Source organism: Saccopteryx leptura, chromosome 3 (genome assembly GCF_036850995.1).
Source record: "Saccopteryx leptura isolate mSacLep1 chromosome 3, mSacLep1_pri_phased_curated, whole genome shotgun sequence".
In the NCBI taxonomy this organism is placed as follows: domain Eukaryota; kingdom Metazoa; phylum Chordata; class Mammalia; order Chiroptera; family Emballonuridae; genus Saccopteryx; species Saccopteryx leptura.
The window spans coordinates 25,775,751-26,027,005 of NC_089505.1; the positions used below are offsets into that span (position 1 = coordinate 25,775,751).

The following is a 251,255-nucleotide window of genomic DNA, read 5'->3' on the forward strand; positions in this document are numbered from 1 at the left end:
AAAGGACCACATGCAATCACAAAGTATGCATCAAATAGTCTGTTTCCCAATCGTGAGTTCTCCAGATCAAATAAGAAACTAAAAACAGTGGGATTGTGTGTATGATTTACTCTGGAGTGGCATTTTGGAAAAAACAACTTTATCCAGAACGATTGTAACTAATTCTTGGTAGCTTTGAAAAATAAGAATGACCTTCATCTATGTTTAAACTATACTGATTGAAACCCCAGATTTTCCATCAGCTAATAATTACAAGCACAACTGCCATCTGCTACATTATATGTACAAATATTAAAACTTAATAAGTTTGTATTGCAATAAAATGCAACATCTTAAGTTAATGTATTTACATAAAGAAATGCTAGTTGCCTTCCCATCTCAAAATTGGATGAGCAAAAATGTGTCTAATGTAATGCAAGTATTCACACTATATATAATAATAGGATTTCCACTTTGAGTCTCATTATTAAAAGATAGAGTTTAAGAGATACTCATAAGCTAAAATGCACCCAGAGGACACAACTGAAAGACGTACCATGAGAATTATGGTAGGAAAAAAAAAAACCTGTAAATATCAGTGTGGTGGACCACTGTCGTTTTTACCTACCCAACACCCATTCTTCATTCTGACACCATTAGTCTAATTTTTGTTTGAATCAAGTCTTTCCTAACTCTAAACATATGTCTCTTTGATAGAGCCTCACCCTAAACTCCAGGAATGATTCAGAGCCAGAATTGACTTGGGGTATAGGTAGATGATCCCATTATGAACAATGAAGTTCAGCCCAGGGATTTTGCCAGAACTATTAGTAAAATAACAACATCCAGCTGGGCTCTAAGATATAAATTGACAGCCCCAGATGTAAACAGCTACCATGTGTAAAAAAATCTGCCAGGAATAAAGCTGGCACAAAGAAAAGTCCAACCACATAACAATAATTGAACCTGTATAGGGACTTTTCCAATTATATCAACTTCCCTGGTTTTGCTTGCGTTGTTTGAATGACTTTCTGTTACTTCCACTCTAAAGACACCTGACCCAAAATGTTAGCCTAGAGAAGACCTACCACTATTTCTTTAAATTAAAGCTCCTTGTATGTACTTATGTGAACAGTCTTGTTTTGTGTTGCTGTATTGCATGGGATGGACAGATCTAATAGAAAGGCAGATTTGGGAGTCCTATAAGAAAGTTTCTCTGGCAGTCAAAACTGTCTAACAATGAATAAAGTTGGCACCCTTTTATCAGAAGCATTAATATGCATAGTATGGATCTGTGAGGGTTGATGAGGAAATTAGCCCACATTGGTCAGAGGGAGAATGAAATGTCCAAGTAGATTTTGGTCCTAATTCTCAGACTCTGTGATTTCCTCTCACACTGGAAATTTCTCTATTGTCATTCTCCACTCCATACACTTCAGACATAACTCTCCTTTAATAGTGAGACTCAAAATGGAAATCCCACTATTATGGATAGCATGAATACCTGCATTATATTAAACAGAGGTATGGTCATCCCATTTCAAGAAAGGAAGGGAAGGCAACCAGTATTTCTTTATAATTAATTACACATAGGTTCCTTATCTATGTTAATTCATGTAATCCTAACAGCCTTGCAAAGTATTTATTATTTATCCCTATTTTATGATATTTTATGACTGATGAAACTACTCAGAGGGGACTCCCCACAATTAAATGCTGTTTCTACCACATCCTCCATCTCTCCCTTGTTCTTTTTCTTTGCAGTTATTATGCAAAGTGCAGTGAGTGTAATAAGAGTTGTATTTGTATAAAATATTACAAACTGAGTACTTACTAAGACAGAACACTTACAGAGCAAGAAGGGCTCCCTGCCCAGACCACTCCAAGTAGGAAAATTACAGGCTTAAGAACTATTGCTAGCATTCATAATTTGGCATGATTTATTTATTTTATTATTTAGCAGGGACAGAGTGGGAGAAATATTCATTGTTACACAATCCTTGGAAGGCCCGTGGCATTTTATCAGGACGCGGGCCTGGGACTGGAATAAGCAGCAAGAACAAAAAGGAGGAGAGGCCATAAAACCGGCAAGCAGAGGGGAAGAAAGAGCTCCTCCATGGGCAAGAGTGGTGGCGGTGGGCGGAGGTGAGGGGGTGGGTCTGATCAAGAGAAGGCGGCGGCAGATGCTAGGCGGGCCCTTTCATTGTGACAGAATGTAATTAGGCATTGTGCGTGGGAATCACAAAGAAAGCGGAATGTCAGAGGATTGGGCATATGATGAAATGTTCCCCCATGAATATGCATCTATTTAAGGGCCCTCACATAGTGTTTTAGTTTTTTTTGTGTGTGTGTGTTTTTTTTAGTTAGGTTGTTGTTTGTTTGTTTTTTAGTTTGGAGGCCATACGTGGAGATTTTCTAATGTTCAAGGACTAAAGCCGACCGGAGCGGGGGCGTCTGGGAATCAGGAGCCAGCTCTGCGTCCGAAGGCTGGCCACACTTGCAGCCCTCCGCAGCAGTCGGAGACCAGCAGCCGGAGCCGGTCGGAGACGGCTGAGTTCCTTCCTGCCCGCTCGCGGGCGCGCACACACTCCATATTTGGTCACCCCTGCTTCAAGTCTGGGAGCTGGCCCGGAAGGGGTCCCCACACCCTGTCCCCTGCAGGCCATCACACTATCACCTCCCGCACTGGAGCAGAGTCGGGGAACGCGGGGCTCGACCCCCTGCTGCGGGACAGCACGGCGGACTCCGAGACGACCTGTCCGGGAAGGGCCGCGTCCCGGAAGCCTTTGTCTCCACACCTCCAGCGCCGCCCGCGCCCTGTGCGCCCAAACCCGACAAGGAAGACGGGCCCGCTCGGGGCTCCGCAAGCCCCTGTGTCTCCTCGCTCCACCCCACCCCACCCCACGTACAATCGGGAGAGTACAGAGCCGCACCCACCACCCGCGCCGCAAAACCCGCTGCCCTGAGACCTTCCGATTCCCCAGTGGGTGCTTCTCCCGCAGCCCTTCGCCCCCACCCCCCGCTCTGCAGAACTGGCTCCTGACCCCGCCAAGTGCAAAGCCGACACGTTGCACTGCGGGGAAAACCCGCACACTGCGGCTGGCTGTCCGCCCCCGGCCGGCAGAGCGTCACGTGGGCTTAGTGCGGAAGTCTGCAGGAGAGGTGGGGACGTGGGGCGCGCCCACCCGGCCCTCTGCACAGTCTCAGCCCGATTGGACTGGCACCGTCCACGCGCCTCAGCCCCCTCCCGGTCCTGGCTCTCCACCTGCAGCCCACGGTTCACCATGCTGCTTGGCCTCCACCGGATCCACCGGTCGATCCCTTACACCTGGCCACGTCTCCCCAGGGGGACTCACTCACCTCTCCGCCTCCTTTTCTTTCCCAATGAAAAACTGGTGCAGCCTCAGCCCCGGCAAGTTACCTTATTCAACGCACTGGGGAGGAAGAGGCCGAGGAAGGAAGTGACTAAGGCAGAGAGAAAGGCTGGTGTGCAGGAGGAGGAGGAGGAGGAGGAAGAGGACGGGGGAGGGCGGTGGAAAGAGTTTCTGCGCTCAGGAAGGGGGCCGCCCACACTCCCAGGGACAAGCCTATGAGGAAGAAACTAGGGAGAGACGACTCCGATAAGGGGACAGATTCCAGCCAGGTGGGAAACGGACCCAGATCTTCGATTACCGCCACCTTTCCTCCATGCAACCCCGAGCCAATGGTCTTCAACCCTCGGCGTCTGATCGTTTGCGTGATTTTCTGCCAAGATCTTTCTCATTAACAGAAGAAATAAAACGCCCCCAATGTGCTGAATTCCGAGATCTAGAGAAACATTACTTTGGTTCTGTAAGCCAGGAGCTGGAGCCTCCAGAAAACTACAGAATAATAGAATGGTCTAATTTGCAAAACAAAACTCATTTTCAAAACCAATTTGTTGGCTCGGTCAAGGCACATACAACAAGCGGTCAATGAACAAATAGTGTAACAACTACGAGTTGATACTTCTCATTCCTCCCACCTCCCTCTCTCTGTAAAATTAATAAAATCTTAAAAAAAAAAAAAAAAGAAAGAAAGAAAAAGAAAACCAATTTGTTCTACCACAAAGAAATTTTACTTAGACAAAGCTGGTTCTTGGTTCTGGGTCAATAGAGGTTTCTTCCTTTCTTCGCTCACTATTTCCTACATTTAACAGCATAACGCGATCAACTTATTCATACATTTCAGTCACTGTTGTTTTCATCTCTATGTGTGTTGTATGCTTGCTGTACCTGGAGTCCCTTCAGAAAGGAAACCAAGGCTCTGCTGAAAGAAGTGACCCAAACCATTCCTAGGGCAGAGGTTGTACAAACCACCACCCAGAAAGCGCCCCTGCCAAATGAATGATTGGATTAAGAGTAATCACGTGACCCTAGAGCACACAGTCCATAAATTGGCTGTCATCCTCAGAGGTGGCCTGGAACAAACAGTTCTCACCCAACAGTGTCTCTGGTAATTCTTTTAAAATACTTTGTTTTATACATATGCTGCGCTAAACATAACATAAACTTCATGTTAATCAATAAGGAAGTTATTTTTAATGAAAGAAATACATAGTATAAATTTTGCCAACTAATATTTTTCATACCCTTTCAGTTTTCATACAGACTTTTGCCACCTTTTCTTGATCTTGTAGGAATATTAGTCCCATGTAACTAAACAATGTGGAATTTTAACCTAAAAAGCAAAAAACAAAATTTGTTAAACAGTTTAGTATTTATTAACTATCAAGCATGTGCCAGTCCTAGAGAGTACAAATTAGCTTACAACATTATCTTTGTCAAAAAAGAAGTTTCAGTAATGTGCATATAAAATATTAAGACAATCTTTATCCATTTATTTAATTGCATAGTATAATCATTGTCCATTGTGATAGATACAACAAAATTTTCTAGTAGCCACATTAAAAAAGAAATATGTAAAATTGATTTTAATAATATATTTGATTTATCCTATACTATATCCAAAATACTGTTGTTATAACCTGTGATGACTATTTAAAAATTATTACCGAGATATCATACATTCTTAGTTTTGTACTAAGTCATTGAAGTCTATTGTGTATTTTATACTTACAACACATTTCAGGTGCTCAAGATCCTTATAAGATTTGTGGTTATTGTATTGGTCAGCATAGATACGAACAATTCCAAAATAAAGCATGACTTATATACTAATAATTTTACTTAAGATATTACATGTTCCTGGAATAAGAAAATTTATTCCCTATTTAAAGCTTTATAAAAAATTGAAGTATTCATTTAAAATATATATAATTGTCTCTATTGCATTTCATAGAAAAAAGTCTTTGTAAAGGATCAGTGGTGTTAGAAATTAGGATAGCAGTTATCCTTCTCAGGTGGTAAGGAGTTTGCAACTGAGAAGGCACATGAGGATCCTTACGGGGTGCTGATGATGTTCTGTTTTTTGATCAATGTATTGGTTAAACAGATGTTTTGTTTTGAGAATTCCTTAAGCTGCATTTTTAATTAATTTTATTGGGGTGACATTGGTTAATTAATATTATGCTTCACGTATACAATTCTATTATGTTATCATCTGCATATTGCATTGTGTGCTAATACCCCGTAGTCTAGTCTCCCTCCATCACCATGTATTTGACCTCCCCTTTACCCTCTTTATTTTGTCTCATGCCATTTTCCCTCTGGTAACCACCCTCCTCTTGCATGTGTTTATGAATTTGTTTTTTTTTTGTTCATTTGTTGTTTAAGCTGGACACTTAAGATAAATATTATTTTTCCTGTGGCTATGTTCTATTTTAATAAAACTTTTTTTTAAAATAAAGAATAGAACATCTTGACCAAGCAACGCTTATCTCTGAAACCAGAGAATTATTCAACAACATTAGGAAATTTAATAATCCCTTGTGGATAACAGTCTCTAATTTTTTTATCTTATTTCTTAAAATGAGATTTCTCATTTGGATCTGACTATCATCATCTTGTGCTTATATTAATGGTGACAATGATGGTAATAATAATGATGATTGCATATCTTGGACATTAATTCTTGATCCAGTTGTAGTACTGTGTGATTGCTTTGGGTGAAACAAGGAAATGAAAGTAGAATTTATGCTCTCAAGAAATAATGGGGGCCCTGGCCGGCTGGCTCAGCGGTAGAGCGTCGGCCTGGCATGCGGGGGACCCGGGTTCGATTCCCGGCCAGGGCACATAGGAGAAGCGCCCATTTGCTTCTCCACGCCCCCCTCCTTCCTCTCTGTCTCTCTCTTCCCCTCCCGCAGCCAAGGCTCCATTGGAGCAAAGATGGCCCGGGCGCTGGGGATGGCTCCTTGGCCTCTGCCCCAGGCGCTAGAGTGGCTCTGGTCGCGGCAGAGCGACACCCCGGAGGGGCAGAGCATCGCCCCCTGGTGGGCAGAGCATCGCCCCTGGTGGGCATGCCGGGTGGATCCCGGTTGGGCGCATGCGGGAGTCTGTCTGACTGTCTCTCCCCGTTTCCAGCTTCAGAAAAATACAAAAAAAAAAAAAAAAAGAAAAAGAAAAAGAAATAATAGGCCCTAGCCAACTGGCTCAGTGGTAGAGCATCAACCCAGAGTGTGGATGTCCCAGGTTCTATTCCCAGTCAGGGTACACAGGAAAAATGCCCATCTGTTTCTCCCACCCCCCCACCCCCCCCACACACACTTCTCTCTCTCTCTCTTCTCCCGCAGCCATGGCTCGGTGGTTCAAGGGAGTTACCTTAGGTGCTGAGGATGGCTCTGTGGCTTCTGCCTCAGGCTCTAAAAAAATTGGTTTGGTTGCTGAGCAATGGAGCAAGACCCCAAATGGGCAGAGCATCACCCCTTAGTGATAAAAAATAAAAAAGAAAGAAGTAATGGTAAAAAGACTATATACCACGAGCAAGTGGGATTTATTCCAGTAATGCAAAGTTGGTTTAACAAATGAAAATTAATCAATGTAATACAGAATAAAGGGGAAATCCACATGTACATCTCAGTAGATGCAGAAAAGCATCTGAAAAAATGCAATACCTTTTCATGACAAAAATACTCAAGAAACTAGGAATAAAAAGGAAATCCTTCAACCGAATAAAAAGCAACTATAACAAAACTCATAGCTAACATCATATTTAATGGTGAAAGACTGAAAGCATTTTCCCTAAGATCAGCAACAAAACGCGAATGTCTGCTAAAAATCCATAGAAAAGCTATCTGAGCCAATACACCAGTTCAGCAAGGTTACAGGACATAATCTCAATGTATAAAAATCAATTTTATTTCTATATGTTAGCAATGAACCAGATGAAAATTAACAAGTTAAGTCTGTTTACAATAACATGCAAAGAATGAAGTACCTAGGAATGTGTTAAACTAAAAAAATGCAAGACTTATACATTTGTATGAAATATTGTTGAAAGAAAATGGTTTTCTAAAAAGCTAAATAAATAGAAAGACATCCTGTGTTAACAGCTTGGTAAAATTAATATTTTGAAGATGGCAATACTCCCCCCCAATGAGCTACAGATTTAATACAATACTTGTCTAAATTCTAACTTTTTTTGACAAACTGATCTTAAACTTCACATGAAAAATGGAAGGTAACCAGAATAACTAAAACAGTCTTGAAAAAGAAAAACAAAGTCAGAGGACTCACATTCCTTGATTTTAAAGCTACAGTAAGCGGAATTGGCATGAGAATAAATATATAGAAAACATGATAGAATTGATAGTCCAGTAATAAATCCATTTATGATCAATTGATTTCTGAAAAGGGCACCAAAACCATCCAATGGGGAAAGAATACTATTTTCAACAAATAGTGCTGGGACACCAGATATTCATAAGGAAAATAATTAATTGGACCCCTATCTCACACCATATACAAAACTTAAAATAGATCAAAGACAAAAATGTAAGAGCAAAAACTTATAAAATACTTAGAAGACACACATGTAAATATTCTTGATCTTGAATTAGACAACGTTTTCTTTTTTTTAATTTTTTTTAATAAAGATCTTATTTATTCATTATAGAGAGGGGGGAGAGAGAGAGAGAGAGAAGAGGGGAGGAGCAGAAAGCATCAACTCCCATATGTGCCTTGACCAGGCAAGCCCAGGGTTTTGAACCAGCAACCTCAGCGTTTCCAGGTTGACACTTTATCCACTGCGCCACCACAGGTCAGGCAGATAACATTTTCTTAGCTATGATTCCAAAAGTATAAGCAACCCTCCCCCCCAAAAGATAAATGGATTTCATCAAATTTAAAATGTCTGTGCTTCAAAGGACACTATCGATATATTTTAGACAACCACAGAATGGAAGAAAAATATTGCAAATCATGTATCTGATAAAGATCTCATATCCAGAATATGCAGAAAACTTTTATGACTCAATAATAAAAAGACATCTGACCAGGCAGTGGTACAGTGGATAGAGCGTCGGACTGGGATGCCGAGGACCCAGGTTCGAGACCCCGAGGTCGCCAGCTTGAGTGCGGGCTCATCTGGTTTGGGCAGGACTCACCGGCTTGGACCCAAGGTCGCTGGCTCAAGCAGGGGATTACTCGGTCTGCTGAAGGCCCGCAGTCAAGGTACATATGAGAGAGCAATCAATAAACAACTAAGGTGTCGCAATGCGCAAGGAAGAGCTGACGATTGATGCTTCTCATATCTCTTCGTTCCTGTCTGTCTGTCCCTGTCTATCCCTATCTCTGTCTCTGTAAAAAATAATAATAAATAAATAATAATAATAAAAAGACAATTAACCCAATTTAAAAGTGGGCAAAAAAATTGAATAGACATTTTTACAAAGAGATATACAAGCGACCAATAAGTACATGAAAAGATGTTCATTTGTCACCAGAGAAATGCAAAAAACATAGTAAGATACCACTTTACACACTAGGATAGCCATAATTAAAAAAAAATAAGAGGAAGGTTCTGGCCATTCAGCTCAGTGGATAGCGCATTGGTTGGTGTGTGGACATGCTGGTTTTGATTTTTGGTCAGGGAACACTTGAAAAGCTACCATCTGCTTCTCTTCTCTCCTTCTCCCCCTTCTGTCCCTCTTCCCCTCTCCCTCTCTCGCGCCAGTGTCTCGATTGGGTCCAGAGTTGCCCCCCCTGCCCCCTCCCCAGGGAGCTGAGGACAACTCGGCTGAGGCAAGCATAGGCCCCAGAAGGGGTTGCCAGGTGGATCCGGGTTGGGGCGCATGCAGAAATCTGTCTCCCTATCTCCCCTCTTTTCACCTAAAAAAAAAAAAAGAAAGCAAAATAAGTGTTGGTGAGGATTTGAAAAAAGTCAAACCTTCATACATTGCCCATGGAAATAGATAATGCTGCAGCCTTTGTAGAAAATAATTCGGCAGTTTCTCAAAAAGTTAAACATATATCTTACGTTTTGATCCCACAATTTGACTCCTAGTTGTATATGAGGAATTACATGTTCAGAGTAGGTATATCTACAGCAAATGATTCCTGGTTGCTAAGAGACTAAGGGCAGGAGGGACTAGAATTAATGGGCATGAGGTTCCTTTTTTGGTGATGAAAAATATTCCGGATTTTGATAGTGGTAAAGTGTGCACAATCTTGTGATATACTAAAATCCACTTAATTGTGCACATAAATGAGTTTTATGGTATGTGAATTACATGTCAATTTACATGTTTTTGAAGAAAAAACAATGAAAAGATAAGATTAATGGCAATTAACAATTAAAGAACAAACCAGAGAACAAACAAAAACGATGGCTGAAAAAGAATACTGTGGAATAAAGGGTTAATCTGACTCTTTGGGAAGGTGCTGAATTGTTTCTCAGCCTTTTGGTTAAGATCAAGTGTAGGAAGGTGCTGCATTTCCCCATTGCTCCTTCCTTCCTTCCTTCCTTCCTTCCTTCCTTCCTTCCTTCCTTCCTTCCTTCCTTCCTTCCTCCCTCCCTCCCTCCCTCCCTCCCTCCCTCCCTTTCTTCCTTCCTTCCTTCCTTCCTTCCACAAATATTTATTGAAAATCACATGCCAAGCCCCATATATCTCTATAGAATGGTCAAAGAGAACAACCTTTCCATGTGGAAGCGAATTCTTTGTCAACTGAAGAATGGGGCTCCTGTAAGCTGCCTTAATAGATAATAGATATCACCATTATTTCTAGAATTTACAGTAAGATATTGTCTTATTTTTCTTTCCTTTATATACTTTTTAAATATTTTTTTCTCTTCTCTAACCCCCAAATTAGAAACAACGTCCTCAGCAAAACTCAGGTATTAAGTCATCACTCACAAAACAACCTGCTTTCTTCTCTCTTTCCCTCCTTCTCTCCCTTCGCCACCTCTTCACCTGGTTTCACCACAACACAGATAACTTCAGGTTGCACAGGGCTTTGGTTTTCCTTGGCACAGTCTCTAGTGCCCACCCTACTTGTTCAATGCACCATTGTTCAAGCAAATCTTAGCCTTTCAGGATCTCAGTTCCAGAGTCTTAAAAGAGAGAAACTAATTGACTCATTTTGGACTGACCCAGTTCAGATGCCCCAGTTAAATCCTCTATGTTCGCCCTGGCCGGTTGGCTCAGTGGTGGAGCGTTGGCCTGGCGTGCGGGAGTCCGGGGTTCGATTCCCCTCCCGCAGCCAAGGCTCCATTGGAGCAAAGTTTGCCCGGGCGCTGAGGATGGCTCTGTTGCCTCTGCCTCAGGCACTAGAATGGCTCTGATTGCGGCAGAGCGAAGCCCCAGATGGGCAGAGCATCGCCCCCTGGTGGGCATGCCAGGTGGATCCTGGTCGGGCGCATGCGGGAGTCTGACTGCCTCACCGTTTCCAACCTCAGAAAAACACACACACACACACACACACACACACACACACACACACATCCTCTATGTTCAATAAATAAGGCTACTCTTTCTAAAACTATAAATGAGATCGTTTCTCTATAAATAAGGTATGAGAGAGGAATCACACCAAAATATATCCACCATAAATAATAGCAACTCTACAAATCTGCCTTTTCACTAAATAGCTATTAGACCAGAACAGATATTTTCATTTACATTGAAATTAATTGAAATGAGATAATATTAAAAATTCATATTTTCATTTATAGTACCCTCATTTCAAGTACTCAATGGCTACTGTTTTCAATAGCACAGAACAGTCATACTTTCTCAGAAAGTTCTATTAGATAAAGCTGTTATAGATGGTTTAAAAAAAAGAAGAAAGCAAGAAAAGCAATCAACAAAATTTGGAAAAGTGCTAAGACCCTTAATTTGAAAACCACTGTTTACTTTTTGCAATTATTCTCCCACTTTTAACCCACCAATGAAAAATTTTATAAATCATCTATGTTCTAGGCTTTCTATTTTTCTGACAAGAAATCTAAATTCTTACCCCAAAATGGTTACTCAGAAAGTAAAACCTGGGACAGTCCCAGTCAATTTAGGACAACTGATCACCTGACCCATATTTCATCCTTCTCTTTTGTAGATTTGTTTCTTTGGTTTTCACTTCTTCCACTTTCTTTTTCCTGAGTGTTTGTTGTAGCTCCAGTAGAGAGGTACATTATCTTTTATTGAGCATGGGCCAAATGGTCAGTGTTGCCAGCTGAGAGTTCAAATTTCTAGAGCTTTGAACTCAATCACAGGAGAGTAAATGCTCTGTGAAAAGGGCAGTCAGACAGGCAGCTGTGTGATGACAGTGAAGTCAGGTGTCTAGGCACAGGCCCTAGAAATACAATGTCTAGTCCAGATGTCCAGGGTGTTGTCTGAAGAGTTATAGAGGCCTGGAGTATAAGGGGTTAATGCTACAAAGCATAACAATGAGTTAATCTGGCTACCCATTAGAATCACTTGCCAACCTTTGAAAGACAGTGCCCAGAACCCACCAAAATTAATTAAATCATAATCTCTGGGACATCTGTGTTTTAAGGTCCCAAAGTAATTCTAATTTTCAGCTGAGGTTGAGGACCAATGATCTATACTTGCCTGTGAAGCCAGCAGCCAGGGCAAGCTTAGACAGCAGTTATGCTGAGAAATTCCAAGGGACTTCTGCTGGCTTTCAGCTATAATAGTTCACTGATGTTTTTTCAGTCCACAGAACATAAAGGGTCTGTCCTGGTCTGTGCCCAGGCCCCCTCACTCGTGGTATTTCCAGGATGAGCAGAGGACAGTCTGATGCCTAAACAAGGTAGGGACTCATTATAAGATTTGAGGGATGACCAGGAAAGTTTCATTCTCCCGAGATAGCTTTTCTACCACCATAATTTATACCTGGAATTTAAATTATTACAGATTGTTTTAAAACAGTCTCAAATTCAAATGCCTTTAGAGACAGGCAAATAACATAAAAACAGCTATGGGAATGTGCACCCAAAGTTGCTAGATCTTACCATTTTTCAAGAAAAAAATCTGGATTTTTAAAAAATATAAAGTTCCCATTTTTTAAAAAATGAGGCAATTCATTGAAATGCTTTTAAAAGATCTTCCAAGCAAAATGAAAATTGTCTACAGATTTAAAAACTCCCTTCTCAAAATGCAAATGTCCCTAGGAGTAGTGACATAGTTTCCTTTCTGTTTTGTCCCTGTTAGAATACTTTCTCTTTCTACAATTCCGGTAAATCCTCCAGTTTATTCACAGTTCCTTCCCACAATCCTAATGCCTTTTTTTTTCTTTTTCTTTTTTTTTTTTTTTTGAGCTTCTGCTTTCTCTTTTTCTCAACAAATTTCTTCACTTCACATTAGCTGCTTCTAACCCTCACCATCCACTCTGTATTGCACTGCTTGTAATCTGGTTTGCACCTTCACCTAATTTTTTTTTTTTTTTCTGAAGCTGGAAACGGAGAGACAGTCAGACAGACTCCCGCATGCGCCCGACCAGGATCCACCCGGCACGCCCACCAGGGGGCGATGCTCTGCCCACCAGGGGGCGACGCTCTGCCCCTCCGGGGCGTCGCTCTGCCGAGACCAGAGCCACTCTAGCGCCTGGGGCAGAGGCCAAGGAGCCATCCCCAGCGCCCAGGCCATCTTTGCTCCAATGGAGCCTTGGCTGCGGGAGGGGAAGAGAGACAGAGAGGAAGGAGAGGGGGAGGGGTGGAGAAGCAGATGGGCGCTTCTCCTGTGTGCCCTGGCCGGGAATCGAACCCGTGTCCCCTGCACACCAGGCCGATGCTCTACTGCTGAGCCAACCGGCCAGGGCCGACCTTCACCTAATTTTACTAGCTATTCTCTCTAGTCTAAGATCACTGATGACTCCCAACTGGCCAACACAGTGGTCTGTTCCCAGTTCTGTTGTCCTACAGCTCTCCGTAGCACTTGCCGTTGTCACCTCTCCCCTCACTAATGACCATTACCCAGGAAGGTAGAGTGAGTGCCTCCAGGCTGCTGGAGTTGAGGGAGACAGGAACCCTCAGAGAGGTCTGTGGCAGCAGGAGGCAGGGGATGCAGGGGATGCAGGACAAGCACCGGCTCTTGGAAGGAAGTGGTGTTCTATGACTGAATTAAAAAGGACAGCTGAAGCAGTTCACAGTTGGGGGTCTGATCTGGAAGGTTCCAGACCTGAGACGGGGGTGGGGGTGGGGGGAATGGTACAAGGTGGTGTGCTTAGCATACTGAAATCACTAAATAAACATTTACAGAACAGAATTGATCTCCACTCGTCCCCTCCTTATACCCTGGACCAGATACAGGAGCAGAAACGGAGATTTCGCTGCTGGGTCCAGGCTGGGGATGGAGGGGAAGAACAGAGCCAGAAGCCAGGGCCCAGGCAGGGAAAACTGCGGCTCAGATCCCCAGCCTGCACACGCTCAAGCTCTCAGGAAGCAGTCAGTGAACACCGCCGCACGGTGGGCAGCAGCTCCTTTGGCGGGGACTCTCAGAGAAGCTGGGGTCAGGCAGCCTCAATTTCCTTTTATCAGCTGTGGGCGAGGAGCCGGACGAGCGGAAAACGCTTGCGTGCATACACAGCAAGGCTGGGAAGGGACAGAACAATACATGAGCTCAGCTCCTTTCCTGGATCAAAGGATGGATAAGAGCTACCTTGAGGCTCCTCCTGTTTGTCATCTATTCCTTCTCTAACTCCTTTTCCTGTCCGGAGGCTCTGAACAGAAGAAATCCTGCCGCTCCTAACTACTTGCTTTCCCTCCGGCCTGCCCCTGCACTGTTTCTCTCCATGGTGTTCTCAGATTCTCAGGCCCACCCAGCCTCCCCGGGTCAGTCTCTAAGGCGGAGAGGTTGTTAAAAAGAAAGCTTGATTCCTAACCACTAGACCACCAGGGAACTTGAAAGCTTGATTCCTTAGGGAAACAGAGACAGCATTACACCCAAGCCTAAGACGCCCTGCCGCATGCACGCCGTCCTTCATGCACCAGGGCAAGTTTTTGAAAGTACAGCTTTAATCACATTACTCTCTGGCTCAAAACCCTTAGTACCCTCTCATGGTCTTTTAAACCAAACACTATACATATTTCACCATGTTTTTAAAAACCCACACAGTGGTAGGAACCAGCCGGTTCACACAGGTTCGGCAGAACCGATACCTAATTTTTTGTTGAGTTCGGTGAACCGGTTGTTAAAATGGCACTTGTCATCAGTGTTTTCTCTAATGTGGAAACCACAAATTTCTATTCCTTACTCAATTTTTAAGGTTCATCTGCGCACCGTGTATTCTAAGCGCCTGAACTAATTAATGTTCACTCTGTCCATAGGTGAAAAATATTGCAAGTGAGGATGCCAATCAAGAAGCAACATGGAAATACCTTAAGTAACAGTTTCATTGTTTTTTGTTAGGTATTTCATATTTTTTCATTAATATTTTAAAACTCTTTCTTATAACATAATCTAGTTTTGTGTATCCCTTTTATTGTTCTTATTTAAGTATTAAGTGCATGAAATAATAAACTACCTTTTGGTATATCATTTTTATACTTAAAGCGGTCATTAGGGCAGAGAACCGGTTGTTAAATTATTTGCATAATTTAGCTTCTACCATGTGGCCCCTACTACTCTCCAGAGTCCTGACCACCCAAAACCATCTGTGAAAAACCATGAGTCAGTCAAACTGAACTATATCCTGTTCCTGCATCTGGTCCACAGTGTAGTATGGGAAATCAGTTCTGTTCTGTACATGTTTACTTAGCACTTTCTGTGTGCTAGGCATACAACCTGTTCCTTCTTCTCATCCAGGCCTCGAACCACCCACTAACTCCCCATCTTCTTACCTTTGTTCTGAATGTTCCTTCTGCCTGATGAGTCCTCCCTTCCCACCATATCTTTGCCTCCTGAAATGTAAGGCCCAACTCAAATGCCAGCTCTTGCACAAAACTCCATGTGTTATGTACATTTAGGGCAGAGATGAGCCAGGCACCCTGGCTGGCTACAGTTCTGACTATATGTGTCTTTGACAGACTTCAGTTTTCTAATCTAAAAGCTAAGATACTAAACCCTACTTTCAGGGTTGTTGAAATAAGTGAATACAATGGTATCTCTTTCTTAAAGTATCCTTCCTCATTGCAAAAGGATTTGAAGGGAAATGAACAATGTAAGAAGCATGCCAGCTCTGTTTCTCTTCCTTCATTCCACCCCTCTCTGTCCCTTGTGTGCCATAACCCCCTCTTGAGAGTCCTCCAGCACTTTGGACATCTTTGAGGACAGTTATCTCATGCCACCTTATGAAATGCAAATATCACCATCATCTTTGAAATGTAATAAAATCAAGGTTATCCTGTAGGTAGTCTAATGCTCTTCCTCACATGTTTGCAAATTCTCTAGAAGTACGTTCTCCTGCTTTCCTCTGGCTCTGAGCTCCCTAATATCACATTTCAAAGATATTCAACCATTTCCATCCAAAATAGACATGAAGAGCTTTATTTCTTTAATTCAGCCCCCCCCCCCCACACACACACATCAACCCCTTCTTCACCCCCCCCCCCCAAATTCTAACTTTCAATGTTTGAGGACTGCCAGGTTTTACCAATGTTTAAAGGATGAAGACCAGTAACATTAAAGCAAGGCAAGCAATTTAGGATGAAATACAAGATATCCTGTTTACAGTCCCTTCACTGCCCTGCCTCTGGACTTGCTCACTGGCTCCTGTCCCCCAGCTCCAGCCTCCCACCTGCTGTGGGGCACTGTCCTTCTGTCTCCTTGTCTGTTCTCCAAGGTCCTGCTGCTCAGGCTCCAGAACCTCTGGTTCCCTCCTTTATTATGCAGAGTAGTTTAGCTTTCTAGTCCAAACTCCAGTCTCACTAATGTGCTCTGCTGAAAAACACCTTCACTGACCCCTGACCATCTTGTAAGACCTAGAAGAGGCTTTTTAATTTTGCCCCTTTCCTTTCCTTTCCTTTCCTTTCCTTTCCTTTCCTTTCCTTTCCTTTCCTTTCCTTTCCTTTCCTTTCCTTTCTTTCCCTTCCCTTCCCTTCCCTTCCCCTCCCCCTCTCCCCTCTCCTCCCCTTCCTTCTCCTCCCCTTCCCTGCTCTCCCCTCCCCACCCTTCCCTACTTCTTTCTTTCTTTCTTTCTTTCTTTCTTTCTTTCTTTCTTTCTTTCTTTCTTTCTTTCCTCCTCTCTACGATTAATTTCTGTCAGTGAAAGTAAGCCTATAGCAAATTCTTTTCATGTGAATTATGACAACCATCTAAGGAGACAAAAATTGCTATGCTCTATTGTTTTAAATAACACATTTAGTTAAATTTTTTTTTGGAACTTGCTCCATAGTCATTTCCTCTTAGTAGACTATAAAGTTCTTGAGGGTGGGCAGTGTCTCATTCATTTTTCTCCTTTGCAATGCCTGGCATCAAGCCTGGCAGGGAGTGGGTGCTCAACAATGGACTGTTGAGTGGACTTGAGGGTTGACTATCTAACCTTTTGACTCCTCTCAGGGCTATTCAAAATGAAAGATTAGATGTGTAAGCCAAATAGCTTAAACATTGTAGACTTAATATCTTTTTCAGTTTCACTCAAATTTAAACAAGTTTCTAGGAAAGAGGTAATATAATTTCTGATGTATTGAGTATGTATTATTACCAGCATTTATATTCCATTTCCACAGTCTTTTTATTGTGAGATTAATGTCTCACATTTCTGCCCTCAGTATCAATGCCTCTTGATCATATTCAATTAAAATAAGCCACTAAAATATTTAAAAATTAGTTTAATACATTTTAATGGGATAAAATGCAAAGTAATCACAATGAAAGTTTCATTGATATTGTAATTTACAACATGATATGAATTTTACATATTATTAAATGCATGTAAAATTCTTCATAACAGCTGCCTTATAGCTGTCAGTGATTAGTAAATATTCAAACATCAGACACATTTATTAACTCTTCCTGAGAGAAATTTCAGAGAAAGATAGCAGAATTATGGTCTGATGTTTTGTCAACATAAATGTAGAAAATATATCTGCAGGAGTAAGCCTTTAAAGTCTAACAGTTGTTCTACATATTTAACTAAGGGATGAAACAACAAAAATATGTGAGGAAGTCACATATACCACATTTGCATATTCCTTGTTCTTAGCAGTGTTGAATGAAGTGTTTGGGATGTTCTAAATAAGCCATAAGAATTCTCTGATGAATAGAGATTTTTTTTAGGACTGGTTGCAATCAATTCATTGATTTCTTAGGAACTCAGAACATGGTCTTATTGTCACACATTTTCTTGAAATAGCTGAATACTTCATTGGGCTTATACAGTCCAGTAGAGTTTGACAAGTCACTCAAACATTTTGATTTCAATTTAAAAGTTCAAACATCCAGATGTTTCTAGATGGGTTTCTTTTTTGAGTAGTTAGGTGGTTTCAGGAAGCTCACCCAGGTATGGCATATTAGAAGACTTTCCAATATTAACCAAGTATATAGAGTATTTTCTTTGAAACATCAATAGTATTATACAATAACAACAGTAACTATATAAAAGTTAGATTAGTTTTGTCCACTGAGGGGCATCCACAATTTATTATACTTGCAAAATCAGATTGATTTTTCACACAGTGGTAAGTGGTTTTAATAGTCACAGAATTAAAGACAAAACAACTTGGATTATCCTAGAGGTTATCTAGTACTCACATATTAATAGGAATTCGAAGTTTATAAAAGAAAAGAAAGATAATGACTAGGTATGCTATACTAATACACGAGTTTAATACTATTATTTTGTCAGTTCATTTATATTTATCATTGATGATTATAACCAATACAAAATTTATTAAACAAATATTTGTTGAATAGCTACTGTGAACTTGATAGGTGACTCCTTTAACAGGGATTTTGGGTCTGATATCCAGGCTGTGGGAGAACCATTTACTCTGATGAGGACTCTACAAGATGATGCTTCAGCTGAGACTGTATAAGTCTCTTATCAAACTTTCCCTGTCCAGTACTTTGCAGTGACCTTCAGTTTGTAGTTGTTAAGTGATTGTTCTGTCCTCCATCAGTAGGGAACCTCTGATAGCTAGCTAAATCCAGGCTCATTTTCAAATCAATTAGGAGTATAGAGGTCTTAGTATACATGAGATAGGCAGCCATTAGTGTAGAAAAATTGAGATTAAAAAGGCCTACTACTAGTAATAATGGTTGCCATATTATGTTTCAACACACCTAGTTGCACTGCCGCAAGCAAAGGGTTGGAATTTGACCATATTGAGTAAGCTACTTTGTTCTCAATTAAGTATCAGTAATGTCCTAGGATGGTTCCTGCTTTTCGTTACTGTTCTTCTGTTTTATAATGGTCATATATATATATATATATATATATATATATATATATATATATATATATATAGTTAAGTATGTTTATGAGTAATTAAAAATGACTTGTAGTTGACTACATCATTGTTAGTTTAGCATGTGTCATATTTGCATGAGTTTTAATTCGGACGCATAAATTTCTAATAAGCCATTGCCAAATGACATGTTCTGAAAACACCCCACATTCACTGTATGGTAACATTTAACTTATTGTATGCTTCAGTGAATCTATACTATTTAAATAACTTTCATCATACTAAGTTAAGAAAATTAGCTTACCGTGTTCTTATATAATTTATGGATTATTGTTTTAGGATACGTAAATTGTGTATGTATGTCTTGATTCCATTAATAAAGTCAGTTCAATGTTTCAAGCTAGAAATTTACTGTAACTTTTTATAATCTCTTCAGTGATTTGTTATCAAAACATTCTTTTTTCTCCACCGGAAGAAGTGGGTCCAGTGAAGCTGGCATCCTCATCCAACACTGGTGAGAACACATAAGTATACACTTGGTGCCTGACAGGCTATGGACAGAATCCCAGCTCTCTTATTTCAAGTGTGTGCTTGGGCTCAATCTCCCTAACACCCAGATGCTTCACATATAAAATAGGAATAATAACACTGTCTTTATAAGGTGATTGTAAGGCTTACCTAGTCCAAAACAATCATTCAATGAGTAGTAATCATTATTATGATATACAATGTAATTAAACAATGGAGCGTGTTCTTCCAGGCCTTGGGAGGCATCTTGTCTAGGGTGAAGCCAGGCAGTCTCTTCTGGAATTAGTAGGTAGGATGTGTGTGTTGCAGTATAGTTTCAAAATAAGAAAGTGGGTGCCATGTCCCTTTTGCTGACTTGCATTTTGTAAGGCCCCAAGAAGCTGAAGGAAATTGCCATTCTGTCTGATCTTGCACAGATATGTAACCCGATTTTCTATTTAGTCATGTAAAATTTAGTCTGTAATATAACCTGGTGTGTGTGCATAGGCTCCCTCTGAGCCTCCTTCCCATCATCAGCTGGATGAGGTATCTCAGGACTTGCAAGTGGGTCCCTTTCAAACCAATCAGGTGCTCAAGAAGACGAGTAAAGGTGTGTCTGAAAGGCACAAGTCTGACTTCTCATTGTTACTTGGCACATCAGCTTATCCAGGGCCTGGTTTTCTACGTTTAGAGTAGAATACAAAATATTTTTCCTCTGAAATTGCCAGAAATCTAGGATAGGTCAGGAAACTATCAATAATTTGTGTGGTCACTCTAAGGAACTTGACAGGTAAGCTTAATTGGAAATAAGGCAGTGCTATCGATAACCTGGATTTTGTCCCAAGGCTCTGGGACAAGGTCTGAATCTCCCCCTTCTATTTGGTGAGGGGAAAGGAGAACCTAGCCTGATTAAGAGACTCGCCAAGAGGCAGTGATTAGACTGTGCTCTCTGTAGGACAGGAGACACCGAAGCTTGTAAGAGCAGGAAAAGCCAAAATTGTGCCAGATAGCCAAATTCCAAAAGGCCAAAAGTAACAGGAGCATAAATTGGGAGTCTAATATCAAGGTCAAGTTCAGTGAAAAGGCAGATAGTATAAGAAAAGGCAGAATCAGATATGGTAGAGGGGTACATAAAGGGAAAGAAAGGAATAGTGTTTCTGACCAATTTTTAGAGTCTCAGTTGATACTTATCGTCTACATCTAATGGCTTGCTATGAGGACTGAAGTGGTATTGGTAGCAAATGGGCACGGGGGTGAGCAGAGCTCAAGCAGCCTGAGGGAACCAAACGAGCGACAGGGAAGTCACTTATTATTTCAGCCCAGGCTGCTTTTAAACTTCTTTGATTCAGCTCCTAATCAAGTATGGAGAAACCTCTCCGCCCATCCAACTAACAGTGGGACCCATGCCCTTCTCTCTTGGATGTGTAAATATTCCAGATCATTGAAACAGTGAGGGGACTCCACCTGGGTGATCTCATAGGGAGTAAACCTGTCGGAGCTTTGCTGTGCTGGGTGTAGACAAAGAAATGGCTGGCTTCATCCCTGTGTCTAGGCAGGCAAGATGAAGTTGGAGGCTCTGAAACTTGTGACTATCGGGACCTGAAACAGTGACCCTCTTGGTGACCTTTTCTATTTTTTTTTTTTAAGATTTTATTTTATTTTAGAGAAGGAGGGTGAGGGGGGAGCAGGAAGCATCAACTCCCACATGTGCCTTGACCAGGCAAGCCCTGGGCTTTGAACTGGCGACCTCATCATTGTAGGTCAACGCTTTTATCCACTGCGTCACCACAGGTCAGGCCTTGGTGCCCTTTTCTGAGGTCTACTCACTCACCTGCTTTTCTGGAGCAATGGCCCAAAGCCTTCTAGGCTGCTTCTCTAAGGAGCGACGCCCAGGCTCCCGTGGGGCCGTCTGGTAAGCCCCTCTCTTCGGAAAATCCCTCTTTCGCTAATTCTTGTTTTCCTCTGAAGCCCTGTCTCCCTTCATGTTGCCACCTTCTCCTGTGGCATTTTCACAACAGACTTTAATCATTTAGAAATCATCTTGTTAATTAGAAACTGAAAATTTAGCTCTCCTTAAGAACAAGAAGAGCTTAACTCCAAATCCTCCCTGGAAGAGAGGTGAAATGTTTGCAATCCTTTTTTTTTTTTTTTGTGCAGACAAGCAAGGGAAAACAAAGCTTGCATAGTAAGCAGTCTGAAAGTTCACAAGCTACTGCAAAATGTTCACATAAAAGGGGATCAAAGGCCATTAAAGGAGAACCAGACATCCTCAAACCAGGAGCAAAGCCAAGCTGGGACTCAGAGGAGCGCGATGGGGGTGGGGAGGTGCACAGTTATAAAGTATAACCCAGAACACAAAGAAATTAAGCGGTATATATTTGTCTCCTCCTCCTCCACAAGGTTATAAAGGCATCAATGACAGTGATCATGTTACTCAACTTTCTGCTCTCAGCATCTAGTACAGTTGTTAACACATCATAAATGCTTAATAAATGCTTACTTGAAATGAACTAAATTCACCACATGGTTTTCATGACAGGTTATAGTCATGTGCAAAGCCCCCAGGATGTCATACAGGCCCCACACCTATCAGATAACTCTTTTTTTTTTTTTTTCCTGAAGCTAGAAACGGGGAGAGACAGTCAGACAGACTCCCGCATGCGCCCGACCGGGATCCACCCGGCACGCCCACCAGGGGGCGACGCTCTGCCCACCAGGGGGCGATGCTCTGTTGCGACCAGAGCCACTCTGGCGCCTGGGGCAGAGGCCAAGGAGCCATCCCCAGCGCCCGGGCCATCTCTGCTCCAATGGAGCCTCGCTGCAGGATGGGAAGAGAGAGACAGAGAAGAAGGAGAGGGGGAGGGGTGGAGAAGCAGATGGGCGCCTCTCCTCTGTGCCCTGGCCGGGAATCGAACCCGGGACTTCTGCACGCCAGGCCGACGCTCTACCACTGAGCCAACCGGCCAGGGCCTCAGATAACTCTTGAATCTTTAGAGCAGCAATTGTCAACCAGTGTGCTACAAGGGGCCCACTGATATGCTGCAAGACTCTTTAAAACATGCAGTACCTGACTATTTAGTTAGAGACATTGATCTCTTTTGCCTGAGATTGTCAATTCAAAAAAAAAAAAAAAAAAAAAATGACAGGTTGCCTGACCTGAGGTGGCACAGTGGATAAAGCGTTGACCTGGAACGCTGAGGCTGACAGTTAGAAACCCCAGGCTTGCCCGGTCAATGCACATATAAGAGTTGATGCTTCCTGCTCCTCTCCTTCCCCCCTCTTATCTCTTTCTTCTCTCTAAAATGAATTTATTTTAAAAATTGAAATAAATAAATAAACATTTTAAAATGACAAGAGCCAACACAATAGCCATCTAGTGGGAATGAATCCAAAATGATACCTACTTTTTTGATCAGATCAGCAAAAAATGTATTTTGGGGTGTGTGTGGGAATTTTAGTAATTATGTGTGCCACAGGATGAACAAAGATGAAAAATTACTGCTTTAAAGAATTAAAGATATATTGAAACATTTAAACGAATGCATATCCGTGAATGTCCTCGACTAAGAGAAGGACAAATATAAAGAGAATAGGCAAAAGAGTACCTGGTGGTAAAACAGGAGCTAAATGGTGACACTCCCATTCCAAAGCTCGTCTGTTAAACAATTCCTCTCACTCTGGGTGGTCTTAATAGAGCAGGCATGAAAACATCAAGGAACAGTCTTATTTCCCAAAAACTTCTCAAGATGATGAAGGCAACAGAGGAGAAATTACAAAGGAGAGATGGTCCAGCGGAGGCTGGGATCTGGGCCGGCAGAGAACGGGTATCGCTCTCAGCTGAGGCTCAGCCTGGCCGACACGACGGTTCGTATTGTGGGAGTGCTGTTGCTGTTGATTCTAACTTACTGTGCTAAGGACACTAAACATACGTTTCCACCATTTCAAATTTTCAGGGATACAGTACAGCATTCTTAAGTATATTGTATGGCAGGTGACTGGAACTTACTCATTTTGGGTAATTTTCTTGTACCTTTCCCTCCTTTTCTTCCCCCCTGCCTTTCATTTTCTCTTGCCTTCAACATCACTTCTGTTTTCATTTTCCATTTCCCCATCTTCAAGGACCTAATCTGAAGTGTCATCACTTTCATCTTGTTAACTGTCACTGGTCCTGTTCTATCTGCCGAAGTATTGATGATCATCACACAGTTCTCTCTTGAAGGAACAGTCAACAAGTAAAGATTAAGTTGACCTTGCTTCTTACCACTCCAGGTCTGCGAGGGGCAACTTTTCTATATATTCTAGGAGTATTTTGTTTCTCTCTTAGACCGTGTAACACACGGCATTTGTTTACTCACAGTGAATGCCATCCTCACTTGCTTCTTACCCCTTTAAAGGCAAGAAATGTTTTCTTCAAATCCTCAGACTTAGTATGGTGCCTGACTATTATTAAATAATAAGTATTTAATAATTTATGAATGAAGGGAGGGAAGCGAGAGATGATGGGAGAAAAGAGAAAAAGGAAGGAGAAGGAAAGAAGATAGTGAATTCTACTCATAAAAGAAAAGAAAATATGATACTAAATTTGTGGCAACCAATTATTCATAGCTACTCTTAAAACAAAATCACTCACTACTTACTCCTCAAGCCTGGTCACTTGAAATGACCTGGGTAATTAGGGAGCATGTATTAAGTTAACTTCACGTGCAAGAGATGTTCCAGTCTGCAGATTGAGGTAGAAAATTAAAGCAACCATTTGTTTCTTAAGGGTCCTATATTCTACAAGTACAATCATCAACAACAAATACCAAGTCAGACTAACCAATAAACAATTAACTTCATTTTGTTTACCAGGCAACTTCAGGGAAACTTATGGTTTTGACTCCATAGCTGCATTTCTCTTCCTTTCTTATTTCTCGTTGTACCTATAATGGTTATTTTAATGACTATGTTTTTCATAAATAGCCCTTTAAAAATTATTCTCTTCGAGTGACTTAACTGGTTTATTGAGTTACTCCGGTAAAATAATTTTCTGTCTTTAAATCAAAATATTGTTCCAAGAAGCCTGGGTATTGTGGATCCTGGGACCACTGAGACTGAATCTGAGTGTGCTTATCGACTTCTTGTTGAACTGACCTTCATGAGCCTCTCTATCATATGCTCCCGAAAGTAACATGCAGTAAATTGTATAGTTCTTAGCTGAAATAACTGACCTTGGTTATTTGCTTCTAACCAAATAGTACATTTTCACAATGTACTATTGCTTCTAACCAAATAGTACATTTTCACAATGAAATTTATTTTTAAATTAAAGAGAGTGTAAATTTATTTTTAAATAATTTAAGAAAGTAGTTAAACTTATCTTCTACCTTGAAGCTTAATTGTGGTTTATTGTTAAAATAGTTACATAAGGCACATTAAAGAATATTGATGTCACCTGACCTGTGGTGGCACAGTGGATAAAGTGTCAACCTGGAATGCTTAGGTCACCAGTTTGAAACCCTGGGCTTGCCCAGTCAAGGCACATATGGGAGTTGATGCTTCCTGCTCCTCCTCCCTTTCACCCTCTCTCTCTCTTTTCTCTCTAAAAATGAATAAATAAAATCTAAAAAAATATATATTGATGTCAGTTTTTAAATCTCAATGCAATCGATCCATTGCTGAGAATAAAAGTCATTCAATAAGAAAAAGAAAATCTGAATATACTAATAATCTAGGAAGAAACTGATAAAGTTGATAAAAAAGAACCACCACCCAATTATAGCAAATGATTTTATAGATGAATTATCCCCACAGTAAATAAGAAAAGGCAATCCAGTTACTCTGGAGACTTAAATATAATATATATAATCTTAATAGGGAAGTAGCAAAATGACAATGCCAACAACAAAAAGATGTGACACTGATTGACAGATAAACCCAATTTTAAACTTTTAAAAAATTTTTTTAATTTATTTTATACAGAGACAGAGAGAGAGTCAGAGTGAGGGATAGACAGGGACAGACAGACAGGAACGGAGAGATGAGAAGCATCAATCATTAGGTTTTCGACACCCTAGTTGTTCATTGATTGCTTTCTCATAAGTGCCCTGACCACGGGCCTTCAGCAGACCGAGCAACCCCTTGCTTGAGCCAGCGACCTTGGGTCCAAGCTGGTGAACCCCTGCTCAAACCAGATGAGCCCACACTCAAACTGGCGACCTCCAGGTCTTGAACCTGGGTCTTCCGCATCCCAGTCCGACGCTCTATCCACTGCGCCACCACCTGGTCAGGCAATAAACCCAATTTTAAAGTAAATCTATGTTTAGCTGTATTCATTTCTTTACCAGTTACAGGATATATGGGGTTTTTTGTTGTTGTTGTTGTTGTTTTGGGTTTTTTTTTCTGAAGCTGGAAACGGGGATAGACAGTCAGACAGACTCCCGCATGCGCCCCACCGGGATCCACCTGACACGCCCACCAGGGGGCGATGCTCTGCCCCTCTGGGGCGTCGCTCTGTCGCGACCAGAGCCACTCCAGCGCCTGGGGCAGAGGCCAAGGAGCCATCCCCAGCGCCCGGGCCATCTTTGCTCCAATGGAGCCTTGGCTGTGGGAGGGGAAGAGAGAGCCAGAGAGGAAGGAGAGGGGGAGGGGCGGAGAAGCAGATGGGCGCCTCTCCTGTGTGCCCTGGCCGGGAATCGAACCCGGGACTACTGCACGCCAGGCGGATGCTCTACCACTGAACCAACCGGCCAGGGCCAGGATATATGGTTTTAAAAGACAAGCATTTTTGCTGGGTGGATCCCAGTAGGGCACATGTGGGAGTCTCTCCCTGCCTCCCAGCTTCTCACTTCAGAAAAATATAAAATTAAATTAAATTAAATTAAAGACAAGTCATTTTACATGGTTTATTCATTATAATGGAAACCAGTAGACACTTCCATTAGGAGGTGGAATATAATTCTCCTCTCATTAAACCTGGTCTGGCCTTCATAATTCACCTATAATCTGTAGAATGCATTGAAATGATGCTGCTTAATTTCTCGATCTTTTGGAATTCTTGCTCTTCAGACGCTCCCTTTTAAAATCCAACCACCGTGCTGTAAAAAGCCTGAGCAAGTGGAGATGCCATAGGGTGCTGCAGGAGATCACCCAGATGAGCGCCCAGCTGACAGCCAGCATCAATGGCTCCCCACATGAGTGAGTGATCTCAGACATGCAGCCCAGTCGAACCTTCTAGATGATGCACAAAAATAAAGATATTGTAAAAGATAACTCCCTAGTTATCTTCCCAAATCCTTAGCCCACAAAATCATGTTTTGTGCCATGCAATTTGGGGATAATATGTTACGCAGCCATAGATAATCAAACCACCTGCATAAACCAAAGTCTCAATTCTTAGGAGCAACCCCCATCCTCACCCCTGCCAGTTTGCATATGGACCAGTGGAACTAATAACAGAAGGACAGTCACCAAATGCAGAATTAATGCTTAGAGGTTAAAGGCTACAGGGGACTTTGTAATGCCAGCCTGATGCTCTTAAAGGGCAGACTGCACCAGCTAACTCTAAGGATTCCTCGTCCTAGACAAGGGGACCACATCATACCAGCCACCTTGCCATGAAACCAGAGTACAGCACAAAGACTCCTGTAGATTTGAGCCCCTTCTCTCTGATAGTTAAGAAATCAAACAAGCAATTTATATCTCCCACCCCAGAAACCTCTCCATGAAATCTGGGAGGAGATCACAAAAAAAGAGGAAGAAATATGAAAGCCTGAGTATTTACGTGAGAGACTGAATTACGTAAATGATTACACTTTAACAGAAAGATCCTAAGATAAGGTCATTGACAAAATAAGGTCAACCCCATACTTCTACTGAGGAAGATTATATTCATTAGAGAAAATTAAAAAGCCACTTATGGTGTTTAAAATGTTTGACCCTACTACTTATGTACCTGTATTATAATAATTATTTTTTTAAAAGAGATAAGTTGCCTGACCAGGTGGTGGTGCAGTGAATAGAGCATCAGCCCAGGACACAGAGGACTCAGGTTCCAAACCCCGAGGTCACCAGCTTGAGTGCGGGATCATAGACATGACCCGATGATGACTGACTTGAGCCCAAAGTTTGCTAGCCCACGGTCACTGGCTCAGCTGCAGCCCTCCAGTCAAGGCACATATGAGAAAGAAATCAATGAACAACTAAGGAGCTGCAAGGAAGAATTGATGCTTCTCATCTCTTTCCTTTCCTGTCTGTCTGTCCCTCTCTCTGTCTCTCTCACTAAAAAAAGAGAGAGAGAGAGAGAGATAAATTGAATTAGATAAGCACTAAATCCCTACTAGTTATTACATTTGTTGAATGTACCCAAATCACTAGACACCGATCCACAGAGTTCACAGTATAGTTACAATTAAAACAATTATTTATATCTCAAAGGATATTCTCCCTGGTTGTTTGAACTGTTTGAATAACAAACAAGAACAAATGTAAACAATCTAAATTTTAATTGATCATGCTCATCATCGATAATAGCTGCCAGTTGTTAAGCAATTAAATAGCAATCTTTTCCATTCATTATTCATTTTCTCTTGTTCTTGCAGTGGCCAAATAAAGTACCCATTTTACAGAAGAGGGAACTTGTCCAAGATTGCCCAGCTAGTACTTTACAGAATTAGGCTTCAAACCCAAGTGTATTTAACCTCAAACTACAGATATTTTGTTTCCATTACAAAGGAATACCTTCTTTTCCTATAGCCGGTAAGATTGATTTATATTCGTTTTTACTTTACACAAATTTAGTTTTTAAGATTGCACAGAGATAACTTCTTAGTGTCCTTGGAAAGTGATATATTGATAACAGCAAAGTATGCCATAGGACTAAAATGGGGAAAATACTTCACAAAGCAGAAAATTTCTAGCTCTTAAGCACCATGGAAACTTATGGAACCCATGACACTGTAAAATATTTTATGGCATGGCGATGGGGAGATAACAGATAGTAACATAAATTGTAGAAGTAGAACAGATAACTTTGTATTATTTTTGTTAAATGAATTGTTTAATAAGGGGAAGTGTTTGTAGATGACTCGTCTAAGTGCAGTTTTTGCTTTAGAATACACTACTGATGGCAAGCAACAGGCTTTAGCATTTTCTACAACCACCTCTGCACGATTTGTTACAATGAAGAATTTGACTTTTCCCATGTTAAACATTCAGAATACTAAAAGCACACTAAATTAAAAATGTTTACAAAGAAAAGTTGGAGAAAAAACTGACTTGCATAGTGTAAGTAATAAATATCTGTTGGTTTGATTTGTTTTATTTGGAGAAAAGCTTTTCATTTTAGTTACTCTCTCCTGAGAATTGTATTTATATAAAGAGTTGACTTATTTTTGCTGTGCCAACAATTTTGTTTAGATTTCTATGCCTTTGCTCCCAATGAAACTCTTGTTGTCTTATGAGATCTTAAAATTACCTAGCATTTTTTACCTTATTATTAAACCATTGAGTTATAATTTCAACATCCACAAAAATAATTTTATGATTTTCTTTGAGTTAGGTAATGAAAATGGCTCCCATTGGTAATGTATTATACAGATTGCCTCATATGGTTTTTGGAGGATATACGGAGGGCAAAAGTAGGTTAATAGTTGTTCATGTGGAACATAATACAATAATTAATAAATAATAATATAAGAATAAACTGTTTCAGGTACTCACAACTCTAAACTTATTTTTGCCGGCCCCTATATATTTTTTAAGTTAATCTATTACATCATTTACAATCACTCCAAAGAGGAAAAGAAAAAAGATTCATATTAAGTTGCATGTTTAAAAGTTACTAAGAAAGTAGGTCTTAAAACGTTCTCATCACAAGAAAAGAGATTTGTAACTATGTATGTTGATAAATGTTAACTAGATTTACTCTGGTGATCATTTTGCTATTTACACAAATATCAAATCATTATGTTGTACACCTGCAACTAATGTAATGTTATGTCAATTATGTCTCAACAAAACAGAATGTTTTCAAATAAAAAGGAACAATTCCTTAACAAGTACAATCAGTAATTGAGTGAAAAAGACCTGCTACAAAAGATATTACAAAGAAATAGAAATGCAATATCAAATAAATGGTGAATTATATATCAAAAGATATATATACAAATATATACATAAATATATGGTAATAATAGTAATATATGTGATGCATCCATTTATTTGATATAATATGTAGTAATGTATATATAATATATAATGTAATATGTGTACATGTGTATGTCTATATGTATATAAATGTGTGTCTATGTATGTACAGTATATATATTTTATCCCTTTATTTGATATTGTATGCCTAGCCTTTGGTGTGTATCTTAAACAAATAATGCCAGAAGAATATTCACCAAAATATCAATAAAAGTTTCTATGGATGGCAGGATTCAAGATAATTATTTATTTATTTATTTATTTATTTGAGTTATTTTTTGTTTTTACAATGAGTGTGTATATTTTTTACAAAAATAATATATTCCCCCCAAATTAAAGGAAAACCTCAAATTTTGATTACAGATAAGAACCTATACTACATTCCTAACTTTACAAGAAGCACATGTAGAATACACAGTGTACCCAACGTGTGGATACCACGATGCTTTTTCTAACTCTAAGTCTTGTTCCATGAATTCCATAGCTAATTCGCCAGCAACTTTTCTTAGCAGTTTGCCATTATTATGTCTTCCCAAGACATCATTCTTGGTTTTCATAAAACAGAAGTCATCTTTTTGTTTTCATAACAAATTTGTTTACTTAATATTTAATCCAATTATAACAATTACAACAATAAGTACAACAGGTTGGTAAGCATTAACTAACTCAAGCTAATAGGAGCAGAAGTGAGTGGGTGGCTTAGGTCAGGTTCCCAAGAAAACACACTGAAGTGATGTAGGTACAGGAAGTTCCCTGGTAACTGTTGTCAGGAACAACACCTATACGGAAGTGAAGGAAGCCCATAATTGGGCAGAGGGAGAATTATGATACAGTAACAACAGTTTCCAACCAACCCCTGGAAGAGCTCTGGAGCTAAAATGACTCTAAACAATTGTCCCAAAACAATGCAAGGACCTTTATGCTCCTACAGCTCTGGCTAGTCATCGGATGTGGCTGTCCCTAGGGCAGGGATGTAACCCTGGGTTAGGCAATGTCCTTCTCCCAAGGGCAATGCCTGCAGAGAGAATCAGCTGTGAGCTCCTGGCATTTCAACACTCCTAACAGTAAAACAATGGGTACCTCAATCCTAGAGGGTGGGATGGGTCATTTGGGTAGTATACCACAGTCCACACTCACATCACTCAGATCTGCTTGCTTCAAATATTTACTCTAGACAGAGACAATTGCCTCAGGATTCTGGGGGGTCTCATTTCCTGGAGAAGGTTAATGGGGTGAACTGCGAGTTGCGGCTCACTCCAAGACCACATCTGATGGCTGTGCTGCTCCAGGTGGCTTACTCTGTGGAGCAGCTGAGACCCTGGTCCCTGAGTGGTCTGAGTCCCTCGTCACCATGTCTTAGACCAGGGGGTCAGGAATGTATGGCTCGTGAGCCAGATGTGGCTCTTTTGATGGCTGCATCTGGCTCACAGACAAATATTTAATTAAAAAAATAATGTTAAAAATATAAAACATTCTCATGTATTACAATCCATTCATTTCCTACCGCTCATGTTCATGGTTGCGGGTGGCTGGAGCCAATCACAGCTGTCCTCTGGGACAACACCAAATTTTTATTGGATAATGCGTAATGTACACAGATTGTTATATGGCTCTCATGGAATTACATTTTAAAATATGTGGTGTTCATGGCTCTCACAGCCAAAAAGGGTTCCTGACCCCTGTCTTAGACTGTGGCACTTAACACTTGTCCATTTGCCATAGAAACTGAACAGGGAAGAAGCAGGAAACCTCACAGTTGAGCAACTGGATGGGAAACATTTCCTGCCTTAACTGTGTAAAATAAGTACCATTTCCTCTTGATGTGTAGGTTCGGTATTCTTCAGTACAAGTATGGTGATTCTTTTTTCCCTACTAATCCATTGGTATGAGGAGCCTTGTGACTGGACATTTGCAGCTTAAACTTGTTTTCTTTAAAATTTTTACTTATTTATTTTAGTGAAAGAAAGAGAGAGAGGAACATTGGTCTGTTCCTGTATGTGTCCCAACCACGGTTGAACTGGCAACCTCTGTGCTTCAGGATGAAGCTCTAACCAACCAAGCTATCCAGTCAGGACTGTAGCTCAAATTTTAAGGGGACTAATAACAAGCTGTCTAGTGGAAGCACTTCACCATGAGAACCAGGACCTCCAGATGCTTAAAACCTACAACTGCAAGGATAAGAAGTACAAACTCCCCCAAGTGAGTCGCTGAGGGCAAAGGCAAGGGGAGCCAGTTTTTATTTCAGCCTTTGGTTCCCTGTTCCATATACTCTACCTACAAGGGACACAGTAGCATACAGGGTTGATCATTTAAGATGCATTCTGCATCCTGCAATGTGGATTCCCTTATTCACAAAATATCATCTCTAAGCTGACAGACACAACAGCTGCACCTTCAAAAGATTATTCTGTACTCTGAGGTCAGCAGCTTCCAGATGATGTGATCCGTGAGCGGTCTGGTAAATCCCGTGGTCTTGTATCCACTGCTGACTTCTATTGCTGCAAAGTGGGTCTCTTGGTTTGAAGTGATGTTATGCAGATTCCAGGCTGGTGATAAAAATGCTCTTAGATCCTTAGATACTGGTGCTGGCTGTGGCCCTGTGGAAAGGAAAGCAAACTTATGTCCAGAATGTGTTTGTTTCCAGTCAAGATAAATCAACTTGTTACCATTGATCTCCTTGAAGAGTGACGCTGCATCAGAAACTGAATTTGCTGTTGAGCTGACACCAAGCTGAGCTGAGCTGAACTCAGTTGTTGCCGGTAGGTTGGCCATTTGGCCTTAGTAGGTGGAAACTCACACTGTAAGGCCCATGTACACCTTCCATTGCTGTCACAATAGCTATTCAGTTCCTGAGCCAATGTGCCAAGCCTTGAGGTGGCTGATAGCAGAGGCCGCTTCACATCAACTGGCCAAGTCATATTGTCTACTTGGTTATCTCATGCTTCCTCCATAACGGATGCTTTCTGGTGGATGTGAACATGCAATATAAAGATATTCACACTTCATGTGCTGTCGGAAGCCAATCAACGACTGCTGGTTGACAAAGTCACAGCAGAGAAAAGGCACAACGATACTTCCCCCTTTGACCTTTTGAATTAATTTGGCCTTTTATCCCCCCCTTTTCTGGGTGTATGTGCTATCATTTATGGCACAGGGATAATAGAACCATGCTTTCCCTGTAGATTGGTAGTAATTTCTTTGGAAATGAGACAGAGAGTGTGAGTTCCACAGAAAAGCCTGTTAGCCCCTTTGCCTGGGCTCATAGAAATAAGAGGCTGGCTATGATATCCCTTGAAAAGGGTTAAGTTTGTAGGAGAATTCTTTCTTATTAATAATGTTAGAAAAAATAGATTGTAACTTATGAATAGGTAGGAAACAGTAACTATACATAGAAGCACCTTTCAGCCTTCATTTAATTCATTGCTTTCCCTCCCTAGCCTTTTCATGTGGTAGAGTAGAGACACTTTCCTTTCTTCTTGCATACTTGACCTGCAGGTGGTGGAACACTCTGAGAAAAATAAAGTTAGAACTTAACTAGTGTATAAATATAGTAGATAAATAAAATTTGACTAGACAATAGGACATTAGGTAAGGTAGAGTTATTAATCAGTACTGACCTTTTAGAAGCTTGTGCCAATATTGTTATTGCTATTCAAGTTATTGTATAACTGTACTCAGAATGACTTACCACCTGATTTATAGCTTATAGAAATGAATTAACTGTTACCTAGAAATATGTAACCATAGTGAAACAAAAACAATTATTAATCAATGTATTCGGAATACCATGTGGTTGTAACTTAGTGTGTGTGTATCAAAATAAAGCTAGACCAGCCCTTGGCAGAGATGCCTAGCAGTGAATGCTAAAGAAAAAAGAATTTGGCTCTCTACTCGATTCGTACCGATGCCATCTCTTCCTGTGGGACCCCTGGATTCCCCCCAGGGCTGGACCCTGGCAATGTGCCTTCTCATAGGTTCAATCCCATGCTTTCCTCTAGACTTCTTCCTCCTTGACCTTCCAAACTGCCTCCTCCCAACCAACAACCTGCCCTACCAACACAACCATTTGTCATTCCCCATGGGCTTAATGTCTATCCTTATCTTGGGCCACCTCTCTTATACAAATTGAATGACCAGGCGCACTAACTGTAACTCTATCCAATGGATTTCTCCTCCTTAATGTCTTTTAGGGTTACCCCTAAATTGGACTTAATCTACATTTTAGCAGATCTGTAGAAGATATTGCTAAATAACTGAAAAAGGCAAGCCATGATCTGTAGAAAATACTTGCAAATCATGCATCTCACTAGGGTTTGTATCACAAATGCATAAAGAATTTTCAGAATTCAACAATAAGAAAATAAACATCGCAATAAAAACTGGGAGAAATTTTGAATAGACACTTCACCCAAGAATATATTCTGATGGCAAATATACCCATGAAAAGATGCTCAATAGTATTTACCATTGGGGAAATACAAGTTAAAATCACAGTGAGATACCACTACACGTCCATGACAACGATGTTAGAATGGTTTGAGAGGGAAAGAGAAACTAAAATTTTATACATTACTTGCGGAAATGCAAAATGGTTCAGCCATTTCAGAAAGCGGTTTAGCAATTTCTTTTAAGCTAAACATTACTTACCATATTACTCAATAATTTCACTCCTAGATATTCACCCAAGGAAAAAAAATGAAGACTTAAATTTGCACAAAAAACATGCACACACATTTTTACAGTATCCTATTGATGATCACGGGCTTCCTCCTTGCCAAATTGCAAACCCAAACATCCTTCAGGTAGTGAATGGAAGAGCAAACTGTAATCATCCGTACAAAAGAATACCACTCGGCAATAAAAAACTGAACCGCTGTACAAGCAAGAACATAGAAGAATCTGAAATGCATTATGCCATGTGAAAAGGATTCAGAAGATTTCATGCCATATGATTTTATTTATTATTATTTTTTTTGTATTTTTCTGAAGCTGGAAACGGGGAGAGACAGTCAGACAGACTCCCGCATGCGCCCCACCGGGATCCACCCGGCACGCCCACCAGGGGCAACGCTCTGCCCACCAGGGGGCGATGCTCCGCCCCTCCGGGGGGGGGGGGGTCACTCTGTCGCGACCAGAGCCACTCTATTGCCTGAGGCAGAGGCCAAGGAGCCATCCCCAGCGCCCGGGCCATCCTTGCTCCAATGGAGCCTTGGCTGCAGGAGGGGAAGAGAGAGACAGAGAGGAAGGAGGGGGGGGGGGTGGAGAAGCAAATGGGCGCTTCTCCTATGTGCCCTGGCCGGGAATCGAACCCGGATCCCCCGCACGCCAGGCCGACGCTCCACCGCTGAGCCAACCGGCCAGGGCCCATATGATTTTATTAATATGACATTTGGAAAAGGTGAAAGTATAGAAATAGAAAAAAAGTGGTTACCAAGGTTGAGAGTAGAGAGCAGGCTTAGTCAGCACAAAGGGGCAGCATAATGGAATTTGGAGGCCACACAAGGGTTCCCCATCTTGCTCTTGGTGGTGGCTACATGGCTGTTTAGGTTTATCAAAACTCATAAAAGAATATACATTTTTATATACACTTTATATACAGAAACAATACATTTTACTGTATGTAGTTTATTTTAAAAACTTAAAGCTTTTCAATTAAAAAACAGTTGATATTTGCTGGCAGGAACCAACTATTTGATCTTTACCTGAAACCAACATCTTTAAATGTGTAGCTATATAATATAGACCATCTGTTTTAAAATAGCTTTCTCATGATGTCACTTTTTAAAATTGATATGTCTAGAAATGTAAAGGAAAGAAAATAGAGTTGACCTCAAAGAGCCCATGTGTTAAATCATTTCTTTCCCTTCAACCCTGGAAATATAAATTTAAGTGACAGACATAGAGAAAAATCTCTTGCACTTGTGAAGCTGTCAAATCCTGCAGCACCAAGCCCACCCAGTATCCAGCTAAGGGCCAAGTTCTCCCCTTCATAGAAGCCTCCCTGGATTTTTGAGATTCTGCCCCCACCGCCGGGGGTGTTTGTCTGGAAGGGCTTCTGCACAGACACAGGACTCCTCCTTGGCCCTGGGGGTGGGTCAGTGTGGCTGAGGCAGTGGTTGCTGGCTGTCGGGCCCATCAGGTTGCTTCTTAGTAAGCCCTTACTTAGAGGAGGGGGTCTGACTTGTTTTTCTTTCGAACATGTGGTATTTTTGTCTTCAGTGTGGCCTTGGTCAACAGCAGAACTCCTATTCTATGTCCTATTCCATTAGGAAAGCCTCACAGAGCATTAGAACCACAGGAAGAGTCCCCCTCAACATCCTGTAACATCCATGTGGCCAATTCAGTGTTAGTATTTGGCAGGAGGTGGGGGGGGGGGAGGATAGTGCATGAAGGAATCCGGGGTGCTGCAGAGCGTCCTTGGCATGGCTGACAATAAGGTCCCTGAAGTGATTGATCCCTGAGAAGAAGATCATGCAATTTGTTTATACAGGCGCAGATGCTCAAAGTGTATTTTTTTTTTTTTTTTTTTTTTTGTATTTTTCTGAAGCTGGAAACGGGGCGAGACAGCCAGACAAACTCCCGCATGCACCCGACCGGGATCCACTCAGCACGCCCACCAGGGGCGACAGGTCTGCCCACCAGGGGACGATGCTCTGCCCATCCTGGGCGTCGCTATGTTGCGACCAGAGCCACTCCAGCACCTGGGGCAGAGGCCAAGGAGCCATCCCCAGTGCCCGGGCCATCTTTGCTCCAATGGAGCCTCGCTGCAGGAGGGGAAGAGAGAGACAGAGAGGAAGGACAGGGGGAGGGGTGGAGAAGCAGATGGGCGCCTCTCCTGTGTGCCCTGGCCGGGAATCGAACCCGGGACCTCTGCACGCCAGGCCGACGCTCTACCACTGAGCCAACCGGCCAGGGCCAAAGTGTATTTTTGAATACATGAATTATGTGTTCGGATAGAAAGCAGAGAATCTGAAGATCATGCTGGACAGGCTTATTCGAGGAATGGGAGGTGAGAATAAAAGGATAGCACACAATGAACTGAGACGGAAATTTCAGAGTCCGGGAACTTGGAGGTGAAGCAATCCAGTAATTATTTTAGGTTCCTACAGAGGAGTGGAGCTGGAGGTTGTTGGAGTTAAGGGAGCCAAGCTAGTAGATTATGGCATCGACTGGCTCATTACATCATTTGTTCACTTATTTATTCAACAACTTCTAGATTAGTAACGTGCGACATTCTAGGCCTTGGAGCTATGGCAATGAACAAATGTTTTCTGGTAAATGCAGAGATGGTAGCTGGACAGACTTAATGAATGAGAAGGAAAGGCACCACAAGGAAGTGATTCTGGAGTTGAGATTGTCTGGATTTTGAATCCCAGATCCAGACACTTAATAACAATGTGACTTATACATTACTCATCCCATTTGTGCCTCAGTTTCCTTATCTGTCAAATAAAAATATTATATTAATAGTGCCTACTTCATAGGGTTGTTGTGATTAATGTGGTAATTAGTGTCAAGTTTTAGAACAATGCCTGAAACATAGAGAGAACTCCATAATTATTAGCTGTTAAAAATATACATGATGTATATATAGTCTAATGTCAGGTAGTAAAAAATGCTATAAAAAAAAGAATTCGGATAAGGGGCTGGAGTGCGGTGGTAGGGCTGTTTTAGATCAGGTGGCAAAGGAAGGTCCTCTGGGGAGGTGCTGTGTGAACAGGGACCTGAATGGTGTGAGAGAACGAGCCGTGCAAAGACCCGTGGGAAGAGAATTTTAGGTGGCAGGAAGAAAGACCCTGGGGCAGGAAAGACCTTCGATGCTTAGGAAAGGGGGTGGAGAACACTATGCCGAAGACAATGCGAGCCAGTCCTTACTGGCTCCTCCCATTTATACCTTTGGAAGACAAGCTACCTGGGGGGCTCTGTTCACCTCTGGCAGGTGCCCTGTTAGGGGTATGTGACAGGTGTCTGGAGCAAATTGAAAATTTTAGAGATAGGGAAATTTGGATTTAGTGGCATGTTATATTTGTATCTGTATAAAATGCTACTATTCAAGTTAAAAAATATTTACAGCTCCAAAGTCCCTCATCTTTTTAAACAAAGATAATACAGTGCCTATGATAGTGTGTGTATATATTAATATCCTATGAAAGCCTGAAGAAAATGAATAAATATTGATACCAAATGGCATATAAAGACTATAAATAACTTCATGTGAGCTAAGATGTTTGCCACTAAATGAGGCACCTCCCTGCCAAAGAGTTACCAAAAAGCTTTGGGTTTACAATGCTTTTTTTTTTTTTTTTTTTTTTTTTTTAATGAGAGTGAAAGAGAGAAGGAGAAGGAGACAGGCAGAGAGATGAGAAGCATCAACTGGTAGTTGCATCACTTTAGTTGTCCATGGATTGTTTCTCACACGTGCCTAGATGGTAGAAGGTGGGGAAGGGAGTTCCAACTGAGCCAGTGACCCCTTGCTCAAGCCAGCGACTTTGGGCTTCAAGTCAGCAGCCATGGGATCATGTCTATGATCCCACGCTCAAGCCAGCAACCCGGTGCTCAAGCTGGTGAGCTGCAATCAAGCCTGAGGCCACAGGGTTTCAAACCTGGAACCTCAGCGTCCCAGCCACCATTTAGGTAACAGTGCCTTTTTAAATTTTGGAATTTCAGATAAAAAATTGTGGACCTGTAATAATTAGCAAGATCAACACTCTAGGGAGCAACATGTAGAAGACAAAATAAAAACCCAAACTGGATAATCCGTATAATTCTGTTTTTGAAACACTTCATATTTGTTATGTATAAACTCTTGTTAAGATCTTCTACTTGAGATACCTTTAAGAATCCCCTCTGTCAGATAGGTGCAGATAGAATAGTGCAGCGCCTTGACTTTCACAAAGGGAGAGATTAAAGGGTTGATGGTATAAACTTACAGCACTAAATTCCTGGTGACCAGAACGACCTTGTACAAAGAAGAAAACTTGCCAATTTTCCCTCTAGTCAGCAAATTTTGTTTCTCCGGTAAACACGGCTTAAAACAAGAGTGGGAGTTAAGTCTCAGTGTTAATGTCTATATAAGGAGAGTTCCCAAAGGGACTGGGTGTGCAAAGCCATTCAGAGGACACAGAAATGCTGGATTTATTCTCGGAAACTTCTGACATCAAAAAAGTATGAAGGGATACAATAATAACCCGAACAGTGTTCCCTCTCAACCAAGTATGTAGTCAACGTTTGGTGACAGAAGCTTCAAAACCATATAAACTGCAATCCATATCTCTACGGTCTCTTGATCTTATGAATGGAGCCGCACGCTCCTCCCCGCTTGTCCTGGCTTCCCTGGGGTCCCAGCTCGTCCAGCGGAGGGCTGGCTGCTCGGCCCTCCGCCGCAGAGCTCCGGCCACCAGGGGGCGCTGCGGCCCCCTCTCCCGGGAGCGGCCGAGGAAGCCCGGTGGGTGTTTCTCTCTCCCTCTCGCGCTCTCTCCTCCCGGCCTCACATCCGGGTCTGGAGCGCGGCCGCTGTCAGTGTTGGTGCGGGCGCGTCGGGGGCCGGGCCGGGGCGCAGTAAATGGCGGCGGAGGGAGGCGGAGCGGCGGCCGTGCTCAGCCCAGGGACCCCGAAACTTTAGAGTCGAAGCCCCACAACTTTCCGGGAAGTGCTGCCGCTCCGGGGGCGTGGACAGAAGGGGAAGGCGAGGCGGAGAGTCTAGGGGGAAAGCGGCGCGGAGTCGGGGAGACTCGAACCCGCGGCGGGGGCGGTGGCGGAGTCCGCCCGTGCCTCGCGCCGCCGCGGCCCCCGCCTCCTTCCCCGCGGCTCGGCCGGAGCCGCGCGGCGCGCCGAGCCCGGACCGCGCGGGGCCTCGCAGGCGGCGGCGCGCCGAGCCGGGCCGGGCCGGGCCGGGCCCCCTCCTCGCGACCTCCGGGCCCTGTTGCTCGCGCTCGCCCCTCGCGCGGGAGGCCGGGGCCGGGGCTCCGGAGCCTCGGGGGCGCGCGCGGCCCCCGCCGTCCCGCGGTCGTGGGGCCGGGCCCCGGCTGTTGCATGCGGGGTGGGGCGGCCGCGAGCCCGAGGCGAAGATGGAAGGCTTAACGCTGAGCGACGCGGAGCAGAAATACTACTCGGATCTCTTCTCCTACTGCGACATCGAGAGCACCAAGAAGGTGGCGGCCAACGGGCGGGTGCTGGAGCTGTTCCGGGCCGCACAGCTGCACAACGACGTGGTCGTGCAGGTGAGGTCGCCGCCCTCGTCTCCCGCCGCGTCCCGGGTCTCTCCCCGGCCGGCCGCTCGGGCCTCCTCGCGCCCGCCTCGGCGGGGTGGGAGTGGGCGCCGCTCCCCGAGGCCGGCGGCGGGCAGGTTCCCCGCTCCGCCGCCCTCGGCCGGGGCCGCAGGTGCCCCGGCGCCCGCACTCGCGCTGCGGCCGCGGGGGAGGGGGTCGCTCGTGGAGGACAAAAGTCCTGCGGAGGGAGATCCAGTGGGGGCGGGGGCTGTTGATATCTCTGAAGAGCCCCGACCTGTCTGTCTCTCACGGCTGCCCTTCAGAATCTGTAATTTTCAACACTGGAAGAGAACTTCAGCTGAAGGATCTTGGATTGTTACCTTGTCTCTGAATCCTAGTCCTGGTATATACATAGCTTTTCGACTCTCCTGCAGGGTAGTCAGGTCATCAGTATAGATAGGTAAAATGATTCTTAATTCTTGCATTAATCGAGCAGACGCGATGAAATGAGTTTTATAGATTTAGAAATCAAAGAAGTAGTTTTTCTAAGGAAGCTGAATTCTTAGGAACATTAAAAAATTTGAACTTCCAGCTAGTAGTTCGCAAGAAGACCTGAAAAGTGCTTATAGTTACCTACAGAACATATGGCTGATATAAACGGGATCGGTTTTCGATTGGCATTCGATAACATTTGGTGAAACTTGTGAGTTTGAGTTAGGAGATAAAAGTATTGAGCAGACATACATATTTGCCTCAAACTGTAGCAGTAGAGAAGCAAGCAGAGTTTTTAGGCTTTCTCTATCACATCCGTTTTTAGAAGAAAAGGCTTCTTAGAAGTTCTTATCTAATGTATGTGGTGGGCATTAATGATTAATAGCTGCTAGTAAGAGTCTGTCTGAATAGTATATCGGGAACAGGTTTTAAGCTTTCATTTTTTGTGATGGTTGAAGCTAGTTTTCTAGATCTCCAAAACTTCAAGCCGAATGCATAGTTAGGATGCAGTGTTCTGCAGAGAGAACCATTGGTTTTGAGGCCTGGGTCTTTGACCTACACTGCTGACACTTAACACTATGACTTTGGGCCAGACACCCTCTCTCTTCAAGCCTAAATGTGTTGTCCATAGAAGGAGAGTCAAGTTCTTTGTAACAAAGATGCTGGGAAGTATAAATCCAGACAGGCCTCTGTTTTAGAAGTTACCTGTGCAGTAATTATGACTGAGTTGAATGAGTTCTATCTTTTTGCATAATCTTGTATGTTTAATATTGCCTTTTAAAAAATCTTGGGAGGAAAAGTTAATGTTGCTGGATAGGAAAAAGTGTTTTGGGCTTTGCCTGCCACAATCTTTGTCGCATAGTCTTCATTGTTTGTTTGTTGTTGTTTTTTACAACCCTTTATAAAGGTAAAAACCATTCTTATTAGCTCAGGGGCATACAAAACAGGCCCTGTAGTTTGCTGACCCTGCTAAAAACTAGTGGTGGTAGTGTGGGTTTGTACTGTCTTCATAGGGCTTTTGGTCTGGTCAGAACACGGTATTTTTGTAGAAATAATAAAACATGCTTTCAGGTCATTTCAGAACTAAAATTAAGGAGAAGCCTTCCATATTCTATTTTGGTTAATGTCTTTGGGTTTGGGGGAGCTGAAATAAACCATCTCACTTTTTTTAAGACTTTAAATGTACTATTTAGCCTAAACAAATTAGTATTAATTAAACTTTGCTTGAAATAGGCTTAATTCATTCCACTTATTTTTATGTTTGCTTAATTTTATTAACATTGAAAATGAAATTTTCATTGCCTTTTTGTATAAAGAGCTTAAATAGCATAAAATTTAAGGATTTATTTACAAGTTGGAAGCTGTAGGAACTCCTTAAAGCAGAACTCTTACAGTAATACAGTATATACTAAATAGTGTTCTGGGTATCTTGAAGGCAGTTTACTTAAAAATGGGCTTAAGACATAAAATGTGAGACAAAGGGGAGGGAATGTGGGTTAAATTTGCATAAGGGAGTTTGAGATTCTTTGAAAATATAGCAGGCTTTCGAATGGGAAATTTTGGGGGCAACTCACATGTATTGTTGAGTTAACTACCTGGCACTGGGCTAGGCATTGCACAGCCTCAGAAGGGGAAGAAGCTCTCGGGGACCTTGTAAATTACAGGAGTGCACATGTGTAACATAAGGGAAAGGATTAGTTCAGATGGACTTGAAATTAGTGCGGAGGGAGGGCAATGGGCTTAGAGCAGTGGTCCCCAGCCCCCGGGCCGCGGACCAGTACCGGTCTGTGGGCCATTTGGTACCGGTCCACAGAGAAAGACTAAATAACTTACATTATTTTCATTTTATTTATATTTAAGTCTGAACGATGACCAGATTCGCTCTGTTACATCCATCTAAGACTCAGTCTTGACGCTTGTCTCGGTCACGTGATGCATTTATCTGTCCCACCCTAAAGGCCGGTTCATGAAAATATTTTCTGACATTAAACCAGTCTGTGGCCCAAAAAAGGTTGGGGACCACTGGCTTAGAGGACTTCCAGGCAGAAAACATGATAGAAGGTGGAGAGTGTAGTAGCCTTTCCAAGGTTGTGCTGAAGCTAGAGTATGGTCTTGGGGTAAGGGAACATTAGACTATATTAGGAAAGGCTCTAAAAAAAAAACCAGGCGGACAATTTCATATTGCAGTGGGCAGTGAGGATTCATTGATAGTTTCTGACTTTGAGTGAGGAAGAGAGCAGTCTGGGGAAGGAGGCTCGTACAGGGGTCTGCCATGGATGCTAGGCGATGGGCATCCAGACCAGGGTGCCAGCAGCAGGATAGAAGAGGGGGGGCTGGATGAACAAACGGGGCTGTGTTATTGAAGGGCTGCTGGGTAGTCACTGTGAGGTGCTTTGTAGGATAATGTTTAATTGAGGCTAGATTATCAAAGCTGGGTGGAGAGCTTTGAACTAATTGTGAAGGTAGCAGGGAGTTGGAGATACAGGAGAAGTGAGTGACTCATAAAAGCAGTTCTTTAGGAAGTCTAGGAGATAAGGGTGGGGGGGCAGGGAGGTAAAGGGAAGAACCAGACTGAGACAAGTTTTGGTATTGATTCTCTAAGTGCTGCATGTAGGAAGTGGTGAGGGACCAGGGCATGGTACTCAAATGTTGGGGGCGGGGGGAGGGGGAGGAGGCAGGGGTGAGGGCAATTATTTGTCCTCCAGGGGGCATTTGGCACTGTCTGAAGACACTGAAAACATTTTTAGTTGTCATAACTCGGGAGAGGGAGCAGTGTTACTGGCACCTGGTGGATGAGGGTGAGAGATGCTGCTCAATATCCTACAGTGCACAGGGCAACCCCCACTGCAGAGAATTACTGGCCCAATGTTAATAGTGCTGAGGCTGAGAAATTCTCACCTGGACTCGTGGTGTGACAGAGGGTCAGAAAAGGAGGCTAGAGATACAGTCGAGATTATGAAGGTAGACTTGTGATAGTTAGATGAGGGAAAAAGAAGACAAGGATTGTTCTCTCTTGGTCCCCATTCACAATTAGAGAAGGGGCTGGAAAAGGGCCTGGTTTTTGAAGAGAGAAGGGTAAGTTTGATTTCAGGCATTCTGAGATGGCAATGCAAATCTCCAGGGGATAGTTGGAAGCAAGTGGAAGTTTGTCCACCTGAGTGTTGGTTCTTACAGTGAAGTTCAGGTGTTTGGGGTCTTGTTCCTTTATTACTTAAGTGCCTTGGGGGCAGGGGACAGATAGCTTCGCACACTGTTGGCATGCTTCTACACATCAGGGCTTTGATTGATGTAGTAGTTTTCAGCGTTTGTTTGTAAAAGTCATGAGGAGGCTGAGTCATCTGGGAGAATGAGTCTAGGGACAAAGAACAGAGAGCCCAGAACGGAAGGAGGAAGGAGCTGGCATTTATTGAGTGCTTATTATGTTCCTTTCACCGGGCAAATAATTTTCATGGAGGAATTCATTTGGTCCTTGCAACAGCTCTAAAATGGATATTACTTTTGTTTATTAACTAGGAACTTGATAGGCAGAGAAATGAAATGACTTGTTAGTGAATAGAGTTTCTCTTCCTTATCATTATCCCTTGCCACCTCAGCTTTTTCTTACTTTCACAGTTCATGTGATTGTTTTGCCCATAGTTCTTAAGAAGAATGGATATTTTAAATTATTTGATTTTGAGTTATATATGGATTTTCTCCTTTATGTAGGAGTCTTGAAACAACCACTAAAGAAAACTAGGAAGATTCTTATAGTTGGCATCCTAGGCACACAGACATACAATTTTACATTATTACAACCCTCGAACATCGTAAGATATGTTCATTAATTACACTTACTTTGGGATAGCAGAGTAAAAGCTGTTCTGAATTTAAGGGTTTGATTTTGGAGGCAGCGTGGTAATACACAAAGTGAATAGCTAATTCTTTATAGAACTGTGCTCCACACCAGAAAGGAGAAGGACTAGGGGGAGAAAAATCTGTCTCATAGGATTTAATTGTAAGGAATTTTGCTGTCTGCTGTGCAAGAAATTATTCAGTGGCTTAAAAACCATTTTTTTCTTCCAGAAGTAATTTATTTTATTAAAGATTAGGGAAGATACGAAAATTACCACACTAATAAGTATGTTTTCTTAGCTTTTACTTAAAACTTCTATGTTGGAAGTGTTCTAAAACTTTATACAAACTTTGAATGCATAATAACTTGATGGGAGTTTCTACTACTGTTTCTTTATTGAACTTTATAAGCAATGTACCCTATTAATGAGACTGAAAAAAATCTTTTAAATCACTGTTGAGCATTATCTTGGCAGAATAGTTGAAGAACATGTTAATTTAATGGGGGAAAGTGACAACAATGAAACAAACCGTTTTGTCTTTCTCTTAACATTTGTTCAATTATAAGAACTCATTGATAGGATTAAAATAACCTCATTATGCACTGAAAATTATAACTTAATACAAATAAATGTCAGGTTTGCTATCCTAGAGTAGTGATTATTTTAATTTGTAATTTCTTGATTCACTAAAATAATTATGAGAAACTACAAAAATCTTGCCTTTAATTAGACACTTATAAACACTTGAAAACATACACTGTATGTAAAAAAGTCACACTTAATGGTTTTCTGTACTGTTATATTTACTTTAAAAATTTCTCTCATATCCTATTGTGCTAGTATTGTGTTTTTTTTCACCCTTAACCTATAACCCACAGTTAGAGTCTTAGTACTTTGGGAATTCATGCTGAGCATTTGGTGGAGCTATGAGAGAGCATGAGAGGTTGGTGTAAAGAACACTAAACATGGACGGTAAGTTCCAGTCCTGTCCTTAGCTAGCTTTGTGGCTGTGAACAGATCTTTTAATGTCTGGGTGTTAGTCTCACTACCTGAAGTGATTGGATTGGATTTTCAAACAAGGGTGTCATAGTGTCTGGAATGGCCACTTTAACCACACCACAAGAAAGTAGCACACAGACTTGAAATTGTTTGCTTTATGATTTTGACACTGGAGTTGATTTCTTTTATATTCTTGGGGAGATTTGAAGAGGAGAATCTCAAAGGGTTTTAAAGTTCATGGTGCTTTAGTTCTTCAAGGTATGTAGATGGCCACTGAGAATTTTAAATGGGTGGTAAGTCTTGATAGTTTTGATGTTTTCCTTCATATGTGTTTCATTTTCTGTAGTCTTCCTATGATAGATGCACTTTCATTTGTCTTTTTCCTCCTTTACTTCTGTAAGAAATTTATGTCTGATGGCTTGCATGCCTATAAGCATGACATAAAAATCAGGATGTAATAAATTTGGCACAGAAACCTTTTTTAAGTTCATAGCATATACCAAAGTTTATTGGTATTTGATCAATTATTGGACTAGGCTTTTAAAAAATATGACATCTCTTCTTCATTTTGTTTCAAGAATTGACTATCCTATATGTTGAATTTGAGTCTATCTTATTAAGTGGTAAAACCAGAGTTTATTAGATTATGTGTTTCCTTCTGATCTCTTTTAGGTGTGGACTCCTTTGAGGTTCTAGCACACACACTGGACAGCTGCTTAGAAAACATAATTACACCAAATCTGCGTGTAGTTAGAGGTTGCCAGCCTTCCCCTAACCTAGTCGAGCTCATCCCATAGACCGCCGCAGTAAGAAAGAAGGAAGGAAGAAGAGGTGGAGCTGGGGCATGCTGAAGGAACAAATGCCTTTCTTAAATTTTTGGATATTTTCAATAAATACTTTTTCCATAGTTACTATTTATATTGACGGTATATACACAATGGTGGAAAATCAGAACTCTTGCTTGCCTCCATAAATTATAACTTGTGCTATTGTAAAAAAGGAAGAGAACTGTGTCTAGTTAATAGAGAATGCTGAGAGACTATGGGGACCTGCTGGGGTATAAGGAAAGGCCTCTGAGGAGACGTGGACATGGAGTAAGGGAGAGAGGACAAGATGTTTCACATACAGGGAGCAGCATGTGCAGGGCCTGGTGCTCTGAAAAGTTGACTGTGTTTGAGGAAATAAAGAGCTGGAGGATTATGAGCAAGAGACGAGAATGGCTACAGGGCCTATCCACAGTGATAAGGAGGTTGGATTATAAAAGACTAAAAGATTTTGCTCAGCAGGTAGCATCATCTGAATTACATATTTTTAAAGCTTACTCCGCTATATAGAGAAGGGAATCCCGGGGCAAGCAGAAGTTGATTGTCCATGGCCATGCAGTAGTGCAGGTAGGGGACAGTGACTTACAGTAGTGAGGTGGCAGTGGAGGGGCTATATTTGAGGTATATTTAGGCGGTAGAAATAGGAGAGCACAGTAATGGGTTGGGTGTGGAACTTAAGGGAGAGGGAAGAACTCGGGAATGTTGCTGGAAGTTGCCATAATTGAATGGCTGGGAAAGAAATGGACTTTTTGAATTTTATGTTTGTTTTATTTTGTTGGAGGGATAATGGTGAACTCAAGAATTTCCTTTTGCCTGACCAGATGGTGGCGCAGTGGATAGAACATTGGACTGGGCTGCAGAGGACCCAGGTTCGGAACCCCAAGGTTGCCGGCTTGAATGCGGGATCATCTGGTTTGAGCAAGGCTCACCAGCTTGAGCTCAAGCTGGCTTGGGCAAGGGGTCACTTGGTCTGCTGTAGCCACCGCCTAGTCAAGGCACATATGAGAAAGCAATCAGTGAACAGCTAAGGTGCTACAACAAAGAATTGATGCTTCTCATTTCTCTTCCTTCCTATCTGTCCCTATCTGTCCCTCTCTCTGTCTCTCTCTGTTTCTGTCACAAAAACAAAAAAAAGAGTTCCCTTTTGTCAATCTTGAGTTCTCAGAAGTCTGTGAGATTGTCAAGTATAGGCCCTGTCACATAGGCTCAGTGAATCTTGTGGAACTCATATTTGTCTTGGAGATGTCAATTTGAAGATCACTAGTATGTTAGTGATATTTAAAGCCATGAAAATAGGTGAAATCTCTGAGGAAGAGGCTATAGAAAATAAAGGATTGACTAGAAATAGAACCTTGAGGAATGCTGCACATTTTTAAATTGGGTAAACTGGAAGGCCACTAGGAAGGAGGCTTAAGAAGGACAACTAGAGTGTAATTATAGGGAAATTGGAATGTATACTGGATCATGTCATGGATACCAAGAAAGGCAAGTACTGTTGAGTCTGGCTAAGAGGTGGTTGAGAAGATATGGGCAGAAATACAATTATTGGATTTTGCATCCAGAGGTCATCAGTAATTAAGATGTGCCAGGTTCAGGGACTGGGAAAGATGGAAGCCAGACTTAAGTGACCAGCTCGAGCTGGGGCGGGCGGGGGGGGGGGGGGGATACATGATGGCCCAGGACTAGAAATTTGGCGTACAGATAGCTTTTTTTTTTTTTTTTTTTTTTTACAAAGACAGAGAGTCAGAGAGAGGTATAGATAGGGACAAACAGGAACGGAGAGAGGTGAGAAGCATCAATCATCAGTTTTTTGTTGCGACACCTTAGTTCATTGACTGCTTTCTCATATGTGCCTTGACCGTGGGGCTACAGTAGACCGAGTAACCCCTTGCTCGAGCCAGCGACCTTGGGTCCAAGCTGGCGAGCTTTTTGTTCAAGCCAGATGAGCCCGTGCTCAAACTGGCAACCTCCGGGCCTCAAACCTGGGTCCTCCGCATCCCAGTCTGACGCTCTATCCACTGCTCCACCGCCTGGTCAGGCCAGATAGCTTTTTAAAGAAGTTTGCCTATGAAAGGAAACAGATAAGGGGTAGAAGCTATCAGTATCCAAGGATATAAAGGAAGTCTTTGCTGAGTATAGGAAATACCACATCATAATTATAGTTGTTAGGATTAATGAAGAAGGAAGATAAGAAAAGTCCTTTAGAAAACAAGAAAGGTCAGGATCCTGACTGCAAAGAGGGTCAGGTGTTTGGTAGGAAATGGATCGTCCTCAATTTTAAAAAGAGGGAAAAAGTAAGAGCATTATAGGTAGGTACAAATATATATAATAGATTTGGTGGAAAGAAATTAGGATATTCTAGCCTAATGGCTTTTACTTTTTCTGCAAACTGAGGCAAGATTAACAGTTCAGTAGTAAAAAATAATCTGAATATGAAAATAAAAAATATTCACAGTAGCATCAAAAGGAATAAAATATTTAGTAATAAATTTAACAAGAAGCAGCAAGATGTTTATACTAAAAACATTGCTGAGAGAAATAAAGGAGGTTCAAATAAATGGAGAGACAGTCTGTGTTTATATGTTGGAAGATTGAATGTTGTTCAAATTAGAGTTCTCCCCAAATTGATCTGCAGATTCAACACAATCCCTGTCAGAATCCCTGTAGACTTTTTTAAAGAAATTGTCAAGCCGATCCTAAACTCTATAAGGAAATATAAAGGACCTAGATAGCCAAAACAATTTTGGAAACAAATGAAATAGAAGACTTATTTTAATTTTAATGCTTTTTTTAAGGTTTTATTTATTTATTTTAGAGAGGAGAGAGAGAGAGAGAGAGAAGGGAAGAGCAGGAAGCATCAAGTCCCATATGTGCCTTGACTGGGCAAGCCCAGGGTTTCAAACTGGCTACTTCAGTGCTCCAGGTTGATGCTTTATCTACTGTGCCTCCACAGGTCAGGCTACCCTAGCTAATTTGAAAACTTAACTATAATCTAAAGTAATCAGGATGTGTGTTTGGTATGAGGATAAGCATGTCGATCAGTGGAACAGAATTGAGACTCAAGAAATGAACTGTTACATTTATGATCATTTTGTTTTTGAAAAAAGTGCCAGGACAGTTCATTTGAGAAAGGATAGTCTTTCCACAAACGGTGCTGAGATAATTAGATATTTGTATGCTTAAACAAGTGAACTTACACACATTATTGTATATTCTTCACAACAAACACAAAAATTATTTCAAAACAGATCACATACCTAATTGTAAAACCTAAAACTATAAAAATTCTAAATGATAACATAGAAGAAAATCTCTGACTTGTGTTAGGCAGAATTCTTAACTGTGACACCAAAGGCATGAATCATAAAAGAAAAACTGAAAAAGGACTTAATTAAAAATTTAAAAAACCTTTAAATATCAAAGGATACTTAAGAATAATAGAAAAGGATAAACTATAGACTAGCAGAAAATACTTGCATAAAATTAAATTAAAAACATAATTAAGGTCTTTAATCTAGAATGTATAAAGAAATCTTCCAACTTAATTATAAAGAAAAATTCAATTAAAAATGGGCTAAAGACTTTAGTAGATATTTCACCAAAGGAGATAATATAAATGGCCAATAAGCATATGAAAAGATGTTCAATATTCATCATTAAGGAAATGTAAGTTATACCACAATGATGTGCTGTCATACACTTACTCTAGTGCAGGGGTCAGTAACCTTTCTGGCTGAGAGAGCCATGAATGCCACATATTTTAAAATGTAATTCCGTGAGAGCCATACAATGACCCATGTACCTTACGCATTATCCAGTAAAAATTTGGTGTTGTCCCGGAGGACAGCTGTGATTGGCTCCAGCCACCCGCAACCATGAACATGAGCGGTAGGAAATGAATGGATTGTAATACATGAGAATGTTTTATATTTTTAATGTTATTATTTTTTTTTAATTAAAGATTTGACTGTGAGCCAGATGCAGCCATCAAAAGAGCCACATCTGGCTCGCGAGCCATAGGTTCGCAGACCCCTGCTCTAGTGGCTATGATTAAGAAGACTGATACGACATAGTATTCTTACTGTGAAGAAACTGGAATCCTTATATACTGCTCTTGGAAATAAAAATGGTACTACCATTTTGGAATATGGTTTGACTGTTTCTTTAAAAGTTAAACATATACTTACCCTATGAACCAGCAATTACACTCTTAGAAATCTACCTAAGAGAAATGAAAACAGACACTCAAAGTAAAGTGTAAATGTCTATTAGCAGCATTGTTCACAGTAGTCAGAAATTGAAAAGTAATCAAAATGTCCATTATATGGTGGATGGTTAAACAATATGGTATGTCCACACAGTGGAATACTGTGATAAACAAAGGTGAATATCAAAAAGCTAAGTGACAGAAGCCAGACACAAAAGAGGACAGTTTGTGTGGTTGCTCTCATGAGTTTCTTTTCTGTACTGAGATATTTACAATACATTTTTTATAGTCGTTTGGTTTCCTTCATAATTTTTCCCTAGGTATAATATTTATCAGAATTATCTGAATCATCAGGAAACATCTCTTTATGATTGTATTGTGTCTTATAGAATTTGAAAGGTATTTGAAATAATAATTCAAAAACTATAAAATACCATTCGTGTTTTGTTTTGTTTTCATTTGCTTTCCTACTTCTTCCTTAAATTTTTCCATGATCTCAACCATATAGCTCTCCTGTAACCTTTCCACACTGTTGTGAATGTTTGCACTTGTATATATCTTATATTTTTAGCCTCCTGTTCAGGTGAATATATTTTTCTTGATAGGTAGCAGGCAGCTCGAATTCAAGTGTTAGCTTATCCTTGTTTGTTTCCCTCAGATCGCTCTGTTCATGATAGGCACCCGGAACATATTGGACTGGTGGATTTGGCACTTCAGGGCTTCCCTTCTCCTCAGTCCGTTCATCATTCCTAGCCTAGCCTCTTCGTTTTATCACACCACTTAAAAATTTCAAACACCAGTGAGTGAGCCAGTTGAACAATATGGAACCTCTGAGACCAGATTGTGTAGATCTTTCAGTTAGACTGTGAATCTGTTAACGAATATTTTTGACATTGTTCAGGTAACTCTAGTCACTAGTGAGCATGCATATTATTTACTTTTCTTTAAGATACTGTACCTTAATGGCTATTCTTTTAATCCTTTTTAAGATATCATGGTTCACTTTAGTAGTAAACTCACGAGTTTCTCTGCCTTTCAGAAGTATAATTTCCAGTTCTTGAACTTGACAATGAACAGGTAGTAGTAGACAATGAATTTAAATAAGGACACACATCAGTGGTTTCTCATTTATTTTGGTTGACTCTTTTGGAGGGAAAGCATAGCCTTCTCATAAAATACATGACCATAGGGAAAGCATATCAAATCTGAGTGATCATGTCTACCCAGCTTTAAAAATTATCTACCAACTCACCCTCACATCTCGCAGTCATGTTTCTTATTATTCTCCTACATGAACTCTGTGTTCCAACCTGGCAAATCTGTTTTCTGTTTCTCACAGTTCCTTGCTCTTTATCAGTTTTTCAGGTTACTTTTTTCATCCGCAGTACTCTCCCCCAACTTCTGTGCTTCCATCCTCCACCCTTTTCAACATGTGACTCAGCTTTTATAGGCTTCGGAAATTTAATTTGAACAACCTCACCTCACATTGACTTTGATCTGCCCATCTTTTTGCATATATTTTGCACTGTATATTGCTTTTTGTTCATTTATGTCATTGCTTAGCTGCTTTTCCAGTATATTTACATCTCAACAATATTTTAAGCAAGCTGTGAATAAAATTTAGGTTTTCTTTCATGACCTCCTGATGTCTAGAGCAGCAAAAGCGCATAGTAGATGTTTAGAAAACAGTGAACATTTTTGGGCCAGCCACCTGCTTAGCCCTGCTTTTGCTTTGCATTTATAAATGTGGTTAGGATGATGAATTAGGGCAATTCTGGGCTCCTCATCCAAGGAAGCAGAAGTGGGAGTGGTGAAGCTTGCAGCCTTGGATGTTCCACTGGTAGAATTTTGGGTCCTCTCTCCCCACCCCAGGCATTCTGGGCTTGAGAAGTAGACAAAGTGGCGGCAAGAACAGGAACAAGTAGCATTCTGAGCTGCTTTGCTGACCAACATTGTCAGTTCCCCCTCCTTCTCTTTCAGAACGTTTCTCCCCTATTATTTTATAGCAGAGTAATTGTAAGTTTAAAAGGAAACAAAACTAGGAATTTATTGGTGACTAAAGAAATAAGTCATGGTAGAATCTGGATAGGTATCATGGCAGTGTAGCGTTATACATTCTTTTATAAAACAATGAACAACTGTCGACTTCCAGCGTACCTGGCTGAAAGTGGAAGACCACAAACCCACGCAGTGATGTGGGCGCTGGGCACACTCACGGTGGCATCACAGGGCTAGCACATTCCCTAGCACAGCCCATTGATGCTTGTGCCGTGTCAGAATTACAGCTTATACTACTTGTCATGGTCCATAGAAATCTCACAGTAATAGTGAAAACTACAGATGTTAAACCTTTGAAAGCTAAGAGTCTACTATATTTTGTGCCTGCCTTTAGAAAGCTGAGGGTTTAATAACAGAGGAAGGGAGTTTATGGTTAGATTTTCTCTTAGTATCCATATTTTTGAACTCCTAGAGATAGAAGTCTTTTATTTCCCTAGTCACATTCGTGCCAATTCTCCAAGACTTGATTCTAGATCAAATGCAAATTTAGTGTTTCCACTTGCACCTAACAAATGGCAAAAAACAGAATTGTCAGTTACTAATTGTATTGTATAATGGTTATTTTCTGCAGTGTTTCTTTTTGCTTCCTTCCTGTGCTGTTCTTTTGACCCTGCCTATCCATTTGTTGTCTTCCTATTTTTCTTCTTCCTTTTATTGCCAAATAACAAATGACCCAGATACCTTCTCTGTTGCCTGTACCCTCCCTAAGCGCAAAAAATTAATCTTTTTTATTCCTCTTACCCCCACATCCTTTGGGGGGGGGAAAAAGAGATTTTCAAAATTCATTTTTATCCTAGTCACAAATACAATAACCTTTTCTTATCTTAGGTCTTATTCGGTTACCACCTCCCTTGCAGTTGACACTGAAGTACTTGGTAGATATCATCTCTTGTTTTTGTTCACTATGACGCTAGATTATTATGGTTTATGTCTTCAGTATCCCGTCTTCCCACTCTTGCTCTTGTTCAGGTCAGCTTTGACTCCTTTCTTTATATCCAGCCTACAAAGTCCTTCAGATTTTTTTTGAAAGATCTCAGTAAATCATCCTTTTCTGTCCTTTGCATTACTTATCCAGGCTCTGACCACCTTGTTGCTAAATTACTGTAGTAGCCTCCTAAATCTTAACTAGCTTTTCTTAATTGCTAAGGAACTAATTGGATTTCTTTTTTTTTTCTTTCTTTCTTTTTTACCCCTTCTTTTTCCAGGTGAGAGGAGGGGAGAGATAGAGAGATAGACCAAGCACCCAACACCCCCCACCCCAATCTGAGGACCTGCTCACACCTAGCTATTTTTAGCGCCTGAGGCTGAGGCTCCACGGAGTCATCCTCAGTGCCCAGGGCTGATGGCTCTCAAACCAACTGAGCTGTGACTGCAGGAGAAGAAGAAAGAGAGGGAAGGTGGAGGAGGAGGGGTGGAGAAGCAAATGGTCACTTCTTCCATGTGCCCTGATCTGGAATCAAATTAGGGACATCCACATGCTAGGCCAATGCTCTACTGCTAAGCCAGCTGGCCAGGGCCGAACTAATTAAATTTCTAAAAACTTATATACCGCTTTCCAGAAATGCTCAGCAAATACTAGCCTGGCGTTTAAAGCCCTCACCATCTAGTTCTGTCCAATTTACTACTACTACACTGTTTTGCTCTGTTGGTGCTAGCCCCAACCCCCAATATTCCATTTTGTTTTGACTTACTAAAAACTTGTCTGTTTTTTAAGGTTTATATCAAGCTTTATTTTCCCTTCCCTCATAAATATTTCCAACCCGTGGTAACCTCTCTTTAACTCTTACTGTAACAAGTACTAATTATATAGTATCAGTTATGGGGCCAGGCATTGAGCAATTTTAGACATGTTTAATTTTAAACTTAGAGAATAGGTATTTCTGGTTTACAGCTGAAAAATCTGGGCTCCAGGAGCTATGTGTTTGACATGAGCTAGGGTTCAAATCCAGCTCCATCTGATGGCAAAATATGTGTTCGGTCAAGACCCCAACCGTTTTAATGTTTTAAGATTACAGCATTATATCATAGCTTATTTCAGTTGTATGTTTTGTTTACAGCTAGGTTAGAAGTTCTTGAGAACATCTAGAGAACATTTTGATGAGGGTTTCCTGTAATGCTACTGATTGTAATAACCACTCTGCTTCCTTTTTGTATTAGAGCAGCCTCAGAAATGTGAGTACAAGAAAGACTGCAGACATGGCTGCACAGTTGAATTAAAGGGAGGCAGTAGAGCAGCCTTCTGATTTGTTTTCCAAGGTGAAGGGGATACGAACCCACAAGATGTGAAAGCTCACAGAAAGAAAGCTGTTGTTCCCTTTTCATTTGGTTTTCAAATCTGATTAGGGAGATTTGAATACTTGTAAATTTTAAGTTTGGTACTTACAAGTTTTTAACACCTTTCCAACACAGGTTACTCTTTTAATAAAGAATATGTAGGCCTTGATGTAGTCACAAGCATATTTTGTAGACAGTGATATTTGGCTGAAATTAAATAAGTTTTGTTTTTCTTGGATTTATTAGTTTTTATCTTTTTATTTCAACTGATACTATTTTCCATTTATATTGTGATACAAATTCCTTTTAAAATTTATTAACTTTTTTTTTAAGAGAAACAGGAAGGGAGAGAGAGAAATGGAGAGAGAGGGAGGGAGGAGAGAGATGAGAAATATCAACTTGTATGTAGTTCTGTTACTTTAGTTGTTCATTGATTGCTTCTCATATGTTCCTTAACCCGGGGACTCAAGCTGAGCCAGTGACCCTTAGCTCAAGCCAGTGACCTTGGGCTCAAGCCACTGACCTTAGGATCATGTTGATGAGCCCTCACTCAAACCAACACTTCAGGGTTTTGAGCCTGGGTCCTCAGCATCCCAGGTCAGTGCTCTATCCATTGCACCACCATTGGTCAGCTAATTTATTCACATTATTATTATTATCTTTTTATTAATTGAGAGCGGAGGCAGAGAGACAGACTCTTGCATGCACCCCAACTGGGATCTATCTGGCAAGTTCCCTATGGGGCACTGCTCTGCCCATCTGGGGCATTGCTTTGTTGCTCCGCAACTGAGCTATTTTTAGCACCTGTGCAGGAGGCCATGGAGCTGGCCTCAGTGCCTGGGCCAGCTCACTCGAGCTAACTGAGCCATGGCTGGGGATGGGGGGAGAGAAAGGGGAGAGGGGTAGAGAAGCAGATGGTTGCTTCTCCTGTGTGCCCTGACTGGGAATTGAATGGGGGACATCCACATGTCAGGCTGATGCTCTACTACTGAACCAACTTAACTTTTTAAAAAGTCTTGATCTAAAGAAGAAATATTAAGAACCTAGTAGCACAAATGTCCCATGGGCATGGTAGAATTTCTGAAGGTGATATGCCAGTGTCTGAAGTTTGGAAAACACTGGCGTGATGGAAAAAACCAGGCTTTGGAGTTTCACAAAGCTGGCCTCAGATTTTGGCCCTGCTGATTTAATCTATGACCTTGAGCAAGAACTTTCTCTTTGCCTCAATAGTATTTTGATTTGTGAAATGAATGTAACAATGCCTGCTTTTTAGGGTTGTTTGAGGATTGTCTTAAATAAGTACTAGTATACCACTCTAGAAATGGTAGTTTTTCATCATCATCCATTTTGTTTGTTTGTTTCCTCACTTTAAAGATGCAGTTTAGTTCGTAGGATTTCTTACCTTCATGCAAGTACTTAACTGCATTGGGCATTATTAGTTTCTTTGGGCATTAGTATTTTTCGTCTGCATATTGGTAATAATGTAGCACCAGCCTCATAAGAATGTTTTGAGGACTGAATTAATTCATAAAGTACTGGAATATTCCCTGATCCTTGCAGTAGTGCTATATAGCTATTAGCCATATATATATATGCGCTAAAATGTTGGTTATAAAACAAATATAGTAAGCCAAAGTATTTCCCTATTTTTTCAATAACTGAATTGGTACCCTTCCTACAAAGGGGAATATTGGCCCTAAGACAGTAACAAACTAGAGTACAGAAATTTTTTTTATTAAATATTAATACAAAACCATGATAAAACACTCACAGAATAAACATACTGTACTGATACTTGAATTTCACACCAGATTATGTTCTTTTGGAGTTAGATTTATAGGACAAGGTTTAACAAATTATTATTTCCACTTAAATTCTCAACAATTTAACTTTATGTTTTTGTTCATTTTAGTTCATATTTAAATATACATCTATGTCTTTTTTAAAGAGCACATATTTAATAGTATATGTCTGGTATATTGGCAGAAATAGTTTTGTTTTGTTTTGTTTTCCAGAAATAGTTTTTTGAGGGTAGTTTGTTATAATTATATAATTACATGTATCATGTAATAGACTTAATATGAAATTTGCATTCAGACAAATAATATTTGCACTAGAAACGATTTTCAAGATGGAATCCAACCTTTTCATTTTATCTAGGAAACTTGAGATAGCTGAGATACCTATACTTACATAGCAATGAGTTACCAAAACTTGATTCCGTGGTCTACCCACCAAAAACTAACAACTCTTTATTTTTGTTATAACATAGAACCCTTTTATTATATGAATTTACCCCTGGGAAAGTTGGATCATTTATAAAATTAAATCGTTGCTAAAAGCATGGGTTCGATCCATGTTCTGTTACTTGCTGTATATCTTTGAGCAAACTTACCAGTGTGAAACAGTACCTACATCGTAGGGTTGTTAGTATGATTAAATTAGTTAATATGTTACTGAGCTGGACAGTACCTGGCACTGTTTATGTTACCCATTATCACCATTGTCATCATCCTCACCCTGTAATAACCTGAAATAGCCCATAGCATAGATTAAATCATTATTGTAATAACAGTGGGATGAATATATTTCTCTTTGTCACAAATAATAGAAATTTCCCAGGCAAAGGTTTGCTGTCTCCTGACCACTGGTAAAGAGTATGTACCAGAAATTATAGCCCTGGTGTTTATACCTGTTCAGTCTGATTCTACTCACTGACTGCAGACACTTCACAGCGCCACTCTGTCTAGGTGTTTAGGAAAAATCCTGGGCTCCGAAGTCCTCCCACTAAAGGAGCAATAGTGGTTACATAGTGCAGTAGGTAAAACCACATTCTGGAGTCCTCAGCTTCCTCATTTACTTTGACCATGGGTAGGTTACTTGACTTCTCCATGCTTTAGTTTTCTCATCTGTAAAAGTGGGATAAAGGTCCCCATCATGCAAAAAAATTTGGTGTTATAAAGACTGAATGAGCTAATTTAAAAGTGCTTAGAATGATGTCTGGCCCACAGTGTTTAAATGTTTAACTTCTATTATTACTATTTTTAAAATTTTTGATTAAGTAGCAGTTTCTGAGGCTCTAGAATAGTCAGTCAGCCCTCCAAATAAGAACTAGTTGGATTACTAGTGTTGGATTACTAGTAACTGGTTCCTGAAAAATAGTACTCCTTAATCAATTAATATTTAATATGCCATATTGTAAGAGAACAGTGTAAATGTTGGCCTTTCATTTTACCTTATACATCTTATTGGTTTAATGGAATCAGTTACCATTGGGTGGTTTTAGAAGGACACTTAGAAGTCTAAGTTTGCTTGAGACAATACCAGCATATACCTTTTGTCCAGGCAATCTATAAATAGTGCTCTCTTTCACTCTTGCAAATGTCTTGGGTTGGATGTTAATTTTTATGGTCACCCTAAGTATAGTTTACTGGCCAGATTTATTTTACTAGACTATTCCCATGCTCCTGTATGTTTTTAAGACAAGTACTGCTATTTTAAGCTTACATTTTAGATCATTTGTGGTATTTTTGCAATCACTTTCACATTTTTATTGTTTTTCTCCTTACCTTTTAATTTATTTTTCATGTTTTTTTTTAGTTTTTTATTAATATAGATAATATAAAAAATTATTTTAATTGGAGATTTAGGACTTGAGCTACCAATAAATTTTATAGGCAGTCATATTATTTTTCATATCAGAGTTCTTATTTTGAATCCTTACATTTTGAGGCTATCAGAAGTGTTTTATTTGTTTAGATAACTAATGACATTTTATAGGCAGTAAAGTATTTATTGGTCTCTATGTATTACTCTTATCATAGTAGACTGTCAGTAGGAGTTTATATTGCCCAAAGTAAGTAAAATTTATAGTTAAAGAATTAAGAGTCAGATATTGCTAAGAGGAATATCTTTGATCACCTATACTGTCCAGAAATTCAAATCAAGAACTTAATAAACTTAAAATATACCTCAATCCTCTTTTGTGTTTATTATTTAATTGAACACATTTCTTATAGGTCCTTTCTTTAGCAGTTAGAATAAAATCTGCCTGTTAAATATTATGAAGCTTCTAGTTCCTACAGCAGTAATTTATATTGTTACTAGCTGTACCTGGCCACGCGTTGCTGTGGCTCAATCTGGTTAAATGGAAAAGAAAGAAAAGAGAAAGTGCACGTTTCTAATAAATTTAATTTCACAATGCTTGTGGGTATACAATATTTTTTGTTGTTCTATTATCTGTGCAGATACAGAGATTGTCTGGTTTGCCAACTCTAGAACACACAACATATAAATTGTCCATGTGAGAAGCAATTCTTGTCTAGATCTAAACTGCACAATTCTAAAGATTGGTCCTGAGCTTTGTTGATGGTGATTGCAAACACCAATTGAATTGGGAACTGCAATCTCTTAAATTGAAATGGCATATCCGTTGGAATCATAGGAATGCGAGGAATGAGGACATCTTCACCTTTGAAAGGTCCTGTCAAGATCGTTGCTTCTACAACGTTGCTCATTAATTTTTGTACTGCAAGCCGCATGTCGTTGCAAAGCTTTGGCTGGTTGATATTTCGCAACATGATAATTGGCACGCTGATTTTCAATTGCAATACGTGCGGTGGCATCCCTGGCAGATCGAATGAATTCAAAAATTCTGTTGGATAATTAACCGCTTCATCTGCTTCCATAACAGTGTCAACGGACTTGTATGTGACTGCCTCGCTTTGAATGTTAGACTGAATAATATTGTTAAGTTCGTAGACATCTTTGTTTTTGGCTACAAGAATAGCTCGTTTACTCAGGCATTCGTGATTCTTCTAATTGGTTTGAATATTGGAAAATACTTTTTCAACCATTTCTTCTTTTGACATCACTAAATTGCAGAAGTTAAGAGGCAACAAAATTCGTCCTGAGGTCAGATCAACCGGCACCTTTCCTTTCTCAATTTCCAGCAGTAGATGTGAGAATATCTCAGCTGATCGATCATTTTGCAGCTGGACACGCATATTTGTAGTTAATTTTAAGGTCTTTACGTGTCACCACAAAGTAGAGTATTTCAGGCAAGCATTTATTTCATCCGCTGGTGTTGATCGAGGAATTACAGGTACTGTTTGCCTGAAATCTCCTGCAAGCAATATTAGTGCGTTCCCAAGTGGTCTGGTGTTTCCATGCAAATCTTGCAATGATCGATCAAGAGCCTCGAGCAACTTTTTGTGCGCCATAGTGCATTCATCCCAAACAGTAAGTTTGCATTTCTGCAATTCTTTTTCCCATGCTGGATGCTTTGGAAATGTAGCACGTGGGAGTGTCAATGAATTGCACGTTCAATGGCAATTTCAAAGTGGAAAGAGCAATTCTTCCACCTGGTAGCAATGTCACAGCTATTCTGGACGACGCAAGAGCTAAGGCTATGTCATTTTGGGATCGAATTGCTGCTAGAATCAATCTAATTAGGAACGTTTTACCAGTTCCTCTTGGCGCATCTAAGAAGATTTCTCCAACCTGTTATTGACAGTTTGCATTATTTGATTGTAAATGCCTTTTTGCTCAAGCATTAGCTTAGGAATATTTGATTGCACATACGACAAAAGGTCACCCGCATTGAATCATAATTTTGTTCACGATGCAATTCTACATTGAACGAAGCAGCAGCAGATCAATTCGGTGATGGCATTCCCAATTGATTGAGAACTTTGTTCGCGATTTCTAAGCAAAATCTTCAATCATTAGCAATGCTTCATTGTAGATTTCTGCTATGATATCCATGTTCATATTTGAATTTTCCTTGTGTATTCAACGGAAAGTATCTTCAGCCATGTGCGATTTGTATTTCTCCCATAACATTGAAATGGAATCGTAAAAATATTTAGTATAGCGTGTTGCTTTTATATCCAACAGATGGTGCTCTTTTTCAAAAAAAAGCATGTTTTTACCTGTTACAGGTGTGACACCTATATAATAGTAGGTATATAAAAACAAAAACGTGTTTATTTGAATGAAACGTGTCAAAATTTCAAAGCAATCAGTGAAGATCTTTCAGAGATTTAAGATTTTGAACAAATATTTACATTTTTATTTACATTTTATTTAGATAATATGTTCATCTGATAAATTTCTATGATATTAGTAGGGGGAAAATAATATATATATGTGGACTTCTGAAAATTACTGTATTGAAAAAATATACTTCTTACAGTGTTTGTAGTGTAGAAAGGAGATTAATACTTATCCAGTGCTTACCTAATATTTCAGTGCTTGATATAGATAGTAAAGTCTCAAGAAAAGTCTACTATTGCTATTTTGTTATAGTAGTTAAGACAGATTTTATACATTTCTTGTATTAAAGGTGGTCTGCAAATTGTGTCCCATTTGTCAGCATAACAGTGTAACATTTCTTATTTCATGTAAGGATACTGTTGAGAAAGTCTTGGAGAACCCAACCTTAACTGAGAATAGGACATTGGTTTATGTGTGAAATGGAGGTTATACATGAAGGTATGAGTAAAGGGAAGAAAAGAACCAAGATAATGTCCACTTATTACATAAGAGTTAAGATAAAAGTATAGCTGGAGAAAGCAAAAGAAGCAATGTGATCTTGAGTAGCAGGCTTAAAATAAAAAATCTTTTCATTGTGCAGGCCAAGCAATAAGCATGAAAGGTTTTGGATAAGAAAGTATTAATAGTGAAAGTGAGTTATTTGCTGTAACTCACTTGTGTTATTTGTGTCTCTGAGGGTTGGTGAGATTTGTATTTCACTTTAGACCTGAGTTTAGTAAGGAAATTTGACAGTGGAGTTGGTCACTAAGCGCTAGCTAAAGTCATTTAGGAATGCAAACAAGCTTCATGAATGCAGTAATGGATATTAGTTACCTACTTGTTTGTTGAACCTAAGTATTTAAATTAGATTGTTTTTGTAACAAAGAAAAACATTAGAGGTTAGTGTGTCCACATAGCTTGTGTTGCAGGCAGTGTTTAAAAAAAAATTAAGTCATGTTGAAATGAGTGGGCTTTGATGTATGCCCCTATCTTCTTTGCTGTTGACTTTTCTTCTTGACCTTTTCTCCTTGCCACAATGTATTGCACTGGTGCACACGATATGTATGGATCATATATAATCTAAACTACCTGGATAAAGCAAACATTGTTTATTATTAGAAAATATTTTTTTAATTTTTTAAAACTTATTTATTTATTTTAGAGAAAAGAGAGAGAGAAGGGGGGAGGAGCAGGAAGGATCAACTCCCATATGTACCTTAACCAGGCAAGCCCAGGGTTTTGAACCGGTAACCTCAGCGTTCCAGGTTGACGCTTGATCCACTGCACCACCACAGGTCAGGCAAAAATATTTCACTTGAAGGGTAAACATGATCATTCTAAATAAAGATTTAATTCAAATGAACACTAACAGAATGAATTTGATAAGTCAGGAGGGTGTGAGCATTATCTGGGAGCTATTCAGCACTGAGTGACTACCTCAGTGGTTCTTAAAGTGTGCACGCTGGTGTGCCTAGAAGATTTCCAGGTGCGTCCTATGGTATTTCAGAGAAATATGTGCCTTTTTGGGACCAAAAAACCAACAGGGTTTTTGGAGTTTAGAGTTTTGGGGAACAGAGGTGTGAAGAATTGGCTGTAAGCTGACAGTCTGCCCAACCCCCCAATTCACTTGCCTGATTAGGTTGCAAAAGGCTGTTAAGCTGTGGTGCTGGATTGTTTACCCCCATGTTCCCCAGAAAGACTGGAGGCAAGTCTCTTCTATCCTTTGTTTGGTGTAAAGTTAAGATGATATGTATGGCAGGGGTTTTGGATTGATGATTAAACATAAGGAATTGTCTCTTGAAGCCTTTTGGATTTCTACAATATAAAAGAATACAATGTGGCAATATCTAAAAATGCTTTGAACATTTTACCACAATTTTAACATACTATTTATGTGAATTAGGATTTTCTACCCTCAACACAATTAAGAGTAAAAAGAGAGGAATTCTTCAATGTATTGATGAGGAAATGAGAGTTTGCCTTTCAAGTATATGCCTAAACATTGAAGAAATCGCTAGGACACATCAGGCTCACGTTTCTCATAAACGCAAGAATGAAAAAACTTAAGACATTTGTGCTGAGACCTGCTGAATTTACTAAATCTTAGTAAGAATGTATGTGTGTGTGTGTGTGTGTGTGTGTGTGTATACACACACATAAAAAGATAACCTTTTTTGTTTTTTTATTTTTTAACCCCTCCTTTTTATGAATTCTAAAAAGCATAACAAAAATTATAACATAAAAATGTTTTTTAATGTCAGAATAAGTTTAATTTTGCCATATTAATTTTGTTTAATTACCATAAAAGCATGCTTGGACTTTATATATATTTTTTAATATTTGACTTAATTATTATAACATATTTCTCAGAAATTTGTATATAGTGCACCTGCAATTATTTGTAGGATTTTAAATGCACCCCAACTTTAAAAAGTTTGAGAACCACTGGCCTACCTTGCGCAAAGTAAGGTAGCAGGTCTTGCAGGGGATTCTAGTATGACTAGGTCATAGTCACTGTCCCCCAGAAGCTTAGTGGAGGGACAGGGGGCAGAGTATAGGGAGTCTGTGTTTGGTTAACATATTTACACAGTTAACTCAAGTAACTTAAATGGTAAAACCCGGAGCACTAGTACAAAGAGACAAAACGTTATTTGCTTATGGACTGAGAAGGATAGGAAAGGAACGGGAGGCTCTTATGGTGGGTTGTGAATGAAGAGTATGATTTTAATAGGCAGACATAAGTTAGAGTAATAATCTGGTGAGAGAGAAAAGCGAAAGTATGGAGATAGGAGAGCTCAGGTCTAGATTACTCAAAGTAAGAAAAGGAAAGAAGTTTGGGGCTATATTAATAGAGAGTCCTGAATGTTAGAAGGTTGTTCTTCCCTAGCTGGATAACTCGGTTGGTTAGAGCAATGGTCCCCAACCCCCGGGCTGCGAACCGGGACCGGTCCGCAGAGAAAGAATAAATAACTTACATTATTTCCGTTTTATTTATATTTAAGTCTGAACAATGTTTTATTTTTAAAAAATGACCAGATTCCCTCTGTTACATCCATCTAAGACTCACTCTTGACACTTGTCTCAGTCACGTGATACATTTATCCGTCCCATCCTAAAGGCCGGTCCATGAAAATATTTTCTGACATTAAACTGGTCCGTGGCCCAAAAAAGGTTGGGGACCACTGGGTTAGAGCATTGTCCCAATACACAAAGGTTGTGGGTTCATTCCCCAGTCAGGACACACACCAGAACAGATTAATGTTTCTGTCTTTTTCTTTCTCTCTCAAATCAATAAATAAATTAAAAAATTTTTGTTCTTGAAAATATAAATATTTGGAGCTATGCTTTAGGATTGTCAATCTGGTAGTCTGTGTATAGGAGTGGATAGAGACTGCAACAAAGTTGATTCAAAAATATTTCATTCATTCATCCAGCCAACCAACATTGATACTCTGCATCAGAAGTTTTTTGTTTGTTTGTTTGTGTTTTTTTTAGACAGAGTTATAGAGATAGGAAGGGAGAGAGAGAGAAAGAAGCATCAACTCTGTAGTTGCTTTCACTTTAGTTGTACATTGAGCTTCTTGTACGTGCCTTGACCAGGGCTGTGCCAGTGTCCCCTTGTTCAAGCCAGTGACCTTGGGCTTTTCATGCCAGCAACCTTTGGGCTCAAGCTAATAAGCACTGGGATCACGCGGACAATCCCTGGCTCAGGCCATTGACCACACGTTGATGAGCCCACACTGAGAGCCTGTGACCTCAGGGTTTTGAACCAGCGACCTCAGTGTTCCAGATTGATACTTTATCCACTGAACCACCACTGGTCAGGCCCATCAGAAGGTATTTTGATGCTAGGAATATGAGGTCTTCCCTGTTCTCTGGAGTCTCATTCTTTTGATAAATGATTATAATAAATAAGTAAATAGTAGGGTGGCTCAAAGAAAGCCTCCGAGATCATGACACTTGAGCTGAGACTTGAATGACGGAATAAGCCAGCCAAGCAAAGATCTAGGCTAGGGGAAAACATGCTGAGTATCTAGCAAGTGCAAATTTCCTGAAACAGGAGCAGTACTAACCTTCTGTAGGAAAAGAGATGTGTTTCGATTCTAGTATTATATATACTGTGGGAATGTGTATGTAAAGACTGTACCTGACACATCAGTGAAGGATGAGATCATGCATTTTCTTTGAATTAATTTCTTAGGTTCCTCTTCAGTTGTCTTGGTACCTTGAGTCACTTCTCCAGAAAACAAGATCTTATAAACCATTATATAATGATTCATTGATGGTCAGAGAATAGTCTTTCTGTGCATCCAGAATTTCATACAGCTGAAATACTCTAGAACCACTGTGTGAACAGAACAGGTTAATATATAATAATACCTGTATATATGATTGTGTTTCATGAAACTCAGCCTCACCTGTTTCCACCCTGCTTGCTAGAGGACCTGAAGGAACATCATGGCAGTTTTTCCCACTTACTATTTTATTGCTATTTTTCTGACATTAGCTATAGAACACCCTCTGGGACAATGTGTAGATAGGTGTTCCAAGTGTTGTTTTAGTTGGTCTGCTTATTTTTAAAACATTATTTTAAGTCCATGCTAGCATTTAAAAATGAGAACATAGCATAGAAAAGTCCAGATTTCCAGTTTTAGAAAAATATGAGGATGGCATTATTTGGCAGATGGTCTATAGCAGCAATTAGCTGGAGCTGAATAGCAGCTGCTCCCTTCACACCTGCTCTCCTTAGTTCACTACATTCCCCCACCTGGCCAGTTCACTGACTTACGGTAGTTACTTGCACCTGTACACGTGTTTTCAGTGGCTGCTCTAGGGCAGGGGATATGTAGCAGTAGCATCAAAGCAAGCAGTCCTCCTACCACTGTTCTCTATTTCACTCTGTGGAAGAAAAGGTGTGCTCTGTAATAAATAGCATTTCTCAGAGTTTGGCCTACACACCGTTGGTCCAAGGTCAGAATTATTTTTTATAATAGTAATAAGAAACCATTAGCCTTCCTCCCCCTGTATTGACATTTGCATGGGGACTGCAACAGCAGTGTGGGTAAAACTACTGGTTCCTTAGCATAAAGCAATGCAGTGTCACCAAACTACTGATACTATATCTTTACTGCCATGCAGTAAAGAAACCAGTTTCACTTAAGAATTCTGTGTGGAGAAAAAAAATTTATCAAATATTAACCCTTGAGCATATGACTTTAATATTTTGTGTGACGAAGTATGCATAAAGCACTTCTGCGTATTGAACTGTGATGATTGTCTTAAGGAAAAATACTTTATTGTTTGAGTTGTGAGCTGTCCTGTCCATTTTTTAAAAAATGGAACACTTTTTCTTGAAGACACAGCTTGCTTAGGTATTGGACAGATAGTTTCTTGAAAATGAAGAGAGTGTGCTTCTCACTTAAAGGAAAACAAGTGTTATTTGTTACGGATGATAAAAGTCAAGCTTTTTGACAAAAGTTAGGATTTTTGGAATACTTTTATTTGCACCCTGGGTCTTGAGTCCCCAGTATTTAATGACTTTTCTGATGCGATCAGTGGTGATATTAACAATGTGATTTGTAAATATTTTACAAGTGAAATGCTTCAACATTTGGAAGATCTGCATACCATATTTTTCGCTCCATAAGATGAACCTGACCATAAGACACACGTAGGGTTTTAAGGAGGAAAATAAGAAAAAAAATATTCTTAATCAAATGGTGTGTTAAAATATTTAATAAAATATACCACAATAATATTTCAACAATGTAAATTCAACATCAGTATTAACAGCCATTAGCACTGTTATTAACAAATGAGAAGAGACTTTAATGTTCAAATACTCTTCTAGTTGTCCGGGAACCCGCAGCAACTAAAAAAATGAACATTCGTTCCATAAGGTGCACAGGCATTTTCCTCTCCACTTTTGGGGAAAAAAAGTGCATCTTACGGAGTGAAAAATACGGTAAGTCAGTGAACCAGTAGTTTACAAATGACCAGTGCAGTGTGCAGTTCACCAGATACCAGTGGCTTTTAATGTAAGAGCATGCAAGAAAGTTCCTGATGCGGCTTCAGATTTCATATTGCATCTAACCAATAAGCAACTATCACTTGTTAAGTTTTATTGTAGTATCAAAAAATATCAGATTATTTAGAAAGGCTATTTAAATAGTCCTGTTTTCCAGAACATGTCTGTGTGAAGTGGGAGTGTCTGCTTACACTTTAAACAGAACAACATATCCCAATAAATCAAAAACAAATATATATGAAGACCTTCTCCTAAGCTTAATTTTCATTAAGGAGATTGGCGATATATAAAATAATACACTCTTTTCACTCATATTTTTTAATTTTGTAAAATAATATTCCACAAAATTTTGTTACATGTAATAGGAGTCTTGTTATTTTTAAAAATTATTTATTTTTTAAAATTACAGTTGCCATGCAATATTGTTAGTTTCAAGTATATAATATAATGATTAGACATTTGTATAACTTACAAAATGATCACCCCAATAAACCTAGTACCCATCCGACACCATACATAACTATTACAATATTATTTACTGTTACCCTGTCCTATGCTATACTTTGCATCCCTGTGACTATTCTATAATTACCAGTTTATACTTCTTTAATCCCTTCACCCTTTTTACATATCCCACCAACCCCTCTCCCGTCTGGCAACCATCAAAAGGTTCTCTGTATCTATGAGTTTGTTTCTGTTTTGTTTGTTCATTTATTTTGTTTTTTAGATTCCACACATAAATGAAATCATATGGCATTTATCTTTGACTTACTTCACTTGGCACAGTACCTCTAAGTCCATCCATGTTGTTGCAGATGGCAAGATTTCATTCTTTCTTTATGGCTTGAATCATATTTCATTGTATATATTCTCCACCCCTTTATCCGTTTATCTGTTGATGGACGCTTAGTTGCTTCCCTATCGTGGCTATTGTAAATAATGCTTCAGTGAACATGGGCCTGCATATGTCTTTTCAAATTTGAGTCTTGGTTTTCTTGGGTGAATACCCAGAAGTGGAATTAGTGGGTCCTTCTTTGTTTCTTGTTCTGTCCTTTGTTTTAAAATCTTATTTTGTCTGGCATAAGTATTTCTACCCCAGCTTGTTGTTGTTCCCATTTTTATGAATTGTCTTTGTCCATCCCTTAGTACTTTCACTCTGTGTGTCTTTCGATCTGAAGTTAGTCTCTTGTAGACAGCAGCACATGTAAGGGTCTTACCCATTCACCTGTTGCATGTCTTTTGATTTGAGCATTTAATCCACTTAAATTTAAAGTAATTGTTGATACATATGTAGTTATTGCCATTTTATTCATATTTTGTCCTATTTTCTTCTTAAAGAAGTTCCTTTAACATTTCTTTAAATACTAGTTTATTGGTGGTGAAATCCTTTATCTTTTTCTTCTCTGGGAAGATTTTTATCTTTCCTTCAATTGTAAATGATAGCTTTGTTCGAGAGAATAATCTTAGTTGTAGGTCTTTGATTTTTGTTACTTTAAATATTTCATGCCAGTCCCTTCTGTTGAGCAATGAGCTGACCATCTAATGCAGGGGTCGGGAACCTATGGCTCACGAGCCAGATGCGGCTCTTTTGATGGCTGCATCTGGCTCACAGACAAATCTTTAATAAAAACTAAATAATAACATTAAAAATATAAAACATTCTCATGTATTACAATCCATTCATTTCTTACCACTCATGTTCATGGTTGGGGTGGCTGGAGCCAATCACAGCTGTCCTCCAGGACAACACCAAATTTTTATTGGATAATGTGTCACGTACACGGGTCATTGTGAGGTCAGGAAGTAAACTTCCCTCCTTTTAATCAAATAGTCAGCTAGCTAATTGCAGAAACCCTTTTGATGAAGAAGATGGCTAAAAGAAAAAAAGATGAGGAGTATCGTACTTTTCAGTAGGAATGGACAGAGGAATTTGCCTTTGTGGAGAGAGCAGGTTCTGCAGTCTGTTTAATATGCAATGATAAAATTGCATCGATGAAACGGTTAAATATAAAGCGGCACTTCAACATACGCCATACTACATTTGCATCGAAATATCCAGCAAGGGACAGCAGGAAGAAAGCATGTCAAGAGCTACTGTGCAGAGTGCAAGCTAGTCAGCAGCAACTCCGTGTTTGGACCCAACAAGGTGACTGGAATTCAGCTAGCTTTGCTGGTGCTTTAGCAATTGTGAGAAACGGAAAGCCATTCACTGATGGAGAGTATGCCAAAACATTCATGCTTGATGTTGCCAATGAACTTTTTGATGACTTTTCAGATAAAGGCAAGATAATCAAATGGAAAAAAGACATGCCTCTGTCGGCAAGAACTGTTCACGATCGTACCATCATGATGGCAGATCCAATTGAGGCAACACAAGTGAAGGACATGAATGCAGCACCATTCTTTTCTCTCCCTTTGGATGAGTCAACAGATGTAAGCCATTTATCCCAGTTCAGTGTGATTTCAAGGTTTGCTGTTGGTGACACACTATGTGAGAAAAGTCTTGCTGTTTTGCCTATGAAAGAGACAACAAGAGGGGAGGATTTATTCAAGTCTTTCACTGAGTTCGCTAAAGAAAAAAATCTCCCTATGGATGAGCTTATTTCAGTGCATACTGATGGTGCTCTGTGCATGGTGGGGAAAAACAGAGGATTCGTAGCGCTTCATGAACATGAAAAGAGACACATCCTAAGTTTTCACTGCATCCTACATCAGGAGGTGCTTTGTGCTCAGATGTGTGGTGAGCAGCTTGGTGAGGTGATGTCACTGGTCATTCAGGTGGTCAACTTTATTGTTGCCCGAGCTTTAAATGATCGCCAGTTTAAAACACTGCTGAATGAAGTTGGGAATAATTATCATGGTCTGCTTCTGCACAGCAATGTGCATTGGTTGTCAAGAGGGAAGGTGCTCAGCCGTTTCATGGCTTGTCTGAGCGAAATCCGGACTTTTTTTTTTTTTTTTTTTTTTTTTTTCATTTTTTTCTGAAGCTGGAAACAGGGAGAGACAGTCAGACAGACTCCCGCATGCGCCCGACCGGGATCCACCCGGCATGCCCACCATGGGGCAACGCTCTGCCCACCAGGGGGCGATGCTCTGCCCATCCTGGGCATCGCCATATTGCGACCAGAGCCACTCTAGCGCCTGAGGAAGAGGCCACAGAGCCATCCCCAGCGCCCGGGCCATCTTTGCTCCAATGGAGCCTTGGCTGCGGGAGGGGAAGAGAGAGACGGAGAGGAAAGCACGGCGGAGGGGTGGAGAAGCAAATGGGCGCTTCTCCTGTGTGCCCTGGCCGGGATTCTAACCCAGGTCCTCCGCACGCTAGGCCGACGCTCTACCGCTGAGCCAACCGGCCAGGGCCGGACTTTTCTTTAAATGAAAAACGTCGAGCATCCTGAGTTAGCTAACACTGAGTGGCTTCTGAAGTTCTGCTATCTTGTGGACATGACTAAACATCTGAACCAGCCCAATGTGAAAATGCAAGGTGTTGGAAATACAGTCTTATCCCTTCAACAAGCAATGTTTGTGTTTGAAAACAAGCTGGAACTCTTCATCGCCGATATTGAAACAGGTCGTGTACTACACTGAAAAACTGGGAGAGTTTAAAGATGCATGTACAGCAAGTGACCCTGCTCAACATCTTGATCTCCAGCAGCTAGCGGGCTTCACATCTAATCTCCTGCAGTCATTCAAAGTGCGCTTTGGAGAATTTCGTGAGTGCACTTGTCTTTTTAAGTTCATCACCCATCCACACGAGTGTGAAGTGGACAGCGCCGACCTGAGTTACATGCCGGTGTCTCTGTCAGAGATTTTGAGCTACAAGCTGCTGACCTGAAGGCCTCAGACATGTGGGTGAATAAGTTCAAGTCACTGAATGAAGATTTGGAAAGACTTGCATGACAGCAAGCAGAGTTGGCGAGCAAACACAAGTGGGGAGAAATGAAAAAACTTCAACCCGCAGACTAGCTGATTGTCAAAACTTGGAACGCGCTTCCCGTCACATACTACACACTGCAGCGTGTGAGTATTGCTGTACTGACAATGTTTGGCTCTACGTATGCATGTGAGTAGTCTTTCTCACATCTAAAGAACGTTAAGACCAACCTATGGTCACGTTTAACAGATGGAAGTCACAACGCCTGCATGAAGCTTAACCTCACCACGTATCAACCAGACTACAAAGCCATCAGCAAAACCATGCAGCACCAGAAGTCGCATTAATGGTAAGAAGTACTTTATTCATCATTAGTTAGCAACAGCATAATATTATTAAAAAGAATTCAGAGACTTATTGTACTTTAAAAGTGTTGGTCTTACATAGAACACACACATTTACTTGTATTTAGTGTTAAACATATTGTATGGCTCTCATGGAATTACATTTTAAAATATGTGGCGTTCATGGCTCTCTCAGCCAAAAAGGTTCCCGACCCCTGGGAACTTCCTAGTAGGAAAACTGCTTTTCTCCTGCTGTTTTTAAGATTCTTCGTCTTTAATCTTTGGCATTTTAATTGTGTCTTCGTGTGGGCCTCTTTGGGTTCGTTTTCTTTGGGACCCTGTGCTTCCTTGGTTTGTAGGTCTGTGTCCTCCTTTGCCAGGTTAAAGAAGTGTTGTCATTAATCCTTCAAATAGGTTTTCAGTTCCTTGCTCTCTTGTAAAGCCAGTAGCTACGGCCACCATCACAGCTGCCTGGCCCATGCCAGTTCACATTAGATTCGGACAGACGGTAATGAAACAATGGAGCCAAGAACTGTTGGGCCATTACCTTTAATCCTAGCTTGCACCCGGCGGGCAAGTAAAAACACACACTGGGCTCCAAAACCCACTCATTCAGTGCTCACAAAGCTACTGACTTATCCGAGTTTCCTACAATCAAAATTTCTAGCTCACTAGCCACTAGCCTCATTCACCTCTGTTCCCCATCTCCTTTCTGCACAAACTCTTCACAAACTGGCTTCTCCTGGCCTCCTCCACGTAGCCTTTCTCTGCTCTCTCCTCTAATACTAATCTCAGGAATCAGAGAGCAAGCTCCTGGTCTGCCCCACTTTATAGTGTAGAAATCAAAACCTTTAATCCAATATACAAACAAGGAAGTCTCTGATACAGAGTCACTTATCTGAGGTATAATGGGATTCCTCATGAGAGTGCACCACCCCACATCATGCAATCAGTCAAGGGTGTGGGGAAAAGCTTAGTCTTAAAACTAAGTCTTAGGCTATAACCACCCTGCCTGCTTAAAGCCTGTCCCTCAACCCCAGTGCAAACTATAAGTGAGCAAACATATATATCATATTTACAATCTTATTTGACCAACATCTCTTCTCCTTCTGCTACCCCTTGATGCTAATGTTAGTATGCTTGATGTCCCAGAAGCCTCTTAAACTGTCCTCATTTTTTTGGATTCTTTTTTTTTCTTTTTGCTGTTCTGATTGGGTGTTTTCTGCTACCTTATCTTCCAAATCACTATTTTAATTCTCTGCTTCTAATATGTTAATTTTATCTACTGTATTCTTCATTGAGTTTATTGTATTCTTCATTTCTTTTTTTTTAAAATTCATTTTAGAGAGGAGGGAGGGAGAGAGAGAGAGGGAGAGAAAGAGAGAGAGAGGGAGAGAGAGAGGGATAAAGGGGGGAGGAGCAGGAAGCATCAACTCCCATATATGCCTTGACCAGACAAGTGCAGGGTTTTGAACCGAGGACCTCAGTGTTCCCAGGTCGACGCTTTATCCACTGCGCCACCACAGGTCAGGCGTATTTTTCATTTCTTACTGATTCTTTTATGCTTTTTTATTTTTATGTTTCCTATCTCTTTAAAAGTTTTCAATGAGATCATTGAGCATCCTTATAAGCAGTGTTCTGAACTCTGCACCTAGTAGATGCTTGTCTTCATTTTGTTTAGTTACTTTTCTGGACTTTTGTTCTATTTTTTCATTTGAACACATTTCTTTTTTCTCCACATTTTGGCCGGCTCCCTGTGTTTGTTTCTGTGTATTAAGTAGAGCTGCTATGTCTTATGTGGTGTCCTGTGAGGCCTAGTGATGCAGTGTCCCTGATCACCTGAGCCGGGTTGTATGTGTCCTTTTGTTGCAGTTGGGCCTTGATTGCTGTTGGCATGTCAGTGATAGGGATTGGCTTTCAGGGTCATTGGTTGTAAGGCTGGTTCTCATGACCATGGAGGATCTGTTGTGCAGGAGCTAACCCTCCAGAGCAGGATGTGCTCCAGGCAGCTCCAGTGCCGCTGAGTCTAGCGTTTGAGTGTATTGTTTGTGGAGGTTGGTTGGTGCTCTGGTGTGGTCTGAAGCTGGCCACTGGGTGTGTTAGTTCTGGGGCCCCTTGGGAGGTGCCTACGAGGTCAACTACTGCCTGTGCCCTTGAGCTACAGAGTGGTCTGCAGTTGATTGCCACTGTGCTAGGCTCGGAGGTGCCTGAGAGAGAGGCTAAGCTGCGAACTAGGTCAGCTATCACTATTACTGGGCTTGGGGCTGCTTAGCAAGAGTTATGGGGCATGCTGAGGCCAGATGCCTGCTTTTTGGGGTTTGTGAACCTTTGAAATATTGTAGGAAAGTCCACAGCGTGAGCCACAACAGGCCATTTGTATGGAAAAGCCACTGGAGGTAGCTTGGGTGGGCCCACCAACAGTGTTAGCCTTGTTGATGGAGATTTGGTATGGGGCCTGCAGGCTGGGTGGGGGATGAACTCAACTAAGGAGCAGTGGCTTCTGCTAGTACAGTATTACCCATGTATAAGACACTCCCATGTATGAGACGCACCTTAATTTGGGCGGCCCGAAACTTGAAAAAAATATATATTACATAAAGTTATTGAACTCAAGTTTTATTCATCATAAAATTCATGCAACTCCTCATCACTGTCAAAATTCCCATCCATTAGCTTGTCCTCATCTGTGTCTGATGACGAATCACTGTCTTCAACAATGAGTGCAAAAACAAGCGTGAAAAAGTGGGAAATACAAGTAAAAATATCTATAACCACTGTATATGGCGCACCCAGTTTTTAGACCCCAAATTTTTCAGAAAAGGTTGCGTCTTATACATGGGGAAATACAGTACTTTGAGAGAAAGCTGCCCTTCCATCTCTCACTTTGAAGCCAGACAATTGAGCCCTCCACCCCCAACCCTCGTATGTCCCTGGAGCCTTTTTAACTGGTGTCCCAGCATTGGAGCTCAGAGCAAGTGAGTTAGCAAGTAAGTCCACGCATGGGCCCTTTTATAAAAGGATCACAGGATCACTTTGGACTCCAGTAGCCCGTCATTTCACTCAGCTACAATCTTTTACGATTTTCACAGTCAGAAGTTTTGGGGATTTCTCTTCCTGGCACTGGAATTCTGGGCTGGGGAGCCTGGCTTTTGTTGGCACCTCTCTCTCCCTAGAGGGGACCATCACAAATAAGATCTCTCTTGATTCTTAACTGCCACTCATGGGTGTGCAACCAGCCGGTTCTGTGTGTCTGCCCCTCCTACCAGTCTGGACTTGGCTTGTTCTGTAATCTGTATAGGACTTCTGTTCAGCTAGACTTCAAGTATTTCTCAGTGGATTGTTCTGTAGTTTAGTTCTAATTTTGATGTGGTCATGGGAAGAGACAAGTATAGTGTTACCTACTCTACTGTTTTGACCAGAAGCCAGGAATATTCTTGTTATTTTGTTTTGTTTTCTCTTTTATTTATTTTAGAGAGAGAGGATTGGGGTAGGGGGGAGAAACATTGATCTATTCCTATATGTACCCTGACCGGAGGATCGAACTGGCAACATCTGCACTTCAGGACAGTGCTCTAACCTACCGAGCTATTTGGCCAGGGCTTTTTTTTGTTTTTAAATGAATTTATTTTTAACATTTAAAAAATTTTCCCGGTTTAAATTCTAATATGGTTAATATCAATAAATATAACCAATGAAAACAAAAGCTTTGTGGGAGTCCTCAATTTTTTTTTTTTTTTTGGAAAAGAAGTAAATCTGTTTTTATTTACAGATAACATAACCATCTGTGTCTACAATTTTGAAAAACAAAACAGAGTTGGAGCTTGCATATCACCTGATTTCAAGATGGTATAGTATTTGTGAAAGGATGGACTAAGACATCAATGAAACCAAATGAGCAATCCTAAAATAAACCCGCACATACACCTCAATTTTTTTAAGCATGTATAAGGGATCCTAAGAGTTTGAGAATTGCTACTCTGGAGTCTACAACATTGATTGCCAAAATGTGTTATATAAGAGCATATGATCTGTGGGCCACTACTTCTGAAATATTTTAATAGACACTAGAGCAAAAAATGGTTCATTTATAGATAGTATTTTTTTAGTGCTTCTTGTAGGCCCGTGATAGCGAACCTTTTTATAAAAACCGCCCACTTTTGCAGTGCTGGTCAACCTGGTCCCTCCTGCCCACTAGTGGGTGTTTCAGCTTTTATGGTGGGCCAATCGTGGCACCGTTTGGCTGCTCCACTGGCCCACTGTGAAAGCTGGAACGCCCATTAGTGGACAGGAGGGACCAAGTTGACCAGCACTGCAAAAGTGGGCGGTTTTTATAAAAAGGTTTGCCATCACGGTTCTAGGCTAACTGCATTGTGAAGTCTCCAAGGAAGTAATAGTATATCTCAACTAATTTGACTACAGAGCTTCTAACTTGACTGATATCTTTTGGAATACATTTTGGAACTACTGCTCTATGGGCATGTCAGTATTAAGTGTTCTGTTGATGCCTTGGAGGCAGCTGGGAAGAGAGTGGCTTTGGATTCCGACTAACCTGGCTTTTTGAATCATGGCTTTGCCATTCATTAGCCTCAGTTTCCTTTCCCGCAAACAGGATAATGGTAGCAAACAGAGGATTGTTTGAGCATTAAGTGGGATAACAAGTAAGTTGTCTTCCTAATAATAGGTACTCAGTATAATTGTTTCCTACTTTCTTCTAATTTCTGTCCATTACAAGTATTCCCATGCTAATCACACTAATGAGTCATGGAGAAATGTAGAAACTAGTCTAACAAGTTAATGGAACAATAAAAGTTACACTGACTGGCTAGCCAGTGTTGTGCATATAGGTAGACTAAACTACCCCAGCTTTTAAGCCATCAAAAAAAAATACACTTTTGTAGTTATTTGGGGGGAGATGATGGGGCAGCAGAGAGTAAAAGGGGCCAAACATACAGTGACAGAAGATGGTTTGACTTTGGGTGGTGGGCACACAATGTAATATACAGATTATGTACCATAGAGATGTGCATCTGACACCGATATTCTATTAACCAGTGTCACTCCCATTAAATTTAATAATAAAAAAAATACAGTCAGCATGTCCACTGACCCAGTCCCTCTTAAACTGAAGAATGGCAATAAAAATTAACTTAGTGGAGTCACCCGATTTTTAACCCGATTAGGACCATGAAGGGGAAATCTATTATATTTTATTATATTAAACTTACAAAATTTCCTTTTGGAGAATATTGACAGTTTGCTGTGGTCATTCCCAGTATTATGTGTAGTTTCAGTATATCCTTCATTTGCTTTTCTGAGTTTTTATAATTGTAATTTAGCTCATGTATTCAATCCTAAATACATAATTTGGCATCTACTTCACTTTGGTCTTTTCTTATTTCAAGTGAAACATAACTTCCATACACCTTTATTGCTGTTAGTATTCCCTGCACCCTCACATTCTGAGCATAAGATAAAGAGCTTTCCTTATGCATTTAAATTACTCTTTTATTGTCACTGTGTACTAGACCCTCTGAACTATAAAAGAGCATGCCTTAGGATTATTGAAAATATTCGCCCAGAGGAAGCTGACATTATCCTGGGGAAAGGACAATGTATAGCATGTTGGTAGGAGACTAAAGGCATAAATTTGAATTAGAGCTCAGCACTCTTTTGGATACTCTAACTTTAGTTACTTGCCAGTCTGATTCTCTTCCTCCCTGTGTAAAATAATAGTACCAATTCTGTGCCATTAGTTTTAAGGATTAGATGGGAACATATCGAGTATTTATTACAGTACTGTGCTTAGCATTGTTAAGCACAAATGTTCACCCTCCTGCCACCACGACCACTACCACCTTCACCATCTTCACCATATCTGTATACCCGTAAAAAATGATACTCGTGTACTTTGCTTACTGGAAAAGTCTTCGAGTTATTGTTAAAAACCTTTATATGTACATTTTAAAAGATTGATTCTGTTTCTAAGCCATAGCATACAAGGCAGAAGAGCAACAACAGGAAAGACTGCTGATAGAGCAAGGAATGAGAGCTTGGAAAAAGTCACACAAATCATTAGAAGGAAAAGAACAAAACAAAAACTGTTAAATAGCATTATTTTATAAGGTGAAAGAAAAAACATTCTACTTTTTCTGAAAGGCCATTATTGCATAATTGGAGTATAGTACAGTATACTTATTTGTTTAGTAAATGTACATTGTTAAAAATATGTGAGTCTATGCCTAGTATACCTTTTAATAGTTTATGCTTTTGATTTTCATAAAAAAATATTACCTACACATGGTTAAAAAAATCAAAGGGATTATGAAATAGGCTTATATAAAAAGGAAGTTTCCTGTCCTCCTTGCCCTTTCCTGTACTTAGTGTTTCTTAAAGAACTACTTTGAACTTATTCAACTATATCTTTGATGATTACTTCTGTACTTTTAAAAAAAAAAAACCCACCTTATCTTGGCTTATCAATTTTAGACATTATTCTGCTGTAGTAAATAAGTATTTCATTAAGTTACTTCTCATTTCCTCTTCTTGCAAAATTTTATTTTTTAGTTCTTACTGTTGACATTTTATTTGCTTATTTCTTGTCCTTTTAACTTCAGCTGAGACTATGAGCCCATTCCTTTAAAAAAAAAAAGTCTTTATCAGTTTAACATTCACTGCAAAATGGAGCTGAGAGGACAGAGGTTTCCATGTACTCCTGCCTCCATACGTGCATGGCCTCCACCAGAGTGGTGCATTTGCTAAAACTGATGGTACATTGACACACTGTAAAGCCAGTAGCCAGGGCTGCCATCACAGCAGCCGGGCCCATGCAGGTTCGTATTGGATTCGGACAGTCGGTAAAGAAACAAAGAAGCCAAAAACTGGTGGGCCATTATCCTAGCTTGCACCCAGCGGGCAAGTAAAAACACACACTGGGCTCCAAAACCCACTCACATTCAGTGCTCACAAAGCTACTGACTTATCCGGGTTTCCTAGAATCAAAGGTTCCTAGCTCACCAGACTTATTCACCTATGTTCCCCATCTCCTCCCTTCTCCCTGCACAAACTCTGCACAAACTGGCCTCTCACTCAACACTCCGCCATCTTGGCTGCTTCTCCTGGCCTCCTCCACGTGGCTTTTCTCTGCTCTCCTCTCTGCTCTCTCCTCTAATGTGTCAACCTCAGGAACCAAGAGAGCAAGCTCCCTTTCTGCCCCTTTATAGTGTAGAAATCCAAACCTTTAATCCAATATATAAAATAGGGAAGTCTAATACAAAGTCACTTATCTGGGGCATGATGGGAATGTACCACCCCACATCAAAAAGGGTGGGAAAGGCTTAATCCCAAAACCAAGCCGCAGGCTCCAAGGATCCTGCCTGCCCACAGCCTGTCCCCAACACACATTAATATCACCTGGGCGACAGCTTCCATGTGGGCAGCGCCATCTTTAACAAAATGAGCATAATATATTTTATCTGCCCAACACATACCATAATCATCCAAAGTCCATAGTTCATTAGGGCTCACTTGTATATCCTGGGATTTGGACAAATGTTTAGTGACACATTTCCATCATTGAGGTATTAGAGTATTTTCACTGCTCTAAAGATCCTCTGTGCTCATTATTCATTGCCTCTCCCACTGTTTTTTGTTTGTTTGTTTTTGCTGTCTCCATAGTGTTGTCTTCTCTAGAATGTCATATAGTTGGAATCTTACAATAGGTAGCTTTTCCAGATTGGATTCTTTCACTTAGTAATATGCATTTTAGGTTCCTCATTGTCCTTTCATGACTTGATAGCTCATTTCTTGTCAGTCCTGAATAACATTCCATTGCGTGACTGTACCAGTTTATCCATTCACACCTGTTGAAAAGCATCTTGCTTTCTACCAAGTTTTGGTAATTATGAATAAAACTGTTACAAAACAGTTTTTGTGTGAACATAGGTTTTCAACTCCTTCAGGGACGTGATTGCTAGTCTATGGTATGTTAAGAGTATGTTTAGTTTTGTAAGAAATCACCAAACTGTACCATTTTATGTTCGCATCAGCAATGAAGGAGAGTTTTTGTTGCTCTGTACCCTCCACAGCAGTTGGTGTTGCCAGTATTATGGATTTTGTCCCTTTTGATAAGTTTATAGTGGTATCTTGTTTTAATTTGCATTTCCTTGATGACTTAATTATGTGGGGCATCTTTTCATGTTCTTATTCTCCATCTGTGTATCTTTGGTGAGGTAGATGTATATGTTAAGGTCTTTGGCCCATATTTTAATCAAGTTGTTAGCTTTCATATTGTGGAGTTTTAAGTTTTTTGTTGCTTTGGTTAACAGTCCTTTATCGTATAAGTCTTTCACAAATATTTTCTTTCACTCTGTGACTTGTCTTCTCATTCTCTTGACCTTGTTTTTCATAGTGCAGCGTCTAGATTACCAATTATTTCTTTCATGGATGATTGCTTTGGTGTGTAGCTGAAGGGTCATTGCTAGACCCCAGACCATCTAGGTTTTCTCCTGTGTTATCTTCTGAGAGTTTTATAGTTTTGCATTTTATATTGTCAACATAAGAAACATCCAGACCTATAGAGAATTTTTATGAGTTTGAGCCAAACTGATGACAGTTGCTAGGAAGCAAAAGCTCAATGGATTAAGAAAATGCTCCAGAAAATGGCAATTTCACCACTTATTTTATACATTAGAATCAAAAGAGAAGACATAAGGGGGTTACATAAAATTGATCGATGGTAGATTAGGGAGGCAGGTCAAAGCCACGCAGGGAAATCTGGGGAAATTTCTGGGACTGGATGAAAACTAGAACGGTTACATACTTTTACATTGGTGGGTGTAGGACAGGTAACAGTGAACATTTACTGCAAGTAGAGATAGTCTGCTGGAGAACAAGAGCTGTTCCGGTGGGAGATTGTGCCCTGAGGGGTCTGGGGAAAGGGGATTACTCTAACATTCCAACGGTGTGTAATCATAGATGCAAAAAGACAATAGACAGCCTCTGTTAGGTAAAGATTAACCTTTGTCAAGCTTTTAGGCCTAGGACGTGATCCCCACCATGACTTGCTTTTAGTTAGAAAACTTTAATTTCAGACCATTCTGTGTTGTTACATTAGGCCTTTGAGTTTGTAAGGCCTGCCATGCAGGCCTCCCATTAGCGTTGTCAGGTTTAGTATGTGGCCCCTTTTTCATCCACAATATTTAGGTCTGTGATCTCGTATGGCCAGTATCCATGGCCACCATCACAGCAGCCTGGCCCATGCAGGTTCGCCTTTGATTCGGATAGATGGTAATGAAACAATGGAGCCAAGAACTGGTGGGTCATTAGCTTTAATCCTAGCTTGCACCCAGCGGGCAAGTAAAAACACACGCTGAGCTCCAAAACCCACTCATTCAGCGCTCACAAAGCTACTGACTTATCCGAGTTTACTAGAATCAAAGGTTTCTACCTCACTAGCCTTATTCACCCCTGTTCCCATCTCCTTCTCTCTGCACAAACTGGCTTCTCCTTCAACACTCCCCCATCTTGGCTGTTTTTCCTGGCTTCCTCTACGTGGCCTTTCTCTGTTCTCTCTAATACCAATCTCAGGAACTGAGAGAGCAAGCTCCCGGTCTGCCCTACTTTATAGTGCAGAAATCAAAACCTTTAACCCAGGGGTCCCCAAACTTTTCACACAGGGGCCAGTTCACTATCCCTCAGACAGGACTATAAAAAAACTATGAACAAATCCCTATGCACACTGCACATATCTTATTTTATTTATTTATTTATTTATTTATTTATTTATTTATTTATTTTGTATTTTTCTGAAGCTGGAAACGGGGAGAGACAGTCAGACAGACTCCCGCATGCGCCCGACCGGGATCCACCCGGCACGCCCACCAGGGGCGCCGCTCTGCCTACCAGGGGGCGATGCTCTGCCCCTCCGGGGCGTCGCTCTACCGCGACCAGAGCCACTCTAGCGCCTGAGGCAGAGGCCACAGAGCCATCCCCAGTGCCCAGGCCATCTTTGCTCCAATGGAGCCTTGGCTGCGGGAGGGGAAGAGAGAGACAGAGAGGAAAGCGCAGTGGAGGGGTGGAGAAGCAAATGGGCGCTTCTCCTATGTGCCCTGGCCGGGAATCAAACCCAGGTCCCCCGCACACCAGGCCAACGCTCTACCACTGAGCCAACCGGCCAGGGCCACATATCTTATTTTAAAGTAAAAAACAAAATGGGAACAAATAAAATATTTAAAATAAAGAACAAGTAAATTTAAATCAACAAACTGACCAGTATTTCAATGGGAACTATGGGCCTGCTTTTGGCTAATGAGATGGTCAATGTGCTCCTCTCACTGACCACCAATGAAAGAGGTGCCCCTTCCGGAAGTGCAGCAGGGGCCAGATAAATGGCCTCAGGGGCCGCAGTTTGGGGACCCCTGCTTTAATCCAATGTACAAAATAGGGAAGTCTCTTATACAAAGTCACTTATCTGAGGCATGATGGGATTGCACCACCCCACATCAAAAAGAGTGGGAAAAGCTTAGTCCTAAAACCAAGCCCCAGGCTACAAGGATCCTGCCTGCCCACAGCCCACCCCCCAACACATGTTAATATCACATGGGCAGCGCCATCTTTAACAAAGTGAGTATAATATATTTTATTTGCCCAACAGATCTGTTTTGAGTTAATTTTTGTAAAGGGCCTTCATGTACTTTTTTAGTATTTATCTTGCTTGATGTTATCTTAGTTTCCTGGATCTGTGGTTCAGTATGTGGCATTAATTTAGGGATATTTTCAGCCATTGTTGTTTCAGAAATTTCTTCTGTTCTCTTTTTTGTCTCCTTTTTACATGTATGTTATACCTTTTGTAGTTGTCTAACAGTTGTTGAATACTAGGAGGGGTTTTTTTAGTGTTTTTTAATCTCTGCTTTTCAGTTTTAGAGGTTTTTATTGAAATATCGTCAAGCTCAGAAATCCTTTCCTCAGCCATCTCCAGTCCACTAATAAGCCCACCAAAAGTATTCTTCATTTCCTTTAAAGTATTCTTAATATCTAGCATTATATTGGTTCTTCTTAAAATTTTCATCTCTCTGCTTACATTGCCCACCTATTCGTGCATGTTGTCTACATTACCTATTGTAGCCATTCAGTATTAATCATAGTTGTTTATAATTCCTGGTCTGATAATTCCAATATTCTTGCCAAATCTGAGACTAGTTCTGTTCTGATACTTGCTCTGTCTCTTCAAAGTGTGTTTTTTGCTTTTTAGGATGTCTTGTAATTGTTTTCATGGTTGCACACATGGTGTATTGAGTTAATGAAATACTGTAGATAGGCGTTAGTACTGTGGTGGTAAGGTGGGGCGCAGGGTATGCATTCTGTAGTCTGGTTATGTCTCAGTCTTTTGGTGAACCTGTTCCTTTGGGCTACGAACTGCACAATTGCTTCTCAGGCTCATCTCTCCCCTTCAAGTGGGACAGGATGGGTAAAATAGGCTGGTGTTGGGTATTTCCCTTTTTCCAGGTCAGTTCACCTCGGATAAAACCTGGGCAGCTTAGGTTGTGATCAAATTGTTTTCCCTGAAGGCAGGCTTTGTTAATAAGAACAGAATGCTCTGGTGGATTGCAAAATGGTTCCTGTTTCACTTGCTCGGCCAGAAGCACAAGGGTTCACTGTAAGAGCCTGATGGAGCTCCTGGAAGAAGACTCACAGTATTGTGGGGACCCCCTGTGACTAGGTCCCCTTGTAGTTGTTCTCTCTCTGACTTGTATACTCTGAGGCTATAGCAGCTTTTTCGTTATAGTTCTGTCTTCCCCCTCCTGGCGCTGGTTTTGAGGAGGTTAATACTGTTAACCTAAAAATAAAAGGCCGAAGTGAAAAGCAACAAGTACTTATTTAAAATCCAAAAGAATAGCTATCAGGGGAGCATTGATTCATGCAGAAACTCAAATAGGGTTCTGCTTGAGATGTGAAGGCAAGGAGTATTTATGAGAAAGGGGAGGGGAATAATTACTTGAACAGAAGGAAAGAATTTCTATAGGTGTAGATAAGCCTAGCCTAGGGATGCTATCTAAAGAGTGTCTTAATTATCAGTCTAGTAGTCATAACAAATAGTTGTTTGGAATACAATGCTGCATTAGGCCCAGACCAAAGGTTATTTTGCCCAGTTTTAACATTCCAAAGTAATGTTTGAGGAGTAAGATGTGGGGACTAAAAGAATATCAAATGCTTTTCTTGCTACCTTCCCACAAATTAACAGGAGAAAATCAAAGGATGGAGTGTCAGCTTCTAAGCTTATGTGCTAGACTAGAAACCAGAAGTCCATGTCTTTTTATCTTGATGCTTCTCTCAACTTGTTAGCTGTACTTCAACATAATATTGATAGCATTTGCATCTTCTTTGTTGGGCAGATAAAATGTATTATGCTCACTTTGTTAAAGAGGCCATCGCCCAGGTGATATTAATGTGTGTTGGAGATCGTTGTAACCTGGGGCTTGGTTTTGGGATTAAGCCTTTCCCACCCTTTTTGCTGTAGGGCGGTACAATCCTATCATGCCTCAGAGAAGTGACTTTGTATTAGAGACTTCCCTATTATGTATATTGGATTAAGGGTTTGGATTTCTACACTATAAAAGGGAGGTAGAACGGGACTCAGCTCTTGGTTCCTGAGGTTAGCATGAGAGAGCAGAGAGAATAGAGCCAGCAGCGGGAGGAGGCCACGTGGAGGAGGCCAGGAAAAGCAGCCAAGATGGCGGAGTGCTGAGTGAGATGCCAGTCTGTGTAGAGTTTGTATCTGGGATAAGGAAGGAGATGGGGAACTGAGGAGAATAAGGTTGGTGAGCTAGAAACCTTTGATTCTAGGAAACTCGGATAAGTCAGTGGCTTTGTGAGCACTGAGTGTGACTGGGTTTTGGAGCCCAGTGTGTATTTTTACTTGCCCGCCGGGTGCAAGCTAGATTAAAGGCTATGGTCCACCAGTTTTTGGCTCCATGGTTTCTTTACCGACTGTCCGAATCCAATGCGAACCTGCATGTGAATGGCCACGATGGCGGCTCCTGGCCTTACATTCTTCTATAGCCATAATTCCTAATTATTTCATGTTTTGACTTTAGATTGAATTTCAGAGTAGAAAATTAAAAAATACTTACATTATGACTATAAATATTTTTACTGCATATCTAGATATTGTAGTGTGATTATATTCTTTTACAGCTATTCCCCCTTGTTGGGCAGATAAAATATATTTATATTATGCTCACTTTGTTAAAGATGGCGCTACCCATGTGGAAGTCTGTCGCCCAGGTGATGGTATTGGTTGCCCTTCTTGTTTGGGATGGGCGTGATTATATTAATGTATGTTGGGGCGGGCTTTGGGCAGGTAGGATCCTTGTAGCCTGGGGCTTGGTTTTGGGACTAAGCCTTTCCCACCCTTTTTGATGTGGGATGGTGCACTCTCATGAGGAATCCCATTATGCCTCAGATATGTGACTTTGTATCAGAGACTTCCTTATTTGTATATTGGATTAAAGGTTTGGATTTCTACACTATAAAGTGAGGCAGACTGGGAGCTTGCTCTCTTGGTTCCTGAGATTAGCATTAGAGAGGAGAGCAGAGAAAGGCCATGTGGAGGAGGCCAGGAGAAGCAGCCAAGATGGTGGAGTGCTGGAGGAGAAGCCAGTTTGTGCGGAGTTTGTGCAGAGAGGAGATGGGGAACAGAGGTGAATAAAGCTAGTGAGCTAGAAACCTTTGGTTCTAGGAAACTCAGATAAGTCAGTAGCTTTGTGAGCACTGAATGAGTGGGTTTTGGAGCCCAATGTGTGTTTTTACTTGCCTGCCGGGTGCAAGCTAGGATTAAAGCTAATGGCCCACCAGTTCTTGGCTCCGTTGTTTCATTACCATCTGTCTGAATCAAATGCGGACTTGCATGGGCCAGGCTGCTGTGATGGTGGCCGTGGCTACTGGCTTAACACCCCTAAAGTTTCTCAATCACCTTTCCTTTTTTTTCTTGTACTGTTTGCCTTCATTTATCAATTCCCTCCTCTTTATTTTTGTCTGAAACCTTTCTCCTGGAACCTTCTGTCATTTTACTCTACTCTGGACTGGTTGCTCTCTAGGCCAGTTGAGTAGCCGTGTCAGCATAAAGCCTATAAAACAATTTTATAAGAGTTCATTAGAATTTATTTAAGCCAAGCTGAGGACATTTCTGGAAGAAACATCTCAGTGGATTGAGAAAATGCTTTGGAGAATATCTGTTTTGCAGTTCATTTTATACATTTAGAATCAAAGGAGAAAAACGAAGGAAGGTTACATGAAATCCATTGGTGGTAGATTAAGCAGACAGGAGAAAGCAAGGTGGGGAAATCTCTGGTATTGGATAAAAACCAAACATAGGTGGGTACAGGATAATTAACATTTTACATTTACAGCAAGTAGAGATGGTCTACAGGCAACAAGGTAACAGGAGTTTGAGTGAATCTAGTCACACCTCTTAGGGGTGGCGAAAAGATTACTCTGGTATTTCAAAAGTATATGATCCTAGATGCACAAGAACAATGGACAGGATGCTCTTAAGGCAAAGATGAACATTTTACTCAGGAAGGTGTAGACTTGGGGCGAGACTACTCACCATGACCTGACAAGTTAGGAATTTATGGTTAGATCACCCTGTGTGGTTACTTTTGGTCACTGAGCTTGTTAGACCTGCCAAGTAGCCCCTTGAGCTTGTTGGGTCTGCTACATAGCCCCTTTTTCCTTCACAGCTGTCAGTCTGCAACTTATTTCCCATTTTCTTGGTATCTATTTTTTCCTGGATCCCCTGTCTCCAAATTTTGATGGATAACACCTTCAAATATTTTCCCAAGAGAGTTCATAGGAGGTAAACTTTTTTTATTTCAGCATGAATGAATGTGTCTGTTTTTTCCATAATCTTTATGCTGGTTGAGATATATAATTCTAGGTTGAAAATAATGTTTTCCTATAACCTTGAAGATGTCACTTCATTGTTTTCTGGTATTCAGTGTTACTAATGAGAGGTGTCATTTCTGTTCAGTTAATATTTCTTAAGTCAGTGGTTCTCCAACTTTTTGAAGTTGGGGTGCATTTAAAATCCTACAAATAATTGTAGGCGCACTATATACTGATGGATACATGAATTTACCAAAACTTCCAAACTGCCCTTTTGCTGTTCTGCTTGGCTATCTAACCCCACCCTTACTGGACTATCGCCCCTGAAACAGGAAAGTTCTAGGAAGCTGGTCAGCCACCCCAAGGAGAAGTGTTCTAAGAAGCCGATATCGTAAAACTACAGAAGGGGCATACCAGAACTGCTGACGCAACACACACTTGCTCAGAGCTCTCCCTTAACCCTATAAAAAATTTGCCTCAGAATCTGTTTGGGTGCACTTCTCCTTTCTTCCTTTCAATAAAGCCTGCACACCTGGTGTTCGAGTGCTATCTAATCCTTACATATACAAATTTCTGAGAAATATGTTATAATTAAGTCAAATATTAAAGAAAAAATATAAAGTCCAAGCGTGCTTTTATGGTAATTAAATGAAATACGATAAAATTAAATTTATTCTGACATTAAAAAAATTTTTTTATGTTACATTTTTGAGTTATGCTTTTTAGAATTCGTAAAAAAGAGGAGTTAAAAATTAAAAAAAAAAAAACGACAAAAAAGTTATCTTTTTATTTATACAGGTAATTCTTAGTAAGATTTAGTAAATTCGGCAGGTCCTGGCGTAAATGTGTTAAGTTTTTTCATTCTTGTGTTAATGAGAAACGTGAGCCTGATGTGTCCTAGCAATTTCTTTAATGTTTGGGCATATATTTGAAAGGCAAACTCTCATTTCCTCTCTTTTTACTCTTAATTGTGTTGAGGGTAGAAAATTCTAATTCACATAAATAGGATGTTGAAAATTGTAGAAAAATGTTTAAAACTTTTTTAGATATTGCCACATCCTCTTTTATAGAAAGCCAATAATTCCTTATGTTTAATCATCAATCCAAAACCCCCACCATACATATCATCTTAACTTTATACCAAACAAAGGATAGAAAAACTTACCTCCAGTCTTTCTGGGGAACATGGGGGGTAGTGTAAACAATCCAGCACCACAGCTTAACAGGCTAATCAGGCAAGTGAGGTGGGGGATTGGGCAGACTGTCAGTTTACAGCCAATTCCCCACACCTCTGTCTCCCAAAAATCTAAACTCCAAAAATCCTGTTGGTTTTTTGGTCCCCAACAGGCACATATTTCTCTGGAATACCATAGGGCACACACTTTGAGAACCACTGTCTTAAGTGTTAAGTGCCTCTTCCCTTTACCCACCTCCCCTGAGCCTATTCTCGGTCTTCTTGGATCTTTGTTTTATCTATGTTATTCTGAAGTTCCACAGAAATGTATTTAGGAATTCTTTTAACTCATTGTGTTGAGCACTCAATATTCTCTCTCAGTCTGAAAATCTTTGTCCTTTAGCTTTGGGGAAAACTCTTGTTCTTGAATTATTACTTTTCTGTTTCCCCTGCATTCTCTGTAGACCTCATTTTAATTAAAAATAAGTTATTCTAATTCCTCTTTGTTTCTTTTCTCTTAAATTTCCAATTCATCTTTACCCTTCTTCTGGATAAATTATTCTTTATCTTATCTTCTAGTATTTCTATTTAGCTTTGCATATTTCTGTACATCTTGTTCTCTGTCCCCTTTTCATATATCCTGCTATTATTTTATGGAGGCAGTGTTGCCTTAAATCTGTCAAGGATACCCATTAGAGTATTTTTATGTTCTTTCATTCCTGAATTACATCTTTCCCTCAGAGTTTTTTCTTCCGATTTATAAATTTGGCAGTTCTCTTCCATTTTGTAAGTTTTGCTCAGTTTGTTGATCTTGGTGATCTGTTCATATTTAATGAGTCAATAGAAAAACTAAATGAGCTCTGTGGTTAGACATAGCTCCTTTTCAGAATGCTGCCTGCCTCACTTTAGGAGTGGTTGGATGCTGATTAAGCTGGATTACTGAATGCTAGAAACAGAAGCTTTACTCTGGGGCAGCAATCCCGATTTATATCAACCATGCCAGTATTTCCCTGACATTTCATTTTTTAGAAACATAACTTCCAGTTCTTATTTTTGTATTTTTACTCAGGGGTAAAGTCTGGTTGCTAGCAGTGTAAGCAGCTGTAGAGATAGGATCCTTACCTCTGTCCTAGTCCCACCCTTAGTCATACCTAGCATACCTGGATTTCGATGAGGAAATTGATTCTTTTCCATGCTTTTCCTTGGCACTGATTTCTTTTGCTTTACTGCATTAGGTGGGACTCCATCTGCTTTCTGATTGCTGAATTTGATTCATATTTCTTTTTTTTTCTTTTTTTCTTTTTGTATTTTTCCGAAGCTAGAAACGGGGAGAGACAGTCAGACTCCCGCATGCGCCCGACCGGAATCCACGAAGCTCTGCCCACCAGGGGGCGAGGCTCTGCCCACCAGGGGGCGATGCTCTGCCCCTCCAGGGTGTCGCTCTGCCGTGACCAGAGCCACTCCAGCGCCTGGGGCAGAGGCCAAGGAGCCATCCCCAGCGCCGGGGCCATCTTTGCTCCAATAGAGCCTCGGCTGCGGGAGGGGAAGAGAGAGACAGAGAGGAAGGAGTGGGGGAGGGGTGGAGAAGCAGATGGGTGCTTCTCCTGTGTGCCCTGGCCGGGAATCGAACCTGGGACTTCTGCACGCCAGGCCGACGCTCTACCACTGAGCCAATCGGCCAGGGCTGATTCATATTTCTTGTTAGCTTATTGTTCTCCCTTCTCTCTTTCTTATTTTTGTGGCTTTATGGCTTTATTCCCTGTATCATTTTGATAAGATTGCTGAAAGGAGAGGTACATTCATTGACTCTGTGTATTGTCTTAAATCAAAAGTTCAAAATACTTATAAGGCATGAAAACATCCTCTATTTTAGAAGACTTTTCATCAAAAATTATAATAAAACCTACCTTGGTACTTACAGGCATTAGCTCTCAGCTCTCAAGAAAATGTGGTTTTCAGGAATGAGTTAGTCTCTGAAGTTTCTGACTATATAAAGCACATTACGATCAGAGTAATAAAGAAAAAGTAATAATGATACTTTTGTGGACTAGACACTGTTGTTAAAGTGCTTTATTAAATACAGACTCATTGAATTCTCACAGCAACTATATGAGGGTAGTGTGTTTCTCCATTTACCTGAGAGGAAATGAGGCACTGTGAAGTTACATCACTTGCTTAAGTGCTGTATGAATGATTCCGTAGTCACGTTGATCTCTATAGGTATTAAAGTGAATCTAGTTTATTTTCCTAGATGTTAGTGGCTTTTTGATAAACATTATGGAACACAATAGAAAAATCAATCCTGACTTATTAAGGACTTACATCCCTTTGTGAAGCCAGTAAAATGAATGAAAATTTTTACCTCTCTCTTGTTTAAACCAGGCAGCCAGGGTTCTGTGCTGGTCATTAAGATGTCACATCATTCATAGTTTGTAGTACTGGATTATGGTGCTTTTTTATTTTTGTATTTTTTTGAAGTGAGAAGCAGGGAGGCAGAGAGACAGACTCCTGCATGTACCCTACCAGGATCCACCCAGCAAACCCACCAGGGGGCAATGCTCTGCCCATCTGGGACGTTGCTCCGTTGTAACCAGAGCCATTCTAGCACCTGAGGCGGAGGCCACGGAGCCATCCTCAGTGCCTGTGCCAACTTTGCTCCAATGGAGCCTTGGCTGCAGGAGGGGAAGAGAGAGATAGAGAGAAAGGAAAGGGGGAAGGGTGGAGAAGCAGATGGGCGCTTCTCCTATGTGCCCTGACTGGGAATCAAACCTGGGACTTCCACACGCTGGGCCCAGGCTCTACTGCTGAGCTAACCAGTCAGGACTTGGATTACGGTACATTTTAAAGCATATTCCATTTCTAGAAATTTGTTCTGCAGTTGTACACATGCACAAAAATACATGCACAGGATTGTTGATGGAATGATTTGTAATGGAAAGCTGGAAAAATCTAAATGGCCATCAGTAGGGGATTGGTTAATTTGTAGTAAGTTTATCTATGCATTGGAATGCTGTATTAAAAAGAAATCAAAGAAACCTTTGTATGCTGATGTGTAAAAAGATGTTTGAATAATATGTGAAAAAAATCATATCTAGTATGGCCCTCTATTTATAAAAAGTATGTATATTACATATATGTGCTCATGTATTTGTATACATGTGGAAAAAATTGTAAGAACATATGAAAGGAATTGTTATTTCTGTTGGGAATTGAATTGTAGGAACTTTTTATTTTTGTATCCTTAAGTACCGTTTTGTTTATTTTACCATGAACATGTAAATTTTATAATTTTTTTTTTAAGAGAGAGACAGGAAGGAAGAGAGATGAGAAGCATCAATTCTTTGTTGCAGCTCCTTAATTGTTCATTGATTGCTTTCTCATATGTGCCTTCACTGGAGGCTGCAGCTGAGCCAGTGACCCTTATTCAAGCCCGTAACCTTGAGCTCAAGCCAGCGATCATGGGGTCATATCTATAATCCCATGCTCAGGCTGGTGAGCCTGTGCTCAATCCAGATGAGCCCACGCTCAAGACAGTGACCTTGGGGTTTCGAACCTGGGTCCTCAGTGTTCCAGGCTGATGCTCTGTCCCTACAGCACTGCGTAGTCATGCTAAACTTTATAATGTTGAGAAAATAAAGCATAGTAGTTTATAGGAACTGTCAGTATACTAGCTACCACTAGCTAGGTTTCCTAGTTGAGATAGAATCTAATGGAAGGGGTCTGGGAATCTGTGACCTAACAATTTAAGTGGTTTCACTAGGTTAGAGAAGAGGAATATGTGTAAAAATGCAAATTTAAGTGAAGGGGAAATACTATGCAGGCATCCCCAAACTACTGCTGGCAGTGGATCGCATGCAGCCCCCTGAGGCCATTTATCCACCCCCCCATCCCCCCCCTCCGCACACTTCCGGAAGGGGCACCTCTTTCATTGGTGGTCAGTGAGAGGAGCACTGTATGTGGCGGCCCTCCAACGGTCTGAGGGACAGTGAACTGGCCCCCTGTGTAAAAAGTTTGGGGACCCCTGCGTGTCCATTGAAACAATGAAACTATTTTGAATAATATGCTAAACTAATAATAAATTTGAAAATTTTGGAGGTGATAAAAGAATTTTTAGGAAATTATTACATATTTTAGAGATAGGAAAGCTATCTTATACCAAATAACATGAAATAACATGGAAACACATGTCAAAAATACCCATGTCCACCCTGTGTTGTAGGCACCTACGATTATATATGAATATTTTGGTCCAGCAGTTTTGCCTTTAGGAATTTGTTCTAGATGTTTCTTTAGTAACACATTTTGACTAATTCACAAGACTGTGTTGATAAATCAGACTTCTTGATAACTGTTTCATCAGAAATTATTTCTGTAAATTGTGTGTCACAGCTCCTTTCCCCCTGCCTCCTGCTTTCAAGAGCTTGTGGCCGCTCCAGGTGATGTAACTTGGAGAGATAACCGGTGACACACAGGCCCGAGTTGGGCGACAAAGTGAGTTTTTAAGGGGATGCAGCTAGGATCAGTTGCAGAGAAATAGCTGCAAATATTGCCTTTGACCTCTCTCACCCCTTTCAAACTTCTGTTTGTGCTTCCTGGGTGGAATTTGGGCACACAAACTGGTAAAATTTTGTTACGTCTAATGCAGTGGAAAGGTCCTTGTTTGCTCTCCTAACCACTATGGAAAGAGCGTGGTGCAGAAAGACCCGGTTTCTAGTGCCAGTTTTTCCACTGACTAGCTCTGAGATTTAGGGAGAAGCTAAGGTACCCCTCTAACCTTTCTCTCAGAGCCAAGTATGCATCTTAATAAGTTTACTACCTATCTGTCCACTTCAAGTCCTCCTGTCTATTCCTTAACCCACTGCAAACCTCTACTTAAGCCGCAAAAACTCCTTATTGCAAAATATAGAATACATTTTTCTCCCCTTTTTATTTGGTCCCATTATTTCTCCTTTCTAGAAATTATTTATCAGTTTTCTGATTAAATGATATTATAGTGTTTGGTAGTAAATACAGACTCAGGTAATGAAAACATAGAAATATCCATCCCTTGGTCTCAGCACCCAGATATGAGCACTGGCATATTCATTGCCTTTTTTTTTTTTTTTTTTTTTTCCCATTTTTTCTGAAGCTGGAAACAGGGAGAGACAGTCAGACAGACTCCCGCATGCGCCCGACCGGGATCCACCCGGCACGCCCACCAGGGGCGAGGCTCTGCCCACCAGGGGGCGATGCTCTGCCCATCCTGGGCGTCGCCATGTTGCGACCAGAGCCACTCTAGCGCCTGGGGCAGAGGCCACAGAGCCATCCCCAGTGCCCGGGCCATCTTTGCTCCAATGGAGCCTTGGCTGCGGGAGGGGAAGAGAGAGACAGAGAGGAAAGCGCGGCGGAGGGGTGGAGAAGCAAATGGGCGCTTCTCCTGTGTGCCCTGGCCGGGAATCGAACCCGGGTCCTCCGCACGCTAGGCCGACGCTCTACCGCTGAGCCAACCGGCCAGGGCTTCATTGCCATTTATATGTACATAGCTTAATAAAATTGAGATTGTATTTATACACTGTTTTGTGTCCTGCTTTTTGTTTTTATAACACTGATACTATAAGCAGTGAGTTTTAAAGGCTATATAGTTTTCTTTTTTTATATATAGTTTTCTTATTATATAGTTTTTTCATTACTAGTTTAATCTGTTTGGTTCTTATGATGTTTAGTTTGCTTCTGCTTTTGGAACTTTTCACCTGCCTCTTTCATAGGCTTCTTTTTATACTTGCCCTGTAGGTTTTAGTGTTTTCTGAGTTCCCTTTCGCTGCCCTGGGCTTGCGGGCAATCTCATTGACTCCGCCAGCTGCAGCGTCACCTGTTTGCTTCCCAAGCATGGAGGCCATTTCATCTGCGTGCTCCCTTCTGAACACTACCTCTGCATTTGTTTTCTGGGCTTCCCTCCCCCCCCCCACCACCACCACCGAATGCCCTGCAGGCACCCGGAAGGGACGTAACAAGGATAAATAAATTACGTGTTTCCTTCAGGTCCTCCCTCTAGCTAGTATACACCTGGCATATTTTAGATGCTTTGTTTTATAAATAAAAACTTCTAAAATGTGCAGTGATTCCTTAGGATATCAAATTGGCAGAAAAAGGTAGTGAATAAAGACAATCCTAACAAAATGCCTGCATAACCTGGTAGGCTGTGTGCCCTTTCTTATCTTTGCCCTCCTTTTCATCCTGTTCCCTTAACCTCTTTATCCTCCTTCCCCTTTTCCAAGTTACACAGAAGTGATACCCCACAGTGGAAGCAACAGGAACTTTTTCCAGTGCTGATCAGTCACAGCAAAACTTACTGTCTTTTCTTGAGTATGGAAAGAAATGGTTATGTTATACATTGCATAACCATTGATAGGTGCTTTTAGAGTTCTAGTCAATACGCACTTTACTTTTGACTTAATATCACAATATCTGAGGTACCTTAATCTTCTTTTGAGTGTTTTGGGGAAAAGAAAACAGACTAAATAATGTTTCCTTTCTACAGGAATTAATATTTTTTGAAAATTTGAGAAAAGGATACTTAGTGCTTATTTTACTTTAGGATTATAATGTCTGTATAGTAGACATCTACTCCAGCTTTTGGAGTTATAATTTAATGTCGTAACCTAAAATTCTCGTTCTGGTCTGAGACTTAATTGCTACAGCCAATTTAGAAATATTCATTGAATGACTACAATGATCAGTATAGAATCTTGAAAGCCTTAATACCTAAAAAAAGTTGTTGTTTTAAAGGAAAGAATATAACCACATTAAATACAATCTGGAGAATAAGAGGAAAAAAGTTCTACCCCCCCCCTTTTTTTTAAGTGAGAGAAGGGCAGATAGACAGACTCCCACATGCACCCCCATTGGAATTCACCCAGCAACCCCCGTCTGGGTTCAATGCTCAAATCAACCTAGCTATTTTTAATGCTTGAGGCTGATGCTTGGACCAACCGAGCTATCCTCAGCACCAACACTCAGACCAGTCAAGCCACTGGCTGCAAGAGGGGAAGGAGGAGGAGAGAAGCAGATGGTTGCTTCTCCTTTGTGCCCTGACTGGGAATCAAACCCAGGATGTCCATATATCAGGCCGGTGCTCTATCCACTGGGAAAACCAGCCAAGGCCAAAAGTCCTCTTAATCTCACCTAAGAAAATTGCTGATAGAATCTATATATAGCTGGTTGTTTTCAAATTTGTGTTTGTGTGGCTCAAATGTGTCCTGCTTTTTTCCCACTTAATACGTCATTTTACAACTATTTAAATGGCTGCATACTAATCTGTTAGTTGCATGGCCCTATTGTATGCACAGTGTTTATGGAGGGGTGGATGGTACATTGTTTCAAAAAATAATATGACTCAAGAATAAATAGTTATCCTATAAATTAAATTGCTTATCACATGGGTTTTAATAAGTAGGAGAATGGAAACCTTTTTATTTAAAGTCAGTGCTTTTTTGTTTTCAAACATATAAATCTGAAACTAGAGGGAGATGGTCTTCAGTTGGGAGCAATATTTCAGCTATGTATTTTGGAAAAGTTACCTACATAAGTTAGATAGTTGCTTATTTAGAGATTATTGTCATAAATCTTATGTTACATTGTGTTCTTTTATAGATTATGGAGCTTTGTGGTGCAAAAAGACTTGGTTATTTTGGAAGAAGTCAGTTCTATATTGCTTTGAAACTTGTAGCTGTTGCCCAGTCTGGTTTCCCTCTAAGAGTGGAAAGTATTAATACAGGTAAATATGGGATACATTAGTAACTGAAATGAAAACAGACTTCTAATCACAAATGAAAAAAGTAAAGTCAGTACAAATGTTGAGTCTCTCTGATATTATACTGGCTCTTGTGATGTTGAGTAAAGTATCATAACTTTATTCTCATCACCATCCTTTTTAAAATCTGTGAATGTTAGAAAACATACCTATCTTAAACATTAGGGCATATATGTACTTCATACATATTTGGTGATATAAAACTGTTAAAATGTGATTTTATAGCATAATTTTACTATAAGAATTGCTCAGAATATAGGTAATTTTATCAAGATAAATTGTAATGACTTTCCTATATGCTTTCTTTACATTTTTTTCTAATATAAAGCAGCATTATACTTTGTTTTCTTGTTTGTGAAGGCTGTGGAAAGTTCCGTATAAAATTAGAAAGTATTAGTTAACCAAAACTTTCCAATGGAAACAATATGAAAATATTGGCAGACTAAAACCTGGTTCCGGACATCTGACTGCCTCATAAGTATCACCTAGGATAATTGTTTTCCTGTTATTTGGAGATGTGTTGATATTGACGTAGATGGAAATTTTACAAGGTAGGCACTTAAATGCAGAGTTCTGTGGTTTTCATAGGGAAAAAAACTGCGTTTTCTGTAATGTTAGAATTTTTACACAGTAGTTCTAAGTAGCAGCTTAGTTTCTCAGTCATTTGGAGGTTTTCATTGTGGAACTCTGGTTTGCCATATGTTCTTCTAGTGTTGAGCATTTACATTTTTTTACATAACTTTACATTCTTTACATAAATACTGAATAAACTTAATCTTCTCGTTAGTGTGGAGATTCTGTGGAGAGAGGTACAGGTGCACATAACTGCAGTGGAGGGAAGTACATTTTCTTTTATAAGAGAGGGAGACAGACAGACACACGGGGACAGACAGGCAGACAGGGAGAGAGAAGAGAAGCATCAGCTCTTAGTTGCCACACTTTAGTTGTTCATTGATTGCTTCTCATAAGTGCCTTGACCAGGAGGCTCCAGCTGAGCCAACAGCCTTTGGGATCAGTCCGCTGAGCCCGCGCTCAAGCCGGTGACCTGTAGTTTCGAACTTGCGTCCTCAGCGTCCCAGGCCGATGCTCTACCCACTGCACCACCACTCTGTCAAGCTACATTTTTCTTCTAAAAATGATTTGGCTGCTGTATTATTCTAGTCTAAAAGTATGAGTTATGACTGACCTGCAGAGTTCTTCATTTTTCTTCTTTATTTAACATTGGGTGTAGGTGATCTGCCTGAAGGAGTGAAATAAGCCAGACTAAAGTTGATAAATTGAGCAGCTTGTACTCTGTCCTTGGTAGGTGAACAACAGTAAGATATTTTCAGGAATTTCTGCCTTGAAAATGTCTAAATTAATCTAGTCTCAAACTTAGTGACCTATTCTGTGTTTTAATAGAACTCTCGCACCTAACATTAGAGAATCAGTGTGAGTAGAAACAGTCTAGGCTTTGGGGTCAGACCAGCCTGGGTTTAGGTTTTGTCAGTTACTGTCAGTAACCGTGGCATTGCAGAGGCTCAGTTTCCCTACCTGTAAAATAGGGACTTTGCAGGGTTGATATGGTTATGAGATGAGATAAATCTAAAGTGCAAACATGGGGCCAAACATGAAATGGACATTTAATACAGCTATTTTTATAACCCATTAGATTAGAAGGACAATTTGGTGTTACTTTGTCTTTTTAGTTTAGTCTCCCTAAACAGTCTATGAAAGATGATGGTCTAAATGTCTATGATAGACATTGTGTGTGTTTTTTCTGTGTCAGTTTTTGCAAAAATTTTAATATCTACCATCTAATTCACATCTATTTTAGTTAATGTGTGCATCATTTTTTATTTTAAAATAATAATTATTTTTGTGGTTAACAGTAAAGGACCTTCCTCTGCCAAGATTTGTTGCTTCAAAGAACGAACAGGAATCTCGCCATGCAGCCTCTTACTCGGATTCTGAAAATCAAGGGTCTTATTCTGGTGTAATTCCTCCCCCACCTGGACGGGGGCAAGTGAAAAAGGGATCCGTCAGCCATGACGCTGTCCAGTCTCGGACATCCGCAGATCAGCAGGTAGTCACGTGCATGTCAGTAGTATCAGTTAATGTCCTGTGTAGATTAGATGCTTACTCTGACACTTTTACTGAGTACCTTAATAATGAAAATGGTACCTTCAAATTAAAATATAAAAATAATAATGCTCTGTCTAGGAGCCTACATCGCCAGTAGTATCACCACAGCAGTCCCCACCAACGTCTCCGCACACGTGGAGGAAACACAACCGCCACCCCAGTGGAGGGAACAGTGAGAGGCCTCTTGCAGGACCTGGGCCGTTTTGGTCTCCCTTTCCTGAAGCACAGTCAGGTATGTAGAAGTTCTAGAAGAACATTCATTTATTAAAGGTGTAAATTGAAGGAAACTTGGTAACATTTTTTTAAGAATTGCCTCCAAGCCCTTGCCGTATAGGTTAGTTGGTTGGAGTGTTGTCCCGAGTGCACAGAGGTTGCCGGTTCGATCCCCAGTCAGGGCGCATGCAGGACCAGATTGATGATCCTGTCTCTCTCTCTCTCTCATTCCTGTCCTGTCTTAAAAAAAAAAAAGGCAATAAAGTAAACATTAAAAAAATTACCTCCAAGACAATTTCTAATTATAAGTTAAGTTCCTTAAATAAAAGCAGAAGCCAACTGTGAGAATCGGTAAGTATCAATAGATGTGTCACTCTGAACAGTGATCACTGCACTTACTTATATCTGTGATGCTTAGACAGGAGTTTGTAGATACCAGATTCTCTGAAGGTAAAATGAGTAAATGATTATTTCCCAGGATATAGGTATATATTATATTAGTTTCAGTGTTTCTTTTTTAAGATTTTTTATTCATTTTAAGAGAGAGAGAGAAAGAGACAGTGAGAAGGGGGGAGGAACAGGAAGCATCAACTCCCATATGTGCCTTGACCAGGCAAGCTCTGAGTTTTGAACTGGTGACCTCAGCATTCCAGGTCGATGCTTTATCCACTGCGCCACCACAGGCCAGGCTAGTTTCAGTTTTGATGAGGAAACCTCAGTATAACAATTTAAAAGATTTAAATGAGATAATTTTCAATTGACAGAAAAGATTTTGTTTTGAAAATTAACATTTCTTCAAAGCTTGAAAGAATGCTTGTATAATATGTGTGTGGTAAATTATTACAATAAAAAACCTGGCAACATTTTTTCCTTAAAAAGTGAGTCAGCATGGCCTGACCTGTGGTTGCGCAGTGGCTAAAGCATTGACCTGGAACACTCAGGTTGCCGGTTCGAAACCCTGGGCTTGCCTGGTCAAGGCACATGTGGGAAACAACTACTATGAGTTGATGCTTCCCACTTCTCCCTGCTCTTTCTCTTTCTGTTAAAATAAACAAACCGTGAGTCAGCACGTTTACCCATCTGCTTTCAGGTTCTTCTGCTGGTGATGCAGTGTGGTCCGGGCACTCCCCTCCTCCACCTCAAGAAAACTGGGTCAGTTTTGCAGATACTCCACCAACCAGTACTCTTTTAACCATGCATCCTGCTTCTGTCCAGGTGTGACATTTTATTGGTATTACGTTTTTATTTGCTTCATTCAGAGAATTGCTGCAGTCATTATTTTTATATTTTGCTGTTGCAAAATGCAAATTTACCGCTACATGAAAACAAAACAGAACTCCACTCTGTGCCTTCAAGTCTGTTCTCATTGAAATGTTTCACTAAAGGTTTTGGCCGATTTTCTTCCTAATTCCTTAGTGAACTTCTAAAAGGTTTTAGCATCTAGGAAGATATTTGCTTGGCTTTTTTAGCACATTTTCATAACTTTCTGTTGCTTACATATTGCTGTCATTTTGCAAATGTATAAATCCATTGTCCAGAAACATTCAAAAACCTGTTTATAAATATGTGGTTTGCTGATGAGTTGTGAAGACTTCTTATATTTTAAACATCCACAAAAAGTAAGTTTTACTTTCAGTGATAAGTAACCTACCATTCTTGGTCCATGTCATCATATAGATAGATACTGTACTGAGGAAAAAATGTTTCATTACAGGACCAGACAACAGTACGAACTGTAGCCTCAGCTACAACTGCCAATGAAATTCGTAGGCAATCCAGTAGTTATGATGATCCCTGGAAAATAACAGATGAACAAAGACAGTATTATGTAAATCAATTTAAAACAATTCAGCCTGATCTAAACGGATTTATTCCAGGTGAGTTGTTAAAAACAGATTCTTCTAGATGGGACAGTTCAAAGTCTGAATTTCAAAATCTCAAAGACATGAATTTATTGGTCAATTATTATAAAAGATAATTCTCAAATTGTCTAAAAAGAGTTTATAATCACTGGATACCAAAAACATGACATAAACATGTGTTAAGGTTACCTTTTTTCTTTTCATTGAAAAAGGTAAGACTTACCACATTTTATTGTTGGATCTCTCAGTTCAGACTAATGCTAAACAGCACTGTTTTAATATTTCAGGATCTGCAGCTAAAGAGTTTTTTACAAAATCAAAACTTCCTATTCTTGAACTTTCTCATATTTGGTAAGTGTGGTATATATTGGTTGGGTTATGTAGGTTGTATTAAAGGAGTTTCCAGCAGGTAGATTTTTTTAACTTAAAAAACAAACTATTAGAGTAACCTTTTCAAGAATGATCTTAACTCAGTATTGCCTTAAAATAGGCTGATGTTGCTTTTTGTATCAAGCCTTGAAATTGTATTGGATGTTTTTAAGTTCATACATGTAGGCCTTTAATAACAATAAAAACAAAGTTTTAAAAAAATTTAGTACCTTATTAACTAAGCCTGAATTCAACTAAATCCTATTTCTAATTACATATGTGTTAAAGGTCATTTTCTGGTGACCTTATTTTGGGAGCTGTTTTTGTTAAGAAAATTTTAAGGACATAGAAAAGTTTAAGGAATTGTATTCTGCAGTTAACAGTTTGCTATATTTGCTTTGTTACATTTTTTAAGTTATTGATTATTTTCATTTTTTCTGAGAAAGTTTTTTTTTTATCATGAAGGGATCCAAAGCAGAATATGACCATATTCATGATAAGTCTGTCTTGTAGGGAACTCTCAGACTTTGATAAAGATGGAGCATTGACACTGGACGAGTTTTGTGCTGCTTTTCATCTGGTAGTGGCCAGGAAGAATGGCTATGACTTACCAGAGAAACTCCCTGAAAGTTTAATGCCCAAACTGATTGATTTGGAAGATTCAGCAGGTAAGATCCAGGAGCTCGAAGAGACCTGATTGCATGCCTTGATAATCATTCTTGGTTCTCAAAGCAAGATCAATATGTTAAAACTTAGCTGAAGAGCATAGACATTTCATCAAGAGCCATGTAGATTTGCTACTAGAATAAGATGTACAGCCTGAACTTAGATTGATGCTTTGTCTGTTTAGTCAACTTTAAACAAAGATAAAGAAAGTATGCCACTATTTTACTTCACATTTGTGACTTGCTCAGATTTGAAGAGCATTTCACAGTGTCTTGTTACTTTGCCATCCTTGAATTGCATTTTACATTGTCTGAGGTGAGTAAAGTAGTCTGTCTTCATTGTCAACATTTTTTCATTTAATAAATCCTATTGTTGAAGGGAAATGCCTGGTTTATCATAGCAGATTGGACCATTGCAGTCCACAAGTATTTTCCTTTAAAAAGCCAATTTCTTTGGACTCTAAAGAAATCTGGAAGTTTTGTTTGATGTAGATAACACTACTTTGTTTTCATGTTTTACAGGAATGCTTTTGTACATGCTCATATTTACTGATAGCTTTATTTTAAAGGAAACAAAAACATAACGGATAAAAAACGAAAACATTTTTCTTAAATTCTGAATGAATAAAAGGAAATCTAATGTTAAATTAATGAGTCTAGTCTGACCTGTGGTGGCGCAGTGGATAAAGCGTCGACCTGGAAATGCTGAGGTCGCCGGTTTGAAACCCTGGGCTTGCCTGGTCAAGGCACATATGGGAGTTGATGCTTCCTGCTCCTCCCCCCCTTCTCTCTCTGTCTCTCCTCTCTCTCTCTCTCTCTCCCCCTCTCTCTGTCCTTTCTAAAATGAATAAATAAATAAAATTTTAAAAAAAAAAAAAGAAAAGAAAATATCTGTATAAAAAAAAAATTAATGAGTCTAATTAAAACTAAATTACTGTCTTTGGTTTTTCTATGTAAATTTAGATACTATGATGGAAGGAATTTTATACTTTTAAAAGTGAATTAAAACAAACTTTGCCTCTAAAAAGCACATTCATCCATTAGGCAGCATCTGTTTAACCCAAAATTGCCTCTGATCTGACTTTATTGCTTAATTATATAGTAGAAATCAGCTACATATTATTACTATCAAAAAGAGAATGGTCTCCTTAGAGTCAAGAATCTGAGCGTGTGTCTAGTTTCGCTGAGTACTCCTGCGACCTTGGGCAAGTTCTACCCATTTACTGTATTTTTTTCTTTTTGTTTTCTCCACCTAAATGTGGACTTGATACCATTCACATTTCAGGACCTAAGCTATACACTGATCTTTTATCAATGAATAGGTTGGTTTTAAAAATTAGGATTGCTTTTAGTTTTTTAGAAACATTATTCTCTAAGAATCGTAGGATTTTCCTGATCATTTCAGGTAGTTATTAGGCATCAGTTGACCTCTAACTTGAGCTGAAAGCTTAGTATTTTTGTTGGGTGATTTTGCATCAAAGTACTTTGATTTACCTAATTAACAAATAAAAAGAGCTTCTTTGTTTGGTTTATTTAATAGTAACCAAAAGGGAAGACATTGTGGTAGCTACAGATTTGTATACCATTGTTTAAAAAAAATTTTTTTCATTTTTATTGACTGGTTTTTGTGAGTGTGTGTGTGTGCATGTGAGAGAGAGAGGAGAGACAATAACAGAGAAAGAGAGAGAGAGAGATTGATGCCCTGACTGGGGATTGAACCAGCCACCTCTGTGCTCCAGGACAATGCTTGAATCAACCGAGCTACCCGGCCAGGGCTTGCTGTACCATTGATTTAAAAATTAGGTCTATGGCTAGAGTTTTTCTATGACTTTAACCCTTTGAAAACTGATAGCATAGTATATAACTTAAGTCAAGCTTATTCTGTTGTATGTCATTTTCTAGAGACTTGTCTGATTCTGTTGTATATAGATTGATAAATCTGTCTTTTGTGTATCTTTATTTTTTTCCTTCTGTTTAATTTAAATAAAATCTGGTTCTTTGTAAAGTTGATCTACTGACTGAATTTGAAGGCTGATGATTCAAGTAGTGCTTTTCTGGGTTTTTGTCTTTTTACTCCTGTTAGATGTTTAGCGAGGAGTCACTCTCATTTTTTGCCTACATATATCTATACACTATTATTCTAACTATAATTTTAAAGATATCAAAGACTCAGATAGTTTTTTCCCATTTCAGGATAATCTGTGTACTTTTCTAATGAAATTTATTATAAACATTTGACCACATGGTATTAAATTCAGATTGCTTTGCCTACTTATAGTGATAAATTTGGAATTTTGTTGATTTGGTGGTTAGGAAACTGATTAGTCGTTTTTTTCCTCCAAGTTATCATGAGCCTGAAATTAATATGACACAAAACCCTTTGAATATGGAATTGTCACGTGACATTGAGAATCAATCAAGATCTGTAAAAACCCTTTTAAATAGTTTTTAGAAGTTCACAGTTGAAGGGGAAACATGCAAGCAGTTTTTTTGCTAACCTGAAAATTTATCATAAATATTCCCTCTTTGGAGCCTTTATGACTTATAGACAAAAGTAGTGTCTGTCTTATTTGATCTCTCATAACTTCTCCTACATGCTGTTTATTGTGGAACACATCACACTGAATTCTGTTCTTTGTTTTTCTTTTTACCACTACACTCTGAGTTTCTTTAAAAAAAAAAAAAAGGAAACATCATATTTACTGTAGTATCCCCAGACATGTACTAAATTGCTCAGGAAATAATTACTGAGTGAATTAATGCTTAAAGTGTGCCACTTTTTAAGTAGGTTATTTTTCTTGACATATTTCCATCTTTTAAAATATGGTATTTCATATGTTTGTGATGCTGGGACATACTAACATATTCACTCCACAAATATTCTGTATTTACAATTTAATAGCTCATAGAAAAATAGATGGTGAAAGTGATGACATTTTTTTTAGTGAGAGAGACAGAGAGAGGGACAGGGACAGACAGACAGGAAGGAAGAGAGATGAAAAGCATCAGTTCTTCGTTGCGGCACGTTGTAGTTGTTCATTGACTACATTCTCATATGTGCCTTGACAGGGGGGCTACAGCAGAGCCAGTGACCCCTTACTCAAGCCAATGACCCTGGGCTCAAGCCATTGACCTTGGGCTTCAAGCCAGAGACCTTTGGGTTCAAGCCAACGACCATGGGGTTGTGTCTATGATCGCACACTCAAGCTGGCAACCCTGCATTCAAGCTTTGAGCCTGCACCCAAGCTGGTGACCTCAGGGTTTTGAACCTGAGTCCTCTGCAACCCAGGCCAATTTTCTATTCATTTTGCCACCGCCTGGTCAGGCAAAAGTGACGACTTGAGTTAAAATTGGAGAAAAGCTAGGCTTTGTAAAGGCATGCAAACTCAGGGTAGATATGCATTTTTTTTCCAAAATTACTTTAACTAGTTTATGGGATTAAATAAGAAATCAAATAAAATAGTTAAGGATCATTAAAATACTTAATATTTAACATCACTAAATTTGGCAACTATAGTAAATAAAAAGGAAAACTTGGTTTTTGTTGTCTTACAAAGGAAAACATACAAAAATTCATCTATGGAAACAGCTTTCTGAAGCTGAATTCCAGAAAGAATGTTTGTCTTAGAATCATTATCTTTAAAAAAAAATTAGGGTGACCTACTACTCTCCACAAAACCACATCTTAAAGGGAAAGAAAAAACAAACATGTTAAGATGCTTTGCATCTTGAACCCAGTTTCCAAAGACTTCATTATATCTTAGTTGAAATTTTGTATATCTGTATTTTATGTGATTATTTGATATAATGTCTCTCCTAAGCTAGACTAGAGGCTCTTGGGTGGGCGGTAACTAGATTGGTCTTGTTCATTATATCTCAGTACCTAGTAGGGTGCAAATTGAGGATTTAAGTAGACACTTTAAAATGACTAAGTGGCTGACTACTTCTTTAAAAACTGTTTTCTGTCTTCACACCACTATGCTTACACGAGCAACTCAGTAATATCTGATTCAGTGCTCAAAGGGGGAAAGGAATGTGTCCCCCATTCTGTCTCCTCCTTCGTAATTTCTGCTTTGTCCAGTAACTTGAGCACATTTTCATTGTTGTTCATAATAGTGCATAACATGGATCCCCAGGCTCCTAGAATTACTTCTAACATGAATGTTTTTAAAAGCCAGAAATTTTGCCCTCGCCAGATAGCTTGACTGGTTTGGTTAGAGCATCATCCTGAAGCGTAGAGGTTGCTGGTTTGTTCCCCAGTCAGGACACATACAGAAACAGATATGTGTTCCTCTCTCTTTCTCTCTCTCTCTGCCTCCCTCCCCTTTTGTCTTTTTTTAAAATCAATAAATTAATAAGGACAAGGCTTTTTACGAATGGTTTACTATAAACATTTATAATTGAGACTACCTTGATGTAAATTAATCACTGTTAAGAGTTTCCCTGTATTTATCCAGAAAATTTTAACATATAAAAGCTTACACAAGTAACACATTCAGATACCTGTTTTAACACAAGTGTCTTCACACTAGACAACCTTGATTGGTTTTTTAAATAATATTGGAAATCTTTGTATTGCCATCTATAGATCTGTCACTTTAAACCAGTCTCTTACTGATGGATTTTGAGGTACTAGTTTTTTGGCTTTACCTTTAAAATACTGCTGCAGAGGTCATGCTTCTACATGTATCTTTATACAAAGAACCCAGAATCTTTGTTGTTCAGAATTCACTTCAGGTTCCCTTAGTTGCTGACGAAGATGTGCACTGATCTTGATCATTAGTTTTCCAAGTAAGGAATTACTTCTCAAGGCCTCCTCACAACACACACACATGTTCTGTCTTAACATATTATGTCCAGTTAGTTGTGTGACAGCTCACAAATCAGTACAATTGCACAATTTGGCAAAGATGCACAGTTTAATGAGATTGGACAAAATAAATAGAACCCCTCAAATTCCCAGCCAAAAAATTGACAAACAAGGCTAGATACAGGGGTCCTCGGGTTACTACACAGTTCCATTCCTACTACAATGACATAACCCAAATTTTGGTGTGTGTCGAAATACGCCCTAGCCTAACTTACTTACCTTTCCTAACACAGTTGTAAGATCACAATTTAGAACGGGTAGTCAACCTTTTTATACCTACCGCCCACTTTTGTATCTCTGTTAGTAGTAAAATTTTCTAACCGCCCACCGGTTCCACAGTAATGGTGATTTATAAAGTAGGGAAGTAACTTTACTTTATAAAATTTATAAAGCAGAGTTATAGCAAGTTAAAGCATATAGTAATAATTACTTACCAAGTACTTTATGTCAGATTTTTGCTAAGTTTGGCAGAATAAATCTTTATAAAACAACTTACTATAGTTAAATCTATATTTATACGTTGGTTGCTCCGCTACCACCCACCATGAAAGCTGGAATGCCCACTAGTGGGCAGTAGGGACCAGGTTGACTACCACTGATTTAGAACATAAAAACACAACTAAGCTATGGAAAAAGGAAAGGACATAAATGTACTGTGCATTACACTATAGTAACAGAAAAAAAATGACAAAAAATGAGTATAAAAAAATCCTTACCTTTATTCCTGTGGTTGGTGTGCACACTGGAAGGGGCATTGCAAGGTGGGAGAGAGTGGCCCATTGGGAGGAGGAAGCTGGAGAGACAGGGAAGCTGCAGAAGGTGCTGGAGTTAGTGGGTCGGGTGAATCATGGTTGCCTAAGGAACATGCAGGAAATGCTGGAGATGATTCTACCTGCACTAAAGATGTTTAATCTTGAGAAGCAGCTGATGTGGAGGATACAGGATCTATTGCAGGCCTCTCTACCTTCTTAAAGAATTGTTGCAGACTACTCTGGAAGGTTGATGACTTCTTCTCTTCCAAAATCTGCCTGTAGCATTGCAAGGCATCCATAACATCTCTGGTAGACCTTACTGAATCTGTCATTGCTGGGGTCCTCAGCCTGAAATTTTGCCAGCCCATCCTGTACCATAGAAAAACCTTCTGTCAGACCCTTGGTAGTAAATCTCTTGGGTTCTGGGGTTTCTAGCTCTTCCTGTTCAGCCAGCTGCTTCTTCAGTTGAGTGAGGTCCTTGGCAGACAGCTCCTCTCCATGTGATGCTAGTAGCTCTGTGACATCCATCATGATGGTTTTCCTCTCCTTCAAAGCACTACTATCTGAATACTCTTTCATTTAGGAGCCATGATAAGGGCCAAAATGTCACCAAAGGAACACAAAACAGAACACTTGTACTTTTAACAGTCCAAAATGGCGTAGGTAAGTGTACTGGGGATGCCAACTCCCTCACTCATATGCCATGTTACTGTGTATTCTTCCGCCATGTGGAACCAAACTAGTTCACCCACGTAGTAGTCCGTAAGTATGATGCTAACGGCGCAAGCCAGAACACTCATATCTTAATTTATGTTGAGGCTGTCCTAACCTGAAGACTCCCTGTAATACATGAGAAAAATTCTTACAAGATCACACAGTAGTGGCTTTAAGAGATTATAGTTTAAATATCTGCGCATTAGTAAAAGTCCTTGGGAATAATGTTACATTTCTTTTTTTGCAGGAATAGCCTTTTTCTCTACTATCGTGTTGTAAAAGTCAACAGTGTGTCTTCCTCTGTTAGAAAGACAATTCCATGGAAATGGGAGCCTTGTCTTCTTGCTCAATACTGTATTTTTATTTAATGTACTTATGTATAGATAGGTCTTCAGTAAATAAATTGAATTGAATCTGGACCTTTCAGAGCTTTTGCACAATAGAATGATGAAAACTATGGATAGCATTTTTACTTTTTTTAGTGTGAGCCTAAAAATATGGTTTACACCCATTTAATTTGCACTTGTTGCTAACTTTTTTTGTGGACTGACAGTATGTCAGTATGATCACACAGGGTTGTATCTTCCAGGCACACTTTTTGTACATGGAAGTACTTTTTGCATAAAGCCCTTTTGGGGTTGACTTTTAACAATTTAGGATCATGCTCTTCCTTTTCAGCCTTGATTCTCTGATGATGTCGGGGCAGAGCAGAACCCTCAGGAGGGAGGCAGGGTTGACACAGTGTTCCAGCAGGAGGCTAGGTTGGAACACTGAATCAGGGAAGAGTAAAACTACACCCCTGCCTCCGTGAGGATCAGTCTTAAAGACTATCATTTGTGGGCGAGCATGAAGCTCTTCATTGGAGCAAAATAGGGAGCCAGGCTGAAGGAGGTATAGCTTATTTACAGACTTAATACTCATGACTGTTAGTTTCTAGAACATAGGTAGTTTGCTCTTTTTCTACTGCCATTTGTTTTTCTGTATATGAAGTAGAAAAGAAGCAGCATCCTGCTGAGTTATTCCAGAAATAATTTTAGGGTTTTCTAAGATAGAGATTTTTTTTAAATGTTTTAGTCTTAGAACCCCTTTACATTTTTAAAAATTTATTCATTTTAGAGAGGCGGGGGAAAGAGCGAGAGAGAGAAGGGTGAGGGGAGGAGCAGGAAGCATCAACTCCCATATGTGCCTTGACTGGGCAAGCCCCGGGTTTTGAACCAGTAACCTCAGTATTCTAGGTTAACACTTTATCCGCTGTGCCACCACAGGTCAGGCCCCCTTTACATTCTTTTTTTTTTTTTTTTTTTTTTTACAGAGACAGAGAGAGGGATAGATAGGAACAAACAGACAGGAACGGAGAGAGATGAAAAGCATCAATCATCAGTTTTTTGTTGCAACACCTTAGTTGTTCATTGATTGTTTTCTCATATGTGCCTTGACCGCAGGCTTTCAGCAGACCGAGTAACCCCTTGCTTGAGCCAGCGACCTTGGGTCCAAGCTGGTGAGCTCTGCTCAAACCAGATGAGCCTGCGCTCAAGCTGGCCACCTTGGGGTCTCAAACCTAGGTCCTCAGCATCCCAGTCCAACGTTCTATCCACTGTGCCACCGCCTGGTCAGGCCCTTTTACATTCTTAAAAACTATTGTGGACCCAAGAGCTTCTGTTTATGTATCTTAGATCTATCAATAGTTACCCTATTAGAAATTTAAAACTACAGATTTTTATATATTTATGGCTGTTTAAAAATAACAATAAGCCCTTAAATATTGGCATAGATATTTTAGTAAAATATAGTAACTATATTCCCCCAAATAAAATAATTATTAAAAAGGCAGCATTGTTTTACATTTTTGTAACTGTCTTTAATAGCTACTTTAGTAGAAGACGGTAGATTCTCATATTTGCTTCTGCGTTTAGGCTGTCGGATGTTATTTTGTTTGAGGTATTAGGGATCAAAGAAGTCCTGAAGACCAAATTCGGTCTGCTGACATTTTTTATATAACCTACAACAGAAAGTGTGTGGGTGTGTGTGTGTGGGGGGGGGGGGTTGTTATAGTTGTTTGCTTTTTAATTGTTGGAAAATAATAATATTTTATGACACATGAAATTCAAATTTGTGAAATTGTATAAATTTCAGATTTTAGTCTATTAATAAATTAAAGCCAAACTCATTTCTTTACTAATTGTCATGGCTGCTTTTGCACTGCAACAGCCAAGTTGAATAGTTGCACCAGAGACCATATAGTAACGTATTTACTCTCTGACCCTTAGTAGAAAAAGATAGCCAGTCCCTAGTACATGAAGATAATCAAATCTGGTCTTGCCTAGTGAAAGGAAGGACTATTTTAGATAATTGTGTATTTTCTTTGGTACTACACCAGATGTCAGCAAATGGCAATTTCTTAAAGGTTAATTGAAACCATATTAATGAATTATTTGGACTTCTTACATTAAAATTTGTAGATCTGTCTTGCACTTTGAAATGGTTTGGGTGTATCTTTTATCTTTGCATGATTTTATAACAATTGATTATTTGTAAAATATTAGTTTATTGAGTTTTACAGGCCTTTCAAATGTTGGAATATTTTATTATAAAAGATCAAAAAAGCCTATTTGTTAATACTACAACCTAGTTTATCAAAGAATTCTGTAAGGAGTGGGAAGCTCTTGAGCTTGTGGCTGTAGATAAACATTTTTCAAAATTCTAATTTTCTTTTGAAAGCTCAAAGTTTGTCATTAGTAACAGTACTGAAAGCAGTTGTTTTCCTGAAGTTACAAGTTCACTTGATTCATTTTTGAGAAAATGCCTAATACCTGAGTCTTAAGTAATTACAGTTCATTAGCTGTTCTTTAAAGAAAAATTGTGTTCCATGAAAAAAAGTGGCCTGTTCATCAACTATTAAATCACACAATTATTTTCTTTGAGATGATCATTGTGCTTTGATAAGAAGTGCAATATCTTTATATTGCCCCTCCCATTACTTTGGAATTTCATTATATAAATTTGCACATATATATATATATATATATAGAGAGAGAGAGAGAGAGAGATTTTCTATTTTGCAACACAGTATTAAAAATATGTGTTTTCAGGGCTGAGATTTAAAAATATTTTTACCACTCAATTGCAAACATTCTTCATTGAAATTGCCATGCCTGTTTATTTTAACTGGAATGTGTAGGGTGAAGCATATAATCACTAGTACAGGGTGAGGTAAGAGCAGGTTTACAGATGTTCATATGGAAAATGATAATAATATAAGAATAAACTGTTTCACATACCACTTAAACCTACTTCGCCCACCCTGTATGTTTTGGTGTCTACCTTGTTTCACGGTGGTCAGCAATTCTAACCCCACCCCCACCCCCGTTGCTTTTGTCTCATCAGTCCAAATGCCAACACAGGAAAGGGTTTTTTTATTATTATTATTATTATTATTATTATTATTATTATTATTATTACAAAAATCTTTTTGACTTTTCAGATGCCCTAAAGGAGTCATGGGATTCCCTGGAGTCCTTGGTCCACAGTTTGACAACTGTTACCGTAGGAAATGGCTATGATATTAGAATACCTGTGTAATACAGTGTGTCTGTAAAGTCACGGTGCACTTTTGACCGGTCACAGGAAAGCAACAAAAGACTATAGAAATGTAAAATCTGCACCAAGTAAAAGGAAACCCTCCCAGTTTCTGTAGGATGATGTGGCAGCATGTGCGCATGCGCAGATGATGACGTAACACAGTGTATACAGTGGAGCAGCCCACGGCCATGCCAGTCGAGATGTGGACGGTACAGAGGAAAGTTCAGTGTGTTCTGTGGCTCGCTAAATTTGATTCCATGAGCAAAGCGCAATGTGAATATCGGCGCATTTATAATGAAACGCCACCACATAGGAATAACATTACTCAGTGGGATAAGCAGTTGAAGGAAACCGGCAGTTTGGTGGAGAAACCCCGTTCTGGTAGGCCATCAGTCAGTGACGAGTCTGTAGAGGCTCTACGGGATGGCTACCTAAGGAGTCCTAAAAAATCTGTGCGTGAGCCCACATCGAACTGCACTGAATAGGTATGAAACTGGGAGAGTTTTCCTTTTATTTTGTGCAGATTTCACATTTCTATCGTCTTTTGTTGCTTTCCTATGACTGGTCAAAAGTGCACCATGACTTTACAGACACACTGTATAGTTATTTGGGTAAATAATATACTTCCAAGAATCTGGACCCACTTCAGCTTTGTACCAGTGACTCACAAAGGTTCCCAGAATCTATCCCACATTATAATTGCCCTAAGGAGGGGATAGGGTCCAGTCTGGCCCTGAACTTGGCTGATGTGAGAATAGAGACCACGGTCCAGTTTGCCCTAAGATGACATATAAAACCTAAGTTATGTAGTCTGACTGTAGGGAGGTTCTTTTGAAAATTAACCACCCTGTAGTTAATACTATTTTAATTCTATTTATTTTTCTTTAACACCTGCTTTGTTGGATCTCTTAAAGACAATTCTCCATTCACCATCCTTCTAACAGGGTTTCAGTTTCAGTAAACTGTCAAGTTTAGAGCCATTATTCTCCTTTCCTTAAATCCTTTCTCTTTGTTATCATAGAAAAAAAATGTCCATAATTTTTGTTCACACTAAAAACCACAAGCTATTCCCATGAGGAATTTGTTGCTCTTATTTATCATAATTTTTCCCCATTAGTTTTGCTGAGAGTGCTTTGAGTTAAAAGCTCTTTGTAGAACATTATCTGAAGCCAGTCAGCCTCTTATTATTTCTGTATACTTTTACTGAGAAAGAGGTAGGATTAAGAAAGAAATAGCAACAGTTCCCGTTCTCACAAAACAAAAATTTATCAAAATATGACGTTGGATTGCAAAGTAGAACTTGCAGTGTGATATGACTATAAAGAAATAATGTCAGAGTAAGTAAAAGAAAGTATTTTAAGATAGTCATGTAACAGAATAGGGCAAAGAGAAGAGTACTTTTTCAAAATATCAGTAGTTAGTTTCTGTCCTAGGAAAAGAACAGTAAAGGAGAATGAATTGTATGAAGAACACAAAAAGCAACTCATTCAGTACATATTTGTGTGCCTACTATATATTAGGTTCTGTGTTAGGTACTAAAACGTGAAGGACTCACTTATGAACAGATTGAAAGGTTAAAACCTATACATTGCTAAATTATTATGGATTTGTATTTGGGAATTTGAACTAGAGTTCTAACATTTAATGGCAGGTGTCTTTTTTCTGGTGGAGAAATTCAGGTCCTGTTTTATTCAACTTGCCTATGGTCAGACAGTGAGATAGTGATAGATGCTGGAATCTTGTTTTGATATAGGTTCTAAATAGATTAGGTACTCCTCCTTAATTTGGCAATTAATGTCATTTTCAGACTGGGATTATATTCAAAGCCGTGTAAAACTTGGCAAGAATTTTTATTATTGATTTTAGAGAGAGGAATGAGAGAGAGAGAAGGGGGTTGGCAGGAAGCATCAACTCGCAGTAGTTGCTTCTCGTATGTGCCTTGACTGGGCAAGCCCAGGGTTTCAAACCAGCAACCCCAGCATTCCAGGTCGACACTTCATCTGCTGCGCCAGCCACAACAGGTCAGGCTAAAACTTGGGAAGATTGGAATGAGAGTTATGTTACCATTGAAATTTCTTCTGTTTTAAAATGGGAATTTAAGAGCTATTTTAAGTTAAGACATAACTAATTAAAAGTAGAATGTGCTAGCCTGACTGGTAGTGACGCAGTGGATAGAGTGTCGACCTGAGATGCTGAGGACCCAGGTTCGAGACCCTGAGGTCACCAACTGAGTGTGGGGTTGCCAGCTTGAGTGTGGGATCATCAACATGACCCCATGGTCACTGGTTTGAAGCCTAAGGTCGCTGGCTTGAGCAAGGGGTCGCTAGCTCTGCAGGAGCCTCCTAGTCAAAGCACATATGAGAAACAGTGAACAATTAAGGTGATGCAACTAAGAGTTGATGCTTCTCATCTCTCTTCCTTCTCTCTCTCTCTCTCCCTTCTCTCTTTCTCTCCCTCCCTTCCTGTCTCTCTGCTTCTCTGTCTCTCAAATAAAGTAGAATATGCTACTCTATAATACTTTAAAAACCACTTTGAAATCACGTCATGGATTTGTAGCTTTCTCAGTGAGCCTATAAGTACCAGTGAGCCTAATGATCAAAGTTTGTTTCGTGTGGGCTCACTGACTGCCTTTTGCTCATGCAAATATATGCTGCTTTTTGGTAACAGGAGACTTGTAGAGCAAATATGAATGACTTAGTATAATTAACTGTCCCAAAAATACATTCCAAAAGAATATTGAGGGATTTATTTGATAAAAAAAGGTTTGTGTGTAGGGAAAACTGATGTAAATGGTTTATTTGCTCTAGGACAGTGCAAGTCTTTGGTACTCCGGGTGGTTGTGGGTACTCTGGCGGGGTATTACAGCATCCCCATATTTACTGACTAGGAAAGATTCTAGAACCTAATGTTTAAAGCACCTCACTGATTCATATTCCATGAAATACACTTTGGGAACTGATACAAATTCATCCCGATTATCAGAAAATGATTCAAAACACGTAGACTATTGTATTATTATTATGTACACCATTCTTTTTTTCTCTTTATTCCTAACAAGAATTTATTTTCGTGGAAAGCTGTGGTTTCAGGTAGACAATAAATAGCAGGAATAAGTACTGCATACTTGTCTGATTGTTAAAATGTTTATTTTTCAGTTATAGTTGACATTAAATATAAAAATGTTTATTTTGGGAGCAGGGGGAAAGGAAATTCTGATTATAAATTACTGCTTGTAAAAGTCTCTAGTTTGTTTTTTTTATATAAGTAAAGTGCTTAAACTAAAATCTCTTGCTTATGGAGACTTTGTGTTTTTGCATTGCAGACAGTGGGGATCAGACAGGTGAGGTAGGTTATTCGGGCTCTCCGGCAGAAGCGCCTCCAAGCAAGTCGCCGTCCATGCCGTCATTAAACCAGACTTGGCCGGAGCTGAATCAGAGCAGTGAGGTTAGCAAAGCTTCCATTTTCTTTCATTAACATTAACTTTGTTAAGGTAAGATGTTCCAAACAGTCATTTCTGCATCTCGCTCTTTCAGCATGTATGCATAGTTAAAGAGAACATATAAATTAGGACAATGATAAATGTTTGTAATTATGTGACTCTGAGGTTTTTAAAGTACTTTTTCACATATACACTGTCATTTGGTTTCCACCACTCATTCCTACAACACTGTGAGTTGGTCTGCTTGTGCAGATACGTGCAGTTTACAGTCAAAAGGGTAACTGCCTTCTCTGAGATAGTTCCTAGCCATTGAGGGACAAGGCTAAGATTTGAACACAAGTCTTTTGACATGAGCCACTACCACACCCACTGTGTCACGTCACCTTCTCGTTCCTGTAAGCAAGATACGTGATAATATATTTGGAATCTTGACACTGAAAGTGATAGGGGAAGTCACTAATCTAGCTTTCCATGTGGAAAAAGTATTTTCTTCAATCAGGCTATTATTTATAATAATTTAGTTTTATTTAATACAGTGATTATAAATGCAGTGATTAAAAAAATCAAGCATAACATGCAAAACAATTTGAGACAAATGCATTTCCCTCCTCTGTATCATTTTGGAACTTTATTGTATAAAACAATTAAAGTAGGGCTACTCTGACTATAATAAGGGAAGTGGGCCTGAGGCCCCTGTTAAACCTTAAGTGAGCTGTAGAACTTCAATTAAAAAGTAGCTGTACACCTGTGCCTGCGACAGACATAGCACTTACACCGTCGGATATAAGGCCATGTATAGAGTGTTTTTTCTAGAGGAAGGAATTAAGCCTTGAAAGAATTGACTAGTAGAGGCTTTATAGAGAGTAGGGCCATTGTTCTGAAAAGTACTGTTTTTGCTCATTTTTTAAAAAGTGGTATCAGGTTAAGAGTATTTTTGCCATTGGTATCAACTCATAAATAAAATCAACTCTTTCCAAAGCATCTTAATTCTAAAGCCTGTATTCATTCTAAATAAAAATGTGTGCAGTCATTCAAGACTAGGAATGGAAGTTCTTCCATATTCTGATTTAAGCAGTTGCACTTTTTTTTTAGATAGTCCTAGCACATTTCATTTAGTAGTATTGTGATAAGGTTATAAACATCATAGTTATTTTTTTTTTTTTTACTCTGTGGAAAATCAGTCTGTTAAAACTAACATTGATTTTGAGACATTAATTTCTATAAAACACGAACGAGTCTTTCAACAAATATTTATTCAGCATCTGAATATGGATAAGGCTCTGTAGGGGCTAACTAATAACAATAGCACTAATAATAATCCTTAACATTTACTGAGCACTTCTGATATGCCAGTTCTGTTCAAAAGCTTTTTGCATATATGAACCCTATTTCCTCATAACAATCCTGTGACATAGGCATTAATCAGTCTCAAGTTACAGATGGTAAAACTGAAGCACAGAGAGCTTAGGTAACTTGCCTAAGGTTGCAGAGCATGACCAGGGTCCAGTAGGCTGGTTGCAGAGCCTGTGCTCTTAGCCAGTATACTAAAGCTGCGGAGGTGAGTGAGTGTCTTTCTGCCTCCAGGTAGCTTACATACAGTCTTGTGAAATCAAGTAAAGCTCTATATGACCAAATAGATAAATCCTTTTGTTTTGGCAAAAATCTACACAGTTAGATTATTAGGATTTTTAAAATTTCTTCTGTACATGCAACAATAATTATTGAAGAAACTAGAACAACAAATGTTGCTAAGTCACTTCCACCCCCACCCTGAAGTGATGTCCCATGATAAAAATGAATTGCATCAGTATATCTTAGTATATCTTAATTTTCATGATTTTAAGACTAATTTGTAGGCAAAGTTGAGTGATTGTATTAACTATTTTTGTAGATAATTTTCATGAATGAATTAATTTACTAATATATCTACAAGTCTCAAATTGAATATCACTATTTTAAATAATAAGTCGAACTTTGAAGCATAAAAATGTATACTTTTCCATACTGAATTATAATAGGATTTTGGTTAATGGGGTAGGTGTGTCTGTGTGTAAACATTCATTTGTATTTATTGTATATGTGTAGATGTTTTTCCGTTTTCAGAGTGCAACTGATAATCCTTAAGAATCAAATTTTAATGGCAGTTTTGATATAAAAATTCTATGCTTTTTATTAAAAAGATCTTCAACACAAATGGAATTTACTAAAATTAATATTGGCTTATCCTTCCCTATTTTAAGAGGTGTGATATTTGTGTACCTCTTTTAGAAGAATAATATTTCACATCAAAATACATCTTCTATATATAACACATACTCAGATGCTTGATTTGCTCTCATTGTGGCCGCATTCTGATTTTTCTAGCATGGGGTGTGGGGGGCCTGATTGGCAGTTCTGTCTTTTGGTCTGGCATGGTCCTATTCGTAGTGCTGATTGCAGGGGTTGACTTGCTATAGATTGACAAAAGCTCAAACATACAATTCCAGAATTCTTTGCATTTTACCTCAATTATATTTTATTAAGTATGCATACGTACGAAATATGTGCACGTACATAATAGAATCATCTTTCAGGGGTCGCACTGGCAAGTCACACTGACTTGCTTTGTTTTGACCAAAAGTTTGGTAGTCAAGATTTGCTAACACCACCAAATCAGTACATTAACGTTTAAAATTTAAAAGAAGGATTTGAAGTTATTCTTTCTCTAGTCAAGACAAACCCCTTTACATTTTTACATTGTTGCCGTTTGTACCAATTGGACTATGTTCCTGTATTGTGTTTTGAGGTTGAATTCTGTATGTCTTTCAGTCTCTTCTTAGAGATTGCAATAAATTGTATCTATGCATTTGATTTGTGAAGCTGCTCATCTTACATTACAAGATGACCCAGCATAGATGAGAATAAAATGTTTATGGAAAAACAAAAATTGCGGAATTTTGTCAGGTCTGTGAAACACAACTTGCCGTGCAACCTCTGAAGTACTTTGCTAAATCTTCTCCAGTGATCTTTTACTCCACCTTTCTCATCGTGCTGACTTGTCTCTCCTCTGTCTGTTCAGCAGTGGGAGACATTTAGTGAACGCTCTTCAAGCTCACAAACTCTGACCCAATTTGATTCTAACATTGCACCAGCTGATCCTGTAAGTCAATCACTTAGCTTGCTTGTTTGAAATTAATTTTATTAACCCAAATTTCCATTCATTATGGTTTTTAGCTGATATGCATGATTCAGTGGAGTGCTTAGAGGGAAATGGTGGCAGGCTTTTCAATTTTTGTGTGCCTAATGGTGGAAAGAACTTTTTTGTTTGTTTGTTTGTTTGTATTTTCTAGTTATTTTGGTGAGAGAAAACTGTATGTTTTTAAAATCTGGTTCATGTGTCTAAAGAAGCATTTTGTGAGAATTGACTTAGTTGACTTGTTTTCGTTTACTAATTGAGTGTACGTTTTATTAAACATACTGTTTATTTCAGTGTAGTAACACTTAGTAAATACTATTTTATTTGTATGCTTACACATCATGTGATATGTATTATGTATGTAAATATGCAATGTCATCTTTTATTTTAATAGTCCAGATAGTATGGCTTTGACTTAAATAAATAGTATGTTGAGTTCTGTCATAAGAGAATCAAGTTTGCCAAAACAATACAGAATTATTAGTCCAAGATTCCCATTGTGCAAAGGAGCCTGTCTTGTCTTCCTGTGGTTCACTGTGTTGCTCTGAAAATGCTACAAAGTTCACATCCTGATTTCAAAAATAATTCTATTCCCATAGATTTAATTTCATATATGCCCCACCTGTCCCTCAAGTTATTTAAAAATTTCAAAACCTTAGCATTCTTCTCACTGTTCACTCCTGCTTTTTCTTTTCTTTCTTTTTTTTTAAAGAACAGAACATGCTAATAAGCACTTTTCAAAAAGAAAAGAGGAAATAAGTAGGAAGGGAAGAAGAGTGTAAAGGTAGGATTAAATAATGAATTTGGTGGAAAGATATGGAGACAGTGACACAAGGCATTCTTTTGAGATGTTTCTGATCAAAGACAGCCAGCATTTATTAATTAAATGTAAAAGTGGTCTTATTATTTATTGTGGATTTGGGAGAAGTGGCATTTAAAGGTAATAGTACATCAACAGTTTAATAAATCTTTGGTGTGTTTTATAATTTTAAAGAATTTATAGCTATTTGAAATAGAGAGGATGCCATTAAATTGAGTTCAAACAGATTAATATGTGTGTTTTAAGTATATTTTATAATTTGTTAATTTAAGAGTCAGTTAATATGTAGATCTTTGGTACCTTTTGATTCTCTTGCTACTTTTAGGGTGTTCAAATTATCTTTGGTTTTAGTCTCTGAAAAATGAAGGAGAAATAAAAAGGAAACAATTTTTGCTCCTTATTGGCAGCTATAATTAAGGTCTCTTAGGAAGTGATAGGTGCTATAAGGTAAAAGAAAATGTTACCTTAGCTTTCTCTGTTTCATTTCTCCATATTATTTTTATCTCCTTACACAGTCAAGTTAGTTTTATTTTATTTATTTATTTTTAAGTGACAGGAGGGGAGATAGAGAGACAAGACTCCCGCATACACCCCAGCCGGGACCCACTGGCAACCCCTGTCTGGGGCTGATGCTCGAATCTCCCGAGCAGTCCTCAGTGCCCAGGGTCAACGCTCAAACCAGTTGAGCCACTGGCTGTGAGAGGGGAAGAGAAGCAGATGGTTGCTCTCTTGTGTGCCCTGACCCGGGATCAAACCCGAGACGTCTGCAGGCCCACACGGTGCTCTATCCACTGAGCCAACAGTCCAGGGCCAAGTTAGTTTTATTTAAAGTACTTCGTAAAAGTACTTTATTTGGGAAGGAAGTTTTGATATAGCAATAAAGAAACTATTCTCTAATCCTTAGATAATGAAAGTACTCATAGTATTATGATTATTTGTCATGCAGGAAAGAACATTAAGTATAAAAACATAGTCATGGGCAAAATAAATTGACTCATGAGTGGCAGAAAGGGCAGGGAAATATTTGGCATAATACCAGAGATGTTCTGTAACTTCTTGGAAATAATATGTAAATTTGTGAATTCTAACTATTTAAAATTATAAGACTCAATATTTTGTCATTTCTAGTGTGGCTGGAGGCTCTAGAAAAATTAAAAATGGTTAATTGATATTTAAAGCTTGAATTTAGGCCTCTGAATTTGATAGAGTTGATAGTCTTAAATATTTATAATCTGGTACCTAAAACATCGTTTTTTCTTTTATGGTGGTAAACTTAAATTTAAACTTTGTTCCCTAACAAGTAATATCTCTTTAAATATAATAAATTAGGAGAATGTCCTAGTCTCACTGAGGGTCTGAATTTCTTAACCTTTATTTAATACTTACCTGAAGTATTAAATACAGAACACAACCAGTAGCTACAATCCCAAATGATCCTTTGCAAAGTTTATGTAGATAAGGATTGTAAGTAAGTAAATAAGGTCCGTTCAGATTAGAACAGAATCGCCTAGGAAAAACCCACTACAGTTCTAATTTGAATTTAACATACGTTTTCAAATATTTAATGGAATATTTTTAAAAAGCTAAAATTCAATAATTAGCCATTTGCTCAGTAAAGTGAAAGTCCGTGAAATCTCCAAACTGCTTTGTAGCACTTAGAGCATAGTATCACACAGTGCAGTAACCTCTCTCGCAAACTGAGATGGTTAATTATTAGGCTCCCAGAGGTGTGATGAAATTGAGTTTTGATATCTAATTTCCAGAAACTTGATTACTTTTGTTGAACTGCTTATCAGTTAATAGACTCTGGTAGAATCTGCTTGTGCCAGGAAACTCTAGACTGAGGAGAAGTGTGGTGCACTTCTGTGTGCTCTGCCTGATCTGGAGTGCTGTGCAGCTCCTGAGGGACTCGGGAGCAAAGGAAGTGGGCTGGACCGCGGATTGTGCCAGCCAGCTCATCTGGTTTGGTGTCTGATGATTGTAATAAAGCTGATTGTGTTAATTATCATATATGGCCATGAACAGAACTCTGGGCAGAGAGAGAACCCTGGGCTAAGTCAGCCCAGAACGTTTTTGCAAAAGAACTTATGTTTGTTTGCTGAGTTTTGAACGAAACCATGAATTGCCAGAAGTAGACAAGGGCATTCCAAGCAGAATGTCATGAGCAGAATTAGTTCAGTGTGGTGAGAATCTAGGGTAGACATGTATGTATGGGGAATTGCGCCAGAATGTGGTTGGAATCAGACTGGGAGGACCTTTGTATTTAGACCAAGGACTGAACTTCATCTCATAGACACTGTTGGCTAACAGGAAGTACCATGATAAAATGGGAGTGGGGAAAAGGTAGCTAGAGAGATAACTTGGGTAGTACTGTAATGTAAAGGATTGATGGGATCAAGAGAGAGGTGATGAGCAACTTAGCTAACTGACACAGGAATAGAAAGGTGATGGGGCTGGGTTCAGACAGAATAGAATTTTTTTTTTCTTTTCATTTTTCTGAAGCTGGAAACGGGGAGACAGACAGACTCCCGCATGCACCTGACCGGGATCCACCCGGCATGCCCACCAAGGGGCGATGCTCTGCCCCTCTGGGGCGTTGCTCTGTTGCATCCAGAGCCATCCCAGCGCCTGAGGCAGAGGTCACAGAGCCATCCTCAGCGCCCAGGCCATTTTGCTCCAGTGGAACCTCAGCTGCAGGAGGGGAAGAGAGAGACAGAAAGGAAGGAGAGGGGGAGGGGTGGAGAAGCAGATGGGCGCCTCTCCTGTGTGCCCTGGCTGGGAATTGAACCCAGGACTCCTGCACGCCAGGCCGACGCTCTACCACTGAGCCAACCGGCCAGGGCCAGGATAATAGAATTTAAAGCAAGTAGAAGATACAGCTGTGTGAGCATTAACATAATATCCAACAAAGTGCTAAATTGTATAAAATCAGGTGCCAAGATTGATGACACAGATGTGCCCTGAGTGATTAGGAATGGGTTTCCTGAAGACTTTGGGTGATTTGAATGATAGAAGGAAGTGGGCAGAAGCTGCCAGTCAGTCTTACACTTTCTTTCTCTATTTTTAAATTTGGGGACGCTACTTTGGAGCAGAGAAAGTGTTTGGTATCTTGTGACTCAGGACTCAAAGGCTTGTGGGCATTCCTGGTTCTTCATTTGGATGTTGAAATGCCTAGTGTTAGAGCTCTCTATCATGCTGTGACTGTCATATGTGAAATCAGTCACAAATGAAGCTTCTGAAATACTAGTCTCTGGTCCTCAAGGAATTACCTTGTCCTGCTGCTAGCAGGATCCACTGGACTGAAGCTATTGCAGGCTCATAGCAACCACTCAGTGTATGGCTAAAGTATGCAATACCAAATTGCTTTGCTGGCACAGAAAGTTATGCAAATTATTGGTGAATAGAACATTTGTGATTTTGTTCATTATTGTACTCCCATTTCTTGTACTGGAACTATATGAAAAGGCTAATTAATATTTCCAACTGTTACAAGCTTTGTAAATTTGATTTTATAGACATACATACAATATATATTAGGTAAATACTTCAGTTAAAGCATCTAATAAGTTCTCCTTGCTTTGGAGCAGGGGTGATAGAAGAACTTATTGTTTCGCAAACATTTCTTTCTCCTTTATTTTGTCTTATAAAATTCTGATTTTCATAGCAGTTATATTTGCTGTTAAAACTGTAAGTTAAGAAAATAGTTATTTTTAAAGCCTTGTTTTTATTAACTTAACATCTTTATAGCTGTATTTTAGAGTGGTAGAGGAAATGTTGGTTCAGGTTGATTGGATAATACATGGACCCTGGCCAGCATCTCACTAGTGTAGGGGCAGGAAATTGCTATGGATGGATTTATCAATGTAATTACAATAAAGAATTCATTTGTTAGAAATTGTTTGAATTTAGAGATGATGAGAGTAGGCTAAGGAAAGCTATCAAACAAGAAATGATATGCTGGAACTTAGTTTCTTCTAGCAGAGGCTTGCTGTTACTCAGTATTGTCACCAAAACAGTGTTTGACTTAAATTGAAAGGTCATTACCCTTTACAGTAAATGGTAAACTTAACGCATTACTGGGTATTCGAAATTTAAGTATTTTGTGTTCTGTGTTTAGCAGCAGCACACACAAAATACTCCTCAGAGAAGGAGCTGAGCCCCCAGCAGTGGTTTTCAGCTGGTCTGCTACTACGCCAATTCTGGTGCTTAATCCTATTCTAGTTCCTCCCCGGAGACCTCTGCTCCCAGGGTCAGGTTTCCCTGGTACTCAGTCTTCCTCTTTTCCTTTCCTTTCCAAGAGGCTGCCTGTTACTTTCCTCCTCTCTTCCTTGCCTTACTCTTCCATTCTTTTCAAAGGCCTATTCTACCAGTTCTTTGCTCTTCTAACTAGACTTGCCACTTAATGAAGTTTAGGAATATCAGACTATAATGAACCTTGAAAAGGTTTAAGAAAAGTATTAGAATCTTAGGAGTTACTTATCCCTCTTAAAAAAACAGATTCCTTGGTAGAAGATTTATGCTACATTTTAAAGTTCTATAGACCTAATCTATGGAAATATGCCAACTGTTATAGTATTAGCAAGATCTCATTAACTTTGTTTTATATATGAAAAAGAAAAGTGTCAATTTTTCCTGATCAGTTTCCTGAAAATGAGTGTAGTCCGTTACTTAGTTTTGGGTTCTCATAAAACGATTTAGTTCACTTGAACCTGAGAGGTTCTGATTTGTATGATTATATCAGATCATTTCACACTTTGCCTTTGAATAGTGTCTTAAACTGTATTTTTTATAAGGTCATTTTTTAATTCAAATCTTTACTCAAAAGTTAAAATATATTTTAATCAAAGAAATCAGATTATTAAGCATGTATAGTGAACTTGAGTTTTTACATATAATAGAACTTTTAATTTAAAAATTAATTTTTTTGCTTGCCTTAGTGTGAATAAGAAGGTCTAGCTCATTTTAAAGTGTTGCTCATTTTTATTAGTTTATGGCATCAGCTTGGCATTTTTAATACAAATTCTGTATTTCCTTTCTTTTGTGTCTAGGATACTGCTATTGTTCATCCAGTTCCCATTCGTATGACTCCAAGCAAAATCCACATGCAGGAAATGGAACTCAAGAGGACTGGCAGTGGTAAGGAGGCGGGCTGGGCTGTGTTGGAGGCTCATATGTTTTAGGTTAGCAGCTAAAATAAAGTACACGATGAACTGTTCTATCAGGGTTCAGATTTCTTCCATAATTGCTTATTTCTTAACACAGCATTTTCTACAGTTATACACATATGTGTGTGCTTTTATGTATGTGTTAGTTTAAGTTACAGTTTTTAAAAATAAATTATTGAATTTAAATTATAAAATTTTTAAATAAGAACATTTGGAAAATGCAACTTTTTAAATACTTTTTTTATATGTTTTTATGATTAGTTTGGTGAATTTACATTTTAAGTATGTTAGAGTTGTAACTGAAGAGGCATTTGTTAAATTTTGGCTTTGAAATTCCTTTGCTTAAACTCCTGAGTTTTCTTCTCATTTTAGATTAAATGTTATATTTATAGTTAGAATTTCTCAAAGATAGATTTATCCCTATATAAGTTAACTTCATAAATTACTTATTTACAGCCATTTGTGTGGTATTTTGTTTAAGTAATTGCCCTAAAAGGATAAAATTAACAAGGTGTGAACATGCAGATTGACTTTTTTATATTATATATCTTCTATTATGCTGAAAACAGAATCTATATAAATAGGTTTATGTTTGTTTTTATTAAAAATATTATTTTGTCTATGTCTCGTGGATTTATCTGTTACTTTGTTGTATCTATTTTTTTTTTTTTTTTTTTTTGTATTTTTCTGAAGCTGGAAACGGGGAGAGACAGTCAGACAGACTCCCGCATGCACCCAACCGGGATCCACCCGGCACGCCCACCAGGGGCGACGCTCTGCCCACCAGGGGGCGATGCTCTGCCCATCCTGGGCATCGCTATGCTGCGACCAGAGCCACTCTAGCGCCTGAGGCAGAGGCCACAGAGCCATCCCCAGCGCCCGGGCCATCTTTGCTCCAATGGAGCCTTGGCTGCGGGAGGGGAAGAGAGAGAGAGAGAGGAAGGAGAGGGGGAGGAGTGGAGAAGCAGATGGGCACCTCTCCTGTGTACCCTGACCGGGAATCGAACCCGGGATTTCTGCACGCCAGGCCGACGCTCTACCACTGAGCCAACCAGCCAGGGCACTTTGTGGTATCTAAATGAAGTCTTGCCTGACCTGTGGTGGCGCAGTGGATAAAGCGTCGACCTGGAAATGCTGAGGTCGCTGGTTCGAAACCCTGGGCTTGCCTGGTTCAAGGCACATATGGGAGTTGATGCTTCCAGCTCCTCCCCCTTCTCTCTCTCTCTGTCTCTCTCTCCTCTGTCTCTCTCCTCTCTAAAAATGAATAAATAAAATAAAATAAAAAATAAATGAAGTCTTATCATGTACTCTGAGGTTTGTGAATTTATTAATTCAGGTACATATATCTTGTATTTTTACTTATTAATTCTCTACTAGATCATACTAATCCCACTAGCCCATTACTTGTGAAAACATCTGACCTTTCAGAAGAAAATAAGATAAATTCATCAGTGAAATTTGCTTCTGGAAATACTGTAGGTAAGTAAAAGACAGCATCACATCTTTCAGTAGAAGTTTATTAAGCCTGGAGTTAGAGCCTGAATATTGCAAATGTATAGCCATTTAATGTTGTCTTCACTGAATGAAGTAGAAAATAGTCAACCCTTTTAAACACCTATCTGCTGTATGAATAAAGGATTCCCCACTGCTGCCCAAACCTGCTTCAAGGCAGGCCTCCTGTTTGCCATTTCTCTCAGAAGCCAGATTCAGTCCACGGCTCTTCCCTGCTAGTTCTTTTCCTTCTCACAGGAAATGATGTATATATTCTCCAATGTTATTCGAGCCAATGTTAATCGAGTACCTACCGTCTGCCCGGCTCTGTTGTAGACACTTGGGATTCAGCAGTAAACAAAAAATATCTGTGTCTTTTGGAGCTTACATTACATAGGGGAGGGGGAATAACTCATACCCTAGGAGGTGATTAATACCCTGGATGAAAATAAAGCTGGAACGGGGAAGGGGAGTGACGTTTCAAATTAGGTACAGAAGGCCTTAACAAAAGCTGAGATTTGGAATGGAGGGAATTTAAAGGAGTGGAGGGGATTCGGCTCTGTGAATTTCTGAAGGAAAGCCATTCTGGCAGGCAGGAACAACAAATGTGAAGCCTTCCGTTAGGAAACATGCCTTACCGCTGCTGGGAAGAGCAAGCAAACACCTGGAATAGAACTAGTTAGCACACTTAGCAGGCAGAGGTAGATGGTAGAATAGTAATGGGAGTAGTAAGTCAAGACTGACTCTCACTGAGTGAGATGAAAAGTCATCAGAGGGTTTTGAATGGAGAAGTGACATGGTCTGACGTTTTTTAACAGGATCGCTTTGGCTGCTGTTGGTAGTGGACCAAAGGCAAGAGCCAAACAGGAGAGATCATTTAGGAAACAGTTTTAATAGTGCAGGCAAGCGAAAGTGATTGATTGGCCTGGCATCAGTAGACATGCTGAGAATGGTCAGATTATGGCAGGAAAAAAACAGGATTTGTTTACCTGTATGATATAGGATGTGCCAGAGAAGAGTCAAGTGTGGTTCAGAGGATGTTGGTCTGAGCAACTGGGAACTAAGGATGACTGTGATATGAGCAGGTTTGTGGGGGAAGAGGAGGAGTGCAGATTTGGACATCTTAAGTTTGAAATGCCTATTAGAACATCCAAATGAAAGTATTGTATGTTAGCTTTAGCATCGCTCTTGTACCAACTAGATGAGTGATTTGACAAGAAAAAGGAAAGTGATACATTTTGAAATGAAAGAAAACCAAATAACTAGTCCTTTCAATTTATAACTTTGGACAGTATATTATATAGGTAGGACTCCTTTATATTGTCCCTATTTAAAAATTTTTTTATTTTGTCACAACCATCATCTACTTCTGGATTCTCTACTCCTTCAAAAGACTTTGAGGAAATTGATAATGATTTCCTCAGATGAAAAATTAAGGGCATCTGGCTAATTTCATAAACTTTATTATTGACTAAGCACATTTTATTCCCTTGTGAAATTTTTAACTTTTCACGTTAAATTTCTAAGTGTTTTCTTTAAATATTTCTAATTTGCTCTTTAAAGATGATTCTTTTAATGACAGAATTCAACACTTATTGTAGAAAAGGAATACAAATAAGACATTTCTTATAATCTCACTATTTTACAAATAACCATGATTAACACTCATTGTCAACCTTAATCATTCTATGCATATGCTATATTTTTATATAAAATGAAATTGTATGTACTAATTAGTGAACTTTCTTCATGTGACTTATTTTGAATATCTTTGCTATTAAATGTTAGCTTTTCTAGATTATAAGTTATTCTATATGCATAGTATTTTGTTGTATAAATAGGCCATTATTTGATTTACATTTACTTTTTTATAATAACAATGGGATGAATTGTTAACCTGCTAGTGTTTGAATATCTGATTTGAAACAGTAATTCAGTTATAATTGTTTGGGGCATATAGAGTAAAAGTGAAGAAATTATTATTATTAAGTAGGATATATTCCATTTATCAGCAGATGGTTACAGTAGTTCAGACTCTTTTACTTCAGACCCAGAGCAAATCGGGAACAATGTAACTCGTCAAAGGTCAGTATTTTTGTCAATAAAAAGCATTAAAATATCTTGCTACAGTTAATATTTAAGATTATTTAAGACCAAGTGTAAATTACATATTTTTCTCTGCCCATTAGTTTTTCACTTCTCTGAAGGCTATTAGGTTACCTATTGGTTTATGTAAAAGGGGGGAAGCAGTTTTGATTCTCTCCACCTTGAATAGAAAACAGATGGGCCCTTATTGTCTCATGGCATTCTGTGGAAGCTTTATGAAGGGCTGATAACTTCTTTGCAGTAGCAATTTAATACAGCCCTTTATTTAGGTAAGTAATGAGAGCCTAAGTAATAAACGTGTAGGTTTACTCTTAGAGCATTAGGGCAAGTACCAAAAGAATTCTGTGTTTTAAAATGCTATCCATAATCCCAGTCTGGTTGTTGGGCTATACCCACTGACCCTGAAGAGCTGTGTTACATAGAACTTTCCAGGCACGAGCAAAAAGGGTATAAGATTGAGTAAGGGTGGCCAGGGTTTGTCTCCAAGGGCTCTGTTATCCACATGTAACTGTGTGCAGGACAGAAGCATCTTCCTCCTCTCGCTTCTGACATGTGGTAAGTATCCGTTTCCCACCTGCCTGGAGGATATGGAAAGAGGCTAGGAGTATAGAATGGCCAAAGAGCCTGACCGGTGGTGGCACAGTAAATAGATCATTGATCTGCGGTGCTGAGATCATTGGCTTAAGCCCAAGGTCACTAGTTTGAGCACTGGGTTGCCGGCTTGAGCCCAAAAGTTACTGGCTTAAGCCCAAGGTCACTGGCTTGAGCAAGGGGTCATTGGCTCGGCTGGAACCTCCAGTCAAGGCACATAGGAGAAAGAGTCAGTGAACAACTAAAGTGAAGCAACTGTGAGTTGATGCTTCTCATCTGTCTCTTCCCTCTCTCTCTTTCTCTCTCTCTCTTTCAAATCAATAAAAATGAAATAAATCACCAAAGAGCTTAGAGTCATGTAGTTCTTCCTGTGTTTCTTAGAATTCTGTCATCTTGGATTTTATTCTGCTTTTTATCCCTGTAAGTGAAGATCAGATTGTCTGAGTCCATGAGACTCTTTTCAGAATATAGAAAATTTTGGTGGCAAGTAAGTGCATCTCTAGGGTGAGCTGAGCATGAGTCTAGTCACCTCTAAAATGGGATGAACTGTGGTAACACAGGAATGGGAACTGCAGGTAGCTAAGTGTGATTCTACCTCAACTTACTAAACTCCACCCTTAACTAAGTTGAAAGTTATTCATATCTGAAATTAAGAGTTTCTCTTTAGAAAATCAATACTGAAGTGGGCAAAAGTAGGTTTACAGTTGTGAGTACATGAAAGTTTATTCTTTTTTTTTTTTAATTAAGTGAGAGGCAAAGAGCAGAGACAGATTCCTGCATGTGCCCCGATTGGGATCCACCTGAAAGCCCCTATGGGATGATGCTCTGCCTATCTGGGCTACCGCTCTGTTGCTCAGCAATGAACTATTAGCACCGGAGGCCAAGGCTATGGAGCTGTCCTCAGTGCCCAGGGCCAACTTTGCTTCAACCATTTGAGCCATGGCTGCGGGAACGGAAGAGAGGGAGAGAGAGAGTGATGGAGGGGTAGAGAAACAGATGTTCACCCCTCCTGTGTGCCCTGACTGGGAATTGAACCCGGGACTTCCACATACCGGGCCAGCACTCAACCACTGAGCCAACCAGCCAAGGCCAAAACAGTTTATTCTTGTATTATTATTTATTAATTATTGTATTATTTTTCATATGAACAACTGTAAACTCTTGGATTTCAGATTAATATTACCTTTAATTGAATGAAAACATTATGCTAGTTTCGCAGTCTACCTTGAATTCTTGTTAGTAACTTTCTTTTCAAATTTTTAAAAATTTTGTTAAATACAAAATTATACTTTATAAAAAAGATTTGCCACATTAAGTAACCACTTGTTTAATGCACATCATAAATAGTAGTCTTTATTCATTGTAATACTTGTATACCTACTTAAGAAAATAGCCTTTGCTGCTTAGCCAAGTTTGAATGCTTAGAAAGAAAACAGCTCCAGATTGGCAGTGTGACCAACTGTAACGCGGTGAATTTTGCAGGTCCCATTCGGGAACGTCACCTGATAGCACTGCACCGCCCCCTCCCCCTCCGAGGCCGCAGCCCTCGCATTCTAGATCATCATCTTTAGATATGAATCGGACCTTTACAGTCACCACAGGTAGGGGTTTAGAGAACCATCATACATTATCATTAGATTTTACAGTTAAGAATACACACATTTTATTTTCTCGGCATGTATTTTTTTATATTTATCTGAAGAAAAAATTCAATTTAAAAAGTATCAGATCAGAGAAAAATTTTTCCTTAATGACTATCTGAAATGTGTTTGAATTTGAGAGTGATAAAGATGGGAACCTGAGAGATACCACAAGGAATTTTAAAAGAACAATGTGATATCAAGATGGTAAGACTAATAAGTCTTAAGTTAGCTGACAAAAGAGATAGGAGCCATAGCTTACTCCAGAATTCTAATTTTTATATAGCTGGTCATTATCTGTATTTTTCTCCAAATAGAAAAGTTAGAACACTGGGTAATGATGTCCTATTTGGACATTTTGAGTTTGGAATGATGAGTAAAGGAGAAATGATCACCAGGCCACTAGATTTGTGAGCTAAGAAAGACCGATGTATTATTTGAGAATCATACATAGAAATGGGAGAGTGAAGTATTAATTAAGAAATTGGAAGTCCTCATACTTGTTAGCTCAAGATCAGTCAGAATATGGGAAGAAAACCAAGAATGTAGAGAATTGGAACAAGGAGGAGACATCAAGAGTGCCCTGTGCAGTCAGCAGAAGAAATGAGTTCTGAGAAAAGGCCACGAGATCAGCCATTAGGCCGCATCTACACAGGTATACAAGATGATATGTGCTTTCCAGTACTTGCCAGACTGTCTTAGGAATCTTTATCATTTGATCACATTCATTCAACCTGTTCTGTTACATAGTTACTAAAAAGAGGACTTGTATGTTCACGCAGGACAGCAACAGGCTGGAGTTGTTGCCCATCCTCCTGCAGTGCCTCCAAGACCACAGCCCGCACAGGTATTCCCCAGCGTATTCCTACTAACCTCTGCTAGTGCACTCCTCGTGCTCGCTCGTTATCTGACTCTAGTCTACAGTTATTTCGAAGCTCTGAAGCTACCTAATTGTCATTCTTACTGAGCACTTAATTCAGGAAAGATAAGTCTTATTTTGAAAGATAATTCCAATAATGCTTTGAGTTATTTTTTAAAAGAAACTTCATAATGAACTAAATGATAGTGCCCTGACAAAGGAGGGTTTAGTGAAAAGAACAATGGATTGGGAGATAGGAGATGTCCATCTGTGTCCTGTATGCTCCAAGGTAGGTGGTTCTGGATTGGAGCTGTGATTGACTGACTACCTTTTACAGGAAAAAATTTGGTTGGTTTTGGGGTTTTTGGTTTTTTTGAGTTGGAGTCTTAAAATGAAGTTAGGTGTTTGCAGTTAAAAAAAAAAGTGGTTTCTTAATCATAAAAGATACTGAAAATTAAATATTCCAGTATTTATTTTATCTAAAGTGCCATCAAAAAGATTCTTATTAGGGTTAAACTGTGAAACCCAATGAGTTGGTCTCTTGACTTGAGAACCAGACTAGAAGGCAAGATAGAACTAAAAACAACAATCAGAAGTGCAACAGTAGATGTACATACTTATGAAATGCTTAGCTTCACTTTTAGTAGTTAGTAAAGTCAGGGAATCACAGTGAAAAGGTGTGTAAGTCAAGTGAAGGAAGTAAGACTTAAACAGAGAGACTGGAAAGATCAAGTGGTATTTCTTTGGGAGAGGGCATCCAACCAGACGAATGGCATCCATAAAGCCATAGGTGCGAGGTAAGCCTGGCATGTTCTTTGAGGAAAATCGAAGTAGGTCAGTACAGCTGGAGAGATAGCAAAGGAAACTGAAGAGGTCGAGAAGGGGCAGAGCAGACCTATATCATTATAGGAAGGAGAGAACTGTTCTTAAAGGAGATGGAAATTTTTTAAAGGGTAAGCAAGGAAGAGACTTTTGATTTATTCCTGTGGCATCCTATACTTCCTTTGTCATAAAACTCACACTTTGCTTTAATTCCTTATTAACCTATGTCTCATCTTGCAGTAGATAATCAGCTTTATGAGGTCATGGACCTTATTTGTTTTGTTCAGTTACATTTATAGTGCTTGGCCAGAAGTAGTTAACTCAATGAATGTATTTTTCAGTTGAAGATTGTAGAAGGATTGCTCTGGCAAAGGAGTGGAGGACAAATGGAAGGAAAGGACATTGGAGTGTTGGGAGCACTGGTTTTCACATTTTAAAGTAACCTTTTTAGAAAGATAATGAAACATTTAAAAAAACATGGAAAGAGCAAACTATTTGTACAGTACCCCAATTAAGAAGAGACCACATGCAAATAAGAACCAGAAGGACCAGAGCTTCCCCTCTCCTTATGCACTTTCTTTGCAATAAGAATTTTGTGAAAGTATCTTTTTCATCAGGGGTTTGATATCTTAATTTTTTTTTAGTGTCTTAACATTTCACTTCTGGGTTTTTTAGAGCTAAACGTTACTGTAGCTCACTTCCATGAATTTACAGATTATAAAACAGAGCCTCTTTGTAATATTTTCAAAGAAAAGGAGGCTACTTTGTAACTGATGAATATAATGTATGTTCCTCTGTTCTGAACCATTGTGTAGGCTCCTGGTCCCGCAGTGCATCGCCCAGTGGATGCTGATGGCCTGATCACTCACACTAGTACCTCACCTCAGCAGATACCAGAACAACCAAACTTCGCAGATTTCAGCCAATTTGAAGTACTTGCTGCATCAAATGTAAATGAAGAACAAGATGACGAAGCTGAGAAACATCCAGAAGTCTTGCCGGTCAGTTGTTAAGGGTTTATCTAGTTTTCTCTGGGGAATCTCTTTCCACATCTCCCCCATTGCCTGTCTAACAGCAGGTGTTCGAGTGAACAGCGGGGAGCAGAGTATCTGCTGCTGCTTTGAGAGGATTTATATTCCCTAGGTCATTGCTGCTTGGTTTTTTTTAATTGACCTCTGGCACCTGCTAAATGCAGTATAATGCTTAATAAGTGTCAGAATCTGGGTGGTGTAGCTGCTGTGTGAGAAGACACAAACAGCCATCTGGGTCTGGCTAACACACTGCTCTGGGTTGCATCTTAATGCTAAGTTTCTATTTGTGATTTAGTGAAGATTTCCATGTAGCAACAGGCTGCGGTTACCATAGCTACACTCAGTTTGTATGAGAACAAGTCACGTTAGTTAGACTGAATGGACTACAGGATGTCAAAATGTAGTCTTTGCAGACTGTGTTCCAGGAGACTGTTTAGTTCTAGTGGCAAAAACTTCTCCAGGGGTCCTTGACCTCACTAAATATAAATATGGAATTGGAGAGACCAGAGGAATTCAAAACCTTGGAAAAACATCATAGATAGACAAAACAGTATCATGATTACCTAAGGGAACGGGGAGGGGAGGTAGGAGAGGCGAAAGGGCAGTAAATGGTGATGCAAGGAGACTTGACGTGGGTGCTGAATGCACAGTACAGTGTACAGATGGTCTGTTGTAGAGTTATTCACCTGAAACCTATGATTTTATTAACCAATGTCACCCTCATAAATACAACAAAATAGAAGTAAACCCTTACTTCTGATTGTCTCAATCCATATTGAGCCTCTGACAGATCCCAAAATCCACTTTTATTTGACTAGCATGATTCAGCCAAAGGTTCCCACTTCTTCAGACCTGTAAGCTCTGTCTCGCAGCAGGGCCACTGAGGTGTGGACTGCTCCTCCATGACGGCAGGGGAGAGCTTGAGGGGAGACGCTTGTGCACAGGGTACTGGTGCTCGTTCTTCCCCCACCCACACGAACCTCCTAAACAGTTCTATGGCTGCACCCCCCCCATGCCCTGACATCTGTTAACCTCCCCCTCTCAACCCTTCAGTATACAGAGGGGTCATTTTACAGGGTTTCTCAGGTTTCTTCTCATCTTCATCTCAGACTCCTTACTGTAACAATGGCTGTTTTTTAAAATATTTCACTCTGATGTGTTACATATATATTTATGCATAATTGTATAGTACTTATATTAATAATAATAATTCATCTCTAGGTTGAAAAAGCTTCTGATTCTACAAGTTCTCTTCGAGTTGCCAAAACTGATAATAAAATTGAAGAAAAGACAGCTGCTAGTGCTCCTGCCAATGTGGTATGCAAACGCCTTTTATAATACTGATCATTTTGTACATACAAAACTTTATAGGAGATTGTTTATACTTTTAAGATATTAAAGATGGCAGAAATAACATTAGTGATCATCAAACCCATTCCACTGCCTTTAACTGTAGTATATTTAGTCTGTCTCAGAATATGACCTTCCTATTAAAAATTCTAGATGATAATCTATGACCTATATTGTTTGTTACAATTTGCAAAATTTATGTGATATTAGTCTTTTAAATACATAAAGTAGAACTTCCTATTGGTCAAATTTAGCTTTTCTTTTAAGTATAATAGGGAAAAGTTATCTACCCTCTAAAGTCAAATATTACCTTGTTTTCTTTTTCAACTTTTCTCCCAACATTTATGAAAATTTTTAAGAATACAGAACAGTTTAAATAATTTTACATTGAATATCGATTAACCCACACCTTTATTGTACCGTTAATATTTTACTATACTTGCTTTATCATGTCTCCCTATTCTTATGTCGGTATCAATCCTTATCTGTTGTTTGCATTTTCAAGTAAATTATAGATAACAATACATTTTCCCCTTGAGAGGAAAATTTTACTAATTTTTTTTCTGTTTCCATCCAGACATTTCTAATAATTTTTAAGATAGCATTTTTTTCTGAAAATGCTTACGTTCTACTTTCTGGACACTTTATTGTTTACTACATTAGTAGTTCTATGGCGTTTTTAATAGTTTTTGTCAACTCATAACAACAAATTAAAAATAGCCTTTAACCAAAGAGGATGTCAGTTAAGTCTTTTTATTTATTAACAGGTCAAATCAGGTTCGGGTTAATCAAAAAATACCATATTTGATTCTGTTGAAGGTAGATTCACAGTTTCCAACAAAATGTCCACTCATTTTCATGAATTATAATTATTGTACACCTTTAATGAAGTACTTTTTAACAATTCTTAGCTTGTCACTTTATAAATGGTTTTTATTCATTAAGATGATGTATTTTAGTATTTTTGAGTAGGAAATTCTGTGGTGCTAATGGGTGCATATTTCTGGAGACTCCTTTTGATCTTTATTGAACAAGTATATTTTGAGCATGTTTTGTGAGTGTGTTTAATCTGTGAATATTACAGGTGTGAGTCAGATTCAGGTCACAAGGGAGCTGATAATACCCTTTAAAAATTGTCTAGTTAATTGCAAGCAACACTCTGTGGCAGATGCAAAACTATCTGACACAATTTGAGCTTGCTATACTAACAAAGTCTAACCTATTCGGGTACTCTCTCCTCCATGAGACAAACCTTTATATAGACTTAGACAATGTTCCAGAAAAAAAAAATTGTCTAGTTAGATACATTCTCAATTGTGATGTTAAGTGGAACATCCTTTCCTATTGTATGTAACTTAAGTTAGCTGTTGCTCCAAACTTTAAATTGTTTTAAAGAAGGAAAAGTGGCTTAAGGAGAGCAAATTATGTTGGCAAAGTTCTGACTAACCATGACTCTTCAGGAAATGCTTATTATTAATGAAGTTATTGTCTTCTAGAGCAAAGGTACCACACCACTTGCTCCACCACCCAAACCTGTGCGAAGAAGATTAAAATCAGAAGATGAGTTAAGGCCAGAGGCTGATGAACATGCACAAAAGACAGGTGTCTTAGCTGGCGTTCTTGCGTCTCAGCCTTCTATTCCTAGGTAATCAGAGCTATTCGTAAACACATTTAATTATAAGGAACAAAAAGCACAGCAGTTAAAAAATACTCAACAGAAATAACTTATGGTTGGACTAGTTCTTTAGTTGAACAAAGATTCTTAATTGCTGCTATTTGAGTTTTCTTATTTATGATTAGATTGGATATTTCCACTTTTTCTATTATTAAATTCAATTCCAGTATTTTGGTACCCTATTGCCAACCCTGCAGCAGATTTTTAAAAATTTAATAGTTTAGAGTAACACTGGTATTTTAACTCTAGTTGTACTAGATCAGGAAAATTCAGTCTGTGACCTGTTTTTTTAAGTCCCATGAGCTATGGTTTTTATATTTTTGTAAAGAAGAGGAGAGAGAGAAAAATGAGGAGAGAAAAAAAGACCAAAGAAACAAAAACAAAGAATCTGTAGCAGAAACTATCTGGCCTCCAAAGCCAAGTATTTACTGTCTGGCCATTCCAGAAAGTCTGTCTGTGACCGCTCTGGGCTAACTTAACCAGGTGATTCTACAGAAGAAGACTTAAAACAATAACAACAACAATTAAGCTTCTGAAGCTTAGATACTTTTGGTTGACCACGGAAACTTAACAAGTGAGGTTAAGCTTTACTAATAAGGCGAAAGATGCTCCCTCAACCTCTATAGTTTAGAGCTAGATCAGGGTAGGATGGAGAGAATTTAAAGATAAGAAATGAAGGTTATTTATTTATTTATTTATTGCTCTCTTTATCTCTTCAGGTCTGTTGGGAAAGATAAGAAAGCTATTCAGGCTTCAATTAGACGCAATAAGGAAACCAACACAGTTTTGGCCAGATTGAATAGTGAATTGCAGCAACAATTAAAGGTAATGTATTTTCTGAATATTTGGGAAGTTGCATAGACTCAGAGCATATCAAGAGTTGAACTTGAACTTAAGAGAAGATCCAGTAATTCTTGTACTAGGATAGCACCTGCCATGTAGCAAGAGAAATGTGTATCTAAAATGTTTTATATGCCTTGAGTTGTTTAATATCGAAAGGGACCTTTTATACTCATTTCTGATATGATTGCTTCATAAGGCTTCACTATTCTTCTAATGTTCCTTAACTTTTCATACTGAAAGACAGGAGAAGAAATACAGTGACCTCAGGTACCTCTAAGATTACATGCATGGCTATTTAATTCTGAGATGATTTATTGTCAACTTACTCTTTTATCAAATGTAATTCAGATTCTATTAAAGGGACTTAAACAGGTCTAAAGAAGAAGAGGGAGGGAGGCAATGTAGAGATCACCTTGAATGTGGAAAAGAAAAGACAAGCCTTAAATAAAAGTGGTGCTTAGGCACAGTGTGTACTTCTGTCATCTATACTTGAGAGGAATGGGTTTGTTTTTTCTTACTTAATCTAGGCATGATTTCTTTTAATCCCTATGAATAAAAATTAACTGCCAAAATCATTTGTGCTTAACAATATTAAGCATTCATGTCTTTAAGCCAATGGTTCTCAAACCTTAATGTGTAAACAGTTAATCTGAGGTCATGTTAAATACAAATTCTGATTCATATTAAGAATGATTGGACCCTGAGAATTCTGCATCTCTAATAAGCTTTCAGGTGTTGGAGATGCTTCTGGACCATTGAGCCCACTTTGAGCAGCAAGGTTGTAAACCACAAAGATGAATAGAAAGGAACCCACGGAAATGTAAAATGAAGTCAGTGCATTCCCATAGCATTTTGTTCATATCTCCATCCAGCATTTATCACCCTGTCCTGAAGTTTCTGTCTGTGGCACACTTGTCTGCCCTGCTAAATGAACTCATTGAGGGTAAATCATAATCATTTCTGTTTAAGTTAACTGCATAATTTATGTCCAAACCAAGATACTTTTGAGAATATAGAGGGGAGTGTTTTAATACTTAGGCCAGAACGTCAGAGGTAAACTGGGTTGTCCTACATGAACTTGTAACCATCTTGTCTCTGTTTCTTAAACCTAGCTCATTAGGTCTTGAGGGTTCCCACACACAATCCCAACAATGTGTGGGGTGCCGCCACACCAACTAGCTGTTCTGACAGTGTCTACTGGAGAAGACACTAGATTCCACAGGTTAAGAGCTTCTGACCAACCAGCTGTGGACAGAGGTTCCAATGACCCTCTTCCAACTAAGAATGTTGGACAAGTCCAGGTTGTTAGTCGGTACTTGTGACTGACTGTAAATTACAGATTTGCACAGTCTCCTCCTTGGGTTTGATTAATTTGCTAGAAATGTTCACAGAACTCAGAACAGGTCCCTTAAGTGATTTATGAAAGGAACAGGGCCAGCAGGTGTGTGGGAAGGGGGACCAGAGCTTCCACGCCCTCTGCAGACGACACGCTCCCACATCGCCATGCACTCCCAAATTCAGGTCTCCAGGGACTGGCCTTTGGGGTACTGCCCTTTGGGGCTTTTAGGGCAGCTTCAGTACTTAGGCCTGATTGATTAGATTATTAGCCATTGGCTGATGGTTTAGCCTTCATCCTGCAGGTGGGACTGAAAGTTCCAACCTTCTAATTGTTTGGTTGGGTCTCCTGGCAACCAGCTCACATCTTTAGGTGCTTTCTGAAAGTTATTAACAAAACTAAAAACACCTTCTTCCCTGTCCCCTAATGCTTGGGAAATACTAGGGTTTTTGGGAGTCCTCAGCCAAGAACTGTGGATAAAGACCAAATATATATGAAAAATATGGTTTGGTCATCTGAATGACTAAGGCAGCGGTTCTCAACCTGTGGGGCACGACCCCAGCGGGGTCGCCTAAAGCCATCGGAAAATACATAATGCATATCAGGTATTTACATTCCGAATCATAACTAGCAAAATTACAATTATGAAGTAGCCACCAAAATTATTTTTTGGTTTGAGGTCACTGCAACATGAGGAACTGTATTGCGGGGTCACGGCATTAGAAAGGTTGAGAACCACTGGACTAAGGTATATTTCTTACAAATCACAGTTATCAATTTAGGCATTTGATAAATGTCTGTTGAATGAATAATATTCTTGTAGAATTCTTTGATCAAAGCAGATATTTGTAATTCTGTGATTATAGATTTTGTGTGTTGTAAAGGATAAATATAAATCTAAGGACAAGCTTGTTACTATACTGAAGATGAAGATTTTTTTTAGTGGGTGTTTTTCTGAAGAACTAAAGAAAACCATAGAAACAGGTATAGAGGAGCCATTTTAAGAATCACTTTTCTCGCCCTGGCCGGTTGGCTCAGCGGTAGAGCGTCAGCCTAGTGTGCGGAGGACCCGGGTTCAATTCCCGGCCAGGGCACACAGGAGAAGCGCCCATTTGCTTCTCCACCCCTCTGCCGCGCTTTCCTCTCTGTCTCTCTCTTCCCCTCCCGCAGCCAAGGCTCCATTGGAGCAAAGATGGCCCAGGCGCTGGGGATGGCTCTGTGGCCTCTGCCTCAGGCGCTAGAGTGGCTCTGGTCGCAACATGGCGACGCCCAGGATGGGCAGAGCATCGCCCCCTGGTGGGCAGAGCGTCGCCCCATGGTGGGCGTGCCGGGTGAATCCCGGTCTGGCGCATGCGGGAGTCTGTCTGACTGTCTCTCCCTGTTTCCAGCTTCAGAAAAATGAAAAAAAAAAAAAAAAAAAAAAAAAGAATCACTTTTCTCATCTCTGAGAACAGAAAATAGAAAGTATGGTACCAAATAGGAAGAGGGAGTTTTGGTTAAAATATAATGCTGTCAGTGTGACAGAGGAGAATAAAAGCAAAGTAGATAAATTAGAATTTGCCGGCTATCTGATAAGACTGCTCAGAATTAATGATTAGAAATTCTGACTGCAAAATACATTTCTTTTGTGAAAATAAAACTAAAAATGAGGTTCAGGAGCTACTGTGACCAGATATAATCACTAGGGGAAAGAATGTACAAATATTGATCGACTTACGACCTATGCAACTTATGACCATTCGACTTTATGACCACAATCGCTAGCCACGACTGCTCCGCGTCTGGCAGCGTAAGCGTTGCCCAGCTGGGCATACGACAGTGCGGACCAGCTTCCGGCAGCACTACCATCTCCGCGTGCACCATTTCAACTGTTATCCCAGACTCGGTACAGCAATTTGTGTTTTGTGTCTTGGATATTTTTCATCAAACCCCTCCCAAGATGTCTACCAAGAGTAAATTGTCTTTGCAAATATTAAACCTGTTGTACTGGTAATGCAGTGTTTTACTTAAACCTGACGAATGTAAAAATAAGAAACAAAATGGTGTAGAGATGATACAAATGGCATAAAATGAACAAAGAAAATTATATATAACAATAATGAAAGAAAATTATGATGAAATATGACTTAAAGATTTTTATAACATCATTTCACAGTACTGTACATATAGCCTACTCAACTTAGGACCAAATCATGTTACGACCGGTCTGTCGGAACCAATCGTGGTCCTAAGTCGAGACTAGCTGTATGTTAACTAACTCATCTACAGTTACTGCAGGGGGTATGCTTCCTGCAGGATTCGTGTATAATAGCCATCATTTGTCAATATTGGCTTTTCTAATAAACAAAAAACATTTTGTTGCCCTGATTTATGTAATAAGAAAAATATCTTAACAGCATATTTTAGTATTACATAAAGAAACATTTCTAAAGCGAAGTATCTTTTTAAAAAATGAACAACTATCCCTTAATCTTCTTAAAAAACTTAAATTGTTTTCTTGTTGCAGAGCTATTTTTAGATGTGCCTTCGTTTTCATATATGTTGAAACATAACTTGGCTTTGCATCTTTTTCAGGATGTTCTTGAGGAGAGAATTTCCCTGGAAGTTCAACTGGAACAACTCCGACCATTCTCTCACCTATAAGCCAACTGCCGTTAACTGTGAACATACCCATTTTTAAGCAGTTTTGGGTTCGAGCCATTTCGGAGAATGAAACATTCAGCTCACTGCTTAATTCAACATTAAATTTTATGATTCTGTTTTGCCCTATATGTTCACCATTGTATTTAAGTATCTTTTATTTTTTAATTTCAACAATAAAAAGGTCAAGATGACTTTTCCTGGAGGGTATATTGTGTTTGTTGGCACTGCCCACCCTTGTTCTTCCAGGGCATCGATAATACAGAGCGTTGGTCCGTTAGACCTACGTGCCCAAAACTTCACACTGATTTGATTTACAGAGGGGCTCTCTTTACATCTCAGGCATATTTGCAAAAGGAGACAAGGAAACTCAATTTGTCAGGTTAAATATTTCACATAAAGCATCTATATTTATTTTGTAAAAATCTTTAAAATGAGTTTCCTATTTCATATTTTTATTTGAAAGAATGGTACTGGATAAGGCATTCTTTAACCATAAGCTCTGTGGTAATCAGCATTTTTCTGAAGTCATGTGGTTTTCCATACAGCTTGGCGGTTAAGAGTCTATATTTTCTTCAGGAAAATTTGATCAGTTTCACAAGTGATTTAATTATTTGTGTGTGAGATTTTAATTCAGCAGCAAACTCATGAAATAGCTATGAAGACAGACCTTTCTTAATTATAACCTAATGTGAATAGAACGTGTTGAAACCACAAACAACCTACCTACCTTCCACTTGCAAACATCACCACTTTTTGCATGATTTATGCACTTAACTCAATTAAAAGCAGTCTCTACAGAAATTATTTTCATGTAAGGATGTTTTAAAATTTCTGAGTAAATAGAAGTTCCTTAGGGTTTCTCGTTTACTTTCCGCTATCTTTTCACTCGTTCTATATAATGTGTCGGGAACCGATGGCTGCATCTGGCTGGCAGACAAATCTTTAATAAAAATAATAATAATGTTAAAAACATAAAACATTCTCATGTATTACAATCCATTCATTTCCTACCGTTCATGTTCGTGGTTGCGGGTGGCTGGAGCCAATCACAGCTGTCCTCCGAACAACACCTAATTTTTATTGGATAATGCGGAAGGTACACGGGTCGTTGTATGGCTCTTACAAAATTACATTTTAAAATATGTGGCGTTCATGGTTCTTTCAGCCAAAAAGGTTCCCGACCCCTGTTCTATATAGCCATGTACACAATAGGTTTTTCCTATTAACAAGGAGTTTCTGAAATGTGCCCTATTCAGAATGATAAACTGTCTTAGGGTTTCTTTTAGCCTGTATGATGTGTGTGTGTGTGTGTGTGTGTGTGTGTGTGTGTGTGTGTGTGTGTACATTTTGATCAAATCTGTAAACTTGCATTCATTGCTGATTAATAACAGATGTTCTCTTTAATGGTTTATTCTGTCTGTGGGATCATAGATGTTAAGCTGCATGGAATATCATAACAACCAAAAGTGTGATTTTATACTAATAAAACAATAAGTTTTGTATAATTTTTAACAAGAATTTAAATTTTAAAGATCTAGTTCACAACCCTACAGTGTAGTAATAGATTTTATTATCTTAAAGGAGAATATGAAGAAAAAGGAAACTGACAACTAATAGCTTCCTAGATTAATATAAATTTTATGTTCCATTAACAAATAAAAATATTATTACTCCATACATTAGCTAAAGTTTCCAAGTAGCTAACAGGTCATGCTTCAGTTTGTTAAGTAATTAAATGAAGACTTTAAAGAATGGCCTGTAAATTAATTACCCAACACCTAGTTTGCTCTTTTTCTTTTCTGAAACATTTGTCATTTCTCTCTCCCTTTCTTCCTACCCTTTCTTTCTTCTCCTTCCCTTCCCTTCCTCCCTCTCTCCCACTCTTCCCTTCTTCCCTTCTTTGTGCACCAACTGGGATCCACTGGGCAACCCCTTCTGGGGGTGATGTTCAAGCACTGAGCTATTTTTAATGCCTGAGGCTGACATGCTTGAACCAACCAGGTCATCCTCAGTGCCTGGGGCCATGTTTAGACCAATTGAGCCACTGGCTACAGGAGGGAAAGAGGGCAAGAAGAAGGAGCAGAGATAGGGAGTAGAAACTGATGGATGGTCGCTTCTCCTGTGTGCCCAGCTGGAAATGGAACCTGGGACATCCATATTCCAGGCTGATGCTCTACCCACTGAGCAACTGGCCAGGGCCATTTATTTTTATTCAACAAAATTTTATTACAGGTAAGTTTTGGTAGGCTTCCATTTATTTATGCTTTTTTTTAAAGGTTTTTCTTTGAATAGCCTTTTTAACAATGTCAGATTTTTAAAGCTCATTTGGAAGGTTTAAGGATTTTATTTTGCAATCAAAGAACACTTAAAATTACAGAAAACTTTTTAGTACTTTAGTGGTGTATTTTTAATGCTATCTGGGAGAGTACACTTATATTATGGATATATATGACAAGTTTTTGAAGTAAATTGTCATTTATATTTCCTATACATATTTTTAAATCAATTTAACGAAAATGTTAAAGATGGTTGGTCATCAACAAAGTAAAATATTCCTCTAGACCATTTAAGAAATCCTTTTCACTCTTCTTATTTTTTATTAGAGCATAAAACAAATTTTTGTTTTGTATTTTTCTAAAGTTAGAAGCGGGGAGGCAGTCAGACACCCGCATGTGACCAACTGGGATCCCCACCCGGGGGCAGTGCTCTGCTCATCTGGGCCATTGCTCCATTGTGGCCAGAGCCATTCTAGTGCCTGAGGCGGAGGCCATGGAGCCATCGTCAGCACCTAGGCCAACTTTGCTCTGATGGATCCTTGGCTGCAGGAAGGGAAGAGAGAGGAAGAAGAGGGGGAAGGGTGGAGAAGCAGATGGGCGCTTCTGTGTGACCTGACCGGGAATTGAACCCGGGATTTCCACACTCCGGGCCGACGCTCTACCACTAAGCCAAACGGCCAGGGCTATGACAAAACTTTAAATACACAACATGCTTGTTCTGTCAGGTATTGTCAGTCAGGTAACATACTGTCCATGAAAAATAACTTTCAACAGAGGTGGTTCAAAATCTTGGGACTCACCTTGTTTTTATTGTGCATTTCACATAACAGCATAATGAAGTTAGGAAGAAACTTATGGGCCACCCTAACTCATCCCATGATGGATCTCAACGTGAAACAGAAAATACATGTTGTCTACCTTTGCCAAGGAGAGCGGGCAGCCCTGATTCTTTTTTCAAGTCCAGTCTCATTTCTGCATAGCACTTTTGATTGCATTTTGGAGTACTGACAACCATAGGAACTTGTCGTCCTCAGCTTCTGTGGCACAAACCCATTCACGTTCTGGACCTTGAAGAATAAATGCATTCTTGATATCTGTAAAGATATGAGGTACACTAATTAACCTTTGAAAGTAATCCAAAGAAGAAATTGTTTTAAAATTCAAGAATTGGCCAAGTCTTTAATAAGCTTTGAATACTAAAAAGGAATTCAAATACAAATCCAGTTTAGGATATAACTTAAAATTACTGAGTAATTCAAATATGTGATAATCTTAAAATAATATTCTCTGTATTATAATTAGCAAGCATATATAGAGACTGAGTGATAGATGATTTAGTGTTCTTTAATTCTTTGCCTTGGCTACTTCAGAAGGAACTGGGACCAATAAGGGTCTTTACTAACAGATACAGCCAGAGATGCTGAGAGCTAGACCTAGACAACTTTGGCATGAGGGCCAGTGACAGAATTAAGCCACCTATTTAGCTGAATGCCCACTACCTATTAGGTTACAGGATGGTATTTTAACATAGGGCAGTGATGTTCAACCAGTGTTGCAGCACACCAGTGTGGCACAAGAATTTTTTAAACATGGACTCCCTAACTATTTAGTCAGGGGCACTGACCTCTTTTCCTTTGGATTGTCAAATTTAAGAAAATGACAACAGCCAATACAATAGCCATCCGGCGTGAATGAATCGGAATTACACCTATTTTTTGTTGTTAGATCGGCAAAAAATACATATTTTGGTGTGCTGTAGAATTTTAGTAATTTATGTATGCCATGAGATGAAAAAGGTTAAAAACCACTGACATCATAGCTGACTAAAGGGAGTCATACACTTTTAAACATATGCAGTGATTATAGGCAAGTAACCCATTTTATCCGAGTTTGTCTTTGAGGTGTAAAAATTTGTCCCCACACTTGGTTTTCATTTTTTCTCAGGCTCTGGTTTAAAATGGGGCTGAAACTAATGAGAAGCAGTCTTTTTTAGATTCGTATTTTCTCTGAGATCTTGGTTCCAGCTTGAACCTTTCCTTTACATGCAATGAAAAATACTGTAATGAGAGTGCTCCATTCAGGTTGCCTGGCCTAACAAATACAGGAAATAGATATATGGGTCATTCTAAACGTGGGAAGTTGACTGTAGGATAACTAAAAATGGACACAGTAGGTTTAGGTTGAAGTCAGTAATTTTTTTATAACATTTCTATTGAAGTTATTATGAATGAAATGTTTGTTACAATACCTTTTTTACATCCTTTGCAAATCTGTTGATATCTCTCCTTTACTCTCAAATAAGAATTTAGGAAAAGATACGGTCCAATCTGTAATAATCACTTAGTTCTAGAAGAATGGAAACAATCTAAAATACGTATACTGCTCACAAAAATTAGGGGATATTTTCAAAATGAATATGAAGCAATAAGATAACCCCTAATTTTGTAAGCAGTATAGTAATACCCATAGGCAGTATGGAGTTCTAGTACAATGGAAACATCATAGGTAAAAGTCTAAAACTGTAACATCCACAAACCGTACTACAGAGTAGTGGTTAAGGGCTCCGGCTCTCCTGTCCAACTGCTTCAAGAATCCCTCACGCTGATGTAGGGCCATGCCTCCCTTTGTGAACTTTGAAACTTCCTAATGTCCAGGGTGCGTATCTGACGATGCCAGCATATCTTTCTCTTGCTCTTTCAGGTAACTGAAAATTTACATTAATGAAGTCCTAAAAATACCTGGTGAATTATTTACCAACTGCAAATTATAATTCCAGCCCCTTTCCTACTTTTCTGTTTTAATAGTTAATGAGCTTTACAGAATGTAGCTTTTGAAAGTAATTAAACTCTTGGAAGGGAAAATACATACATTTGGAATCTGGAATATCTTCTACCAGTAACCTGTGAAGGGCCACTGATGCGATGAACTGGTAGGTGGATTTTGAAGTCCTTTCAAACGGAGTATGAGATGTGCCCCGACTAGAAACAAGCAGGGCGTCATTGAAGAGGAAGAGACTGAGGTCCCGGAAATGTTCGTAGAACCTGTGTTAAAGTGGAGAAGGGGCAGTTTCAGAAGGGTTCACGCGCGGTGTGAGCGGACACAGCTCTCCCTCCTTTATGACGTAAGTCCTACCAAAGCTGTGTCTCTAAGCTTGTTGGGGAAAAAAAATTTTTTTTAATTTTTATTTTTTACAGAGACAGAGGCAGAGAGAGGGATAGATAGGGACAGACAGGCAGGAACGGAGAGAGATGAGAAGCATCAATCATCAGTTTTTCATTGCGACACCTTAGTTGTTCATTGATTGCTTTCTCATATGTGCCTTGACTGTGGGCCTTCAGCAGACCAAGTAACCCCTTGTACAAGCCAGTGACCTTGGATCCAAGCTGGTGAACTTCGCTCAAACCAGATGAGCCCGCCGCGTTCAAGCTGGCGACCTTGGGGTCTTGAACCTGGGTCCTCCGCATCCCATTCCGATGCTCTATCCACTGCACCACCACCTGGTCAGGCAGCTCGTTGGAAAATTTGATATTTTGTATTTGATATATTTAGGCAAATCTGGGGGAAATAAATTTTGTTTGCTTTCATCTGTAAAGGCAACAGGTTGGGTGAAGAACCATTGTGGCACAAAGTGACAAGTAGAGCATTTAACTACTGGTAGGAAAGATGAATTTCTAGTTTTGATTGGAGGGAGGGAAATTGATATGTAACCTCGGCAGTATGAAAGGTTAGACTTAAGTAGCTCCTGACTTCCACTGAGGTTGCTAGGACCGTGGTCAAATGAACCAGCAGGCAAAATGGGTCCACAGCTCCATCTGTGCCCTGCTGTTCTTGGCATCGGAGCCAAGGCGGGCAGGTTTCGCTGCACACTACTAGTATGAGTTATCTGTGTGAATACTCAACAGAGCACCAACTGGTGTTCCAGCGAGGAGCTAGCCACCAGCAGCGGCGAAGTAAAGCAAGTCCAGGGTTTTGATGGAGGATTACCAAAAATGTATTTTCTCTTAAAAGCATCAACCAGTCCGCAGTTGCTTTAAGGAAGGGAGTCAGTTTACTAGCTGTTCAGAGGAAGCTTATCTTCACCTTTTTAAAAAAATTTTAAATTGTCAATTTAGATCCGCATATAGTTTCAGTAAATGCTAAAGTAACATCACATCCCTCCACTAGGACTAGGTCACCCAAGATACCAAACTAGTATAGATCTTCCCAATTTCTTTTTATCTGCTCAGGTAGTCACATGTATACAGATATATATATTCATACATCTACTTATAGGTACTTTGCCATTATTTTACAAAAGTGGTAATAGTCACAATTTTTTCTGCTTTTCTCTGCAATGGAAATCAAATAAACTGGTATGGCTTTAATTCATTTTTTTTTAATAGCTAAATGATATTCATGGTAGAGATGGACCATTATTTATTCAACTCATCTTTTGATGGGCATTTGCTTTGTTTGTAGGTTTGAGTCTTTCCTCCTTTCTCCTTTTATTTGTTCTTTATTGTCACTATGTGCAATGTTGGAATAAACTAATCCTCACATATAAACAAATTATTTACATGAGCTATTTTCATAGGATTACTAATGGTAGGGTTGATCAGTGAAAGGATTTGTGTATTTTTATCAAAACCTTCCAGATTATTCTCCGTAAAAGCTGCTACATTTCATATTTAGAGTCTACTTTATATGATACTGACTTGTACGTAGTACAAACTTTAATATACATCTGGATTAGAGATTTTGTTAAAGTGCAAATTCTGATTTAATAAAGGGAGAGTAGTCCAAGATTGTTTATTTCTACTAACTCCCTGGCATGCTGATATGCAGACCACACTGAGTAGTGAGATACCTACTAGTTACAACCATGCCTACAAGCTGGACAAAATACTGGATCAGGGATTCCGACATTTTTAAGGGATACTGCATCTCAGGTTCAGCTATATGGAGAGTGTTAGGAAGTACAAGTCGTGTTAGGTGTTTGGATAGACAGAAATGGTCCATTCAGTCACTAGAGGCAACTCTTCTTCATGTATTTCCTTCTCATCTCTGGTTATGATTCAGGCTAAAAGGAATGGGATGCTACACATATACTGATACCTTGCGAGGGATGATATCCTACATCAAGTTGATAGTTATTGTGACATTAATCAATCAAAGAGAACTTGGGATGAAGGAGAAAGGAGGCAAGAAAAGCAGAAGGTACATAATATATATGATGGGTGACACGAGGTGAAAGGCCACTTTAAATAGGTGACAAAACTATCCACCTTCTTGGTCCTTTTTGACAATACTTTATCACTGAGAAGAACAATTATTTCCTCTATCAAACCAATTTAGAAAATGTTTAAAGCTCCAATAAAACTTTGCTGTTTTATGTGAATTACCCAAGAAGTTACCTACAACAATGTTTTGAAGAAGTGGTTTTGAAAGGGGTGTTTGCTTTAGTAAATAGTTTTGTTTTATTTTTCCTTTGGAAGGGACAACATTGAGAGTAGATGTAAAGGAACGAGAATTTCAGTTTTGTGACCCACTTGGACAAGGTCAGTGGTTGGCCCAGGGTGGGAGGAGAAGGCACATTAATTGAGTTCGAAGTTGAGGCCACTTGTAATCTGAGAACGTGAGCAGGTAAAGATAAACACACCAAGAAGTTTTTATTTAAATTTGATCATTAGAGTGCTATTTAAAATACATATCCATCTGAGCTTTCTCTAGGAAAAAAAAGCTTTTCAAAAGCTATTTACTAAACTGAGGCCCCCCCAAGATCTCCAACAATTTTCATCCAAAGACAAAAAATATCAGAACCTTTAAAAATTTTTAAATTTCTGCACATATGCAAAAGCAAATAATTTCACCTTTCACATTGTCAAAATGGAGCCACAGAAGTGGAAACTATGGGTCCTACTAGGGTTTCAGAAAACTGCTTCTGTTCACATCCAGAAGAACCAGCTCCGCAGGTAGTGTTTTCCCTGAACTGGGATAAGATTCCTTTGCTTATTCACAAATAGGTTCAATGACTCAGCAATACAGAACAGGTCAAGTATACTTTAAGTTCTTAATACCACTTTAGAAATATTTTGTTGTTTATTACATTAGCCAGCCTAGGAGACCAAGTACCCAACTTTTATAAATACATAAAACTTTAAAAGACATTTCAGAATATAAGCTCTGGCATGAAGTGACAACAGTAGACCATTGGTTCTGTAAGCTAACTTGAACTATAGCCTCCCTCCACTGTCATTCACACTCTGACCAGTGGATCATAGTGGCTTTTGGGGTCCTCAAGAAAATAGTCAATTCAGAGCCACAGTTAAGTATCCCTGAGAAGTCTAGGTTTTTCTCTTACCCTGATGCATAGTAGCCATGGTAAATGACTGTAGGTCTCTTTAGATAAAGCCAAAAGGAAAGGAAGCTGCATTTTTGGCATTGTAGTGGGTTTTTCCTCAAGAAAACTCTGGCCTCTACTTGGCAATTCAAGGCACTAGTCACCAGCCATAGAGGACTCTACTTTTGTAACTTTGGGGAGACCCTATAGATAGGGGCAAAATGACATTAAAAATCAGCAAACTTAGTAAAGCGTCAGCCCAGCGTGTGGAAGCCCTGGGTTCGATACCCAGCCAGGGCATACAGGAGAAGTGCCCATCTGCTTCTCTACCCTTCCTCCTCTCCTTTCTCTCTCTCTCTCGCTCTCGCTCTCGCCCTCGCTCTCGCCCTCGCTCTCGCCCTCGCTCTCGCTCTTTCCCTCCTTTAGCCAAGGCTCCATTGGAGAAAAGTTGGCCCGGGTGCTAAGGACAGCTCCATGGCTCCACATCAGGTGCTAGAATGAATCCGGTTGCAGCAGAGCAATGGCCCAAATGGGCCGAGCATCATCCCCTGGTGGGCATGTCGGGTGGATCCCGGTTGGATGCATGTGGGAATCTGTCTATCTGCCTCCCCCTGCTTCTCACTTCGGGGGGAAAAAAAAAGTCAGCAAACTTAAAGTCACATAAATGAAAATGGATGTTTCTGAAAAAACAATAAAGGTTTCAAGGTGCGTAAAGTATTCTAAAAGTTTAATATATCCAAAATTCTGTGGGCTGTGTACATAGACAAATACCTCTGAATTTCCCATCTATAAAATGATTCTGACTTTATCTGTACCCAGAGCAAATTATTTCATTTATAGTGCAAATGTTATTTGCAGTCCCTGGCCGGTTGGCTCAGTGGTAGAGCGTCGGCCTGGCGTGCAGAAGTCCCAGGTTCGATTCCCGGCCAGGGCATACAGGAGAAGTGCCCATCTACTTCTCCACCCCTCCCCCTTTCCTTCCTCTCTGTCTGTCTCTTCCCCTCCTGCAGCCGAGGCTCCATTGGAGCAAAAGTTGGCCCGGACGCTGGGGATGGCTCCTTGGCCTCTGCCCCAGGCGCTAGAGTAGCTCTGGTCGCGACAGAGCGACGCCCCAGAGGGGCAGAGCATCGTCCCCTGGTGGGCGTGCCGGGTGGATCCCGGTCGGGCGCATGCGGGAGTCTGTCTGACTGCCTCCCCATTTCCAGCTTCAGAAAAATACAAAAAACAAAATATTATTTGCTCTCTCACAGATCATATTGATTAGTAATTTATCTGTTTAGCAATTTCAGCTATATTGGTGAATTTATTATGAGGAAGGCTGGCTCAGCTTTCCACATGCCGGTCTGATCAGTGGGTAGAGCCCTGAGGCCTGGTTTAGAATTCTAGACCAGCACTGGTTGGTTGTGTGATCTCAGACAACTTGCTTAAGTACAGATTCCCCATCCATAAACCTGGTTCCAGACCTACCTTCCTCATGGAATGACTATTAAAAAATTATATCAAATAAGAGAAGTGAAAGTATATGGTAAACTGTGAAGCCTTATGCTCATGGGAGTTGGTGCTGTATGTATAAATATAAGCCAGGTTTCTTCCAAGTAGAAATTCCTGATGGAAATCATGGGAATGTCATTTCCTGGGTTTTATGTGATTTTCTAAAATGACAGAAAACAAGATTGCAGGGTATATATTTTGTGATATCTTTTGGAATATAAACCTGTTTTGCATTTAATTCAAACATTACTGTAAAATTATATTTATATTTATTGCTTGGCAAATCACTGCTATAGTGTCTATTTATAAGTGTACCTCATAATTAGAGTGCAAAATATTATAATATTTCCTTACTATGCTCAAATTCTCAGATGTGCTCTTAAACACTGGAGACAGACATTTAAACTCTAATATTTGAGACTTCTAGTTTCTGGTGTACATGCAAAGAACTTGGAAATCATCATTTCCATCCTCACAACGACAAAAAAAGCTGAAAATTTCAGAATCAACAACTCTCATTAGATTATCAGGGAGCTGAGGCCATAAGGCAAACCACTACTCTAAAAGCTGGAGAGCTGGGCTTACTGGAAGCAGAAACTGCCCACTAGAGCAGGCATTGGGTAAGAATATTTGAAGAGTAATTGACTAATTGCTAGAGATTCTGAGCTTGTTAAGAGATGAAAAGCTCCTGAAGGCCTAGCTTCAGGGAGATCCTCTTCCCACCTGCATCAGTTTTACCTCCAGGAGTCCCACCAGATTCCTACTGTGAAGATCTAAGAAAAATCTTCTCATCTCCCAGTAAGGTGGAGAAAAGCTACCATTGGAAACATGCCCAGAGAGTGTTATTCTCCTTAACGAAGGCCTGCCCTGAAGGGAAACTTTTACCAGAACCTAGACAACATGGGGGAAGAAATACCCAACTCCAGGTCTTCTAGCTTCCCTGTCGTGTCTTAGAGGAGATGGAAAAGCTGCGAAGCTTCTGAGAAGGTCATAGCTCAGGGGCACAGGGACACTAAAACACAGACCAAATCATAGGAGTATAGAACTCTTACCCTCCCCCTCAGATTTTATCACCACATCAATAGGATTCTTTATAATAACAGGGGTTACAACTAAAAAGAACAGGAAGGCTCAGACTCCATTTAAAGGATCTCTAGAAAACCCAGTGACAACAGGAAAGATAAAAACAAGGACACCTGGAAAAATTGAAACTTCTAACACCACAGCTATAATAAATGGAAACACAGGCAGACGTATAGCCAAGTAAACATAAAATCTTACACTAAGAGCCTATTTACTTCAGTTTCTTTTATCTGACACATTATGTCTGGCTTGCAACAAAAAAATTACAAGGCATGTGTTGGGCAAATAAGTTTGTAAAGTTTGTGTTATTTGATTTTACTCTCATATATGCCTTGACCTTGGGGCTACAGCAGACTGAGTAACACACACACACACACACACCCCTGCTCAAGCCAGCGACCTTGGGCCCATGCTGGTGAGCTTTGCTCAAACCAGATGAACCCGCATTCAAGCTGGCGACCTTAGGGTCTCGAACCTGGGTCCTCTGCATCCCAGTCCGACACTCTATCCACTGCGTCACCACCTGGTCAGGCTGCATTGCTCATTTTTATTGTTAAAAATGGCCGCTGCCCACATGATGATGCTGCCAGGTGATATGACTAATTACCTTTCTGCTTAGGAAGGGGCTTGGTTATGCTAATGTTTGCTGGAGGAGGGGTTTTGTGCCAAAAAGTTTTAAGAAGAAGGAGACCATGTTGTTGCAGGGAGAAGGAGCCAAGATGGCGGGGTGCTGAAGGAGAAGCCAGTTTGTGCAGAGAAGGAGATGGGAACCAGAGAAACTGAGCTGGTAGGGCCTTTGATGCCAGCAAAACCGGGAGAAAGTCAGTGTGGCTTTGAGAGCTCTGAATGGAAAGGGAAGTGTTTCCCCGCTGTGTGTATTTACTCGCCCGCCTGTGTGAGGCTAGAATAAAGGCATGGCCCACCAGTTTTCGGCTCTGCAGTTTCACTGCCATCTATCCAAATCTAATAGGAACCTGCACCTGAATGGCAGCTGTGACGGCCGCGACCACTGGCCATACGGCATGTTAGGAGCCGAAAAAACAGTGATAAGACAAGGCAAACCTCAAAGCCAGGCTCTCACCTGGTAGAGTTCGGAATTTAAGATTATGATAAGTAAGTTAAGCATCTACTGGGGAAAGTAGATAATGTGCAAAAATATATGGGTAATAGAAATAGAAATAATAATGCTGTGAAATTAAAAGGAAATTCTAGAAATCAGAAACTCTTAACAGATGAATAATACTTCTGATATGCTTATCAGCAAAGCCAAGGAAGAATCAGTGAGCCTGCAGATACACAATAGAAACTTACTAAACTAAAAAGGAAACAGAACATCTAGGAAATGTGGGACAATTACAAAAGATGTATGTCTAATAGAAGAATCAAATAGAGAAGAAAGAGAAACAGAAGGAATATTTGAAGTTATAATGCCTGAGAATTTTTCAAAATCTTGACAGACACCAAATGACAGGTCCAGGAAGACAAGAGAATACCAGACAGGATAAATACCTTAAAATCTACATGTTGCCATATCACATTCAAACTCCAAAGCATCAAAGACAAAATCTTGAAAGAACGCAGAGAATACAAAAAACAAAAATGAAAAATGCCCTACTTAGAGAGGAACAAGAATAAGAATTACACTGGACTCTTCTTTAGAAACCACGCAAGTAAGAAGACAGTGGAGTAAAGTGTTGAAAGAAAAAGCCTACCAACCTAGAATTCTGTAGTCAGTGAAATGATCATACAAGACTTTCTCATACAAACAAAAATCGAGGGAATTCATTGCCAGTTGACCTGCCTAGAAAGAAATGTTAAAGGAAGTTCTTCAGAGATATGGAAAATTATATAGGTCAGAAACTTGAATTTATATGAAAGGAGGAAGAGTGTTTAAAGTAAAATATATTCTATGAAGGTAAAATAAATTCTGATAATCAGGAACATAACCACACTCATTTATGTATTACTTTATTTATAAAGATTGTACTTGTTATGTATTGTATTGATTATATAGCTGATTTTATGCTTCAGTGACAAAGTTAAGTAGTTGCTACACAGATTATTTGGCCAGCAAGACCCAGAATGTTTACTATCTGACCCTTTCCAAAAACAGTGCCCATCTTTGTTCTACAGGGAAAAAGTAGGCTCTGGTTCAGGGGTCCCCAAACTACGGCCCCGCGGGCTGCATGCAGCCCCCTGAGGCCATTTATCCGGCCCCCACCGCACCTCCGGAAGGGGCACCTCTTTCATTGGTGGTCAGTGAGAGGAGCATAGTTCCCACTGAAATACTGGTCAGGTTGTTGATTTAAATTTACTTGTTCTTTATTTTAAATATTGTATTTGTTCCCGTTTTGTTTTTTTACTTTAAAATAAGATATGTGCAGTGTGCATAGGGATTTGTTCATAGTTTTTTTTATAGTCCGGCCCTCCAATGATCTGAGGGACAGTGAACTGGCCCCCTGTGTAAAAAGTTTGGGGACCCCTGCTCTAGTTTATAGAAGTTGACACCTTCCTAGATTTTGTTCTTGCATTACTGTGAGCAATATACAAAGTAGATATGGCGAGACTTCAATACAATGGTGGCCTTAAGGTGAGACCTTTTGAATACTGACCACAATAACTATCTAAGGATAATGAACTGGTGTTCTCTTTCTTATAGTTGAGCAGATCATTCACGTGATATTCCACAACACTTGAATCACCTCTCAGTAGGAAAGTGACTTTCAGAATTTCTGTTTCTGTGTAGTTTGTAGTCCTGGCAGAGACCATTCATTGTCTCTGATTTTGCCTGGAATTCAAATAAGGCTGTAAAGCATCTTACCTTATCTCAGAGGGTATGTGTGTAACTTTTCAGTTCAACACACAGGTTATCGTAAATTTATACTATGTCAGACATTGTACTGGATGCAGGGTTAAGATGATAGTCACAGCTGTAAGTATTTAGATGTTTACCTTAAAGGAAAACTTATTTCCTCATCACAGCAGTGAAGTTGGGCTACATCTTGGACTCTAATCAGGTATCTGTTTACTTCTAATAGAGTCTATGAAATCAAAAACAAAATTAGAAACATACATAAATATTTAGCAAATAAGAAGCCCCCCTACTGCAGTACCATTTTTTTATCCCACCATATGTGTTGAGTAGAACTCAGTTCAAATATGAAGAAGTGAATGTTCCTATAGTTCATAAAATAGGTTTTCTTTAGGAAGACAACAAAATTGATAATAAAAACTATATTTTAGGGTGTTGTCTAATTTCTTAAACTACTGAAATTGTTTTATTTATAAATGTTTTCTTAGCATCAAAAATAAAGTGGGAATGTGGTGAACAAGAAGCAATCTATCAAGAAAAGGAAGGAAACAAATTGTTACAAATTAAGCAGTCAGGCCCTTGCACTGATGTAGCCATGGAGGTGATCACTTGGTATGAACAGTGATCCAGAGATTAAGTTCTATGGACTCCATGAGTTCCAAGATTGTGGACTTTCTGTAATCAAATCAACTCCACTTTCCCTACCAAAATATGCAGATCTAAACTGTAATGAAACAACTCCATCTGGCTTCCCCAATTTGACCAAATAAAAATAACTTTCCAATCACTTGATACTTTAACTCAGGGGTTGGGAATCTTTTTGGCTGAGAGAGCCATGAACGCCACGTATTTTAAAATGTAATTCCGTGAGAGCCATACAACGACCCGTGTACGTTACGCATTATCCAATAAAAATTTGGTGTTGTCCCAAAGGGGACAGCTGTGATTGGCTTCAGCCACCCGCAACCATGAACATGAGCAGTAGGAAATGAATGGATTGTAATACATGAGAATGTTTTATATATATATATATATTTATATTTTTTATATATATATTTATATTTATATATTTATTTATATATATATTTATATATATATATTTATATTTTTATTTATATACATATATATATATATATATTTTTTTTTTTTTCATTTTTTTGAAGCTGGAAACGGGGAGAGACAGTCAGACAGACTCCCGCATGCGCCCGACCGGGATCCACCCGGCACGCCCACCAGGGGGCGACGCTCTGCCCACCAGGGGGCGATGCTCTGCCCATCCTGGGCGTCGCCATGTTGCGACCAGAGCCACTCTAGCGCCTGAGGCAGAGGCCACAGAGCCATCCCCAGCACCCGGGCCATCTTTGCTCCAATGGAGCCTTGGCTGCGGGAGGGGAAGAGAGAGACAGAGAGGAAAGCGCGGCAGAGGGGTGGAGAAGCAAAGGGGCGCTTCTCCTGTGTGCCCTGGCCGGGAATCGAACCCGAGTCCTCCGCACGCTAGGCCGACGCTCTACCGCTGTGTTTTATATTTTTAACGTTATTTTTTTTATTAAAGATTTGTCTGTGAGCCAGATGCAGCCATCAAAAGAGCCACATCTGGCTCATGAACCATAGGTTCCCGACCCCTGCTTTAACTCAATATAATTTATACATTGGGCTCCTATTATATGCCAAACACTAGAAGACAACTAAATCATAGCTCACAGCTGATAGAATTCCCAGCCTTGTGAATAAAATACTGCAATAAAATGTGACAGATGTTCAGGTTGCTGCAGGAGACCTGGGAAGAGGCAACGCAGAGCTGGAGATGTTGGGAAAAACTATAAGGAAGATGATGGTTGAACTGGATTTGTAAAGGATGAATAGGAGTTTGTATCCAGCAGAGTCGGAAAAGAAGGTAATTTTTTTTTTTTTTTTTTTTTTGTATTTTTCTGAAGCTGGAAACGGGGAGAGACAGTCAGACAGACTCCCGCATGCGCCCAACCGGGATCCACCCGGCATGCCCACCAGGGGCGATGCTCTGCCCTTCTGGGGCGTTGCTATTGCAACCAGAGCCACTCTAGCACCTGGGGCAGAGGCCAAGGAGCCATCCCCAGCGCCCGGGCCATCTTTGCTCCAATGGAGCCTCAGCTGCGGGAGGGGAAGAGAGAGACAGAGAGGAAGGAGAGGGGGAGGGGTGGAGAAGCAGATGGGCGCTTCTCCTGTGTGCCCTGGCCAGGAATCGAACCCGGGACTTCTGCACGCCAGGCCGACGCTCTACCACTGAGCCAACCGGCCAGGGCCTAGAGAAGGTAATTTTCAAGGAAGAGTATGGGCAAAGCAAATATGTGTGAGGAGAGGCTAACATCACCAGAGAATTGTGAGTAGATCCATGTGTTTTGCTTATAAAGTGCTAGAAAAGCAGAAAGAGAGAAGGTAGAATGGACCAGACGAAATTCTGTAGGTAACAGCCAGTAAAGATTTCTGAGATTTTTTTCAGGTATCCTCAGTGTGTAAAATCCTACACCAGGCAGTGTGCACAGGGAAATATAGAACAGTAGAAGACACGGCCCCTTTCCTCAAAGGGGGTCGTGATCACCGTAGTACCAAGCAAGGAGTTAAGACTGCAGAAAAGTTAAGGGCTAGGGTCAAGGCCACCTGTGCCTCTTCTCCTACAGATGCTTTGCAGATACGAAGGATGTGAAGTGTGAGAGCTCAGCGCACCAGGCACATAGCAGGCATGCAGCAGATGTCAGCTGATTTGATGCCTGTATGTCTCCTTTGGCCAATGACATGAGGGTCATTCATGGGCACGAGCTGTAGCAAGCACAGCAGAATACGTACAGGGCACCCCCAGATGATTCTCTGGATGTCTGACAGCTGATCTTTCATATTGATGTTCTGCTTCATCTAGAAAACAGTGATTTTAGGCAAAATAAAACTATGAAACTTGTATGCATAAAAATAGATTTATAAGATTCCATGGCACTTGAAATAGGGCTTGGTATTTTGATAAATCATAATAAGAATCTAATTCATGTTCCCAATGTTTTAAAAGAAAGTGGCAAATGACAGGGCTGTGGTTTTTTAAAAAGCATCTTCTGGGCATAGTGTTTCATCAGTTTACATTCCGCCTGGACACCCATGCAGAAGAATGTACATCACCAAGGTGATTTCAGATGCTTAAAGGTACTCCGTGAACTGATTCACTCAGGCAGGAAATCTAAGAAGTTCTTTTAGAAACAAAGGATTTTTTTTTCTTTTAGTCCTCTAGAAAAATCAATCAAAATACCCCATTCTTCAAACTTTTATATTAATAAAGGTTTTATTGTACTTGTAGAGTCATCTGAAAACATTCTGTCTCATGTTATTTGACTTAAAACAGATGCCTTCAGTGCTTCAAGGCTCTGAACACAATGATTTCACATTAAAAGGATGAAAGAATTTGAAGAACAGCCCAGGAGGATCAAGTATTTCACAATCTTGGAGTACCAAAGGAGCACTGTAACATTTTTAAAGGACACAGAGTCTTGCTAGCAACCAACCTGATCTATATAACCTTTGTATTTTTTTATTTGATCAATTGCAGTGGTCAGGTCCCTACGGTCAACGTGTTCTGCAGGAACATGAAGCCTCAGAGCATAGAGGAGATGAACATATTCCTCAAATCTTCGGGATGGGTACAGGAGCAGCTCCGGCAGGCTGTGAGAGGCATGGAGAAGGGCACGGTCTCTTTCCGAAGGTCACAGGATGCCCTGCCCTCGGGGTGCCTGGGCTGCGCTCCCCCCCAGAACTGACCTCAGCATGTTGGTCACAGTGGTCTTATCGTGCCTCTTCAGGAACGCTCTGAACGCTGGTATCATGTCTCTGCACTAAAGGTGAGCGTGATATGGTCAACATTCTGCTCTACACAGCGGTTGCAAAGCATTTCCATTCCACCGGGCAGCCCAGGTCCACGAAGCACTCAAAGCAAGAGGGCAGCATTGACATCTTGTCAAAGCATTATTATTGCTTATTAGTCAACTAAGCATAGTGATACATTTGTACCCCAGACCTAACCCTGTTCATTGAACTTGATCTTTCAGGACAGATGAAGGAAAACAGCTTTGCACCCAGGGAGGCCTGGATTAGACTCAGAATGTTAATCTCATTCTACCCAATTCTTTGTGACCCTGTTCAGTGACTTAACTCCCTGGAGCCTCAGTTTTCTCATGGATATCATACCCAACTCTTGAGGTGAAGGAAAAATAAATCCCATTCATGAAATGCCTGTCACAGAGTAAAAGTTATTTCCTTATGTAAAAAGACTATTAATGGTGTTCACCTGTCAACCACAATTACCCTGTTAATCGTGGGTAACATTGTAAAGGTGCTCCATAGTGTTTAACATTGATTTTAAAAGCATTCATCACCATTAAAGTACCTAGAAGTACCTATTTTTCTCAGTGAGTACATGCCTAAAAGAAGGCAATAATATTAATTTTCAGAAATCAAATACATTGATTTCAATAATATTAATAGCTAGCAATTATTGAGTCCTTATATGTACACCCTTTGCTAGTGAAACAGATATCATTATCATCCATAACTATGAAACTTTGGGGACCAATTTGTTTCTGATAATGAGTGACACTTGAATTCTTGTCTTCATGGTCAAGACATAATGTCATGGTCCAGCAGTGTTAAGCCCTGTGGGTGGGGTGAGAAGTGTGCTCTGAAGGGAGATGTCCGAGGTCAGGAATCGGCCGAGACCTCAGTGCAGACACAGCAGAAGTGGACGTGGCAGACGTGGGCCCCCGTGTGGCAAGGTAGCCTCTCCTGCTGCACTTTTGATACAAATTGAGGCTGGAAGAAAGAGGGATTTGCTGGCCACCAGAAGAGATCCCAGCAAGAACAGGAAGTGATGCAGAGGAAAGCGGATGTTCCTGCTCCGATGACGGAACACATGTCACAATGCACCCTCTAAAGCAGTGGTCCCCAACCCCCGGGCCGCGGACCAGTACCAGTCCGTGGGCCATTTGGTACCGGTCCACAGAGAAAGAATAAATAACTTACATTATTTCCGTTTTATTTATATTTAAGTCTGAACGATGTTTTTATTTTTAAAAAATGACCAGATTCCCTCTGTTACATCTGTCTAAGACTCACTCCTGACGCTTGTCTCGGTCACGTGATACATTTATCCGTCCCACCCTAAAGGCTGGTCCGTGAAAATATTTTCTGACATTAAACTGGTCCGTGGCCCAAAAAAGGTTGGGGACCACTGCTCTAAGGAATGTAAGACAGAAATGCCGCATTCATACATGATAGCACAAATTGAGTACCCTTATTCCAAGACACATGGATTACGAATTCCTTTACTTTATAAGAGGTGACTTTGTCAAGGTCACACGCGTCTGTAGTGGCAGGGGGAGTCGGAGCTCACAGTCTATCTAACTGTTACAGGTTTCCCTGAAACGGAGCCACAGGGTGTCTGCAGAGGATGGAAATCTGACAACTCGTATGAGGATTAATTCAGTCCGACAACCAGTTTCTGGGTCCTCCTGTGTCACGCACTGTGCTAGCCCCGAATGATAAAAAATTAAATGTCAGAGCCTCCGTCCTCAGAGCTCACAGTAAACCGGAGGAGTAGATCTAGAAGCTAAGAATAGGAAAGAAGTCTTTCCTCTTAATCCTAGGCCCTGGATCACACACAGAACTTCCTTTGAAGCTCAGGTTTCATAAATGCCTGGATAGTAACTCAATCATTTACCTTCTCAATAGTTTTCAGAACAACAGGGTAATTGTTGAAGAAATTGGTATAAGTGTTCAGCTGGCTTCCAAATTTCATGAATATTTCTCCCACACAGTGAGCTGGGCCCCACTCCCGTAGTCGGTCTCTCAGGGTATCGAGAAGCTGCCTGCAATATGAGAAAGGCGTGACCGTGAAATACAGGCCGGCGGTAACCTGTACACTCAACGACAGAGCTTGTCACTAGTGCGGCCTCTCTCAGCCTAGTCCCCTATGGCTGGCCTTTTGTCAAATACTGCTGACCTGATAGAGAGCAGTACAGACTTGACAGGATAGGAGGAGCTGGAGAATGAGGAAGTAGGTGGGCAGTGGTGGAATCCCACCTCTCCACCTCAATTTCTTAAGTCAGAACCCCAGGCTGGCCGCCACAGGCCGCCTCCCCCAGGCTGGCCGCCACAGGCCGCCTCCCCCAGGCTGGCCGCCACAGGCTGCCTCTGGCCCATTCCCACAGGGCCAGCCAGGCAGGCTGGGAAGGTTTCTTACAGTCTTCAGAGCAGAGTGCTCAACTCACATTACGTGGCCATAACCTTCCCCTGGCCACTTTCTCTGTGGATCTGTTATCTCTTGTACAGCAATCACAGGCCCTGGAAACTAGAAGAGGCCCAGTTCAACCCCTATATTTTGTAGGAGTTGGGGCCTACTGAGGATAAGAAACTTGTTCCCGGTCATCTACAGCAATGGGTATCAACCTGTTTACACTTAGGGACTGGTGAAAATAGGAGAATTATTTCAGGGACTGCTAAGAAATCACCCTGAGCATAAGCAAATTTGACTAAGATCACTGGGTCTGTAATCTTCGTACAACATCAGGGGGGTCAGCTCTTTCTCAGACCGGCGTGAAACTTCTGGTGCACTGGCAGTTGTAAAACACTGGTCTAGAGTGTTATTGGAAGAGAAGCACAAGCTTAGTTTGTCTTCCTTTACCCCCAGAGCAAATGACCTCTTTCCTCTGGGTCCTGTTACATACTCAGAATACCTACTGTTATTAAGCTGACCTTGGATTCTCTAAGCAAAGTATCCTAGTGACTTAGTCGCATTAAATCCTTAGGTTCCTTTGCCATTGCTCAACTAAACATACTGTCTTGTCTTTTGCACGACAATATATTGAATACAGAATCCCCTGGCCCTGAACTCCACTCCTAGTACAGAGCTTTGAAGTGAGGGAGGGACAAGCCCCTGAGAGTCATCACTACTGGCAGCCCTGTGGCAAGAATTCTCCCTCTTCTGTGTGGTGCTCAGGGTCCCCGAGAGAGGCAGAGACCACCTGAGCTCTGTGCAGGTACCAGTGGGCTCCTCCCACCGCGTAATGAGTATTTCAGAAGATAGGTACCCAGGAATTACCTGTTGAGATTTAAAATCTGCAGAATATCAGAGAAAATGACCTGGATATTCGCAGCACTCAGAATTGCTCTGTTGGATGACAAGGCTGCTCTCAGCGGTGCCATGTAAACGTCTCGCACAATTTCCAGCGTCTGCACATATTTTCTCTCGCTCCGTAAGAGCTCCCCGACTACTCTAGTTCGCCTCGCGGCCATGTCCGTCCGGAGCTTCCTCTCCTGCAGAAAAGCATGCAGAACTCAGGGCAAATGATTCTTCCAGGCTCCCAGCCTCATAAAGCCCAGAAGTGGAAGGAGACAGAAAAATGGAAGTACTGAGCAGTGGGGCAGCCACTCTGAGATCTCTGAGATGCCCCTTGCTCGTCTGTGACATGGGGGGTTGGAGAGAATCTTGATAGGGGACTATGGTGGACCCCACCGACCATTGCTTGTCCGCAGGATGGCCAAAGAGCCCCTCACATCAGGCCAGTGTGACACTCTGGTAGAGACGGGACTTGAATCTGGGGCCCTGAGAGGGCAGATTGAGAATTTACTTTTACCCATCTGCCCGTGGAATATGTGCGCAGTGTCGTGTGCCGGCTACCGGCGGTGCAAGGATGAGAAGGCAGAGCCCTGCCTTCACGGCGTGCCGAGAGCCGGCGGGCTGCCCTCTCCTGTTTGTCCTCCTGTCTTCTTCTCAGTAGTGTCTTATTGATTATCCCGCAGGCAGAAGAACGGAAATGAGCTAGCCCTCATTATCAAGTAATTTGCTTCCCACGGGCATGTTATGAAATAACAGAAACTCATGCTCATCTTTCACTATTGAGGAAAAAGTGCCTAACTGGGGAACTGGGAACCCATCCCTCCTGAGTAGCTAAGTTGCCAAACGGCCTGTTTTCTATATTTCAAAGTCCGGTTTTATTTTGTAAAGCAGAGGGAGAAATCATACACTGGTGTGAAGAGACCCCATACCCCGTTGCTATGTGTGCTATTTATACAGCATGGAAATTAGTTTTCCTTCCTGGGAATAGGTAATTTTTTTCTTTTTATCTGTGCTATGCAAAAGTGGTCAAATGAGCACCTTTCTAATAGAAAACAATTATAATATTTAAATTTCTAAAACTGATTCTGCTTGTATTTGAGCCTAAGACTATGAATACTCTTCGAACACAATGTTCTCTCTTCCCTGCAGCCCTCAGTGTGCCCTGTACGTAGTAAAGGACAGCAGGAAGCATAGCGCCTTGGGACCTGTACCCAAAACAAGTCAACTGGAAGTTTACGCTAAAGTTAAAATGGAAAACTAACTTAAAACGAAAATTAGAAAACTCTGGAATATTATAAAAAATACTGTTCTTAGTTAATTTTATTTTTCAAAGACATGGTCTGTATATAATGCCTATTTAAGATATATCTAGTGAGGTAAAAATCCATCTGCCTCCCACTTGAAGGTTGGCTTTCAGCCTATATATATATGTATATGTGTGTGTGTGTGTATATATATATATATATATATATATATATATATATTATGTGTATTTACATCTTTTTTTATTTATTGAAGCTATCCCACATTATAATGATTTTGACTAAAGGTTTCAGTTGTCAAAGTTTTTGTTGTCTTAAATCTGCTGCCGGCATTATTACCGAGGGTCAGGAGCGATCCTGCCGTGCTCGCCGACACCCACTCCTGAGAGGTCGGCCGCCGGCACGGCCTGCGGTCAGTGTACTAGCCGGGTGTTGTCGGCCCGGACAGCCTGGGGGCTGAGGTCGGGACCACAGCATCCATACGTCTTCTAACTTTAGTTCCTCGTCTACAACAATGTGGGTACTAATATCTACATTAACAGGATCCCCATAACGAAATATGGTAATAAACACGGACATGTGTTGAAGAAACGCAAAGGAGCCCGCTGTTGTTGGGTGGGGACCAAGCCTCGGCTCACGCTGCGGCCTCTTCCGAGGGCTACCCATCCGAGACGGAGCCCTGAGCGTTTTGTTGATTCCACTCGGCGTTTGGAATCAGATCATGATTGGGCGGCTCGGTTAGAAACCGTGAACCTTTATGGGCATGTGCCATTTCTATAAATGCCGTCCTGGCTCCTGTCAGAAAAGCATGGAGTAGCCGAGATGGCTCTTGTTCCCAAGACGTGACCCCTCCATCCTCGGCCTCAGCTTCTTTCTAGACGGGGATACACCCGAAACAGAAAGCCACGGCTGGATTCCCCCAGTTACATCTAGGGGTCTCCCCCCCCTCAACTTTTTTCTCGAAACTGTCAAGAAATAAAGAACTAACCAGGATAAAGGCTGGAGTGGTTGGGTTATTTCTGGGAGGAGGGCGAGGAAGAATCAGGAGAAAAACAATGGAAAAGCCTTACTACGGAATCACTGGCTTACCAGCTGAACCAGCACCTCAAACTCTGGATCATTTTTGCTGAGACTTGATTTCGTGTCTTGAGGATCGTCTTCCGGAAGCTTTCTTTCCTGAGGATTCAAGGCAGAGTTGATGATTCGGAGGCAGGTGCCGGGTGTCTGCGTGCGCAGTCGGTGCTGTGCCCGGGAGGCCCTGCGCGGCGCTGCCTACAGCCCTGGCTCCGGAGTTCTGAGACAGCGACTGGGCCCTGGGCAGAACTGATGGCTCTCTCACATCTTATGTTGAAAATAAAAACAAACCCTTGAGATTCCTTTGAACTTGAATTATTTGGGAAACTAAATTCAGGACCGCTCCTTTTCCCCCTGGGAGCCAGGGGAGAGACACTGCTCTCCCTGGCCTTGTCACAGACTTAGGGAACCCCACGCGGTCCTGGTCACAGGCCTCTATCCCCCTCTGCTCTGTCTCTGGTCAGTCCAGGGCAAGCAGCTTATCTTACTTTTATGATGGCAATAACACCTCTTTTTTTTTCTTTCTTTTTTTTTTTTTTTTTTACCAATTCACTTAACCTTCTATTAACCTTTCTAGACCTGTCTTTCCACATTTAAGTACGACTTATTCTTTCTTCACTTTACCTGTGAATCGTTCTTGTGGCTTCCACATAAACTAGCAGCACCCCTGGGTCCACTGTAGCAATAGAACGATGGTCCCATGCTTGTGCGGAGAGCTAAGGAGGACTAATGGTCATTACTGCTGCTCTGCGTTGTCAAAGATAAAACTACCCATGGTAAGATCTTGAAATCCAGGGGGGAGGCTGGAAGAAAAACACCCCTTTGCAACCAAGTCTCCTTTTGCCTTACTGAGGCAAAAATGAATTTTTATTTTGTATCTGTAACCATTCCTGCAGGCTTTGTGTGAGGGCCCTGGTCCTGACTGCAGCCAGACCGCTTCTCCCTGGCCTGCGGAGTCCTCACCTCAGCTCGAGTGCTTCCCGTCCTTCCTTGTGTCTTCCCCACCTGTGGCTGTCCCACGTCAGCCTGGCATGTGTCTATATGTATGCTGGGGGCGGGGGGGAATCTTTCAGTTTTGACAAAGTAATATAAAATTTCTCTGAGTGGAACACTCTCTTCTTCCAAAATAAATAATAGTGCTGATTATTGATAGAGGGAAATGACAACGTCAGCCAGTGAATGGTGATGCAGATGGTTGTGCGGGTCGAACTGATCACAGGCGCTAAGTGAAGATTAAATTCAAATTGTCAGAGCCAGGATTAAGAGAACCCAAGCAGAACAGAATCACACTGTGGATCTCATCAATAAGGGAGGCACCCTTATCCGGGTGGGATAGCACCCCATTGTAAGGGAGAGTGTGAGTGCTCATGCATTAAAATTCAGGCGTGGGGGCCCTGGCTGGTTGGCTCAGTGGTAGAGCGTCGGTCTGGCGTGCAGAAGTCCCGGGTTCGATTCCCGGCGAGGGCACACAGGAGAAGCGCCCATCTGCTTCTCCACCCCTCCCCCTCTCCTTCCTCTCTGTCTCTCTCTTCCCCTCCCACAGCCGAGGCTCCATTGGAGCAAAGATGGCCCGGGCGCTGGGGATGGCTCCTTGGCCTCTGCCCCAGGCGCTAGAGTGTCTCTGGTCGCGACAGAGCGAAGCCCCGGAGGGGCAGAGCATCACCCCTGGTGGGTGTGCCGGGTGGATCCCAGTTGGGCGCATGCGGGAGTCTGTCTGACTGTCTCTCCCCGTTTCCAGCTTCAGAAAAATAAAAAAAAATAAAAAAAATTCAGGTGTGGGCATGGACCCCCAGACTATCCTGGTTGTTTTAGAAGATGCTTGCTCACATGGGGCTTTGTTTCACCTCTGGCTTTAGCAGAAGCTATTGTTACTATATATAAAATTTTCTTTGTGGACAGGAAATTGATATGGCATGGTAATTTTGTTTGAGCCAAAAAAAAAAAAAAAAAAAAAAGCAAGTTCTCTGTTTATATTATGCATCTAATCATTAGGACTTTTAGAGATTATTTTCAGATTAAGATGCCATCCCTTATTTTGTTTTTAGGGATGAATTCAGGGGAAGTAACAGAAGCAACACACTTCGCACATTTGTAAGAAAACAATGACTTGGGGTTGGTGGGCTCTCTCCGTGACACATAAGGGAGACATCTGATCACGTGATAGGAGTTTTCCTCCGGGACACAGCACAGGCAGGCGCTGCCTTTTCCAGAGACATCCCAGTTTGCTGGCGCCTGTCCTGGAAAACACGTGCCCGGATTTCCCGGATTAAGGGCCAGAAACTGTTGTGAAAATGACAGGTGTTGCTCAGGAACGGTTATGATTCTGGCTGTGACCCATTGCCGTGGCTTCCAGAATATCAGGGAAATCAATAGTGCAACAAGTGTTTTACCTGCCCAAGGAACTCACGGACCTATTCCTACTGCCGGTCTCCACAGGGAGTTTGTGCTGGGGCTGGTATCTCAAGCCCGTGATCGGGCAACACAGGGAGTAATTTTTCTATGGGCATAAAATGGCTCTAAGATGACATTTTTATAGAAGTCAGCTCTCTGAATGACAATGCAATTTTCAGTGTTTCCTGAATCCTGATTATTTCACTTAACCAAGAATGTATGAATTCTGAATACAGTCAGTACTGGCAGAATTCATTCTTTTATTGCCCGAAGAACTAGCTTCAAACCCAATCTTTTTTCCTTTATGGATCTGAATCTCAATTAAGTAAAGAAGAAACATTCTTAGTTTCACAAAAAATAAAATAAAAATAAAAAATAAAAAAAGGTATCCTGAGCTGCAAATGAAAAAAGAAACTCTCTTTAGGTTATATTGGGACTTAACAGATAAAGAGACACAATGCAATCCAATTTTTCCTCTATCACCCGAAGAGAGTTATTCCAGTCAACGTGGTTCAGCTTAGGCTTGTAAGCAGCCTAAATGTTACTCATGATACTACAAACACCTTTTTAAAAATAATAATCCAAGATTATTAAGTTCTTAGAAGAAATGACCAGTTGGAAGCTCCCCAGGTAAAAATATCATTATTGTCTATGAATTTTCTAAGCACATGTGTCTAACTCTACAGTGAAGCAATGGCAGAAACACACAGCAGTAACTTTACCTCCGTGATGAAATTGGATATTGCCTTTGGGTCAGGTTTTGTCAGAGAATTTCTTTCGACGTCTTTGCTCTTTTCACTACATTTCTTCAACAGGAAATATGACAAAAATTCCAGAGGTTTATCCTGAAAAATCCAAACACCCAACCCCAAAACATTTATATTTAAAGCATTCATCGGAAATATAGGTCAACGAAAGTGCAATAGAAAAGAGAACATATTTTTAAATAGAGTTTTCAGCTTTCTACCTAATTAATTTATAAGTCCAGAAAACAAAGTAATGATTATTCAATTAGAGTCAGTAAATGGGACTTTGTAGCTAATCACATATTCTGGTTACCAGGTATATTCTTGGTTCTCAACTTGTGGTCGCAAATCAGTCAGGATGCCAAGGTTTTATGGGAGGGCCTCAGATCTTTGGAACCAAAGTGGCCCACACTGGCCTCCTGGCCAGATGAGGGAGGGACAGATGGGTTCTTGTCTTTAAGGAGAAAGAAGGCTTGAAAGAAGAGCTACAGCATCTGAATTACTGGGAAAAACACTCTAATTTGGTTCCCTCTCTGGCTGTGGTTTGGAGCACCACCGAAATTATATCGTACAAGGTTATTTTTAAATAATGAGGTGGCAGTATGCACACGGAACCTACACCAAGCATAGTCAGTAAATCTTTGGTATTTTGGGAGACAGTGCAGAATTTTCAAAGCTTCAGGGTCATCTTTGTGATGATCTCTGATTATTTTATCGGCAAAGCTCACCAGCGCCTTCAGCACAGGGCTGCCCCAGGGTTGGCCTGAGCACCAGGAGCTGAGACTTCAGAGAAGGTAAATCATGGCCAATTGCAACTTCTCAGACTCTGCACCAGACAGCTACTCCCTGGAGATAGCTGGGGGTTGCCCAGGAAGCCGGGGCAAACCAAAGCCAACACACGATAGAGGAGGAGAACGTGTGCAAAGACAAAGTTAAATCTACCCACAAAATCAAATTACTGCAGTGGAAGAGAAGGATTTGAGAATCGCTCCTTGGAAAACTGAAAAGCTTAAATAGCATCTGGTATGTTAACATCACTTCTGTTCCCATCCGATTCTCCCCTTCCCCAGACCAACAGCGGCTTACTTCACTTTCCTGTAGCCTTGTGGTCCATGGTCCTGGGGCAGGGGTGGCCTGTCCACTGCCCCGCCTCACTGTGTCCTGACACGTGGGCTGACTTCTGGGACGGTCGCCAGGATTTGTTTCTGATAAAAATGCTTCATCAGACTGTCCCCAAGCTTGTCCCCAACCAAATGGTGGGTCTGCTTCTTTCTGTTCTGTTGTGTTGTCCTCCCCTCCCTGCACCTAGGCTTTTTGCCCTTCCTCTTTTTATAACTGCTTCATACTTTCTCAATTTTTCTGTCATACTATTGTTTTAACTGTTGAATAATGTTTATGTAAAACAGAAAGACACTTAACTGTTTTTTAAAGAAGTCACTTCTAACTGAAATTAATCACAAGACAGAACACAGTGCACAGTGAAGTCGACTTTTTAATAACCTGGATGCCCCATTTGTCTATTCTGTGAACCTAATAGATCTTGGGCCCAGAACCCCCTAGTGGGTGTTTGTACAAACTAATATAAAAATTTTTTTCTGAGGAACTGTGCCCCTGGAGGGAATAAAATGGTTAAGAAAAACAATAAATACAAATTAAAATTTTAAGTGCTGCAGCTTTTTGTTGTGTGCTTTGTTTTAATACTTACAGAATTTCCTTTTGAAAGCTCAGTCAATCCGTCTGCCAGAGCTTGTGCAAGCTCTTGGTTATTCAAAATGTTAGACATACTCATGGTGTCAAACATAAACTGTCCTGTAAGTATAAGGTCATATGCCCCATAATTAATTTATATAAGAGATATGATCAAGAAGAAACAGCTCAGCAAAGCTGATGCTGACTAAAATCTATTTTGGACAATAAGGAGAAAACATGAGAAAATGAACCTTATATATGTTTAAAAATTGTAGATTCACAATCCCACCAAAGATTTCTCTACACTTCTCTTTATCTTTGTGCGCAAATACATAAATATGTTACACCCACAGAAAATAGCATACTAACATACATACCCAGACATCTTTTACGTTTAGAAATCATTTTGGACAACATGCATTTATATGAAAGAACTGTCTTCTACAGTGTGTCCGTAAAGTCATAGTGCACTTTTGACCAGTCACAGGAAAGCAACAAAAGACGACAGAAATGTGAAATCTGCACCAAATAAAAGGAAAACTCTCCCAGTTTCATACCTATTCAGTGCAGTTCGATGTGGGCTCACGCATAGATTTTTTAGGGCTCCTTAGGTAGCTAACTCGTATAGCCTCTAGAGCGGTGTTTCCCAACGTGGGGCCCACGCCCCACAGGGGGGCATTTCGATAGTTAAGGGGGGCAATTTGAAAATAGACTCGACATGACTTTAACTCTTTCGCCCCAGGCCATTTAAATGCAATGCTAGACATCGGTGCCAAATTTAACAAAAAATGCAATTCTTAAATAATTGCGGTAAATAATTATTAAGTATAATTTCGTTTGAAGAGACCAAAATATCAGCTGGGTGATTGGCGTCATCAAGTAAACTTCGTCCTGGTTTCACTGCAGAGCATGCCGTCTGCCGCGGGGAACCCCGGACATTTTAAAAACTCGCTAAACAACGCAGTTATTCTCACCTAATTGGCCCATCGCAACTTCTGTAGTGTTTCACATCATTCAGTTGGTGTTAATTTGAAATAAGAGTCAGTCAAAACTGTTGTAAAAGCTCGTTGATTTAATAAATATACATATATATATATTGTATATATATATATTGTATAGATATAATTGGTAAGTATTTGATTTTATTTTTATCAATATTAAACTCTTTATTAAGTACTTCTTGCATCGGGGCTAGAAAGCACTAATATTTTATAAATATTATTGGGGCTATAATAGTGCATGCACGACAATTTTAATTTTAGAAGCATAACTTTCCAGAAAATTTTGTCAAGTGGAAAAAATATAGATACCTTTTGATTTGTGGTGGTAGTGTAGTAAATGTGTTATATACATTTAAATAAATATGAATTTTTAGTATACGTTTACTCTATGTCACATTGAATATATTTTAACACATATTTTACTATTAGTTTTTAATTGATCTTATTTTTATTTCTTATAGCCCATAGTAAAATGAGTGGTGCAAGCAAGAAAAAAACTCGTCAATATTTGGAGGAATATTTAAAATTCGGGTTCATACCCGCTGTTCACGATGAGCGGATTCCTTTTTGTCTTTTATGCCAGCAATGCTTGACCAATGAGTCAATTAAACGAGGTTGTCTTGAGGTGCATTTGAAGGCGAAACATAGTGCTCATATTAATTCAGATTTGAGTTACTTTAAAACTTTAAAGAAAAATTTTGAAAAAAGAACAACATTAAAGTCTCTATTTACTGCTCATACTTCAACTAATAATCGTGTTCTTGAGGCTAGTTATCAAATTTCTTTATTCATTGCTAAAACTGGAGAAAATCACACTATAGGAGAGAATTTAATAAAACCGTCAACATCGGCATTTCTTAAAACGGTTCTTGAAAAAGATGACAAAGATGTAAAAGCTATGCCACTCAGTGACAATACTGTTAGCAGAAGAATAGACGAAATGAATGAGGATATTGAAAAACAACTTATTGAAAAACTGAAAACAAGAAAATTCTCCTTGCAAATGGATGAATCAACTTTGAGAGACAGTGAGGCAGTATTGATAACTTACGTAAGATATATTGATAAAGGACATTTTGCTGAAGAAATGTTGTTCTGTAAAAGATTAGAAAGCACCACTACCTCCAAAGATATATATAATAAGCTAAAAAACTACTTAGATGTCAATGATATACCAATGAAAAATATAACATCTTGTGCTGCAGATGGTGCTCCCAATATGATGGGCAAGAAAAATGGCTGCTTAAAATTGATGAAAGATGCAAATCCAGAAATGATTCTTGTGCATTGTGTTATTCATAGGGAAAACTTAGTAGCTAAAAACATCTCGCCTGTTCTGAATGAAGTATTACATACAGTAATAAAGTGTGTTAATGCTATTAAAACTAGTGCCAAATGTGAGCGTCTTTTCAAGCTATTTTGTGAAGAACAAAATGAAGACCATGTGAGACTTTTACTTCATACTGAAGTAAGATGGCTATCTAAAGGAAACTGTTTGAAAAGATTTATGGAACTGTTTGATATTCTTAGTGATTTTTTAAGTGACAAACCTGAAATGAAGTATCTGTTAACAATAGATGGTAAAGCATTTGTGAGTTATTTAGCCGATATCTTTGAAAAACTAAATATATTAAATAAGCAACTTCAAGGAACAAATAAAACTCTTGTCGATGCAAAAGCAAAGATATTTGGTTTCATTACCAATATTGAGTTATGTCAGAAACATATTAACAACAAAAACTTTAAACAGTTTCATTGGCTCCAAAAATGTGAAGTAACTGATACCGCTTTACTTGTTATTGTCAATCATTTGAATATTCTATCGGCTGATTTAAAAGAAAGATTTTCTGATTTAAAACAAATTGATTTCCCAACATGGATGATGCAGCCAATGTTAGTGGATTTGTCTGATATATCAAATATGCAGTATCAAGAAGAACTCACAGAATTGCAAAATGATGAGTCAGTTAAAGCTTTATTTAATATCAAAGGAGCGATGGCATGGCTTTGTGAGGGAACAGAAATCAAATACCCAAATTCAACCAAATGTGCAAGAAAACTATTGCTACCATTTCCATCTTCATTTTTAGCTGAATGTGGATTTAGTGCTGTAAATGATTTACTGGTAAAAAAAAAGAAATCGGCTGGATATAACACAATGTGGAGACTTGAGACTAAAGCTAACCAAATTGGAACCTAATATAAAATCTCTGTGCAGCAAGCATCAAGCGCAAGGATCACACTAAATTAAAATAATAAATTAATATAGGAAAATCTGTATTAAAATTATTTGGAATTTAAATTTCTGTTTTTCATTATATGTTTTGAAATTTTACTTACTGTGTTTTGTTAACAATTTCATAGTGATTTCTTCCTAGAACCTATCATTTATGTTTATTAAGTGAACAAATCAATTTTTTAATGTTAAAAGTTATGTATGTTACATAGGGGGGGACATAAAAATTTTAGAAAGGTTAAGGTGGGGCATGGCACAAAAAAGGTTGGGAAACACTGCTCTAGAGACTCATCACTGACTGATGGCCTACCAGAACGGGGTTTCTCCACCAAACTGCCGGTTTCCTTCAACTGCTTATCCCACTGAGTAACGTTATTCCTATGTGGTGGCGGTTTGTTATAAACGCGCCAATGTTTATGTTGCGCTTTGGTCATGGATTCGAATTTAGCGAGCCACAGAACACACTGAACTTTCCTCTGTACCGTCCACATCTCGACTGGCATGGCCGTGGGCTGCTCCGCTGTATACATGGTGTTATGTCATCATCTGCGCATGCGCACATGCTGCCACATCATCCTACAGAAACTGGGAGGGTTATCCTTTTATTTGGTGCAGATTTCACATTTCTATCGTCTTTTGTTGCTTTCCTGTGACCAGTCAAAAGTGCACCATGACTTTACGGACACACTGTACTTACTGCTTACATATATCATCAAAAAACTTCTCTTTAAAGAACCAATCTTTCCACTTTTCTGTCTAGTTTATATCTAGGAAACACAAGGAAAAATAGTTTCTTCCCCTTTATAACTATTTTAAAATATTGGTTGAACAGCTACTAAATGTGGTAGTTAAAAGCCAAGAAGCCAGTAAGCCATTTTCTGACATAAAAATACCTGCACGCGTACTTTTGTTTAGTTAAAGCTCTTGTGTGAACAGTGACTGTATAAATCAATGATTTCAGCCTTTTGCACCTCATAGCACATATAAACTAATTACAAAAATTCTGCAACACACCAAAAACTACATTTTTTTTTTATTCATCCATACCAGATAACTGTTGTTGTGTTAGTTCTTGCCATTTTTTTATTTGACAATCTAAGGGGAAAGACTGAAGAGTCAGTATTGCATGTTTTAAAAAGTCTCGCAGCACACCTGAGTGCTGCAGCACACTGGTTGAAAATTGCGGATATAAAAGATGTTAAATAAGGAGAAGGTCTTGGGAAGGGAGGAAAGGAAATAAGGCATAGATGTAAAGATGTATAGACGTAAGTATTTTAAAGGATGGATTGGTTTGGGTAAAGATCCCGTTGACACAGAACATTGTTTCCAAAAGCCTCTATTGTGATAATTTGATCATGGATATGAGAAAATAAATTCGATAATGTCCAACAGGTTCAGCAGAGGACCTGGGAATCCATCACCCAATTACACACTTTAGGTAACAAATAACTAGAACACATTTGCGGAACAATGTAACTAGTGGAGGCTGTGGTGTAAGAGGTGCTTAGCTTTGAGAGCACACTAGGAAAAGGACAGAGTCTCTGGCCGAGCAGACACTGAGCGACTTTTGTCCAGGTAAATAAGTGACAGACACAGGGTTATAAGATGGTCGAGTCTGAAAGCAGGAACTAGCATCAGCATTTTGGAGATGAATATATTAATTCATCCCTATATTTAATCCTTAGTCTTAGTGGCTATTGATTATATTTGAAAGGAGATGAACAAAGCGAAGGGAACGGAGCGGCACTGAAGCTGTCAGGAGCCCGCTGTTCCCTGCGCCGTCCCTGCCCTTGTGCTCCCTCTGGATATGAAACAAACTCCGTAAGTAGTCTGCAACAGAGGTGGCGAGCGTCCTTACCTACTATCCTGCCACTGATGTCCTTCTGCAGCTCCTTGAAGAGAGGGTTTAACTGTTTCCTTACAGATTTCAAGGTGTCTTCCAGGGAGTCGGTGAGGCGGGACCACGCCTGCAGCTTGGACTCGCTGAAGTAGATGGATGGGGGCGCCCTTTCCTGCTGCTGTCCCAGCCAGTCGCTAAGAACTGACATCATTTCCCCTTTTAATTATTGCAGACATAAGCTCCGGTGAAATAATTCTACTACTTTTATAGTACAAAAAAATAAAAAACTTAGTTGTATTTATATTAGGCTTATTATCCTTTTTCATTAGAAGCCTAAGCTAAACACCCAGAGTCTTGCTTTCAAAGATAAAATTAGAAACTCAAAAAGGATATAGCGAATAATATCAAATGTCCATCTGCTCTTTGATAGATAGATAAGGTTGATATGTTATATCTGAAATAAAAGTATAGCTGCTGGATTTGTGCATCGGAAAGCAGAGTAGGCATCTAAGTGAGAATATATTGTTTTATGTTTCTATCCTCAAAATGAAAATACAGGGAAAGCCCACTCTGCCTGCCTTCCCCATCACGTCATCCGAAGCCATCCCTGTCATTTCTGACATGATGTCACGCAGCTCTCTCTCTCCACTAATGTCTCGCCATGACTCCAGTGGGTGCTTACGCAGTTTCTCTCCTCGAAAGTCAACTCCTGAAGAATGCAGTGCCATGTGAAATTTGATTTTCTGTCCCGAGTGGATAGATAGAGTTGCCTGACTCTCCTCTACCCCCGCTTATTGCTAACCATGCGAAAATATAACTGTCCTTTATAACTTTATATCTTTATGCCTGTTCTCCTTGTGGGAGAAGGAGTACAAACAAGAGGAAGAAGAGACCTTGTTCCACAAACAGCAGAGTCTGTGCCCTGCTCTGCTCTGCTCTGCTGGGCGATGCCTCGCCCCACAGGGCCAGCTAGGTTATCGTTTGGGGATGTTGCTGTATAAGCTAAACTTAACAAGTAACTTCTGTTACAAAACTGCATTAAGGCAATGTGCTTTTTGTTATATCATTTCCCATACAGGTTCCCCAGTCGTGCTGCCTTCCCGTCTCGAAAGGCCCTTGGCGTTTGGGATCAGAGAAGTAATGCTTCACGTGGCTTCCACATCCCCCCAAACCTTGTCTGATAAGGGGCGAGGAGTGTTTTTTTAATTCTTGATGGAAGTTTATTTTTTAATTAAAAAAAAATTCTAATTGAACTTCTTGGGGTGACAGGGGTTAATGAAATTACCCGTTTCAGGTGCACGGTTCTATAATATCATGCATGTATACGGCACGGTGTGTTCAGCACCCCAAGTCTCCCTCCAGAGGTGGGGAGTTTTAAGGGGGAAAATAATTAGCATTACTGTGGCAAAGCAATTCGGTTCTCTTGTTGGTCAGCCAATGATGCGTTTTGATCCAATATTTTCAGCTTTCGTATCTAGATGAAACTGCTTTCAGCTGTATTATATCATCGACTGCTTTTCCTCTCAGATAATATTACTGAAATGGAACCTGAGCAAGCCTCTTCTTAATCACCTCTTTATTCATTTTTCTAAGTGAAACCATATTCATTACATTTACTAAAAAATTATTCTCTGTATTATTTCTCTACATCAGCAACTATGCATACTATTCATTCTCTGTTTAACTGTTAAAGATGATGTTTTCGACTGAGTTTTACTAATGATGGTTCGAAGCAAATAGTCGCAATAAAGAAATATCCCTTCTAAGCAAATGACTGAGTGGTGGGAAGTGACACAGTTTCAGAGAGGGAATGAAAGACCGTAGTTGACGTCAGCCAGGACCAGTGTTATTTAGCTGCGTTTTTGGTGATCCGGAGCTGGTGGGTGTTGTTGGGTGGTGGTCGTCCCACGTACACTTACTGTGTTGGTAAGAGCCAGTTGCAATCCCAGAGGGAGCAGTAAATAACGTGCCGGTAAGTTGAGACAGCTGAGAGAGAACTTGTATTCCTGCCTCTGCACAAAAACACTTTTATTAGTTTACACACAGGTTTTGCGTGGAACAGTTAGGTATTACTCAGGAGCTCTAATGAGCTGGCCAGGAAAGGCCAGGGCAGTGCTGGTTCTCAGTTCCAGCCCCTCGTGGACTAGTTTACTCGCACTTACAGTTCACCCCTGAGTGCTGAAGTCCAAACACTCAGTTCATGAGGACTGCACCACAGGGTGGAAAAGAAGTGTGACCTGGTGCTTATTTTTAAATCTGGCAAACTCAGGCTAACGACACAGAAAAGCCGACATCTATGTTCTAAAACGGCGTTGCTCCGGGGAGAAGTCTCCCTGTAAAAGGACAGGTTTGAAACTGTTAAACGCAGAAGGGAATGCCGTGGTCAAGACTCAGCACGGCAGTAATTTCACCCCTTCTCCAGTGACACTGTGTCGATTGAAGTACATTCATTGTCTTGATTGTTTTATGGTTTCACGGGGTATTGCACCTGTCAAAATTTATCCAGTTGCACACTTTAAATATGTACAGTTTATTGTATGTCAATTACACCTTAATAAAGCTGTTTAAAATATTTAACATAATACACCCAAAAGATGAATGTTAGGTTTCTGGCTTATGAAGTAACTGGGTGAATGATGACGTCTTAACTGAGGAAGCCTGGGGCGGGCAGGTTTGGTGCTGGGGAGGCCTTTTAGTTAGTCTTAGGTGTGCTAACTTTGAGACGCTGTGAGACATGCAGAGTAAACATTCATAGGAAGGTGTCAAGAAGGAGCTAGATGTGAGTCTGCAGCTCGGAGATATGGGAGCCGGAAGCACAAACGTGGGAGCGTCCAGCAGAGAGACTGGATTTTGCGTCTTAGGCATAGATGAGACTCCCTAGTGAAAAGGTGCCGCGGCCGTGGCAGAGGAGCGAGCCCAGGCTCAAACCCTGGGCACATTGAAGGATCTCACCGAGGGGGAGGGAGCAGCACGGAGGGTAAGACAAGCGGCCAGGCAGGCCGGAGGAGCACAAGGAGAGCGTGGCACCAGGGAAGCCAAGGGGAAAGGAGGTTTCAGGGAGCGTTCTTCTGCATCAAGTGCTGGCTGAGAAGTCAAAGCAAAGTGAGGATGGAGAAGGGACCGCTGGATTCGGGCCCACGGAAGTCACTTATTCCAAAAGCAGGTTCAGTAAAGATAATGAGGCCATCTGGGGGAGCCTGAGGAGCGGACGGCAGGTGAGGAAGGTGGAAGCAGTCCGCACAGAGCGGTGGTTCTCAAAGCGCGGCCCCTGGCTCAGCAGCAGCAACATCACCTGGGCACGTGTTAGAAATAAAAACTCTCGGCCCGTCCCAGGCCTACTGAATCAGACAGTCCGGGGCGGGCGCAGCAAAGCGTATTTCAACAAGACCTCTAGGTGGTTCAAATACACACTCAAGTTTGATAATCACGGGCACAGTCAAATCAAAATGTGGTGAGGGAAAGTTTATGATCTCTCCTTCTCTCTTCTTTTAGTACAGGGGCTTCGGCAGGTGTTCTTGATTCGATGTGAGTGACCCAATAAAGACAGAACTGAGGCTACACGAGAGGATTTGAGCTTAGAAGTGAAGTCAGAAGGCGGAAGGTGAAGGGATACAGAGTCTGAGTGGAGCAGCTGGCCTTTGATTTGAGCAGGAGTGCTTCACCCATCGTTAACAGAAGGGAAGACGGAGAATGAAGGTAAGAGGTGGGCTAGGTGGTGAGTTTGGTGCTGGGAGGGAAATTAGCGAGTTTTGTTTGGGAAGTAAATGGTGAGGTCAACTGCTGAGAGAGAGCGTACTGAAAAGATTGACTAAAGAGAAGGGATGAAATAGTCATCTCAAAGAGTGTGAAAATGACTTCACCAAGGACATGTGGTAGGACTGCTTGTCAGTGCTGCAATCCCATTTAATATTTATGCCATTAAAGTAAAATTAGATCAATAAGAACAGTTGCATTACTTTTCCAACAGTCCTCAGCTGCCTTAGTGCAAGCAGGCGTAGATTTTGCAAATGGCTGTGTTTTAACCAGCACCAGGATTTAGCCAGGAAAAATACAAAGCAGTTCAGAGTCTTTGCAAGAGAGTAATGATAATAATGAACTGTTAAGTCCAAGGTTAACAGGGAACTAAGGACAAGGTTATGGTGATAAAGAGCGGGGATGTAGGAGTGTGGGTTGGAGGCCTTCAGGCAAAGTTCTGGCAGAATGGGAATACTGAGTACATGATATGGTACTCAGAGAGACAAATGCTGGAAATCCAAGATATTGGACGTGAATCAGCTACCAGGATGACAAGCTCAAGGGTGATGCGTGGGTGGTGGCAAAGAGATCTTTGGACTGAGAAGCCAGGTTCTTCTGACTGAAACAAGGTCTTGATAGTTCATCCAGGTGGAAGTTACATCTGACGAAATGTTCAGGGATGATTTTAAGGCCCAGAATGACAGTTGGAAATTTCTAGTTTGAGTTCCAGTTAGTTTCACTTGAGACAATTTTTTGTCACCAAATCTATTGTTCTTTTCCCCTTTTGCCTTTACTGTCTGCCTTTCAATATTTTACTTTCCTATATCCTTCCTTTTCCTTCTACTCCAATTAGAAAATTTGCTTTGCACTCAAAATAAAGTAATGCTAGTTTATTACAGAAAATAGAGGCAAGTAAGATAAAATTTAAAAAATAAAAGGAAAGAAATTTCATTTATCTTACCCAATTGTTGTTAACACCATGGTATACATCCTTTTCTCTAGACCTCACCACCGGCACCCTCCCCCTATACACTCTGTAACATACTCTTTTAATACTGATTTGAAAAGCAGAACAGTTGAAAAACATCCAAAGAAGGAGTTTGTTAATATTTTGTTATATTTCCTCGTAGATTTTTCTATGCATATTTTCTATATAGTTGAGATTATATTATTGTATTAACTGTGTAAAAAGGGCTTTTTAAAAATAATTATTTGTATTTCATTTACTTTTAAACCCCTTCCCATCTTTTTGTTTCTATCCTTTCCCTTGGTTGAAGTTTGCCAATAAAATTTGAAAATTAAGAACTTTAAAACTCACAGTTTTTAAAAAAAAATGGGTAATAAGAAACAATTTGAGAAAGGTTTAACTTCACACTCCCTCTCCCCTGTACTGCTTGGTAAAAAACAAACCAAGCTAGAGTCCATGAACGCGGAGCTTTTGTTTAACAGATAACTAAAGAGTGAAGTTGATTTAATGTTCCTGAAATTTCCCTTCAAGTACTGAATTGACTTTGAATTATAGAAGCTGATACTAAATAGGTAGGTACTTAAAAGTTTATCAGCAACCTCAGTGGTCAACAGCCACACTCATCCTCATGAAGCACTTCATGGTTTCTGTGTTGTAATGTTAAGTATTTATATTATTATTTATTTGTATAATTTAAGTTCTTACGTTATTTTGATATTCTCAAGTCCTGTAAGTTAGGGTACTATTATCCTAACGTCCTAATGTTCATAGGAGGAAGTGAGGTTCACAGACTTGCCAAAGACAGCTAAAATGGCATGAGTGGGATTGTGACTATGTCCACGTCCTTGGTCACCAAGTTCATGCTCACACATTTCAGGTTCAGAACACAGCAGGGAAGGCTTCCTTAGACTGACCAGGTGTGGCTCCTGTGCTGGTCAGGCACTGTCCCCTGTCCTGTGCAAGCTGGCTTTAGTGTGTTTTCCAGAAGAAATAGAAATAATATTGCCGCTGGCTCTTGTCACTAGTGACTTTATTTCTGCAGGGACACATTACTTTTAAGTACTAACCCAGTGCCCGTGTCCTCTAACTGCCTGACTAGATGAAGTATAAAGCAAAAAATAAATAGAGAGTAAATGTGATAGAATCCTTTGAACAGAGGGCATGTCACAAATTCACAAAATACCCTCATAGAATAGACATGACCACCCCTTTTCAAAACAGACCTGAAGCTCCAAGGGGGACGAAGAGGTCCACACGGCCCCCTTCTTCTTCAGGGGCCACACAGCTTCCTAGTTTTTCCCAGAAGTCTCTCACTTCAGGCCTCAATACATTTTTAATACCAATTTTATAGCCTGAGGAAAAAATGGAAAAGTCATATTAATTTGTAACATTATCATGAACAGGAACTCTTAGCTGTTGGTGAAAATGGAACCACAACTCAAAAAGGCAACATCACTCCCAAGACCAAGACCTGCAGGGACCGCTGCTTCCATGCCACACCGTGTTCAGGCCCCAAAAGGTCCCTCTGGACGTCAACGTGGCCTCAGTCTCCTTCGTGTTCTGGATGTCCTGGACACTGGGAGCTTAGCAGGGCGTTGTTTCTGTCTCCACTGTGCAGCAAGAAGTGTGAGTTACCAGGTTCACAACAGGGTGGAGGGGAGAGGGCCAGTCAAGTCCTGGGACCCAAGTTCCAAAGCAGAAATGTGTCCCACAATTGTCAATCAGAAAGTAAGTTGTTCAGGGCAGAAGTAACGCTCCAGGCTGTGGAGCTCTCACTTCCTGAGAATGTGTGGGATGACTCAGCTCACCTGCAGGTGTCTGGACCCGTATCTGAACCGGTCCTGGAGACTCAGTTCCTAAACCCAGAAATGCCACGCAAGCAAGATTGGTACAAGGATCCTAACAGTCCTGCTCCTTCGTGCCGAGAGGTCTGGACACAGAATGGAAGGCCCTCTTCAGGTTACTGGACCAAGAGATTTCAATTTCTTGTGTATTTTTTGTTTGTTTGTTTTTTTGTTTTTGTATTTTTTATTTTTCTGAAGCTGGAAACGGGGAGAGACAATCAGACAGACTCCCACATGTGCCCGACCGGGATCCACCCGGCACACCCACCAGGGGGCGACGCTCTGCCCCTCCGGGGCGTCGCTCTGCCGCGACCAGAGCCACTCCAGCGCCTGGGGCAGAGGCCAAGGAGCCATCCCCAGCGCCCGGGCCATCTTTGCTCCAATGGAGCCTTGGCTGCGGGAGGGGAAGAGAGAGACAGAGAGGAAGGGGGGGGGTGGAGAAGCAAATGGGCGCTTCTCCTATGTGCCCTGGCCGGGAATCGAACCCGGGCCCCCCGCACGCCAGGCCAATGCTCTACCGCTGAGCCAACCGGCCAGGGCCTCAATTTCTTGTTTTTAAGGAAAAAACTTTTGGGGAAAACACCACAGTTATATAGAAGGAAACTTTAGTCTTCCGAGGTATTTTTGTAATTATTACTATTATTTTAATAAAAGAAAACAAAAGTCGGTGTTTGGAAACCTTTCTCATCTTGAGAATAAAGAGGCTGAGATCAGGAAACCCTATGGGCGCTTTTGCTCCATAGTTGAACTTGCTACAACAGTATCAACTTGACCTTGGTACTTCTCTACTACTTAGACAGTTTAGAGCCACGATGTCATTAGTCATAAATTTAAACACCCAGAGAGCAGCTGTGCTTTTACCATTGGTGGATATAAAAATTGAATGTGGAATACAGCTTGCTTCAGGCACAGGAAAAATAAGCAAGAATAAGCTGAACCAAGAGCAGTTAGTGTTTGCTCATAATAAAATCCACCGAAGCTATTACAAGTATGTCGAGTTCCAGCCACAGAGACAGCAGTTCGATGGGCGATTCCCGTGGTCACTGTGTCTTCTTGGACCACTCTGGCCGGCTGCATTCTTGACTTTCTATTCCCTTTCTCCCTCATCTCACAAAGATGTACGATTTCAAGTTAGTAAAATTTAAAACAATTCTATCTTAGGTATAAGCAAGGAAGAATGCAAGTTACAGTATGAGGAAGAATAGAAACTAAAAGCTTGTGTCTAAAATATTCATCATCTCTTCCCCACCCCACAAAAGGGTAACAATTAGAATTTTTAAAATATAGCCCATAACAAGTTAATGATATTATACCCTTTCCTTCGTGGTATAGCCATTTAGAAGTATAATGAAAGTTGTTAGTGCACACCAAGGTATAGATCTTGGTATTTGCTACTATTAAAATTGTTTCACTTTCATCAAACTTAAAATTTTTTTGCATCAAGGGACATAATCAACAGAGTAAAAGGCAACCTACAGAACAGGAGAAACTATTTGCAAATTATGTATCTAATAAAGGATTAATATTCAGACTACATAAAGATGCCTACAACTCAATAACAAAAAATCAAATAACTCACTTTTAAAAAATGGGCAAACAGGCCCTGGCCGGTTGGCTCAGCGGTAGAGCATCGGCCTGGCATGCGGGGGACCCGGGCTCGATTCCTGGCCAGGACACATAGGAGAAGCGCCCATTTGCTTCTCCACCCCCCCCCTCCTTCCTCTCTGTCTCTCTCTTCCCCTCCCGCAGCCAAGGCTCCATTGGAGCAAAGATGGCCCGGGCACTGGGGATGGCTCCTTGGCCTCTGCCCCAGGCGCTAGTGTGGCTCTGGTCGCGGCAGAACTACGCCCCGGAGGGGCAGAGCATCGCCCCCTGGTGGGCAGAGCGTCGCCCCCTGGTGGGCGTGCCGGGTGGATCCCGGTCGGGCACATGCGGGAGTCTGTCTGACTGTCTATCTCCGTTTCCAGCTTCAGAAAAAAATAAAAAATAATAAAAAAATAAAAAATGGGCAAACAACTTGAATAGACATTTCTCTAAAGAAGATATACAAATGGCCAACAAGCATATAAAAAAATGCTCAATATCACTAATCTCCAGAGAAATGTAAATCAAAGCCATAATAGATATTACTTTATACCCATTAGTATGGTTACTATTTAAAAAACAAACAAACAAACAAAAACAGAACAGAATAAGCGTTAGCCAGGATGTAAAGAAATTGGAACTCTTGGGCACTGTTTGTGGTATTGTGTAATGGTGTAGCCACTATGGAAAAGAGTATGGTATTTTCTCAAAAAATTAAAAATCGAACTACCATATAATCCAGCAATTCTTCTTTGGTGTACATATCCAAAGGAGTTAAAAAAAAGGATCTCAAAAACATATTTGCATACTTATATTCATAACAGCACTGTTTACAGTAGCCAAGAGATAGAAACAACCCAAATATCAATCAACGAATAAATAAACACAACGTAGTATACACATACAGTAGAATGTTATTCAGCCTTAAGAAAGGAAGAGCCCGACCGGACAGTGGCACAGTGGCTAGAGCATCAGACTGGGATGCGGAGGACCCAGGTTCGAAACCCCGAGGATGTCAGCTTGAGTGCGGGCTCATCTGGTTTGAGCAAGGCTCACCAGCTTGAGCTCAAGGTCATGGCTTGAACAAGGGGTCAATTGGTCTGCTGTAGCCCCATCAAGGCACATATGAGAAAGCAATTAATGAACAACTAAGGTGCCGCAACAAAGAACTGATGCTTCTCATCTCTCTCCTTTCCTGTCTGTCAAAAAAAAAAAAAAGGAAGAAAATCTCATTACATGCCACAATATGGATGAAACTTGAGGACATTATGTTAAATGAAATAAGCCAGTCACAAAAAGTCAAATATTGTGTGATTCCGGTTATGTCATATCTAAAGTAGTCATGTTCATAGGAACAAAAAGTAGGACAGTAATTCCTGGGGGCTCAGGGAAGGGGTAAAGGGAGTTATTGTTTAATGGTATGATGGTTAATTTTTCCTGTCACATTACCGGATGCCCAGAGATTTGGTCAAGCATCATTCTGGGTGTGTCTGTGAGGGTGTTTTGGGGTGATATTAAGCTTTGAATAGGTAGACAGAGTAAAGCAGATTCCCTAATGTGACTGGGCCTCACTAAATCAGTGGGAGGCCTGAATAGATCCACTCCTGCCTGATTGATCTGGGCTCAGTTATCAACCTTCTCAACAAATTGTAACTTAAATGGTACTCTGAAGGTCGTACCTGTGGCCAAACACTACGTCAGCGCACAGTTGGCTGTTCTTTCCAATCCCGTCTTACCTTGGAGTAAATTGATTTCTCTGCTGTCTCCATCACTAAATATTCCTATACTCTGTGCCTTCTGCCCATCCAGCGCTCTGTCTATGAGATACAGCAGGCTCTCCAGGGTTATGCCGCTGTGTTCGTACACCACAGAAGTGACACCTGCCCGAACGCTGTCCACCACCATCTGGGAAATAAAACCAAAGCTGTAGGAGCCAAAGTCCATTACTTTAGACCAGGGGTCTCAAACTCGCGGCCGTGCGGCCCGCCCACCAATTTTGTGCGGCCCGCAGACTAATCAAACTTCGTGGATTAATCTGCGGGCCAGTCTGCGGGCCGCACAAAATTGGTGGGCGGGCCACATGCGGCCCGCAAGCCGTGAGTTTGAGACCCCTGCTTTAGACTATTTATTAATAAAAGAAATTTAATAAATATGTAATCTGTAAGTTGTAAAGACTATTCTTTTTCAGAATTATGAAAAGAGAAAGATAAACATTCTCCTTCACTGGACTTAAAAAAAAAATTATTTCTTTTCCAATGATAAAAGGAGTACATTATATACATTTGTAGCTCTATCACTCATAGGTAAATTCTATTAAAGAGTTAGCTTATTGTCTTCTACCCATACGCAGAGACATATATAAAACTTTAAAAATAATTGTAAAATTGAGATAATTCTAATTTGCAATAGATTTCTGAAATAGATTGTTTTCTTCTTAGTTATGAATTATTTTATTATAAATATTGATACATGTTTTTCATCTAAATGAAAATTTAAAACACTGTTCTTTTTTTTTTTTTTTTTTTTCTGAAGCTGGAAACAGGGAGAGACAGTCAGACAGACTCCCGCATGCGCCCGACCGGGATCCACCGGCACGCCCACCAGGGGCAATGCTCTGCCCACCAGGGGGCGATGCTCTGCCCCTCCGGGGCGTCGCTCTGCCGCGACCAGAGCCACTCTAGCACCTGGGGCAGAGACCAAGGAGCCATCCCCAGCGCACGGGCCATCTTTGCTCCAATGGAGCCTTGGCTGCGGGAGGAGAAGAGAGAGACATAGAGGAAGGAGGGGGTGGGGGATGGAGAAGCAGATGGGCGCCTCTCCTGTGTGCCCTGGCTGGGAATCGAACCCGGGATTTTCGCACGCCAGGCCGACGCTTTACCGCTGAGCCAACCGGCCAGGGCCTAAAACACTGTTCTTTGAATTCAACAACCAAATAAACTTTTCATTGTGATAAAGTTAATTGATTAGCAGGAAACAGGCCAGAAAATCACTAAAGTCATTGATATTTTGCAAAGAAAAAGTTATGTCACTTACTGAAGGTTACAGTTGAACAGAATAGAGAACTACCACATGGTTACACCCTACTTTTTTACCGTATCCCCCATCACATTCTTAATCAAATAAGTAACTATGACATAGTCTTGTGTAAAAAAGACAAATGGGAATGGACTTATTTTATACCAGTGTGTTCTCCAGTTATCCCCTGTGTCCATCATGATGCATTTCTAAACACTAAGGAAATGACCTGTGGTCCCTTGTGGAGCTCAAAACTGATCTTGCTCCATGTGGACTCGCTCACTAGCCGTTGGAAATGATCAAGGTCAATTCCTAAATGCCCGGAAACAGAAGTGATTGCATATCTTGAAAACAAACATTTTATTGCAAATAAGAATTTGGGAGGGAAAACTTTAAGTAGGCCATTGGATATAACTTACCAAATGTTATTGCTCACATATGACCCTATGTGTGTATTAATGTATATGTGTGCTTGCTTTTTCTCATTCATATTAAAATTAAAATATATAACTTCATTATAGAAAGGGCATATTATAATTTAATGACACCCTCACTAAACAGATCACAGAATAGGATTTCTGACGTGATTCTTTTGAGAGATGGTGGGTACATGATATTATTAAATTCCTTGGGCATTCCAAAGAAGTTGTAAAATAAGCTGTAATCATCTCGCTCTTTTGCGAATGAAATGCAACAAATTCAATTCAATTAGAATTTATTGGATACCTACTAAATGGAAGACAGTTTAGGTCTTGAGTGGGTTTTTTTTTTTAATAATTTGACTTATGGTTATCTTTATTGCTTCTCATTTTAAAAACTGGTTTGGGTCTGGAAACTTCCACTTAGATCGGACCAGTTTTCTTTTAGGAGATGAATCATTTTCATACACATGGTGGCCAAAAGACTGCAGTAAACCTGTAGTATCAACAAAAACCTTGGTTCAGAAGAGGCCTGGGCTCTTAAATTCTGTACCTCATAAGCAGGAATCCGAGACGATATCAACAGGAAGTGTGACGACCGGAAGGCATGTGATGGGCCGTCATCATTTTTAACAACTCCACACCCATTTTTCTTTGATAACGAAGGGTAGGAATGTCTTCCAGAAATATTACTTCTATAGGGAAAAAGGGGGAATAAGTGAAGTTCTCATTTTCTCATAATTTGACTTTGTTGATAGATTCTCCGTGTCCATCAGTTATCGTGTGGACAAGGCAGGTGACCTCAGGAACTCAGACTCGCCCTACAGTTTGGGGACGAGAGCAAGTGGGTCTCGTGAGGGGGTTGAGACCAAAGCGCTTGCTGGGTCCCTCCTGCTCCACAATCTGTGGGATGCCAGAAAGTTCTCTTGGAACTTACTTAGCTTTTGTGGGACATTTAAAACGAATGTGGTGACATACCTAGGCGCTGTGGTGGGATTCAGACAATTTAATAGCCGGTTCTCTGCCCTAATGACCGTTTTAAGTATAAAAAACGATATACCAGAAGGTAGTTTATTATTTCATGCATTTAATACTTAAATAAGAACAATAAAAGAGGTACACAAAACTAGATTGTTACAAGAAAGAGTTTTAAAATATTAATGAAAAATTAAATAATATAACAATAAAACTGTTATTTAAGATATTTCCATATTTCTTCTTGATTGGTGTCCTCTCTTGCACTTTTTTTTTCACCTGTGGACGGAATGAACATTACTATAGGCGCTTAGAATACGCTGTTGCGCGAATGAACTTTAAACAAGAATAAGGAATGTAAATTTGTGATTTCCACATTGGGTGGCTACCCAGGCACCCACCTTAGAGAGAACCCTGATGACAAGTGCCATTCTAACAACCGGTTCGCCAAACTCAACAGAAAAAATAGGCACGGGTTCTGCAGAACCAGGGCGAACTGGCTGAATCCCACCACTGCCTAGGAGTTCAGAACAACATTTTGAAAAGGGGCAGCAGTGAAATTTAAAATTCCTTAGTCATCCAGGTCACACGGTTTTCCAAGAAATTCTCCACTGTCCCCACAGGCACCCACCCCACATTACCATGTGGTTATGCTCATGTCCTAAAACAGTTCTGAAAAAATGACATTTTTGCTCAATAACTTTATACAAAAAATATACTACCTCCACAATATAACCTCTTTGCAGGGCAAGAATATTTGAAATGTAAATTTTGAATGTTACATATTTGTCTTTTCAGAAGGCATATTGAAGGCCACTGTTTTTTCTATATCAAAGGATATAAGAGCCATATAATCATGAGAGATCCTGAATGTTAGCTAGATTATTCTAGAATGAAGTCTTGGTATCAGGTGATGGTCCTGAGCCTTCAGAAGGCGGAAGTTTGCTTACCGCTTGGGCAGAGCTTCTAGGGATGCCAAGACAAGCTGCTTCTCCAAAGCTTCGTGTAACCCCACTCGGTCCCTGCGAGTCCTGGAGCCACGTGGTCGGCACTGGGCTGTGGGCCACCCGGAGCAGCAGGTCCTGCTGCCCCAGGGGGGTCGGGCTCTGAATAACGCCTCTGAAAAACAAACAGCGGCCGCCCGGCTGCTCACTGCGCACTCCTCGGGCCAAGTCTCCCTAGATAAAGGCGTGGGAAATAAAGCTGGACCAGGGCAGCGTTCCAAGCGGCAATCATTATGGCCGTTTTTATGAACTCTGTTTGGATTTCTTATCCTGTCAGCACTGTGGCTGCAAGTTCCCAGTCATTTCAGGTCAAGCAACAAAGCTCAGAGAACAAGCGACTCTTTTCTTGTGGGAACTAGTTAATTTATAGGCTTCCAATCCATTTTCTGTCTTTTTTTCTTGGCTTCAAGTGATTTCCCATTTGTTACAGACTCACAGAGGGTGAATCAGTGGAAGGGAAGGGAAAGGAAGGGAAAAGAAGGGAAAGAAAAGGAAACGAAAGATAGGAGAACTCAAATCACCTTTGCCAATTACCTTTACACACAAATTAAAAGGCTTGGCTGAAAGTGTGTCTTGTCCTAAGTCCCTTTCCACTTAAAAAGAACATATGCCACTCTCCCTGCTTTCATTCTCACTTTCTCTTTCCTCCTCTGTCGGGGATCCCAGTTCTTCTGAGTTGTCCTGAACCTATTTATTTTTCATGTGTTCACCTTTCTCTCCCCTCCTTCTCTTTGGTCTTATAGATTTGAAAAAAAACTAGGACAGAAATGGAGTCACTGATAATGTGACTACATATATTTCATCTGAAATCTTACTTTGTTTATTAATTAACTTGAAATGCACAGTGAAGGCAAAAAAGAGCTTGTCCTGAACATACTTCAGAGAAGGCCACCCACACGCTGTCCCAGAGAGTCAGCACGACCCTCCTCTGTGGGACTCCGTATGTACATCCACGGGTTTCTACCACACTTGGCTAAGATGGGAAGTTTTAAAATGCTACTCACTCTGACGCAGTGCAATTTTCTCCCAAATTATTTTCCTGAGACACTTTTCTCTTTGTCGCTCCTGTAGCTCCTCATCTTCAGTTTTGGGTTCATTCAGGGTCCCATAAACCGCGGCGGCTTCCCTCGGTGTCGGCCAGTCTAAGTTGGACACACAAGCTATGTAGTGGTGCTTCCAAGCACCATACTCATGATCTGTTGGGGTATAAGGCAGGAACCATCCAAACTTGACGCACTTGGGCATCCATAAGCAATCCTTCAGAGAAGGAATGGCAGAGGTGAGCTGTGAGGTTTTGTTAAAGGTCAGTTTCTTAGACATAATGCTTTCAGGTACACAGATAATTTTGTTAATACTTTAAGATGTCTAGTGCCGCTGACTTGCCATCTAACCTTGATTCCAAGGAATAAGAAGCATTCCTTACTTTGCAGCAAAACTGACTCAGCTTTGTATATGTTTCTAGCGCTCCCATAGCACTTGGTTACTTTCACCCTAAATTCTCAGACTCGTGCTTCTAGCGATGGTGTAATTGTTTGTTCAATCCTCCCACTGAGAACAACTTTGATTGAAGCATATAATATTGCCAATATGCAACCGGGTTTGATATAAGAAAATAGCAAATTTCATGCGGTTTAATCTAATTAGATAGCCAGATAGAATATGATGCAACCATTATTTGAAGTCATTATAGAGCTGCGAATGCAGTAAGGCTCTGCGCAGCCAAGACGGCGAGAGAAGCGAAAGGCAGAGGTGAGCCTGGGAGTGGGCGTCACTTTCACATCAGGGAATCTGACGATTCTAAAGCAAAGTTGAGGCTGACAAGCAGAGCAGAAAGTGATGATGGAAAGACTTAGAAGCTATACTGACTTTTAGGCATTCTCGTGGGGAAGAGAGAAAATGAATTTAAACCCATGGACCACTAAGGGGGAAAACCTTGGAAACTACACCAGGATGACAATTGAGCTCTTTTTCAGGAAGGATAATATAAGGAATTAGATAAACTATTACCAGGACTGAAGCTAGCTTTGAAATCTCTCATTCTCTGATTAGATTTAAGGGATCTGTTCTAAGCAGAACCAAATGCCAGGAGCAAAAGCAAATTCTTTCTGGAGGAAGATAGTATCATCCAGAAGCTTAAATCATCACATTACGTTCCTACATTTGGTGTCTGGTACTCAATCAAAAATACCAGGCACACAAAAAGACAATTATTCATTTCTTCTTTTGTCTTTGGAGATCCAGATGTTGTAATTATCAGACATAAACTTATTAAAAAACAAACAAAACCTATGATTAATAAGAAATTAAATGGCTAGGTGGAAAGTGTTGGCAAAATAATCAAATCAGCATTCCAGGATGAAAAAATATAACTGAATTTAGGACTTGATGGACCAGTGTAAGGGCAAATTAGAATCCAGCTAAAGAGGTAATTAGTAAACTGAAAGGCCAGAAGAAAAGTCTAGTCCAGGGGTCCCCAAACTTTTTTCACAGGGGGCCAGTTCACTGTGCCTCAGACCGTTGGAGGGCCGGACTATAAACAAAACTATGAACAAATTCCTATGCACACTGCACATATCTTATTTTAAAGTAAAAAGACAAAACTGAAATAAATACAATATTTAAAATAAAGAACAAGTAAATTTAAATCAACAAACTGACCAGTATTTCAATGGGAACTATGCTCCTCTCACTGACCACCAATGAAAGAGGTGCCCCTTCCAGAAGTGCGGCGGGGGCCGGATAAATGGCTTCAGGGGGCCGCATGCAGCCCGCGGGCCGTAGTTTGGGGACCCCTGGTCTAGACAGAAACACTAACAGCCCAAAAGGACAGAAAAGACATATGAGGGAACGTGACACTTATGGGATATAGTGAAATCAGTCTAAGGTAAGTATTGGAATCCCACACCAAAAATAAATAAATAAATAAATACAGAAAGAGAGAAACGGGGCAGAAGCAATGTATAAGGAGGCAGCATCTGAGAACTTTTCCAGATGGATAAAGGACATTAAATTTCAGATTCAAAAATCACTGCAAAACACAAAAGAGGATCAATGCACGCAGACACACCCCTTCTATGTACATCATCATTAAGTTACACAAAAAAGAGAGAAAAACATCCAAACTATGGCTAGAGAAAATAGAAATGTTACCTTTAAAGAAAAACAACAAAACTTCCTACTTCTCAAAAAATAGTTTGGAAGCCAGAGAACCATGGATAATTTTCAAAGTACTATAAAAAAATATATGAACTGTCAACCTAGAGTTCAAATTGCCAATGACAATAGCCTTTAAATATGAAGGTGAAAATAAAGAAAATTTTAAGATAAAAACTAAGAGAATTTGTGAGTAGCAAATTGCATGAAAAGAAACATTGGAGAGAATTCAGAGGAAAATGATCCCAGCGGAAACTCCGAGGGAGGTTTGAAGAGCAACACAAAAAGCTAATATGTTGTTACTTATAAGTAAATAATGATTACATACAATAATGGTAATAAGGGCGGTTAAGGGGCTGGGTGAAAAGGTGAGAGGATTAAGAAGAACAAATTGGTACTTACAGGCTAGTCAGGGGGATATAAATTGTAGCCTAAGGAACATAGTCAATTGTATCATAACTAAGTATGGTGGCAGGTGGGTACTAGAATTATCAGCGGGGCCATTCTGTAAAATATGTGATTGTCTAATCACTATGCTCTGCACCTCAAACTGATAGAATAATATTGAATGTAACCTGTAATTGAAAGATAATAATTTAAAAAAGGAAAAAAATAGTAATAAAGTCTGGTGAAGTTAATATATATTTAAATTTATAATTAACAATCAAACAATAAATGTTTAAGTACTCCAAAAGAAGATGGAGAAAACCAAAGTACAATAAAACATGGAACAGACAGAAAATAAATAGTAAAATAGTAGACTTAGGCCCAAATATATGAGTTTTTATTAAATTAAACAAAAGAGATTATGCCAGCTAAAAGTCAAAGACTGCTAAATATTAAAAAAAAAACACCACCACCATCCTATTCTGTTTACAAGACATATTTTTCAAATATAAGGATGTAAAAAGGTTGAAAGCAGAAAGACTGAAAACAATGTAACATGCAAACACTAAGCCTGGATTTTTTTTTATTTATTCATTTTTAGAGAGGAGAAAGGGAGAGAGAGAGACAGAGAAGGAGAGAGAGGAGAGAGAGAGACAGAGAGAGAGAAGGGGGGAGGAGCTGGAAGTATCAACTCCCATATGTGCCTTGACCAGGCAAGCCCAGAGTTTTGAACCGACGACCTCAGCATTTCCAGGTCGACGCTTTATCCACTGTGCCACCACAGGTCAGGCCAGCCTGGATTTTTTTTATAGCAATAAACCCAGGGCTCAAAGATAGCTTTTGCCTGTGGCCCTGTCACAGAAAATCTCAGCACAAGCCCACCCTGGAAAGTGTACAGGACAAAGAAGCAAATTATTCACTAGTTTGGAAACAATGTCTCCCATTACATCTTATTAAATTTTTCAAAAGGAAATGAGGGGACAAATAGGCCAGAGGCAGAATTAATGGCAGAGGATATGGATGATCTAGACCAGGGGTCCCCAAACTTTTTACACAGGGGGCCAGTTCCCTGTCCCTCAAACCGTTGGAGGGCCAGACTATAAAAAAAACTATGAACAAATCCCTATGCACACTGCACAAATCTTATTTTAAAGTAAAAAAACAAAATGGGAGCAAATACAATATTTAAAATAAAGAACAAGTAAATTTAAATGAACAAACTGACCAGTATTTCAATGGGAACTATGCTCCTCTCACTGACCATCAATGAAAGAGGTGCCCCTTCCGGAAGTGCAACGGGGGCCGGATAAATGGACTCAGGGGGCTGCATGTGGCCCGCGGGCCGTAGTTTGGGGACCCCTGATCTAGACATATCTGCTTCAACAGATACTAGCCGAAAAAAGATCAGTAAGAATTGTGGTTGTACAGCAATGTTCAAGCTGAATTATCATGGATAAAATAGTAATATATAAAAACCAAAGCTTAATTTTTTTAATGAAAAAGTTGACTTTTTTTAAGCAAAATTAAATATTTTTTAAATAATTGACTATTTAAAAACTATTAAAAGTACATCTATTAGAATGGTGTATATCCCCTTACATATAAAATAAATGACTGTATTTAACCTATCCCCATTTTTTTTAACTTAAGGATAGTTCATTATGGTTCAGATACCCCTAGTTCTCTTTAGGGAAGAAAGCTATCCCCACAGCTTCATTACAGGTGAACTGTTGGATTTAGACCTTGGTACTAGGAAGCGACAAGCGGTAAACCTGTTCAGTTAGAAACTTCCAGGGCCAGCTGACTTGTGCAGCTGCACACAGATCCTTCGGATTCAAAAAGGAAAAGATGTGGAGAGAAAGGAAGCGTGGTAACACTGTACAGAAATCCACTTTGGCCACGTGCATCCTTTCTGCAAACCAGTCTTGGACAACCCTGAGAAGAAAGAGGCAGAAATTTAGTTCAGAACATGAGTACCTATGGAATTTACAAAACAACTATTGACACTGTTGAACTTACGGGTATAAAATTGACAATTATCTTTTATTACCTTTTTAATGTTTGTAGGATCTAGAGCAAGAGCCCCTTTTTCACTCCTGATGCTGGATAATTTGTGTTTTCTCTCTCTCTCTCTCTCTCTCTCTCTTTTGGTTACTTTTGCTAAGAATTAATTTTATTACTGCTTTCAAAAAACAGCTTTTTTTTCCTCCATAGATTTCTTTCTATCGTTTGTCCATTTTCTATTTTCTTGATTTTTACTATTCATTATTTCTTTCCTTTTACTTTGGGTATTATTTGATATTCTTTCTAGTTTCTTTAGGTAGAGATTAAGGTTTAATTTAAAGCCCCTTTTATTCTCTAATATAAGCTTTTAAATGATATATTTCCCTCTAAGATGTGCTTTAGCTGCATCCCACACACTTAGACATCTTGTATTTCATTATCATTCAGTTTAAAATATTTTCTAATTTCCGTTGTGATTTTTTTCTTTAACCTTAGGTTATAAGTGAGTTAGTTTCCAAATATTTGGGGATTTTTTTGATATTTTAATTAATCTCAATTGTATTCTATTAAAAATATATTTAAGATTTCAACAATTTTGAAATGTATTAACTCTGATTGCTTCTCACACGTGCCTTGATGGGAGAGGGGCTTAGGCCGAGCCAGAGACCCCTTGCTCAAACCAGCAACCATGGGGTCATTTCAGTGACCCCACACTCAAGCCAATAACCCAGCACTCAAGCTGGTCAGCCTGTGCTCAAGGGAGACGAGCCCGTGCTCAAACTGATGACTTTGGGTTTTTGGACCTGGTACATCAATGTCCCTGGTTGATATTCTATGCAGTGCACCATCACCAGTCAGGCATCATCAAGAAAAGTTCTAGGCCCTGGCCAGTGGCTCAGTGGATAGAACATCAGCCTGGCATATGGATGTCCCAGGTTCAATTCCCGGTCGGGTCACACAGGAGAAGTGACCCTCTGATTTATTCTCCTTATCCCCATTCTCTCTCTTTCCTTCCCGCAGCCAGTGGCTCAATTGATCTGAGCATCAGTTCTGCGCTCTGAGGATAGCTCTTCAAGCATGTCAGCCTCAGGCACTAAAAATAGCTCGGTACTCAAGCAATGGTCCCAGATAGGGGTTGCCAGGTGGATCCTGGTCAGGGTACATGCCTCACAATCTGCCTCACTATCACCCCTCCTCTCACCTAAAAAAAAAAAAAAGAAAACTTCTTACATTGCATTTCAAGCTATCTAAGCACAGACAAATCTTGAATAAATACAAAATTCAAGCCCTATCAAAGAGATCGTCTTGGCGCTAAGAGACATTTGACAGTCCATGAAAGATACACTGCTGGCCCTGTAGCCACCAACTATAAAAACAAACAAGCAAGCAAACAAACAAAAAGATTACCTTCTTGAGATATTAGCAATAAACATCTGCTATAGTCCCAAGCCACCGGATAGGTGGTTATTGCTAAATAAGAATCTCTAGGACAAGAAAGCTGTGACCAATTTCACGGCTGATCCGAAACTTTGGCAATAAGAACCTATCAGACTCATTTACCTCAAGCCATTAAGACTATAGAACTTTTTCTTACTGCTGAGTGGCTACTTCTGCCCTGTTACTGGATCCTAATGGACACAGATGAACTCACTGAAAGAAAAAGTCATGACTCCGGATAGATTTCATTCTACAAATTTAAGTCTCTGACCTAAATTCCCATAGAGTGGGTTGAGCCTCAGAAAGTTTCAATTTGAAATGAAAATGGCACCTCCAGTTAGGGACCAAAAGGACCTTAGTTACATTCATGAACAGGTTGCTAAAGACCCATTAGACCCAGAGAGAGTCTTGACCTTGAATATACTAAAAATGCTGGCTTACCTAGAGCCTCATCTACAAGTCTTGGGAGGAGGACAAGTTCTACCTTGCAACAGAACACCAACTAATATATGTAAAAGGAATTAAATTAGAAAATCACCAGTTGGTAGCTATTAAAGTAATAATTGCTTCAGATAAGAATCTTCAATGGATGCATCAAACTTGTTATCAAAGAGGATATTTGCATAGATTTAAACATTTCAAATTAATTTAAAAGTAATCATTCAAATAATTTTTAGTTATCTATTTTTGTTTAGATAAACTTAACAGGGTAACATCGGTCAACTAGAATATGTACATAGATTTAATTGTTAAATACTTCATAATCCATCATTTTAACCAAGTGGTAAAGCCAACACCACAAGCAATGGGACAAATTGACATAGTTGGCCCTTAATACGAGCCACTGAGAAGAACAGAGCATCATTTCTGAGTTATCCCTGCCAAGATTGTAATAACCCAAATGTAATCTTGAAGAACGATCAGCCAACCGCAAAATGAAGGTCATTCAATAAAGGAACACATCTGTGCTCTTCAAGTGTCAAGTAAGAAAAGATAAGGAAACACTGAGCAATTGAAGGCGGCAATAGAGACATGAAAATTAAATGCAGTAGGTGACTGTGGATTGGATTCTGGACTCAAAAGGAAAAGACAATTATAAGGGACATTGTTGGTACAATCAGGAATATTGAATGGAGTCTGTGGGTTGGATGGTAGTGCTCTATCAGTGCTGATTTCCTGCTACTATTGGTGGAGGTACGTTGATTTTTCAACAGACTGTCCTTGATTTTTAGGACACAGTGATATTCTTAAGGTTAGTGGGGCATCATGTTTACAACCTATGCTCAAATGCTTTGGAATAACATAGCAAAAGATGGTAAAATGTTAACAATTGAGGACTTCAGGCAAACAATATAAAGTTATTTATACCATTTTTGCAACTTTTCTATAAGTTAAAAATTATTGCAGAGCAAAAATGTTTTACTTGGGTGGGAACACACAATACAATATACAGATGATATACTATAGAATTGTACCCCTGAAACCTATATAATTTTATCAACCAATGTCACCCCAATAAATTCAATGACAAAATAAAAGAAACCTAACTTCAAAAACAGGGTTGTTGTTGTTTTAAAAAGAGGTTACTGCTTTAGTTCCAAGGTCTAATGATTACCTATTATTTTGTGTGTTATCCTCCCCTGCCTTTATTTAAGTCACTGCTCTCTTTTGATCCCTGTTCATGCTGCCTTGTCACAACCTGAGACAGAACAGAGTGGTTTTAAAATGAACCTGTTGGCATGTGAGTCTGGGGAAAGTGTGTGTGTGTGTATGTGTGTGTGTGTGTGTGTGTGTGTGTGTGTGTGTGTGTGTGTGTGTGTGTGTGATAGAAGCAGGAGGGCAAAGACTGGAATTGTACATGTCCTGGAAGCTTATAGTGTCCACAAACAAACTCGTCACTTGGGGAATCAATCGTCTTAGTATTGGTAGAGATTAACTGAATGAAACTGGGCCAACACCCAGAGCAGTTCATCCCAATGGAATCCTGACTTAACTCATTACTGTCAGAGGTAGGCTTCACAATCATTTCACCGGCCCTGGACAGACAATTTGCTCTCACTGGACTTACAAAACAGATCAATAAAACAAGATGCAGAACAGGAATGTTTTCAGCCTCTTTTTCAAAGATGGGTGGAACTCTTTGGAGTGTTCGTCCTCCTCCCCTTTCCACCTGACAGCCTCTCCTGTTCCATCTCAGCAGAGCAAAATAGAAGAACTGAGTGAGAGTGACTTTTTAAAGAAAACCTCAATTATATATATTTTATATTTGTTCCTAGTCTGTGCTGCTACAAGGACTCATTCAAGTATAATGAATCTTAAGCAAGAAGGAAAGAAAATGTTTCAGTCACATTAAAAAAAATCAGTACACGAGCAGCAGAACTCGGGTGGTTTGCGGTAATAACACTGGCTCATTGCATTTCAGTTAATTTTGCAAAGTAAGAAATCTGGGAAGAGAAATAACAACATGTAAGGAGACAATGAACAAAATGTGCTTGCTCATTTATTGTGACAAGGATAGCTTTAAATAATTCATGATAATGCTTTGCAGTGTGCTACTGAACGTACAATGTGTACTTTGCCAAAATAACAAGGCTTAGTAATATGGGACTTGAATCTCATTCTCTGCTCTTAAATTTCTGATAAGAAGGGGAAAGAAGCTGCCAAAATTGTGATGAAAGTGACTGGGAGAGCAGCTTGGAGAGGGGCAAGTGGGTTCGGCGGAGGTACCTGATTTCTAGGTTCCGAGGTAGCACCTCTTTAGTCTTGTCTGGTGGCTTTGCAAACACTCTGTGGCATGGTAAAGGTCTGTATTAGATGGGGTTCCAGGTGGATGCCGATATCACACAGAATAATGACTGGGACTTGGGTATAAAGGAATAGAAAACTGGGTGCTGAAGTCTTCAGTGAATAAGAGAACAAAGCTGGATATGGTTAAAGCCATAAGAAGGGAAGATTGAAGAGTTTTGTATTATATATATATATATATATATATATATATATTTTTTTTTTAAGTGAGAGGAGCAGAGATAGTGAGATAGACTCCTACATGTGCCCAGGCCAGGATCCACCTGGTAACCCCCATCTGGGGCTGATGTTTGTAACTGTGCTATTTTTAGCACCTGAGGCAAGGTTAAATGGAGTCATCCTCAGCTCCCAGGGCCAACATACTTGAACCAGTCAAACCATGACTGCAAAAGGAGAAGAAAGAGAAAGAGAGAAGGAGAATCGGGAGGGGTGGAGAGCAGATGGTCACTTCTCCTGTGTGCCCTGACCAGGAATCAAACCCGGGACTTTCATATGCCAGGTTGATGCTTTACCATTGAGCCAACCGACCAGGGCTGATTAAGAGTTTCTTTAAAAATGTAAAAGTAATTTGTATATTCCAATTCATAGTTATATGGATGCATGTACACACAGAAATTAGAAGGTTATATCTGTGTGGTGGGATTCGGGGTGATTGGTATTGTCCTCTTTTAGTTTATCCCCATTTTCCAATGCTTCTGCAAGCCTGGCACTACTCTTGGATAGGCCAAAAAGGCCCAAGGCTTTCCTACATGTTCCCTCCAGCTGGAACACGCATCCTCGGCGTCTTTGCTTGTCTAACTCCTACTCCAAACCTCAAATCCTCAGACAAGGCTTTCCTGATCCCCTGGACTAGGGGGATCGTGACTTTTCCTTTGCCACTTTTCCTTTGTTGTAGCTATTTATTTTATGTCTCTCAAGCTAGCCAGGCCAGACTCAGGTTGTGGAAAATGCAGAGTAATGCATGCACGAAGACTTGGCAGTTTTGTTTAGTTGCAGTATGACTCTCTCAGTTATTATATATATAACCGTGGCCAATGAGAAAACAGGGTGCTGGGGAAGGAGCAGGATGTTTTATCTGGAACCAGCATGGTAGATCCAAGTCAGGTAATGAGTAAAAAGCTATTTTTTTGGCAACAATATTGGTAACTATTTAAAGTGATAGTGGTTTTTTTAGGGTGTTATTTCTGGGGTACTGCCAGAACACTCCTCCTGTCAGGCTGACCGTTCCTGCTGCCCAAATACTTCCTTGTGCAAGGCTACTTACTGTCTCTCACTGAGCACTCCCTAGTTAATGCCACCTCCTATCTTTTTGCTGAAACTTATATTCTTTATACTTGATGGGCACTGTCGTGTAATCTAAGAACTATTTTTGTGTTTCCATTCGTGTTTTGTGTAGTCTACCACACTGCTCTGACTTCTGAGACATGGAAAACACCCCCAAATATTTACAAAAATGGTGAAGTGGTGTTAACTTGCACTGTCAAATACCAAAGATAGGCATGGACATTCCCCTTTTTCCATTTACAACAAGCCTTAGTCTATAAGATAGGAACTTCAGAGGGCAGGAACCCTTTCTACTCTGTTTAATGTTGAATCCCGTGCACCCAGAACTGTGCCTCATACACAGTAGGCTCTCAGTAAATATTTGTTGAATGATGAATGAATAGACTTTAGCTTTTGCCACTGATCATTTACTCCCCCTTCTTGAGACTTGTTTGGGGGTTCTAGCAGGGGAGCACAGCTACTCGTATACCCTTGACCGAAGAACGGTCCTCTCCTCTAGTGGGGAAGGTCGTCCGTCCTCCTCGACCGAGAGCGCAGCTTCGGGAGAGATGCACATGGAGCAGTGAGTGAGGAAGGGGACACCCGCCCAGCCAGCCAGATCAGCCGAATCAACCCTGGTGATCAATGGGGTGACAGATGTCGCAGCCAGATCACCCTCACATCCAACTCCCCCTTCTTTAGGTAAAATAATCTCAGTTCGGTGGTCCACGTGGTTCCATGGAAGCTGACTTCATCCTTGCCTCTGCAAAGCACAGGATAGAGGCTATATCAATCCCTGTGGGTCAGTCCCCTGGCCACAGCAATTAGTCGGAAGTGGGCATGGACCTAAACTAGTCCAATCAGAGTACAGCCCAAAAAAAGGAACTCTATTTTCATCAGGACACAATAGAGGAAAGGTGAGAATGAAGCCACACCTGCTGAAGGCGGAATAGAGGGACAAGAAGAAACGAATTACTGGTGTTATTACTAAACCTCTGGATCGGGCTTCAACTGCAGCCAAACCCACCTCTGGATTTTTCATTTATATGAGGATAAACGATGTCCTCTATTATGTGTGTCAAGTTTAGTGTTAGTTACAATGAAACACACTGTAAAAGCATTAAGTGGAATCACAAGTGAAAAACGAAAAAAGGCAGCTGTAGAATGTGAACCAATCATTTTGTTCCATTGCGTTGAGAACAAGAGGTGGGACACTCGTGGGTCTGTTTTTCTGCCTCCGAGAAGGAGTAGAATCAGGAGGTGGAAGAAGACTTTGGGGCTGTGTTGGGCAGATAAAATGTATTATGCTTACTTTGTTAAAGTGGCACTGCCCACGTGGAGGCCGTTGCCCAGGTGATATTAATCTGTGTCTCTGGGCAGGCAGAATCCTTGTAGCCTGGGGCTTGGTTTTGGGATTAAGCCTTTCCCACCCTTTTTTGATGTGGGGTGGTACAATCCAATCATGCCTCAGAGAAGTGACTTTGTATTAGAGACTTCCCTATTTTGTATATTGGATTAAAGGTTTGGATTTCTACACTATAAAATGGGGGCAGAACGAGAGCTTGTGCTCTTGGTTCCTGGGATGATTAGCATGAGAGAGCAGAGGGAGCAGAGCAGAGAGCAGAAAGAGGCCATGTGGCCAGGAGAAGCAGCCAAGATGGTGGAGTGCTGAGTGAGATGCCAGTTTGTGCAGTTTGACACTGGAGAAGGATGGGGAACTGAGGAGAATAAGGCTGGTGAGCTAGAAACCTTTGATTCTAGGAAACTCGGATAAGTCAGTGGCTTTGTGAGCACTGAATGTGAGTGGGTTTTGGAGCCCAGTGTGTATTTTTACTTGCCCGCCGGGTGCAAGCTAGAATTAAAGAAAATGGCCTATCAGTTTTTGGCTCCATTGTTTCTTTACCGACTGTCCAAATCCAATGCAAACCTGCATGGGCCGGGAAGCTGCTGTGATGGTGTCCCTGGCCTTGGCTTCTGGCTTTACAGGCTGTCAGTTCACATAGGCCTTGTGTCTTACGCTTGGCCGTTCCCTATCACCCTGGGAACATGGCAATGATGAGTTCCTCACCCCCCTCCCAGGTGTATTGAGCCCAAGTCTCTGTGGGCTGAAACTCAAAGTCTGTATTTTTACAGACTTCCAGAATTCTGATGGGCCTACCCCTTCTCAGTGTCGGTGAACTCGAGTTCCCACCGGTAGGAGAGGCAGCCTAGCAGACTCAGATGCTGACCCCAAAGTCAGGTACAAAGGGTTGAATGCATGTGTGGTGGTTTTGAGAGTATGTGTAACTCCTTTTGAAGCCCTGATTTAATTAACTGCCTAGACTCTGACAGAGGATCTGAAAGGCTCTTCTGAGTGTAAAAGACATCTGTTTGACTATTACATGCTTTTCTGTTTTCCCAAATCTAGCTAGATTCTGGAAAGCTGATAGGACCGGAGAAGTAACAACTAGATAAAGGGACAATTTTAAAGCACATTTATCTTCTGTTCACTTTTCTTTTTTAAAAAAAATTATTGAATTTGTTGATTAACAAAGTTATATAGGTTTCGAGTGTATAATTCTGTACGTCATCTGTATATTGTCTTATGTGTTCATCCAAAGTCAAGTCTCCTTCCGTCCCATTTACCCCTCTACTCTCTTCTACACCCCCCCCCCCCCACGTTTCATGCTGGTCATCACCATACTGTTGTCTGTGTCTAGGACTTTTTGTTGCTTAATCCCTTCACTTTTTACTCAGCCCCCTGACAAGCCTGTCAGTCTGTTTTCTTTATCTATGAGTATATTTTGTTTGTTTATTTTGTTCATTAGATTCCACATATAAGTGAAATTATTGTATATGGTATTTGTCTTTCTGTGACTGGTTTGTTTCACTTAGTAGAATACTGTTCAGGCCCATATATGCTATCCCAGAAAGTAAAATTTCCTGCTTTTTTACATCCGAGGAGTATTCCATTATGCAAACAAACCACAGCTTTTTTATCCTCTCATTTGCTGATGGGCACTCGGGCTGCTTCCAAATCTTAGCTATAATAAATAACACTGAATGAACACAGGGGGTACATAGCTTCTCTCAAATCAGTGTTTCAGGTTGTTTTGGGTATATTCCCAGAAGTGGGATTGCTGGGTCATAAGGCAGTTCCATTTTTAACTTTTTGAGGAAACTCCATACTGTTTTCCACGGTGGCTGCACCAGTCTGCATGCCCACCAGCAGCGCAGGAGGGTTCCCTATTCTCCACACGCTCACCAACACTGCTTGTTGATTTGATAATAGACATTGTTTCAGGTGTGAAGTGATATCTTATTGTGGTTTTAATATGCATTTTTCTGATGATTCAGGACATCAAGCATTTACTCATATGTCTATTGGCCATCCATATGTCCTCTTTAGAAAAGTGTCTATTCAGGTCCTTTGCCCATTTTTTAGTGTTGAGTTGTATCATTTCTTCATAAATTGGGATATTAACCCCTTATCAATTTCATCTTTGGTGAATATGTTCTTCCATTCAGTGTCTTTTCATTCTGCTGATGGTTTCCTTTGCTGTGCAAAAACTTTTAGTTTGACATAGTCCCATTTTTTTATTATTTCTTTTGTTCCCCTTGCCTGAAGAGATATATCAGAAAAAATTATTGCCACGAGATGAGATTTTACTGCCTATGTTTTCTTCTAGGAATTTTATGGTTTCAAGTCTTACATTTAAGTCTTTAATCCATTTTTGGTTTATTCTTGTACATTATAAGAAAGTGGTCTAGTTTCATTGTTTTGTACACACCTGTCCAATTTTCCCAACACCATTTATTGAATAGACTGTCTTTACCCTATTGTATCTTCTTGCCTACTTCACCAAATAGTAATTGATTATAAAGATATGGGTTTATTTCTGGGCTCTCTATTCTGTCCCATTGTTCTATATGCCTGTTTTTATGCCAATACCATGCTATTTGGATTACTATGACCTTGTAGTATAGTTTGTTATCAGGTAGCATGAGTCCTCCAACTTTGTTCTTCTTTTTCAAGATTGCTGTGATTATTCAGGGTCTTTTGTGGTTCTATAAATTTTTGGAATAATTGCTCTAGTTTTATGAAATACACTATAGGTATCTTGATAAAAATTGCTTTGAATCTATAGATTGCTTTGGGCAGTGTGGACATTTGAATAATGTTAACTCTTCTTATCCATGAACAGGGTAAATGCTCCCATTTACTTGTATCTTCTTCAATTTCTTTAAGTGCGTCTTATAATTTTCCCAAGTACAGGTGTTTTACATCATTGGTTAAATTTATTCCTAGGGTGTTTTTCTTCTAATGCAATTATAAATGGAATTGTTTTCTTAGTTTCCCTTTCTGATAATTCATTATTGGTATATAAAAATGCAACCAATTTCTGGATACTTATTTTGTATCCTGATACTTTACCAAGTTCATTTATCAGTTCTAGTAGTTTTTGATCGAACTTTAGGGTTCTCTATATAGAGTATCATGTCATATGCAAATAGTGACAGTTTGTTGTTGTTTTTTAAGTGAGATGAGGGGAGGCAGAGAGACAGAGTTCTGTATGTGCCCCAACCAACCGGGATCCACCTGGCAAGTTCCCTACTGGGTGATGCTCTGCCTATCTGGGGCCATTGCTTGGCAACTGAGCCATTTTAGCACCTGAAGCGATGCCATGAGCCATCCTCAGCACCCAGGGCCAATTTGTTCGAACAATTTTGAGCCATGGCTGCAGGAGGGGAAGAGAGAAAGGGGGGGGGGTGGAGAAGCAGATGGTCACTTCTTCTGTGTGCCCTGACCAGGAATCAAACCTGGGACATCTACATGCTGGGCTGACACAAATAGTGACAGTTTTACTTTTTCCATTCCAATTTGGATGCCTTTTATTTCTTTTTCTTGTCTGATTGCTATGGCTAGAACTTCCAGTACTACATTGAATAAAAGTGTTGAAAGCAGACATCCCTGTTTTGTTCCTGATCTAAGAGAAACAATTGCAGTTCTTATCTACTGAGTATGATGTTAGCTATGATTTTGCCATAGATGGCCTCTCCTTTCACTTTTCTTAAACAATAAGGAAAATCAGGGCAGCTCTGGGGCTAGTGAAGTCAAGGACTCAGTGATGTCATCAAGGCCAAAGATTTTCATATTTTCACTTGGCTTACTCAACAGTTTGCTTTGGTCTTCAGGCTTATCCCTTGAGGTGGTACCCAAATGACTATTCTGAGCATAACTCTCACACAACAGAGATCATAGACTAGGAGATTGGAAGAGGGCATGTCCCTTCCTCACATCCCTTTTTAAGTCCCTTTGAGAGTGAAGAAAACACTCCCAGAAGCTTAATACCAGCCACTCTCTTAGGTCTCTTTGCACAAAATTAATATATACATACCCTTTTCTAAACCACACATGACCAAGGGGGGTGGACTTATCATGATTCTGTCTAACCCTGAGTCACCCTTGGTGGGGTGGGGGAACCAGATACTCCTGAAACACATGGTACTTGGAGAAAAATAGGGCTTCTGTCAGGAAGAAGAAGGGAAAATGGTGAATGGCATGGGCAGGTGGGTAATCAACAGTGAGCAGTCTACTAAGTAGGCATTGAAGAAAGAGGAGAAAAAATTGATCCCGTTGCCTAAGTGTCTGACCAACCCAACCTTTGTGGATGCCAATCCCTTTCCTTCAAAGCTCTTCTTTATCTCAGTCCTGTTCCTCTTTACGTTTAAGATGCACTTGGGGGGATTTCTTTTTCTTTTTCTAAGGTCATTTTATTTTTTGCAGTAAGACCTAAAAGTTTTTTTTAAAGTTTTTATTAAAGCATAGTTGGCATATAATATTGTATTAGTTTGAGGTGTACAACATGGTGATTTGGCATTTATATATGTTATGGTGTGATCAGCATAGTAAGTCTATTAATCATCTGTTGCCATGTGAAATTATTACAATTTTGTTGACTATGTGCCCTGTATTTTATATGACATCACCCTGGTTTATTTATTTTATAACTGGAAATTGTACCTCTTCTTCCTCCTTCACCTTTTCCACTTATTTCCCCACTCCCCTACTATGGCAACCAAAAGTTTGTTCTCTGCATCTGACTCTGTTTCTGTCTTGTGTGTTTTTTGGTCCATTTATTTTGTTCATTAGAGTCCACATATAAGTGAAATCATATGGTATTTGTCTTTCTCTGTCTGGCTTATTTCAATTAGCTTAACATTCTCTAGCTCCATCCATGTTGTTGCAAATGGCAAGACTATATCACTGAGGAATGTTTTATTGAATATATATACTGCATCTTTATCTATTCATCTATTGATGGATACCTAAGTTGCTTCCATATCTTGGCTATTTTAAATAATTCTGCAATGAATATAGGGGTGTAATATCTATTGAAATTGGTGTTTTTGTTTTCTTCACATTACCCAAAACTGAAATTTATAGGTTATAAGGACTGCTTATTAAGTGGACAGAAGTTGTTTTATAATCTGGCAATGCAACTCTTACTCACTTTAAAAATTTTAATTTATATTTTTCTTAGGCATTGTCCATTTTCTTTTCTAGATTAGCTTTAGAATTAGTTTCTCAAGGTCCATAAGGAAATCCCATTTGGGGATTTGTACTGAGATTAAATTGAACTTGAAGACTCATTTGGAGAAAATTGGCATTTTTGAACATGGCATATCTATCTACTTATCCAGGGTTATTTTTTATTCTATTTTTAAATTTTTTTAATTTATTTTTTCTTCTTTTTCCAAGTGAGAGGAGGGGAGGTAGAGAGACAGACTCCTGCCTGCACCCTGACCAGGATCCACATGGTGACCTTGCTCTGGGGCAGATGCTCTGCCCATCTGGGGCCATGCTTGCAACTGAACTATTTAGCACCTGAGGTGGAAGCTCCAGAGCCGTCCTCAGTGCCTGGGACCGATGCACTTGAACCAATCAAGCCATGGCTGCAGGAGGGAAAGAGAGAGAGAGAATGGAAAGGAAAGGTGTAGAGAAGCAATGGTTGCTTCTCCTCAGTGCCCTGACCAGGAATCACACCCAGGACATCCACATGCTGGGTCAACACTCTACCACTGAGCCAACCGGCCAGGGCTATTTTTTAATACAAATTTGTGATTTCCTTATTAACAGTCTACACTTATTTTTTTAATTTTATACAAACAGGGAAGCAGAACTTAGAGAAGGGAGAGAAAGAGAAGGGGAAAATAGGGAAGGATGGGAGGAGAGGAAGGGAGGGAGAGAAGAAGGGAAGGGAGAGAAGAGAGAGAGAGAGAGACCTACAAACATTGTTGGATTATAAGGATCTAGTGCAGCCTGAAGTTAGACAAATCTTACATCAAGAATTCACATTTTTGCCTGACCAGGTGGTGGCGCAGTGGATAGAGTGTCAGACTGGGATGCGGAGGACCCAGGTTCGAGACCCTGAGGTCACCAGCTTGAGCGCGAGCTCATCTGGTTTGAGCAAGGCTCACCAGCTTGAGCCCAAGGTCGCTGGCTCGAGCAAGGGGTCACTCGGTCTGCTGAAGGCCCACGGTCAAGGCACATATGAGAAAGCAATCAATGAACAACTAAGGTGTCGCAACGAAAAACTGATGATTGATGCTTCTCATCTCTCTCCATTCCTGTCTGTCCCTATCTATCCCTGTCTCTGACTCTGTCTCTGTAAAAAAAAAAAAAAAAAAAAGAATTCACATTTCTTCTTAAGCTGGTTTGAACTCCATTTCTGCTATTTGCACTAGAAAGCATTCTGACCGTGAAATCAAAAGAATCATAGAACAGGAAGAAAGATGACAAACATCAAGGAATGCTTACTGTGTACAACAGGCATGCTACGTCTGCTTCTCAGACTTGCTAGGCCATTAGGTCCCCCGGCAGCCATTCTACACTAATTCTGCTCTAATCCTCTGCACAGTTCCTAAAGGGTTTCTTAAATATTGACTATAGACAGTTTCTTAGAACCTTGTCTCCATTCTCCCCCAAACTATCTGTGAGTTTGACTCCTCCTATGCAGAGATTAAGAGGACACTTGGTAGATCTGAAAGGCAGTATTACATATTTTATAAATGGCTGGTATATTATCTAGGCCAGGGGTCCCCAAACTACGGCTCGCGGGCCGCATGCGGCCCCCTGAGGCCATTTATCCGGCCCCCGCCGCACTTCTGGAAGGGACACCTCTATCATTGGTGGTCAGTGAGAGTACTGTATGTGGTGGTGCCACAAAGCGCGGCGTCGCTCACGTACAGTACTACTTCCGGTGATGCGGGACACATGCGTCAGGGCTCCAGAAGCGCGTCATATCACTTGTTACGGCTAGCAGTGACAAATATGGAACCGGACATTGACCATCTCATTAGCCAAAAGCAGGCCCATAGTTCCCATTGAAATGCTGGTCAGTTTGTTGATTTAAATTTACTTGTTCTTTATTTTAAATATTGTATTTGTTCCCGTTTTGTTTTTTTATTTTAAAATAAGATATGTGCAGTGTGCATAGGGATTTGTTCATAGTTCTTTTAATAGTCTGGCCCTCCAATGGTCTGAGGGAGAGTGAACTGGCCCCCTGTGTAAAAAGTTTGGGGACCCCTGATGTAGGCTGCTGCATTTGGAAATAGTGCAATGAACTTCGGAAGGTGCCATTCACACAGATGACAGTGTGAAATGGCAGCCCCTGGACTTGTGTCACATGGACCCTTAGGTGTTATTACAGTGCAAGATTCCCTTTAGATTTCTTTATAGAGGTCTTGAATTAATTAATTAAAAGTCTTGTATGGAACAAAGTATTAGTAATTGCCTCTATTCAAAAACTTGTAATATCTTGAAAAAGTTTTTCTTCCTGAGAACTATCAAAAGAAAATTTTTTTTTCCTGATTATTTTTTTGTTATTGTTGTAACAGGAGTGTTTTAGACTTCTATATTCATTCAACAAACATTTACTGAGTGACCATTGTGTAGCTGGTATTGCTCTAAGTGCCAGAGACAGAGAGTCACCAGAAGAAGTCCTTACATTCTGGTGGACAGGTGAACAGTAAATATACCAACAAGTACAAGATATAACATAATGTCAGGTGCTGCTAAGTGCTGTAAAGGTAAGTTGAGCATTATTCAGTAGAGAGACACCATTTACAAAACGGGAAGTAAGAACTCCAAATGCAGGGGTTTGCTTAAGATAAGCCGATGAAGTTCCCACCCTCCACTCTCTTTCAGTCCCCGTCCCCACCCAGTTAGACAGCTTTGAGTTTTTAACTGGGTTTCCCCTTTTCTTTTAAACTTAAGGGGTTTTTCCCCCTTAGCTTCATCCTCCCCTAAAAACCACCTCAACAACAAATGCTGACATTTCACACGAGCCTCTGACTATCTGATCTATGTGGAAGGACAGGAACATGTCCAGACGAGGAGCTGAGGGGAAGGAAGAGTCAGGATGCCCCGATTTTCAAGACTGTTCGATATTTAGAACCCCAGTGTGCATCTGAATACTCCTCTCTCCTCTCCACTGCCTCCACGCAGAATACTCTTTCGAGTGGACATCCAGCCACTCACAGTGATGTAGCTGTTCTATATTCAAAATTAACCCAGAAGTATGTTGTCTATGAAAAATTTATATACAAGATTTCCTCACAGCTCCCAACTGAGAGACACATCCTCAACTGAGCACCTGCCCTGCCCCAGGGCTACCTGGGAAAAGTGGGGGGGGGGGGCTGAAGTGGGAGCTGAGGGCGGGGTGCTTTCTTAACTGCATGTTGGTCTAGTACATTTCCCCCCATTTCCAGGGGGCTCTGAGGGAGAGAAATAATGAGAATGAATCCTTCACTGATCATTCTCTACACACACACACACACACACACACACACACACACACACACACACACACAATCCATCCAACTCTCGGGAATGAATTTGCATGAGTGTTGCCCCGCCCAGCTGGGAAAGCTACGAGTTTGAACAGCTCCTGCTTGGGGACTGCAGGGCCTTTGTGTGGGGCGTTCCCGGTACTGAGCAGAGGCAACCTGAAACCGGTCTCACCAGTGTGGCCCGGGGGGGGGGGGGGGGGGGGGGGGGGGGGGGGGGGGACACACACAGAGGCAAACTTCTCAGAGGTTTCTTCAAGTGTGACAGATACAAACAGCTCTGTTTCCTTTAAGGAGTCACAGGAAAGTTCAGCCTAGTCAAGCGGCAGGGGTACGAGGCCACTGGGAAGCCATTAGACATGTGGCCATGTAAGTGTGATATACTGGGGGAAAAGCCATGACAGAGGTTGGTAAAAACGGCTGCAGGGAAGGCTTTCCACAGGAGGCGACATTTAAGTTGAGGTGAGAGGGAGAAGTTGCCAAAGGGATGGTTTCAGAAGCTGAACTTATGAAAAATGTCTTAAACATCATAAAACACCATTTAAGAAATCTTAAGTTGTAACAGTATAGAATATCTATTTGGAAAGAAAAATCATAGATATTTGAATATATCTCATAGAGATTAAGAAGAGACCTTTAACGGAAATTGTGATAGCATATTTCTGACCAATACTACAATATCTTGTTTAAGCTTTATAGCTGTAACTACCTGAATGAAAACAATATTATTCAGAAATTAAAAAACAAAACATCTAAAACAATGGCTTCTCTGCCTTGAAAACAAGGTATTTTGCACAAATATAGCTTGGCTTATGTGTAAAGATTTCAGGCATTCAAACACTGCTAAATTCTCTCATTTATTCACAAGCTTATTCACAGTTATCAGGAAACAGGGACTCTAGGAATAAATATGATTCAAAAGACATGCTTAATAATTAAAAGTTGATTGCCTTGTCACCACTCGACCCAGCAATTCCATTCCTAGGTATATACTTAAATAAATACATCCATATAGAAAAATTTGTATACAAGTGTTCAAAGCAGTATTATTCACAGTAACCAAAATGTACAAAGAACCCAAATGCCCATCAGCTGATGAATGAATAAATAAAAGATGGCATCTCCATACAACAGTATGTTATTTGGCAATAAAAAGGAAAGACGGGCTGATACATGCTACGAAATCGATGAACCTTAAGAATATTGTAATACATGAAAGTAGCCAGTCACACAAAAAACAACAACACATATTATATGATCACATATGTGAAAAGTCCGGAAAAGACAAATTTGTAGAAACAGAAGGTAGATTAGTAGTTTCCTAGCGCTGGGAGGTGGCGATGAGGAGTGACTGCTAATGACTAGGGGGTTTCTTTTTGGGATGATGAAAATGTCCTCAACTTAGACTGTGGTGGTAGTGGCCCAACTTTGAATTTACCAAAACCGTTGAACTGTACCCTTTAATTGGGTAAATTTTATTGTATGTGAATCACCTCTCAATAAATATGTTTAAAATAAAGTTGACTGCACTAACTTTAATCTAAAAACTTAAATGTGTTGGACCTTAAGATTTAATTAAAATTGAGCAGAGTTCAAACTGGATTCCACTAGGGGCGTATGGGATCTGTAGAGGTTTGTGCATGAGAAGAAATGGCAGACTGAAAGAAATGGGGAGGAATTAGTACAAGACTTAATCCAGGCTTTGAGGAGTGAACTGATCGGGGTTGAACAACAAAAACCACCACTACATTAAATATGGGTTCAGGATTCCTAATCTAGAGAGCAGAAAATGACATACAACTACGCCTAAAATCAGCAACCCAGAATATGTAATAACAGCTCTGTGGAATTATGAAATACAAACAGCTCTCTGCAGAAACACAGCTGCTAGGAAACAAAGCAAAGTAATTTCACTGAACAGATTAGTTCCATATCCTTGTCCCATAGAATGAAGAATTCAGGTACCAGACAAAGGATGCAATTTCCAGTGACAATAGGTCAGGCCTAATGTTAATAAGGCACAAAATATACACAAGTTCTCTAGTGACCTCTAGTGGTTACAAGTAAAATTGCTTGGTTTATGATATGCGAGACTACACCACAAAGCAATTATGGATGGCTTTGGTCTATTCTTTTCCTATTTTGAAGGCTGTCAAGTTGGAGTAAATAAAAGCCTAGCCAGTGGCTACCATAAAAAATTCCCTTCCATGGTTTTTAAGCATTTACTGAAGAGCTATTTTTCTGTGGCTGGTTTTTGCAGCTTCTTTCAACACAATGAGGAAGGTATCTGTCTCCCTCCAGTGAGTCCATGACTTTCATAAGGGACAGTTGGCTGACAATCCACTATGTGCACATGGATGCAGGAGCAAGCTGACAACAGAGACGGTGAGCGAGTAGGTAGGAAAGGTGAAATGGCTGGTCCAAAGAGATGGGCAGGAAAAGATGCAGGGAAAAGTGAGAGACACTCATGCAAACCAAACTAAGTCAATCTGGTCTTGCACAACTCTCGATTACTTTTTGGTAGCTACCTAAGAAGTCCAGAGTCCCCCAACGTCACCACCAGGGAGTAGGGAAAACCACTAATACCAAATGATGCCACACTTACAGTTTTACTGAGCAAAACTTAGCAAAGATGCCCAAATCAGTTCACACAGACTCTTCGGCAGGCTGATGAACTTCTCTCTGTCCTTCGGGTGAAAGGTTCACTCAATTGAGAAAGGACAAGAAACAGTACAGGTTCCAGAAACAGGGTTTTATCATTACCTTCATTGGTGACCTCAGGCCACCAGAAATCCCAGACAGGCAAGGCCATTTATTGGGGGATGAAGCCTGGGGAACCGTCCTCTCCAGCACCTGCTACTAGCCTGGCTGCACTCTTCAGCCACGGCCAGGCACGCTGGAGGGCGCTCTCTAGGATATTCTGATCTGTCCCACATCTTCCTTCCTTCCTTCCTTCCTTCCTTCCTTCCTTCCTTCCTTCCTTCCCCCCTCTCTCCCTCCTTCCCTCCTTCCCTCCTTCCTTCCTTCCTTCCTTCCTTCTTTCCTCCTTCCTTCCTTCCTTCCTTCCTTCCTTCCTTCCTTCCTTCCTTCCTTCCTTCCTTTCTTTCTTCCTTCCCTCTTTTCCTTCCTTCCTTCCTTCCTTCCCTCCTTCCTTCCTTCCTTCCTTCCTTCCTTCCTTCCTTCCTTTCTTCCTTCCCTCTTTTCCTTCCTTCCTTCCTTCCTTCCTTCCTTCCTTCCTTCCTTCCTTCCTTCCTTCCTTCCTTCCTTCCTTTCTTCCTTCCTCCCTCCTTCCCTCCCTCCCTCCCTCCCCCCCTCCCTCCTTCCTTCCTTCCTTCCTTCCTTTCTTCCTTCCCTCTTTTCCTTCCTTCCTTCCTTTCTTCCTTCCCTCTTTTCCTTCCTTCCTTCCTTCCTTCCTTCCTTCCTTCCTTCCTTCCTTCCTTCCTTCCTTCCTTCCTTCCTTCCTTCCTCCCTTCCAAGTGTGTGTGAGGGAAAAAGAGAGAGAGGAAGAGAGAAAGATGAGAAGCATCAACTCATAGTTGTGCCACTTTATTTGTCCACTGATTGCTTCTCATACATGCCTTAACCTGGGGCAGGGGTTGGGGGCTCCAACCGGGCCTGTGACCCCTTGCTCAACTCAGTGACTTTGGACTTCAAACCAGCAACCTTTGGGCTCAAGCCAGTGACCATGGGATTATATCAATGAACCCATGTTCAAGCCGGCGAGCCTGTGCTCAAGCTGGATGAGCTCCAGCTGAAGCCAGCGACCCCAGGGTTTCAAACCTGGGACCTTAGCATCCCAGATTGAACCTCTATCCACTGTGCCATCACTGGTCAGGATGTCCCATATCTTTAATTTCATCAAAGAGCCTCCATTTTTAACATTCACCTGAAAAATTAATAAGCCACTAGTTGATCTGATAATAACTAATGTCTGATCTTTACTACATTAATTAGCAAATATCTGCTAATAACCTAGACTATGATCTTTCCAATACAGTGCTAGCTAATTGCCCTGAAGTACTAATTCCTAATCAGAATACTAGCTACCCCCAGTATTTCAATTAATACCTTCAAATATCATACCATCTCTGCTGGAGTATTTCAACATAAATTGTAGACATAAAAGGAAGGGAGAGTAAGAACAAGAACAAGGACCCATTGACAATCAGTGACCACTGCAGTAGAAGTCTTGCCCTTATTCCTAAATGTTGCTACTGTGGTTACTTTTCAGATATTTTTAGATCCATCCATTCATGTAACAAAGATTTATGGAGTGCCTACCTCTGTGCTAGAAATCTACTTGATATATCTTGTCTGTCTGAAAATTCCAAGGATTTAATATACTAAAAGAATGTTAAAAATTCACCAGCTGAAGCTATTTACAAGATTTTGCAAAAACTAAACATCCCACGGTGGTATGAAGATGTAAAGTCCCAGAATCTCTTTTTTACCCTCAAGGAAAAAGAAGCAGAAAAATCTGTTTATAAACCTTAAAATATCAATAGCTTTGTTTTGTTTTTTCCTAGAGAAATAAAGCTCTTAAGGTTATATAAACATTATACTATATTTTATTTTCTTTAAGAACCAATGATAATTACAGCAATAGTCTACATGTACCTTAATTGTGATTTAGTGCATCGTAAAAATATCGTGAATAAGAATTCTTGACGTTGCTTGTTAGTCCAGAGGTCAAACCAATGACTTATAAGAGCAACTCTTTCCTGAAAGAGCTATAGAGAGGGAAAATAACATTTTTCTGTATAGTTTCATATATTCTTAGTTGCTAAGCAAGCCTTAGGCAATATAACAACCTCACAGCTCATGTTTGCCCAACAGTTTACAGCTCACAAAGCACTTTCACATTACTCGTAGTAAGACGAGGTCTTTCCCTTCAGTTCAACCTGCTGTTATCCAGGGCTACAGACAGGCCCAGGCTTGTTGGGTGGGCTGGTGGGAAAGGCAGGTGGGAGATATAATTACAAGGGGCCCGAGGAGGCCTCTTTCAAAACAAAGAGGTAAAGAATCCTGGCTCTTATTTCTACCTTAGCTAAGTGGCCTGGGGAAATGGATTCCAAATATTTCATCTTGAAAACACAAGAAGGCTACCCTTGTTGAATTGCGAAAACAAGGCTGTTTGTAGCAGGTATGATTTTACTAACGCACAGTCCTAGATCCTCACGGCACCAACCAAAATGAAAGTTAGCAAATATCGCTAAGATGCTATTGTTAGATGTGTCTCTAGGAGAGACATACACCAAGAACCAGCATCCCCCCAAACCTGGGTTTCAGTCCAGCTTTGCTCAAATGACATGTACGAACTCACTGGCTTTTTCACTCAGTCGGGCCTCCGTCCCTGCCCGACTCCTTCCATCGTGAACGGGCCTGAACCACTCCTGGGCTCTGAGGGCCCAGCCAGCCTTCCCCATTAAGGTCTGACGGAGCCGGGGAAGGACTGCTTCCTGCACTACCTTTCAAAGGGGACATCCCCAGGCCATCGAACCACCCAGTTGGCACAGGAGGGAAGAGCGGATGAAAAATATACAGGCCCTGGCCGGTTGGTTCAGCGGTAGAGCGTCGGCCTGGTGTGCGGGGGACCCGGGTTCGATTCCCAGCCAGGGCACATAGGAGAAGCGCCCATTTGCTTCTCCACCCCCCACCCCCCCTTCCTCTCTGTCTCTCTCTTCCCCTCCCGCAGCCAACGCTCCATTGGAGCAAAGATGGCCCGGGCGCTGGGACTGGCTCCTTGGCCTCTGCCCCAGGCGCTAGAGTGGCTCTGGTTGGGGCGGAGCGATGCCCCGGAGGGGCAGAGCATCGCCCCCTGGTGGGCAGAGCGTTGCCCCCTGGTGGGCGTGCCGGGTGGATCCCGGTCGGACGCATGCAGGAGTCTGTCTGACTGTCTCTCCTCGTTTCCAGCTTCGGAAAAATACAAAAAAAAAAAAAAAAAAAAAAAGAAATATACAGAGAAATATACAGGGATGAGTTAAATGACCAGCCATCATTACCTAAACGCTAAGACATAAGTAAGGGTACAAAATAACAACAATAGTAATAACAGTAAGACAAATAAGACAAATAAATAATGCAATAATAAATAAATAATACAAGGATGAACGGTTTGCATGCTCACACCTGTACACCTACTTTTCCTAACCCCTATGCATTAACACCCTCCACACCACTAAAGGCACCTCGTCTCTTCTCCTCTTTCCTGCAGTAAACAGTGGTGTTCTGGGGGTTTCTGTTTTGTCCCTGGAGGTGCAGAGGAAAGGGGAAACATATCTGGATCTTCCCATAAGGTAGGTGTTGGGGACGGACGTAAGAAGAAATCGTCTTTGGTACAGACAGATGTAGGTTTGTTTTTGTTTACAGTGATTCAAAATCTAAATTCTTTCGGGGTATTATTTTTTAATATATGGCAACATTAGACCCAATATGTCATATCATAGTAAAATTAACCTTTCACATTAAACTTTGTTATTTTAGAGTATGTTACTCACCTGTCTGTTTAATGACTTGTTGCTAAATGGTGTCCAAGCACTGAATCTTGTGTGGAAGCTCTCCATTTCCAGGGTTTTCCTGGAAGAATCCCCAGCTGACATCTCAGCAAATGATTTTTTTTCCAGTCCTAGAAGCTATAGGTTCATTTCAATAGATGTTTAGTTAAGATGACCTAGAAACACCCAATATATTAATATCATCCTTATAGGAATTATATAATTATAGCGATTCATTTACATATATATCCAGGGAAAATAAGCCATGCAAATATGCAGAAGGAGGTCATGTACTCCGAGTCATCGTCATTTACTCTGTCCTCATCTAATTGCACCCAAATGTGAATCCAAACCAGAGTTGTTTTCACTTTGTTGGGAAGGTGACTTGGAAATGGAAATGATTCTGTATCAGCCAGGAATATTGACTTGACTTTTTTCCCCTGGAAAGTAAGAATCTGAAGGGCACAAAGGTGGCCACTCCACCTGCCTGTCTTTTGAGGACACAGGTCAAAGAGAATGCAGAGGAAAATATCATGTATTAGTTTTCCATTGCTGTATAACAAGTTACCCTAAAACTTAACAGCTAAAAACAACAAACTCTTACTTGTCTCAGAGTTTTGATGGGTCAGGATTCCAGCTTAGTGGAGCTCTGTATTAGTCTCTGCTAGGGCTGCTGTAACAAAATGCCACAGACCAGCTGGCCTGAACAACAACAGTTTATCTGCTCACTTCTGAAAGCTAGAAGTTCAAGATCGAAGAAGGGCTGTCAGGACTGGTTCCTGGTGAGACCTCTCTTTCCGGTTTGTTAATGGCCACCTTCTCATTGTGTTCTCACAAGGCCTTTCTTTTGTGCACATATTGGGAGGGAGAGACAGAGAGAGAGGAAAGGAGAGAAAGGAGAGAGAGAGAGAGAGAGAGAGAGAGAGAGATCATGTTTCTTCTTCTTATAGGGACACCAGCCCTGTGAAGCCCCACCCTTACAAACTTCTTTAACTTTCATTACCTCGTTATAGGCCCTGTTTCCAAATATAGTCACATTAGGGGTTAGGGCTTCATCATATGAGTTTTGAGGGGACACAGTTAAGTCCATAACAGGTACCTCTGTTTCAAGGTCTCTCATGAGGCTGCTGTCCAGGTGTTGGCCGGGGCTCCAGTCTCATCTGTCACCTGCAGGATTTGAAGCTCCTTCCTGTGGTTGTGGGCAGGACTCAGTTGCTCATGGGCTGTTGAACGGAAGGCCTCAGCTCTCTCTCTGGCTGTTGGCCGGTGGCCCCCTTCGCCTTCCTCACCACGTGAGCTTCTCCACAGGACAGTTCAATGGCAGCTGGCTCCCATCAGAGTGAGCAAATGAAAACGCAAGAGGGCACACAAGAGAAAAGCTGTGGTCTCTTCATAATCTAATCTCAGAAGTGATATCCCATCACCTTTGCTCTATTCTATTCGAAAAACAAGTCCCCAGGTCCAGCCTACACTCAAGGACAGAGGATTTCACGAGAGCACACAGTTACACGATCTAGCGCAATTCACCCTTTGGGTCAGTTCCCTTCTTTTCCCACATGCAAAACACTTTCGCCTACTTTTTCTTGGAGACAACCCAGAAGTTTCAGGTCATCAGTATTTTTAGTTTAGGTCGAGGAAACATGAATGATTCATAATAGGCTCTACAGATCCAGACATAGCCCCTCTTGACCTAGAGATCTCTTAACTAAAAAGATAAGTTTTCTAAATAAGAGTCTACATCTCTATAGATATTGGTTCTACCAAACCAATCTACAGTGTGTCCGTAAAGTTGTGGTGTACTTTTGACCAGTCACAGGAAAGCAACAAAAGATGATAGAAATGTGAAATCTGCACCAAATAAAAGGATAACCCTCCCAGTTTCTGTAGGATGATGTGGCAGCATGTGCGCATGCGCAGATGATGACATAACACCATGTATACAGCGGAGCAGCCCACGGCCATGCCAGTTGAGATGTGGACGGTACAGAGGAAAGTTCAGTGTGTTCTGTGGCTCGCTAAATTTGAATCCATGACCAAAGTGCAACATGAATATAAGCACGTTTATAACGAAGCGCCACCACATAGAAATAACATTACTCAGTGGGATAAGCAGTTGAAGGAAACCGGTAGTTTGGTGGAGAAACCCCGTTCTGGTAGGCCATCCGTCAGTGACGAGTCTGTAGAGGCTATATGGGATAGCTATCTAAGGAGCCCAAAAAAATCTGTGTGTGAGCCCACATCGAACTGCACTGAATAGATATTAAACTGGGAGAGTTTTCCTTTTATTTGGTGCAGATTTCACATTTCTATCGTCTTTTGATGCTTTCCTGTGACTGGTCAAAAGTGCACTATGACTTTGCAGACACACTGTATAACTCAACACAATCTCTTTTGTTTGTTTATTTGTTTTTTCTTTTAGCAGGGGAGGCAGAGAGACCGACTCCTATATGTACCCCAACTAGAAAGCTCCCTATGGGACAATACTCTGCCCATCCGGGGTGTTGCTCCATTGCTTGGCAACTGAGCTATTTTTAGCACCTGAAGCAGAGGCCATAGAGCCATCCTCAGTGCTTAGGGTCAACTTGCTCAAACCAATGGAGTTATGGCTGTAGGAGTAGAAGAGAGAGAGAAGGGGGGAGGGGTGCAGAAGCAGATGGTCATCTCTGCTGTGTGCCCTGACTGGGAATTGAACCTGGGACATTCACACACCAGGCCAATGCTCTAACATTGAGCTAACCAGCCAGGGCCAACTCAATACAATCTCAATCAAAACCCAACAAACTGATGTTTCTCTCTTTCTCTCTCAAATCAATAAATAATAAAAAAGAAAACCTGAGCAGATCAGTGTGTGTTTGAAAAACTCACTATAAAAAAGTATATAGAGGGCCTGACCTGTGGTGGCACAGTGAATAAAGCGTCGACCTGGAATGCTGAGGTCACTGGTTCAAAACCCTGCACTTGTCTAGTCAAGGCACATATGGGAGTTGATACTTCCTGCTCCTCCCCCCTTTCTCTCTCTCTCTCTCTCTCTTTCCTCTCTAAAGTGAATAATACAAAAAGTATATAGAAATGCAAAGAGTCAAGAATATCAAAGACAGCTTTAAAAAGAACAAAGTGGTAGGACTTACTCTACATGATATCGGGACTTCTTTATTATACAGCTAGTGGATATAAGAGCATGAGATATTGGCACAGGAATAGACAAACAGAAAGGCTCAATGAAACAGAATCACATAGATGGCCAGCTGAGTTAGGACAAAGGTGGCCTTCAGAGCAGTGGGGAAGGAATAGTCTAGAGAGCAACTTAAGGAGTAGGGCAACTGTCCATTTGGGCCCAGGTGACCCTCAGACTCATGGGAAATAATAAGTATTGTTTTAGGCCTCTCAATTTTGGGTGGTTTGTTACTCAGCAATAAAAACTGATACCAAAGTGGTACCAGGAAGAGGAGGATTGCCACAGCGTAATTCCTGGCACGTGACATTGACTTCAGCCATCAGCACTAGTGCTGCCTTGTTTTAATCAGCAGGATGTTGTGAAAGTGAAGATGTGCACCTGTTGGGTCTGGGCCTTAAGAAGATTTGCAGTTTCTATTTTTGCACTTCTGAGATCTAGCTGATAGCAAATAAATCAGGTAGGTTGGGCTAGTCAGTGGTCGGTAAACTCATTAGTCAACAGAGCCAAACATCAACAGTATAACGATTAAAATTTGAGAGCCAATTTTCTTAAACTTAAACTATATAGGTAGGCACATTCCTTATTGAGGTAGCGGCCACACATGGTATCTTGTGGAAGAGCCACACTCAGGGGCCAAAGAGCCACATGTGGCTCGCGAGCCGTGGTATGCTGACCAGGGGGCTAGGTGACCGAATGGTGAGAGATCACATGGGGAGAGAGGGGTCAAGCCAGCCCCCAGCTGTGTCAGCCACCCCATCCAGTGCCCCAGATGTGTGAACAAAGCCATCTCCAGTGTTCCTTTCTATCTGAACTCTAGGTAAATGCAACCACATCAATGAGCCCAGACTGTAACAGGAGCAGAAGAACTACCCAGGTGAGGCCACTAACCCACAGAATTGTGAAAAATAAGGATTCTTGTTTCAAGCTACTATGTGCCAGGATGTTTTGTTATCCAGCACAGACTGATAAAGCCAGGTGTTGTGTTAGTATGCATTCAGAACTCTCATATATAGTTGGTGTGATATAAGTACTTCAAAAAACTGGTTGGTGCTGCTTGATCAGGTGGTGGCGCAGTGGATAGAGCGTCGAACTGGGATGCGGAGAACCTAGGTTCCAGACGCTGAGGTCGCCAGCTTGAGTGCGGGCTCATCTGGCTTGAGCAAAGCTCACCAGCTTGGACCCAAGGTCACTGGCTCGAGCAAGGGGTTACTCGGTCTGCTGCAGCCCCGAGGTCAAGGCATATATGAGAAAGCAATCAATGAACAACTAAGGTGTCACAACGAAAAACTAATGATTGATGCTTCTCATCTCTCTCCGTTCCTGTCTGTCCCTATCTATCCCTGTCTCTGACTCTGTCTCTGTAAAAACAAAACAAAAAAACTGGTTGGTGCTGTTTCCTAAAGTTGAACACGTGCATATACTTGACCCAACAGGAAAACATAAACATGTGAACCAGATATATCCTAAACAGTATTTACAGCTGCAGCAGATAGCTCCAATCTGGAAAAAGCCCAAGCATTCACCTACAGTTGGATAACTATGTTGTCATATATTCATGTAATTGAATGCTATACATCAATGAACAGACTGCTGCTACACACAAAAATACGGAGGGCTCACACACATAAGACATTAAATGAAACAAACTGGAAACAAAATTATAGATTATGCTCTAGTTTAAACAAAGCGCTACACTGTAGTGTTGTAAGTTATGATAGTGATTACCTTTGGGGAGGAAAAGAAGGGTAATGACAGGGAGGGACATAAGAGGTGACTTTGAGATGCGGATCTAGTGTTGGGATCCCAGCTGAGTCACTCTTTCATTCACTGAGTTCTACACTTACGATTTGCTTATATTTTATATCTTCTCTTTCAATCAAGATGTTTTAGAAAAGTTGCAATTTATAATATCAAAAATTATGAACTACCTAGAAAAAAAAACAGACTTTATGGAGAAAATTATAAAATTTTATTGAAAAACAATTTAAAGACCAAAATAAATGGAGAGATGTGTTTTATTTATGAATTAGAGACTTAGAAGAATAGATAAATTCTCTTCAAATAGATATACAGAGTCAATGCAAATTCAATTAAAAATATCCCAAGAGATATTGTGGTGTGTGTGTGTGTGTGTGTGTGTGTGTGTGTACCGGAAAAGCTGATTCTAAAATATTTATGAAAATATATTGTAGAATTGTGCACCTGAAACCTCTATAATTTTGTTAACCAGTGTCACCCCAATAAATTCAACAAGAAACAATTAAAAAATAAAATATTTATGAAAGTTTAAAGGGCCAAAAATAGGTAAGACAGTCTGGAAGAACAAGGGAGGGAGACATGTTTCTAGATATGGAGACGCACTATGCAGCTGGAGCCATAGGGTGGCGTGGTGACAGAACGGAGACAGATCTCTAAACTAGGGGAACAAAAGGAAACATAGCAGGTAGACTCATGTCTATGTCAACACTAGATGATAATTCAAAGGGGAAGAGATAGATTTTTCCATTTATAGAAAACAAAGTATCTGTTTAAAAAAAGAGAAAAGAAATAGGACCCCTTGCGCGCGCACGCGCGCGCGCGCACACACACACACACACACACACACACACCATCTGAGGTTTTTATATATAAAACCAATTACATATGGTTTGCGAATCCCCAGAAGACAAAACAGGAACAATGGGTGATGTCAGAGAGACAGATTTTGGATCAATCTAAGTGGGAAAACAACCACTGCAGCTTCTTAGCTGTCTCAGGGGTTATGTCCATAACTGGAGATGTGTGTGTGTGTGTGTGTGTGTGTGTGTGTGTGTGTGTGTGTGTCTAAGCAAGTCTTTATTCTTTTATTTATTTATTAATTTTAATGCAGTGACATTGATAAATCAGGGTACATATGTTCAGAGAAAACATCTCCAGATTATTTTGACATTTGATTATGTTGCATACTCTTCACCCAAAGTCAAATTGTCTTCTGTCCGCGAGGAAGGAGAGAGAGAGGGGTTGGGGGACGGGAGGGGCATAACTGGAGATTTTAAAACACAAATTCACTGACCACTTGTCAGTGAAATTCTAGCTGGGATTCAAGCATCAGAAATGTCTGTTTCCGCCTGACCTGTGGTGGCGCAGTGTATAAAGCGTGGACCTGGAAATGCTGAGGTCGCCGGTTCGAAACCCTGGGCTTGCCTGGTCAAGGCACATATGGGAGTTGATGCTTCCAGCTCCTCTCCCCTGTCTCTCTCTCCTCTCTCTGTCTCTCTCTCTCTCTCTCCCTCTCTCTCTCCTCTCTAAAATGAATAAATAAAACAAAAAATTAAAAGGAAAAAAAAAAGCTTCCTTTAAAAAAAAAAAAAGAAAAGAAAAAGAAATGTCTGTTTCCAAACAACCATCTGTTGCTATAAATTCCAAGGAGAGAACAATGGGGTCTGGACTCAGCGAGAAAACTTGATTGGAGGGCGAGAAGATTTCAAGAATAAGACACATTCGCAATGCCTCTACTCTTATTATACAGCAATAAGCTAGAAGCACATTTTGAAAATTAATATTTTGAAAAGACATATACCATATTAGGAACAATTTTAGAGATATTACAAGGGCACTATGACAGCACCAATTTTTTTTTTTTACTTTTCCGAAGCTGGAAACGGGGAGGCAGACAGACTCCCACATGCGCCCAACCAGGATCCACCCGGCACGCCCACCAGGGGGGGATGCTCTGCCCATCCGGGGCGTTGCTCTGTCGCGACCAGAGCCACTCTAGCACCTGGGACAGAGGCCAAGGAGCCATCCCCAGCGCCCAGGCCATCTTTTTGCTCCAATAGAGCCTCGGCTGCGGCTGCGGGAGGGGAAGAGAGAGACAGAGAGGAAGGGGGGTGGTGGTGGAGAAGCAGATGGGTGCTTCTCCTGTGTGTCCTGGTCGGGAATCGAACCCGGGACTCCTGCACGCCAGGCCGACGCTCAACCACTGAGCCAACCGGCTAGGGCAACAGCACCAAATTTGAAACCCTCCTCTGACTGCCCCCAAACTGAAGTTTTACAAATAATTTACTCTAAGCCTCGGTTTCCTTATCTGTAAAGCAAGGCAGTGATGTGTCTTGGCAAAGTATAGTGTAATAATGTATAGTTCAGATTAAAAACCTCATGGCAATGTGGGAAATTAAATACCTACTTCTGAATCAACATTAAATCAAAACAAATCATCAGTTTCCTCAGATGCCCAGTTATTATGTGAAATTCTCCACCAGCCAACATAAAGGATTTTTATTTAGCAAGTTCTCAGAATTATTATCCTTCATGTTAAGGGATTACTAAGTTACATAATGAGCTGAACATTGCTGATGTACAGTACGTCACATATAGATACAAATATTATAACTATAGATATGGATAGATGAGATAAATTTCCACTGGGGATTATCTTTATTCTCTAAGATGTCAACTTTACTGACTAGTTATTCAGTCCTGGTAGACAAGGCACGCTGACAATTAACTAGTTCTTTAAATGGAATGACTTCTTTTCATATTCAAGCATTTTCTATTTCTCCAAATAGTAGTTCCATAAAATATTAACAGTTGTTTCCCAGGAAAACAGGATCCATGGTTCAATATGCTTGGGAAAGGTTTGACTGAACAAAATTAAACATGTTTCTTTTTCTAGGATATTTTGAAAACTTTAATATTTAATAGTTCCAAGAGGAGGAAATAGTATGCATCATTTCTCTTGTTCATTGTTATAGGAGTCTATCATAGTGTGTATTGGTTATCTCTGTGGTTGTAACAGAGTGCTGTGTAATAAGTAGTCCCAGAATTTAGTGGCTTCAAAACAAAATATTATTTCACAGTTTCTGTCAGGAGAGAAGGCATGGCTTAACTGGGTTCCTTGGTTCAGGCTTTCTCAAGATCCAAGTGTCAGCAGAAGTTGAAGTCATCCCAAAGCCAGAATGGGGAATGACCCACTTCCAAGCTCATGAGAGTGGTTGTTGACAAGATTCAGCTCCTGACAAACTGTTGGAACAAGCACCTCAGTTCCTTGCTAGCTGTTGGCTGGCCCCCTTCCTATGGGGGCTTCTCCCATAGCTTAGCTCACAAAAGGGCATCTGGCCAAGTGAGTGAGTGAAAGAGCAAGAGAGGGTAGGCAAGTTGGAAGCCAGAGTCTTTGTGTCGCATGGTCTCAGAAATGATATACCATCACTTTTGATTAGTCAGAACAGGGGTCGACAAACTTGGTCAGCAGGCCTTAACTGCCTGCCAGTCATATTTGTAAATAGTTTTTTTGGAACACAGCCAATCACAATAACTACAACAGCAGAGGTTGAGTGATGAGGAGAGACCACATGGCCCACAAAGCCAAACATATTTACTTACCTGGACCTTTACAGAAAAGTTTGGCACTCCTGCATTAGAAGCAAGTCCAGCCCACACCTGAGGGGAGGGGTTCACAGGGTCATGGACACCAGGAAGTGGGGGCATTGGGAACTATTTTAAAAGTGCCGACCACATAGCACCTGCCCACGAATAGGCATTTGATGCATATTTGCTGAGTAGATAAATAATTGTTAACATTCTACCAACTTTCCAGATTCAAGGGCTTCAAACAAATTACTAGCTAAGAAAAAAGCCAAATTCTTTCACTGATTATTAGGATTTGACAACTGTGTCACCACTGTGACAATTTGTCAACTTATATGATCTTATTAGTAATTTCCATCATTATGTTAATGAGTTCTCTGATAAAATAAGCTTAGAATTGAAGTATAAGGTAGATCTGACAGATTATTCTCTCATGACATTAGTGAATTGGAAGATAGGGAAGTATTTTAGGGCACTTATTAGAGATGAGAACTCAACCTGGGGCAAGAAGACAGATTGTGAATTATGCTTTAAATATTGGCAGTCACCGCCTGACCTGTGGTGGCGCAGTGGATAAAGCATTGACCTGGAAATGCTGAGGTCGCCGGTTCGAAACCCTGGGCTTGCCTGGTCAAGGCACATGTGGGAGTTGATGCTTCCAGCTCCTCCCCCTGTCTCTCTCTTCTCTCTCTCTCTCTCTCTCTCCCCTCTCTCTCTCCTCTCTAAAAAATGAATAAAAAAAAAAAATCTTTAAAAAATAAATAAATAAATAAATAAATAAATATTGGCAGTCACCAATATCTTCTAATTCCTTTAGAAATAGGGACCTGGCATTTCTTCCTTAAGAAACTTTTAGATTCTATGCATTGGAAAAAAATCTATTAGCGAGTCTTCCTGCTAAAGCATGAAGAAGGAATAAAATACTAGGGGTGTAGAAAAAAAAAATTGAAGCCCTTAAATTTGCCTCCCAAGAGGTAATCTGGTTCTAAAGATCACAGGAAAGAACCCGGGTAAAAGAAAAGTACACGTGATTAATGAAAAAGCAGAAATTAAAGACTATTTCAGTTAAATAAAATGTCCTATTCAGGCCACGTAAAAACATGGCTTGTTTTTTAACATAAACCAGTAGATAATTTTTATTAAATGCACACATATAAAAAAAGCAATAGCATGGGCCTTGTCCGATTGGCTCAGTGGTAGAGCATTGGCCTGGCGTGTGGAAGTCCTGGGTTTGATTCCCGGCCAGGGCACACAGGAGAAGCGCCTGTCTGCTTCTCCACCCTTCCCTGTCTCCTTTCTCTCTGTCTCTTTCTTCCCCTCCTGCAGCCAAGGCGTAATTAGAGCAAAGTTGGCCCAGGCTCTGAGGCTGGCTCCATGGCTTCCGCCTCAGGCGCTAGAATGGCTCGGATCACTACAGAGCAACATCCCAGATGGGCAGAGCATCGCCCCCTGGTGGACATGCCGGGTGGATCCCAGTCGGTGCATGCGGGAGTCTGTCTGACTGCCTCCCCGCTTCTAACTTCGGGGGGGGGGGGAGCAACAGAACATTTTGAGGAAATCTGTGTTATCAGCTAGCACAGGAGGTGCCAGGAAACGCCATACTTGTGAGCCGAAACTGAACATAATCAAATGCTGGATTTGTTAGTGTAAAGCTATAAAGTTAAAGCTGTAACAATCAGCACAATTTAAATTCATTCAGGAAAAATAACCAGTTATGTTGCTCTAAAACTTCCAAATTCCTAACCCCTACTTTCTCTCACTGAAATATTTAGAGCCTAATATTTGAGGTTCCCGAGGTACACAAATGTCAAGATGGGCCGGAAAACAGCTGCCTGGGTTGTGCTGAACTTTAATACAGATGATGTCAGGATATTCTGCTCTGATGCTTAGGCAAACTTTATTAACAAGCACAGCATATGTACTTTTAGAAATATAAATAGGAATATATTTCTAAGTACCACAGTTTATGATTTATCCTATTCGTAAACTCTTAGTATAGAAACTCAGAGCTATAGAATTATAACCACCAACTGTATCCGCGGTAGATTCTATTTCTCCGTCACCACCCTCCCAGCAGGGCACAGGGCTCCCCACCCAGGACCGTGGAGAATCTGAGGAGTTTCACATTCTCCCAAAAGACTGAGCGCCACTGGGGAGACACAGAACTATTCCTGCTTTGGGTCAGGTTTGGGCTGGGCTGTGACAAGCGAACTCTTCCGTAGTCCCGGGTACTAATTTGGGATGGGGTGAGGGGATCCCCTCCCCTCCCCACCCTACTGCCCACGTTTTGGACTCAGGAAAGAGGGTGAGAACTGGCAGGTGCAGGGAGTTGGATGGTGTAAGTCACTCTGGAGTCCTGTGAAAATCAGTGTTTTCCACGGTATCCCATAACTTGACTTGACTTCCATCCCAAATGAGTGCTCGGGAGAGGTCAGCATTTACTTGCCTCAGCCCAGCCTGTCCCTACTCTGATCATTGCTTTATTTCTCCCCAGCGCCACTTCAGTCTTGGATAGTACGTAGTTGCTCGGGTTCTCCACCGTCCGCCGAGACGCTGCCCTGTCTCAGTGCAGCTCAGGATCGTCCTGCGGCTACGCGGGGAAACTCAAACGGCCCGGGTGCTGTGCCCGTGGCGTCCCGAGAAAAAGATGAGGCCCAGAAAGAAGCTAAGGGCTTTACCTCCGGGAGGTGGCCGAGAGACCCGGCACAGGGCGGCTGCCTCCTCTTGGGACCGTGTAGTGACAATCAGAAGCAAGACCTCTGCAGCAGCCTGGGGTGGAGGGTGGAGAAGGTGGCCCCGGGCCGTCTCCATAGCGACCTGACAACAGGGCCCAGCGCCCCGCCCTGCCGGGCCAGGCGCCTAGGGTCCGGGGCTCGCCAGGACCAGGCTGCGGGCGGGGACCAGGCTGTGGGCGGGATCCGCATGACCACTGGGCTGTCCCAGCCCGAGAGCCCATACGCCGGGGTAAGACGCCACACTGCCGGGCTCTGAGCGAAGACATGGATACCAAAGCCAACGTCTGCTTGGTCTCAAAGAAAGCTAGCGATTTTAAGGCCAAGTGATGGGAAAGGTGGGGTTTATGTTCAATAAATCCTCAGAATATTTTAATACTTATTGTCAATTTAAGAATTATACAGGAGGTACCAAAAGCAATACCCAAAAGCACCCTTCCTGGTTGGTTTCTAATGCTTCTGGACAAAATATCTTTAAATGGTTATTGTGAAGTCTTTTTTTTCTTCTTCTCCTTCCTGTGTAGGTTAATAGTTATCATCATGGAAAGATAATTCCTAATATGAAAAGCAGGTTAGAAAACCATATGAATAGCATGATCTAATTTTTGTAAAGAAACAAGTTTAAGAAGTCTGGAAGTTGGTTTGCTCTGGGATTTCTTAAAAGTCACCTGTAAATGAAAATTTACCTACAAGGAATATGCAACATCTGAATGATAAATTTTATTCTAAGCCTTTAACTTGTTTGTGTAAAAGGATACAAATAGGATAAACTAAAATTCTGTTATCTGGACACACATGGGGTCCCTTGACACGGACAAATGAACAAACAAGGCCAATCGCTCCTGGGTCACTAACCCACAGGAAACAGCTTTGCTTTACTGTCTCAGAATCCATCCAAGAAAAACATGTCGCATGGCAGTTTCTTTACTGTCAGACCCTAGAGAGCCCCTTCCCCCTCCAATCCCTATCCTCTCAACCCACTGACATGGTTCCCAGGTTGTGCTGAATGCTCTAGTGATTTTCTCATTTTTTCTTTTTTTTTTGTATTTTTCTGAAGCTAGAAACCGGAAGAGACAGTCAGACAGACTCCCGCATGCGCCCGACTGGGATCCACCCGGCACGCCCACCAGGGGGCGATGCTCTGCCCACCAGGGGGCGATGCTCTGCCGCGACCAGAGCCACTCTAGCGCCTGGGGCAGAGGCCAAGGAGCCATCCCCAGCGCCCGGGCCATCTTTGCTCCAATGGAGCCTCTGCTGCGGGAGGGGAAGAGAGAGACAGAGAGGAAGGAGAGGGGGAGGGGTGGAGAAGCAAATGGGCGCTTCTCCTGTGTGCCCTGGCCAGGAATTGAACCCGGGACTTCTACATGCCAGGCCTACGCTCTACCACTGAGCCAACCGGCCAGGGCCTGATTTTCTCATTTTCAAAAGGGACATTAAAAAGACCAATTAGATAAATTGATCAAAATTCTTTTAATTCATAATCCCCAAAATTACTAGAACCAAGATTTTATTTTTATCGTCATTCAATGGGTCCCTACTCTCCCCTCCCCCACTTAGGTGCTGGTTTCTATGGCTTGGAAACCAGAAGACCGAGGCATGGAGGCCTCTTCTCTAGGGCAAAAGCCACTGAGCTCCAAATTGACAAACAGAACATGCTCTACCCATACAATAGAGTACCTTTCGGCTGTGAAGAGATGAGGTACTGATACATTCTCCAACACGAATGAGCTCTGAAAACACTCTACTAAGAGAAACCAGTCACAAAAGACTGTGTATTGTATGATTCCATTTGTAGACAACGTCCAAAATAGGCAAATTCATAGAGACAGAAGGTCGATTACTGGGTACCAAGTGCTGGGGGGTTTGGATGATGGGAGTGACAGCTAGAGGCTTTCTTTTTGGAGAGATGAATTAGATTATGCCGGAGGGTGCACAACTCTCTGAATGCACTGAAAACCACTGAATTGTGTGCACTTGAAAATGGTAACGTTATGATATATGGGTGATTTCAATTAATCTGTTTGAAGAGTAAATGAAGCTAATGTTTGCTGAACATTACTGGTGTCAGCTATTGTGCTAAGCACCTTAGTGCACACTTGACTTCCTCATAACCACCGCTAGGAGTTGGTCACCTACCTCTTCTAGATGAAAAATTAGACAAACCCGCAACTGTACACGGACACAGAGCTAAGGAGCAGAACGGGGACTCAAACCAAGGTCTAACTGGAAAACCCATGCTCCTTTCCTTACATCCCCACTGAAGGTGCACACTTGCCAGAAACACACAGAACCCCCCAGTTTAGGAGCACAGTCTACTTTTGAGAACTTTGACAGACTACAGGTTTCTTCAAAATAGACAACAGAGACAAATTTAAAATGATCACTTTATTAAAAATAGCAAATTTCACAGATACTCATTTAACATCTGGTTATCACTGGCCACTGGAAAACACACTGCGTGTGTACTGATTGTCTAGCGTAAACTGAAGCCGGGATGCCACAAAAAGCCTGTGTGTCATCAACTTGGGATCAGCAGGGGAGGTCTGTTGAGCTCAGCAAGGATGAATTCTTCAGCCCTATCAACGACACTTAGCACAATGCGATTCAAGTATAACCCTGTAAGGCAACAATAGTAAGCACAGCCGCACAACCTCTGTATCACATTTCCCGAAGAAGCCTTCACCAAGGCCTAGGCCTCCGGTACGGTGAATTACAGCAATTTACTAAACGCAGTAAGTGGAAACAATCATTGCACTTGCACTTTAATTACTTTAGTTCCTTATTGTGGAAGATGATTCTGCTACTGGATTCAGCTGGAAAAGTAAAGAATGCTGCTTTTCTTCACAAGAAAGCAACTGCATTTCATTTTAGCTGGTAGAAGTATTCGGAACATCTTGTGCATCTGCCAAATGGAGCTTCTGTCTGAATTCGTCAGTTAAGAAGATTTTCATTCTATAATAATATTTCTTTAAAATTTCTGGAAATGACACTCAGAAGCTAAGAAACAGAGGCATTAATAAAAAATAAATGTTTAAAGGGAAACTGCTTTTGCTGCTATTGAGAAATTTAGAAGTGGTTAAGATAATTGTAACTGTGGTGAAGTAATTATACTATGCCTGGAATTTGAAGACTTTCAAAAAAATCACTGATTCAAGATTATGTTTTTTTAATGCAACTAGAATCATTTTCATGGTAAGGAGCCAATTTAAGGCAACATAATCAAAATTACTGGATTAAAAATATTCACTTGAGGCCCTGGCCGGTTGGCTCAGTGGTAGAGTGTCGGCCTGGTATGCAGGAGTCCCGGGTTCGATTCCCGGCCAGGGCACACAGGAGAAGCGCCCATCTGCTTCTCCACCCCTCCCCCTCTCCTTCCTCTCTCTCTCTCTCTTCCCCTCCCACAGCCAAGGCTCCATTGGAGCAAAGTTGGCCCAGGTGCTGGGGATGACTCTGTGGCCTCTGCCTCAGGCGCTAGAATGGCACTGGTTGCAACAGAGCAATGCCCCAGATGGGCAGAGCATTGCCCCTTGGTGGGCATGCCGGGTGGACCCCGGTCGGGCGCATGCAGGAGTCTGTCTGACTGCCTCCCTGTTTCTAACTGCAGAAAAAAAAAAAATTTCACTTGAGAAGACAACACCACTTTATAATCCTTGAGAATCTTCTTGGCTCTAAAACCTTTTCTGTAATTCTCTGAATTATTCTTTAATCAAAAATAGATGGACTTCCTGCACCTATTAGTCCCTTCTCATTATCATTGCCTTTTATTTTCCTCTTCATCTAGATCAGTGGTAGTCAACCTGGTCCCTACTGCCCACTAGGGGGCGTTCCAGCTTTCATGGTGGGCGGTAATGAAGCAATCAAAATATAAATAAAAAGACAGATTTAACTATAGTAAATTATTTTATAAAGATTTATTCTGCCAAACTTAGTGAAAATCCAACATAAAGTACTTGGTAAGTAATTATTATGTGCTTTAACCTGCTGTAACTCTACTTTATAAATTTTATAAAGTAAAGTTACTTCCCTACTTTATAAATCATCATTACTGTGGAACCAGTGGGCGGTTAGAAAATGTTACTACTAACAGAGATACAAAAGTGGGCGGTAGGTATAAAAAGGTTGACTACCCCTGATCTAAATGATCTATCTATAACCTATTTTTAAAAACTTTTATTTATTGCCTGACCTGTGGTGGTGCAGTGGATAAAGCATCTACCTGGAAATGCTGAGGTTGCTGGTTCGAAACCCTGGGCTTGCCTGGTCAAGGCACATATGGGAGTTGATGCTTCCTGTTCCTCCCCACCTTCTCTCTCTGTCTCTCTCTCCTCTCTCTCTCCCTCTCTGTTGCTCTCTCTCTCCTCTCTAAAATGAATAAATAAAATTTAAAAAAACAAAAACAAACAAACAAAAAAACTTTTATTTATTAATTGATTTTAAAGAGAAAGGAAGGAAGACAGAAACACTGATTTGTTGTGATGTCATTCCACTCATTGGTTGACCCTTATGTGTCCTGACCAGGGGCCAAACCCACAACCTTGGCATAGCGGGACGATGCTCCAACCAAATCAACCAAATGAGCTACCCCAGCTACCCAGGGTACCCACTTTTCAATGCCCAATCCAAACAATGACAGGGAGACACCGAGAACTAAATGCTAGAAATCCATGTATGGGAGAGGCTGACAAAACGTACAGACATGAGCACTGCCATCAGACATTCCTGGCCAGTTGGAAGGCTGAGATTCAACACATATAAAGATTAACAAATAATGAAAAAAAAGCAGAATGCTAGTTTGAGGTACAAACAAAATGCTTTATGGAAGAGGTCAGCTTCAGTGTTCTTTGATAAGGAGAAGGGGAGGCCAGGGTCTCGGTAGGAAGTACAACCCGAACAGAGGCATAAATAAAGGTGAACACGAACACGACGTGCTCTCGGGCAGCAGAGAACCAACTTAACGGGAATAAAAACTGTAACAGGATGCACAGGCTGTGGTCAAATTACTGAGAGCCTTTAGTCTGACAGGGTAAAGAGGCTGGTAAGGATCAGGAATGGCACGAGGAAAGTGCTATTTTAGGAAGGATAATTCAGTGGCAGCATCTAAAGTCTACAGCAGCACTGCCCAGCAGAAGCAGAATGTGAACCACAGATACAGCTTTTAAAAATGTATTTTATTTATACTAATATATAAAAAATAATCATTTCAGCATGTCATTATAAAAATACTGAGATACTTTATATCCTTTTTTAATACTAAATCTTGTAACCATATTACCCTTACGACCCCTTCTAAGCCAGATTAGCCATATTCCACGTGCTCACCAGCTACGTGGCTGGTGGCGCCCATACTGGACAGTGCGGCTTGAGTTCAAATAGAATTCTGAAAGGTTATGAATCAGGTGAGGAGGATGGAGAATGAAGGAAGACGAAAAGGCAGAACCAATGATGCCTGAGAGCTAAAGTATAATTCAGAGATGGCAAGCAGTGTCATGTCCGTGGTAGGCTCAACGGCAGAAAGCCTCATGACTGATTAGCAATATCTGCTATGGTCACGAATGGAGTCTTTAAAAATTTTGGAGACTGGCCTGGCCTGTGGTGGCACAGTGGATAAAGCGTCGACCTGGAACGCTGAGGTTGCCGGTTCAAAACCCTGGGCTTGCCTGGTCAAGGCACATATGGGAGTTGATGCTTCCTGCTCCTCCCTGTTCTCTCTCTCTCTTTCCCTCTCCCCCTCTCTCTCTCCCCCCTCTCTCTAATAAAAATGAATAAATAAAAACTAAAAAAAATAAAATAAAAAACAATTTGGAGACTGAAATAACTGAGGCACGGGTGACAGAGAGGGGATGAAGAGGGGAAAATCTGAGCACAGAGAGGACAGTTATTACAGTAAGGAAACTGAAGTGGCCAGGCTTTGCTCCAGGTTGCGCAGCTGCTAACGAAGACTTGGAAGCAAGCAATCCAGAGCCCACGCTGTCACGTGCTACCACGTTGCCTTGTGTAACTGTGGCGGCTGGACTGAGGGAAGTGGTGAGACAAATCAGCCTGAACGTTTAGTAAAAACTCAGGTTAGGATAGGAGATCCTTCATGTCACGTGCCTGGAAAGAATAAAGCTTGGAACAAATATAAAGAACAAAGAACCAGGAACTACTTCTAAGAAGAACCCCCTAATTAATTCCGATCTTCCCCTGTATTTGAGCCTTTCTTAAGTGATGATGACAATGATACCTTACGTTAACATCCCCCCCCCCAGTTTATGTGGCCTCTCAGAATTTTCTATGAAATGGGGAGTATAACACCACCTACTTCTAAGAGTAGGCCCGAGTGAGACTGTGTGGTAAATCCTTCATGGGATACTTGGCAACCTGTAAGTATCCAATAAAGATCAGCTATTAACTGTGATTACTGAATCTGAATATACCTCCCTACCCCTGTTATTACTGTACAATTTAGCAATTAATAGAATATATTATAATAGTAATTACATATATATGTAAATATAAATATATATAAATACATACCTTATATATAAGTATGTGGTTTGGAAAATTTCACATACACAACATTATTTGTAGCAATTATCACATATTACAGAGGACACTGAGATGGTACACAATTTGCCCAATGTTACATTACCAAAACATGGGACCAAATTTCAAACATTAAATCCCTTGACTCTACAGTATCCTCTCTAGTACCTCATTATTTGGTTCACAAGGGATGTCTTATATCTCAAATGAAATTATTTTATAGAAAGGATTTCCTCATTGTTCTTATGTACCTCACATCGTGCCTATCACTATGTAAAAAAACCCAAAAAATACATTTTAAAAACTTCCTGAAACAACTGTTCTAAATTGAAATGTCAAAACCTGAACAGTCTACATCTACCTTGGTGATTTCATTTAAGCTAATCTTATACTACACTTTGTACACTCAATTATGAAAATGTCATTTCACAAGCTATGTAGGTATGTATTCCTTGAATGTCTCTCATTTTAAATTTTATGCATTTAAAGTACTTTATATAATAATATTAAATTAAGCATAGTATATCTGGATAGCCAACTGCCATTAAGCCTCAGGATTTATGATACAGAATAATTTATATGACAACTAGACTAAACCTTAATTCTCATAATTAAAAAATATTTTTGTTTTAAAAACAATAAAAATACAAAGTAAAGCAGAAAAAAACAGAAATGAGAAAAATTCCATTTGAAAACCAAAGGTGAAGAGATGACCCCAGTAAATAATAGATGTCTTTGTTTACTACATCTAAAGATTACATCTTTCTAAAACATGACTTGGCCCTGGCCAGTTGGCTCAGTGGATAGTGTGTTGGCCTGGCATATGGTCGTTCCGGATTCGATTCCTGGTCAAGGCACATGTGAGAAGTGACCATCTGCTTCTCTTCCCATCCTCCTTCTCCCTTTCCTCCCCTCCAGCAACCAGTGGCTCAACTGGTACGAGTGTCAGCCTGGGCACTAAGTAAAGCTTGGGTGGTCCGAGTGTGTCAGCCTCAGGTGCTAAAAATAGCTCAGTTGATTCGAGCATCAACCCAGACAGGGGTTGCAGGTGCATCCTGGTTGGGGCACATGTGGGAGGAGTCTCTCTCACTATCTCCCCTCCTCTCACTTAAGAACAAAATACCCCCTCCCCAAAAGAAACCCCCAGAAAAACAAAAACTTGACTGGGACTGTACAGAAATAACTTATAAACTTTCCACTGTTGATATTAGGCAAAGGATACATTGAAGAATTCAATTCTTCTAACTGTAACACAAAGAAATATGTTTAATTTTAATTTTTATAACTATCAATAAATATTATAACAATACATCTTTATATAAATTATTTTTCATGTAAGCTTTTTTTAAATGAAAGAGCAAAATATTAAAGAAAATCCTTAAAAAAATTCCAGACTGGGAAATACATTAATGTAAAATTATTATAAAGTAACTGTAGCAAGTATTAAGAATATCAGAAGAGAATTAAACCAGATGATAAAAACTGGAATTTTATAAGTATGCTTAAAATCATGCATAACTGTAATCATCTCTAATAACAGTTTTTAAAAGAAATAAAGTTGCCATTTTAATGATCAAAATCTTTAAAACCTTTATGGATTACAAAAAGATTTCACGTGACATTCAGTTTTTAGTATGAGGTAGAATTAATCACCACTAGAGGGAAAAATCTGAGTTACAGAAATGTTAAATTGCTCAAAGTTACAAATGCAGACTAACAAGGATTTCTGGTTTCAAAATTGGTGTTATTTTCAGCATACCACAGTCTCTCTCCTAAATGTACTACAAAATAAGCTTATATTTGTTAAGAGAACGAGTAAAAGGAAATAGTTGCAATGCTGAACACAGCAGGCTTGAGATAGGAAGTAGAGGCTTGGCCTTTTTCAAGCATGGCATGTAACTTCCCTCACATACACTTCTCCAACAGAGAAAAGCAGTAGCATGTCACTGGTGACTATGGAAACTGGTCCGAAACTAAAGGACATGGAATTCAATTTTTATTCCAAAAAAGATTTAAAGAAGCAAATTTAGTTAACACTTCTCAGTATAAGAATCACAGGTGGTGTTATGGGGCTAAATTATGTCCTCCCAAAATTCGTGGTTGAGTCCTATCCCCTCCCTGGTACCTTAGAATATGAGAGACTCTGGAGATAGGGTCTTTAAAGAGGTAATTCAGTTAAAATGCGGTACCTAGGGTGGGCCCCGATCCAGTATGACAAGAGGAAGAAATCTGGACATAGGCAGCCATGCACAGAGGGAGAATGCCATGTGAACGTGAAGATGGCCGCCCACAAGCCAAGGGGAGAGGCCGCAGAAGAAACCGACCCTGGCAACACCTCACCTTCAACTCTGAGCCTTCAGAACTGTGACAAAATAAATTTCTGTTGTTTAAGCCAGTGGTCTCCAACCTTTTTTGGTTTAATGTCAGAAAATATTTTCACGGACTGGCCTTTAGGGTGGGACGGATAAATGTATCACGTGACCGAGACAAGCGTCAAGAGTGAGTCTTAGACGGATGTAACAGAGGGAATCGGGTCATTTTTAAAAAAATAAAACATCATTCAGACTTAAATATAAATAAAATGGAAATAATGTAAGTTATTTATTCTTTCTCTGCAGATCGGTACCAAATGGCCTATGGACCTGTACCGGTCCACGGCCCAGGGGTTGGGGACCACTGGCTTAAGCCACCCAGTCTGCAGTTCTTTGTTATGACAAATCTAGCAAACCAGTATACATGGAACTGTATTAAATTACCATAAATACCAGACATAATTCTGTATTTAAAAATAAGTAACCACCCAAATAAATAATGTAATATGTATTAATCATGTCAGGAATTTTTTATATCCCAACTTCTAGATCTTAAGATCTTATTTATCATATATGTACAGACACTAATATTTTGTTTTAGGATTTGCTAGCATTCTCAGAATATATGCATAATATCTTTGGACTATATTTCTTTTTTTTTAAAAAAAGAGTAAAATACAACATGAATAAAACCTGAAAACATGACATTAAATGAAAGAAGCCCAACAAAAAGCCACATGTTGTGTGATCCCACTATATGAAATGTCCAGTATAGGCAAGTTCACAGAGACAGAAAGTAGATCAGTGGTTGCCGGGGGCCGGGGGGAGGGGAAAATGGAGTTTCTTTTTGGAGTGATGAAAATGTTCAGAACTTACAGAGAGGTGATGTGTACACACTGTCAATATACTAAAAACCACTGAATTGTGTACTTTAAAACAGTTAAAACAAGACATTTGATCTCAATAAAGGTATTTATTAAGAATAGAGAAAAGGAACTATACTCACATCAGACAGAAGCCGATCCAGATTAGAGTCACTAGCTGTTTTTCTCTTCTCCTCAGGAAGTTCCTCTAACTCCCCATAGAGCTCCAAATTCAGGCGAGCTAGTTTCTCCTGCATTCCCCGAACGTGTTCCATCTGTTCAATGGAACATTCGTTTCCTGGGGGAACATTCCAGAACATTAGTAAAGATTTAGATAGTTCAAACTAACTGCCTAGGGGAAATACTTTTAAACTATAGGTGCTGCAAAAGAAATTGATTATCTTCTTTTGTAAATTAATCTGTTAATGATTGCCTATTTTCTGGATATAATAAATCACATATCTGATCAGAAAAACAATCTAAGAAATGATTGTATGCACTAAACAAATCAGATAGGAAAGCTTTAAAAAAAATTATCCCTTAGATAAAAAAGATTTTTTTTTCAATAGTAATATATATAAGAAGCAAGAGCATCATCTAATCCAAGGGTAGTCAACCTTTTTATACCTACCGTCCACTTTTGTATCTCTGTTAGTAATAAAATTTTCTAACCGCCCACCGGTTCCACAGTCATGGTGATTTATAAAGTAGGGAAGTAACTTTATAAATTTTATAAAGCAGAGTTACAGCAAGTTAAAGCATATAATAATAATTACTTACCAAGTACTTTATGTTAGATTTTCATTAAGTTTGGCAGAATAAATCTTTATAAAACAACTTACTATAGTTAAATCTATCTTTTTATTTATACTTTGGTTGCTCTGCTACCACCCACCATGAAAGCTGCAATGCCCACTAGTGGGCGGTAGGGACCAGATTGACTACCACTGATCTAATCAATCATCCCCAATTTAGCAACTGTCATTTGAATGAAGTGATCCAATATTTTATAATAATCTCAATGAAATTAAGAGTCATATTAGGGACTTCAAGCACAAATCATTTGCAATCAATTATGTATTCTTTTAAGAAATATATATGAAAATATTTGTGAGGCATGTAGAATATTATGAAGCATGAAAAGCACAATGTAATATTTTCAATTGTATAGACAGTAGTACAACTTAATTGATAAATAAAACCTAAGATGATTGCATTTTATATCTCTGGACTCTTTTTCCTTTAAACAAAATAAAATGACACTTTTAAAAGGAATAGCAAAATCCATGCAGAAAATAGGATGTAAACATCTTGAAAAGAAAAATGGTAAATACAAACATCTGCTTACCAAACGCCTGAAGTCTTCCCGAGTGGAAATCATTCAAGAGGCTGAGAAGGCCCTTCTCCATCTCCTGGACGTCCGAGACGTCGGTGAGAAAGGAGTGCTGGATCGGAGTCGACTGGGCGCCTTTCCCTTCTCCACCCTGAGGCTTCGCCTTTTCTTTCACCACTCTGCAAATAAGATGCAATGAAAACGTAATTGCATGTAACTGTCTTCAAAAAGAGACTGCCTGAACAGGCGGTGGCGCAGTGGATAGAGCGTCGGACTGGGATGCGGAGGACCCAGGTTCGAGACCCCGAGGTCGTCAGCTTGAGCGCGGGCTCATCTGGTTTGAGCAAAGCTCACCAGCTTGGACCCAAGGTCGCTGGCTTGAGCAAGGAGTTACTCGGTCTTCTGTAGCCCCACAGTCAAGGCACATATGAGAAAGCAATCAATGAACAACTAAGGTGTCACAACGAAAAACTAAACTAATGATTGATGCTTCTCATCTCTCTCTTCCTCTCTTCTCAATCTTTTTTTTTTTTTCTTTTTGTATTTTTCTGAAGCTGGAAACGGGGAGAAACAGTCAGACAGACTCCCGCATGCGCCCGACCGGGATCCACCCAGCACGCCCACCAGGGGCGATGCTCTGCCCACCTGGGGGCGATGCTCTGCCCCTCCAGGGCATCGCTCTGCCGAGACCAGAGCCACTCCAGCGCCTGGGGCAGCGGCCAAGGAGCCATCCCCAGCGCCCGGGCCATCTTTGCTCCAATGGAGCCTTGGCTGCGGGAGGGGAAGAGAGAGACAGAAAGGAAGGAGAGGGGGAGGGGCGGAGAAGCAGATGGGTGCTTCTCCTATGTGCCCTGGCCGGGAATCGAACCCGGGTCCCCCGCACGCCAGGCTGACGCTCTACCGCTGAGCCAACCGGCCAGGGCCTCTCTCTTCCTCTCTGTCCCTATCTATCCCTCTCTCTGACTCTCTCTCTGTCTCTGAAAAAAAAAAAAGATGATTATTTGCAGACTGTTCTAGATTAAGCAAAATTAGTAAAATGAATGGGATTTCCCTTAAAAAGAAGAAGTCAGGCCCTGGCTGGTTTGCTTAGTGGATAGAGTGTTGGCCCCACATGTGGATGTACCAGGTTTGATACCTGGCCAGGGCACACAAGAAGCAACAATCTGCTTCCTCCCCCCTCCCTCTCCTCCTTCTCTGTTTCTTCCCCTTCCACAGCTACTGGCTCCAATGGTTTGAGCATCGGCACCAGGCGCTGAGAATGACTCAGTTCATTTGAGAACTGGCCCCAGATGGGGGTTGCCGGGTTGATCCCAGTCAGGGTGTATGTGGGAGTCTATCTGCCCTCCTCTCACTTTAAAAAAAAAACAATAATAAATAAATAAAAACAAATGCAATACTAGATAAAACCAGTAATTTCAAGCCAGAAACCAAAGAACAGGCTGTGAAAAGTCTCAAACAAATGTATAAAATAGAACTACAAAGGTATATAAAAAGTTTGGTCAGTTATATATCATAATATCTAATTCTTTCGACTACAAAATATTGAAAAATTATATTTTTACGATCCCACGTTTCATATTTTATTCCTCAGTAAACATGTACACCTTTCCCTTCTAAACCTGACCCTGTTCGTTTCTTGAACAAGTGGTTATGGAGCCCGTACTCTGTAGCTGACACTATGCCAGCCACAGCTTATGAAGATGCACAGGACGTCAGGCATTGCACAGAGTGCCCAGACTAGGAGAAAGGAAGACATAAATTCACAATCACCATATGATGGAGTACTAAAAAACGGTTATATTTTAAAGATCTTATTTATTGACTTGAGAGAGAGAGAGAAATGGGTGGGGGAGGAGCAGGAAGCATCAACTCGTAGTTGCTTTTCATATGTGCCTTGCTTGACTTGGCAAGCCGGGGCTTTGAACAGGCGATGTCAGTATTCCAGGTCAATGCTTTTCCCACTGTGCCACCACAGGTCAGGCTAAAAGCCTGCTATTAGCCACTCCTCCTCCAACTTGCTAAGACCCCCACATGCAGTCATGAAGTCCTATGATTATAACCATAGATATACGTTATCTCTAATCTGTCTAGTTCTCTTTTCCTCTGCCACTGAGCTGTCTCATGACTGAGCTACTCTAACACCTTTCCGATTGGTTTGCCTGTCTCTGTGTGTTGTCTCTGTTCCTCTTTCCTCCTCACAGTGCAGCCAAGTCAATTTTTTAAAAAAAGTAAAATCAGATCATATAATTTCCTTAATTCAAACCCTTCAGTAGCTTTGCACTGCCTGCGGGATAAAGCCCTATAGCTTTAAGAAACCCTATCCTCTCTTGTCTATGCTCTATACCAGGGGTCTCCAACCTTTTTTGGGCCACGGTCCGGTTTAATGTCAGAAAATATTTTCACGGACCAGCCTTTAGGGTGGGATGGATAAATGCACAAAATATAATTACGCGACTGGCGTAAAAACTGGTATTTTAAAATATAATTGTCGAACTTACGAGATAAGGGTCAAGAGTGAGTCTTAGATGGATGTAACAGAGGGAATCTGGTCATTTTTTAAAACTAAAACATCGTTCAGACTTAAATATAAATAAAACGGAAATAATGTAAGTTACTTATTCTGTTTCTGTGGACCGGTACCGGTCCGCGGCCCGGGGGTTGGGGACCACTGCTCTACAAATTCTGAATCTTTTTTGCTTCCTAGAATTCCATTCTCTTGCTTCACTACCTGCTAATCCTCTGCCTACAACAGCATTCATCTCTTTACTGCCATCTTTGTCAGGCTACCTCCCACACATCCTTCAAGGCTCCAGTAGAATGCTATTTCCTCAGGAAGGTCTTTTTAGAAGTCCTAGACTAGATTCGTTCCTATTACACATATCTAGGATATACTGAGTCTCAAACACTTGCGTGATGGTGCTATACGCACCGTAGTTATGGTAACAGAGAAAGAGTTCTTCACTCAGTCTAGGGGCAGCCAGAGAAAAGTTTAAAGATGATATGTGAGTGGAGCCTTAAAGAATAAGTAGGAGTTCCCCAGGCAAAAAAAATAAAGAAAGAAGGGGATATATATTATCTGTATAACCCCAACAGGTATTATGGATCCTGACATACACATATATTCAGTACTCAATTTCTTTGTTCCCAGGTCGACGCTTTATCCACTGCGCCACCACAGGTCAGGCCAGTACTCAATTTCTTTGTAATGTTGCATGAAGATATCTTTTCTACAAGTATACCCACCACAATAAAGATAAGAGGAACAGACTACATAGCAAGAAACTAATACTCTTGGCCTTTTCCGGTTGGCTCAGTGGTAGAGTGTCAGCCCGGTGAGTGGATGTCCATGGTTCAATTCCCGGCCAAGGCACACAGGAGAAACGCCCATCTGCTTCTCCATCCTTCCCCCTCTTCTTTATCTCTCTCCTCCCCTCCCACAGCCAAGGCTCCATTGGAGCAAAATTGGCCTGGATGCTGAGGATGGCTCCATGGCCTCTGCCTCAGGTGCTAGAATGGCTCTGGTTGCAATGGAGCAACGCCCCAGAGGGGCAGAGCATCGCCCCCTAGTGGGCATACCCAGTGGATCCTGGTCAGGTGCATGTGGAAGTCTATTTCTCTGCTTCCCTGCTTCTCATTCAGAAAAATAAAAAATAAAGAAACTACTACTTTTAACAAGAAAGCAACTTAGAACACACAGGCTGCTGACAGTAGGAAACAGCTCTGCACAAAGCAAGCTCTGTATCTTATGTACATATTAGGTTTAATGGTATTTAGTACCTTGCCACTCAAAGTTCTAAGACCCATAGCATCAACATCACCTGTGAGCTTATTAGTATCTGAAGCCCTATCCCAGATTAATTTATTTGAAATCTGCATTTTAAAAAGATTCCTGAGACATCCACATTCACATTAAAATCTGAAGGTTTTAGTACATCACATGTATACCTTTTCTTTCACATTAGAAGTTTATCTAAAAAGTAAATGAAAAGCTGTTTATTTCTACTTCAGTGTTTCTTGTTTGTTTTTTTGAGAGAGGCAGGGAGAGAGCCAGGAACATCAAGCTGCTCCCGTATGCGCCCTGACTGAGGAATTAAACCCACAACCTTGTCGTTTTGGGACAATGCTCTTAACGGATGGAGCTAACTGGACAGGGCAACTTCAATGTTTTTGATCGGGCCATATTGTCTCATTTTATATTAAAATAATTCAACAATAAAAAAGCACTCATTGAAAGTCCAGTAGGGGCAAAGCCCCACTGTAAGTACTGTCTGACAAAAAGGATTATCAATCTAGTCCCCGTCACGAGGAAGCTTACATTCTACAAGAGGGTAGAGAAATGTAAGCACAAGGTAGAAAGGACAATGAGATATAAACAAACTGCTGTAAGAATTTAGAAAAAGGAGTGATTACCTTTAAAATCTCTTGGCTTTCTTTTGTCAACAACCCTAACCAAAATTTGACTGTAAATTAAACTCCAGAAGGAAAACCCCTTTCCAATCTGATAATTTATTCAAAGCAAACCCTAGTAACTCTTGCTGTTTGTCCTTTAATCCTTATTGGAATGTACCCTTTATCCTTACTGGCTGTGTCCCTTTTGTGTCCTCAGAGTGTGAGACCATCCTCAAGGAGAGAACCTCATTTCTTCTTTTGTGGGGACCCAACAGCTCCAGAGTGCCACAGCCATCACTTCCTTACCTGACTCTCCACGATGCGCTCGCAATCGGAAGGAAGTTTATTTCATCATAATTAGAAAGAGAATTATGGTTATGGACTGCTTTTTCTCTAGAAAATGTTATCCTGCTTTCCAAATATTTAATTCTACAAAACATTCACACTTCTGCAACAGTAATCTGTAACACATTTAAACTTGGCATTCCTGTTTCCTTTAGCGCATGAAGACAAATGATGCTCACCAAATATTAATGATTACTTCCAGGGGATGAAATTTCAGTGTTTTAAACCACTGCTTTCAATTCTTCCCGTGTTTGAATTTTTATAATACATAAAATAATTCCTGCCAAAACAATGAAACTATACTTTCTAAAAAATAAAAACTACCGCCTGACCAGGCAGTGGCACAGTGGATAGAGCGTCGGACTGGAATGCGGAGGACCCAGGTTCAAGACCCCAAGGTCACCAGCTTGAGCGTGGGCTCATCTGGTTTGAGCACAGCTCACCAGCTTGGACCCAAGGTCACTGGCTCGAGCAAGGGGTTACTCAGTCTGCTGAAGGCCCTTGGTCAAGCACATATGAGAAAGCAATCAATGAACAACTAAGGTTTCGCAACGAAACACTGATGCTTGATACTTCTCATCTCTCCGTTCCTGCCTGTCTGCCTCTATCTATCCCTCTCTCTGACTCTCTCTCTGTCCCTGTAAAAAGAAAAAAAAAAAAAAAGAATGACAGGATTCAGTATTTACTTTAATAGCATTTTGCTGTGATAATATGAAAGAAAAATATTTACCTTTTTAACTTTGGTCGCTGTGACGTTGACTGCGATGCAGGATTTGAAAACCCTGTGCTTTTACTAACTGGAATGGCATTTTTTTTGGCATTAGCAACCTGAGTAGAGTGCGCACTAAAAGACTTAGGACTCCTCCTCTTCACCTTCCGCTCCTCCATTTCTTTTAGTTCCTTATTGTACAAAAGCCAGCTTCTTATGACCTAAAGAAATAAAGCAAAATTATACATGTATGTTATATTATATGCCAAAATGAAAAAGGCTCAAACACCCACCTCATAGGCAGAAAGATAAAAAATTTCAGAGGTTGCCTGACCAGGCCGTAGCACAGTGGATAGAGCGTCTGACTAGGATGCCGAGGACTCAGGTTCGAGACCCCAAGGTTGCCAGCTTGAGCGCGGGCTCATCTGGTTAGAGCAAAAGCTCACCAGCTTAGACCCAAGGTCTCTGGCTTGAACAAGGGGTTATTCCATCTGCTGAAGGCCCGTAGTCAAGGCACATATGAGAAAGCAATCAATGAACAACTAAGGTGTCACAATGTGCAACGAAAGCTAATGATTGATGCTTCTCATCTCTCCGTTCCTGTCTGTCCCTGTCTATACCTTTCTCTGACTCTCTCTCTGTCTCTGTAAAAAATAAATAAATAAATAAATAAATAAAATAAATAAATTTCAGAGGTTGTTAGAGAAAGTTAGAATAAGAATGTCTTAAATTTAATCTATTGACTTGTACACAGAAGCCCTAAACCAAATTGTCAATTTTTTTCCACCATTTTCTTTATTCACTCATCCCACAAATATTAACTCTTTTCCAACTGCTTGGCATTATTCTGGGCATTGGGGAGATGGCACTGAACAAGACAAAGTCCTTGCCCTCAAAAAGCCTACATTATCGAAGGGGAACAACACATTAAAAAACAAAACACATGGTATTCCCAGTCTGACTCAAGTGTCAGGTGGCCTTTAGGCCCCCCCTCCCTTTTTTTTCTGTATTTTTCTGAAGCTGGAAACGGGGAGAGACAGTCAGACAGACTCCCGCATGCGCCCGAACGGGATCCACCCGGCACGCCCACCAGGGGGTGATGCTCTGCCCACCAGGGGGCGATGCTCTGCCCCTCCAGGGCGTCGCTCTGTTGCCACCAGAGCCACTCTAGCGCCTGGGGCAGAGGCCGAGGAGCCATCCCCAGCGCCCGGGCCATCTTTGCTCCAGTGGAGCCTCGACTGCGGGAGGGGAAGAGAGAGACAGAGAGGAAGGAGAGGGGGAGGGGTGGAGAAGCAGATGGGCGCTTCTCCTGTGTGCCCTGGCCGGGAATCGAACCCGGGGCTTCTGCACACCAGGCCGACGCTCTACCACTGAGCAAACCGGCCAGGGCCTAGGTCTCCCTTTTAAAATGTATTCTTAGAAGAACCAACAAGATTCAAATAGACGTATAATTGACAGGGTATCTGCATTATAACTAGTGACTAGATTCCTTATTTCAATTACCAAGCAGAAACTGTGTTTGCCTAGGGATAATACCGATTCTAATTCTTTCACCAAGTGAAGTTATGTAAAATTAAACTTATTCTGTAACTTTTAAAATATACTTTACCTACTTCCATGGAAACATGAAACTACTATGTTTAATTTTGCTAACATCAAAGGTGTTCCACTATGAAGTTACAGCTGGCCCCACTAGAGAGAGTACACGTAAGGTCTTCTGATTATCCAATACTTTTCTTTTACTTTATACTGTATATTAACCAGCTTTATTTTCCTAAGTCATCCATTTAAAAATATTCCCCTATGTTTCCTTTGTATTTACCCATAATATTAAATTCTTAATTATATTGCTTCATATATCTTAGGATGACAAATTTAGAGGCCATTTACCTGATCAGATCGTAAAATGCTTTAGGAGCATCAGGCCATTTTTCGTTTGTTGAGTTGCATTTAATCATGCTATGACTGTTCAAAAAGATTCAAATCCACTGACATCACTCCTATAATAATTAATTGAGAATTATAATAAAAACAGGTATTTTGCCATTGTCTGGAATCCAGTGTCCCTAGCACTGGAATTTAAATCACGGAGCTCAGGTGGCTCAGGCTGACTCTTTAGACGCTCATAATTGGAGCTACCACGCCTCCAAAGGCAAGGTTTTAAAGGAAAGACTCTAGGGCCAAGTCTCTAATCCCAGCTACTAAGTGAAAATCCCGACATCTTGGCTAGAGATTGTTCCTTTAAAGAAGCATTTTGAGTAACAGAACAGACATGTTGGCGTAGTTTCAGCATGCAAAACAAATTAAATGGAACTTTAAAAAACTAAACAGACATGATGGGATTTAAGTTCTCCAAAGTGGCAAGGAGCTGTATAAAATTATGATACATATAAACACACTGGCTTCTGAATTTAATGCTGATACACATTTGGTGAAGCTAGAAAAAGACGGAAACCTCAGGAAGTACAGCAATGCAAATAAACCAACAGTGGTCTAAACTAAGAGAAGCTAAAAATTTATCCGTTTTTCGAAGGTAACATCTCCTTTGTCACGAGAGCACTGAAATCCTTCTTGAATACCAAGAAGCAAGAAACCCTTTAGAAAAGGCCTTCGTTAAGAGCTGGTAATTTACTCACACTGGTTTTCAGAGACAGGAACCCACCGCCTCCAAGCAGGACCACTAGGAGTCCCTCTTGACTTCACTTCAGTCCGCTTCCCCAATCTACCCACCCTTCACTGCCGGGGAACCAGCTGAGCCAGAGAGGGTGCTGGGAGGGGCCTGAAGAGGGACGTCGTGTAAGCCTTTGCTACACTTCATACCTGAGAAAGGAGGGGATCCGGTCCTCTTCCTCCACCTGCGAAGACGCGGGAGCCCAAAAGCCACTGCCGCAGCTGCAGCCGCTGAAGCTACTGCTGCAGCTTGAGCCGGGATCCCATCCCGGACCCCGCGCCGTCACAGCGCCCTTTGTTTACGGAAGTGACGTAAGGAGGCGGGGTCTCCGTGCACCAGGCGGGAACCTCGCCTCTTCCGGCCGTACCAGTCCCGCGCGGGTGTCCGCCCTCAACACCGCGTTGCCTCGCCTGGACACCCTTCAGCCGTACCATCGGCGGGTGGGGAAAGGAGGACACACTGCTGGGTTTTCATTTTGGGTTCCGTGACCTAAAAGCAGGGAAGGATTAGGGGTGGCAGTGGAGGCAGGAACGAGAAAGATAGTAACCTTTCCGGAAGCTGCCCCGCCCCCTCGGTGCGTGTGGGCTTCTACGCACTACAGTTCCCAGCGTGCTCGTCGAGCAAGTTCGGAGGTGGAGCCAGAGTGTCGCCATAGCAACCGTTTCTGGATTGTTTCCAATACATCGTCGGGACCTGGCAAGGTAAACCAAGTTGTACTTGAAAGGCAGCGTGACAAACTGTGATGCTGAGCTTAATAAGGCCCTAAATGCGATTCTGTTACTATTATTAATAGCTACTCTTTTCAGGCACTGGACTTACGTTTTCGCTAAACGTCACTAACAGTTTTGTGGGGTGGGTGTTATAATTCCCGTTTTAGAAAAGAGGACTCTTAACACTCAGAAAGGCTGAAAAATCCACGCCTCTGTCGCCAGGTTTTCCAGTCCACAGCCTGGCTCTGTGGAAGGAATTGCGATTTGAGAGAGATGGAACTGCCCTGAATGAGGGCAGAGAAGTTTCATTTCCTAGTTTGGACAGCCTTCCCGTACAGGGTTGGGCGGGGTGGGGGTTCAAACTCCGTTAGGTTGAGGAGACTTAGGAGAGCACCACACTTTTTCACATTTGCTAATGAGAAAATGGGAAACTGAATCTAGAGATTATAGCAATGTCAGGGAGGCAGAGCAATGACGAGCCCAGTTATCCGTATTTTAAGATTCTGAAATGTTTTAAAAAGAATAACAGAAAAAACAGTCATGAACCCACTATCCAGAATGAGTGAATGTTACATTTTGTTGTTTTATATTTTTAAATAAAATAAATGGAACCTTACAGATAAAGCAGTAGCCACCTACTTACCTTCTGAGAGGCAACCATGATCTTAAATTTGATATGTATTTTCTGATCGAAGTTTCATATGCTCTCGCTATTACTATGTATTTCTAAACAATATAGAGAATGACTTTGGGCTTTCGAAGTTTTACATGAATGCTGTTATATTTTGTGTATTGATCTAAAACTTAACTTTTTCATACAATTCTGTGTTTTGGAAATCTACACCAGGGGTCCCCAAACTGAGACCCGCTGAGGCCATTTATCCTGCCCGTCACACTTTTGGAAGGGGCACCTCTTTCATTGGTGATCAGTGAGAGGAGCATAGTTCCCATTGAAATACTGGTCAGTTTGTTGATTTAAATTTACTTGTTCTTTATTTTAAATATTGTATTTGTTCCTGTTTTGTTATTTTACTTTAAAATAAGATATGTGCAGTGTGCATAGGGATTTGTTCATAGTTTTTTTTTTATAGTCCGGCCCTCCAATGGTCTGAGGGACAGTGAACTGGCCCCCTGTGTAAAAAGTTTGAGGACCCCTGATCTATACACACACACATACACACACACACCCCTAGACTTCATTGAACTAGTATTAAGTAATTTTGCTGCAAATTATTATTTTTTAATATATATATATATATTTTTCATGTTAGAGAAGAGAGAGAGAGAGAGAGAGAGAGAGAGAGAAGGGGGGAGGAGCAGAAAGCATCAACTCCCATATGTGCCTTGACCAGGCAAGCCCAGGGTTTTGAACCAGCGACCTCAGCGTTCCAGGTCGATGCTTGATCCACTGCGCCACCACAGGCCAGGCGCTACAAATTATTTTAATAGGAATTTTTATAGTGGTGGATATTTAGGCTATTTCTTTTTTTTTTTTAATTTTATTATTTATTTTTTTTTGCATTTTTCTGAAGCTGAAAACAGGGAGAGACAGTCAGACAGACTCCCGCATGCGCCCGACCGGGATCCACCCAGCACGCCCACCATGGGGCGACGCTCTGCCCACCAGGGGGTGATGCTCTGCCCATCCTGGGCGTCGCCATGTTGCGACCAGAGCCACTCTAGCGCCTGGGGCAGAGGCCACAGAGCCATCCCCAGTGCCCGGGCCATCTTTGCTCCAATGGAGCCTTGGCTGCGGGAGGGGAAGAGGGAGACAGAGAGGAAGGCGCAGGCGCGCGGCGGAGGGGTGGAGAAGCAAATGGGCGCTTCTCCTGTGTGCCCTGGCCGGGAATCGAACCCGGGTCCTCCGCACGCTAGGCCGATGCTCTACCACTGAGCCAACCGGCCAGGGCCAGGCTATTTCTTATTTTTCACTATTACAAACAATGTGGTAGGATACAATTTTCCCATTACCTTTTCTCGAAACTAATCTTGTCTCCTAACTAATCTGTGAATTGCCTTATTTGTATAAGTATAGCTTGCAAACTGGCGATTTACATGCTATTTTAATATTTTTCACATTGGTTGCTAACAGTTAAAATTAGAGGAATAAAAAAATGAATGTCATCCCATCCATTTGGCATCCCAGTAATAATGGGAAGCTCTGCCCACACTGTATCTGCACCGTAGCTTGGCAACAACAGTTCAAGCTGAAGAGCAGCTGCCTCCTTTAGATCAGTTCCAGTTATCTCTAGTTTTTCCCTAAATTGCTCTACCGTTAGGCCCCATCGAACCCTGTGGTATTTGAGTTTGCAGCCCCCAATATAAAGTAGGGACACAAGAAAGAACCTTCAAAATGTACATATTTCAGGTATTCACAGTTCTGTATTGAGCCCCAATGAGAGACCAGACACTCTCATAGGAGTTCAGGAGGCATCCACAAACAAGATGGATAAGAACCTTACAGCTAGCGATCTTATATTCTTGATGAAGTAGATGAACAATAAATTAGTAAACAAATAAAACAGTTTCATTTAGTGATAAGTGCCTGAGTGAAATAACAGCTTAAGGTCCTAGGGATTTGTTGTAAGGGATGGGGTACTGAAGAGGGTGTGTCAGGGAAGGCCTTCATGAAAGGGGAACTCTGGGGGTTGAGCTATGAGTGAAAGATAGGAGCCAGCCATGGAATGATCTAGGGGTAGAGCATTCTTTGGCAAAATAGGGCTCAACCATAGGTCTTCAGGCACAAATGGATTTGGCAGGTTTGCGGAAGCAAGAGGTTGGTATGGCTGGATTGTGTTGACTTAGGGACAGTGTGGCATGAGATTGTCACAGAGGCACAATTTCAAGTGTGATTTTCTTTACTTGAAATCCAGAGTGCTTCCCGAAAGAATTTTTGTTCTTTGAGATTTACTAGATTTTTTTTTCTCAACACCATTCCTCCTTTGGATTAACTGTTAAATGCACAGCTTGTGTTAATTAATCAGATGCTTTCTTTCCAAGGATGATGTTTAGAGAATAAGAGCTTTGATCGACAAGACTTTTGCCCTCCGTGCTAACATACTGTTGCGTAGGTAGGCAGGGAGGAACACCGCTGTGAATCTGCTGGCAGTGATGGTGATACAAATGTGTACATTCACAGGCTTTAGACCTTCTAAGCCAGAATCTCTTGGAGACCCAGGAATCTCTATCTTTTAAAATATGTTTTTTCTTATAGATAATTTTAAACATATTCCAAAGAAGACAGAATAGTATATTAAACCCCCCAGTACCCATCCATCCATCCATTGACTCATGGCCAATTATGTTTCACTTAAACCCTTCTCCCACCATTCCCCCATCTACATTGAAGCAAATCCCAGAAATCATTTCATCTATAATATTTCAGTATAGAGTGTGAAAGATAGAAAAAATTAGAGAGATAAAAAAGTTAACCATGGCCCTGGCCAGTTGGCTCAGTGGTAGAGCGTTGGCCTGGTGTGCAGGAGTCCCGGGTTCGATTCCCGGCCAGGGCACACAGGAGAAGCGCCCATCTGCTTCTCCACCCCCCCTCCTTCCTCTCTGTCTCTCTCTTCCCCTCCCGCAGCCAAGGCTCCATTGGAGCAAAGTTGGCCTGGGCGCTGAGGATGGCTCCATGGCCTCTGCCTCAGGCACTGGAATGGCCCTGGTTGCAACAGAGCAACGCCCCAGATGGGCAGGGCATCACCCCCTGGTGGGCATACTGGGTGGATCCCGGTTGGGCGCATACGGGAGTCTGTCTGACTGCCTCCCCGTTTCCAACTTCAGAAAAATACAAAAAAATTAAAAAAAAAAAAAAAAGTTAACTGCTACGTCACTGTAATTCCTAGAACAGTAATAATAACTTAATACAGAATGGGACAAAAGTAATGCTTTCCATATGAACAACTGTAAACCTACGTTTTCCCTACCCTATCTTATTAAATATCCAGTCAGTGTTGAAATTTCCAATATCATGGTAAGTATCACAATTTTTTTCACATTTCATTTGAATCATAAAAGCTTTTCTCATTAAGATTCTCAGGTGGTCAATGGGTTTGGAAGCCACTGTATGTCCTCATTTGTTAAGCTACAAACATGCGTTGTTCTTTCCCTTGAGAAGGTGACACTCTAAAGAAGGCAGGTATCTCCACCCAAAGCAAGTAGCTACTCTACCTTGGTGCTTGTAAAACAGCCGTCTCCTAGTTGTCCTTTGTGGTTCTATTATTTTTTTGACAGAGACAGAGAGAGGGACAGATAGCGACAGACAGGAAGGGAGAGAGATGAGAATCATCAATTCTTTGTTGCAGCTCCTTAGTTGTTCACTGATTGCTTTCTCATATGTGCCTTGACCAGGGGGCTGCAGCAGACCAAGTAACCCCTTGCTCAAGCCAGTGACCTTGGGCTCAAGCTGTCGAGCCTTGCTCAAACCAGATGAGCTTGCGCTCAGGCTGGCGACCTCGGGGTTTCGAACCTGGGTCCTCCGTGTTCCAGATCGACACTCTATCCACTGTGCCACCGCCTGGTCAAGCTCCTTTGTAGTTCTTATAGGGAAGAGGCTTTCAGTTTTTGTTTTTTTAACTTGGAAGCCTATAACTTATTTACTAAGTGTTCCTCACCCCCCCACCCTATACCAGAATACCTAATCTAAGGTAAATCAGGTGCAATGTTTTTTTTTGCATGTCTAGCTCAGGAAACATCTAGTAAAAACAACAACACCTGAGAGCATTAATGAGTTTGGCATGTTCACGGAACTAACAGAATGCCAGTGTACTGGTCTAGGTTTTTGGTCTATGTTGGTTAAATAAGTTTGTAAATATTATAAATATGTTTGCTTGCTTATAGTTTGCATTGAGTGTGGGGGACAGGCTCTAAGCAGTTAGGGTCATTATAGCTAAGGCTATTTTAAGACTAAGCCTTTCCCACCCTAAGTGATTTTGTATCAGAGACTTCCCTGTTTGTATATTGGATTAAAGGTTTTGACTTCTACACTATAAAATGGGGCAGAGGAGCCCATGCTGAGGAGAGCTGAGAAAGGCCATGTGGAGGAGAGAAGCAGCCAAGATGGCAGAATGCTGAAGGATAAGCCAGTTTGTGCAGAATTTATGCAGAGTTTGTGCAGAGAAAAGGAGATGGGAAACAGAGTTGAATAAGGCCGGTGAGGTAAAAACCTTTGATTCTAGGAAACTTGGATAAGTCAGTGGCTTTGGGAGCCCTGAACGGAAAGGGAAGTGTTTTCCCACTGTGTGTATTTCTTGCCCACCAGTTGCAAGCTAGGATTAAAGGTAATGGCCCACCAGTTCTTGGCTCCATTGTTTCATTACCATCTGTCTGAATCAAATGCGAACCTGCATGGGCCAGGAGGCTGTGATAGTGGCCGTGGCTATTGGCTTTACAGTGTAAGATGTGTATCTTAAGGATTAGCAAAGGGACCAACAATAAATATAGAGACCATTATAATTGTGCTTTACTGCTAACTGCTTTGGAAAAAGCAAACGAGGTAACAACAGACTTGAAAAATTACAAAGATTTAGACATTTATTGATATATTTATGTTCTTCATTAAACTCTTAAGTTCCTTGAGAGCACTTATATTTTTTTGATTTTGAATCTAAGCACATTGCATAGGACAAGACACAAGGCAGGTGTTCAATAAATATATGTATAATATTTTGAATGAATGAAGTTCTCGTTGGTCAAATAAGTTTGTCAATATGATGTATATGTTTGCTCACTTGTGGTTTGCATTGGGTGCTGGGCGACACCAGATACAGTGGTCTTGTGAGCTTACAGGTTGCCTTCCTGCTGGGGGAGGGGCCATTGTCTGGCTAATGTTTACTGGGCGAGAGATTCTGCCCACCAGGGAGAGGTGCAGGAGGATTTCTGCTTTCTCTCCTCCCTGATCCCTTGCCCTCCATGGGAAAAGCAGATTTTCTGCTTTTCCCTTGGATTTTCTTGTGGCTTGCCTGTCTTAGTGAGACACCAATAAACAGAATGGCCCACCATCCTCCGACTCCGCTGTTTCGTTACCGTCTGCCCGAATCCAATGAGAACCTGCATGTGCATGGCCACGATGGCGGCGGCCCCTGGCCTTACACCTCTGATTTTATTTCTGGAAGTGAAGTAGTTCATGCATTCTCTCCTTGAACCCCAATGTCCAAAGATACAGGCCCAGTTGCAGTGCCAATCAGATGGCATCACTCATGCCCAGACAAGGTTTTATGTTAACATCAGCCTTCATGTCAAGGAGATCTAATGGTGGAATTAATCCAAAAGTGTAGAAAAATTGTTGACTGATTTTTTTTAATGTTACTAGAAGCCCTGGCTGGTTAGTTCAGTCGGTTAGAGCATCGTCCCAAAACACTAAGGTTGCAAAGTTTGATCCCAGGTCAGGCCACATACAGGAGGTGACCAATGAATGCACAACTAAGTGGAACAACAAATGAATGCTTCCCTCCCTCTCTCTCTCTAAAATCAATCAATTAAAACATTTTTAACTGCATACTTAAAAGATATTATTAGAAACAGATATACAGAGAACATAATAATGGTTGACAGGGTGGGGAGGGGTTGGGGCTGGGTGAAAAAGGTGAAGAGATGAAGAAGGACAAATTGGTCGTTGCAGAATAGTCACAGGGATGTAAATGGCAGCATAGAGAACATAGTCAGTAATATTTTGATAACTATGTATGGTGCCAGGTGGGTACTGGAAGTATTAGGGGATCAATTTGATAAGGATACAATTGACCACTGTGCTGTACATCTGAAACTAAAACAAAATAATATTGAATGTAAACTGTAATTGCGTGATTGTTTTTAAATTTAATATCTGAGATAGTTTCAGTTTATGATTCTACAAAATTGATGGTTTAATCCGATTTCACATTCACACTTCCTTTTTAAGGCCAAGGGTCGTTAACAGGATTAGGGAACAATTATCAGCAAGATAGGATGGTTCATTTTACCAATATCCTTTCTCCAAGCTCTTGTCATAGGAATACTCCAGCTTTTGAAGAAGGCTTGTATTATAGGTTTAATCAGACAACAAAGTACCATATGTCATGGACCATCCAATTAGTTATACTGTATTACAACCCTTCCATCAATTTTCTCTCTATTGTTTTGAATTTTAGTTCAAGTTCAGTAGTATTACCATGGAGTATTAGAAGACTGCCAAGAAGTACCTGTAAGGATGACTTATAGCAGTAATCCCTAACCCCCGGGCTGCGGACTGGTACCAGTCTGTGGGCCATTTGGTACCGGTCCGCAGAGAAAGAATAAATAACCTACATTATTTCCGTTTTATTTATATTTAAGTCTGAACGATGTTTTATTTTTAAAAAATGACCGGATTCCCTCTG

The 251,255-nt window shown here is 40.6% G+C and overlaps 4 protein-coding genes and 1 non-coding gene across 15 annotated transcripts in view; 2 read left to right on the plus strand and 3 right to left on the minus strand.

Annotated features, from left to right (window-relative positions):
• Positions 1-3,509, minus strand: part of ABRACL (ABRA C-terminal like) — a 14,630-nt gene extending 11,121 nt beyond the window's left edge. The window contains exon 1 of the mRNA XM_066371746.1: positions 3,340-3,509. The gene's annotated coding sequence lies outside the window, so the exon portion shown is untranslated. The remainder of the gene's footprint in view (positions 1-3,339) is intronic.
• Positions 3,510-38,726: 35,217 nt separating this feature from the next.
• REPS1 (RALBP1 associated Eps domain containing 1) lies at positions 38,727-138,718 on the plus strand. 6 transcript variants are annotated; one of them, XM_066373123.1, is made up of 21 exons: positions 39,552-39,593; positions 74,317-74,393; positions 94,234-94,357; positions 96,265-96,458; positions 96,596-96,749; positions 97,821-97,945; positions 98,445-98,607; positions 98,880-98,943; positions 99,475-99,629; positions 112,864-112,985; positions 116,039-116,119; positions 122,024-122,111; positions 123,518-123,619; positions 125,644-125,716; positions 127,811-127,929; positions 128,751-128,815; positions 130,465-130,650; positions 131,902-131,997; positions 133,527-133,675; positions 134,425-134,530; positions 138,459-138,718. In XM_066373123.1, the coding sequence occupies exons 2-21, from the start codon at positions 74,391-74,393 to the stop codon at positions 138,525-138,527; spliced, it is 2,238 nt and encodes a 745-aa protein (XP_066229220.1). In that variant the 5' UTR covers positions 39,552-39,593; positions 74,317-74,390; the 3' UTR covers positions 138,528-138,718. The 6 variants fall into 6 exon arrangements, with proteins under 6 accessions (XP_066229217.1, XP_066229216.1, XP_066229219.1 ...); XM_066373120.1 differs by lacking the exon at positions 74,317-74,393 and having other exon boundaries at positions 38,727-39,593; positions 125,647-125,716; XM_066373119.1 differs by lacking the exon at positions 74,317-74,393 and having other exon boundaries at positions 38,729-39,593.
• On the plus strand, positions 133,180-133,303 carry LOC136401568 (small nucleolar RNA SNORA28). Its single transcript, XR_010750594.1, has one exon. It is a non-coding gene; the product is annotated as a small nucleolar RNA SNORA28 (small nucleolar RNA).
• Positions 138,719-141,442: 2,724 nt separating the features above from the next.
• On the minus strand, positions 141,443-224,060 carry ECT2L (epithelial cell transforming 2 like). 4 transcript variants are annotated; one of them, XM_066371748.1, is made up of 24 exons: positions 223,990-224,060; positions 213,890-214,114; positions 213,395-213,634; positions 212,794-212,928; positions 210,914-211,026; positions 190,729-190,891; positions 186,421-186,673; positions 185,363-185,531; positions 183,991-184,132; positions 181,740-181,908; positions 177,799-177,927; positions 173,793-173,885; positions 171,892-172,074; positions 166,813-166,916; positions 165,084-165,206; positions 161,986-162,072; positions 159,617-159,831; positions 158,237-158,384; positions 156,283-156,356; positions 156,030-156,186; positions 155,329-155,394; positions 152,649-152,737; positions 143,672-143,844; positions 141,443-141,897 (listed from the first exon to the last, which is right to left on the minus strand). In XM_066371748.1, exons 4-24 carry the CDS (start codon positions 212,893-212,895, stop codon positions 141,770-141,772), a joined length of 2,880 nt encoding a protein of 959 aa, XP_066227845.1. In that variant the 5' UTR covers positions 212,896-212,928; positions 213,395-213,634; positions 213,890-214,114; positions 223,990-224,060; the 3' UTR covers positions 141,443-141,769. The 4 variants fall into 4 exon arrangements, with proteins under 4 accessions (XP_066227845.1, XP_066227844.1, XP_066227846.1 ...); XM_066371747.1 differs by having other exon boundaries at positions 171,892-172,089; XM_066371749.1 differs by lacking the exon at positions 173,793-173,885.
• Positions 224,061-226,409: 2,349 nt separating this feature from the next.
• CCDC28A (coiled-coil domain containing 28A) lies at positions 226,410-243,497 on the minus strand. Of its 3 annotated transcripts, none has more exons than XM_066373134.1 (6): positions 243,340-243,497; positions 240,541-240,740; positions 235,092-235,255; positions 233,887-234,041; positions 231,791-231,813; positions 226,410-226,965 (listed from the first exon to the last, which is right to left on the minus strand). In XM_066373134.1, the coding sequence occupies exons 2-6, from the start codon at positions 240,696-240,698 to the stop codon at positions 226,911-226,913; spliced, it is 555 nt and encodes a 184-aa protein (XP_066229231.1). In that variant the 5' UTR covers positions 240,699-240,740; positions 243,340-243,497; the 3' UTR covers positions 226,410-226,910. The 3 variants fall into 3 exon arrangements, with proteins under 3 accessions (XP_066229231.1, XP_066229230.1, XP_066229232.1); XM_066373133.1 differs by having other exon boundaries at positions 240,541-240,732; positions 243,333-243,497; XM_066373135.1 differs by lacking the exon at positions 243,340-243,497 and adding an exon at positions 243,156-243,256.
• Positions 243,498-251,255: the final 7,758 nt, after the last annotated feature.

Bases quoted from the DNA above. Each gene is read 5' to 3' on its own strand.
- REPS1 (XM_066373119.1), top strand. From the start codon at position 39,441: ATGGAAGGCTTAACGCTGAGCGACGCGGAGCAGAAATACTACTCGGAT. The intron at 112,986-116,038 runs GTTAGCAAAGCT...CTGTCTGTTCAG, and splicing joins AGCTGAATCAGAGCAGTGAG to CAGTGGGAGACATTTAGTGA. The intron at 122,112-123,517 runs GTAAGGAGGCGG...ATTCTCTACTAG, and splicing joins ACTCAAGAGGACTGGCAGTG to ATCATACTAATCCCACTAGC.
- ECT2L (XM_066371747.1), bottom strand. From the start codon at position 212,895: ATGTCAGCTGGGGATTCTTCCAGGAAAACCCTGGAAATGGAGAGCTTC. The intron at 162,073-165,083 runs GTAAAGTTACTG...TTGAATCCTCAG, and splicing joins TATCCAATTTCATCACGGAG to GAAAGAAAGCTTCCGGAAGA. The intron at 143,845-152,648 runs GTAAACATCTAA...ACTTTAACACAG, and splicing joins GAAATAAGTTTTCCTTTAAG to GTTCTACGAACATTTCCGGG.
- CCDC28A (XM_066373133.1), bottom strand. The intron at 235,256-240,540 runs GTAAATATTTTT...TCTTATTTGCAG, and splicing joins CAGCGACCAAAGTTAAAAAG to AGTGGTGAAAGAAAAGGCGA. The intron at 234,042-235,091 runs GTAAGCAGATGT...ATGTTCCCCCAG, and splicing joins GGGAAGACTTCAGGCGTTTG to GAAACGAATGTTCCATTGAA.